General features: G+C 45.0%; 2 protein-coding genes across 2 annotated transcripts; both read right to left on the reverse strand.

The window, feature by feature from the left end:
• Positions 1 to 39,675: 39,675 nt before the first annotated feature.
• EXOG (exo/endonuclease G) lies at positions 39,676 to 60,985 on the reverse strand. Its single transcript, XM_026096815.2, has 6 exons — positions 60,804 to 60,985; positions 60,022 to 60,171; positions 57,294 to 57,433; positions 55,460 to 55,536; positions 52,621 to 52,735; positions 39,676 to 41,138 (listed from the first exon to the last, which is right to left on the reverse strand). The coding sequence occupies exons 1-6, from the start codon at positions 60,937 to 60,939 to the stop codon at positions 40,677 to 40,679; spliced, it is 1,080 nt and encodes a 359-aa protein (XP_025952600.2). The 5' UTR covers positions 60,940 to 60,985; the 3' UTR covers positions 39,676 to 40,676.
• A 1,153-nt stretch (positions 60,986 to 62,138) lies between these two features.
• Positions 62,139 to 168,170, reverse strand: ACVR2B (activin A receptor type 2B). Its single transcript, XM_064505713.1, has 12 exons — positions 167,980 to 168,170; positions 167,736 to 167,831; positions 91,258 to 91,465; positions 86,969 to 87,078; positions 85,417 to 85,568; positions 84,072 to 84,215; positions 82,854 to 82,997; positions 81,822 to 81,970; positions 77,626 to 77,740; positions 75,804 to 75,942; positions 72,499 to 72,629; positions 62,139 to 71,083 (listed from the first exon to the last, which is right to left on the reverse strand). Exons 2-12 carry the CDS (start codon positions 167,785 to 167,787, stop codon positions 70,889 to 70,891), a joined length of 1,539 nt encoding a protein of 512 aa, XP_064361783.1. The 5' UTR covers positions 167,788 to 167,831; positions 167,980 to 168,170; the 3' UTR covers positions 62,139 to 70,888.
• Positions 168,171 to 288,358: the final 120,188 nt, after the last annotated feature.

Below are 288,358 nucleotides of genomic sequence, written 5' to 3' on the forward strand. Positions count from 1 at the left end.
CGTGTCTAGAGCCTAATAAAAATCACATATTTAATTAGTGGCTTCATTTAGCATTGTGTGAACAGTGATTCACTGTACCGAGCAAGGGGAGGTGGATAGCAAACAGACCTTGTGCAAGGTATATGAGGAAAAAAGATAGTATGAAAAAATATTTTATGCAAATATTAAAGATCGTGAGCTGCAAAACAAAGACCTATGTGAAAACACGGAGCTGATTTTAAAATGCAAGTGTGGGGAACTCTTCTGTAGAATAAGTAGAAACTTTGTACATCCCTGCACCAAAGGGAAAGAAGTCTGATTTTATGTCCAGAGTAGGAAATTCATCTGTAATTCCTTCTCTATCACTGGAACACAGAGCAAATGCTTTTCCTTTTCTATTTCTGCTTGCCTATATTATTTTGTTGCACCTACTGTCACAATGACTAAGTACTTCACACACATACTGTTTTTCACCTCATCACACCTATTTTGCAGATGTGGGATGAAAGTGCACAGCCTTAGATCCACAAAGGCATGGTGATTGCCTAACTACTGCTTTGGGCTCCGAAGTGAAAAACGCTCCTTCTGCAGAAGCAGGGCTCAGGAGGCACCTGAAGTTCAGATCTGCTAATGTCTTTTTACATCAATGTTTCGAGGTAGTTAAAGGTCTGCCGACAGCATTCCCCAGCAGGCCGCAGTCTTCAGAGAGCCAAGTTTACCAGTGCCTCACTCATTCCTCAGGCTTATAATTGCATAAAATAGATGCTCTCTGGTGGAGTTCAGTCTACAAACGTACTCAGAGCACACTTGGAAAATCAGGCTTCCCCTCCTTCCCCAAACTGATGGTTTCCCTCTCTTCTGTGGTTCCATAGTTGGGGAAGTTATTTCATCTATGAAAGACTATAATACAGCTCTCTCTCCCCCCTTGGGCATTTGAACCCATTTCTGGGGGCCCTAAAGCATAGGGGATTCTGGAATGGTGACATGTGCTTCATTCCCCAATGTTGATGCTATTCTTCTGTCTTGAAAAAATTAAATCTTAATTGGGCTGGGCTGGGAAGATGTGTGATTCTATAGTGTCATGGTTAGGTCACTCCCAAGGGAGGGAGGATAGCTGGGTTCCAGTCCACCAAATACCTTACTGCTTAAAATTAAAGACAATGCTTTGCTCTGTGTTAGCTCCCCGAGAGCCTCCAGAGAGACATAGATCTTCCATCTTAACCCTTTTGGCCAAACTTACTGTCAGTTTGGCGTTCCAGCGTGGAAGAACAGAAACATTGAAAGCCAAGCGCAGTGCTGACTTGCACACTGCTAACCAGTCCGGTTCAAGTTTCACATTCGGTTTTGCTAAACTAGGTTGACCTGGCCTAAACTGCTGAGAGGAGCACAGAGGTAAGGTTAGTTGGGCAACCTGCCACTGGCTACCACTGCTCAAAGCAGCAGTGCTTCTGGCTCACGTGCGGTCGTAATATCAGCAGCTTGTGCTTCAGCAATCCAGTCTGAACGTTGCTGAGATCTCACGATGGGGATCGAGCATCTCCTGCCTTGCGAGAAGCGATCGCTCCCAAAGCCCCTGCTTCTTAGATGTGCCCTGGTGCCAGGCCTCCCTACCATCAGCCAACATTCCAGAGCGTCCCCTGCTCCCTCCTAATGACGTTAGCGGGAGGTAATGACGTTGACCAGATTGGGAGGAAATAGTAAATTCAATTGTGCTTACTAGCAGGGTTGGCATGCTGTCAGCAAGGACGTGCACACATGTCCATGCACATGCCCACAGAGTGACCTATCCTCGCACACGCGCCGGAGTTTGCCTCTGGAAACCCACTTTCTGCTAATCAGCAGAGATCAGAAACAAGCCTCTCTCCTATGGGAGATAATGTCGTTCTGGACTAAGAATAAAACTATCAGCTGGAAACTGGGTGAATAAGACTGATTTTTAAGGAGGATGAGGTCTTTGTTAGATTACATCATGCAGCCACGTTGTAGCACAATTTGTATACTAGGAGTGGATAGAGCAGTTGCAGCTTTGCTACAAGAGCAAATCTGAGGTAAGCAATCTGAGGAAAGGGCTTAGAAATTGTTCTATACACAAAAAGCTGCTTTATGAACTTCTTCATCCTATGTTAAAAGCGGCATTATTATCTTCAGGAAACCGATCTCCCAGAAATCCCCGGCTGTATCTGGAACTTGAGGTCAGAACTGTGCTTTTTAAAGGGAAATCCCATTCAGCACACATCTAATTATGTGCCTGTCTTCCAGATCCTACATAGCAGTCACTGATAAAGGGATAGGCAGGGAAGAGTTGCAGTCCAGTTTATGATTTTATATTATTAAGCCATTGGGGACTGCCAGACAATCTGAGAGCTTAGCGAACTGAACTCTCTAAGACCGGTTAAGCACTCAGGAGGCCCTATGCAAACCCACAAAATAGGAGCATTAAGCATCAGACAAGGTTGTCAGGATACTCAATAATAGAGTGACAATGAGAATGGAACAGAAAAGAGAATAGTGAAAGGCAGGAAGAAAGAATTAGGAGGTTTCCACATAGCTCTCTTCTCAAAATATCACAATTTTTCTCAATTTTTTTTTTTCTGAGTGAGAGTTTGCTTTCCATTACATAGGTACAAATCCTTACTTTAACACTGATTTCACTGGAATTGCTCCAGATTTACTGCAGTGTAGCTGCACAGCATCAGCTCTTTATAATAATATGCCTCATTAGTGGCTACTTACAGTGTAACTGAATTATAGGATGTCTAGTTCTGGGCAGTTGCTGCAAAATGGAGCACTGACGTGACACCTAATAAAGTACTTGTAAATGCCTTCTGGGAGCTATAATAACATATTATTTATGAAGTGCCATTGTGTTTAAAGACAGAAGACCAGATGTTAAATTCTGTCTTATTTACACAATGTCACTGAGGATTAAATCCATTGTCTTTACTAAGCAGGTCCCAATAAATACACTGTACATGTTGGTGTGGAGTGTCCCTGGAGACACGGAGGTCAGGCACGGCAGGGAAAACAGACCCCATCTATGGCAATAGACTGGTTCAAAATGGATACGTCCTGTTTTGAGCACCAATCCAGATGTTACAAGCTATTGTGCCAAAATAAGTAGGGAATGATACTTTTCCCAGATCTGACTTGCCTCTGTAGCTTAAAAGCTGTATGCTTTTTTTTTGCAATTAATTATGCAACCTTTCTGTCAGGTGAAGAGTGATGTTAACTCTTCTGTAAACCATTCTCAGCAGACAGTGAGAGATGAGTTCAACCAGAGAATGGTCCCTCTTAAACAATATTTGCTCACCATGACTTTCTGGAGTGAATGGATTCCTACCATGAGTTTTCTTAAGAGGCAAATCTTCCTCACATGCAGACTCTGAGTGTGTATTAAACAAAATTCTGATTGGAAAAAATGAAAAGCAGCATAAACTTGCACTAATGCAGGAATAACGTGCCACAACCCCATTTGCTGCATTTTCTGCCTGGTGCCCAGGGGCAGCACGTTCCCAGAGTCCTGGAGCACATAGGCAGAAGTGTCTCCAGCCCCACAGAATGTTTTGCCTGGTCCCACCCTGAGGCTCTGAGACTGCAGCACCAAATCAGCTGTGACATTAGTAGAGTTAAATGTTCACCGGGGCCTGTGCCCTGCTTTACAGTACTGGCAAAAAGCACTCTCTGGCCTATGTCCCATGAAGGAGAGCCGTGAGGATGTTACATTGGGGTCCTGTCAATGGAGCAGAAGCCTCTCTTGAAAAAACATAACGTAGATTTGGAAGCTTGGACATTATGCTCCTTGCACCAAAGGAGAACACTAGTTTTTCTCTGAAAGCAGTCCATTGCCTAACCAATTCTTTTGCCATGATGGTGCCCAAAGTGTTGCTGAAGGACTTCTGGATAGACAGCTCATGCACGTTCCCAGGCTTTCAGCCATAAGGGGGCCCATTACTCCCTTGGGCTTCTCTCCAGCTCTGAATATCAGACAAGATGAAGTCATTCTAGCTGCAGATCTTTCCCTTTTTACACCCACAGACATGGGCAAAGAACATCCTATCCTCTAAAAGAACGTATTTCTAGAAGCACTTAGGCGCTTTGAGCACTCGTGCCCAACTCCCAGGTCAACAGCCATGTCCAGTTACAAATGCAGCAGGATGCTGTAAGCCCCAGCCCCACTGACACCACTCAAGGATATTGCATTAGAGAGCTTAAGTCTGTAATCCCCCCGTACTACCCTGTCTGAAGCTTTGCTGAAGTTTTGAAGAACACCTGAAAAGGAAAGCATGGCTGCCCAAAAGTATCAACCTATCTGAAGGAAGTACTTCCCTAGGTAGGCAAACTGCCTGCTTTGGGTATGTCCAAAGAGCCAGGGATCAGTGGTTAGCTCCAGGTGTCCTACCATTCTTTGCCAGACTCCCGCCTGGACAGTCCTCTACAGGCACTAAGGGACAAAAATGGGATGTGGGGCAGCATGGGCAGGCCAGTGTACCACCATCAGCTTCTGCCCTTTTTTCTCCCCCTTCTCTTGGGGAGAGACCCTTACCACATGTAGAGAGGGAGCGATCAACCCCTCTGCACTGATGGTCCCCAAAGCTTTCCACAGCCCTCCAAGGTCTCCAGCCTCCCCTCCCAGCCTCTCTTCTTCCCATACCGATCCACCTCAAGTCTCCCATTCGTGTGGCACTTCCCCAAATGCTGGTTTTGCCCCATGAACCTACCAATGACTGCTTCACCTACCTGCAACAAAACCTCTGTAAGCCTTTCCCAGCCCTCATCCTTCTCTGAATCCCCACTGAGGTCTCCAGGAAGTTAAAAAGCCCACTGTTTTGCTAAAAGAAATCTCTGTCTAGAAGATACTAGTTCATAGGGAGCCAGTTTTAATCATGAAGGAGATATTTAAAACATAAGACTTGCTTCCACAGCCATAGAAGAGGAGAGATTAGAAATCCTAAGGTGGATAAACTTAGGGAGACACACTCTCCAAGGCTGCCTAAAAAAATGATCTTCTTCACAGGGAGTCACTAGGCTTGTGTCTATCTTCAAAGCCATCCCTATGGGTCATCCAAAGAGGTACAAAGGGAGCAGGATTTCACCGTGAATGCCCTCCAAAACTGTGACTGTGGTTATGAAAGCCAGGGCTGGGACAGATCGGAGGGTAATGAGGTTCCTCTCTGAACAAAAAGGCCACAGCTTCTCACAACCATTGTACTTCAGTGGGCTTGCATAGAGAGGACCTTCTAGATAACTGAGAAGGAACAGGATGACATAGGAGCTCTGAGGAGGTTTGGACAGGACTAAAATCAACTAAAATGCCCTGACAGAAACACACTAGGTAAATAATTTCCTTTGGATACTTATAAAAATCTTCAATGGAACAAATCCTATTTGAGTTAAATCTTACAGTGTGCCCCATCTTCTGGATGCTGTTGAAATGAAAGGAAGACCTACAAGGGATTTATTAGGTTCAGGAGCTGGTTACAACTTCTGTGTGACATGTAGGTGGGATGGTCAGTCTTTGTTCCGGATAAATGTAGGTGGTAAATAAATTTTTTTCAATGAAAACAGCTGGAATTACAGGACCATCACCAAAAGAACGTGCGAGGCTAGTGAGAATTAGGCTGTGTGAAAAGAGCTTAGTTTGGGCGCTGGATGCCAGTGAGCTGATTTGGGTAGAGCACCATGCACAGGCATAGCCAGGCTGGCACAAAATGGGAAAGCAGAAGTGAGCAGCCAAGTGAGAGGGCATTTGCAGCATGGCCAGCAGATAAAAATAAGACACGGAAAGATAACTGAGTGAGATGAGGGCTGGAGAAGAGAGCCTGGAGTATAGGAGATGCGCTTTCGTTTGGTTCCTACAGCACTGAGGGAATCAGCACACTTATAGGCACACTGACTGCATCAAAGAAATACCTGATTATAGCCAACTCCGTTCCCTAAAGGAAACAACAGGGACTTCCTCGGTATTTGATAGCTTCCTGGCTCAAAATGGGGAACATTAATTCCCACTTCATGCCTGTTCAAAGGACACGAGAGTAGTTCCACGTCTTTAAAGGCTATGAAATGCTTTCTCAAAGGTAACTACATGTTTCTCAAGCACACAGTCTGACAACTAGTTAGGCATGACTTTGTCAGATATCTCTCTAAATACCATCCACTGCAGCAGTTTCCTTCTAGACGCTGCTTTGGGCAGAGCCTGACTAAAACTACCAGTGACTTTTGAATAGCTGCTTGAGTGTAGAGCTGGCACATAGTTTATTTATTTCCTGCCATAAACTGATATGAGGAACTAATAAAACTATGTGGGATAAATTCATGCTTGGTACAGCTCCAGTGGCACAAAGAAGCCAAGGCAGGGATGAATTTAATCCCAGGGTGGTGAGTACCATCTGGCAGAAGAACTTGTCTTTGCCATCTTTACCGTGACATGAGATACGGCTCCCATCATGGAGCGGAAGTTGCCACTTGCAGTGGATGATGCAGGTGACATAAAAGCTGCTAAGGAAGATGTTACGTACTCCTAGTTCAGATGAATACGTACTATGATGGCCTCTATGGGCACACACCAGCTGTTTCTGTAGGAACAGGGCTTCAGATCTGCAATATTTTTCCCCTGAGGCTATTAGGAAGAAAGTGTGAAATTTATCAGTTTTCTAAAGTAGTCTAATTCATAAACACAAGTTGAATTTGGCTTGGAAAAACTCTCCATTCCCTTTCTTAATGCATTTAGCTTAGATCCTGCTTGGCCACTGCAGGCACCTGGACGAGGCCATCCTTTCCCAGGCTTGGCTGTGGCCCCACTGCAGGAGATGCTCCGTGTCTGTACCGCTGCAGCGGCATGTCCTCAGGCGGAGGAGTCTTCGGCTCGCCAGGGAACAGCACGGAGCGGGGAAGCTGCAGGAAGCAGGGTGGCTGATGATCTGGTGGGGGTCGGGGGTTATTGATTTCAGGCTTGCAGATTCCTGCTGAAGGAACAGCTCAGAGGCTGTAAGTGCCCTGCTTCAGGCTATTAGCCGGTGTCATTTCCCAGAACTGAGACTCACTTGCACGCTGCCGTTTCCTCTTGCTAATCCACAAGGAATATTGTAGCGGTCTGGGTTTGCTTAGAGATGGCGTGGGCGGAGAGGCAGGGGAGAGATCAAATGAGACCTGTTGGCCAGAGAAACGGCCTCCTGGATACGTACAGGGAGAAGGCGTGCACAGGCACATCTTCCCTCTTCTACCTAGCGGAGAGGGGTGCAAAAATCAACTGCCCACAAGTCACAGATATTAAGGGATCCATATGAAGTGGGACAAGCAGGGGTTAGAGGACACGTTGTCCCTCTCACCAAATCCTTGAAGGTTACCAAGTGATGAACCACAGCTCTGGGTCCTCTCCCTGATGGGGAATCCCACTCCAGAGCTGCTTCAGGACCATGTGCAGGCAGGGAAATCCGGGTGAGAGTGGGTGCTGGTGTGCCCCAGGGTCAACAAAAGAACTGGAACTGTCTCCTGTGAAACCCTAAATACCCAAAAGCTTTATGATCCGGCCTCTAAACTTGCTTGGGACAAGGCAATTCTCCCAGTAGGAAAAGCCTCCCTTGGAGTCTCACTGCCATGGTTTTACCTCCAGGGAGAAGCAGTCCTGAGTGGTGATTTGAGATGCTGGCACAGGGCATGACCATGCTGTGCAGGAGAGGGGTCAATGCAATGCCAGTGTCTGCTTCTCCAGGCACGTCCAAGTCTAAACTCATCCATGCATAGACCTGTCTGCCAGGTCCTTTCTCATCTCACGGAAACCCGACGGGCCACTGCCGTCCCTGGCAAAAAGGACAGAGGGGAAAAAATCAGCCATGAACATGACGCACTCACTTTCGTAATTACAATGTGTGTGTAAACACTGCCCTCTGCCTCTTGGAGAAAACTTTGTTATTGGGCTTGTTTTTTTTTTTTCTTTTTTTATAAACAAGGATGATAAAATGGCATTCACAAAGCCTGACCTCTCACTGCATGCAGCGGCACACACCGTGAGTGCAAAACCCCAGGGCACAGGGTGCCACGCTGGTGCTGCCAGTTCAAACATTCAGAGCCATGGGGTGAGCGGGCGATAAAAGTCATCAGCCCCACAATAAGCTGAGTGGCTCTTTTTATGTGACTTCTGAAAGGGAGGAGATGGAGCTTTTTTTGCTTTCTAGGTTCACATTTTCAAGCGTTTCTTCCCAGCTGCAGAGGCTGGGAACATTTTTGTTATTTTTAATGATGCTGAATTTCTCAAGGCAAGGGGAAGATGAAATGGTTTCAGGCTTTATATCAAATCTGAGAAACTTGGTCAAGTTTCTTCACTATGGTGGACTCCCAAAGAGTCCCCTGAGGGCTTGCAGCGTAAATACACCGTGCAAACTCAAAGGTGAGTGAGGAAATGGAGGAGCAGAGCAGGAAAATGACCTTTCCCAAAGTGACAGCCAGACAGGTGTGCAACCAGCAGTAAAATCCATGCCTCTGTGCATGGCAAGTGTAGCAGGACGTAGTGTCAAAGCCTGCTTGCCCTGCAGGGAGCACATCCCCATCCCAGTTCCAGAAAGGCACACCTGGGCCATATTGCATTGCACGTGCCCTGGGACAACTGGCTGTAACTGTTATAACACCTTGCAGGGTGGCTGTCACCCAGACCCCAGCGATTTCCTTTGCCCCTACTGGGAAGGGCTCCCAAAGGGCAGCGAGGACACCAGCTCCCAGGGACTTCCAGCAGGAGTGAGGTGCCCAGCTCCCGTTCACACCTTGGAAAATCTCCTTTGCCTTTTATCTGCATGGGGCCATGAGTGGTCCGCTCTCACTGCAGCGCCAGGCTCGGAAAAACAAGCAGGACGGGGCATCACCGTCCAAATCGCAGGAGAAGAGAAGGTGTGAAGGTTTAGTGCAATCTGCAAATGGTCCGATTCCAGTGACCTGAGACTGCCGGCTCTCCCAGGCACGGCCTGCCCTTGTCTAGGTTTCAGAAACTGCTTGTTTTCGCATTGAGGTGGCAGCTCTGTTCCTCTTTCATGCTATTTTGGTACCGCAACATCTGGTTTTGGGTAGGCAGGGATATCATGGGAAACAATGTATTCTAAAGAAATATATGCATGGTTGATTTGGGGGGGGGGGCTTTTTTGTTTTTCAGTGTTTTTTTGTTTTTTTTTTCTCACTGGTCAATAAAGCTGCAGCTTGACTTTAGGGTGAAGATTTGGATCAATTCTCATTTTCTACAAAATGATTCACTCTTATACACCAAGGAATAGAATTGAAAATGTAATCTATCTTGTTGAGAGGTAGAGTCTGGGTCATGAAAATTAACCCGCAAGTGTCATTTAGTGTGCCTTTTCACACGCCAGTATAAAGCAGAGAATCTCTTTGGATTTCTAAACAGTAATTTAGAAAAAAATACTTTCAGTTCTGTCCAGGCATCTAAAGGGATCTTGCCACAAAGTCACTTTTTTCTACAATGTAGAATAATTCAGAACAACCCTTTCCTGTAATGATTCACTTGCAAATACTATTGCCAGACCAAACATGGTATCTGGATGAGTGTGTCCCACAACATTATATTTTAATTTTTGGCTATATAAATCGAAACAGAAAGGGTCTTTTCTATATTAAACAACAATTTCACTTCTGAAACCATGAGATAAGAAGGAAAAATAAGGAATAAAAAGTAATGAGCTCGTTTATGTAAGGTCAGGAAAATGTCACACTTTCAAATGTTCTGAGCTGATGAAAAGGACAGTCATGTGTAGCATAGGCCCAAGGTGGAAAGCTTTGTGGAGGTACTACTCTCATATTGCTGTCATTACATTATAATTGGGGATATTGGAGGCAGTCCTTTAATCCAGCCCTCCACTTTTGTAGTTGTCACCGTTTATCACCTTAGAAGTAAAGCTGGCTAAAATGTTTGTGATGGAGGCCCAAACCAGATAAACGCCAATAGTGAGCCACCAAGAGGTCTGAAAGATCTGCTCCAATTTGTCAGTCTTTTCTGTAAAACTCGCAGGAGATGAAGGCAGGGAAACTTTCAGGGGAGAATAGAGTGTGCGTGGAGCGGGTGACAGAGAGGAAATACCAAAACAGCCAGAGCAAGGAAGGAGGACATTGAAAACGGTCTGAGACCTAGGAAGAATTCATCTTTGTATGAAGGATTATTGAAAATACCAGGAATTGCCATTGGAGCAGTTTCGCAAATAGCTACTTGAATATTGACTGTAAGTTGGGCTAACCAGGTACTTTCTGTAAAAGTTTTTCAGCAACTGAGTGTTGGGGCTTTGACTCGTTTTCTTTTTCTAACCATAAAGAATATCTGCTTTCCACTGCTCTATCCTTTCAGTTTGTACTGATATTTAAAACATGGTAACAAACATCACTTAGAAATTTTCTGGTGGTGGACAACAGGAGCTGATACCTTGTGAATCCGCTTCTGTGGTAGAATCGCATCTTTCTCGACATACCAGCTCCAGGATCTGCTTTTATTCTGCATGATGACCCAGGAATGGGGAAAACGATGGTGCACCGTGGAGGTGGGGTGGGGTGGGGGTAGCAAAACGTTTTCAGTCAGAAACTCAAGACTTCAATACATTGCCAGAAGAAAAAAACATTGAAATACTTCATTAATGCAAGAAAATTTCACAGTGGCGCTGCAAATAAACCAGCTTAGCTTACTAAGACTGGAGTCTTCTGATTTCATTCATCTGATGCATGAAACAGAGTTTTAAAGGAAACTCAGCTGGCTTTTATCCTCAGCGTTGAACTGGATAGAAGTGGTCAGTTCTGAATTGCTACTCTTTTATTCATCATCAGAGTTCCTACAGTGCTTGAGAGAGCCTAAGTTGTGGATCAGGATATCTCTGTTCTGGGGACTGTAAAAACAGAGAATAAAAAGCCCTCCTAAGAGCTTCCAACCTAAGTAAAAGACAAGATCCAATAATAGGTGCAAATGGACTACTGGGATACGATGAAATGGTGTCCAGCAACATGACCAGTAGTGATATTCATGCATCGGCAACTTAACCACTGTTGAGGGCTCTTTCGAAGCAAAGGAAAGTTCAAAGGAGGGCAATGAGGGTGATTTGCAGACAGTCTCTGGGTGTACACACGGAAACACAAATCTGCTTGTTTGAAGATGGTGCAAACGAGTAGCAGAGGCTGGCATGGAGCAGGTTAGAGCTGGGATTAGAGATGACATGGGACAGGCCACAGAGGCATTGAAAATAAAATCAAACCACTTTGCCTGGTGCAAAAGTTAAGGCAGATCAGGGGAAAGATTAAAAAGATGTAGATGTACCAGCAAAAGCAAAGGGATGGGAAAATGCTGTGAATAGATACGGGCCCCGTAAGACTGTCATTGCCACAGCTAGGGACAAGGATTTTCAAAATTCGTGTAATGAAAACTTGGAACAAACTTTTGGCATTTAGCTAGGTGAGAGCCCAAGAAAGACTCTATCTCATAGACACTAGAAAGAATTAATCAGGAAGAATGGGAAATAACCTTGGCGTGGGGAGAGATTGGGGGGTAGAAGATGACTCTCGCTGATATGAAAGCAACTCACATTGTCTGCAGAGACTGGGCCAGGGATGGAAATGGCAGATCAGTTTTGATACCCAAAATGCCGGTGAGGTATCTGAGCCCCATGAAATGGAGGAACGAGTCTGCATGCCTCCCTGCCCATGCTTCTCCCTCAGCCAGTGCAGTGCAAAAGCTGTCAGAGCCATAAGTATGCCCGGAGCAGAGGTGCGCATGGATTGGAGATGTCCACACAAAGCCACCCACTGACAGTCACAGATGTGACACCCATGGGCGATGAAGAAAGATGCCATTCAGCACAAGCCCATCATTCACGCCGTGTCCCTGATGGCCATTTCCCAAAGCTGCGTTGGTGTCAGCTTTTCCGCTCTCACAACAGGCAGTAAAGTGCTTCTATAGCACTTCAAAAGGGTCTGTTAAAGTAGTATTACAGCAGTCACCGAACAGGCAACTATAATCTATCTTTAGGGATAAGATAAAACATCAAAGTGATTGATTCCTGGCTTTCCACCCCAGAGCTGAATATTGGGGCCAAGAGCAGTCTGCGCATCCTCCCGTCCCTCAGGAGCATGACTGAGTTTGGGAAGGACTGTTACATTCCCAAAGACTTTCTTTAGTCAACTTTATCTCCTTTCTGTTGGCAACCAAGCTTACAGGGAGGCCATTTGGGCTTTTTGAATTATTTCCTCACCTTTAAATAACAATAAGAAACACCCACATAAAAATGTCTTGGTGCCCTGAAAAGCAGATTTACAATGGGAAATGGTAACCTCCCAGCAGCAAAAAATGATAATTATAGGCAAATAATCCGTTTTATCAGTCCACCAATAACCACAGCATGAAATGGCCCCATTAAACCCCCAAGACCAAATTGTTCACCTTCCTCCAACTACCTGTCAAATACATAGCTCGTGGAAATGCTTGTTATTTTGTTGGATGCAAAAACCTGCCTTCTAGCCAGTGGAAAAATGAGCGAAAGTTGGACATACAACAGCTCTTCCCTCATTTATTTTAAATTTGCTAGCAGATACTCGCTGATGGTCTACTTGGGAAGCAGCTGCCAAGCTGTTTTGCCCTCCCTCTCTGCTCCCGTCGTTGCCTAAAACATATGATATCATCCCTCAGCAGGACTGGGAGGAACACATATGTCACACGGTCAACTCGAAGAAATAAGAACATCTCTTATCTGAGTGCAGCGACCCTGAGAAGGTGCTGGGTGATGGGAGATAGAGACAAGCTTACTTGAGGGACCTCTGAAAGCTCCTTCTTGCTGTTTGCGAGGTATCCACATACGGGCTGCAACAGAATGATGCAAAGACTAGTTTAATATATAAATTTCAAAGCTTACAGTGTTGATTTTAATGGCAGAAGGAAATGAAAATACTGTATTTCCTACTCCCCTACAAAATATATCCTGGGCTGCCTCAAGGGCAGGTACGAAGAAGCCAACTTTCTCCTGCTGCATCTGACTGATGGTTATTCTCAGCAGGGAGGATCTGCCTTGCTGTTTCCATGTGGCACTTTGAGGAACTCCGGCTGTTTGTGATGCTTGAGTGAAGGTCCCTAGCCAGTATTTCTCTCATTGCCTTTCATTTTGGAAGCCCCTCATTTCTGGCGCCCATCTATAGATATGTAGGAAGCCACACAAATAGGAGTCTACTTTGGAAAATGTCGGCCTCTGCGCAACACAGAGCACAATGGGGAAGGGAGCTGGCCTGGAAAGTCAGAACTGCATAAAAGTCAGCTATTTTTCAGTGGCAGAAGATATGGTGCTGGGACAATATCAAGCTCCTTAATGCAGGGCCTTGAAGAACAAGTGTGTGCCACCCACCATCCTAAAATCAGCTCCCTAGTAGCTATTGCTGCATAACAGCTACCAAATAAAAGTGAGAAATAAAGTCCTGAGGCTGATGGACTGGCAGGGGAAAAAAGGAAGAAAGAAATGCTACAATCAATTAAGCAACAGAATTATTTTTCAAGGAGGCAGTCAATAAGGCAGAAACCCCAGCGATACAAATAGCCTGGAGGAACACACTGATGGGTTTAGTGCAGCCAGCTCTTTTCCATTAGCGGAGAGGGATTGCTTCGCCGGACACGTGGGGTCACTTTCTGCTTCAGGTCTTCACAGTCGACAGCTAAACTAACAGGTGCAACTCGATGTTTAAATTTGAATAAAAATAAAGGAAAGCTGTCAGTTAAGCAAAGAAAAAAACGATGTGTGTAACGTGAACGTGTGTCTGCCTCTTCAGATGAAAGTGAGGATCCCGGGGGGAGTGCACGGGCTCAGGGTTGGAGCAGGGAGTGGGGGGACTTTCGCCCTGTCCCCAGTGTCAGGGTGCTGGATATCCTGTGTAACATGAGTGGGGAATCTGAATACAATTACAAGGGGTCAAGTGTCCGCATCAGAAAGCTATGAAAATCATGGGAAGTGATTATTAATAGCCATAGCAGAGAGTCTGAGGGCTTAGCAGGTGGTCCTTTCATAAGAGGGCTGTACCTGTTTTGCAGAGGAATACCAGATCTCACCCCTTGGTGCTGTCAATCAGATGCTTTCTCTCCAGCGACAGACTCAGCAGCAGAAAAAAGAAAATAGGAGCGGACAGGAGCGGTAGGTTGGATGGGCATCCTACCTCTGCCCCAACCTTCTCGTTCATCATGGGCAAAGCCCACCTAATGCTGCCTCATCTCCCATCTCTGATAAACAAATAGTATTCAACTTCTGTTGCCTGGCAGCAGAGCACGGGCCTGGGACATGCGTGTGAGTCATGAGCAGAGGATGGTTGCCGAAGACCCCAGGGCTATCGGGGCCCTGCTGGATGTGCCGCCTCTTCTGCCGAGCTGGCTCAAGGCTTCTCAGCTGTGCAGGCAAATTTAAACTTTCTTATCCAAAAAATATGGGACTGGAGCCAGCTGTGGACAGGGCAAGGGGAAGGCGAAAGGGGTAGAGATGATGTGCCCTGAAGAATCGGGCTCGTTTTTTCCGCTGTCCCCAACAGGCAACAGCAGCAGCTCTGATTTCTGCCTGAGGTCTCCTGCACAACAGTAGCTACCAGCGCTTCGTTCACCAGGATCACCAAGTTTTAGAGATTTTACCTAGACAATGTAGGCAGGAGCATGGTCATTTTCTCTCTCCCAGTGCGCAGCTGCCCTGTGCAATGGCCTTGTTTCTGCAAATCCTGTTCTTGGCTTGCTTGCCTAGCTTTGGCTCCCATATCCGATCCAGAAACAGGATTCCTAAAATACTCCACCCTACAACAACTAAGTCCCATGAAAGCCACCAGAATGTCCTATAGAATTCAACACAGTCCTTCTCAGTAAAACTCAATTATTTTTCAAATGGCTTAGCTTTTTTGGTAAAGAAAATATGAGGCCAGCCTCCATTATAGGAGCAATCCCCAGGTGGATGCCAGATGCCAGGTTAATTCTCTGGTTGGAGAAAGCCGCTGTCTCTGGGATGAAGAGGGAGATGGTATGGTGTGCATTTTGGGGTGATTTGGATAAAATCCCTCATGCTTTATTTGAAATAACTCCTACTTCTTTGTTGAAGAAGGAAAACTCATGACACCTGCATTGCCAGTGCACCTTATTTCTTTCATAACCTGTAGCCAATAACTGTTAATTTCATGCACAGTAAATAATTATAGATGACTGTTTCCCAGAGATTATTGCACGTAACTTTGTTTAGACATAACATGGTCAGAAAATTCCCTATTTGCTAAGCCACAGGTATGATCAGCTCTCACTCTGAGATTCTGGAAAAAAGGCATATTAATTTGAAAATGTAGGTTGCTAGCAAACCTGAAAGGTCATCTTTACACATAAGGCACTTAATGAATTCCTGGATTGATCTTTATCTTAGTTCTTCTGGAATTGGATTGTAATGATCATGTTTGCACAGTCTCATGCTTTTGGAAATAAAATGTTTGTATTCATTAAACAAACTAGGAATTGTTTTCCTTTAGAAAGAGTGGCTTTCTTTATGAAACTAGCTAACTGCAACCAAAGTATGGGCATATATGCTACACTAATCATCCAACTCCTTGATTGTTTCAGTAATTCAAATAGTCTGACATACAAGAAAGGAAAGTAAATTTAGCTTCAAATTGAAGGCTACATATGGCTGGCATATTTGACCTCTGAGAGGATATTTATGAGCAGATTACTCTCGGAGAACTTCCGCAGGTATAACTAGGGCTGGACTTTTTAAAGGGCATCTATACAGCCACCAAAATAGATGGTCAGTGTTTATGACAGTCTATCCTGGAGATCCTCCGGTAATCTGCATCCACTGTGGGCTCAGACACTTGAAAAAAAAGATCTGACTCAGGGTTTCCTTATGCAAAGGGCGTGATGTTTTTACAAATGGCTAAATCTAGAGCAGAATTACCACAAATGTCTACTTCAGACAGCTAAATTGACAATGCGGGTATTGAAAACTGCTGTTCAGCTGTTGCTTAACTCAAGCTTACAAAGTCTGAGTGAATGGGAACACGCGCTGCAAGACTTGTAGTTCTGGGGAAAGAGCAGGATTTAAGACCTGCTGCTTGTTTTTACGCTCCCTCCTAGCTAGGCTAGGGAACTGTCTACTTGTTGGCTTTGCTGGAGCCACACTAAGGCACCAAACCCACTCTGGGTGTTGCATGCAGCTCCCAGTGGGGAGCTCAGGGTTGCAGCATCCAGGAGATGTCAAGGAACCAAAGAGCCAGGCTGAATACTGTAGCGTCTAACCCACATGAGTTAGATTTCCAGTAACTTCAGCATACTTAGTCTTGTACTATCTGTGAAACTTCTGATGCCTTTTCTTCTCTCTATCGGTTGCATAATATAGGTTCCTGCCTCATCGGAATAAATGGGATTATAATTGAATGTCTCTTCTAAAAAATGATACCAAGAATTTGAAGTGGGCAGTGTTGCATGTATGTGCACTCAATTCCCCAAATTTCATAGCCTTCCCTCAGAGAAAAAAAAAAGAAAAAAACAAAGACATTCGTGTAGGCAGGTCCAACTCTAGTGGGATAATAATTACTATATAACACCCTCCTTTTGAAATCCATATTCAAGTCTTTTTCCTTGGGCAATGGGTAGACACACACTGGAGGGGGAATGATGATTGCAAATGTTGTATTTGGTTTTGTTGCAAAGCATCCTGCGTACATCACCTCACCAAAAAAGGCAGCAATGGCTGCGGAAATCGCTGGGCACATTCCCATGACCTTCCTTCACTGTGCAGAAAGGCAAATCAGATGATTGCAGTGGTCTCTTCTTGACCCTGTCCTTGCTAAAGCAAAAGTCACCTTGTTCCTCACCCTGTGACTGGTGCCTGAAGGCAAATGCCTACTGTCACACTCTGTCTTAGAAAGTCCATGTGTCACAGTTTGGATGCGGGCTTTTCCTACACTGATCTGATGGCAGGAGACAGCTTCTGTGGTGCTTCATGGGATAGTCTTTTTTAATGGCTGGTCTATTCTTCGGACTAAAAAAGGAAAGAATGTCCCTCAGGATGAGTCTGAAGGGACGGGACAGGTTGCGGGCCCTCGGCTGCTTATGTGCAAGCTTCACCCATGCACATGCATAGCTACACCTCAGTCATGGCTTTGGGCAGCTTCCTGCTCCAGGAACAGCCCTCTCCTAATGGGAAAGGACTTGTTCTGGTGACCTGAACAGCCAGGCAGTGATGGTGTGCTCCCGGGGGAATGCAGAAGACCCGTCAGAAATATTCCTGCTCCGTCTTACCTCCATTGACGACTTGGAGGTTTTCAGCTCAACTGGCTTTTGCAGAATCTTCTCAAAAGCAGCCCACAGCCAGCAATCTCCACCGCCTTGTCCGTCTGCTCTGACTCATGCTCGTGTCTCAATTCCCTCCCTCCCTAAGTCCTTGTCCCCTGTTTGGGGCAATGTCCTGACTTTGAGTCCACTGACACTCATCAAGAACCGAGCTCGGAAAACCATGCCACACGCTGCCGTTCCTGCGGTGCTCTGCAGCCCTGCCTGTGCCCCCAAGACCTGCTTCAGGTGCCATTCCCCGCAACCAGCGCCAAGTTTGCTTCGCTGTGCATGCTGCTAGCCCTTCACTAGGCTTCCTAGCCCCCCCATCTTGCAGTCCCTCTGCTGTGCACCCTTATCCTTGCTAATCTGCTCTATTTCCCATGGGCCGTTTTCTGCATCTCCCACATCATCCCTTTTACTGTTCCCAGTTTTGCCAGATGTTGAAGCTCCAGCTCAAACAGGGACACTTACTATCCTGTTAGAGTTAAAGCCCGCTGCAGACTTCACTTTTCTTTTTCCTTTTTTTTCCCCCACAATAAGGATGTCTTTTTTGGGCTTAGCTTATACTGCTTGCAGCCAGCATTGCTCCCAGCTATATCTGAGCCACTTCTCAGTAGCAACAGAGAGCTGAGTATGACGAGTAGAGTGACTAGAAGAGGCCGAGGCTGCTGTGCAGCAGTATCCGCTTCTGGGACCACTCGGTGTGTCTCTTGCCCCTTCCTGCGTGAACAGAGCTACATACGGATGACTGGGATCAAAAAAGACCTTCACCCAGTATAGGCTGCACAACAGGAATCTAACCACGTGGTTGTAGAGCTGGAAATTTGAAGAAATCCTCTAAAAAACAAAATACAGATGTCCTTTTGAGATTTACTTCAAATCGAATGAGGATAAATATGGGCTATCTTCCAGGCTGTCATCAGCAGCCTTTCCCAGCTTTGCTTTCCAAGCCTTAGGGCCCAGGTGCTTCAGGCTTTCAAGTCACCTTTCAAAGGTATTGCAACTAGGTACACACAACTTCTGGGACATCGGCCCCAGTTACAACCTATATAAAGTTTTAGTAGCCAGTTTCGGTTGAAACCTTCTCCTTTGGTTGAAACCTCTCCTTCCTGCTCTCCTAAGAGCAGGAACTCCAAAAACCACATAGTCTATAGCCCTTATCACTCTAGGATGGGCTGTTACTTCCCCTTCCACGGTATAACGTGTCGATGTCAGCAGCATCAGGGCATGTTCCCCCCCTTTATACCCTCGAGCTTATTTGACTCACCAGCTGATGGAAGGAAAAGCTGGTATTTGACTTTGGGGTGAGGTTTTTGGGGGGATTTTGCACTAGCTGCTTATCCACTGAGCAAGACAAAGCTGCCACTCTCCATCCCCGCCTGGTCCATTTGTCCCATTTTTTGCCCACAATAACCTTGCCAGCCTCCGCCGGCGCATTCGCCGCGGCAGCCCGTGCCCTCGGCTCTCCAGGGGAAAGCGCTATTAGGAGGCACACGCTTTCCTTTAGCTTTAACAAGGCTCGCTCGCACCTGCAAAGCCTCCATTCACACTTGATTGTAGCGAAGGTTGGGGTTTTCTGTCAGGCTTTTTTCGTCCTTCTCGCAGGCCTGAAAGAAAGCCGCCGAACCACAGGTGATGCAATTCGATTAGAAGCTCCCGAGGCTTAAATGAAACAGAATTATTTATCAAATCTCTGGGCCATTAGCGGCGTCTCGAACAACAGCGGAGCCATAACCTCCCCCTCACTCCTCCCACGTGCGTTTCCCTTTTCTTACAAAGGCGCAGCAAGATCCAATAAAATAAAATAAAATAATTAAAAAAAAGAAGAAGAAAACTTAAAAGGAGGAGAGCGGCAACGGCAATAGCAAACAAACAAGCAAACAAAGGGCCGCGCGCGGCTCCTCCGCGCTGCCGCGTGTTGCTACGCGACTCGGGCTCTGTTGAGTCCCCGGGGGGCCGGCTGGCTCGCCCCACGCGCGGTCCCCGGAGGCTGCAAGGACAGCGGCATTATCCGCTTCCCTCGACCTTTCCCGCGTCCGCAGTGGCCCCGGAGCCGGCATGAGCCAGCTAAGCCTTCATCTGTGTAAATAAATCGGGCGTCCCAGGGCAGGGAGGGGAGGTGCTGCTGCTGCCAGAGAAATTTGGGATGATACATACTGTACATAGCACTTCGGCATGCTCCGGGCTGCCGGGGCAAGGGCTACGCGGGAGGGGACGATATCGGTGCAAATCGGGTCGGGATCCCTTCCCGCTCCCCGGCTGGAGGAGACGCAGGAGGGGAATCAGCCACCAGCTCCTCCGCGCGTCTCGGAGCCGAGGGATGCTGTCGCCGAGGCTGGGAGTCGGGGCTGAGCTCTGGGACTGACCCGTAGAGTACAAGGTCTCACTGCGAGACTTTGCACCTCTTCTTGCACATTTTGTTTTTTCCTAATGCATTTTCAGTTCTTTGTTCTCTAGTTTGCAGGAGTTTAAGCTTCCTGTAAGCTGGGCTTTGCTTTATTGCTGCATTTTGAGCCAGACTCACCTCAACCTTGGAGGCTGGGCTCTATCTGAGGGCTAGAGCATCCGTAGCGAAAGCTCAGCTCCACGTTCACTCATCCCTGGTGCTGGGAATAGCAGGTAAATCTCCAGTGTTGTGCAACGGATGGTAAATCCGCAACAGCTGGCAACACACAAATGAGTCACAGGTTGCTGAAAGGAAACTGCTAAATTGGTTGAGCCTGAAAAATTTTACTTCTGCGTTTTTGATATTTCATCCTATGCATTCTGTATTTTTTTCCCCTCTGGGACAAAATCAGTCTGACAAATATAAACATGCAGTTTACACTGAGAAACTTTGTTTCCTCTGCTTTTTTTCTGCTTAAGCAGATTAAACATTTTAACTTTTAGATATCTTTGGCATTTCCCTGCAGGAATGTTAGTGGTGCTATTTGCAGAGTAAGATGATGTTGAATACAAGTTAAGAGAGCAGAACTCGTCCCTTGGTATTTTATATTTCCCCTCCTTTTGGCTGATTATCAAAGGTTTCAGTTCTATCTTAGTGCTCACTTCCAGTTTTGCCCAAAATTATTTGGCTTGGAAATTTCTTGGCTTGAAAATGTGTCGAGTTCAGTCTCCCTCCTGGGAATCCCGCAACTTCTGTTCCAGGCTGAAAATACAGCAGGCACAGCCTGCCTCAGGGTAAATAATTCAGCTTCCCCAAGAAAAACAGGAAGAACAGAGCAGTCAGCGTGAGACAGTGGTTTACAACTGTGTTAAAACCGTCAAAAAGATTGCACCACTTTCTGGGCAAAAGTTTAGAACCGCTTGTGTTTAATCTCTACCGGTTTATCGGTTCCTAAATGAAATAGTAACACAGTTACATAAAGTCCGCATCAGCCAGAACAGGTAGAAAATGAGGATGTAAAAAATCTGCAGGTCTTTTATGAAACCCTCTGTTTTTATTTATATGTATGAAGATACATTTTACATATACGAAGAAGATACAGTCATAGTTCTATCATCTTGAAGGAAGCTAGAGTTGTGTTTCATTAAATGTTTAATTATGAATGTCATCCATTGAAGTTCTTAAATCTTTTTTTTACTAATTGGAAGCCTATAATGATGCCCATAAATGGTCTTTAAAGTGAACCAATATTGAAATACATAAATGCAATACACATGAATAAGAAAAGCATAGCAGTTGCCTAATTAGGTATACAATTAATGTAATAAGTCTTATTTAAAAGTATTTTCCACCTGCTTCCTGAGCTGTCAGAAAATTTTTAAAAATCAGATCCAGCCAAAATATAGCAGGCCAGGATTTTTCTGTTGCCAAAGGGCAAACAAAACTTCAAAGGTTTAGAGGTCATTTCTGAAAATAGAATTCAAGCTTTTGGAGTGGACTCTGAGTTTCACAATGCAAGTTATCCTATTTCTGCATTAAATCATAATCGGAAAATAAAGGGCATTTCAAATGTCACTTGATGTAGCAGTCTGGCATGTCTTTATTTTGTTAGGAATCCTATCTTTAGCTATATTTCTCTCCAAAATGTGTACAGAACTCAGCATCCATCTGACATTCTGCTGAAAGAGCTTGCAGAGACAAACCAAATTCTGGCATTTCCTAACTTGTGTGAGGTGGCCTGCATAACCTTAAGACTGTCCTTTGTTTGTATGTAACAGATACAGTTCCTATTTCTCCTTTTCCTTACGTTTGCTCTAGTCATTCACATCCATGCAAAACATCACAACTCCACTCTGTGCTCATACAAATGACACGAGGGTCAGTCCTTGCCAGCAATGATGCCTTCAAGTTTGATTGCCCCCCACTTTGAGTGTTAAAATTGTGAATATAATCTTGAACTTTACAAACATAAACCAATATTTAATTATTCTTGTTATATCATTACCCTGAGAAACTGTCTAGTATTTGATAGGATCTGCTCCTCCAGGGCACGAGGTAATTGCTTCTTTCCTCGTACACTTCAGCGATCGTTCTGGAGCAGTTAACGATTTATTATGAAAGCTGGAAGCGTTCAGCAGCTCTGCAAATCAGACTTCAGGGCTGTGTCCAGCATCTCCGATGCTGAGGACAACATTCAAAAGACCAGAACTAAAGCCACTCATCAGGAGTGCTGCCATTCAACCAAATGGTGGTGATGCAGGCTCTGTGCAGAGGCTCCCCTCCTGCGAGATAGTTTAATGACTCAGACTCTGGGAAGAAAAGATAATTTCTGTGCAGTGACATCTCTCCCACCCTGCTTTTACCTGCTGTAAAAAAAATCTCCTCCAGGCCAAAGGAAGTGGAGCTGCGTTAGCACAAAACATTTGATCTGGCTGGAATTCTCGCCAGACTTTCAAGTTGTCAAATTAACATTTGCATCAATTTAATTTTCACATGACTCATCATTAAATGATTCAGTCTCTATCTGAGCAGCCTTCAAATAGAACTGACCTTTCTTTCAAAGCTTGACCTCAGGTAGGGATTTAGCGGAGGAACATGAGAGTGATTCAAATGCAGATGCCAGGGTCAAGCAGCTTCGGATTTTCAGCATATAGCTTACAAAGGAAAGGAACTGTCACTACACAGCAATCACAAGAGACATTCATGATCCATGGTTTCCTGCCTTCTTGGATCAATTTACAGAAATGACAGCATACGCAGAAATACAGCAAGAAAGCAATTGCAAAACAGCAGAAAAAGCATATGCATAGGATCCAGACGCTGAGATGGAAATGTATACTTGATGTAAGGCCTAAGAGTTTGCATGAGACTCCCCCGAGCCCAGTATAAACTCATTGCCCAGTATAAACTCATTGCACTAGATGTTTTTTAACTTTCGTGGGTCCCAGGAGCAAGCAGGGAGTCGCTAATGTTAAATACTAGTAGACGAGGCTATGGAGAAGTTTGTAGGGGACAAACTTGTTCTTTTCCGCAAGCATAAAGGCCCATCCTTTTTCAGACAGTCTCTTAGCTTTCACGGCTACATGCTTTGCCTCCAGACATCTCTTTAGTGCGTGTAAATAGTGATTTGTATGAGCAAACAGGTAGGCGAGTTCGAAGACTGGTCCCTGCTATGTTTGCCTGCAAAAGCGCTGTGTGTCCACAGCTCCTGGGGAAGCACGGGAGGCTGCAGGCGCTCGGGAGCTCGCAGGAACGCGGAAGCCAGGAGTGTTGCTAAGAGCAATATTTGTGCTTTGATAGAGCAGGAAGGGAAAGCTCTGAGGGTGAGCTGAACTCTGAAATAGGAACCTCTCTCCCCTGGGGTAAGATGTGCCAAGTCAGCCCTTTGGATGCATCAGCTGCTCTCCCAAAACTAGGCAGGGAGCAAATGTCTAAAGCAGGCAGGTGACCTGAACTCCCTCCAGAGCCAACACCTGCCCCAAAGTGTCTAAATTTTGCCAGTGTTGGGCTCGGTTGGGCAGTTACCTTCTGAGTGCAGGTGCCAGCCAGCCACCTACTTACCCCATCAGCATCAGATACTTGCCCATTAATGGATGCTGAAAGGCAACTCTTTAAGGGAAATCTGGCAAAAGACTTGTGGACAGGTCTACTACACTCAAAGGTAGCTCACGGTGATCCTGCTCCCTCCACGTCCTTGCCATGTGCCACAGAGCCAGGAAGGTGCAGAATGGTTGCTCCTGAGCACCTACTTCTTTACACCATCACCATAGGGTCAGAGAAAAATTAAGGTGGGATGAGACCTCAGGAGGTCATCTACTCTACTCATCCTGTGTTCTCCTCATCTGCTTCTTTGGAAGGAGTTGGAAAGCTCGCAGGGATTAAAAAGGACCTGCCATTTTTAGGAAGCTCCCCTAAAAATTGTTTGCCTTGGGCCCAGCTCATTCAGCAAAGTGAGCTCTCCTTTGCTCTGAAGATGGGGTGTGAGATCACATTCCCAACATGACACCTTCATCCCCTTCCCTTCAAGTGCCCCCGCCTTGCTGCCGGCAATGGGGGGCATGAGCCTGAAGTGGACCCCAAACATGCAGGCTTCTCCTGAAGGCTTATTTCTCAGTAACTCTACATTTTCAGAGATTATTGGCTCGCTCTTATCATGAAAGCTGCCACTGGCAATATTTGTCCTGCCTTTGTGAGAAAAACATCCCCGGCCTGAAGTTACGTAAGTGTCACTTGGGTTCAAGGCATTTTTTCCCCCACTCACTCACGAGTGTCATTTAGAGTTTCTTATCCACAGGCTGGGAGTCCAGGAGCAGCTTGTGTCTCTTTGGCTCCAGTATCTCATCACTAGGCACTTTTCACTTTGGAAATCTCCCTTCCCTTTTCAAGCTACTCCTCAAGTTAGGACAAAGACTGTGAACTGATGTCTGAGCGGGGTTCGGCACAGTAAGTAGCTTGTTATGTTTCTCTCCACAAAGCTGGAGGTCAGTGGGTACTTATAGGATGGAAAGATGCAGGATGCTGACACTTTCATCTCACATTTCATTGTGAGGAATTTGAATCTTTAATTTTCCAGTGCACAAAGCAGGAGGGTCGCAGAGAAAAGTCCCAATTGCTGAAACCACATCGCAAGCCATAAGAGTCCCCTTGCTTGTGAAATGACAGAACTGTATTCAGAGGCTTGTAAATAAGCGTGAAAAATGTTGGGAAACAGATGAGAAAATTGGAAGAAAGAAAAAGCGTACTAGATTTCTTTCAAGCAAAAGACTGGAGCCAGCAATCAGCAGCACACACAGATCCAAGCTGGAAAAGCCCAATGGGTTCTTTGCTCTTCTCCAGTTTTTGGACACGTTCCTCTAAATGCGTTGCCGCAGTCTGCTAGAGGCTATGGCCGAAAAGAGTGAAGAGAGTAGAGGTACTCCGCATCCTCCGGACACGTCCTCTGCACTGAGATCTGGGTGTCCCCCAATTTTTCCAATGCACCAGATCAGAAGTATTTTAACTTATAACAAAACACTTCCAGAAGGAAGAACAGTATTTGGATAAGTGTCTCTTATACCTCTGAAATCTGTCTTGCTGATTTACGAACTGTTCCCATCACTCAGCCGTGAATTTCAGAGGCAGTTTGACGTACCTCCATTTTTTCCCATGTCACATGCACCTGATTCACCACTTTCCAACCACAAAATTTTCGTGAACATATATGGCATCACAGAGACACAGTTGCTGCCATACAAAGAATGGCTCTTGCTCTCTCTCACACACACACTTGTGGCATAGGCTTGGTAGGGACTCCAAAAGAGTCTCACTGTGATGTTCATTATTCAGCCAGCACACTTTAGCCTTACAATATGGCATAACACATCACCTGGGCCTAGTCAAAAGAAATTTTGCTCTTTTTTTTTTTCCTCTCGGTAATTTATTATTTTTCTCCAAAATCAGCTCTCATCCTTGGATCCGTTACCACAGCTTTGCAACCCACCATCACTTTCCTTTGATGAGAACTGCCACATGCCACTGGTCAGCACTGATAGTATGGTAAAAAGGGGACTCCGTGGACTTTTCCACATCTCATTCATCCATATGTTGTTGGGGACAGTTCCAGATCAGCTGTGTCGCCATGTATGAAAGCATCTGAAAAAAATATTTCGTTACATAGATATGTTTTGGTAGGCCAAAGCAAAATATCCTCTTCAGTATAAACTCAAAAAAAGGGGATAAACATAGACCAACAGAAACTTGCACCCTCAGAACACCTACAGGTTAGATGGCAGCTGAGTACAGCTTTGAGAGCTTTGGTTGTGTTGAAATTTGAGACTTTAAGGGTTTTGCTTTAAGGTTTTTGGTTAAAGGTTGAAGAGACAAATTTTGGATTCATTTTATTACTCTAGAGGATTTTCATGGATCATTAATAGGTTCAGTTTATTAAGTAGACGATAATAGCATTGCTACAGGAAAAAGAGGGAAAAAATCAGTGCACTGATTTGATCGAGTGGCTCAGCCTGTACAGTGGACCAGGACTCCTGGGTTTTATTGACTCCACGTGTGACCTTGAGACAGTTGTGTACTCCTGTTCATTTGCCTTCAAAATTGTAACAACTACATCATCTGTTACAGGTGGACAAACTTGCCACCCCGCCTAGGAAGTCCACAAAGAACATCTGATGAACAGGTACCTCCCTGCACACCACGAATACAGTTTGTAGTGCTGTCTGCAAGGAAAACTGTTGTCAGAGACAGCAGGGCATGAAATGTAATTCATGCCATCCCAAAATGACTGTCTAAAGGGACGTTGCCCCAGGAGCACACACGTCTCGCCATCGATTGTAAAGGGAGTGTTGGCTTACTCCCTCTCGGGGCCCCATTAGGCATGCAGCGACGCCTGTTAAACCTGATGACTGCCTGGTTCAGACCCTGCTGTTTCTTTATTTCCATTTGTTTTAGGAAATTAGTATCATTGCCATTGATTGTTTTATTAATATGGGGCATGATCAATGGCCTGACAAGGCGTCGCGCTCTATCACCTACCTAATTGCATCCCCAAAAGAAATGGTACTCAGTCCTATAATGCTCTATTTAAAAGTAATATAGTTGTTCTGAAAAGCTGTTAATGGTGCTGCACCACATTTTGAAACAACACAGCTGTTAAAAACTCATCCCGGAGAAAGACACTAATGTTAGGTAGTGAGAGGAAAAGTGAGGTAAATCCTCAGTGTTTGCTGTTCTAATTATTTAATGCGCTAAAAATGGACAAACTCTTGTCAATCACGTCTTTGGTTTAAAGATGGAGCGAGTAACGCTAGGAAGACATGGGAGGAAGGGGGCACGTTGCCTCCTGGTGTGGATAGACACACTCGTCCTGGGGTCACTGGTTTTTCAACAATTTTTACAGCAGCAGCGAATCTGGCTCTATAACGATGATTCTTCCAAGAAGCTAAATGCATGTTTCCTATCAGACCCTGCCTCTCCCTTGCACTCATTGGTGCAGTTTCTTAAATAAAAGTGCATTTTGAAAGTTTTCGATCCAGGAGGCTGCAGGTGAGATTCAGATGACCTGCTTGGGTGCTTAACATGAGTGCAGTGACAGCAGCAGTACTGGGTGCCTGGCTATGCCAGGATGATCCCAGCTGCCTAAACTGGGGGCCTTCGTGTGCCTTCAGTGGGAGGGCAGGCATCTCTGAAGAGTGAAACCAGGAAGCTAAGGTGGAGCTAATAGGAGTCACGACCCGATAGGCGATGCTGGATAGAGATGAGTGGCTGAATTCCTGCCTCTCCTGGAGCTTAGGTTTCACACTGGACACCTGCAGCGACTTGGTGCTCTCTTTTGGCACTTAAATAGAGTGCCCTCTTCCCAAAAAGGCACCAGCAAGCCATCACCCAGGCTGTGCAGAATGGGGATACTTTGGTACTAGGTGCCCAAGGGGTTGACAGATGGGAGACTGAGTCTCTAAGCCCTCCTCAGCTTCACAGGCTCCAGTCTACAGCTCCTCTATTGCAGCCTACCCACAGACTGCAGGTATGCTGGGAGTTGGACCTTCCCTTCTGCATGTCCACTCCAGAGCTGGTGCTGGGATGCCAAGGATGCAAGTTACCTAGGCCAAAAAGAAAATGAGAGTACCACTGTGTAGCCTGTCAGGCCACACACAGGAGGACAGACCTGCGCTCTTGTCTCTTTTCTCAGGACTATTCCTGAGGTTTTTGGGCAATGCCTAACGTAAAAGGGATGAACCAGGCTTCAAGCAGGGATCAGCACCCAGGAGTGACATGAAGAAACCTAACAGAGAAGATTCAGCAGCACCATGAGGTCACCTGGTCTGGAGCATCACCCATAGCAAAGACAACTTTCCCTGGAGCCTAACTTCAATTTTATTTGCTGGCAAAGTAAGCCAGTTTCTCCCTGCTCTTCCCCCACAGACATTCCTCACCCTGCTAGATTAGAAATTCATAGCGCACACAATAGACTCTGATTGCTATTTTCTACATTCTGCTCATCATTTTCTTTAGTCACACCTCTGTGATGTTTAATAAGTCCTTATTGAATTTGACAGCAGTCATATGCCAGAAGCACAGACATAGTATTAGTCATATTTCCTCTACTCTGGAGTAATCCAATAATGGCTAGGTAATTAAAGCCTGCCCCTTACTAACATGTTTGGCTTCATGCTTTTCTTTTGTATATTCAGAAAATGGATGTTCTTCCCTGCAGATCAGCCCTGTCAGAATTTGGACAGAATTCCACAAACCCTCATGATGCCCAAATGCAGTGAAGGCAGTGCCAGAATGCCGAGGAATGAGGGAGGAACAAATGAAACGAGAGCAAAAGAGGAAGAAGTACATGAAAAGCAGTAAGGCAGAGGGAAAAATGGGAACCAAACCCCCAGAGGCAGAGGAAGAGGCATGCTGCTGCAGCAAATCGCTTGCACTATCTGCAAGCCACAGGCATTGCAGCCTGTTGCCTGGTGCCTTGTGTTAGAGCTGTGCAAAGTCACCCCAAAAGTGAGAATGCCAACACTTATCCCCAGAGCACAAGAAAATAGTGCATTTGGGCACACAGAGAAGCTTGTGGTCAGGTAGCAGGAAACAACAGGTGCTTTAGAAAAGCTGCTAATCTGTACACAACAGTTTGTTCTTTCAAGTTTTGACCTGGGAGCTTTCATCCTGTGCTCCATAGTGAAATGTTGCTTTGTAGTGCCCCATGCTGTCCTCTATGCCAGACCACACAGGCTATAAGGCAAGGCAACTACGATCACTAGTAGATCCATGACATCTGCATCCTTTTCTGGCCAGCCCTCCTCACAAATTTCCTTTCTCATTAAGTTCTTTCTCATCTCCATTTTTTCTGTTTCTTTCTCTTTTGAAAACTAAGGACAGGATTTCCATATGTCAGTGCTTAAAAGTAGATCACACTTTAAAATAAATATTAGGTCAATAACAGAACCACTGCAGTCCCCATTATGGCAAAGACTGATGACAAACTAGTGCAGTCCACATAAGGTGGGTTTTAATCACTTTGTTTCTGAGGTAGGAGAGCAAGGACCTGATCTCCCAGAATCTCCCCCAAAACTTAGATAAAGTGAGGTATTTACCTGGTTGCACCATGAGGTTTCTGGGATGCATCCTCGGCAGGCTTCAAATTTCAGCTGAGAATCACAGAGCCAAGGATGCCGCATGGTCCTCAGGCCACGTGGGGCAGCACCATGGATGTTCCTCGGGGAAACGCACCCATTCCCTGCTGTCACCATGGCCTACAACCCAATGGTGAAAAATGTTTCCTCTGCATGTGATTCCTTGCCTTCATGACTAAAGGAAGCAACCGAGGCTACGGAAAGGCCATGGGCAAGCAGCAATAACTGCTGATTTATTCACAAAAAAACATGCTGTTTAGGCAGCCCCAAGACCTATGGCACATTAGAAGATGATAACGTTTTGGCCATGAACAAGGAAGGCTTGTTTGCCTTTCGTCCTTCAGCCTCCCGTAGTCTGAGCTGAAGAGGAGTGAAATTGCTCAGGTTTTGGTAAGGCTCAGAGCTCCGGGGATGCGAGCACCAAGGCAACATCCCAAGCTGGGGCTCAGCGTGTCGATCCTGCCCTTTTCCCACACTCCCATTTTGTAGTTCCTGCTAAACCCAGGTCTACCAGGGTCCAAAACCAGGATGGTCCCAGGCCGCTGATGGCAGTTCAGGAGTTACTTAGCAACAGTGGATGGATATGGAGACAAAAACCATGAAGGAGGTATGGTGGGCCAAGGAGCCAGCATGGTTTACCAGGACTGCAGCTGTATTTTACCCTGTAAAAAGTGCTTAAGTGTTCCAGCCCTCATGGAGCTCAGAGGGGCAGCCTGGAGCACAGTGCTTGTGAAAAACAACAGTGACTCTCTCAGCTCCCTTTTACAGAATACTGAACTTTCAGCCCAAATAATGCCTTGGAGGTCCATAGTGCCCTTCACATACCTAAAGTTAGGCATGTGCTTCTGTATCCTGATGCCTCAGGGCTTGTGCAGGCCAAATATAGCTGAAGAAAGCTAATATTAGTGTTTTCATTTTGAACAGTTTGAAAGTCTTGGCCGTCAAGCCCAATATATTAGTGCTTATATTGTTAAATGTCTACCCTAAATTATACAGATGGTGCACTATGACTGACTCAATGTTTTCATTTCCTACCTTCTCAACGCTACAGAGGCAAATTTCCTCTTTATGAAGAGCCCCTCTGAAGTAATTGAGATTACTTGTGTGAATAAGGGTTTGTAGCATCATGCCTGAAAACTGTAAGTCCTTTGGGTAGGAACCTTGTCTTCTTACACATGCACAAAATGCAATATGCATACACATACTCCTGTAAAATTATACACCACAGTCAAGGCCTATGTTCTATCATGTTGACTCATGTGGAGTTATACTTTGTTCCCGGGATAGCTCCATTAAGAAGAGTGGGTCGACTCGATAGCTAATATTGTATTAGCAAGAACTGAAAATTTCATTCTATGCTTGCACATATATTGTCAAATGAGAATCAGAGGTACTTCATATTCATTCTTTGGGCTGGGCTGTTTTTTCATGGCCTTCAAGTCACTTTTAGATATGTCTGTACTGGCAAATAGAACTGCATGAGGCTTTTTACTTCAAATAATGCAGAGTGGCTTGTATTCACGTCTCTTCCCCCAAAATGGGCTGGTTATACCCAGATTTCTTAGGGAGAGCAGTTCCTGGACCACGTTATCAACCTAAACAGGCCCAGGCATTGCAGAGTAGAGTGCTAGCTGGCATAGGCCAAGTCTGTGATGGAAATCGTACCAAAGATTGAGCAGTCTGGAGGCTCATAACCCATGCCTGTCTTGGCGTTTCTTGCAGCAGGTCCTCCAGGACCCCACTGCCTGGACTGAAACCCCTACAGCAAAGGGTGCCAAGGGCACGAGCAGGGCAAGGAGCTGGGGCATTGCCACAGAGTATTTCAGCTGGCAGCGTGTGCCCTTTGGGATTTCTCGTCCTTATCTCCACCGAAGTGTGGTGGACGTTCACTGACAGACTTTTGGAGGAGGTCTCAAATTGGTGCTGACCTTGGCTGCTCTTCCCAAACAGGGGAAGCCCAGCACTGGGGTGCACCGACGGCTTAGTGGGGTGATTCATTAGGAAGGATGCTGAACCCATGCCCAGCCACGTGGTGTCAAAGCCCTGGGGAGCTCCAGCCCCAGGCTGCCAGAGGCGCGGGCACCTCTGCCTCCCGCACATCTCAAGCCTACGAACTCCATGGACCAGGCTGAACCAAGGGTGACCAATCCAGCCCAGCCGAAGCTGCTCGAAGAGCACAAAACTTGAAGTGAAAACTTTCCTCTAAGCCTCTTCTCAAAGTCTTTCCTCTGCTAGAGACCCGCTGTTGCTGGGTCCCCGCAGGCCTGGCGCTAGCAGGCACCGCAAGGGCAAGCGCAGGTCTTCTGGGGTCCTAGCTTAAAAGCAAGATCATGCTTCCTTTTATAAGCCCACTCCTTCTTTCAAGTTCCCAGGGATCTCTGAAAGGTCGTGCAAGCCGCAATAACAGTCTTTAGCAATAGTAAAATGTTTCTTTTGAAGTGTTTGTGTGATGTGTTGGACATTGCTTACTAAAGCATCCACCTGGAGGGAATGAAAACACCCCCTCAGACACCTGCACGCATACATCCCGCAGATGAAAGCACCTTCTAATTGCTGCAGGAAATGTGACATTTCAAACCGGCCCAACCAAAGCACTAATAATCCCCGCGAAGGAACAATCCTGCAGGGGCGGAGAGAGGGAGGGAGCAACCTAGCTGGCTCTTTCCTGGTTTAGCGCCAATACGCTGCGAAACCTATTTCCTTAATTTAATAACCAGCCATGCCCTTCCCTCCCCCACAATACCTGTTTTTCGTGGAGCAAATATGAAGAGGAGAGAAGTCGAGTCAAGGTGAAAGTGGGAAGCTGATGTTCATCGCGACAAAGATTCTCCACCTGTTTGTGCAACGTGCAAATTTTCTCCTCCCAGGGTTGTCAAAGCATCGTTTGTTGAAATGGGTCATTTCTATCAATATGCTTTTAGATACTTTGTACATTATTTCAAAAATGAGGAAATCAGTCTTATATTTATCTGAGTACAAAGACAGACGTTAAATATGCTGTACATAAAACTATTTGCTAGCCTACTGCCTGTTGCTGTCTGCTCCTCCAGGCTGTCCACCCCCCTTCCAGGAAAAAAAACCAAAAGAGATGGTAAATGCATATTTTCAGCTCAATGTATGACCATTACAACCACCTACAAGCAATGCCATCACACTTTTCCAAAGATGCTCAAAACGACTGACACCTGACCCCAGTGGTCAATAAGCAGATCTAATTTAAAAAAAAAGTCCCATCTCCGTCTTCCCCTCCACCAACCGCTCTTTCTCAAGCACATTTGCTGCAGCATTAACTTGGATTTTTTTTTTTTATTCCTTATTGTGCCTATTTGCACAAACACAACCCCCGCCACGGGGTTGGACCGAGCCATGTCCATGCCCCGGCCACCAGCACTCACTCTGCTCCTCTCGAGAAGAGCCAGCCTGGGCTCCCCAGTTACCCCCGTCCTTTCTCCAATGTTTTTCAGCCTTTCCTGCAGGTTGTTCCCTGCCAGCATCACCTTTTAAAAATGTCGCCTTAATCCCGCCTTTGTTAAAGGTGCCAATAATGAGCTTGCAGCGCTGCATGGGGCCAGGGAGAGCATTAAGCGGGACCTGCGCTCTCCAGCAGGCAGGCCAGCCGAGGCACGCTGGAGGGTTTCAGACGCGACTGGGGAAAAAGAAGTGCAAGAGGCCTCCTTTCTAGGCTGCTTTATTGCAGCTGGACAGGCAGGCCCTCTTTTCAGCTACCATTTTGGAGATGGGCTTCCTTAACGCACATTAATATGCCTCAGAGCCCCTCTTCAGGGTTGGTCCTCTCCACCTTTAAAACGCTGCTGGCTCTGGGGCTGACACCAGCTCTTTGCCTACCCCTAAGCCTTGCAAAGCTCATGGCTTGGTGAAAAAAAAGAGGAATTTGGGTCTCAAGTGGGCGGCATCGCCCTGGGAGGCACCATGGGTGCCAGGCTTGGGACAGGTGGGAGATGCCCTCCCGTGCGGGGCAGTGGGTCCTTGATGGCTTTTTGCTGCTGCGGGGGGCTACACACCCCACACAGTGGCACTTCGTGGTCCCCTTCCCCACCCCTTCCTCCCTCGCCTAGCTGGTGTTTTCCTTCGTTAGCTCCGCTTCAGCGTCCGGCTGCACTCGAGGTAAAAATTTGTTGTCTGAAAAAAACAGAAAGAAAGAAAGAAAAAAGTAATTTACTGTGAAGCACTGGCTGAAAATCATTTTCTGAACCGCTGCACAATTTTAATCAGACGACCACACTGTATCCAATCAAGGGAGGATTATTTGCGAGGGGAGCGGAGCGGGGGGCGTTGCAGTGTGGCCTTCCCCAGAGGACTGTAAATCCAAGGAAGATGAGATGTCTTGGGCTTCGCAGCCTGCCCAAACCTAATTTGCACTAGAATTACATGGCCATTACTAATGTATACAGTGACTCAAATTGATTACTTTGCTATTAGTAGGAGCAATGCGCTCACTTGCTGATGGCGGCTTCCTCCGAGGGGGAGGACAAAGGGGCTCCGACAAAGCAGAAGTGCTGCTTTGAAAACCTGCGCGGGATGAAGAGGGCTGCAAAAAAAATAGGGGTGAAGAGGGCCACACTCGGGGCAGAGCTGGAGATGGAAGAGAGCGGGGGAGACCACGGGAACTGCCGGGCTCCGTATTTAACGTGCTTAGCACATCCCGCGTTCAGAAACCCGCACCTGGCTGCATCCTGGGGTCACGGCAGTCTTAGCACTTGTAGCAGGTGCAGCAGCAAAATCTGGTTCTAATTAAGGGCTGCTATGACTGTAGGAAACCCCACTCTGGGGATAGTCAGTCTCTCCCGCTGGAAACATCCTACTTTTTAAGCGTTTTATATACGTTCCTTCAGCAAGAAGGACATGTGGGACCTTTGATACCTAACCCCTGGCAAGGTCTCAGGACAGAGAACCCCAGCTAAGAAGGCGCCGCTCTGCTATCGATGGGGTGGTATCAAATTATTCTGATAGCAGGAACATCTCTCTCTTCCCTGAAATTTCCTACTTGCTACAGCACTGATCTTGTGTAATGAAAACATAACCCTGAAGCCAAAAGTCTCCTTTCCCAGCCACACGCAGACTCTAACGCTATGCGAACATACATTTTGCATTCCTGCCGGCGGGAATCTCCCCACACATTAAAACACTTGAAGACTGGAGCTGTGACAAGGGAGGATGGGGAGATCTGGCTGAAAACTCCAGCTACTCCTGCACAGCTTTTCCCTGTGCAGCTTTTACAGTTGCACCCACTCTACAGATTACACAACACAGAAGTGGAGCACAACGTGCCAATGCAAGGCTCTGTTAGAAGCCAATCAGCCCCTAATAGGGGCAAATCTGCATACTGTGGGCTCTACGCATCCATACCTGTAATGTAAAGCCTTTGCAGGCATCAGATGATCCATTTTAGATGGCTACCAGAGGATGAAATGGTTTTACACTGGATCCCTTGACTAAATTTACCTCACCTAGAAAGGACGCTCAGTGCGACTAATGCAGTTGTCTTCAAGATACATTGACACCAAGAGAGACAAATCCCACCACTTTTCCCTGGAGCTCCAGCTGCTGCCCTTCACAGCTTGAGGTGAGCTAGTTAGGTGCAGCATCATGGCCAAAACATAACTAAGCAGGTTAGTGGCATGTGTTTGCTCCCCTTCCCTCCTCCCCACACGCAGGAGGGGACCAACGTCTCCTTGCAGAAGATGAAATTCAGCCTGTCGAGGTGTAGGCAAAGGTAAAGATGAACAACAACTAAAACCTCAGTAACCAAGGCTGGAGGAGACTGAAAAACAAAGTCATACGTGAAGAAAGGGAGTGGGCTGCGTGCACCACCAGTGCAGTGCAGTGCCTCGTGGGTCCTCCCCAGCCCCTTTCGGGACCAGCATACATATGTGCAAACACACATGCACGGTTATATCCCTACCCACGCACCTCACACAGCTCTATCACAGGGCTGATACTCTGCAGATGGTCCTTGCGCTGCTGTTGAGCCAGCTCAGGTTTTAGCCCGAGGGAACCGCTGATGGCTGAAGGACACAATTCAGCACCCTGTGCGCTGGCACTGCCGTAGTTTAGGTCAGTTTTTTCGTCTTGATTTCACTGCCTTTAGTTTTAGCTTATCTAGCATTTTGCAACACTTAAGCAAACAAATTTGAGCTTAAGTCCACCCTAACAGCCAAGCTATCTCATTCAGCAAGGGTTTCATTTTCCCTAGGGAAGATTACAGCTCCAGTTCATGACCACGCTGGACTAACACCCACTCAGGACCGGGCCAAGGAATTGCCCCTCACAGAGCTCCTCATCTATGCAGACGCTCGTTTTTTTCCACATTTGTCAGCCGAACAGGCAGGAGATGCCTACAAGGCTGGAGCAGTGGGGTCTGGCCTGATCTGACCTGCCCAGCTAGAATGGAGGCCGGGAGGTGGGCTTCTCCGAGGCCATGCAGATGCATCCGCATGAGGAGTGAGACAGGCTTCAGGACTGTGTCCCCAGCTTGGCTGGCACTGTTGTCTTCTCCCTGGACTCCAGCTGTGATCCGTCCTGGGCTCGCTGCACGTCGTCACGCTTGATACACTGCGCTGCCACATCGGCTGCTGAGAGTTGCGAGCAGAAGTTCGCAAAGGTCTTTATTTCTCATCTTGGAAAATGCTTATTCTTCACGCAAACTGAATGTATCTCTGTGATCAGCCAATAGCCTCCACTCTGTTTCTTAAACAGTGTTGGAAGTACTTTGTTCCAGGCCCTTTTTTCCGCTTCTCTCCCCACCTGCTGAACGCGTTGTCGGGGCAGCCGGGACGCCAGCCATTGTACCTCTCCAACCAACATCAAAAGTGTTTCATTCAGCTCTTTGAAGTGAGTACTTTGGGGATATTATGCCGCCGCAGCTGTTAATTTTGCACACAGCAGGTGGGAAACCACCTTGTTTGAGGGGTATAATGGAAACGGCCGATTGCTCTGTAATATTTTACAACACGGGAGGGTGGGGTTTGTTTGCAGCCAGCACTGAGTATCCACCTCAGAGCATCCACGCAGACACTTAAGATATTTTAAGCAAATACTCAAAGCTGTTGTTCAGTCTTTCCTTCCAAGCTACGGTAAAAGCAGATAAGGCATTAATTGCACAGGCAGATGGCTATTAGGAAGTGTGTGAGAACTGGCTATACCACTGTTGTGTAGGTGGGAGCTGATTAGATGGACCTGAATCAAAAAAAAAAAAAGAAAAAAAAAGGAACATTTCCTACAACCCCGCCGCTTGCTGATCTGCTTTGCTGCGTGGTGAGAAAAAAAGCTTTTCCTGTATGACTGCAGAAGACAATTCAAAAATAACAGCAAAATTGCTCCTCACTTCCCCACTGAGTCAGGTTACTAGCTAGAGCACTTTGGGGGTTATATATAATTCCTCCACAGCTTCACTGCCCAGCAACAAACACACGGGAACAGGAGAATAGACACAGTAGGATTTTGTTGGTTTTTTCCATACAGGTTTGCATGGGTTAAACACATAAAGGGACCCAGGCATTAGAGTACCAGAGGTACCCACTTCACTATAAGCTGCCACCAAGTTTTAAAACCCCTGTTTGACTGCCATCTTACCTCTAAGCGCTATATTTTGGATGATGAATGCCTCAAGATGCAAAAGCTTTTGCCGCTAGACATGTGCAGAACTAGGTCCCAAGGCCACCGACCTATTTGCAGCCCTTGTTCATACCAAAGTCCCAGAGCAATTCTCAAATTAAGCATCTCTATGGTTTTTCTTGCATGCATGGCCCTACCTCAGACAAAGTTTTGGAGCACCCTTCCTGATCTAGACCTCCCACCAAGGACAGTCAAAGCAAAGCTTCCAGAAACCCCTTCTACCCACTGGCACAGGGGATGAGGGTGCTTGGCAGGGAGGAGACCTGTCTCCAGATCACCGTGGCTGACACAGAGCAAGGCTGTGAGATGGGTTACTCTGCTTCCCAGGAAGCATCCCCAAGGGAGTGAATAGCTCTAGCTGGTCACAGGGGTTAGGCAAACTGGAACAGTTTTCATTAGAAAGATCACTGGCTTCAAGTCCGTGATCCAGAGTGGGATGTGAGAGCTGGCCTCTTTGGATGTGTCACTGAACTGGGTGGTGCACAGCCGTAAGGGCCTCTATGTGTTTACTTCAAGGAAGAGTTGGCTTATGCAGCCAATTCCAAAAAGCGGTGGACCCAACCCTTTGCAGAGCCCAGCGCCCATCTCTCTTCAGCAATCACTGCTGCCTTCTGCAAATCCTGGGGTTTGGAACCTACTTGTTTCCATGTGTTTTACAGGGCACCTTGTAGTCGGGGGAAGACTCCAGCAAGTGAAAGGACACTCAAACTTGGGTGTTACAACACCACCAAAGTCCTTCGATGAAAGTAGCCCTCGACTTTCTGGGTGCCTAACTTCTTCCCACCCAGTTGTTGCCTGCCTTATCCAGTACATGTTACTTCTTCAGGACAGGGACTGTTTCTCCATGGCTTAGTACAGTACTTAGCACAACAGGCTAATGAAAACCTTTGCTGCTACTATAGTGCAAACTCAAAGTTGCAAAACAGTGCTCCAAAATCAACAAACTACACAAAAGTAAAAAGCAGAATTTAAAATATCCCTCCGTATGTTACACTTACAGGTGCAAAGCAATAGCATTGTAAAACATCTGTACAGGGTTAAATCCTCACCTAGAATGAGATTCATGAAGAAGATGGACTCAAAATTGTCTGAAGCAGATACACAACTTGGCTAGTCAAAGGCAGTTTCAAACATTATTATCAAAAACCTTATCTAGGATAAATCAGTAGCATCATACTGCACTGCTGTCAATATAATGCTCAAAACAACAATTTACTGAAAATGATTATCTTCATATCATGACCAGAAAGGCAGCTAATCTGGGGAAGAGACATTCCCCATCATTTTTGGACACTGTGAGGCTGACACAGTAGAAACAGGCTGCCCCCAAAAGGCCAAATCTCAAAAGTGCACCCACCTGAGATGGGTTTCAGTCTGAACCGGCAGTCAGCACTGAACCGGGGTGGAAGGCTGCTGCTGAGAGCCCTTGAGAACAGTAACAGCTCTTGCCCTTTATTCATGTCTGCATTACTTCACTGACAGCATCCTATTTACCACCAATTTCACCCTGAATCAGGACTTGCAGCAACAATCAGAAGTAGACAGTCAGTGGAATAGCAGAAAATTGATGTATCAGGTTGTGGCCAGTCAAGTTCTCATCTTCCCTTACAATTCACTTATCTAGCTTTAAAAACAAACATATTAAAAGAGGAGTCTTCTCCACTTCTGGGACTCAGGACATTTAGCTGCACCTAAAGTTTGTATTGTAACAACTGATGCACATACTCAAGTCATTAAGTGTGCAATGGATGGACACGTACCCCAGCATACTTCTCATGAAAGATCTTAAGGCAGTTATTTATGGAGGTGGCTCAAATTAGTGTTTAGACCCTCCTACCCCCCCCCCCCCATGCCTTTGCTTGTACTATATCTCTCAGTAAAATACATCTGTTTTTTCTATATGCTAGACTCCACAGTTATCCTAATTGAGGAAACGAGATGAGCAGGTGAATATATTCTTCGGCGTACACAAGAGCTGGAAGCACTGTCACTGTTCACTGGGGCCCTCCGGTTACCACCTGCTGCCACCCTCCAAGGGGAGCTAAGGAATGCCGACCATGCTTAAACGGAGCTGAAAATTATAGAGGGAGCCGAGTCCATGTGGTAAGCCACCAGGCATGAAAATAATGGTAATTGGCCCTTGCAGGAATTCAAGGGGGCACGTAAGGCCTGAGAAGGTACTGAATTAGGGAGCAGCTGGTCTCTACAGCAGGCCTCCACAAAAAAGTCATACTCCGTACTTCTGTGCTGCCATAATCATGAGCTGTCAGCAGAAAGGGAGGATACTCGAAGTAGCTGGAGTTCTTCGCATACAACTGGTGCTGTCTGAACGTACGTCTCCACTACAGATGGACATGTAGCTGTAGCACAGAGATCTGTTCCACCTGTACCTGCAGATATGTGAGCTTTGCAGGAGAGATCTGCAGCTCCTGCTGCTCTGTTTCCTCACAACTGCTAGGATCAATGGTGCAGAGGAGAAGGAAGGTGCAATATGTAAGTAAAGAACATAAAAAGAACTCAAAAAAATGGATAAAAGAGAAAGATGATGCAAAAAGCAATGGCCACATACCTTTCCCACGGAGGGTGACACCACCATAGAGCCAAAGGGCAGCCATAAGGGCTGCTTGGACTCAAGTAAAACACATGCACGACCATCAGGAGGTACATAAAGTAGGCGGCAGTTTGTTATTCCAGACAACACACACCAACGTCTCTTACATGCTGAAAAGCGAGAGGTCGCTTGTTGCATTCTGATTTATTGTTTTGCTACACGCAGCAAGATTAACAACCCAAATCTTGGGCTAAAATTGAAATGAGCAAACGTTTTGTCAGGATTTCACCCAATTTGTCTGCAATTTATGTGGGTAGTAAGCTTTTATGATGTCCTTAGCTACTCACATTTCTCTGTTTTTTAAATGTCTGGATTTTGTAAATGTGTTCTTGGCAAACACAAGCGTGTCATGGGAACCATAACTGCTTTATAAATAAAGTGTTCCACTTTTGGATAGTACAACGGAATTGCAGTGAAACTATGGATTTTAGAAAACTGAGCATACAGTCTGTGAATCAAAACATCCAAATAATGTTCCTGATTCAGCCTGACATCAAAAGTAAGACCCTTCTCAGAAAACACTCTTACATTACAGATCTTGAAGGTTATTTTTACTGCATAACTCTAGATTTATATAAACTCCTACCATTATAAAAATTTTCTGAATTTTGACAGTTTTTACTCTTTCCAGATGTAAAATGTCACAGGATGCAAGTCATACTAATTTATTTGTTTAGGTATGAAATTTAAGATACATAAACAAAACAAGTACAAAACTAAAGAAAAACGTTCATAAATGTGTTTGTAATCAATCTTTTACATGTACAAGTTTCATTGCTCAAAGACCGTGGCACTGGGCATGAGGAGCGAGTGACCACAAACAAAAATAAAGCAAAAAGTGAAAACAAAAAGCAGGTGTTCTTCTCTCAGACCAAACATGCGTTTCATTGCATATTACTCAAATGTGGTGGTGAAAGTGAAATATTAAGCTTATATTAATTTTTGAAGATCTAATCTACACTGGTAGCAACTTGTGTAAACTCCAATTCTTTTTTTTTTTTTAATTTGCAGAATATACATTAACGGAAAAAGGCTGCTGTGATTCATAACAGTCATCAGCTACCGACATGCTTAAGTATCCAAAGTGCACAAGGTCTGTAAAGACAAGAGACAACCTGAAATGTTTGCTGAACACAACTAACTAAGACTGTAAGGGATTATTTAATACAGGTTTCTATATAAAAAAGTGTTAAACAAAATATGTCTAAATTAATTTCATAAAAAAAATCCTAGAACTACTATTGCTCCTATGGCATCATACTGAAAGACAATTGCAGGCTGTTACATTTAGACGTGTTCCAGTTATACTCCCAAGGTGTCTACTGTCTATTTTTACAATATTCCTAGAAGGGATTCCATACAAACCCCAAGTCTGACGTCTGGTTTGGAAAATAATACAAAGCCTTTCCTGGAGGTCCTGTAATGTATTCATGCCAGAAAGGGGTCATTTTCATTTCCCACATCTAAATACTGCAGCAAACCATGTGTGCATCATATTACAGGAGAATGAACATTATTCCAACCTCATCAACTTCCAAATGTTTCTTTATTTTCCACAATTCAAAATATGTAATTCAGAAAGCCCTATTTTTTGTCTGCCTACAGCCTCCCTCTGAAAGTTCAAAACCCAACATGTTTCTGAACAAGCACTCATCCAGCTCTCCCCTCTCTAGCTTCTACTTGTTTTTCCTGCATCAGTTCTTCCTCCTTCTTCTTGTGAAGCTTTAGAAGATATTTGTCAGGTTCTATTCCCGCTTCCCTTAATTCTGACATGACTTTCTCCAACCGGTGCAACGTACGAGCACTTTGCACTTTTCGAGCAGTGATGTACAATGTAAATTCCTTGAAACCCATCAGTTTACAGGTGTCCACATCACAGATATTTTTAACATCTTTGGTTTTGTCCACCTGGGGGAAGAAAACCAAACCTGACATTTTTTCCAGGTCTTCAATATTTACTTGAAACTCAGTCAGCTGGTGACTGAAGCCTACGGGATCATTGGGGACCACAAAAGCCCCTAGGACCAAGGGCTCTGTTGTTGTTCTGCTCCGTCTGGCAAGGATCACCTTGTAGAGGTGGGATGGCACAGCCACATCATCCTTTCCAATTACCTAGGGAAAGAAAGGTTCTGTTACAGATACAGATCTCATCAGTTGGGGGGGGGAGGGGCACTAGACTAATCCTATTATCTCTAAAATGGAGTCACAGCGTGTAACTACACATCAAAATCACGTGCAATGCATCAGACCACAAGCTGAGACAGAAACACATTTCCTTGCAGCTCCTTCCATAGCTGCTGGGGACTGAGCTAGTCGTCTGATATCCAGATCTCTCTCAAATAGGAAGAGCAGGGCAGAGAGCAGAGGAGTAAACTGCAGGGTTATTTGGGCACTGTCAATAGGAGACTTTCCCAGAAGGCTCTGGGCCTTTCTCCCATAACACAACTAACTTTCTATTTGACTGTTAAAAGCAATGATGCAAACAAAAGGTCAAAAGATAAGTCAGCAGTTGCCTAAATATCTGTGAAGATCTGGGACAAATTACTAACAAAGTAGTAAGAGTGAATTCCACTTAAACTTCTCAAGCAGAGGAAAACCAGTGTAACTTCAGCTGCAGTTGAAACTGAACTGGAACCAAATCTGAAAAACATATTTGGAAACAGGGATTCAGCCAAGACCCCAGTTCCCTACTAATCCTCTGGTGCAAATCTGTAAACATAGCTGACACAAAGGGATGGTAGAGGTCCTCGTTGTGCTGCATCACACTGTTAACACTTTGAAAGCTGTTTTCAGTAACAGTGGCTCTACATTTTACTTAAAATCCCTGATTTGACAATTCCAAATCAAATACTTTCAACAGCCATTTTAAAAATCAATTCTAACTTACCTTCTGTCAATTACTTTTTGTGCCTTTATTATCCATGTACATACTATATTTAAAAGCTATACTACCTAAGTAAGCATTTTTATGAGGGGACCCACATACAAAAGAACTACATTTAGTGGTTCTTAGTATCTTGAAAGAGAGAAGTTGATCCAAAGAAAAGGCATAATTTGATGCATTTACTTATTCCACATACTCATTATAATTCAGCTTAAGAGCTTGTATATGTTGGGTTTCCTGGAATGTCACTCAGAGCAGGATCCCAGTCTTGAAGCACTAGGAGGGGATGACCAGCACCCTGAATTCATTTAAAGCTTGTAATAAGCTCACACACACATGTATATAGTAGACACCTCATCCTGTGTCAAGAATTAATCTGAGGGAATATTCCATTTTATGATGAATACTGTAATCTTTCCCCTGTCAGTATTTAAATAAATGATGCTCAGCATGCATTTTATTAAGCTTTTTTTTGCTGCAATAGTATTGAGCTTATCTGCTGTGTTGACAAAGTACAAAAGGCTCAAACACAGAAAACTTGAGTTTTGCTTAACCCTTCTGTATAACTACCTTTTCTAAAATCGTACTTTTATTCTAATGGCAACAGAAGGAAAAGATGCAGATGCTCTGTAAGAGCTACACAGGGATCTTGTTTTATACATATAATCCAGTATTTGAGTATTATATCCAGTGTGTGTAACACTTGCAAAAGCAATTACTGCTTGTTTTGATTTTTGACAGCTTTTGTTAGATACCTGCTTTCTTTGAAACTGTATTTTAACTGTATCTATTTCACTGCCACGACTGATCAAATTAATTATAAGTATTTTACAAACTAATCTGGTGTATCAATTCAGACATGCTTTGTCCAGTCATATATTCTGTATAACTCACTCACAGAGGAAATGTTTCCTATGTATGGTTTATTTTGGAGAGCATTCAGCACTTCTGCAAAAGATAATGCATTTTTAAAACAAAACTTTGCCTGTGGCTACAGAACCAAGGTTCACTTTGTCTGTTCCCAATAGTTAACTCACTTCAGTTATGAATTCTTACAGTGCTTGCAGTTCTTTAGGCCTGACTGCTTAGACCTAAACCAAAAAAGTGCCTTTAGGAGAAAAGGAAACCTCTGATTAAGAGCAAATGTTTCACCTCTTTGACTTGTTTACTCTGTTACCAAAAACAGTATTTTCCTCCCCTTCCCTAAGCCAGGCTATTTAACAGCACCACTGTATCACCTTGCTGTGGTTTACACCTCTCAACAAAAGTGATCTTGCTTGTGCCACCAACCTTCTCCCAAATAAAGCCCTGCCTAGACATATAACAATCATTGAAACAGGCAAGCAGTTTCCTAAATAAACGCCTTATGTTAAAGCTACTTTCCCTTTCAGCAAGGACAGATGTCTTGATAGGGAAATTAGAGCTCCTGAGTGTCAAAGCACTTTGCATTCAGTGTAGGTGAAACCAGAGTTGCAGCTCCTGGGGATCAGGAGCATAAATAATCAAAACTGACTGATGTACAGGTAATTTTAAAATATACTGAAAACTACACATTAATCCACTGCTATATCTAGTGGCTTAAAACTGAATTATAAAATGAAGGATGTTGGAGTTTAACCTTGCTGAGATGGCTCGCACTCAAACCAGGAAGGTCATGCCACGTTTTGGGGGTGAGACGGAGGGAGCCAAGAAGCACGAAAAGCCCTGGGGCAGGAAGCAAGGGGGTTCATATTTCCGTATTTGCCCAAGCACAGGCAGCGGGTGATATCGCTGGAGGCCGGAGGCTGTAGTTCCTTTCCTCCCCTTGGAGAATGGCACTTACAGAGCACGGGTTGCAACCCCAGCTACTGAGCGCCGTGCACTGCCAAGGCAGGGCAGAGCAGAAGAAAGAGCCTGCGCGCAGCTGCAGGGCACCTTGAAGCTCAAGAGATGTTGGTAGTGAGCCTAAAGCCTGCTCATGAGGTTTCCCAGGGCTCACAAGCTCCTTATCTGCAGCATTCCTGTGCAATATGTCCCACGCTTCCTTTTCCAGGCCTCTTCACATACTTTTTCACTTTAAATACATACATACATCCTCAGACCTCCCCACCTCTGCTCTCACCGCTCCTCAACACCTCCCACACACACACACACACCAGCATCCTGTCTTCCATATGAAAGACGAGAGGAAGGCTAAGCATGCAGATGGAGCTGCTACAAGTAGCTCCAATTAGGGGCTATATGGCATATGTAAAACAAACAGGTGAATGCGCGTTGAGTGAGCTAGCAGAGGGAACAGGGGATTGAGTCTGAGGACTGAGTGGGTGGATAGAAAGGCTGGGGAATGAATAGAGCTGTACGTAGAATAGTTAGGTACGAAATGGAAACGCTGAAAGCCTGGAGTGGGTGTTAAGGGAAAACAGACCCTATGCTTAAGTAATATTATGCAAATATATATATATTCTATGCAAAATAATGCATTTATGCATAGCATATGCCCCCATGAAGGAAAGAACGAAAGACAGAAAGAGACAACTGTTTCAAAAAGAAGGAAGGGTTGTTTTCTTTTTTGAGAAATGTAATTCTAAATACAACTCAACACTATACAGGTAACAGCCATACATGTAATTTATGCCCCACTTCAGTTCCACGTAAGCTCTCTTTTGAGGATTTAAACAAAATTTAAATAGTGCACGAGCTTTATACTAGTCCTCTGAATAGCACTAAACTTCTTCTGCAATTACTTTGAGTTCTAATACTGTTCAAGTGATTAAAACAAGTTTTAGCCTGCCAAAATGGTCAGAGCCCACAATAGTGTTCTTCCTTTCCACAAAAGGAGGCATAAAAGCTCTGCCCCCAGCTCATTCTGCTGGAGGAGAATACCATGAGTGGAGATTTAAGGAGAAAAAAGGCGGGTGTCCTAACAGAATAAACAAGAGTGACAAAGCATATATACTCTTCTTCGACAGTTTAGAACCGATGCGAACCACGCACAGGATGCATCACCAATAATTTATGCAACCAGGGGGATCCAATGATTATTGCTAAAAAGAAATGTAGTCCTTGAACAAGCCATAGCACTTCCATCATTATACACTCTACTATACCATGATTGCTTTTCTATGGGAGCAGATACAGAAGCTGCTGATGAATGCTCCCACGTCGCTGCGCTACACAGCCAGCTCAACAGCCAGGATAAGTAGTAAAGCATGAAGTGAAGTTAGCAACAGAAGCACTAGGCAGGAAAAAAAAAAAAAAAACCCAACAATTCATTTCCTATTGCCACCTAGAGGATTTTCCCACCTAACTAACTACAGCAATTTGGATCTGCACCATCACATTTATCTCAATGCATGCCAAACAGAGGCAGATAGCATATGCCCCTGTTAGAACAGAACCGAAAGCAGGTCAAGATTTTCTGTGGACAGATGTTGACTTTGATTTGAACTAGCCTATCCACAGGCAGAAGATGATCCTTCAGCAATCACTGCCTGCAACAGCTATTTGTCCCGGCTGGAGAGCAACAGTTTTTAATAGTATCTACGACTCAAATCTTGGAGCCAGTACAAGTCAGAAAATACAGCACTGGTTTACTGAAAATCATTGCTATCCCAGATGCTTTCACACCATGTTGGGGACAGGACATTAGGTAAGTTTTTGCCTTGCCCTTTGAAAGTTTCCATTTTTCTATTCCTATAAGAATTTATTTAAAATTCTTTCACAAGCCTTGGAAACCTCTCACACAGCCTTGAAAGCAAAAATATACACTCAACCTAAAAGCCTTCTTTTCATAGCAGTAAAAATATTCCTTTCCCATCACTATTTGTAATACCAATGTGAAATTTCAAATAATATTTCTCTTCTGCTGTCCATGTTAGTTCAGCATAAAAATATGCATTGCCCTAACACTTTGGAGTTTCCTATTCCATTTACTTTTGCTTTGCTCTTGTTTTGTTCAGTGAGCTGGCACTGGTTGAAGCCATATGACCGAACTTATGTAATCTAAAACTGCAACATTATGATAATATCATTTTCAGCATAGTGTTCTTGTTTTTTGGTTTTTTTAAGTATTGACATTGATACGCCATACTTGTATTCCACAAGCGTGTATAAATTTGTTACCTCTCAATGTCCAATTAAACATGGACAGCAGTCATGACTATAGGCCACTAAAATGTGTGCAATTCTTGACATTTGGAGATGTTTACATAGTGCTAAAACAATAAATGTGTTGGTAAGCAGTTCTACAAACTTAAGAGCTCACAGGCACAAATAAAGATACGGGCAGAAGCAACAAGATTTGTTAAAACAGAGAGAACTCAGTGAGCTTTGATAAATTTGGTCTCACAGCTAAGTCACTGAATTGGGATTTTTCTAACATTCTGCTCCCTGCATGATTTCGGCCAAATCATGCAACTGTTCCTACTTGAAATTTTTCAAATTGGAGAAAAGATGAATTTGATAATACTTGTGAAGAGCTTAGATATTAAAATAAATAATGAAGATAGTTGCTAATGGCACCTCGGGTAATTTTAAGCATAGCACATTAACTAATGTCACCTTCATGGAAGCAGTCAGATAAAAAGAAAGAGGGGGCAAAGCCATCCTTAAAAATGACAATTTGCAGGTTAAGAGAAAGAAAACTCCATTCTTCATAAACAGGACAAAGGCAATATATTAAGTGTAACAGCAGAACACCTGAGAGATTATTAGAAGCAAACCAGAACTGTTAAATTTATTAAAAATTGTAAAACATAACTTTATCATGTTTTAATATCATTCTGAATTTTATACTTTTATAAGCAAGCTAGTTTCTTCTGAAAGAGTAGGAATAAGTTGTAAAAGAAAGGCGTTCTGAATTTAACAGTAGTATTTTGCCACCTAGTGACTAGAATATGAAAATCCACCATGAAGAGAATTGGCAGAAGGAACTAGTCCTTCATCAGCGAGCGGCAGCTCAGGATTGGCAATTATCTGAGATTCTTGCAGAATCTGGTAAACAGAAATCATATTCAATCATGCCTTAACTGCCAGCACACACTGAAGAGTCCTTGCATCAAAGAGTATTATCAAATGCGTTGAAATGATAGCTCCAAAAATTCCCTCTGAACTCTAGTAACCCTTTCTTCCCTCTCTCGCTAATAACCAGAGGTTAAGATAAGGGTACACTGGAAATCAGAATTGCCTATAAACAAGTGTACGTCCAGTTCTGCACATTTGGTAGGCAGCAACACTTCCATCTACATCTGGCAATAACAAAATTAAGAGTTCTGTCATGTTTCTTGAGGTACAGAGTTCAGGCATGTCATGCCTGTCACCCAGAATAACCACGGTAGCCCGCTTGGCAGGCACTTATTTTGTTTTAGCTGTTTTAACTTGAGGTGTGATCTGGCCCAAAAGATGTTTTGCTTTAGATAAAAGCATTCCTGCTAATATGACCCCCACGTTTGACAGCACAGGGCTTTATTATAATGGGATACTAAATTCTGAATAGAAATGGACTTTCTGGCAGCATAAAAAGTTCCCTTTACTATCAGTGTTTTTTCTTGTACTTGATTGCTGTGACAGCATTAACTGCCTTTATTCCAAGCCCTTCTGATTTGTGATAGGCAGTACTAAATCTGTTCACACGTTTTTCCCTAAAATTTGAGAGAATTCTATCAGATGGCACTGAGAAGAACTGAGGGGTGTGCAGGCAGTCCTTCAAATACAGCAAACACGACAAATACAAACCAAATTAACAAACTGTTATAAAACTGCACAGCCAAACACTCCAAATGCAAATGTATGTATTTCAGTAAGATTTAAGTTGTTGTGGCTGGTCTGATTGCTTTTGCCAAGTCATTTGGCAATCCTAAAAAAGGAGAAAAAACAAACAAACAAAGAGATGGTGAAAAAGGTGTCTCTAAAAACAATGTTATGGCATTGAGATGAAAACCTGTTTTTTTGTGTTTTTTTTTTTAATATAAAGAGAATGTATATATGCATTACGATGTCCTGTTTATGTGATCACAGACTATTTCTTCCACAGAATCCATTTAGGTTACTTACCACTGAATCCAATACAGCCACTATCACCACTCTTCCTATAATAAAAAAAAAACCTTCAGGATGGGTGCAGTGCTAAATAAAAGCAACCTCATAAATCTATCCTGCACCTTTGGTGTCCCTTCTCCTCCAATCTTAACCTAGCGTCTATTATTTTCATTTGTACATCATGTCTAAATTTAGGGCTGACAAAAGCTCTAGTCGGTTATACCAGCTGATCTAAGACCTAGCCCTTTGAAAATAAGTTTTATGGGACACGTAAAATGGACCTGCATCCATTACTGTCTGTGCAGCCTTGAGCCCATTTGGGGAGGTCAACAAACAGTAACAGCCCTCAAGTTTATTTCCTTCTTTGCCATGGATTTTTTCCCCCCCTATAGTATCTTAGCTAAGGGAGAATCTCCACTAAGTCTGAAAGTTGACTGGGGAAACCGTAAAGCACCATCATATATTTGAGAGGTGCAATTTGCTTTCCAGGGACTTATTTACCACAGACACAGGATGACAGATAAGTATCTCTTCTGGGATAGCTATTATGCATCTCTGGCCCAACCTGGGAAAGCACAGTCATTCCATTTTGAAAATTAAACAACAGCCAGTACGACCTCAGTATACCACTAAAAAGTAAAGGAAAGTGTCTTATTCAAACAATAAACAAACCAGTATCTAAACTGTATTTTCTTTTGACAGCCACAGCTGATCTTTCCTAAATTAAGATTTAGTACAGTGACAGCAGGAATAGGAGGGTGAAGAGTTGAGCATGATGCAGTAAAATCACTGCAAAATTTTCTATTTTAAACTGAAAATCTGCTGACAGAGGAAAATCACTGTAGTGACAGTCACTGGAGAACAGTAATGTATAAAACGAGACAATGTCATTTTGATTTGATCTGGACAAAGATGAAAAACCTGCATCTGTCTCTCCGATGACACAGAACAGATTTTTCCTGTTGGCATTCTATTTTACATATATTCTCAAAATATATTTTTCAGATACCAAGCACAGTCATCAATCCAGCCTTGCAACAAAAGCCTCCACTGGAGACAGATGAAATGACAGACCATATCTGAGGATACAGCAAGTTCAGCCAATAGATAGAACAGCACTGGCATCTAAGGAGTTCAAGGTTAATTCCCTTTCTGGAATTAAACAACAAATGGTACCAGAGTCCAAGCAGGAACTGGGAACAATGCCATGACCGATGCTCTGTTTTTCCTCTATAGTGATCTAAAAATAACCTTTTTGGATGTCTAATGAGAAAAACACCAGCCTGTAAAGTCACAGATACATATTTTACCACTCATTTAGCCAAAAACAAGGAAACAAAGATTGAAAAGAGGATCTGAAACAACTCTATGCAGACACACCCATAGTAGTATTTCTGTGTTTTCTTCTTCACAGTTCTCTCTTGGAGGAGAATAAAAACATTAAAAAAGAGCTTAGCCGTAACAGTTATGTTGCCAGATTACAGGTTGTGAGTTTCAGCACTTTGGTGTATGCTATAGCACTTCTCCTTAAACAGCAGATAAAAAGAAAAAGGACACGTTCCCATATCAGCCTCATAAGCCCAAACAACGAGGACTAAAAGCCTTTCATTTCTAAGTCATTTGTCTGAATCTAACAGTGTTCACTCCTGGAAGACAGCTAAGAGTTATCTTCCATTCTTGTCTAGCTGCAAACTCAGAAATCTTGGTTTAGGGGCAGAATCCGAGTCCGCTGAAGTCAAAGGCAATGACTGCAATTGCATCTGAGGTACCTGTTTGCAAAAGAATTTCTACCCAGTGCTTTGACAGAGTATGCCCCCTCTTCTAGGGGTATGTGCTGGTGTAAGAAAAAACAACCGAACAAAAAACCCTCCACTTTGAAATCTCTCCCCCCAAACTACAACTTCAACTGCAAGCAAGAGAACTTATGCTATAAACAGATTTTGAAATAACAAAGCACTTCTCAGTCTACATTTATTCACACGTAGGAGTGTATGTACACTTAGGAGCGTTGTATAAGTTAAGGAGAAAAAAAAAATTTTTTTCAACTCTATTTTTCCCACCAGTAGCCAGCATTATCTGTTCCTAAATTCACGACCACGAGCTTAAATACAAATCAATCTATGTAATGAATCTCGCTCTAAGAAAGCTGACTAAGAAGGGTTTCTGAATGCTGCCAAACGATGAAATGAAAACAGGAATATCATCATTCCATTGTTCTCAGTTCCACACTGAACTTCACTTCGTAGTTTATATCAAGACCAAACCTGATAGCACATTTATGAAAGACCAGGGTTGTCATCAAACCCAAAGACGAAGACGACGTCTTGGCAACAGACAAGAACAGAACGATAGGATAATCAAAGCAGCACGTACATTTTGTGCCACTATTATTCCATCACTGTATGCTGCTATCAAGTTACTTGGAATAAGAGCAGTAAGATGCAGTTCCTGCTCTTATTTTTACCCATAGAATACTAAAATTTACATTTCAGAACCAAAGCATAGAGCCACAATCTTTTCTTTTTTTAAAGTAATATTTCTTTTGTAAGTAAACACTTTTTCTAGAGACAAAAACTAGAAAAGGGCGACCAAGACTAAAGTGAAGCAGTTGGTAGACTGCACAATTCAATTGCTTGCTGGGAAACCATTTTCAGCTATAAAATGCTCAAGTCAGCTCTCACGATTTTTAATTCTTTACAATGTAAGATTAATACATTTTTAAAGGATAAAAAATAAGCATAATGCCCTGACAATTACAAGGAAACAAATTCCAGCAGGCCTGGAGAACTCTTAGGGCACCGTTCTGGGTGACCGTAAGCCAAACGCCCAGATCGATGCTGCTGAAAGGGAGCGTTCCCCTCCCACTCCCAGCTATGCGCTTTTGCTACCTATCTCATACTGTCACTGGTAAGCGCTGGGCTCCTCTGCATGCTGCTTTATCTTCCTAAGGCAGTAGAAAACAAGCCCAGTAAACAAACAAAAAGTCCAGGATGGATGGTTTTCTATTGCATTAATTAAGCAGCTTGTGGAAGGATTTGACCGTCACCAGCACTGGTATACAAGGGAAAGGACTGGGAAGTACAACGCGCAGCAGTGAAGCTGGACCTCTCCCTTTGGGTGGCCAGGCACCGTAGCCAGTCTAAAGGTAGCTTTGCCACTAACTTACTGCATGACACTCACCATATCACCTAACCACTGCCTATTTCTGCCCCTGAAAATGAGAACAGTTGTCACTCTCTGCACAAGGATGTGTTGATAACTGAAGTTTGGAATGGCCACTGAACATTAAAAAGATAAATTATTATTACTGTACTTTCATGTGCATAGCATACGACTGTCCAGAAAAAAAACCAAAAAACAACCCCCCCCCCCCCAATCTGTAATTCCACCAGAGTAGTGAAGGTTATAGACATGTGTGGGTGATATAAGGGACAGTTTTTAAAGAAGCAAAAAGATAAAAGCAAGCAGGGAGAATTACACTCCATCACTACTGAGTCCCCAGATTGATCTAACAGAAATCAATTGTACATTTATAATGGATAAGTCGTGCCTAAATCTTACTGCTAATCAAGTTAGGGTTGCAAGCTTAACATCCCTCCCTTTATTGTCTCCCATATCCCTCTGAAAGGTGGACTTGTTTATAGTGGACTCATTCACTGCTCCTCAGAGAACTAGCTAGATACCTGAATCACACCTGAGCTGAAGCTACACGTTATCTAAGTACTTATTTTCCAAAGAAAAATATGTTTTTTCTAGCTAGCATGCTAGCTAGAAAGTGCAAAATATAGTATTTACTATTTGCATCATGCTAACTAGTATCTAGCAACTGAAAAGAGCAATTTCTCATTACACTAAAGGCAGAAGGTAATACTCCACCCCCCCACCCCCCCCCCAGAAAACCTTACTCATTCAGATCCTACAGAAATCTAAACACATGCTTGCAAAGAGTAATTTGGGACAAGCAAGAATAAGTCAATCTCTCAATTTCATAGCCTTTCCCATTTGTCTGTCTGTCATTGATGACTTCTAGAGACTGTGCATGATCGATCCCAAAACTTCAGAGTATTTTAAGCGTGTAACAAAAATAGGAGGCCAAAAGAAGGAGGGAAGGAGCAGTACCACAGACAAGTAGTTATGCTGAATTCACCTAAACCCTACCAAGCTTGAATGGAGTCTTTCGGCTGGCTTTCGTGTTCTTCGATGAGGCCTCAGAACTGAGATTTTAAGTAATGCATATGGGATTTAAGCAAACTGCTTTTAAAATTAATGGAGCACTGGATGGATTCAAATCCCCTACGTAGCTGTGAGAATTCCACACTATCTTCGTATCACAGTCACTCTAAAACATATCAATAAATGATTGAATGAATGCACACACATCAGCAAAACCCACTAGCTCTCTATTTAAATGCTGTCATGTATTATAGAAGTCAGAGTACAGTTTTACTAGATTGTGAGAAGACATTTAATAGCCCTCTTTGTAAATAAAATAAATTATTCTAAAATGTACTTTTTAATGCGTAGGCAAGATACAGTATCTCTAATGAACTAGACCTGCTCTGATACTTTGCATTTAACAGGAATTTTAACTTTGTTTTTTCAAGCTACAATGAAATGAGGTATTTCCTTACATTTTAAATAAAGAAATAACAGCACTTAACACTGCACTGTTAACGCAGTAACACAGGTACATACCTGGTAGCTAACTCTCTTCTTTCCATCACCACCTGTTTCAGGCAAGGTCAGAGGTCCAGAAACAACCCAAACATCCTCAAATCTCTCAGTCAATTCCCGACAGTACATTTCCATTCTGAAAAAAGATATGTCAGATTGGGTAAAGCCAGCTAGGAAAGCTTAACAACCTCAGAAACATAATATGAAGGACAAGATGAACTACTGACAGTTCTGGGGCATTTTTCCAAACTCTCATGACTGACACATGTCCAAGAAGGTAAAATGCAGGCACAAGTCATACTTCCCACTCGCTCCAGGATCACTTATTTGCAGATCGTGCATGGCTGACACATGCCTTTTGAAAACAGTTTTCTGCAGTTTTACCACATTTCCTGAAAGTCCAAATTCTGTACTCACTTCCACTTGACACTAGAAAGATACTGCTGATGGTCACTTGGGATCAGTAAAAAGATACTCATTTTAAACAGCAGGCTGTGTTCGCCTTCCTTTCTAAGGTTCCACAACACCACTTCCTCCCCACCCTCCCTGAGGAATCAAAGTCCTGCAACACAGACAATTCTGCAACCATACATTTTCTAAAACTCAGCTCTTTCAGTAGCTCAAAGAACTTAGGAGAGTTTCTACATGCATCAGTGCCATTCCCAATAAGGCTACTTACTGCGCTTTCATATATAACTGATTACGCATAAAGTAATAAAACCAGAAATACTAATTTTTTTTTGTTTTTTTAAACCAATTAATTCAATTTACAGTGTAAAATATTTATACAAACAAACAGGTTTCTGGATCACACTTATTTCACAGAAAATGGAAGATTATAGCCTCTCTGATCTAACATCCCAAACGTTATAGAAATCTGATGAAGGGAGTACCTACTGGAATTTTACTAATGATGGAATTGTATTTCTCTCCAAGCGGCTAAGTTACACAAGACAGATGAACCCAGCTAATTCTGGCTGCTTCTGAAAGGGAGAGGTTTCACCACCTTCTCCCTCCTCCCTGTTCCTCATACATCTCAGCTTGGCTTCCTTCAGCACTCGTCACCTGTCTATAACCCTGGACAAAAAACAGTTATTTTCTTTTGTGTGCTGAGTTAGTGAGTTAAATCAGCTCACTCAAGTCAGAATCAGCAAGAATGAGATGTTCCTCTTTTGATGATAGTGAACTGTCATATAGACTCAAGCAATCTTGTACATTTTTACCCTAATATAGTATCTAATACAATATCTAGTAGCTTGCTCTGTCTGAAAGATGCCGTTGCACTCACTCCTTCCCTACTGCTCCCCTTGCCTGCCCCAGCTGAACACTCTGACTTCATCTTCCATCTTGGCTCTGGCACGCATCTCATCTGTTGATCCAATTTTCTAATCTGGCAGAAATATAACCAAGCAAAACAAAAAGTGAATAATTTAACTGTCTTAAACAGAATCAACACACCATGCAGTCAGAGAAGTGCCAGTGCTGGCACAAAGAAAGCAGGAGAAATGCACGGCTGGAGGGCAAACCCCACTTTCAAAAGCAACAGGTTGTTAGACTATCTAAGCTGCAGTGTCTACCTGCACCTCAGAAGACAACACAAGAAGCAAGCAATTAAAAAAATAGAGAAAGAAACAAAGTGCTGAAGCCAGGAAGGAATACAAGATAACAGAAAAGCACAGTATGCTTAAAACTGAGTGACATTAAAGAATGACTGGCAATACAAATGGTACAAACATATTTATTATGTATTTAAACTGTGGGGACAGGGCACCCGAGGCTAGGAGGAAGTGTTACTAACAACCTAATTTGTGGGGTTGATAGTGCCTGATGAAATTTTCAAATTGTCCCCATGATTTTTGGATTAGGCAGAGATCTGTTCAAAGGAAATAAAGAGGATTTCCAACCCTAAATTGGTACATATGCCTAGCTTTGGTATAAGGAAATGTTATGCTCAAATGCTTGAGGTGTTAAAACAGTGCAAGAATCTCTGAAAATGTTATAGCATTTTATTTACCTACAAAACAGTAAAACCTTACTGAATACCTCACAATTTTATATGCATTCTTGTAAAACTGGAAAGCAGTGTGTAGTTGAATAAGGCATTTTTGACAGACTTTCACTACAATACTGTACCTAATTTTGTTAACCTTCCCTTGAGTGAACCTGATAAAATTCATCATTTTCCCTCCTGCTTCCGAGTCTTAACATTCTTTAAGTCCTATGCAAGAAGCACGGGATGAATGCTAGGTTTATTAATAGGTTCTCTGCTCAAAGGAGGGAAGGAGTAAAAAGCCTATATGAAGAGAGTTAAAATACATCTTCCAGGCACATCACCTCAAAGCTGAACCTGCCAGCATTCACAAGTGAAAAAGAACTCATTTGACTGCTACTTGGAAGCAAGGCACTCCAAGAAACACCTAAGACCTAAAGTAGTGATGACTCAGCGTGCAGCACTTAACTCGCCAATTCAAAAATTAACCTCCAAACACATAGATGTGAATACTCTTGTTCTGGAAATGCTCTTTTTGGGAAGAGACATTAAAACAAAATCTAACCTTCTTCCTAGTTTCTACTGAACTTTTGCTATGGACAGAGACATTAATCCTGGTAATACTTTATTTAATCTGTATAAACATCCTCTACAGCTTTACTGGATAAAGAACTGAAGTGGTCAATATATTGCTCTTGCACTGTGAGGAATGAGTTGCCTTTCGTTCCAGACAATGTTGCTACAATCTCTACAGGAAGCCTACGGACTGCTTTAGAATACTTTGAAGTGAAGGTCCTTTATAAATACAGATTTTTGATTTATGCCACCTGCCTGATATTTTTCACTTAGTTCACACAAACAATTGCTCACCTGTTCCAAAATCCAGCATTATTTTCATAATTCTGAGGCACAATGTTAGAAAGATAAAATGTTTCAGCCATGGCTCTCTGCATAAAAAAAGAAAACAGTATCATTTCATTGAAACATTTTCTACAAAGATGAGCTAAAAACACATTTTGGAAGTCTTTGGATCAGAATCTTGCTATCTCCATAGCAAAATATTATCAACATAAAACGTCAGGTAATACCTAGGCCAGAATATCTACAGAATTATTTTGCAGTAAGAAGCACAAAACCAAGGTGCAAACCTAGCAGACTGGATGTACTTTTGTTTGACAGAAACATAGCACAAGAATGTCCAATTCTAGAGACACAGGATTTACTACGTTACTGCAGTGTCAGTTTTGTAATACATTTGGAAGCAACTAGCTTCCTTTTTTAGAAGAGGAAAACCATTTTCACTCATGCTTTTAATGTACTGGACTAGCTAAGTGACTAGTTTTTTCTTACAAGAAATGGCTTTATTAAAAATATTCATCAGTATTTTACAATTTTATAGATACGTAAGCTGCAGGTGATGAAATGATTTATGACATCTTAATCTTCAAATATCTACATACGCGCTTAATTTTATCTTTAAAAAGTGACATAAGCTTCCCTAAATTGAAGCTCATGTATCCCCAGATGTGAAGGACCAAGGGCTAAATAACTACACATATTTAGAAAAATACTGGAGAAAAAATTCACAAAATCTTAACCCAGAATCTTGATAGGTTCTGTACCTGCCAATGTTTCTCAGATACTTCTTCTTTACGAAACTGAAGGGCTGACAGAAGTACTTACGATAATGTGCAACCACTACTTGCAGTCATTAAACTGTGAAATACTTCAAGGTTTTATAATCCTGTATTTGAAAGGTTATATTACCACACCATATTTCACCCTACATCCAGAATCTCTCTGTGCAGGTAGCTCACATGCCAAAACTCCCCAAACATCACAATAACCACAAAGACCCTTTCCAATAGAAATAAAGTGACTGGTTCTTTCATCTATCGCATGCCACTGTGCTGTCACTCTGTCCCACAGCATGCTATACAGGGCAGAAATACAAATTCAAGCTGCTTCTTAATTGACAAATTGCCTGCATTAGGCACATTTCACAAGAGAGCCCAATAAATCCAAGGCTGCTTTGTTAGTCAGCCAAGGCATTAGGGTATGCTTTTCTTACAGCTCAAATAAATGGCAGGTGAAGACGTTTTATAGACTGAAAGAACTATGGCAAAAAAAAGGTTCTAATTTACCTCATACACATTGCCAGAAAGGAAAAAGCCTTTTAAATCATCCAGTCAATCCCCTTGCCAATACAGAGCAGTTCTTAACAGTATTTTTGCTCTGCCCAATCTAGCCTTAAACATTTCAGCACCTGCTGGCCAGAAGGAAGTCATCTTCCCCATCTCACTTCACCTGGGCTTCCCAAGACACTTTAGAGGTTTGGTTGCTGAAGGTTATCACCTTCACTTTACACATAGAGAATGTGACACATTAGAGGTTGAAGAGACTTGCTCAACACTGTGCAGTGCAAGATATATTCACACTATCTCTGCTAGACAAGCTAACCTAGGCCTGATTTAATGAAGAGAGGTCTATCACCAGAGGATGATTTAGACACCTGAAGTAGACAGCGAGAGCATCCTACAGTGCACCATCAGGAACACACCTCGTAACTCGAGTCCAGGTCTGTGCTTTGACAATGAGACCATGTTCCATCTCAAAACAAACAGTAAAAGGAACATTATACATCACTTTCATAGGTCTTTTTACCCTTTCCCGCTGATAAATATAAATTAAGAAAAATTCCTACTGTTGAAAATTTGTTATCTCCTGCTGGTGCCATGTGTCCTCGTGACCAGCCACTCCCAACGTAGTCTTCATTGACAGCACTAAACATTAGAGGGATGTTAGGATCTGGTCTGAATTTACAGTGCCTTCGGTCTGCATTACCTGAGGAATAACACACGAAATTGTTAGGTTATCAATAAACACTAACAGTGCTGATTCAGCTGTGCCCACACAACAGGTCCACACAGGCAGCGGAGAGAGGCATGGTGTGCAGCTGGAAAGGGTGAAATCACTGGCTTGATGACCACTGATGTCCAAGATTTTGTTCCAAATATCAGCACAGTTCACGGTGCTGAAGGCATATTGATTATTTTTTCTTTTTAAAATTCAGGGTGTCATCTTAGGCATAATTTCACACATGCAATATATAGGACCATTACATATTCATTCATTTAACCAATTAACCAATTATACATTCTCCTTTCATTTCTTTATTTCATTAATCAGGGCCTATAGAAGCTAGAAAGAATTCCCTCAAACTTTGCATGTAATATAAAATATTTCCTGTTGCAAGGGGCCATTTTCAATAATTAACTCTGTTAGCTGTTAGAATTATTCCTTCTTCTATAGGTGACTGTGCATATACACAAAAGTTTCATGCACTCAGCCTTTTTTGTTAAACCAGCATTAGTACTTAGCACATACGCACCCTACACTTCCTTATGCTCCATACTGAGAACAAAGTGTGATAGATGCTCTTCGCTTGTCATTTCTCTGCAGAATCCAGAATATCTAAGGACCACAAGGAAGAAGGGAAGAGGTGGGAAAAGAACATGCATATGGATAATGCATCTCGTGGAAACCAGCATCCCTAAGTAATTTCCTCTTCTTCATTGACCATCTCGCCATATGTCCATGGAGGTGACATCAAAACTGAGAGGTGGTCAGAGCATCTTTATGCAGTGCAGGTAGAAGGAAGGAACTCCTGGTTTATTACTTTTTTTTTTTTTTTTGGTAAAGCATATGACATGATACTTCGGCTCTCAGGACTGATGCTTAGGAAGCAACACTGATAAGCTTATCAATGTGCAAAAATAGATTAAAAAAAGGAATCCTACGGAATCTCAGTATTTAAGACAGTGTAATTTATCTATTGAACTTGAAAAATGGAAACTATATCCTCATTTATTCTCTGCTCACTGCTTTGGTAAAAATGGGTAATTTTTGTTGTAATCAGCTTTACATCTCATTTGCATTTAAAACTGGTTTCTCTCTGCCATGTTTCTGAAATATTTACATTTTTATTTATCATTAAAATACTTAAGTTTTTTTAATATACCACATGGTTCCAAAGAGCCAATACATACAGGGCTTCTATGGCAAATACCCCAAACAGCATCATTCTGCCTCAAGTTTCAATTAGAGTAGCTATCAGACATAAATCGGGGCCGAATGTCTCAAGATGTTTAATTTCAACTTGCAGGTTAGCTGTATTTGATCATTTGGAAAACATTTTAACAATCTAGCTGTTAAAGCCCACTTGAAAGCAAGCTTGGAAATACTGCTTTCTTCTCAGACAGAAGTGAAATCAATTCAACTACTTAGGGGTTGGTTGTAAATATTTTCAGGATCACGCTTTTAATGTTGAAAGGTAATACGAAGACAGTGATTAAGATATATCTGAAGGGCTACTACCTTCATAAAACATTTTATAATTATACAGTTAGCTCCATTACAAATAATTTGCCTTATAAAAACTGAAATAACACTATGAACTTAATTTACAGTGACTGTATACCACTCACATTTCATTCAGCACTGATAGCAAAAACTACTGAGCCTCTGTCTTGCATAAAGAACAAAGAATATTTGATAACGCATATAAGACAATACAAGAGAATTGCATCAAAGTAACAGTGGCAGTAGGTAGGTATGCTTTATCTAGCTTTGAACAGTTGTAACTGTTGATCCCTTTTATTCCACTTTTATCTCAGAAATGCATATTCGTTTTTTTCCTGTTCTGAGGAAGCCTCTCCAAGATCTACAGATGAAAGAGACTGGCTATTGAAGGCTTTGACCCTGCAAGCATCCACACACCTAAGACAGTACCTCAACTAATATAAGTTGGCCCATAAAACTAACAACAGTTTACACTAGCTAAGGAAGCAAAAATAATTTTATCCACTTGAGCAATGACACTGAACTTCACAGATCTAAATCAGGTAAGAGGAGTTCTAGTTTTTTTAATCTCCTCTCCATCCATATTTTAAATAAGTTACGGTTTCCTTCTGCAATGTGATTTACAATGTTTACATTTACACAGCTATACTGATCTGGTGCTTTCAGACCATTTTATGAATTCAGACAGAAATTTCTCAGGTCAGGTAGCTCAAGTTCTTCTTCATCCCTCCCCTTCAGACTCAACCCTTGGGCCAAGTGTGTCTTGCAGGTCGCAGGATGCTGTATGTGCATATACCTGACTAGTTCCAAAAATATAAATACTGAAGAAGCCTTAATACCCGCAATGGCAGGTCTCTCTTAAATCACCATCAATGATACCTTTAATACTGTCACGACACCGACACCTGCCTAGAGGCTTGCTGCCCCCAGCGGGATTGTGAATAGGTGGAAAAACCCATACCTAGAGAAAACCACAGGATTTTTCTCCCAGTCTGCTCCTGGGTCCACAGTCCCTGATCTGCAAAGCCCATTCTAGTGCCATAAACGTAAGTAAATAAATGCCTACGTACCTAGCATCTTCTGCTTTGAAATATGCTCGATCACCCACCGAGGCACCCGCTTGGCCTGGTCATAGGAGAGCGCGTGGTTTGTGTAGCACCTGGTCTCCGTCCCGGCTTCGGGGAACCCGTACTGCTCCAGCAGAGACTCTTCTACCGGCTCTAAGGAGAGAAATAAACAGAAAGCCACCCAGGGGTGAAACGGGGTGGGCAGAAACGAGACACAGAGGTTGCTGCCATACTTAAGACACAAGATTTAAGAGAGTCCAAGCTTTCTTTTACCAAAAACAGCCGCACTTTACGTTGTGCCCACCCCTGAGGATGGGCTCTGGGCTTACTCGATCACCCCGACGGCTGCACGCGTCTGCCCAGCGCTCCTAAGGGAGAGCAAAAACTAGCAGGTATTTAGGGACAAACTAGCAAATAAGGAGCAAAGGACCCAGGCAGCAAAGCCGGCATCAAAGGGCCCTTCAGGGGGTACCGAAATCACGCTCCGCCCCACGAATCGCGACACACGCAGGTCGCGTAACGGCCAATGGCCGCCCGCAGCGGCGCGGGACGCCGGTGGCGGCGGCAGGAAGCGCCTTTCCTCACGGCGCCGCCGGCAACAGCGGTTTTACATCGGTTTTAATTCGATTTACAGCCCGGAAGGGCCGAGCAGCCCCCGCGCAGCGCCGCCGCGGCCGCCCAGCGAGCCCCCTCCGGCCTCCCCGCAGCCGCGGAAGCGGCCGCTCCGGAGAGCGGGGCTGGGCCGGACCAGACCGACCGCCCGCCCGCTCCCTGTCAGCTCTTACCCTGCGGCTGCGGCACGGGCTCCGGCCGGCTCTGGCTGCGGAGGAGCCGCCACGCGGCCCAGCACGAAGCGACGGCGCCCGCCGCGGCACCGCACACGAAGCCGCCCAGAAAGCGGCGGCGGGGAAAGGCCGCCATGATGGGAGGGAGGGGTTCGCGCCGCAGCGCCCCCTGCCGGCCCCGCCGCCATGACGGGCCGCGCCTCAGTGCTGCCGGCGGGGGGTGGGAGGGAGATGGCAGGTGAATAACGAGCAAAACGATGGGTTTTTTGTGTGTGTGTGTGGGGGGGGGGGGGGGATTTTTTTTTCTTTTTTCTTCCTGGCGTCTGTGAAAAATCGAGATCCAAAGCGCGGTGACCGCCCAGAGCGGGGCAGTTAAACTAGTCACAGCCGCTAAAGCTGGGGACAGCGGCCCCCAAACCCGGAGGGGGGGGGGGTTAGTTTTACCCAGCATTTTATTCACATCTTAACCAGGAAATCCACCAGCCTGATGGTTTTGGGTTTTCTCCTCCGCAGGTGCCCAAGCAACATGCGTGTCCATTTTGACCCCACCTGGGTCTGCTGTCTGGGTTTCCTATCTAGGACCAAGTAACTCCAGCAAAAGTTTTTTTTTTTCCAGGAAAAAAGTGGCCTGTTCACCACAGGTAGCACCGAACGGGGAGGACGCCACAGCTGCGCCATCACCTCCCTGCAGGCCGCCTGCTCGGAGCCATCCGGCCGCACTTCAGTCTGCAGCCGAGCACCCCATCCCGCCTCGCGTTTCGGCACCGCGCCACGCTTCGCCTTGCTCAAAGCACGGATATTTGCGCTTTTCTGCCTTTTTCCAAGCCCCATCTCGCCCCTGCAAATGTTAAGGTGGTAGCAGACAAGCTTTTGGAAATCCATCTGAAACCATTTAAGCAATCACCCTTCCTTGCTGTCCGGTCTGCCTCTGCTGCCTCAGCTGGGGGACGAGAAAAAGTGCAGATACTGCAGTGCAAACTCCAGGGATTCAGCTTAAACCTCCAATTTAAGCTCCGTCGCTGGATTTTGCACTGATGGAGCTTAAGGTGCCCCTAACGCGCTGTCCCAGCCGTTCCTCTGCAGGAACAAGCTCCATCCCCAAAGCGCAACAGGAGGCAACTCCCTTGGAGGGATGAGGTCTTTGAGCTGGCCACTGCCTTTCTTCAGAGGCATTTGCAGCTCATGGGTAGCAGAGGCCTCAGGGCTCTGCAGGGATTTTGTTGGATAGCAGAGGTGCCATTAAAACACCAAAACACCCTTCTGTAAAAAGCAAATGCTCGAGGTAGATCCCGAAGACAGTAAAATAACAATTTTTAACGTCGCACCAACAAGAGAAACGATTATTTGTAATTTATTGTTTATTTTCATATACAAAAAGATAAACTTGAAATAGTTCTTTCTAGTTTTTTTTCCTCCTATCTGTCGGGGTGTCGCTGCTTCACACAGGGCAAATACTACATTCATACTGGTTTATTCGGACACCCAGTGCAAAGCTGAAGCAGCAAAACTCCAACTTGGCAGATCTAATTTCAAACTTGAGACTCATTTCTAAAATACCACAGTAAAAAGGAACAAAGATCCACTGCAAATTCATGAACTATGATACAATGTTCTTTCCAAAATGTCTTCATTTCATAACTGCAATACAATGGATGTCTGCATTAGGCCATTTTATATATGTATGTGTGTGTGTGTGTATATATATATACATACACGTGTGTGTATATATATATTATATATATATTTAAAAAAAAATCAGCACACTTCAATCCAAAAGGGGTTACAGCAACGAGCTTAACTCTCTGTATACTTTTTCTTTAACAGGATACTTTAGTATAACTTTTGTTAACTCAGTAGTACAAGCTATCTCTGTTCTACATTTTTATAGCTACAAGAGTGAAATATAACCTACAACATTTACATTTCACATATCTTGGTATACAAACAGTACTTATTGAATTTGAGCCAAGGACCAAAAGACTCTTTAAAAATTATTTCACCATCTGATAGAGCTTCCTGTAATTTACACTTACTTCTGCAATCTTCTAAATCATTTACTTAATCTCATAGTTTGAGTTTAAATCCATTCAAACTGGAAATCCTGGAGAAACAGGTTACTGCAAACTCTTATGTATACTCTATATATACAAGTTAAGTAACACAGCGTAATAAGACTTAGCTATTTATCCTAAAACTGATATACACATATTTCACTACGCTAGACAAGTCTTAGGATTTTTATTTTATTTCTTTAAATAAAGCACAAATTTAGAAGTAGCTGGTAAAACTTACAATATGATGGTTTAAAATGACAAATGGCTAGGGTGAGATTTCTTTCTGCTGGTGCCAAAACATTTTCTTGTGAGTTTCATACTATGCTGTGTTGTTTAACTGTATGCGTCTAATGTTACATGCAGAAAGCTCTTTCCACAAGAATTGACATCAAACTGTACTTAGGTCAACTTTACAGTATAAAATTTGTCAAACTTAAGGACGTATGTGAAAATATTAACAGGTGAAAGATCAGGCTTTCAACTCTATCATGAGGATCATGCAGAATTCATAAGCAGATAGTTTGAGCAGATTGACAATGGCATTGTGCGGACTTATGGCATAGAATTGAGGTCAAGAATGTTACTTAGTTTGCAGTAACCACCTCCCTTAATTCTGTTCCACCCACAGATCTACTTTTGCATCATAGTTATTCCATTGGAAGGCCAGCAGCATTGCAAAATGCCTCCTTCTGGGAGATTTTAATACTTCTCTAAAGTGATTTACCAAAGATAATCATCAACCATCAATAGCCATAGAAACATTGGACACTTGTGGAAAAAAATGGGGAAGAAAAATATTATCTTTTCTTCCTTTAAATTAATTACTATTTGGATTGGTGAGTTACAACTTTGTCCAAGTAAAATGCATACTGTACCGTTGCATCAGCTATATGGATAAATAAAAACAACAACAAAAACTCCAGGAATTTGGAAAGGAGAAGGCAGTTGGAAAACGGGCCAGATATGTTACAGGCCTTGTCAACATGTTTTCTGCTATCCAGAAAGTTGTTCAGGTGTTTACACTGTGTTCAGGGCTATGAAACGCTCCAACTTCCTCCTCCTCTTCCTCAGTCATGTTTGGGTTTTTGCTTTTGTTTTTTGTTTTCTTTTTTTTTTTAACAGGGGTGGCAATCCAGAGATGCCAGTGACTACTGAATTAGGATTTTAATTGACAAGGATGGTTACTGGTTAAACTTTAGTTCCTTAAGATAGTAGAAAAGTTCAATAAAGTATGGCCAATGCTTTCCTTGTCGCAAAAACAAAAGCTAATGAAATCTTCCCAGAATATGCTAAGGTTCTGCAATAATAACCCTACTGGAATGTTATACACTGAGTTTTTGTTTTTTTAAACAACTGGAAAGAGTAAGAGGCCTCTGCTTCAAAATGGGCCCAAAAATGCAGAAACAGTGTTTTAATCACATCATCTGTCTCATTCAAATACTGAAATAAAAAGGCTAACAAAGGAAGCACTTTTCAAAAAACACTCTCTTGATATATATATGTCTATATATATATATCCAGCACAATGCCATTATAGAGCTTCAGAGAAGCCCTTTTGGTTTCAATGTTGGAAAACAAAAAAGTTTGCTTTTTTCCTTCAGTCCTTGGGGATCACTTTCCATTTATATATATATATAATATATATACACACACATATATATATACATATATATATATAAACACCCATATATAGCAAGGTTCCTGTTTGTGTGTGTTACAATATTGTAGTATCAAGGAGAATCCAGATAGCAACACTGTTTAACATGAGGTTGAGGTAATTGGTTCTTGAAATACCTGGATCACAGACTGCATCCAGAAATAACAGCTGGGCAATGAAAAGTGTTTTTTTCAGACAGAAAAAACTAGTGAAAGGAAAAAAAGAAAAGTTTACAGCAGTTGCTTTTACATGGAAAAATAAAGGCACAACAGAATAGCGTTACATTTCAGAACAGCTGGATGGACGTAAGTACAATCTCTTTCTGTGGAAGCGTCCCGGCAAAAAGGATTACTGCTTATTCAACAGGTTATTACTTCAGTAAGGGAACAGAGTTTCACCCTAAAACCAGAGTTTTAGAAAAAGAAGTCCCATGTAAGTAAGTGAAGGTACTGAGCAGGTGTGTTTAGGAAGTGCTCCAGGAGCACCTGCGCACTCGGGGTCCCTCCGAAGTAGCCGGCAGGTCTCCCCAGCGCCCGCGGGGCCAGGACCTCGCCGAGGACGCAGAAGCAGGATTCGGCAATCGCAGGAGACTGCTCTGCATCGTTCAAGCACTAATTTCAAAAGGCACACTGTCAAACTGCTTCAATCTCTCAAAATTTATTGTTTGGTTTTAAGCTATTTTCAGTAGCTTTTACCCCACTGGCACCGTGCTATCGAGGTAAAGAGAACCAAAAAAACAGAATGCATTTTAGGTCCAATGGGCAAAGCTAGCCTAAGTGAAGAGAACTCATTTTAAGCTTTTTTTTTCTTTAATATTTGCAGAATACTTTGGATTAGTTAGACAAATTAAGAATGCTCTTTTTTGAAGTAAGACTTTGAACATGACAGTGCTCCTTTTCTTTAGTGCCTCTGACCCAGACGGTCAAATCCAACGTTGGAAACACAGAGCACGTGTCCGCGCGTTCTGGTGAAGTCTGATTATCTGCGTCACTTCAGAAACAAGGAACTTCTAGGAATTGGTTTTTATCAGGATTCCTCTGGCAACAGCTCCTTACAGATCATATTGTCAATGCCGCAGGCGCAGCTGCTGCTAACGGATACGGCAGCGAGCTAGATCAGCCCAGTTATTTGGTCTCAGTAAACTCTCCACACACTGACTTCACAGCTCACTGCAGCATCGCAGCGTATGTCAAAAGACACACTGCTCACACATGGATTTCTGCGTGGATACATGAAAAAAACCTCCTCCTGGTTAAGCTGAAGATGGTCACAGAAAAGCAATAAGCATCTTTAGCAGAAAGGATGTGACATGCAAGATAACCTATTAAACATCTACTCAGTGCCATCCTCAGAGCATGCCCAAGTACATCCAAACTTGCTTCTCAAACTGGTTTCAGGCTAAACTTGTTCTATCCTCTATACTTCGATTTAGTGCACACTTAACTTAAACATTATATATATATATATTTATCTTTTTGCTGTGCGTACACAGACCTTTCTCCCTTTTCCCTGCAGAAACATATTAGACATTACAAAAATAATTTGTGGTATAAAAGAATTCTCACACAATGTAGAATTTCTGTTTGTATATGTAACTAAAATATATATATTTTTTCCAAAAGTAAAAAAGTCAAATGTCCTTATTTTCCTCTATTATATAGTCTATTTTTATTTACAATGTTACCAAACAATATTCTGTATGTAAAAGTGATATAGTTAGCGGGACGCTTCCTGCTTAGCAACTTCTTAAGCGGAGTGTGGCTTGAAGAGGACCGCAACAACAGCACTGTCGCAACCGCCTCTGCAATAAAAGACTTTCTTCCATACTAAGCAAAACCCAGACCGTTCTCCTGCCAAGCAGGGAAAGTTCTGACAGTCTGCCTAGAAACTAGCACAAGAGGAATTCAATGGGTGTTCTTCGGTTTCTATGCTGAGATCTTAAGGGGGATCAATATTCCTAATGGCAAAGGCCTGACCCTACCAACTTGGAAATACCCACCAGCAGCTTTACACTGAATGGACCCAAAACTGCTTCCACTGGAAAGAACAGCTCCAGTGGAGACAAGATTGAGCCAGGACACCCAAGTAACTGCAGTCGAGCTACTGGTGGGCACTCATGTACCTTCTCTTTGAAGCAAACATATACGCAATGATCTTGGCATTTCCATAGGTGTAACTTTTATCTAGCATATTTTATTCTGTAACAGAATTTCAGCTAAAGAATATGAGGCACAAAAAGAACGTGCGTTTCTTTTGACTTAAATAGAGAAAACTTTATGATCAGGACTAGATAAAATCCTTAATCAAAACGAATAAGCCAGGTGCCACTTAACAATGACTGGTTTATAGCCTTTTCTTATAAAAGGCACCTATATTTCAACGGGAGCCATATACAGTTTCTAGCTTTGCTGTACTAACATAACTGCATTAAGCAAGTCACAGCTCTATGGCCTCAAAAAAGCAATTTTAGCTCCTGCGGTATTTCCAGTCTCCAAACATGAGCTCAAAATTCCTACCCCTAGGAAACCCGCTCAGCCAGTGCATAAAGGGAGATACACCAGAGAGCGGGGCATCCTGGCTCCTGAAGTCACAGAGCCACCCTGATATTCAAGACTAATATATACCTAGGAATTGCCATCTAAGAGAGGAAGGTCAACAATAAAATTCTGCCACGACGTTTTTGAAAAGCTACTTCCTCCGAGCCTGAATGTGAAATTTAGTGCTTAGGAAGTAAAATACGTTGCGCCCATCACATTCAAGGGAGTGTTAAGAGGAAAAGAGTCAAAATCGCTCCTTCCAGCTACACCTGTGGACATGCCTTATTGCCGACTTCGAGAAAGCCTCTACGATGCTGAACAAAACCAAAACGATGTTGTCAATGAGAATTCAAATGCTACATTTGCGGTGAGGGAACAACTCGCTTGACAGCACAAGTGTCTAAAGACCAATAACTTCATCAGAGCTTGTCTGCGTTAATAAAATAAATACCAGTTAAAAAAAAGAGAGCTTTAGTTAAACTGGTACAAATTTTTAAATAGACATGAGTTCAGGATTTCCTTCGCTGCTGCGATAGCAAGATACCTTTAAAATTTGCAACTGAGTACACATGCATTTTGGAAATTCTTTTTAAAATCCATTTCTAAATCATGCTGACAAGATGATCTATAAGGAACCATTACACCAGGGAAGATGGTAATACTTTACAATCAACTTTTAGTCAAAATTTGTAGGTTCTTACAGTTCCTGGCAGTAAGATAAGCTACATGTGAGAATTTTTGTCTATGCTTTCTCAAGAGAGAAGATTTAAGAGACTGCCCAATAGGCTATTAAAATCATATGGCACTTTCAATAAATACTTAAAGCTTCTTAAAGAAATCAGGATAAAAAAGCAACTGCTGTAATAAGCCTGTTTTAGCCATTATATATAATGCTGAAGGAAAAAAATCCAGAACAGCAAACAGGTAACAACAGTTCAAAGACAGTACAGCTTTTTTCTTTCTGCAGCAATACGAACTGGCTCCCATTTCTGGGAAAGGGGAGCAAACACACCTAGAAACAAGTATTCACTCAATCTTAATTCTGCTCTAGACTCCACCCCAACCCTTACATCACTTCACTTCCAAAACATAGTCACATTTTTATATAAATCTCAGTGCAGAAACGTATTAGAAGATCAAGGAAAAACAGTGATCCTGCTAACATTTACGGCTATGCTTAACATTAGGCAAGCGACTAGTGTCATGACATCCGAAGAGCTACCTGCACGCTTAATGTTAAGCATAGGTATGTTGCAGCATCAGAACCGAAGATGTCAACCCCGAGCAGGGACATCAGCCGGGTCAGAATGGTATCGTTTTGTCTGGTTTTTGACAAGGTTTTCTGAACAGAATCACATTAAGAAACAGAAACTTCCAAACCTACACACAAAAATACAATTACATGTGTGTACATACTAATATGCAATATACATTCAGTAACTTGAAAGAATAGTTTAAGACTTTATTCAGATAGACAAATTAAGGCAATTATCTTAATGTCTCTTCAAGATAAAGGACCATGTCCTCATTTGCGAACTCTAGGTTTTAAAGCTACACTTTGCAAGAAATATATTTCAATTTTTAAATATTTTCTCCAATTAGTAATTTTGCTTGCTTAATAAATTACATCTGTGCAAGGGCACACACTGACAATTTGACAGCGACAAGGAGTCCAATTTGATTATATAATACAGACTTTTAACATTTTTGTTATAGGATGCTTAGTTCAGGACTGCATTTTAGCTTAACATAAAAAATTTAGAAGTCCTGGCAATCCAAAGGGCATAACTTCATTAGTCTACCAAGACACAGAATTCATGTTATAGTCAAAGTCCAAAAAAAAAAAACCAAAAAGAAATAAAAAGATGTACTGTCCTTTCACTAAAACAGACCAAAAACTAAAAATAAAAAACACAGAATGGAAACAGCCTTCACAAATAAGAGTGAATAATGCCCAGGTACCTTATACAGGCAGTTATTCTACAACTGTATACAGTTATTTACAATGGTGCTTTATAAAACAAAAAAAAATGGTAGCACTTCCTAAAAGATTTTGGAACTTTTTTTCTTTTTTTTCTTTTTTTAAAACTCCCTTGTCATAAAAGCCAACTTACATTAAAATATACTTACTACAAGACAACACAACTAACAAAATATATAATAAAACTCATACAAGTAGAAAATTCTGAGGTATTTCTGGTTTGAGGTGGTCTGTGGTCATGAAGTTTTTAATTTTTTTTTTCAGTTTAAACCTCGGAAGCCACGTAACGTGTGTGTGTGTGTGTGCGTGTGTGTGTGTGTGTATTTTTTGTTTTGTTTTTTTTTTTAAACATTGCATGTTTTGCAAATTAAAAAAATATTTAAATGTTGAATCAGCAGCATTAGGAACATTCACTGACTAGAGCAAGTTTATGGCATAATAGAGTAACGGTATTTTCGAATATGCACCACTCTAAGACGAAAGAGTTTAGTCACAGAGTAAGGAGAAAGCAGCGTTAAAGAAACCAGTTTAAAGGATGCTGTAGGAAACATGGCTGCTGCTCGGTTCCCTCCCCAGCTGTGCTGCAGCTGCCGGGACACGGGCTCGCGGATGCTACAGGAGGCACCTGCCACTGGTTCAGGTGACTTCCACCCTCCTCCTTCAAATCAAAGCAAAAAAGAAAAAAAAAGCAACCAACCCAAGATTTAATAGAGCTGGTTTTCACACTTATTTTTTTTCCCCGTCTGCACTGGTAGCTTGGGCTGACAGCTAATCAACCCCACGGCCAAATTTCCCGAACTGATTCCCATTTCAAGCAAGATGCAAAAAGTTTGCAATCCTGCCGTGTTTTGCCCAAGCGCTTCTGAGAACACGCTTTCCAAACTCCTTCAATCGCGCTGCTTAAAAGCATCCTCCCCATTACTACCTAGAGTCGAGAAATAAAAGTAACGACAGTTCTGCTTTGTCCTTTCACCACCCGAGCCTGAGCTACGGACCCCGTGCCTTGCTCATGACCTCGGGCTCTTCAACTCGGCTTTCTCCATACGCTGCAGCCATTAATACTCTGCCCAGAAATGTCCTTCCCCTCATCTAATGGTTACCTGAGAAGTAGCTCCATAGCAAATGATGTTTCTCCAAATGCTGCCAAGTCCAACGTCACTCTCCCCACCCCTACGCTAAGCTCCCCCCTTCAATCCTACCATCAAAGAATTAACATTCTCCGCCCGGTTACTTTTTTTCCATGTTACAATGACACCCGTTAGATCCGTAAAAGACACATCTGCTGTTTTTTTTTGAAGCTCACTTCTTTAAAAAAAAAAAAAAAAAAAAAAGGAAAAAACCAACCCCCCAAACAAACCAAAATGGGGGGAAAAATCCTTTTGAGGAAGGTGTAATCTTATGTAACAGTCTTAAGTTTCCTCCAAAGTTTGCAGCATTGCGTTTTCTAAGATGGTAGGTGGTTTTCCTTTATGTCACGGATGCTCTGCTTAGAAGACAGACCAATAAAGAGAAACCGAGAAAACTGAATTAAAAAAAAAAAAAAAACTGAAGTGAGTTTGTTGAGGTTCTGAGGTACCTGCACCTTTTCTGCATTCATTAGTCGGCACCTGAATGCTTGCTGAAATGTCCATTTTTTAATACAGTAGAGCAATGTGCTGGTAAAATTGATCCAATCCAAAAAAAATAATAATAATAATAATAACAATAATAATAAAAAGTCAAGATAAAATAGCAGCTGCATTCATGTGTTTGTTGGATTTTTGTTTTTGTGTTTTTTGTGTTTTTTAACTTTTTTCTTTTTCTTTTTTTTTTTTTTTAAATCCACTGAGTCTGGAAAGACAAAAGTGAACCAGGACTTAGATACTAGACTCTTTGGGCGGCAAGTCCACGTTGGTGACGGACGTCACGATGGAGACGAGGCAGTCCGAGGTAGTGCCGTTTACGGATTTGCGGATTTGCGAAATGCGCTCCTCGACACAGCCCGCCGAGAGCCGAGCCTCCGCGTCGTGGTCCCAGCACTCTTCGATAGTCACGCAGAGCTGCGCCAAGCCCTGCGGAGAACAAGGTGGAGAAAACACCGTCAGCGCGGTCTGCTCGGGGGCGATTTTCCTCCCGGCGCACGGGGAAGGGAGCACAGCTTAAGCCCACGCACGAAAAGCCAAGCCTGTTTTCTCCGAGGATGGAGGCGCAATGCGGCTTCTGCTGCTTCTGCACCAGACATTGCCAGGCCCAGGTGTGCAAAATATCATGAGCTTGGCTTTAAAAATGACTTTAAACGCATGTGTTTTCAGGACATGGTAAGATTTTTTTTAAGCTTCTGGTTTCTGAGGCTTTACGGCTTGGTCACAGCCAGCTTCTTCTACAGACAAAAAGCACTTTTTTTTTTTAATCAAAGTGTAGCACACAATTCAGCTGTTAAATCTTTAAAAGACAAGACATCAAGTGTTATGATTCTCACGATAAAACCATAAAAGCTGGCAGTATTCTATCAGCTGCTATAAAACTGTTATTTTGTTTACAATGCAGCACCTCACTTCTGCAGTTATCTACCAAACAACCGGTAAAATACTGCTGGAAGAGCGCAGCTCTTATTTGAACCCCACTTACACAGAAGCTGGGACAGTCACCTTCTCCCACAATCAACCGCTGTCCCCAACTTCCAGGCGATGAGTTAGTATACCTGAGTCCAGGCAAAACCGTGGCAGTTGGGTCAGGATAGAGGCATTTAGCTTCTTACTAAAGCCCTGAGAGATTTCACCACCTGCTTAATTTCCCAGGCTAAAAGATCAACGCTTTTACTAAAAATGCTAGTCTGATATGATCTACCTTTGGGCAACCCACACTGCATGTTACTTCATTGTCCATTTCCCTTCGCATCTGATTAATTTTTCTCTCCCAAATTGCTCAAGCCTTGCATACTATTTGGCTCGTGAGGAACACGTCACCAATGGTATGGATCATTTGCCCTTTCTGAACAAAAGGTACTGTATTTTCCATTCCTTCATCATACTAACTGAGTCCTACTAAGCAAATGCATAATACATTACAACATGTTCCACGTCCATTGCCACGGACTGATTTTAAACAGCTGCTTTACCCTCTAAAGAAGGGAAAACCTAAGGGAAAAAATGGGAACGTGTCGTTCAACCCTTCACTTTGTGGCTCTGATGGACAAGCGCTCTGCCAGGATGGCAACGGCAGCGTAGGACCAGCCACCGGGGCTGAGCACCCCACTACCACAATTACGATTGCTCCAAACTTGACAAAATTAATCCCGCTGGATTGCGGAAGTGAAGTTCACCCGCAGTTTAGTTTCTGCCTCAAGGCAATACAATCCTGCCAAACTGCTGGAAGATAATTTCCCTGTTATTTTTCTCCTTTTGAAGTTAACATCTGATGCATAACTGCGTTTCTAGTCCCAGCCACGGAGGCAAAAATTTTCAGCTATTAACCAAAAGAGGCATACAGGGTGTTTCAGCCAGTGATCCTTGAACACGGGGCGCATCTTCTTATGAACCACCACTTCCTGCAGGTCCTCCAGGGATGGGTGCTGACCTATTTCTTCTTCAAAAGGCAGCATATATTCATCCACTGGACCTAAGATGCATGGGGAGAACCGTGTTAGTAGGGAAAAGGCCTCCACCGAGCAGACATGCCTTCACTGTGCATAAGCCGCGGCTCCATAGCAACCAAAACCCACCGCGGCAAAGCCTAATGCAGAGCACAGTTCACATGTCCTTTTATACAAATGTGATTTACATTCTTCCTTCACAACGGACGTTGCCGGCCCTGCCGGGTGTCTAGCCGTGCGTTTTCCACCGCAGCGAGTTATGAAGCTGAACTCTCACCCAGGACTCCCCCTTCCACCTCTCTCCTAGAGCCAGCTTGCAGGGCATCCGGTGATTTATTTTAACAGAAAGAGCAAATCAGCTCTATCTCCCCCCATTTTAGCATATCAATTCAACACACAACATCCTAGAGAAAGGCTTCGGTCTGAGCATAATTTCGTTTTAGTCCCTGACTATCAAGGTCAAGCACATGTAACAGTTGTAATTTCTTCTTTTGTGCTCTGCCGTGTTCATAGATTGAAGTCAGCATCGGCACAGCCGAGCCACGTGATCCTGGTTACTGCACTTACTGCCCCAAGTAGCTACCCGCAGTTGTGTACGGACTGCTCCCAGCTCGTAAGCGCAAAACGATTCCTGAACGCTTTGGTTAAACCAGTTACGGATGCGAATTGCTCTGGGCCACAAGAATGAGAAAACTGTTGGAGCATCAATGCAGCCTCCAGACTGCAGCAATAACTTCTGCTTACTGAAATGTCATTTGGCCTTCTGTAATGCTTAGGTGCACTCAAACAGCAACCCATCCAAACTGATGGGCTTTCTCAGGACCCTCTCCGGCATTATGTATGGTTTCTCAGTAGCAAGGAGCAACCTCTTTCAAGACTGGAGATTTTTCAAGTGGACCCTTCCAAACTAAAATAAAGGAGCTGACCACTTTATCTAGTAATGAACCGTGACACCAGGAACATGATATTTAGGTACTCTGAAAAATTACTAAAACAGCGTATCATTTTTCATGTTGACAAAATGCCAGTCACTGAAACAAATGGAAACATTTATTCCAACGGATGGCCCAAGAACGCTCACGACCTTCCTTCCCACCTCCTCAGACAGGAACCCTGAGAGCTGAGGCTGTAAGCAGCTGCAGTGATTAACCTCCTCACCCTCACAGGCAGCCAGGTCAAGGGAGGCAATTCGAAGGTCTACAGACATGGTGGGGAATTTTGAGGGCACCACCATTGCAGAGCTTCTGCAATGACTCCTACATCTATGATGGAAACCCAGGAAATCAGCTCTGGAAAGCTGACTTCTGGCTCTTTGAAATTTAGACGCCCAATTTCCCATCGCAGATCTAGTCAGTGGAGCCTGGAGAGCAATTGGGCTCACCCTGAAAGGTGACGTGCTCAGATTCCTACTGCCTGGGGACTTAGGCACTTGGCACACAGATAGACAACTTGATGTAGATGCACAAAACTTAGGTATCTTTATCTGAATCCCATCAGAAGTATCTTCATTTTACAAGCAGTGTCTTAATCCTCTTTCCTTTTCCAAAACAAGTCCTAAAAACATGTTTTGGCCTCACAAATTCCACATGGATTGAGTGAAGCAAGATTATTTCTGGAATATATCTCTCTCTGAAGACCCAGTAAAGGGATCTCTAAGCCAAATCTGCTGTTAGCTACAGCTGTGCTCACCCACCATCCTGCAACTGGAATTTAGTCCAAGCTCCATTTCTGGAGTTATGGTCACTGCCTGCCAGCTCACACATCAGGACAAAGACTATTTGTCACTGAAGCCAGAAGACATGAGTGTGACCACAAACATGGAGCAGAACTGTTAAATAAGGTGATGTGATTCATCACTTCTGAAGTAAAAGTGCACATAAGGTTCAGGGTAATTCCCCCTCATCCCAAAGGAAGTCCTCCGTCTGATTTAAAGGTGCTGTATAAGATACTTTGAGAGACCAGCTGCTTCCTGAGAAGTAGGAAGATGACCAAAACAAGAGAGGCAAAAATCCAAATGTTTTTGGGGGCCCTTAACAGAGAAGAGATTATTCCCACCTCTAACACCTGCTGAACGATCCAGAATATCACTGTTTCAACCCACTGCACCACTATCTCCCTGCTCCTCTGGCATTTTATCTAGTGAGACAGTAACTTTCAAGGAAAAGACTTTCTCTTACCACACACCTATGTGGACATCCCAGTTATAATCAAGCTCTTCAATGCTATTGCAATACTAATGAAATACATTTGAAGTCCAGGAAAGGTAATGTTAATTTATGAACTTGATAGTCAGTCCATAACACCCATGTCCACACAAGAACAGAGAAGTTGGAGCAGGCAGTCTTGGAGCTAATAAAACAAAGTGGTTGCTTCCCTGACCAGGGGCAAGGTCCTGCAAATGGCATGGATGTCACCAGGGAGCAGATGGGATATTTGGAGATAGCATTTCTTCAACAGGAAAAAAGGTGCCCCATTTTGAAGCATTATTTTAGGAGAAAACACCCTTAGAAAGAAGACACCAAGAAGGTTTCTCCTTCTGGTTCACCCAGGAGAAAGTGAGATTCTCCAAAGGTGCAGATGAAACTATGAGCTCAGCCCACTGCTGAGGAAAAGCTTCATTGGTGAATGACAGATTAAGACATATTGACTTATGATAGCAGGCACATGGGCTTGCTGAGCCAGGAAGATCCTTCCAGCCCTATTTTTTTTTTTTTTTTTTTTACTGAGGTGCTTCACTTCTGGTCTCTCCGTTTGGGCTCCAGTACTGTCCTACACAAGCAAGCTGCAAAAGCCAACCTCGGACCAAGTGCAGCTCTTCTCTGGAGCTCAAAGCCTGCCTAGGTCATGAGCAAAAATGCAGAGTACCACAGAGAGCAGCACAGTGGGTGTTCGGGACTGAAGGAAACCCACTGTTGATGGAGGAATCGCCGCCTCTTTCTCCAAGTTCTCAGCCAATTTGCAATGTAACTGCAACACCGTTAAAAGCACTTTGAGACTTGAACACTACAAAGATTTTTATCCACAGAGAATGATAGTTTATGTAAAAAAACAAGCACACAAAAGACAAGTTAGCTGCTTAATGAAAACACTCCATTGATTATTATTTTTTTCTTTTTTCACAAGGCCAGGCTCATTCTCTGGACCAGTAAATCACGCTGAAACAGAGCCTTCCACAGGGAAGAGGAGATCTTTATTCTTACCATCAACTGCTCTACATCTGGAGACTAATTCCCACAACACCAGTCCCATTGCATACATGTCTATTCTCAGGAAGGCGTCTCGTTGGAAGTTGATTGCTCCCTCTAACACTTCAGGAGCCATATACCTCCTTGTTCCCACCTATGGAGAAAGAAACGACTCAAGTTAAACTCCATTTGGGACCGTCAGCCTTCGCTGGTTAGAGATGAGTGACAGCTGTTTCCATTAGCCTTAAGGCTACTTCTGCTAAATTTGCACCTACCTCAGAAAACAGGGAAAAGAGGTCTGTTTTTTCTGACACCGTTTCTCATTAAGATCACTTGAGTCTCAATAACCCACCTGAAGGAAAAAACCTAGGTGGATGGCTGTGTGCGTGATATTCATTCAGTGTATACTACAGGTCTAATTTAAATGCAGTGATGCAAGGTGAGTACGGATGAAATTCTGCCTTCTACGCCTTCCACGGCATCTTGCTACAGCAGCACACGCTGCATGTGAAAATGCTATCTTTGGAGACACGCAAAACACCCTGAGGTCAAGTTAGGGTCAGTTAGCATAGCTGTTGAAAGTTCAATTCCCTTCTGCTAACAAAAAAAAAAAGAGAGTAAATTGATGTACCCTGGAACGGTAGGAAAAGGTGTTGGTTTGACAGCCCTGCATAAAACCGTTCTCCTGCATGCACAAAACTAGTAACTCATGGACACTGCAAAGTCCTGCCCACCTAGCCTGGCTTGTCATGATCTGGTTTGCAAAAGATCTCTCTCACCTCAAGGGAATAGTTCGGTCCCCCTTATCAGGGGGATCCCCTCTTCGGCCCCCGCTGCATATCTTGCTATTTTTAGTACAGGTAGAGCCGCACCGAACTCCTGAGATACTTGTGGTTACATGTGTGGTAGCATTATAGTCCATACTGTAGTATAGATTAGAGAGCAGAGCGAGGACAAAACACCTTTTTAATGTGGGAATTGAAATGCCTTTTAACATTTCCCATTAGGGAATTCTCATCTGATCTTGCTCGTACCCGAGGAAGTGAGGCCGGGGGGAAGCCTGGGCATGAAAAGGTGTGAAAAGTGCTGGAAAAGCCCAAAGCAAGGTGACAAAAATGAGGAAAAGCTGTAGGTGGCTAATCTGCAAAGGCATCGACTCATTCTGGGACAAAGATAAAAAGGGAGAGGGCGTTGGAGCTGTGCAGGCAGAAAAATAGGAGGTGCCCAAAAGGCAAGGGCTGGCCTTGCTTTACCCCCATCGCACAATACCAGAACGAGAGGTCGCTCATTGGAAGTTAAAAGCAGAAAATTAAGAACCAATAAAAACGCAGTAAATGTTTTACGCAGCGCACAGCCGGCATGCAAGATTTACTGTCGCTAAAGGTCACCCAAGCAGCTACAGTCACTGAATTCTTAAAAATAACTGAATAATTTTAAGAGTATTATTATTTAATAGTAAGACAATACAGAGGAATCAAAGCCCGTGTTTCCAGGAATAAGCTGCTTGCCTCCCGGGGTCAGGAGGGGCTCCACCTCCACACTGTGCAGCACTGCACGGCACATAGGAGTGGTAGGCGAAAGCGTTCTGCTCTTCTGGAAGATAAAAGTGATACTGGAGCTTATGCTCGAGCATCCGTTCTTATGGAAAATGCGGTATTTGGAAGAGAGTTGAATGCACAGAAGCGGTGCAGGGAAAAGGTGTGTGGGGGGACAAGGGTGCTGGTACATTCCTGCAATCTCCCAACCCCTAGATTGCATCTATGGAAACAACCCACGCAACGCACAGAGCTGCAGCAAGCCCAGTTTTTTAAACAGTATTTTTAAAGGTAATGATTACCTGTCCGTGAGTGTCCCCTGGAGGTTTTCCAGGTTCGAACCGTACAGCGAGTCCAAAATCAGCTAGAACTGCCGTCAAATCATTCTTCAGCAAGACATTTTTACTCTTGAAGTCCCTGCGGACAGCCAAGAAGCAAGTTTGGGAGGGTTCATCACGGCACGCGTCTACTCGCATTGCGGTGCACCACGTTGAGGCAGGCCTCAATGCACTGCCGGGAGGCACAGCAGTCCCACCGCCTCTCATATGTGGCCCAAAGAGCACAGAAAGGGCACAGGAACGGTGCAAAATAGGGGCAAAAAAGGGAGAGGAAAGCACAGCTTGGGAAAGGCAAGGCGTCAGCACAAGCACAGGGCAAATAATCATCCGGACAAAAGCAGGGAGTGATATAAAGGGGGCGTCACGTCTGCAGACACCCACACGTCAAGATGGATGGCCGAGGAGCTTCCCATCTGCGCCCTGCGGAGCCGTCCGTATTTCACACCGCGAGGTTCCTCCGCGTCCCCTCCCATCCCCTCCGCTTGCAGCACATCCCCCCTGAGACGCAGCGGAGGAAACGCACGCGTGAGACAAAGCTAAACCGGACAGCGAGATTATTCATCCCGTTTCTAGGCAATGAGCTTAAAATGCAGAGAAAAAATGATGCCACGCCTTCATCAAGAATCAGCAATTTCTACGTGGCCCAATTGCAGGTTTGAATTAGAGCGGGCGCCGCAAGGCATCGCTGCCGTCGCGTTCTCCACGAGGTTCTTGCTGTAAGCACCAACCGCAGACCCGAACCTCCCAACACTTCTGGTATTTCTTACTCCCAAAACCAAACGCAATTGAGAATCTGTAACCTAGTGAGGACGTTCACTCTCGCCTACAAAATCAGACCTGCCTGGAAATGAGCAGGTGCCAGCAGGACTCTGTTCACCCTGCCTACACGCTTCGACAGCCTTTCACCACGGTCAACTATTACATTTAGGTTTTAATTGCTGGACCAGTCTCCCTCGGAGAGTTTGGAGGGTGGGAAAGGGAGAAGTGGAGGGGCTGGACCCACATCTGGATGAGGGTCAGGATCAGACTGCCCGTGGACAAAAGCCTTTTCAGTATGGGTGGTGGGACCATGCTTGAAGATGACTTTCACGTCAGGGTCCTGCACCACAGAGGCATCGTTTCAGGGCAGCTTAGGTAAGTCTGCCCGAGCTGCCGCAGCCAGGAAGAGGGCACGGAGGATGAACAACCTGAGATGCCTAACCAGTCAAGCCTTGCTCCCTGGGCTTCCCACATTTTTATCTGAAAAGGAATGTTTGGCAATATAATTAAATTACAGACCTTAGACAGCAGATGGCAATTGTCCTGTATGCGCAGCATTATAATTTCCCTATCATCAATTCACTCAGTGACCCTGCTGATTGCAGGACATTGCAGGCCTGCACAAAATAATTAATGAGGGCAGATACAATTGTTCCGCACTGGAGTGACCTGTCAAAAATCTTTGGGAGGAGAGAAACTGCTGGACCGTACAGCGGGGCTGCTCACTGTGCCCTCAGATGCCAGAAAACCAATTCAAGGCACCACATACAAAATCATCCTGGGCCATCCAGCCCTTGATTCTTGGCTTCAAAAAAAAGGAAAAAAAGGGAAGAATTTTTTTCCAGAGCACAGCAGCATGCCAAGCTAAAAACATAGGATGAAAATTTCCAGCTTGGGGATTAAGAAGGGGGAAGTGGGTTATTCCCTCGTAGAGCTGTGAAGCTCGAGAACCGAATGCAGTTAGGGAACTGCAGCAGAAAACAGTCTCCAAAACCTCGATGGGACACAGGGTTTCTAAGGACACAGTACAGTTTTGCAGTATCTGCAACACATTTGTACATCTCCGTTACACATAAAAACAAATTCACATAATACTTGTCGTCTTAGAGACTGGCCAGCTCCACGCTCCAGCAGTTTCTCCACAGGCTTAAAAAAAGCAGCAATCATGTAATGACATAGATAAACTACTTTGCTCGGTCAACATTAGGGGATTACACTCTGGTACAGATTGTACATGAGATTTTTGAAAAACAGGGGCTCAGCTAGGAGAAGGACCACACTGCAATCATGAGACAGTCCGTCTGAACGGCGTGAGTTCGAAGTGAAGTGAGACCTAAAACAGGATTTTTTTATGGGCTCTTTGCTGCTCCTGTTCACCTGCAATGCACCTCAGACATGCAACAGTTAGGTGCTGTATTTTGACCATATATATGTATATATATGCATCATATGTAAATACACTGTGTATATATATATATATATACACACACATATACAGGGTTTTCCATTTGCGCATGTCTTTTTTCCCCCCATCTCCATAGACTTCCCCGTTTCTCCACGGTCTCCTTCATTCCACAAACCACCCAGAACTGGCAAGCATCAACCACAACGCAATCATCCGGGCCTGGGAAAACGGCCTGATCCAATCTCTAGCAACAAAAATTCCCACCGACAACACTGCACATTAGAAGGGATCCTAAAATGGGTCTCTGACGAAGGACAGTCATTCCCTTTTCATGCAGAAGCACTGCAAAAGCCTGGAAAGAAGAAAATACCCCTTCAGACTAGAGAAGCAGAGCGGGAGTGTGCTATGAAAACTGGTGCGGGAACCCAACTCAGACGCTGGAGCTTTTATGTGCAGCTTCCACGTGGGGGCACTTGAGCACCAACAAGCGATGCCACAGCCTCCATCCTCCTTTCTGTGCCGGGGCCGCTGCTGTTTCGGAGTTAGCCGCAACTCCGTCGGGCAGTGACTCGGGGAGCCCTACCTGGCGAGTCAAGCACCTTCCCGTGCGTCGTGTTCAGCCCTTCAAAAACATCCCCTGGCTTTAAAAAGCACGGGTGACTTTTTAAAAAAACGAGGAGGAGAGTGGAGTAATCTGCGGGAAACCCGCTGCTTGCTGAAATTCCCTCTCCTGTCGGTATTTTCTGGCTTCACACACCAGTGATGCGTTCTCCATCTTTTAGCATTTGCTAAACGGATGGGGAAGCTAACGAGCGTGATCTGTTGCTTTAAACCCTTTCCCGAGCCTTTCTCTGTCCCCCGCCCTTAGGAATTTCCCTTATAAACCTCTGCCTTTATTTCCCGGGGACAAATGTCAGGGACCCGGGGTCAGCCCCAGGAGCAGCATGGAGGCAGCTGCGGGGTCTTTCAACAGCCCACGCTTCGCCGAAATCTTCAGGTCTAGGGGTTTGTCTGGGGGACAGGGGCACTCCGGCAAAAGCCGAGATTATCTTGCCGTAGGGCGAGGCAGCCCCGCTGGATGAGACGCAAACCGCTGCAGCTGGACGTGGGTTTTTCAGTCCTTCCTAGATGGAGCGCGGCAGGCGCGGGGGGGAGCCGGGCTGCGGATTACCACGTGCAGCCGCGCAACCCGTGTAAATCCGCCCGGAAAACTCCCCTCCTCCCGCTGCGCCGCTAGCAAACAGCTCGGTAGCACGGCTCCAGCTCAGGGCAAGCAACGCGGGACTGCCGAGACCGAGCAGGGGCCTAAGGTCTCGTTGCAGCGAGGATGCTGTAACCCACATCCTGCTGTGTCCCTGCTGTCCCCACGGCGCTGCCGCCCAGCGCGGTTCAAGCGGGTGCCAAGAGGTCTTGGAGGCGCTGCCCACTTCTTCCGATGTCTTTCTCAAGCACCCTGGCAAGATTTGAGCGTTATAAAACTACCACGAGAAATACGCAGCAGCCATTTTCTCTTTCTCCATTTCTTTCCTAATGACCCAAAGCTCCGCAGGAAGATGTGCAGTGGAGTCATCGGTCTAAAATCCTCCTGGAAGAGTCCAATCTCAGTAGGGCCACAGAAACACAAGGGTTATAATGTGATTTATCGAGCACTGCCCTTTCAGATTGAACTAACCAGAGGTTCGGCAGCGGTCTGAATCCCATTCCCACCACATGTCAGGAGAGGAGTTAATGGTGGAGGGAAGCACCTACCCTTCAGACATTTGCCGTAAACCATTACCGACCTTATTTACTATTTCACAGACAAAATGCTGATTACCTGCCCTTCACCATTCCAGAAACAGGTGAAAAAATTCATGTCTTAGCATAGGCTTTGCTGGGATAAAAGGCACTGACTTCCTGCAAGCACAATTTCCTCCTCGGTTCAGCAACATCATTGCAAAGAAGTCACAAACTTTTGGCCAAAGCACTTGAAAAGCATTAATGAAAGAGGCCGTACCTGTGTGCTATAGCAGGTTTGTGTCCTTCACCCTTGCACCAAGGGACATCTTCGTGTAGGTAGGACAATCCACGGGCCATCGTTTCTGCAACATGGCAGAGCTCATTCCAGCTGATAATATTCCCCTTCAGGTAATCCGTCAGAGAGCCCTGAGAAATAGGACATCGTATGTTCTTAATCACAGACCCTGCCAAAGTGACAGATGTGCCAACTCATCAGTTTAGAAAATGATTGTAATGAGTGCTTGAGAAATGTGAACCTTGATTTGACAGGGAGGGAAAAAAGGAATCGCTAGCAAAAGTAAAAAAGAAGAAAAAAAAAATCCCAGAAGCGTTCTTGAGTCCTCAGCCCTTTCCCGGTGCAGAGAGCATCTGGACTTCCAAAACAAGTCTCAAGTCTACTGATCTGCCAGGGAATAGGAGGGAGGCAAGGAAGGGACAAAAGTCATCACAAACCAGAGCAATTTATCTACCTAAAAAGGGGGAGAGTCTTCCACGCAAGAAGATCATACATCTTATCAGCTGGCTGTGGAAATGATTGACTCAGTAGACCTTGGATTAAATACAGGGATAGCACTGCTGGCTCAACCCTGGATTTGTGCGTGTTTGTTTTATTTCAAGTGTTAGTCATGTTTGATAACTAAGGCAATCCATGAAATGGAGATACGCCCTGAGCTTCAAAAGTAAACACAGAGCCAATCTATGAGGGCTGAGTAAGGACTATGGTGGTCCGCGACCCCCAGCTTCCCCAGCTGCCCTACACGCATTGCAGGACAACAACTGCCTGCGTATGTGAACGGCGGCCTCTTCTGCTGCCTCCCTCTCCAAGTCCCACCTTTCTTACTGGAAAGCTTTAAAAGCTCAGGGAAGGGCCTTTGACGAAGGGGAGCAGGAGCACTTCTCCACTTCCACTGAGAGATGGCTCACCAGGAGAGCTGAGACAGAGACGCTGGGGTAGCTTTGTGGACAATATTAGACACCAAACGTTGCTGCTTCATGGCCAGACCAAAACGGATGGGCACTGACACATTACCTTGTCGTGGAAAGCTGTGATCAGCCACAGTTCTGTCTCTAGGTTCGTCCCTCTTTTCTCTGCTGCAATAAACTGCAAAAGGTTTTCATGCTTCATGCCAGGGGTATTGAAAATCTCTCTCTCGCTCTGCCAAGATTGCTTATCCTAAAGCAGGGAGAAAGGCACCATCAAAGACCACACTTCCTTTTAAAGCAAACAGCTCCTTCAGCTCCGTCAGAGCTGCTCACATTCCTCTTAATATCATTCTCAGGGGTTAGGACATGATACATCCCTTTAAACTCAGATTGTTTTCCTAAAGGGTAGAAGCTGGAGAAAGACTGGAAGCTGCTGTTCTCAGTCTCCCCTGTCCAAAATTACCCTCAGATATTTCTAAAACATGTGGGGGTGGGATCTAAACCCAACGTCATTGAGAAATAAGATTTCTCAAGATTTCCTAAGGCATGCAAGGATAAAACCCATGCATACAGCATCCAGATCTGCACTGTAGCTGTAATAGTTAAAACTGTATAATCTAATCTAGATTCTATTGAATATTTACTAGTAGGTCACAGCTGGCTTGGACAGAAGATGTGCAAATCTCCTCTAGCAATGCCAAGAAAACAAATATGAGGAGAAAAATTAATGAATAGGGAGATAGCGGAGACATTTCAATCTTTCTTCATTCACTGGATTTGTGATTGCTTTCCTGCTTCCATTTGCAATTCCTAGAGAGACAGAAACGTTCAAAGGTTTCCCAGAGTGGAAGATACAAGCTCACAGAAATGCTCCGATGCAATTAGCTTTCACAGCGCCGGGACTCTGCCTTTGTAAGCTGTAAACTGTTTGCTAGGTTTAGGTCCAGATTTACAATTTACCCAAGCAAGCCACACAAAGCCAGGGATTTGGTCCTTTGTGTGCACTTGGGGCATTGCAGTCGCACGCTGGACTTTTAACAATGCTGACATTTGGAGAGAAGTTAAAATACCCTGCAGATTTCAAAATGTGACTGCTGGTTTCAAAATTTGCCCTGCTTGCAACAACTACTACAGAAAGCATTTGTTAATGAGACAACATAGAGAAAAATATAGGGGAGGGAGGGTCCTTGAACTTTTTCCCCTCAGCAGAAGAGTCCACATATATCTTTGTTACAGTGTTAATACACCTCCATAGACTCTGAGAGCATCTCAACATCGGTGAGGAAACCCTGCTAGTGAGAACCTAATACCAAGCCCTTCTCACCTGAATTGGAAAGATTTTCACTGCTACGTAGTCATTCATCAGCTGAGCTTTCCAGACGCAGCCGAAACGGCCCCTCGCTTTGATCTCCAAGAGCTGCAAAGGCTTAAGGCCAACCAGTGGAGAAGGGGGTGGTGGCCCAGGATCCTGCAAAACGAGAGGAAGAGACACTATTGCAAGCTGAAGTCGGACTCTGTGTGTGTGTGGCGGGGGAGGTAAAGAAGTGGTATTTTGTTTGATACAAGTGATTTCAATTTAGTCTTCACAGCAGAACTTATACATTAGGAGCGACATGAAATTCCCTATTTTGCTTTCTGGAATACAGAACATATATACAGAATACAGAACATATATAACAATCTACGCCTTCAAGTGTCACTTTGTGTGTCATGGTGTAGTTTGGCGCACACAAGTCATCCTCTGCCAAAACCTGAATTCTCTTGTGTTTTCAGAGCAAGAGCTATTTTGGGCTGTAAAACACAGATCTACCTCAAGGCTACCTCCTGCCAAGAGTGGGAACTTTTCAATCTTTATGACCCAACAGCAAAATACACCTAAAACTTCCAACTGCTTTGCACTTCTTTAGGAGTGCTTCACATAATCCTAGCAATGAGCAGCAAACAGGTCTGTCAGCATAATAAAGATAGTATCTGTCCAAACTCTCTGTTTCTATGAAAGAACAATGTAGCCCAGCATTAAATTTGGTGTTGGAGCTCTGTCCCTATCTAACTTCATATTTGGAAAGTTCAGAGTATGGTTTGTACAGGGCCGTGCTGGGTGCAAGGAGAGGTGGCCACTCGCCCCTCCAGAAGAAAACCAATGGCTCCGAGCAGCAGAACAAGCAAAGACCAGTTTCCGATGGCTTTGGGCTGTGGGCTCCTGCGTGCATTCTCCGATGTCTCATAAAACCTGAATTGCAAAACAGAAAACATCTCCCCTCATCCCATAAAACTGGTAGAGATTTTGTAATCTCTAAGATTCTACTCCCCTGCAAAGTTAGTTAAAATCAGACATTGGGCTTGAGAGTGTTGGTGGCAGGGTGGACACCAAACAGGACCATATGAACTATCTCTCAGGAACCCGGGAAAATCTTGTAATTTGGGCTAAAACGAACAGCCTCATGGGAGAGGCTAACATGAGCACAGAGGCTGACTGTAGCACAGGGCTCAAAAAGATAGAGAGGAAAAGCTATGGAGGGGAGTATTTCATCATCCCCTGGAAATGGCAAAACAAGATGGGGTTTGAGCACATACTGAGCAGCCCTTGTATCTTCCATAAAGACCAAATATAGGGAAGTCCCTGCTCTTTTTTCCCACCACCCTTGGGAAGGCAGAGCTTTCTCCCTCACCTCATTGATGTCCACGTGCCCGTAGGGAGGCTTGCGGTGACGGTACATCCAGAAGGCCAAGAGAATGGCCATCGACAGGACAGCGATGGGAAGCAGAGAGTAAACCAGGATGTTGAGCAGGGAGGGCGTTGGTGGTGGTGGCTCGTATATGACTGCAAGAAAAGAGCAGGTTAAACGTGGGAAATGATCTTTTAGGCGTGCAACAGCGCTGTCAGCTACACGTCTGGATACAACCAACCACTGGCCTTTCTTCTTCTCCAAAGCAGATAACGCTTAGTGGCACATCTCATACTTTCCTGACATCCAATGGCATTCAATAAGGACCCATTACTTTTCTCCATATTGCTATTACTAATGTAATGAGAACAGTCCAAAACACACTTTGCAGGCTGATCCTCCACGTGACCTTCATTAACGTTGGCCATGAGCAACGGAGGGAATTTCCTGCCGGGGGTATGTAGGGGCAGAAACCTTCCTCCCCTTAACCCTTCCAAAGGCATTAAGCGAGGCCGAAATCCCTTCCCGCGCTGCTTTTCTGTGCGCAGCGATTGACAAGATGACAGTTTTTAGTAAAATGCTGCAGGAGTCACAATCAAATACCCTATTCCCACAGTAGTTCTTGTTCCAAATTACATCAGTGCAGTTGAGACACAAACAATGGGAATACTAAACGGAGCCATGTTGCTATGTTGGAGACATGGAAGGAAAAAATAGCACTACTTGCCAAATGCAACAAAAAAACTGTGAGAGAAAGAATATTTGCTACCAGGTTGCTACGGGTACATTAATAACAGGAGATAATAAAAACATGTAAACAATTAAAAACCTAACAAGGAGGTCCAGGAAAATCTGATAATGGTCTGTTGGAACATCTCAGTAAATGCATACAGTTTGATAGCAGAAGAACCCATCCGAAGGAAAGGATACACCTGCTCTAATAATTTTTATTGAACGATACTTTGGCAAGCCTACAGCAAAAAGCAGCATCATTTTTCTATTAGCCCTTAAAGAAGGACATGCTATTACTTTCTTCCCTTGAAGTATATCCACAGACTCTGAAAGCTGAGACGCGCACCCATTTGCTTTTAATCCCTAGACCAGTAAAACACTGTGTGTTAGCTAACAAATTGCAGCAAGCCAGGTTGCCCAAAGGATTCGGAAGCCTATGACCTATGAAAAAATAGGAGGATATATAATGAAGAAAAGGAAGTACCCTTAAGAGACTGATTCTTGATCCCCATTGTATAAATTGTACTGCCTTTTCCCCCTTGCACAAGGTTTCTTTTCGGAAGAGCCCACTGCAAACCCTCACCATAAAGAAAATCTAACCCTTGCTAATAATATATGAGGTGCTGGTGCAACACACTTTATCTACGCAGTGAAATAACATTAAAAACTGTTCTTAAATTAGCCCAGCAAAATGACTTGTGGCCTTTGCAACCTGAACGATGCTTTGCATCCTCTCAGGTCTATTTTTTTTGCTCAACCCCCACCAACCCCAGGTCACCACAGACCAGGCGAAGACGAACGGACCCCCCTGCGACTCTCTCACCTTCCGGACCAGTAACTTCAGGTAAATGGGTGAATTTCTCATTGCAATAGTTGCCCTCACAGCAGCAGAAAAACACTTGCGGGTTTTCTTCCGTGGCTACACATTCCTGCCTGCACGGGGAAGAGACAAACAGAGGAACAAAGGGAAAAGGGATACAAAAGTCAGCAAACTCTTTCCTATTGTCTCTGCAGTGAATAGCAAGCTCCTGCAAATTGGCTTTCCTATTTACTTGCCCTGCTGCCTGCATACCACACATCTGCAGTCTCCACTTACAGAAAACAACTTTTTCCTCTCTTTTCTTAAGAGACTAATCAAGAAGGTGGCTCTGCTACAGCAGTCGAGGCTTTGGTATGGGTTTGTGAATAGACAAAAGAGGAAATTAAACCCAGAAAGCGCAAGCAAATCGTCCAGGGCTTGGCAGGCAACAGCCATGAGCTCCCCTCCGCAGCTAAAAGCGCACTGTTTTGTTTTCACGCTATTTTGCTTTCCACGCAGGACCTCCACTCTGCTCGACCTGGCGCAGAGGGTCCTCAGGGAAAAGCCGGTGGGTCGCGCACGGGAAGCGGCCGAGGAGCCAGTCCTCATTTCCCCTGCAAATCAGACACCGGGGAAGGAAAGGTAAAAATGAAGAAGGAAGGAAAAAATAAAGAAGGTTGGTCTTGCGAACGCTGAGCTGGAAAACCCCAGGCATCCCTTTTACAGCCGCGGCACTCTTAAGCGCTACCAAATAAGTTGCTTAAAATTAGCGGCACCGCTAACGCTGCCGTTCTGCTCATTTTGCGGGGGCCCAATGCGAGCCCCCCAGTCCGCCGCCGGCACTCCTACGCCCCCGCGGACAGCCAGAACCCTTGAAAAGCCCGTAAGGGAAACAAATCCTTCCATATGTATCGAAGGCGTTAGGTGGTGAGTACTAAATAACAGCAGACACCGCTGGCTGACTGAAGCAGGGAAACCACAAAGAGACACCTTGGTCCCGTCTTTCTTGCACCTCGCATGTGCGTTGTCGGGGGAGAGGAATATTTGGGCGTGCAATTAAAGATGGTGCCGTAAAGCACAGACGAAGAGGGCTGAACCAAGACTGTTCTCACAGGCTTGAGCATCCCTGCCTCAATGCACCAGCAGGGCACAGGACACCAGCAGCACCTCTGACTACTGAAGGCAGGAGGGTGACTGCAGTTTTTATTTATTTATTTATTTATTTTTAAGTTTAATTCTCAGCTCTCCTCCTTTAGAAAGCTTACACTGGCACAAAGGCACTAAGCCTTTAAGAAATTCAAGTCATAACTCCATTTTTTCTTATTTGCCTGTCATCCAGCCGCCTGAGTACCGAGGTTTCCTTCTGCATTTTGCAAGGCTTTAGGAGACTTCCACGTATCCGACCAACTCCAGTCATTTTCCGCATGTCCTCCCTTTCCTACGGACCACTGCAAAAGAGATGGCCAGTGATTTTCGCAGTGCTCTAGTAGCCTATTTCTTAAGTATCTGTTTCCCTTCCCTGCCATTTTTTTGCTCTGTGACCCTCTGCTTTTAGTTATTACGGTTGCAGAGCTTTTCTCTGTGCAGAACTGTATCAAACTATTTCCTGAAGACCAGCTCAATTATATGCATAACTTCCTTCCTTCAACCACTCAGAGGAAGTAGCAAAACAATCATATGTGTTTGACATTATTACTCATTTATGAATCCATGCCAAGCCTCCCATTCTGTGGTATCACTGACATACTGCTATGGGAAGGCTAGAAAAGACTCTCTTAAATCATAAGGCATGGTAGTTTTCAGTACTTTATTCCTTTCGGGGAAGAAAAGCAGCTTTAACTGAAATGTCTCATGCAAGGTCTCCGCTGGGAAGCACTTGGTTTGTTTTTTGGGGTTTTGGTCTTTTTATTTTAACTTCAAAGAAAAAAGCAGTTATTTAAGTTATCCAAATGAATAAAGATGTTTCAACAAGTTAAGCAATGTTTCCAGATGCTTTTTCTTGAAATCGGATAACAAGCCGCTTGGATTTAACAGCATCAGTATCCGAGTCTTTGGTAAAAACACATCCTTCGCTAAATCTGTTGGTTAAGAAATCAGCTTAATGAGTGAAAACAGCCTGCTCCACATCTGCAATTCATTATCCCTGTCTCTGAGTTGGTGTGCGCTCAGGGCAGCTCTCCAGGTACATATGACATGTTATACTTAGCAAATATTAAAAATGATACGGTGGGACAGAACGACACATTTTTCTACGGCAACGCGAACGCGACCCCTCCAGCGGGGCTGCGTAAATAAACCCAGAGCAGGCAGTCGGTTTTTAAACAGTGACTTTTTCCTATAGCCTTAAATGTACACGTGCCACGTTCTTGTTCCCTGAAGATAAAGAACAGAGTAGGGAACCATAAGCCTAAATATCCCAACCGTTGCACTGCTGCATTCACCACCGTCCAGCGATGAAGACGTAGCACTTGGCATGTCGTGCTAAGCGCTGCCTGCGCTGCAAGCTGCCAGGAGCTGCAGGAACGGGACGTGTCCTTCACGCCGGGGACACCTTGGCAGAGAGCTACAGGGGCATCTCCCAAGGCTGCGCCCCGGGGCGCCGATGCAGCACCCTTCATCGCAACGCCACCTTTTAAGGCCATTTTTGCCATCCGCCTCGCGAGCAGACCATAATGCCTGCGTGACAGATCGAAGAGGACACTCGAGACTCAGTTTAAACAGCCTTTATTTAATTAAAGCTAGCCTTTATTTCAAACGTTGCTTCCCGCACTTGCACTGTTTGTCAATCCTCAGAAGATCTGCTAGTTTTGCCCTGCGACTGCTCCTTGGAGGAATGAGGCTGTAGGATAATGGATGCTCAACCCCAGTGCCGCAAAAAGGCTTGCGAGGGGTCCTGAAAACTTTTTCGCTATTGTAACAGAGCAACGCGGTATGACAAAGATTAAGAACCACTACATCACTGCACAGAGGCACTCAGTTATAACACAAGTGTCGCTGTACACGAGAGCAGGCACTAAAAGGAGAAATGTGTTTACAGTAAACACTTCTGCTTGGAAGTAGGAAACGAGAGTGACCTTCTGTTCTCGCAAGGATCAGCATTAAGATGACTAATGGGCCAAGAAGGACGGCTTTACCAAGAAAGAAGAAAAATTTAACTATATTTAGAACTTAACTACGCAACTGGCAAGGGAATAGGTGTGGTGGGAAAGTAACCCCAGGACTAATAATAGAAGGAAGATGTGGAAGCGCTCACAATCTAAGACAACGAGGACAAAACCTAGGACGGCGTACGACGACTAGGAGATAAAACTTGCCTTGGGATCCCAGACATATCTGGTGCCAGCTTAAGCCCCGTGGTTTCAGTCGGTTTGGAGACGCATTAACTCGGGGTGGCTTTCTCAGTTCTGGAGCAATCTTTCTGAAGTAGCAGAAACCTGATGTCCTAAAACTGTTGGAATCTCAAAAGATTAAAGAGCTGCGAAGACGTGCAGCTGGGACCAGTGCTGTGCTTGTACAAAGGTGAGATCACCCTGCTTTGGTACAATACCAAGACAAACCCTTGAATTTTATGTTCTCCCTATTCACAGTTTGTTTTGTTTTTAGCAGAAACACTGACCTAGTCCAGAACTACTGAACATTGCCTTTTAGGAGGGATATTTTCTTTAGCTGTAGCTTTCTTCCCCTCTGCAGAATCACATCAAGGGGAAAGAGAAAAGACTAGTTTATTTTCTCAGATATTTGATGAGGCTGGGGCCTTCATATTGCAAAACCTGTCTCCTTTTCAGCCAGCTATAGGCAGCAACACCCAAACATGCTTTTGCTTTCGCTGCCCCACTCCTTCTCCCTGCTCCGATCTCCTAACTCAGCCAAAGAGCAGTGAAACTTTTGCAACATCACAAATGCCAGAATATCTCAACCTCTAAACACCCCCAGATATCTGTATTTTTCTAAAGAGCTCCAAATGATTCCAAGTTTTCCTTTGTAACGCCAAATGCTCTTGGAAGAACATATTGCTCTTCATTTGATGGTACAGGACACGTTTTTCAAAGCATGCCAGAATTATCAAAGCTTTGCAAAGGGGGGAAAAAAACCCTCACAACAAAAAACTAAAAGTGCCTTTTGCGGCTTCTATTTAGAAAGTAAAGGCAGATAAGTGACAATTCTGAGAGCTACATTAGCAACAGAAGTAATTACGGGGATGAATGGGCCAATTGACTTGGACTTGCTTTCTTTTTCTCTATGCAAAATCAGGGGCCTTTGCACTTAGAGGAACAATTTACGCTTGCATTCAGAGAAACCAGTTAGGCTATTACCTGTCATAACAGTTGAAGTCATCTAACCAGCAGCCTTTCTTCACCAGCTCAATGGAGCCCGAATTGTTCCTCCAAGAGGCGTAGCAGTGGAGCCGCTTGTCCTTCTCCCCTTCGCAGCGCTCCACGCCGCTCTGGTTCGTCTTTTCCAGCTCCCAGTTGGCATTGTAGTAGATGCATTCCCTTGTCTCTGCCTCCCCATGTCCTGGTCCTGAAGCAAAATGCAAATCCAAAACACGTTCGAGCAAAATCAGAAACAGATCCCAGGAGATGCATTTCCACATGGCTTGGTTTTTTGCACATGTTAATGTCATCTGTCTTTCTAAGAACTAACCACCTGATAGATATGAACTTCTTCAGCGCTGTCTGGAGGGTTATCCTCCTTGTGCAGGTGTGAAACGGGGAGCAGAAAGGTCGCATTTGCCTGAGTTCACACTTGGAGCTTGTGGTGAAGCCAGGAACCACACTGAGGTCTCCCAGGTCTCCTCCAGCCAGTGCTTCAACCGCAGCACACTAATAGGAGGATGTCAAGGCAACCTAGTATCTTTTTAAACACAGAAACCATGCTTAGGAAAAGTCTACCTCCCTAAAGTGCAGTTTGCTTCACCACCACCATCTGAGGAAATACTATATAAAATAAATGGTTTCTTAGGCGAGTAGGGCATAACTGAGAATAGGTAACAGTCATCCTGCAGTGGAGGGCCACACCAAAGCTAATTTCTCATTCAGATCCCATTTCAGGCCTGTTTTGGTAAGTCGCCCTATGGTAAATCCCATGTTTTCACTTGTGGTCCACATGGCTCACACTGCCTCTCCACACAAGCGAGGCTTTCACCGAAAGCAAGTCTGTTCCCCTTTGCCCCCGGCCGGACAAGCGTTCTCTTCCAAACAACTCTGGCCACCACAAATGGACGCTTGGCACCACAAAGGAACCTCGACCTGAGCTGGCTTTAGCCCAGCTAAGAGTCTTGCATCCAAGAACTGAGGAGATCTCACTGCCTGCAAGGTGGAACAATTTCCACGTAGCCATCACACCCCACAGAACTGAAATACCATTATAGATATATAGAACAAAAAAGGAGTCAAGTAAGGGAACTCATGTCTGCAGGTGAGCTGTTACATCTTAAGCCTTCCAAATCCCCTTTTCATTTGGAAATATTCTGTTTCGTGCATTTGAAGATGAGTTTAAAAAGGGCAATGGGAAGAGGAAGGGAACCAAACACACAACAGAGACGCGGATACCCCAGAAATAGTACCACAAAGCTAGCGACCATAAATTCTGGGATGCCCTGCAGCCACCTTGCTTCGGGATCACCTGACCTAAGGCAAGGTCAGACCTGGCCGTTATTTTGATGGATTGCTATCAAGGAAAACGTAGGTATCCTAATAAAATGTGTTGACAATTGTGTAGAAAACATGAATTGGTCCTGCAGGATGGTGAAATGAAAGCACTGTGCTCCCAGAATAGCTAGACCTTTGAAAAATGCAGAGCTAAGTATCTGGCTGCTGGAAATTTTGCAGTGCTTTCACGACTCTGCCTTCTCTGAAGTAAGTGCAACCTTTAATGTTGAAATTAAGGCAGGGCCACAACTAGACGATGTAAATGCAACCAGGTCTGTGATTCCTGGCCAGCATGGCAAAACAGACACTTCTAAAAGGTCTCTAAAAGGTGATTCAGCGTGGTCTTTGCACGGCACTGAGCACAACGTAGCTCACAGAGGAGAAAAGACCAAGCCCAGAAATAGGCATGAACTCCAGGCCCCGAATACGGCCCATGATTACCATGCCTCAGCACCTATCTACCAAAGATGCAAGCATACGCGCAATATCCAACCGGAGAAGCAAGTATTATTCCCAATTGACAGATGAAGAGCCAGAGCACAAAGATTAAACGCCTAAACCCAAGTCCAAAGGATGTCAGGGAGGGAAGCTGAACTCCATTTGCCCAAATCCCAGCTTGAGCACCAGCCTGACCTCCCTTCCCACAGCCTGCAACTCCTTGAAGTGGCTAAGTCTCCAAACCGGTTTCTGGCGGTAGGATTTGCCTCCAATTGTGCAGCACACGTAAGCACACAGAGCACTTCAGAGACTGCATTTGAGCTAGCAACTGCATTTAAGGCACTGAATTTAGCCTAGGCTATAGCAGGAAATCCACCTTCTGCTAACAACAGGTGGTGAGTGATGAGCGCCGGCGACCTGGTGCAGAGCAAGAGTTTAACTGCAAGAGCATCAGGAGACACCGCCGCTTCTGGCACCGCGCTGCCCAGCCTGCTCCTGGTACCCGACACCTGCGATCGGCGATGGGTAATTTCCATGGTACGGAGCAAACCCATCAGACCAGAAAGAGCTCTTTGCATTTTTAAGAAGCGTTCAATTCTTCGATAACTCTTCCTCTGGCAGACTATTTCATCTGCATCGTGGGAGAGATTTGAAGGGGGAGGGGGAAGAGAAAATCATAAAGCTGACTTCTGAAACGGGGAATTATATTCCAAGCACACATGAACAAGGGCTCAATTTCAATAGCACCTGCAGGTTTTATCGGCACTTGCAAAGCTCCATCGGAGTTTTCCTCTGACAAGTTGCTTACCATAATAAAAACAACCTACCAATATCCCTCAACACAGAACAGTGTCAATATTGACTCTCCTTGTTAAAGCCTTGATATTTGCTCTGTTGATACTTGCACCATACTTTGTTAGAGCGGATTAAGCATTTTTGCTAAATACCAGCTAAATCAGCAGGCAACAGAAGGTGCGTTGCCTCGTGTGCAGGGAGTGTGATATCATTTTATTTTATAAAGTAATGAGTAAATACCTTAGTTTCCTTGCAGTATTTAACGTGGGTACTGGCTGATAGCTAACACTCGGTATCACTTTCTGGTCTTTTCCTTGAAATACATTCTGTAATATTTCCATCACCTTAAACCCAGAGAGAGCTTCATCCCGCTTCTGCACTAGATGGAAATCTCCTCTCCCTTCCCCAACCCGAATCTCCTAGAAAGCAAGCTGGTTTAATGAACCATTTGCCTGGGAAGCAGCCCCAAAATCTAATCCTGGCTCAGATAACTCTGGCTGTAACCTCGGGCAATATTGTGTAGCCTCGGCTTCCTCCACCTGCACAGCGGGCCAATGCCCATAGATTGCAATGCAGTGCACGGAGCTGCTCCGAGGTTTAATGTTTCCACTGTGCTTTGAAAAGGGAGTGTTAAAAAAGATGCTAAGCACGAGTTGCATGGGCTCTGGGACCAGCAAACAGCGTGTACTCGAGTCTGCTAAATCCTGTACCGAGCCCAGGCTCCTTTCCCCCAAGACAGTTGTCTTTTCTGGAACAAGTTTCAGATTAAGAATAAGATCTGCTTGCAAACACACAAACCTAACTCTGCAAACAGCAAACGTGCCAAGAGAAAGGCCCTTCACAGTTTTTCGGCTCTCAAAGTTTAGACGAGTCCAGTAAAAACTATATAGAAAGTTGTAGATGGATGAATACAAGTTTTTCCTAAAACAGCTTGTAAGGATGCTTGCCTTAAGGAGACACTTAAAAACCCTGCCTGCTTGCTACCTGCTTTTAGATCTTCTTAAAAAGCCATTTGGTAAGCATCCTAATCCTGCTACGGGCCTCCGCCTGCAAAAAACCCTTTGGTTCGTGCCCAGGATGGTCTCAGCAGGAAGGGGCACAGCTCCAGGAACGGGTGTTAATTTACCTGCTGCTTCAGCTCATCAAGAAACACTGGCGCCTTGCTCTGTAAGGGATCACGCAGAGACCAACCTTTGCAGCTCGCTACCTCATCTGCATTCGCTGCGTTAAAAACCCCTGACCTGAATGGAGAGAGTCCCTCTGAGAGAGAAAGGTGGGGCTGTGGTGAGGACCAGGAGGAAATCTGCCCTCTGCTCCTCCATCTCCCTAAGGCATTTACTTCCCCCCACCCCGTCTCCTCTCCCCCACTGGAGTGGTGGGTACGTAAGTGCCGGTTCCCCCAAGGGTCCAAGCGATGTAAAGTCTGTAAAGGGCTTCAAAATGCCGTAGATCAACCTTGTCCCAGTTCTGATTTCAAGCTGCAAGCAAAATCATAGAGTACTGCCCCAAAACAGGTGCCGAACGCCCTTTGCTCCTTCCTCATGCACACCTGAAGCACATCTGTAGGTTCAGTTCTCCTGCTAAGGAGCGAGACCCTCAGACCATGCTTTCATGCCCAGTTTAAGCCAGTACAAGCTGGCGTTGATGCTGAAAACGGCAGTTTCTCTCCTGTCTCCCAGCTCTTTCCTCTCCCCGTGCCCGAGCATCTGTACCACAAGGGTTAGTGTGAACTTGGATGGTGTCCCTCAACGCACGGCAAAACAACACGCAGCCACACAAACCAGCACAGCTCCCAGGTCTCGTTTGTTGGGTGATGTTGCCTGCTAAGGACACCCTGGTCACACGGGATGGCTAGTAAAAGGGCCACAGCCCCAGTGCAAAACCCTGAAGTACCCACTTGGCTTTTGGCAGGGAGTCGAAAGGACTTGGGGTGTAACAAGAGCTAAAACATTTGTTAAACAAGTGCTTGAAGATCTCTGTTGGAACGTGGCCTAATTCCTCGAACCCCTGGTCCTCCTCCCACCTAACACTACTCCATAAGCCACAAAGCAAAAGTTTGAAAATGCCATTTCCTACCCAGCGGGAACTCCGAGTAGACATGGGCAAGCGGTACAAAGCACGGGAGGGGGATGCACTGTCCCCCTCCATACCTACGCACGGGGGCATTTTGCAGGGGGGAGATGTCTAAACCGTGCCTGGGCAATGGCCTGCAGAAGTTCCTGCAGGCAGAAACACCTCGCTGCACGCACAGTGCTTTGCAGAGCTGAGCAAGCAAACGTGGGGCGCGCCAAGCTGCCACGGGGCAGGAGGTCGGCAGCCCCCAACTCCAGAGCTGCATCGCGGTACCAAAGTCAACTCTGCCCGTGGAAAAGAGCCTCGTGGCAGCTCCCAGGCAAAGGCCGTTTTTGGCAACTGTGGACAAACTGCAAACATTTTAACATCACGATCCAAAAATAATCGTTTAAGGAACAAAGTCTGAACCCCTGTCTGAAAGTTTAGGGAGGAGTTAGGTCTGCACTAGGTGCTTTGTTTTCAGCATCCTACTGCATCAGCCCAGCGCTTCACGGATCACCGTGCGGCTTCTTCAAGCAGGTTGCTCACACGAAAGCCGCACACACAGGCACCCTTCTATGAAACACCACCAGGCCCCAAAAACTTCCAAGCGCCCCGAAATTATGAAGGCAGGGGGAGACAGACTACCCACCACCAGGCATTTCTGGGGTGGAAACCAACGTTTTGAACTCAACACCAGAAAACCATCATCAGGTCAATTTTCTGCTTTAAACGACTGCAGGATCATAAGGTTTTGGCCAAGCGAGACCCTCGGCACCCATCCGAGCCACGTAAGGACGGGAAAAGAAGCCAAAACCCCACGCTGTGCTGGAAGACCTCTCCTGTTCGTGGAGCCGCAAGGCACAGGGGGAGCTCATTAAAAAGGGTCCTCCTGGACTGCAAGACTTCAGCCCGCTGAAGCACGGGCCCTCGCTGTTGATCCGAGACTAAAACTCTGCTCTCCTAATTTGGAGCTGCCGACAGATCACAGAGGCTGTGTCATTACCCACAGGCTGCTAAATTATAGGCAAGATCCAACATAGCAACTCTGGATCTAGGTGTTACCAGTTGCTGGACTCTTCCCTCGTAATTAGATACAGAGGGAATATCTTCCCCAAGGCTGAAGCCTTAAATCTCAGCTCTTTATTGCTGCCGTTCCCCTTTCTTAAAAAACTAAAACGAAAACATATACAGAAAGATGGGATGTGTCAAAATAGTCTGCCTAAACACGGAGTGATTTACCAGACAGTCTGTTTGCCTGACTGTCAAAACCACCGGGCTTTATACATGAAACTGTGTATGCAACTGAAGTTATTTGCAAACACTGAGCTACGTCCCTATATAGCTATTTGTACATATAATTTTATAATACAAAATGACAGAGATTGTACATTGAATTGGGGTAATTGCCCTCTAATTTGGAGGGTAATTGCATGTACCAATTAAGCAACTGCGTATGCATTCTCGCATGTGGGACGATGAAAGTCAGGCCCTTTGTTGGAGCTTTTGTTTTCTTTTAGCTATTTATTTATTTTAAAGAAACATCCGCATCGGATCAGGGAGCCGCCGGGAGAGGGGAAAGCCTGAGGGGGCTCAGCAGAATGGCGGCGTTTTGGCTAGGGGGAAGCTGTCTGGTGGGGGGACTGCGACCAAAGCAGTGCCGGGAGGCACTGGTGGAGGGCGAGAGCGGGGTAGAAAGAGGGCTGCTGCCCTTTTAGCTCCCCCAGCCCTCTGTCTCCCAGGCAGCAGCCCAAAAGCTATGTGTGAGATTGCAAAATTGATGAAATTCATGTAGTTGTTGCTAGGATTATAAAATCGAAGCCGAGTGAGACTTGTAAGTGGGCAAGTTTGGAAAATGTTGCTCTAGAGAGACCACCCAGCTAGAGCTCGGCAGAGCCTACAATGAGCCCACAATTATAAGTGTTTCTCCACTGCTTATTCCCCAAGTGGAGTGATTTCATTCCTGGTGTACTTAAATAATAGGTCTAAATATGCTTTTAGGCAAAGCATCAACCTAGTGATGACATCTGTGGTTAAGTACATAACTGCATACATGAGGATTTAAAGATTCGGTGCTTATTTCCACCACTCCTTCACAAAGTTTTGGCATGGCCTACTGGGGGACATACTGGGGACAAACCACCTCTACTCTACAAAGCAGGTTTTGCAAACCAGGACTTCAGGCCACCCCATCACCTTTGGGGACTCTTGGGAAGACAGACGATGTCCATACCAATGGACATTGCCCAGACATGGACCTAACAAAAAAACCCAGCTTTGAGTGGCTGGCTGGCTGGAGATCCTCAAGGGGGTGGAGGAGATCCTCAAGGGGGTGGAGGAGATCCTCAAGGGGGTGGAGGAGATCCTCAAGGGGGTGGAGGAGATCCTCAAGGGGGTGGAGGAGATCCTCAAGGGGAGGGAAGGGCATTGCCCCAGCTAATTAAAAAACCTGGCAAGACTAGTTCAAAATGTTTGGGCTCTTCAGGTCAGTAAGATCAGGTAAAACCTGCCCATCACAGCACCGAGAATGCCAACAGTGTAATGCCAAGGGAGGAGATTACCTTGAATTTTGTTTTCTGTCAATACATTTGGCATATCCCCTGATAAAAGAGCTTCAAGTTTTCTAGTCAATCAATGGCTGTTAATCTATTATCTCAGCATATATCGCCATGGTAACCTATAATGATGCCATTGACAACCAGTCTCAAAAGGACAGGAGGCTTTAAGTCATTTTCTTTTAAAATTAAAAAAGGAACTTAATATTAAGAAATACATCCTCCCTGCTCACCAGGGATGACAACTCAGGGCTTCTATATTCACACCATGACTCAGACTTCACAGCTTCCACGGACATCTGTGTAGCAATCCCCCCCCCCCCCCCCCAATATATATATCTTTTTAAACTTGGGCTTAAGACAGTTAAAGATAACAAGCAAATTATTCGAAAGAATTATATCTTTACTACAATTCCCCCCGCCCCACCCCCGCCTCCAGACTGCTAGTGAAATCAGTTTTGACAAACACACAGAGCTGGCTTTAAGAGTCATTACTACCAACTCAGGGAAAGGACACCATAAAGTTTTAATTCTTCTGAATAATTTCCATGATATTTTAAGTTGAATAGGGTTGGTAGAACAAGGAACCTGAGATGGATGTGGAGAGTCGCAGCTTCTTAAAAGTCCATAAAACCCAGCTGATGCCTGTTTCTGGAAGACAGAGCTGAGCAAGTTGACAATAGTATTTGATTTACCGAAATAGCAAGTGTGTACGTGTACACACACACACACACACACACACACACACACACACACACACACACACACACACATTAATCTTTTGGCCCAAAGGGTAGGATCACTCAGGAAAAGGTTTAGTAAATCATTGCTTTGTCTAGGCAGACTGATCCAAGGAGGTTTAGCCAGGTCATGGGCTGGACTAGCGTGCAGCAGGACCGAAACGTTGCCAGTAGTTAATCAATCTTTGGAAGCAGGGCATTTTTTGCTTGAACTCAGCCAGCCATTTCTATATTTTATTTAAAGAAGAGATTATTTTAGTTAGCCATTAGAAAAATCCTATTTTGTATCGTCTCAGTTAAGGACAAAGCCAAAATGTAATTAGATTTCTCCCGTCGCAGCGCTAACTGTATCTGTCTCCCCCCAAAAAAGGTTTTAGTTCTTTAATAAAACCATCAGGGAGATCAATCAAAAGCATTTAATGCCGTGGAGCTTCTGCAGTTCATGTTTAAATGCACTTTGGGTCACAAACGAGGCAATTTGGACAGCAGAGCTCAAACTGGATTAGTAATAACACACAAAAAAGGCCCCATTTTTTATTTTATTCTTATAGATGCAGATACACACACACTCCTCCACTACACCCAAGGGGATAAAAACAAAATCAAGGCAGCCTCAACGAATACGAAGCTACACATCAAAAAAAGGCACCGCCACCGAGTTCCTGCCTTCGTACAACGTGGGGTGGAGGAGTACGCGTGAAGCAGCGTGGTGGACTCCAGCCTGCACGTCTAGACTTCACAAGATCTGGAGCTGCTATTTATCACCGTATTGCCATCCTAGAGGATACAGGCTCATGCAGGACCTTCGCCACAAGCGTAACAAGCAAATGCCAACCATTCCCCCATTAACGTTGCTCATTAGGAGACACCTCGTCAGTGCTGTGCACCACTAAACCAAGGAGATGCCTTGCTTGATAAATCATTTCCGTAGAGGGTTCCCCCGACAGACCACCATTTTTCAAACAAGCATATTTTATGGCCAAAACAGCTTTTGCACATCACAGTGAGCAGGGGGAAAAGTTATTTAGTATTTCTCTCAAATTTTAAACGTATATTTATAATGGCATTAAGTAGAACATTTATATGGCTTTTAATAGCTACTACTGCTCTGCGGCGTGAAAAAGGACCCTCCTGCGCTAAGCACTATGCAAATAAGCTACCAAGAAGATTACCTCAACCTCCAAAACTTTGCAACATAAGTGAAAGAAAATATTAGAGTTTAATGACAAGATTTAAGATATTTCCAACTATACTTCTAAAAATCAAAGAGAGGGCAGATTTTCATCAGATGCCATAAATCACTAACTAAAATATGCAGAAAATTCAGAAATGACATTTAAAACAATCATTTTTTCTCTCCCATTCTCCTTGCTAGCCAGCATGAGGTCTCGAAAGACCATGGGAAGAGGAAGCAAAATCTTGTATTTTCATACTACTTAAAAAAAAATCCTGTACACAAACTGAAGTTTTGAAGAGGTTTCAATGCAAGCTTGTGAAAGAAATTTTCTTATAGGCAAATGGGTGAGGATACAGGAGCACAGAGATTTAAGCAATAGCAATAACTTGCCAGTACCTTTCCCTTTCCTTCTGCATGTACCTACCATGGTCCATCCCCTCCCTCGTCACCCATGCTGTTGCCACCAGCAGCGATGCCCTTTCAGAGCTCCTTATTCCTAAGGTCTTCTCCAGGAAGAGACCGGCATTGTCACTCTACACCCATGTGTCTAACGCACCTACAACGATGGAGAACGAGAGTACCTGGCAAGCCACAGAAAGCTTTGGTACCCAAACAGCAGCTCTACAATTCATAATCTATACGTGGTCCTCTGAGATTTATCAGCAGGGACATTTCACATATGCTTTAAAATGTGCTGAGTCTACTAAGATTGGGCCCCAAGTGCTTTTCTATTGATTCTGCTTGACATTTCCAAATACCACAATTCCAAATTTAATTCACTGGTAATTGGAAAAACTGTAATGCATGTAAATGGACAAGATGATGTTGGAAGTCCAAAAGGTCAGGCATCAGGAAAGCATGCCCCCAAGAACTAAATGATGTTTGTTTGTCTTCTTGTCACCCTCTTCCACCAGAATAATCAAAGCTCAGAGCTGGGCAGTTTTCGTGGCAGGACAGAAGAAGAAAGGAAATAAAACAGCACAATCTCTCTAAACTGCCAGGACAGTGTGCAAGACACTGTTTTAAACTCCACCATAGGTGAAAATCCAAATATATCAGAGAAATGACTCTCTTTATCGGCAGATTACATGAGCAAGTGGGAAACTCATGGAAAAAAATTGTTTTGTAACTCTTCGATGACTAGAAGAGTCTTTCTATTCAAAAATCCAAAAGTTTCTAAGAGCTCCTTTCTACTATTTGCAACTATACAGGTATTCAGCTTTTTCTTGACAGCAGTTGAAGGGCAGGGAAGGGTATAGAGGGGAAAAAAAAACAAACAAACAAAATCCAAATCTTCCCCTTTCTAGTATACACATTGAAACCTTGATTTCAATTAGACAATGAACATTTGTTGTCCGACCTCAACTGGGACCTCCACTTTATTCACATTAGAGAACCAAACTTTTGCTTCAGAGGGGAAAAAAGGGCTTAATGCAGGAGGAAATGCTGAAGGATAACATGGGGGATGCTTGCCCAGCTTCAGTTTATGTTGAGCACAAGGCTTTTGCTACTAAACCCTTGCTGTTGTAAACTGATATGCTGTGCATTTCACCATAGCCCTGCAGTGGGGATGTCTGCTGGTAGAAAGGTTATGCACAAAGGTGAAGCAGAGCTCATGGTTGCCAGTCTCTGTAGTGCAGCCCAGGGAAAACACAGACAACCATGAGATGCAAAGAGCCTCAGCTACCATTTCAACTGGTTGTGCTCAGTCCTATGCCTTGTTCTCACCTTTTCAGGTTCCTGCAACCCACACTGCTCCTTGTGCTGCTTCTCCCCATAAGGTTTGTGGTCACTTGAAAACCTATCTAGTTTGGAAAGTCTTTAAGCCATACTTGGCCATCGGGGGCCTTTTCACAGAAGCGTTGCTCATTAGCATTTAAATTAGTAACAGGACACTCCAGTGACTTCCCATGCTCATCTGCAGAGTTATAGGCGGCAAGCAGAGCAAATACCTCAATGCTTCCTTTTCTTCTAAAAGCCTGGTTTTCAGGTTACTAGTCTCCCAGTAGTCACATGTGGTCCCTCAGGGTTTGCCAGGATCAAGTACAACCCAAGTCTTTGCTGTTAGTCAAGAAATCAGCCTGGGTTTGGCTCGACTGGATCCCCGGCACCCGCTGCACAACTTTCCCTCCTTTTTTTAAACCCATCCATGCTACCAAGTCCCACCTTTCTCCTCTGCAGTGCTTATGTGGGCACTCAGATACTATCGAAGACACTCCCCGGGCTCACAACCGGAGATCTCCTAGGCCCAGTGACCCTAGAGGTGGCTTCTCACAGAGACAGCAAGTCAGGCCAGTAATTCTGGCTTTAACCACAAAGCTTCTCTGCTGCCCTGAGCTGCAGCAAAGCTCATGGCTCCCTACAGGCAGCCCTGAGTCATGGGTTCAACGTCAGTCTGTTTTGAAGGGTAATTAAGCCATTTTGGGCAAAGACTACTCTCATTTTATATGAAATGCACTATGACAAAATTCCCATATTTCTGTACATTCTAGATGGTAAAACAGGCCAGTTTGAGCCACTAGTCAACCCTGAATTTCTCAGCACACGAGTGACCAACAATTCTCTGACACCGTGGTGAATTCAACTCAAAGGGTAAGAATATTTAAGAAGTACGCTGCAAAAACAAAACACCCGTGCAATTTGTAACCAGTTTTGTACTGATGAAGGACAAGCGTGCGTTTTACCATATCCCAATCAGTGCTTCCTCAGTCCAGCCCACCGCAGCAGGAAGCAAGCTACGTCCTAGGACCTCAAATCATTCAAGCCTTGCTATTAGAAAACAAAAAACAAATACACTGACTTTAAAAGCATCTTTCCCAGCGTACACTGGTATTTCAGGAGTTAACAAGCTTCAGGCAAAGAACGAGAAAGAGGCTGAAGCCAGTGTGTGAAAGAGAAGGCAGGCAGGAAGAAAAGCACCTCTCTAGCCTTTGCAATCACACACTAGCCTTAAGCCCTCCGAAAGGAAGCAGAGACATTCCTAAAATTCTTCAGAGGACGAGAAGCAAATTGTCAGGCGAATCAGAAGGCAATTTCTCCAGCCTTTCTCTTCCTAATGGCAAATCCCACGTGAGCAATTCCAAAAGCCTCTTTTACAATGGAGTTTTCTCTCAGGTGGCTACGGCACATCCAGAACTCGTCTGGTGTTTACAGAAATGTACCTTTCTCCTTTGGGGCTATTGAAAAAAAGCTGCAGTCAAATGACCTGAGGAAGGAATGTAGCACAATCCGATACCATCATGCAATTTCCAGTGATTGTTTCTATTACAATAATGAAAGGCACGGAAAAAACGGCTGCATAACTACAGTGATTCTCTAAAGACAAATTATAGAAAGATGCTGAAGAGATATTATGTGAAGAGAAAAAAAATTAAGTCCCCTTTATTAGCTATCATCTTGATTGCATGCACTGACCAGAATATGGATTCCACTTTGAAATAAAAATGTTTCCGAGCAGAGACGTCCCAGAGAGTTGAACCTCTGCCTATTCCAGAGATGGAAAGCAATGAAAAGATTTTGTGCTCTTGGACAGGCCTACGCCTTCCCTGGTGTTTTTCAATGTTCTCAAACCACAAAAGAAGAATAAAACAACCTGGACCATGGTGCACACGCAATATGGAGGGAGAACCATTTACCATCACCCACCTCCGAACTTTCTGGATGACACGAGCTCAACAGCTTCACCTCAGGAAACTGGGTGCATCCCATTCCAGTTCAGCTTTCTATTTAGATGACAGTTCCCATGGCGACTAGGCTCCAATATTTCATAAAACAACAAAAAGTAATATTCTAAGATTCAGTACTGGATTCCTAGGTGACTTGCTAACAACAGAAAGGCACAGGGATGTCTACAGCCTCCGCCTCTGACGCTATTCCCATGCATTCAGAGGCAGGCGCGTGAGAGCAAGGAGCTGGAGATGCCCTTGTCTGGGCACTTTTGGGGACCCCACTAGGATTTAGAGGGATTTATCACCAGAAATGAAAGAAGAATCCAAGTGATGAAGAAAGCTGTGCCTCTGAAACAAAAACAGAAGCATAACTGGCACACTTGATTACACAAGTGTCGTGGTGACAGGAGAAGGTTTGATCCCTGGGATTCATGTCCCATGTCACACTCAACACTACAAGCCACTCGCGGTGGCCCAGAGTACGAAGCACTGCTTTGCACCAGAGGGAAAATGGGCCACAGTTCTGGATCATTTTATTCTTAATCCCTACCTCTGCTAATCTGAACACTCCTCTAGCAAGACAAAATTGTCTTTTGTTTATCTCCACGTGCACATGTTTTAAGATGACAGAGATGCCTGCAGGAACATATACACAGAGTCTGTCTGGCAACTAGACGCAGATCAGCAAACTTCAGTCCTGAACACATCTTCTCACTGCTTCCCCACGCTCAGATACACCCCGACGCACATACATGCAAACTACTCCCACCTCTCTAATAAAAAGGTGCAGTATGAGACATTATAAGACTGAATAAGCCTTGTTAATCAGCAGGAACAGAAATGGAAGACATACCACCAATGACTTCTACTTTTCTTTAGATAGCAACAATAATAATAATAAAATCCAAAGCAACGTGAAAAGTTTCACTCTGACAGCAGCCAGTTGAGCAACGCAACCAGTAAGTTAATCACCAGGTTTGAACACATGGGTCTAAGCGCTCTTCAGCCCATTTTCATGAACTTTGGTAACGTGTTGCAGCTATCTGGGAAAAGCAAACAAAGCTTTAGATAACTTTTCAGAGAGTGCAGAACTGTCCACCTGCTCCCAGTGCTTTCACCCAGGCAGGCAGGTTAACCCACCTGCTACGTGCAAGGGGACTCAACACTTCGCGCAGCGCACCAGCAGCAAGGACAGAAAACTCTCTCCACCTTTACAGCACCTTCCTTTTTAAGGTCCGAGCAAAGACGGGACTGCAGCAGAGTTTCTGCCCACTACCATGTGGATATTTCCCATTGGTACCACAGCTTGAAAAGTTTGAACAGTGATAAGTACTCTAGTACAAGATTTGCTTTTTGTAATAAGCTCAGCAAAACATAACCATTTATTCTAGGGCCTCCTGTGAGCACTAAGGCACGCACTCTCCTTAATACTGAATTAAAACTGGAGAACAGTATTTTTGATAGATCTACTCCACACTATAGAACACCAGTAATGCCACAAGTAACAACGTCTCCCTGCAAACGTGCCAGCAGATTTGTACCCAATCAACCACTTAATTCAGACTCTGCCTTAACCCAAGCTGTGTGAGATTCTGCCTTGGAGATGTATAACTACTACATCCACTATTCACCGAAGCCTTTCTTCTCCCTGCCCCTCATCCCAAAATGTCCCCATTCTTCTGGATAAGAATCAACATCCACAAAGAAAGCTCTTTCACACTCCCCCAACACATCTCATTTATGCACTATGGAATAAATGTTTTTAAGTCAATGTTGTTGGAGAGCAAAGACCTAGCCTACCTCAGAGATGATGCCTGCTTTGTAAAGGTGAAATAAATGATGTACCAACAACTGAAGTTGGTGGGATTCATGTTTGAAACAAACACAAGGTGACTCCTCATGCAAGAGGCAGTCAGTGCAGGGAACCCTTCCCATACGACACTGTGAATGCTCAGTACGTACATGAATTCAAGGGGAAATCAGACAGACTCATGGAAAAGCAAGGTTACTCAATACACAGAAAGCAAGCCAGGGCCTCTTGAGGTCACTGAGCTGAAAACAGCTACAGCCTCATGAAGCTCTAAGAGGAAGCATCACATGCGCTTGCCTGTTCTGACGTTCCTCCCCAGGTACCTTTTGGCCACGGATGGGGACAGGCCACCAGGCTAGACGGACTTTTGTTCTGGCCCAGTACGGCCATTCTACAGTTCCTATACTATGTTTCCTTGAATTTAAAAATTTCCTTTTAAGATATTTCAAATTTTACAAAACCCAAGGAGATACTGATAAAGCAGATGCAAAACCTACTGCCTGTAACTCCGGTCTCGATTGCCATTTGACCTATCCTGACATATAGTGTTTCTTTCAGAGTTTATATTTGAGGAACCCAACCCCTTTGAACAACTGCCTTGAGTCCTGAAGTGCCACTTGGAGCCAACAGCTGTTGGGAGAAGGACTCGATGCCTGCAGAGACTCCCTTGCAGCCCTGTGCTCCCCACCACAGCACGTTGAGCCCATCCATGGTCTCCCTCAGATCAACGCCTGAGACAGCTCCCCAGTGGGCACAGTTTTTGCATGAGTTTTCATCTGCTCACTGGCATTTTCCATCTTCACTTTTTAAGTTTTATTAAGCAAGGATGCCCCTGCCATACTAAGAGGAAAGCATGCAGTAGTAATTATTCATTAACAACACATCATAAGTGACCTTTACACCGAAGCAGAGTAAGCCATCCATGCTTACCCAGCTATACTGTGACAGAAGATGCAAGCCAAGAGCTTCAAAAGGGAGTAAAGATTTTCATGTAGGGTAGCCAGTCTAAGCCATCTTAAAAAGGTACTTGATTCTCAAGGGGAAAGGAAAATAAAAAAAGGTTTAAGGTGTCTCAAATTAAGCATCCACAAACCACTACAGGGTTTTGAAAATCCAAGGCACAGAGAAGAAATCATCACAGTACTCAATCCAAGCTGGTGTCTTACAATCACCTTTGATCTTGGCAAATCAAGGAATTAACATGTTGTCTTTCTCACCATAAAAGGTATGTTTCTACCATGGGATAACTAACGGAGATTAGCTACCCCACTGTGAAATCTAAAAGATACTGACGTTTCTACTGGAAAGTAGCTATAGGAATTGCAGCAAAAGCGAGGGCAGACTTACAACCCTTGCAGCAAAAACTTGCTTACAACAGGCTTTTCTAGTGGGTAACGACCACGCGTTAGTTATGCTGATGTAAACCACGTGGCTCTAGTGTAGTGAAAATTTATCTCCTGTTCCTCTGCCACCGTATTTTTTTTTTTTTTTGGAAGGAAATAATTATGCCGTTTCATTCTCAGAAGAGGACTGTTCCCTCCCAGTTACAGCACCCTACATGCACGTGATCAAAACAGAGCCAAGAGGAAGACACGCTCACACACGCGCACAAAAAGTCCAGGTACTAGATCATCCTGGAAGTAAAAATAATACGTGTACATCAGTTTACATTGTACAATTACAATTTCAAAAGCAAAGAGTGCAGGGAAGTTTCTTTTTTGAAGACAGCCAGTAACATTTTGCAAGGATTGCTGACTCAAGCCCTTGATCTGGCTGTTTAGCTGATGCCTGGAAAACAGCCCAAGCTATGTTTATTCTTTAGACAAAGTCCAGCTAAAAATGCATCCAGGCTTAAACAATTTGTGTAACAATGACCTCAAAACCACCAATACAATATTGCATTACGTGCAAATTTCCCAAGAGCGGAAGCATCGGCAGGGTTGGGCTTTACCAGCTGATCCCCAGCTATCCCCTGCTGCTGTAAAGCATCGCGGGCTCCCGACACGGCTTACTCGTCCTTATGCTACTCTTGGAAGTGATACTACACTTTTTCATTGCCATTTGCATTTCATAACTGAGTCAGGAGGAATATTTGACTCAGTGTCAGTGGATCCCAAACTTTCCATGCTACCTGATCAGCAAAAGCTCAATGTAAAGCACTATGAAAGGGCTGCAGGGCACCGCTGGGGAGTACACATCTCACACGCAGGCTTGTCGCTTTATAGCCATCACCTCGCTATATGCGGCCCCTTCTCCTCCCTTGTGCAACAGCCAATGCATTAGACCGGCTTTGCTCAAATGGTGAATGCTGTCTTCGGTGTGATGGCAGGACTTCATGTATTAGTACGAGCTAGCTCCTCTTATTTCGGATTTGTGAGCTGTTCCAAGCAGCAAAATCCTTTATGTGGTTTTTTTTCCCTCCTCTCTACAGACCAAGACCTAGTCAGATGTATTTTTATTATTTTTAACACCACAGAACCAAGGCTGCAAGCAGAGCCCTGACATAAGATACTATCTTTAACCCCGCTCGCACCCACATCACTTATTGGAGCCAGCCTCGCTCACGCACTCGCCGTCTCCCGCCCCGGCGCTGGCCCTAATCCCTCACCGCTCCAATACCACCACGCTGGGGCCGTGCGAGACAGGGATGATAAACTAGGCAGAGCATCCCGGCTCCTCCGCTTAACCCTCTCTCTTCCTCGGACAGCCCCCGACGGCCGCTCCGGTTTGGCCCTGGCGTTAAGGGAGGGCTGGGACAGCAGCAGCAATCGCATCCCTCCGAGACACCCGGCACGGAGCCGGGTCAGCTCCGAGCTTCTGGCAAGCGGAGACCTGCAGCCGCGAGGAGCCCTCTATCCATCTTAAAAACAACCTAAAATAGGGCCCTGCCTGGCGACGGCATCCTCGAGCAGGCGGCACGACCCTTTGCCAAGACGCTTAAGCCTTCAGCAGCTCCCTTTTCACAGCGGTCGCATGGGTGTTCGCTCCTACCCAGCCGCCCGCGCGCTGCAGCCCATCCCTCGCCTCCAGCACGGAGCCGCTGCATGTTCGTGCAGCAAGTTTCTTTCGCAGGAGCCCTGCAACACGGATTATAACACCGTTATCTCGCTCCCGCTATAAAATAAAAATATACTTTTTTTTTAAGCAAGGATATCAAAGAGCACAGGATGCAGCACAGTGAGTCATGCAGCCGGCAAACTATAAAATTGGCTGCATGCATGCCCGCATAGGGCATTCGGCGGCTCTTCCTATAATTAGTCCTTCAAAACGCTAGAGGGGAAAGTAGCAAATTCAAAGAGGTCCCACTTCCCAATTCTTCACATATTTCCAAATCAAATGGTTGTCTGTCAGAGAGCAACATGCCATTGCCCTAGGATATCAAAATGCAAACGGAAAAAGTCTCTCCAGAAACAGGATTTGCTTTCATTACATTTATATCACCTAATTCATTTTAAGATTATATATAATTAGTCTCTCTCGCCATTCTTTCTCCCGTCCCCCCTCCCAATTCAATATTCTCTCCCAAGCAATTTCCAAACACCACACATGCCAATGCGTCTTTTAAGATGGCAGTCTCTTGTCTTTCAAACAAAATAGGGAATTTTAGGGCTTTTTTTTTTTTTTTTTTTAACATTTTCTTTCTTCTTTTGAATTGCCAAATCTTTAGGATGCACGCTAGTGCCAATCTGCTTCCACAACATTCTTTTCTATTTTTTTTTTTTTAAACAAATACTTTGAGGAACTTTTTATCTTTGCTTTTCATTTGCCTTCTGACCGCCTGAAATTTCAGGCTGTGCTCCCAAGCGTTTTAAAGCGCTTTTCCACTGCCGTCAGACCCACAGGCTACTTAGGTGTCTCCACTTTCATTTTAAACCCCCTTGATCCCAGTGGCTGAAGCTTTACCGAAATGTAGCCCCCAAACTCTTTGCAAAGCTCCCGGTGTGTGTCGGCCTTTCGCCTGCACGCCGTGGTTTTAGGCAGCGATCAGATACCTACGGTCCAAGCTGCTGAGCTGAGAGCTCACGGGAGCTAACAGAAAGTCAGGTATTAATGCTCTGCATGGCGCGGATCAGGTTCGTTCTGCCGTCGTCTCCTTGGGCTACCCGGGTTTAGACGGGATCACATCGACTCCCTCCCTTTCAAGCTTCCAGATCAGAGAAAACGAATAGCAGCAGAGAGCTGCCTGAGTGGCCCAGCCGCAGCAGAACATAGGTTTAACCAAGCCGGTAACCCTGCCGTAAGGCTTAACGCGAGCCGGCACCGCAGCACCTGGACCACTTTCCCATCGACTCACTGCTACAGCATCTTCTCCTCAAATTAGAGCAGAGTGAGCTCCACATCCTGAAAAAGACTTTCGGCAACGTATAAGGAGGCTCCTGAGACAGGCGAGTTATTTCTGACCAGCGACAAGTACAAAGGAATTGTGCCATTACTGTTCGTTTTAATGGGGAAGGGAGGGGACCTTTCCTCACCGGGGAGAGGTGGAGAGTCCGCATCTGCTCGCTGCTCTGCTCCAAGTTTCTGCTAATATTTCCGTGAATTTTTAAGGGAGAGTTGCACTAATTACTAATCTTTTTTAGACAATATGGGAGCGAGGATGGGATGAAAGGCAAGGATTTATGTTAGATGCAAAACAGCATGGTATCAAATACAAGGAAGAGCCATGGTGTAACTTGGTGCTGGGGACATGAAGACGTTATCCTCAAGGTCGGACCACAGAAGTCCCATGTTTATGCTAATCACTAGGGCTGAACTGATACTCATCTTGGGTTTTTTTCATCCAATTCACATTTTTTTCCCACCAACTTCCATTTCAGAACTGATTTAGCATTGTAAGTCCAAGCCAGGTCTACTCAAATGGTGGGCTGCAGTTGGAATCTGGATCGGAGACATGATGTACTTCCTGCAGGAAAATATATCCCTGGGAGCAGGAGCAGCACACCACTGCCTGCCCATCCATGCTACCCAGTGGATTTTGCTAAGATTAAATGCACTATTCACCTATGGTAAGCAGACATCACGGGAGTGACCATCCTCAGCATCCCAGGAGTCCACAGAACTTTGTTGTTTTGCTGTCACCACCCAGAGCTTCAACTGCAGCAGGTCCCCATATTCGTCTTTCCTCCAATTTTCCCTTTATAGTATTGTATTTTTATTTCCATCTTTCACAGCTCTGCTAATTCCCCACCACCAGCTCTTCCTCGAGTTCTCTGAGCCCTTGGAGAAACTGCAGTCATCCACTTTGTGGGGGAGCAAAGCCAGGAGAACTTTTTGAAGTAATGGAGGGGCTCACTTTTTTTTTTTTTTTTTTTTTTTTTAAAGCAACAAAACAAGGAAACAACCTTTTAGAGCTTCTTCCAATTTGCAGAAGCAATTTCTGCAAAAGCACAAAGCAAACTTTCAGCTAATTCCCGCAGCCCCCAGGGCCATGGGCCGCCCCTGTGATCGTGGGAGCAGGTGCTTGGCTTGATGCTGTTTAGCACCTGGGCACAGCTCCTCTCAACAGAGCTCAAGAAAAACACCGTAGCTCTTAACTCAGATAACCCATGTGCCTTAAGTAGCCTGAGGTGAACCCACGTGCTCGTTTTGTCACCAGATAAACCAGGTAAGGTCAACCGCAAAGGAAGGAGCCGGCTGGGCTGGACTAAAATAGGGAGCAGCACGAGCAGGCAGGATTGTCTGGATGTATAAATAGCCGGGGCAGAAAAGCATCACCATCCCTGAATGCAGTGCAAGACTGAGCATGAGAAGAAAGGGGGGGGAAAAGGGGGGGGAAAAAGGCAAATAAATGCAGGAAGTAAAAAAGAGCATTATTTATCCCAGAAAGGGAACCGTGGCATCTCTCTGCTAGGAGTTAAAGCAGCCCCTTGTCGGATCCCTAGTGGCTGCGGTCCCTCCTCCTTGCTTAGCAACAGCGGCGCTCGGTGTCCCACCGGTGCCACCCCCGGCTTTTGTCCGCTCGCACAATGCCGCAGCCCCCTCGACCTGGCCTCGACTGCCGAGGAACCGCTCTCCCTACCCCAAAATTCAGACGACTCTGTCCCGGAGGAGCGTTTCTGGCTCAGCATGTCTGGGGCAGTGCTGGGAGAGAGGAGGGATGTTGGAGAGGGTGGGGATGCCTCGGTCAGACAGCACTTGCCAGCACACGTTAAAAGGGAAAAATGCAGTGGCGGCTTATACCCACCATATTTTTTAAACAAACAAACAGGGAAAAAGAAATAATGAGTTCCTAGAACTGCCCTTAAAATTTAGCCGTTGCCTCTCATCACCTCACCTGGTGCAAATTGCTCTTGCAGAGATCCCTCGCATCGGGCTAGCTTAGAGCAAGCCTCGCTTGAACGCGCGGGAAAATGGTGGTTTGCAGGCAATTTTGAGCACGTGGATCAATCTGGCCGTCTACAGGACAATCAGAATCGGCAGCATGGCTCTGTTTCCTGAAGTCAAGCGTTTTTGCTACTTTGACATTAGATCTGCTCGTACGCTGCATTGCAATCTTCTAGCAAGGAAGAGCAGCATCTTTCCAGCTCGAAGACAAGAGGTTTGCAAGCTGCTCGCCCTCGACTGGGACGTAAACGTGGGCTCAGCCCTCCCTCCTGGCTGACACTCAGGTACAACAGACATATCAGCTGCAAAGGCTTTTCCACATCATGAGTTCCCTCTCAAAATCATACCACACCACTGCCGGTTGCAATTGGTTTGTGGTTTATCTACACCCGGAGCCAGGCCACACTGGCACGTTTACTTCCGAATATCCGAAACGGAGCACGCTGCCCCTGGAAAAATCCCATTTTGTTCCAATTTAGCCTCGCTCGTATTGGAAGCGGACAGATTACACCGAAATTAAAACAGATTAAAAATTACTCTCAATCCCAGATTAGGGATATCTGCGCACACGCAGCCATTTAGGAGTAGCTATTCCACTTTAAATTTGCACAATTTCATTTAAATGGCACAACCAGCCAAATTTTGAGCAGCCGTAGCGCTCACAAGGAGAGAAGCTAATGAATTTCTGCAAATGCTCCTTTTTTGGGGAAACTAGTAACACTTTAAACCAGGTAGGTAAACAAGGGCTACGTTAAGCCAGAGCATTACAACAGCAGTCCAAAGAGCTCAGCCAAGCGCCGCATCCAAAGAGCTCCCGGCCGCGGCACGGGAGGCAGCTTTCCACCCCTGAAGAAAACTCTCACATGGCTCCAGGCACAGGTGAGGATTTAAGTCCCGAAGGACAAAGTTGCCCGCATCCCCCAGAGAGCAGCAAACTCTCTTAAGATCTTGCCTCTGCGGCGGTGCCAGGGTGAGGGACGCTGTTTGCTTCCTCCCATGGGCGCAGATCGCTGAGTGTCTTCCTCCCATCGCCTTGGCCGTGCGATGGGCAGGGGGGCGAGAGCACAGAAAGAGGTGCAATTGCACGGCTGAGCTTTCCTCTTGCGACTCACACCACCTTTGGGTCACCAGGTTTGAGCGTGCAAGGACTGCGTGCTTATGTCTACCCATCGAGCCCAGTGCTTTGGTGCCAAGGCTTCTTGGTTGCATCCATCTTCCCTCAAATCCTCGCTCCGTTCCCTTCTGCAGGGCACCTGCTCAAGATGCAGGAGAGTTCCCGGTGCAAACCACAAAGCCTCTCCTTCGAGTTTATCCTTACAGGAAAGCCCACTCAGACCTACGGGACAACCTCCTTGCCCTTCTGTCCTGCAACTTAAGACTGAGCCAAAGCTGCATTATATCATGGCCTTCAACTTCTAGCAATTGTCACTGCACTCTTTTTCCAAAGGAAAGATGCACAAAGAACTGCGAGAGAGAAATTAAAATTATTCAGGAATCCTGACTATCTGATGCACACAAAATCCTCATTTCAAAGAGCAGCAGACAGCAAGATCAAGGCACATCTCTGTGTCCCCAGAGGACTGAGGCATTCCAGGAGGGATTTTCCAAGTGCCTCAGCATAGATTTCCCTTTGCTTCTAAAAGCAGGAATGAGTCAGTAACAAGTGCTTTGGGGAAATCCCACCTTGCAAACCGTCCGCATTAGGGATGGCAAGAACAGCATACAGCACAGCAGTACCAGAAATGAAGTGCCTCTTTCTTATGCATTTCAATGCACAGTAAAGCCCTGTGAATCTGAAATACATTTTCTGGGGCATAAATAGGAATCCAAACTCTGTGCATCCTTAGCAGATTAGAGATTGACATATTTCCTCAAAAGAATTTTTTTTTTTTTCATATGCAGCAGCCAGATGCGTCTCCCAGGTATTTTGTCCTAATGCAATACTCTTTCATCTTCTGTCCATTCTCTGAAGATGCAAGATGCCCATCTCCAGATTCTTGTTTCCATTTTCCATTTATGCATAAATGACAACTTCTGCACAGTTCTTCTTGGAAGCACAAAAACCTATTGTGCTGGAATAGTAAGAGAGCTTAAGCAGATGGTTTTCAACTCAAACACCAGTGTGGATATTAGATTTCATTGCAATCAGGTCTCTTGATCCATTCCTTCAGCAGAGCTTTGCCTCAGTAGCAACAGTGTCTGACGCATCACGGGAATACCCACAGGATTTGGAATTGATATACCAAGTATCATCTTGCTCTTCAGCCAACCGTGCTGTTTCCAGCTCTACTGAATGCTAAGCAATCTTAGAAGCTTAAGTAGACAGTCATCTTGGAGCAGATTTCAAGTCTGAAGAGTACCCAGCAGAGAAGAGGCAGGCAGGAATCGGAGGACAAAGTTCTTCCGCCCACGCTATGCAGAAGGTTAAATCAGTGTATCGTAGGCCTCTTCAACAACCTTCAAATCTAAAGAAAACCCAAAAAATCTAAATCCCATAGCACTAAACTACTGGTTGACTAGCTTTGTCATCTGACCCATGGCTTCCCAGAATGGTTAATCTGGGCTGGGTATGAAATACAGTTTTCCAAGCATACAAACACATCATAAATCCTGCTCAAGATATCATCTATCTGTGTTTGACCAGGAGATGGAGTAAGTTTGACTAGTTGCAGTTTAGCCCTCTCTTTAAAAAGTACTTATCAGAAAGAAAGCAGAAAATATTCATCCTGCCTTCGAAAATGAAACATTTTTGAGAGGAACACATACAGTTCAGGTAGAAACTTGCTCCACTCAATCATGAAGCGTTTCTCCCAGCTGGCCTTGTAAAATGTCATGGTTAATCCAGTCTCATCGCTCCTCTTTGAGAGTGGACATTTTCTGATAATGAATCAGGTACAAACTAGTAATTTCATCCAGGCAAGGCTGAATTATGAGGGGTGCTATGTCAAAGGCAGCTCCTGCAGCGCAGATGAATTTCTTCATGGTGCATCACCCATAGTCAGAAGGAGATTTAAAAACAGCTTCGGAAGCAGCCTTCTCTGCCCAGACCTCCAAAAGCTGCTGAAATAGCTGCTCTAAATGTGTGGGATGCATAAAAAGCAGTAGCTGAACACCCCTAGACTGCATTTTTCTTATGACCACTCTTCTTCTGTCTTCTTTGCAAGGGAATGCTTACTCCCCAGAGAGGGATGGAAAATTTGAAGCGAGAAAGAGCAAATAATTCCACCCAAATCGCAGGGGGAAAGGACGTGCATGGTAGATTTTCCATCTGGGCATTTCGCAGGGTAAAGACTGTTCCCCGCCTGTTATAAAGCAAGCAAAGACCCCAACTTCTTTTCACATGTTGCTCACACAGCCGGAGGGATTTGGAGCGGTGGCCTCATGTGGCCTCAGGACCGGACCCGAACCCCCCCTCTACCTTCTCCCTTTGGCAAATCGGATCCGACGCATGCACATGAACAAGGTAAAAGGAGAGAGAGGCGAGGAGATGCATGAGTAATCTTTTTTCCAACCAAAACAAAACACCTCCATCATTAGCAGCAGGTAGAGATGAGGAGGTAACTCTACAATCTCCAGCCAAACAATCGCTCTGTTTCAAGAGGATGAGGGCTTCAGAAGGTGAAAGAGATACAGTCCTAGTGAAAGAGATCCTGTCCTTGAAATGGCGGTTGCAACAATGTGTGTCCATGAGACAAAACCTGTATGTTAAAAGATACCATCAGAGCAGTAACATACATATTAACATGCAGCAACCTAATGGTGTTTCCTTACTGGGACAGATGCAAACCAAGAATGTCATGTCTGTAACTCTCACATAAGAGAGATTTTCATGTCAGTTTAATTGGTCAGAAGCAAGTGCAAGACTTCTCCCCAAAGCAAGAATCTGCCAGCTTTCTAGCTGCCTATAATGGATGCAAAGCCAAACTGGGCTTTACCTCTTCCCTAATGAATACCTTTTTTGTTAACATTAAAACACTGGTGACCACAAGTGACCATTCTCCATTTCATTCATAATCGCGGCATACTTAGATCGAGAGTCACCGGCAAAACAAAAGCTATTATTAGTCTAGTGTTCGAAGCACTGGTAAGGCTTTCTGTACATTATGAAATACAGATAAATCACTAGCATACACTTATTTTCAACAGGATCTCCCCCACCTTCCACGTTTATCGTATTTTTGGCTGAAGCAAAGTCCCAGCGGCACGTACCATTACAAACCATGTTTCATACTCGCCAGGCGATGCCTGGATGCTGCATTATTTTACTCTCCGCCTCTCACACGCTAACACAGACAGGCTGCTGCTACATTTGCTAACAACAGCTGCGACAGGACGGCATGCAGATACCCCTCTGCACCAGATCACAAGGGCAGGGTATATATCCAGCAATGTATATCACAGAAGCTAAAAATTCCCACTGATTTTTCCTTCAATAACTATTTTCCATCTTTTTCTTTTTTTAAATAAACAAGATGGTGTCAGCGCAAAGCACCAACTCTTACCCCAAGAGCCTAGTTCGATGCTTACAAACAGCCTCAATATATTAATCAATTTAGGCCAAACTCCAGCAGCCGTGGGAGGCATTAATGCAAAGGCAGCTCATATCCATAACAGGGGAAGAATAAGCCTGGAGAGCGGCACCACATCTGCTCCCGCCGTCCGCAGTGGATTCTTCGCACAATGGCGAGAAAAGCCAGCCTCCAGAAGCACTGACCCTCGCCTCATTCAGCCCGTGCCCCTGCTCAATTCAGGCAAGTTTGCCTTTCCTTTTCAAGTGAAAAGGCCAGAAGAATAGTTGGGAAACCAAAAGATCGCTTAGAAGGAGAAGAAAAAAAAAAAAAAAATCATTTTAGCTGCAGGAGGCTTCCAACCATCAAAAAACATAAACTTTGTTTAAAAGATTTAGAGCAATCTAGTGCGCTAGGGATTTTTTTTTTTTTTGAGGGAGTGAAGTAAATACAGGTTTTAATCAAGCCTTAAACAGAGTCGCCAGCATAAAGAGATTTACAACACTAATGTGCCGAAGCATAAACCGATACAGTGACAAACCCCCTTTTCTCCTTAAATGTGCTAATAAGGCTGATCCCTTCTCCAAAGCTTTGTGCTTCGGAGGGTTCTGCAATGCGTTCACGTCTTTGGCTGGCCGCACACCCTGCCTCCGCGAGAGCCGACACGCCAAGCACGTCCAGCCGCCTCGGCTGCCCCTCGGCACCAAGTCTCAGCTGGGATTTGGGGCGGCGGCAATGCAAAAAAGAAGGACAAGGGAAGGGGGACGGGGTTACTTGGACAACCAAAATCAGGCGACGTTTAAAACGAGCTGCCGCAGACGTGCCCGGGACTGGAAGCAGCGAGCCCAAAGCATCCTCGCCCACGAGCAGGACTTCCCGGCTCCTTGGCGAGACCCACGGGCACCAATAGCCATCTGCAATATTCACATATCAGATAAGAAACTCATATTGCCTACCGAGAATTTTCCTCCTATTGAGGCAGCAATAAACCATAGGATTAAGAAGAATAACGGCAACACTAAGCTGAAAATACCTGCAGGAGGAGAAGGCCTTACAGTACAAGGTTAAGCCAAAACAAAGAAATGCCACCGCACGGAGACATGCAAGGGAACAGTTTTACTCTTAAAAAGCAATAAGATGATCAAAGGCACACACATTTAGAGGAAGGCAGTCAATTCGCAAGGTCAACATCTGTTTTAACATTAACGCAGCCAACGGGGCACCTTGCTCAATAAGACAGATTTGGTGTCACGTATTGATCTACCCAAACCAAAAAGTTAAGCCGAGGTTCCTCTCCTCACTCCACGCGTTTGGGTAGAAAGCAAACCATCGCAGTAACGACCGGCTGTAAATATGCTCCATCCTGCAGCTGCATAAGGGGAACCAATCTTGATAACCTCTGATTTTTCTGCTTTTGCAGGCAATTGCAAAGAAAGCCAATAGCCTTCTCCAACCTACTTTGGAAATAGCTATCCAAAAAGCTAGCCTGCATGCATACGCTGATTCAAGAGAAGGTAAATGGGGACTTTGGCTCCTCTAACACGCCAATACTGCCACACCAATGCTTTGAAAAATAGATGTTTAGCTCTGGCCTTCAACAGGGCACCGGTCTACAGCAACACCGTGGAGTCAGCTGGGAATGGGGCGATGCAAAGTGTATCAGATGAAAACTCACAACCAAAGTTTAGAAACAAAACCCCCACAACTTTCCTCACTAAAGCCCCCTTAGAAAAATGCATCCCCAACCACTTCTTTATGTAACCCACTCACAGCTGCTCTCTCATATCAGGGCTATCGTCAAAGGAGGAATTCTTCCCGCAATATTTTTAGCCGAACAAGTGCTACATTTATTTCTCAAATAAGAGAAACCTCCTCAAGGCTATGTCGATGAATGTATGTAAGCGGAAATTTAACTCTTTCCCACCAAAGACTCCACGAGACAAACACAAAAATAAACGTCGCTGCTGACATCTCATGGGAAGACAGGGATCTCCATCAGCATTCATGGTTTCCACTCCTGCCTAACCTTCTTCCTCCAGCCCTTAAACAAGAGGCACCTCCAGTGCTTGAAGATCTTTCCATCTTTTAAAATTAAGTTACAAGAGGCTGGAGGAGAGAGATCGGAGACACACATCTGCACAGATGAATGCCCCAACTTCCAAGCTCGTCAGGGCCACTTGGCTTGGCTTGGCACAGGCCCGGCGCAGCTCCCACGCTCCTCGGTGCAGCCCTGCCACCCGGCACGCCGTGCCCCGCTGACCACGCTCGCTGATGGCTTGTAGTTGGAGAAGTATTTACGGCAGAGGTCCTTCTCCATAAAACAAGCACAAACGACTAAGCAGCATAAACACAGGCTGCACACACAAAGCAGAGCGGAGTATAAATAACCTGCTTACCCTTAAAACCTTTTTCCAACTCACCTGTGCCAAGTGTCTTGCAGAATCCCAGGCTTAATTTAGAAACCAACCACGTTTCCAATGGGAACTAGCCCATGGTGTTGCTAAAGCACACAAGCCGGCAGGCCAAAAAGGATTCGAGTCTTTGCCCTCGCCTGCAATCTGCCGTTCCCACGGCCGCGTGCGTGCCAACCGCCTCTAAAGTCCATTTAGGGTTCAGCTGTAAGCAAGGCTCTTAAGGACAAGCGTTCGGATAATCTGGGCTCATCTCAGCCAGAGCCACCGCAACGGGTTCAGACTACGTGAGAGACGCCGACTCCGGCACGGCGCCCTCTCGCCGAGATCGAGCCTCGGCGTTTTCTCACGCCCTGCAACCGCACCGGAGACGACAAGCTGGCGTGGGCCCGGCCGAAGGGCAGCTCACCGCCACGCTCTCCTCCTCACCGCCGCTGGCAAAGGGTGGAAGGCCAAAACTCGATTTATGCAGGCTGAACTTCTGCTTACTTAAGCAGTAAGAGATGAAGGGGGCAAGATTAGCGCGCCATAATCGCACCCTTGGTTAATTAGAAAGCCACGCCAGCTGCTTCCAATTCCTGCACAGCACATGCCCCTTCCCAAGAAATCAACCCGCGCGGGAAGGTTTGAACCGATTTGCTGCTCAACTGTTTGATTTGCAACTTAAGAAAATAACCAAAACTACAAACAGGCCCGCTTCCACCCTCAAAAGTACTCAACACTTAAGCTGAGTGGAAATACCGCTTAAATATGGAGAGAATAAATATATATATATACACAAAACCATACAAAGCCATACAAAAAACATTCAAGCAAAAAAATTCATCTGTGCTCAATTAAAGAACACAGAAGCAACTCATGACAACATCACAAGGCCTTACTACATTTTAAAGGGAAAAAAAACAAGCTGAGAGAAATTGAGATAGTCAAATTGCTGGAAGGAGAGATTTTTATTCAAACTAAAGAAATGCGGTCTCTGTCGAAGATGGTTTTGCCTCGATAGAATTGGTAAGTGTAGCTACCAACAATCATTACAATAAATAAAACGTGCAGGAAAGCAAATATCTGCATAATCATAAAGCGATGAAAGTCACGGTCTCTGTTCCCGGGTGCACTTAGTGTTAGGGACACAGCAGGCACGAAGCTGTTCAAACAGCAAAGTACTCTGGGACTTGCAGTCCAAATAGCCTCCTTTTCTTTACATCCCTCCTTGCAAACGACTGCTGCTCTGCAGGCCGCAGGAGAAATACTCCCAGAGAGGTTGATTCAACGGTTTTTTTGCAACCGCGAATTCACCCAGGAGGCCACATGGCACTTGCAAGCTCGGGAACCTGACCCAAGTTGCTGCTGTACCACTGGATCAGGTAAGAGCAGGCAAGCATCCTCCTGCGGTTCCTTAGCAACTTCAGCATTTGCTGGAGGCTTAAAATAAATAAATAAATAATAAATTTAAAAATTTTATATAAAATAAAAAAACCACAATTATCATGCAAGGCTTGAACCCTCTTGTCAAACCTGCTTAGGTCCCCCAAGATACTGAGATGCCTAAAGACATTTAGCCATCAAGGCCTAAAGCATCTTTCCCCTATTCCCAGCTGTCGTGCCTCTTATTCCCACGCAACACCAACACTTCACCAGTTAAACCAGCTCCTGCCTTTTTCCTTCCCCCGCTCCCCCATCGTAAAAACGATGCTTGGAGTATAGGCATGAAAGACCAAACTCAACGGCAGGCATCAGTTGGCTGCCATCCATTCACACCTACCCCACAGCAGGGGAATTCGTTCATAAAGCAGCTATTTAATCATCCTGCTTGTTGTGGCTAAAGAGTAACAGAGCGCTTCCCCACCTCAGCCACAGAAATGCTCGCTGCGCAGAAAGGTTTTTAGCTGCTGAAAGCAAATGAGCATTGAAGGCCCCAGGACAAGGGAGCTGGGTGCAAGCTATGGCCGGGAAAGGCAGCCATGGCACAGGGTCACCAGGGCTTTCCCAACATCACCGCTATGCCATGGCCTGACGCTTTGCAGATGTGGCTACTCCATTAAAAGCTCAAGTTTGGACACAGAAATACTGGTGAAAAAGAAAGGAAAAAAAAATCTTCTAGTCCAAAATTGCTCCATCTACCCAAAGAGTCAAGTTAAGTGGAAGAATATACTTGGGCACAACTGGGTCCTTTAGGAAAGAACACTGAGCTGCTTATTTACCTGCTTCACAGCTGCATTTAGACAGAACATGGCTAAAAAAGTCAGGGTGTTGTTCTAATTCTTGTTTAATCAGATTCTCCGGGAAGAGGTATGGTAGAAAGCGAGAGTTCAGAGAGACTTAAATCTTCCCCTAGCCAAGAGAGTACATGAGCATGTGCTTAACCAAAGCTAGAGGATGCTCATGCTCCTGGGCTTTAAGGAAGGCACAGACTTAAAGAAAACAAAAAAGGCAAGAAACAGCAAGAAATCCTCCAAGGGAGAGGCAGCAGACAGCTTTCTCATTAGGAAAAAACATGCCAGATTGCAGTGAAATCTAAATCCATGCCACAGGTACATGGCTTCATCCCCGCTGAAGCCAATACCAATTTTTGGCACCACAGATTAAAAGGAAACCCCTCAACCAACCAAAAACGCAGCCTCCCAGATTTATCACTTCCACGTTAGTCCGGCTGCTTTTGCACCCATGTAGCGCAAAGGAATCCAGCCAAACTATTCAGATGTAGTTGGCTTTGACAGAAAGTCCACCATCATACTGGGGCAATCTCTATTGCAGGCGCACACGCACTTTGCCAACTGAAAAGACTTTTGACATGCTCAGCAATACGCACTCAAAACTCAGCCGCTACAGGTAAAAAACACACGTGCTCCGAGACAGAAAGCGTGGCCCTACCGGAGGGGAGGCTGTCAACAAGATATTTTGAAGTGGAACTTCTCAATTTCTCCTCAAATGCACAAAACCCATTACAGCTAGAGATGAAGTCACAACACTATTAAAAAAAAGAACAAAAAAATACATATATAGCAAAGGCAGTGCCAGCAGTGTGCTGGACAAAGGTACTCAGGACCTCACCAATTCCGAGCATGCATGATCAGGCAGAGGTTTGCAGAGCCGGCCGCGGGACAGCCACGCTGCAAAGCGATCCTTCCTGCCCAAGGGCAGCTCGGGCTACGCCACCGAGATATACATGGGCCTTCTCCAGTTACTTCATTTGCACGTGTGCAAAATGCACACGTGGAAATAATAAACAAGCCAGAAACGTAGCTAATGAAGCCTGGTTTCACGTGGATCTCCATCTTGTGGCTGATGGACTCCTAAAATGAATTTCATGAAGGCTGCAGCGTGCCTGTGCCTTCCCTTATGACTGCCTGGGAGCCACGTGGGAAAGTGGCCTGCAAATGTCCTAACTGCAGGAAAAGATCTGGAGTTTGTGCTCCAAAACCCAGCAAGTCCAGACAGGAGAAAACACCTGACTAAGAAGGGGATAGAAGCACAACCCAGAAGCCTTTTTTTCGGGATATCAGTAAAAGCATATAAATGCTTTGAAAATTTTGGCTAAACCAGCAAAAATTTCAGAAGGACGAGCAGGCAAAGAGAACAGAATGGACAGATCTGTAACGTAATCACTCAAAGTCTTGCTTCTTTATAAAACTACCTGAGATAAGAAGGCCTTGTGGAAGGAAACTAAAATCTCTGCAGAAAGTATTTGAACTACTTTGTTTCAAAATGGTTAAAAACATGAGCATTTCTTTTCATCTGCATCTGTACAAGCAAATGTGAAAGTTTATTCAATTTGCTCTTAAGCATTAGGAAAAGCAGAGTACAAGCAGAAAGAGGTACCCATGCTTCTCTTGGTCTAAGTAGGTCCCCCAAAAAAGAGGCTGCCTAACATGCCGTTGACGTTGTTAAAGACCATGATTCAGAAGAGCTTTCGGACATGTGCTTTAAACTGCATCTTTCGGGCAAACCGCAAATATGATATTTAGATAGAATATATAAGAGGGGTCTGAACTAGAATCACAAGATGTTCTCTGCTTAACTGGGGCCAAAACTGGGATGCAGCAAGATTTTAATCAAAATTCAATAGCGGGAAAAATGAAGGAAGGTTGCTTTCCTTTGGAAAGGCTGCAGAACCTTTGGATCTACTCTGCACCACCACCTTAGAAGACCATACTGGGAATAAAAAACTCAGTTGTCTTACAGTCAAAGACTTTAACAAGAATACCGAGATTTGGAAACTCACTCCAACTGTAACAGTGTGACAGGCAAAATTTATTAAAATTGAATTAAAAACACTTATGTGCCATAAGTAGTACTGGCAGTGAGTGTGTTTGTTTTATATTCACATATAAATAATATTTTGTGTGCATGAGTATATATGTGATGTTTTAAAAATTCAATAGTATACCTCTAACTGGCCACAAATCTCTCTCTTCTTCAACAAAGATGAAGTATTACACAGGTTAACTGGCCACAAATCTCTGCAAATTTTATTTCTCTTCAACAACAACAACAAAAAAGTATTGGTTAGGAGATAAGGGCTGTGGTTCCAGCCTTACTTTGTCATATACGAAATCTCTTCACATTGTGGAACACTTTGTATCATCACCATCAGGTTATATAATAATATAATTAATAAGGTGACATATCCTACATAAATAACTTACGAGATGCCTGCTGCTTGGAAAAGAGACCGTGGCCAAAAGGTATCCTAATTCGCTCTAATAATGGATTAGAAAGGAAATACAAATACCTGGACAATACATGTCACTCCTTTCTCCCCGAAACATTGTGGCCTGAAGCTCCCACCACAAGGTCATCCAAACTTCCATCCACCCCAGCACCTTCACTCTCCTCGCCTGTCCTCCAATAGCAACCTCACAATAAAGCCAATTTTTTTTTCTACTGCTCAGTCTCATTCTCTTTTGACTCCATTGCTCTCCTCACTAAACACCTCTGCGTCTCCTTCCCATCCCACACAGTCCTTACACTTCTCTTTCCTCCTACTCTTAATTCTTCCTCCTGAGATCTTCATTTCTTCCAAGAGAAAATGAGACACAAAAAAAACAAACAGTAAGTCAGAAAAAACATCCTAAACTTTCCCTAGTGCCTGCCAACTCATCGTCTCCTATTTATCTTTCCGCAACCCTCCTCTTTCTTCCCTGCCTTAGGAGCCCAGATTTGATTGTCCTCAAATTCCTCCAGCATAATCCTGTCGCTGGGTGTCCTTCACACCCACCTGCACCCATCCCCCTTCTCTCTCTCCTCCTCCTCTTCAAAATATGAACTTGCTTTAAATTTTAAAAGCCCATTCATGCCTGCAACTGCAGATCTCATTTTCAACCACTATCTAATGCATCCCTCCTCCTGCCCCACCTCCACCCTTCTGCCCCACTCCAACCTCTGACTTGGCTGGCCACGCTCTTCATGTCCTGCCCACCTTTTGCTCTCGTAGCTGCCTCCAAATGTCTAAGGGCCACCCACGCAACCTCCACCACTTCATTTCATAGCCAGTGGAGGGGTCTAACACAGTGCCAAAGGTGGACCTGCTCCACCATGTATCACCCACGGCTGAAGAAACCTCTGTGAGCTCCACCAGAACTTCACTCCTACTGTCCCACTTAAAAGGGCACAACGGTATTTCAGGTGATGTATTAAAATAGTAGCTCTTACACATAACAGCTCCAGATTATTTGCTACTTTATAACAACGGAGCATGGGATGCTCTGGCATCTCTCCTCCTCTCTGCACGTAACTAACCTCCGCGACTCCTCAGGCTGTCAGCAGACTGATTACATGAAATAAAACACTGTATTTGACTATTAATTAATATTGACTTCACTGCTTGGCCCCTTCACATGTAGAAATTTATAGGATCGCTGTCCAGGTTTATTAGGGCACTATTAATAATCCAAGTAGTATTTCGAGTCAGTCACCTTAAGCTCCTAAAAAGCTCTCTTCAGTGTGGTACATCCACAACGGCTCAGGCTCCTTTTGGCTGGAAAAGCATTTGGCTAATTTTCAATTCGTCAGATGAGTCCCTGACAGTTGGTAACACATACCAAAGCAGATCTTTGGGAATCACCAGCGAGCATTTTCTCAGCCATGGCTGGCCACACAGAACAGAGAGGCAAAAGGGCATAACAAAAAGCAAGATAATGGCCAGATGGAGCACAGCACTCACCGATTCTATTTCGGTAGAGCCGCTACAGATGAACAGGAGACAAAAGCCAAATAGCTCCAAAATATCTGCAATGCAAGATAGCTGCAGACTGAAATTCACTTATTTCTCACCTTTTCCCCCAAACACTGGGACTTTCTATCGTATGATACACAAAATTGTGATTTACTTCTTGCAGCAAGCAAATAATTAGCCTTTTCAAATAATTTTCAGGGAAGCATTCAAATACAGAACATATTCATTCCATAAAAAAGTGGGGGAAAACTAGACACTTTTATTAAAAACCTGGGGTTCCCAAAAAAGCCACTATTTCCCAGCTATTACTTGAAAATAAAAAAAGGAAAAAAAAAAAAAAACCTACTTAGCTCTTTACATATGTCACATGTTAAATTGCAAGGACTATATTTTGGGTAGTTTATTCAGTGACAGGCAGGAGATTTACAAGATCTCCAGAAATCTTTACCTTGCTTTTTAAGCCATAACGTTATTTATAAAACCCAATATGCCTAGAAAGCCCAAATCTGCAAATATCAATCTCTGAACGTTAAAAGGGGTAAATTTAGTAAGTGTACTTTCCTCAAAAGAAATAACAACTAAAGTATGCACTGAAAGAAAAAATACCCTCCAGCATTTTATCTTCTAAATCTATTTGTGACTTATAGATGCTTAAAAGCAATGGTCCAAAGCCTGTAAACTCAGTGACTGAGATGTTAAAAGCACTTTAAATCCTTTAGGCTGCTTTGAAAAATCTCAGCGCCTTTGCCACGTGCGAGATATTTCGCGCTACCAAACCAGGAATTAATGCAAGCACTTAAACTTCCTTTTGTCGGGAAGGGCTTCAATCCTGCCGCACAGAGGCTCGTAAACAAAATTGCTGACACCTCCCGCTTACTGAAAGTGAACCATGATACAGCATTAATTGAACAAGCACTTTCAGTCTGTCGAGTAAAACAACACCCACAGGGTTTGTTCCTGGAAGACGTCCTGGCTGCAGTCGTGCACAGCATGCAAAAAGCAATGCCCTTAAAAACTGGGGATACTTCAGGATACCTGGACAACTGGGGCAGCGCTCAGGTCATCGCTGGAGCATTAAAGGATAGGCACAGATGCCAAGACCCTCTTAATGGTGCTATTGGTTATTGATAGCTACGTGGCTCATGGGAGCCTCATGACACCTGAAGCTTTCTTGAAGACCAACTGACCATAACCCCACTAGGAGATGGCCATCTCCACCAATCTAGTGCTGTTCCTCCTCCAGTCGACCTTGATCCAAAAAGATAGGTTTCTTCCTCCCCCTCCATACCTGCACACACGCACTTCTGTTATTTGTACTGTGTGGAAAATACAAGCTGCAATGACACAGTTGGGTTTTTACCACGCAGACAAGCAGTCAGGTCCTTGACAGGTCATGCTGACACAAAAACTGAACATTTTCCTTTCAACACAGCCACCGCTCTCACTTCTGCAGTTTGCTGAGATGACACAGAATATCTATAGCAAAAAAGAACCTGAAAAAAAAATAACTTTATCAGGAGAAATATAAAATTCAGTCAAGTTCGGGGCCACCATGTCAGCATGATTGCTTCTGCGGGGTTTCCACCCTCTCCAGGTCAGTAGATAGGCATCCCTTCACCAAGCTTCCCCATTGCAAGTGAATGATGTGGGGCAAACAAAACATGTGAACTAAGAAATGAAATGTAGCTTGAACATCCCAACTTCTTAAAATCATTACATGAGCAATCAATTCTTCCACTTCCCCTCCATGAAAAAAGTAAAAGAAAAGGTAACAGATGCTGAGTTTTGGACCTCCATGTCTCACTCCCTTTACTCTCTCTGCAGAAGGAACAGCTGCAGCACACTTGCTTTGGAGTGAAGGGTTATGCACAGAAAACAATATCCCCTTCCACGGGGATTTTCTTTTTTTTCCCCTCTTTTTTCTTTGGCCATCCAACATCCTGCCTACAAGGGGCCGATATGACTTTGTGGTGCACATGGAGGATCCCAGCACCCATTTTCCCCCGCTCCTGCCTAGCGCCAGCCCTGTGCTGTGTTTGCAAGCTAATGGTCACGCCGCTGCAGCTGCGCGCCGCTGCTAATGCCTTCCTTACGGCGAGTCCTCCCAGCTCCAAAGGCCCCGCTCGGCCTTTGCCCCTCACTGCCTTCTGGCTTAGAGCAAGCAGCTGCTCCAGATGTAGCTGGTTCAAGAAAGGTTAGACACAAAGCAAAACAAAAAAAAAGCCCTTTCAATGGAGTTTTGAAGAGAAAGAGAGACTCCTTGTGCTGCTCTGCACAGGCCACGACTCCTCCATAGCTTGCACGCAGACAGCACTAAATGATTACAGTGGGTCTCGCCTTGAAAAGTGCTTTCCCCCTGCTCCCCCCCCATCAAGAATTAAAAAAAATAGGCTAATATGAGGTTCTGTTCCTTCTGCAATGTCCTAGTTTGTAGCAGGTGGAGCTCTGGTTTTAAAAAATGAAGGCTGACCAACAGCTTCGCGCTGGGTGCATTTTTTTGGCATGGCAACGGGTTAGTGAGGTGCAGAGAAGCAGAAGGAGCCAGTGGCTGAGCCAAGCCACAGAACATCTTTACCTTTCCTTTTAGCCATACTCACTCGTCTCCACTTCTTTAGGCCACAGTTTTTGCAGTAGGAACTTCTACTTGGAGCTGGAATACTGAATTATTTTTGGTAAAACCTGTTAGTATTAACACTTAGATTCAACAGGCATCTGCATTATTCACTCTTGCAACTCAAGGTACAAGACCCTCTCAACTACCTCTCAGAGTAAAGTACAATTACTAGTTTTTTCTTAATTACACCATTGGTTAATGCAACCTCTGACAGAGGAAAGGTTGAACATTTAATTTGGCAAGGTTTAGTGTCAATCTGCATTAGGCCGCAGTGATTTAACCTCTCTTTCCCTGGCAGCGTGCCTGCACCATTCTCCTAATAGCACACGTCCCTGGCCTACATATTTCATCCTCAGCCCTGAACAACCAGCAGTTCTCAGCTCACTCATTAGGGCCACCAGACAACCCCACAACATCAAAATGTATTCTTCCAAGCAACCACCAGTATACTACTACAAATGTCAAAATCAAGGCTCTCATTAATTAGAGGGTTATTTCCCCAAACGCATGGCATTGCATCTCTCAAAACCACAACTCTATACAACTCCTGCTCCAAAACAAAGCTTCAGATTGAGAAGGACAACATGATACAGTAACATTTGTGACCTCCTCTCTCTCCAGCGATTACAGGCATCCAGACCATTTATGATTGTTTGCTCCCCCCCAAAAAAAAGCCTATAAAAGAGAACTTCTTCTAACATCCTTTCCGTGATTCCAATGTATGTATAAATACAAGGCGTACATAATGGTGGTAATGAAGAAGATAGAGATCTGAAGAAGCATTTTGTTCTGCGCATACAGAACTCAGTCATCATGACCTAGTAGTCCCTCAGACCAACCGAAACTCATCCAACCTATTAATCTAGGAAAAGTAGTACCTCTTACATGTGGTTTTATCACTACAGCAATTTTTTATGTACGTGACCAGGAGATGATTTCAAGATGTACTTACTGGATGTATAACATGAATATCTAACAACCTTGATATATCTATTTTCAGCCCTCTTGTGCAGTTAGAAAGCGTTCCCTGTGCTTGTAGACCAGCACTGGGACACCTTGACTTACCAGAAACTGCCCAGGAAAGCCTGTGAGAGCAGGGATCAACCCAGGATTTCTCCAACAGCAACAGATCCTGAAGACCTTTTAGCGTTTCCTCCTCATGCCACCATTAACACATTCTTCTCCAATATCTTTCATTTATTAGAGGACAACACTTCCCTATCAAGAACCTACACTGCATCACGAATCAGCAAATGTAATTAAGAGGAATATTTTACAGGGAACAATTTAACAGAGCTCCAAGTGCTTCACTTTGCTTAGTCTCCTTACTATATCTGTCCTATGCTAAATGATATAACTTGTCTAATAGTTGCGACTGTAAAGGGAGAGGGCTATTTGCCAAAAAAAACAAACAGAATTTTATCACAGAGATAACCACAGTTCCCTGGATAACAAGACCTCCCCATTCACAGGAAACTCCCCCATCAGTCTCCTGATGTGACTCGCCAGTGTTGGAGGACCTCAGCCAGGAGGTCGGCTGCTGCCGGCTGCCTTTTTCCATCCCAGCTCAGCACCGTGTAACCCTTCTACAGGTCATCCCACCGGGAGCGGGGGGGAAAGGGCCACAGGCTGAGTTGGGGGACTTATCTGCTTCAAATAAACTATGTCAGAACTGGAGGGAGAAAATAATTTCTGTTAAATGAACCAGGGCACACAAAATAGTTTTGTCGGCTTTCTGCTTTTATGTTGTCTCTGGGTGATTACAGCAGGACACATACCTCCACCAGTATTAAGCCTGCAAGGACAAAGTTAACCTGTCAACAATTTCTGAGCAGTTTTAAATCACCAGAGTGAGATTGCATCAAATCAGAGCTTCCCACTATAAGGCCACAGAGCCTTTGATCTGATACCAGAATTTAGTGCAGCTTGCTTTACCGGATTGCAGAGTCACGGCTTTATAGATGGGCAAGTATTTTAGCAAACCTCCTGGAGGAATCATCCAAGAGCTCATTTCTTAAAATGACAGCACTACAGGAAGGAAAATAATCAGAGATGTGACTTCCCTTGCGTCAAGTCTCAGGGCAGCACGGGACACCACGCGCCCGTGGGCAGCAATTACACCACCAGTCGGACAGCGGTAGATTCACTACTCACAGCTGTGTTCACAGGGCACAGGTGGAATGATAGCTATTTTCCTCTAAGGCCTGCAATGCTGTTGTACCTCTGGAGGTAACACAACTAGGAGCCCAGCAGGGATACAGAAGTGGTGGAAGATCTCTGCGCCGAGGAGTTTTCAGTCCCAACATCTGCCCAGATGAAAAAGTGCCACTGAAGAAAGCAGTTAGGTTGGAGGAGATGCCGACTCCTTCAGCAAGGATGGAGACATCAGTGCTGTCTCTCTGAGGGTTCAAGAGACCTTATTTTCTTGGCATGGCACGGAACCAGAGACAGCCACATAGTTACCACAGCTGGGCAGTCACTAATTGTGACCTCCCACGCTCATACCCTAATTATGCTCTTGCTTAACTGGCAGGAGAAGCACCACTAAAAGCCTCCCATTAGCCACACATGCAATGCGGCCAATGCTGGGCTGTCAACAGAGGGAATAAAGGGAAGCTCAGGAGAAACCTTAAAAATAAATAGGGTGGTAAAGGTAGTGTTCCCATGTCTACTTCCGTACGAACTTCACAAACTATCATCTGCAAACTTCTTGCTCAGCCTGGCATTTCATCTTTGACCTCTGTTAACAAATAACATCAAACCAGAACAAATTGTCTACTGGAAAAAGGGAAAAGCCATCCCTGGCCTTCTTGGTTTCATCCAGAGCATTCCCGTAATCGCAGAGAGCAAGGTGCCCCATCCAACCTCTGCCTGGGTCGCCATGCCAACCTTCACCGCTCAAATTCCACTAATGAAATTCCCACTCCCCCATCCCTCCTCCTCCTCCTTTCTGAACGAGATGCCTAAAGAATTTGGGGGGGAGGGAAGGGGAAGAAAGCCATCAGTCTCAGGAACAATCCTTTGTTTTGCAGCATCTTACATTTCATTACGTAAGATCAATGCGGCCTCAATATCCCAATAACACAAAACAAAGTTTGTATTTCATATATATCCCCCACGAGTAGAAATGCACGTACACTATCACTACTATGCCACAAAGCTTAACTGCAATAGACTTTGTCTCCCGCTAGTAAAACAGAAATTACAAAATCCAAACCTAAAACTCTGTAAAATAAGCATCAGCAATTCAAACAGAGACAGTTTTTTTTTTTTTTTGGTTCTTTTACCCAAGCCTCATAAATCAGATGGTTAAAAATAAGACTGTGACACAAAAGACCAAACATAAAAATAAGCCAATTAATTTGCCTCTAAATAGTTCAAATAAATAGAGTGCAATTTCTGCATTTTGAGACTATCCAATTACAGGAAAAAATTATCCACTAGTATAATGCAGTTACAGCACGCAAATAGGTATGAAACCAAAAAGAGGGAGCATTATTTTAAAATTAAGGCTGCATTATCTATATTGCATGATCATCAGCATAATTAGCCTAAAGCTTCCCCAAAAAAGTTCCCAAAACACTTAAGGCAACGTCAGATTATATGGCTTCTTTGAAGCAGACTACGCAGAATCTGAGGATATTCTGGGAAGCGAAGGTTACAGTAACTGCTAAGTCACAGTACAAGATAGCTCGAAATACCATAAACATTTAATATACTGTTCTGCCATATAAGCACTCATTAGCTCATTACCATCTCTATTAAAAACTAATGCTGCCCTCATCAGCATATCAGCTGATCCCTAATGTTCCCACCTGCCTATCTTCTGTAGGGCTAACTCATCCCTTCTCGTGTTTGACGAAATCTTCGTGGGCTGGCTAAATAGTTAGTTGTCCTGCTCAAGGAATACAAGTTTAGTAAAGTTCCTCACCAAGTTTGCGAGCAAATTATAACGGGAGGAGGGAAGAATGAATAAATTCCCCAAATACTTTTACTTTTCGCCCCTCTTTTTGGTAGCTTGTAACTCGTTGAAGCGCTCTTCAGCTCTTTTTAGACTAAAATCTTTCAAATTCAGTCCGCACTCAAAAAGCACATTTGTGTTTATTATTTTCCTTTAAAAAACAAAAAGACCAAAAGCCAAAGACAGCAAACTCCCCCCTCTTCCTCTTTCCTTCACGCAGATCTGACACACTCTCCATTTTAAGCCACAACTCTTCCAAGAAAGCTCTTCAGAAGAGCAGAAATAACTGGACAGAATAAAAATAAATAAATACATTTTTTAAAATCTTTTTTTTCACCAGTCCAGTTCAATCTTTAATGAAAAAGTGTCCCTAAGTGTTCTCGTAAAAAGTCATTTGATTCAATACAACAATACCATTTAACCCAGGCTTCCATGTATGACACAAAGACTATATATATGTGTGTGTGTGTGTGTGTGTATATTATATATGCACATACGCACACACAGATATATATTTATATATAGGAACTATATATGTAAGCCTTTCAAGCAAACTCCCTGCTTAAAATTATGATATCTACACATAGGGAAAAAGAAAAGTCGACCAAACAACAAAACCGGGGTCCACTGCTGCATCCATTTTGCACCCCTCCTTCCCTCCCCGGGGAGGCGGCAGGCCCAAAATTACCCCGCGGGGGGCAAAACTCCACGGGGGCAAAACCCTGCAGGCCGCCGCCCTCCCTGGGAGCCGGGCGGTGGAGGAGGCGCGAAGCAGGACCAGGCGGGCACAGAACCTGCTCCGGAGAGGAGCCGCCAGCGGAGACGCGCCCCGCTTCCCACTTGCCGCCATGTTCAGGAGGCCCCGTGCTCCGGCCCCGAGCGAGCAACAGCCCTCAGGTCGCCCAGGGATCCTCTGTCCGTTTGGCCAACCTCAGAGGCCCACCAGGATGGAGGGAGGGCATCGAAACACACCGCCGCTCCGGAGCGGGGTAGGGGGAAGAGGGAGAAGCCCCCCGTTGCCGGCGCGGGGCCTGCGGGGCCTGCGTGCGGCAGCAGTGGCCATGGCGATGGCGGCGCAAGGCCTGGCCGCTGGCCAGCTGGAAGCCGGCGGGGGCTTTTCCTTCCCCGCCGCTCTGCCTCATTCAGGCGCTGCTCCGCTCGTAGCGAGGCTATTTATAGCCGCTGGCGAGCGACCAGGCGCAACGCGACCGCAGAACCGCGGCTCCAGGCGGTGGGGGGGAAATAATAATAAAAAAACTAATATAAATAAAACAAACTAGAGCCCTTCCGCTCTCGCCGCGCGGCGCAGCCCGCGGCACAGGCGACCGCGGCTCCGGCGGAGAGGGGAAGGGGATGAAGCCACTTCACTCTGTTTGGGGTTAAAAATAGCCAAGCCAAAAAAGCCGCCGCGGGGAAGCGTGACCTTTACTACTACTACGGGAAGAAAGCGCGCTGCGCCCCGCGCGCGAGGGCTGGGCCGTCCGAAATGAAACATGCTGCCACGTGGGGGGAGCAGGGGACAAAACACGTGGGAAGAAAATCTTTAGGTACAGCCAGAAAAAAAAAGAGAGAACCCCCCCCCCACTTTTTCCCAATAGCAGTCAATTTTTTTTCCGCCTCCTAGACGCAAAACTCTCATTCCCTTGAAAACCACTTCCCAGGGAGCAAGCCGGGAACATGCTTCCGTGGAGGAGGGGAAGCAGCAGCCCATTACATAGACACATATATATGGATATACATACACACACCCCTCGTTCCACAGCCCACTAACGCAATTAGACAGTTGTCATAAATCGAACAGTTTAAAAGAAAAAATGTGTCACATCTCGCTCGAAATGCGAAGCCAGAGAGCGACCCTGTCTGCAAACACGAGCAAGCTCCGAGTCACTCTCTCCCAACCCCCCACTTTTTATTTTATATTTCCTAAATGAAGGCACTTTGATTTTTGCCGAGACAGGTGTTTCAGATACAGCTTGAAAACTAATTAAATCATATCTGCAGCTTGAAAACTAATTAATCCTTTATTCCCTATTATAATAGATAATTACAATGCATGATAGGAAACGACTTGTCAGGTTTTCTGTTTAAAACGCTCACATTTTAGGGAAAATAAAATGAGGCGGGGGAGGAATGGTTACAGGGCCTGCCAGCCCTCCAGTAGCCCACCAGTTCGTACTGGTGAAGGGGCTTGTGGGATGTAGTGGAAGCAAAGCTACAGTTTCTGTAAGTATCTCCAGGAACCGGAGATGACAGGAGGTCAGATTTCGTGGTTCACTCCTCTTCAGTAGATTGCAAAGTCAAGGGGCTGTTTCTAGAGCCCTGCCTCCATGCAAACGAGCTGATTAGCAAAACATTTGCAATTAAAACAACGAAGCAGCCGGGATTCAACATCCCTCTCAAGGTCCATGTCGTGCCCACCGCTTAGATATATCAGTTCCCACCGCCTTGCTTACTGTCTCCTTCCCCCACATCTTCCAAACAGCACAGCTATGGCAGAGATTTGAACTTGGTGGAGGTGAGGGGTTTTTTGTTTTGTTTTGAGATAGTTTAAATCCTAATATGCAGCTACAGAGGAGATGGGCAAAACCGACGACGCCCTGAGCTCCGCTGCTCCTCACTTCTTGCTCCATTTTACTGCTCCTGTTTCAATCCTGTGCAAGGATCATGCAAAGCCGGTGATTCGGTGCAGCTGGGGAGGTCAGCAAACACCCACAGCCAGCAATACAAAAAGACACCCAAGAGCCCACTCCCCCCATCCATTGCTCTTAAATGCTGCAAGATCTTTACTGCCACTGCAACATGAAAAGCGTACCAGTGGAGAAAGTTTCTGTAACTCCTTTGCAACAAAATAAGGGTCTAGAAAAGGCAGTGAATAAAGGCAAGCCCATTGCCAACGCAATTAAAAGGTGTTGCACGGGGTAAGCCCGCAATAAGAACACATAGTGGTCCACAAACGACAAAACCCACTGGATATCAGAAGAAAAATCTCACCAAGAGTAGGATGGAGTGAGATGGCTCCATTGGCACTTGATGGAAAACAGGCTCCCAAGGAAACACCCTGGTGGCCCTTCTCCCCGAGAGCTCAACACTAACCACAGCCTTTCCGCGTTCAAATAGTTCCCCCTTTTCCTCCAGCTGACTGCTGCTCCGTGAACTTTGTCAAGCAATACTGTGCTTGACACTACAGGAAAGAGATCCCGCTCCTTTTGCTCCACTTTTGTTTTCCTTTTCAAAATGGATTTCTCCAAAGCATCCAGTTGTGCAAAGCACCTCTCCAAAGCCATCCGCTCCCGGTCACGGGGGCTCTCCAGGCGCGAGCATCCCTCCTCCAAACGGGGAGCCGGCACCGTCCGCTCAAGTTTCCCACAGCCCCTCGCTGGCCTTTCAGGCTCCGCATGGGGAGGAATCGCGTTCCCCGTGTGCCACCGCCCCAGCTGCTTTTCCCTCCCCTCCCCGTGTAAAGGCAGCAAAAGCATCAGGAAAACGCCCGCCGCCGTCTAAAAAAAACCAAACAAACAGGCGAGGTTGTTTTCATTTAACGAAGACCGCTCGCCATTCAGGGGTCTTTCCAGAAATCTGGGTGATTGCTGGCGTCACCCTTCCCGCCACTGTCAATTAGCGCCATGGACAAAAAGCTTCGGCGCGTTCAGGTGCCAAACGCGCTCCGCGCATCGTCCTTCAGCGATGGGAGCGGCGGCGGAGAGATTGATTCAGGCCTCGTATACCGTATTAATGAGGCTAATTATAATCTCTCTTACCAGCAGGGGGACTAAAGGGTGAGAAAACAGCTCCAAAAGGGCCAGCTCCCCTCTCCTCCACCCACCAAAGCCGTCGGGAAGCTTTAATCCAGCCGAGCTTTTCCCCCCATGGGGGCAACCCAGGGTCCCGTGCATCAAACGCAGTTTCCGACCGTGGCTCATCCCAGCGGCCCCCCTCCATCTCCTCCCTCCCTTTCCAAGCGGCGCTCGCCTGGCAAACCCCATCTTCCTGAAACCAAAACAGTCAATACATCACCCAATTTCGCAACTGTTTATCTGCCATGAGCAGAAGTGATCTGACAAGGGATTTGGGGATGGCAGGGGGGAGGAAAAGAGGGGATATGGGTCTTAAATCAACACAATTAATTGCTCCAGTATTTGTTCATATATTAGATTAGTACTTTTGGGGGCAATTAAGCGTCTTTGACAAGCGAATGCCCAGTGGCGAGGCTTACCCTGCTCCTCCTGCAGTCTGCCAGTGCTGGAGGGAAGGCATGGAAGAGAAGGGGAAGGGATGGAAGAGATGGGGGAAAGACCACTGTTCTGTAGTAGTTTTCAGTAAAAGAAAAACACACTTCAGAAGTTTGCACTTAAGGTTAAAATACTCATTTGGAAAAAAATCCTCTGTATTTATCACTTTCCTTCAGAAACAGGCATTGAAGTTACACAACTAATGCTGTGTATGTATGAAGAATACCAAGGAGAAATTAAACTCTCCATCCTATTTTGCCTCTATTGATTTTTTTCTAGTTTTCCCTCCAACCTGAACTGATGCTTTTCTAATGATATTTAACAAAACTCACGATGGGTAGACCACATGTCTTCAAGCACAACATCTGGAGATACCTAAACTGACCTTATGTATATTCTAGACCCTAACCAAATCTAATCTCTTCACCTATTACTGACCCAGTTTTCATTGCACTGTCAACACGTTGCACTTTTCCACCTGTGCAGCTAATACATCTTCCAAAGCCATCAAAGCATAGCTTTGGGAATGAATCCCCCCCATGCAGCTAAGCCTATCTTGCAGCTTTAACTTGATCAGGAAAGCGCAGCTCTCCCTCTAAACCATTTGGTACTAGCACTAGTTTGCTACTGCGCCACCCCAATCCTCAACCCATTTTTCACCCCAACACTCATTTCCTACTCTTTCTGTAATTAAGGTTGCAATGGAACAGCCTGGCAGCATTTAATACTGTTTTTATTAATGCTGTAATGGCTCGAGTTATGAGATATTGAGCCATTTTTGTGTTTTTGCAAATCAAGCTAGAAGTTCCCCGTGCTGCTGGTGGGTTTCTGTTTCTCTGTGCTCCTATTCAAAATACCTTCTCGATTCCTGTACAACATATACGGTTGTAAGGAAGGCATATCCTGAAATGCTTTCTATCAAACTCAACTGTTCTATGCTATCTGGAACAAAGATTTTTCCAAAAAAATTGTTTTTTCTATTATAGCTTGAATTTTTTGGTGCCTGATTTGAGACATTTTGCCCAACCTAGACAGGTCCCAGTTTTCTAAGAAAGTGTCAGCTCTCCATCTTCTGAATAGAAACCCCATTAAATAAAATATCGCTACCTCTAAGTCCCCAAAGTCACAGACAACATTTGCAAGACACTTGCCCAACATCTTGCTGTTATCCTGAGAGATACTCAGCAGCATCTCTCCTGGTCAGCAGTAGCGACATTTTCTTTAAGAAAACTTTAAAGTGGTTTCAGGCAAGTTACAAGACATATGAAAAATGACATGCCATCTGCTTCCCAATGCAATGTTTTGCATTGTGTAACTAAACCAATTGAAGAACTGAAGCCTATTTGACACCTAATTAGGCTGTATGGTAACCTGATTACTTGTAGATGTTTTGGAGGGGAAGAAACGCTCGAAGAGTCTTATATTCTTGTCTTTCTTATAAAGAAAACAATCAAAAATAATTAGTCACAGAAATGTTTTTCCCTCCTAAGTATCTTCTTTTTTCCATTTAGGAACTAAGGCATATGTTTCTCCCATGCCACCCGCTATATCTAGTAAAATGCAAATTAGCCCTTTTTAGTACCTTTTTCGGGTACCACAATCCCAGAGCTTTAAGAGAGGTCTGGAAAGGGGGCAGGAACATTCAGCTGAGTTGCAGAACCAAAGGCTCCATCATCGATGCCCAACATCACGTGGCAGTTTGCCAGGTCATTCATTCATTTGCCTAAGTTATAGTTTTTCTAAGACGACATGTGGTGACCTCTAAAGCAATTATACTAAAGGGGTAGCACGAGGATATAAAAGCAGTAGGCACAATCCAGACAGAAACAACCCATACCAAAGCATTTAAAATTCGAAATCTAGACACCAGCTTGTGTACTGCACGAGCTTCCTCACGTGTTACAGCAATGCAAAGATGAGGACCTAAGACAGCTTGCAACATGCCACATCCCAAAATATCAAAGCAGGTCAAACTCAGCATCAGAAGTACCTGGTGGCACTCCTTCACCGTGAACAGAGATGTTTAGATTCATAGATCTATTGGGAATGGGCAGCAAAAAAATGGTTGTAGAGCAATTTTGATATTGACTGCCTATGCAGTCGTTGCATCAAGGAGGAAAAAAAATAATAATTTTTCAGGCATGCATGGATGAAGGAAAGTACATATTTAGAGATGCAGCATCTCCTGAAGTGTCTTAAACACATCTTGTAGAAATCAAAGAAAACACTTTCCTGTGTCTCGCTGCGTGCACCCACACACCAAATGCACATATATGATGAGAGACCCGCGACAAAAGCAGATTCTCGCGGCAGCCACCACCAACAGCTCGCAGAAGCACAATGCGTCGCTCCTCACTCTGCTCCCCTGGGATGGAGAAGGGGAACAAACTGGGCATTTTTCACCCGTGACACTATCAGATACATTCTTACTCCAACAGATCCATTAGGGAAGTTGCTAACAAGGGCCAGGGCCTTTCCCGAGGTCAGACCCCTCTAGAGCTCCTATCTGGTTCCTCTCTGGAGACCACCTCATTTCCAGCAAGCCCGGCTGAGAAACCCAATCACAGAAAGGGGCAAACGTATGGAAATTTTGGGTGGGCGGCAGAGATGAATGAGCGAGATGCACAGTCAGAAAAGGGTAACGGTTCCAGAAAGGGTCGGAGCGGGTCACTCCCGGAGGACACTCCCAGAATCGGAAGGGTTACGGCTCACAACCTTTATCAGCTCTCCAGATGAAATACGACTGCTGCGGGGCCCGCCTTGTTTTCATACTGTTCTGTACTAAGTAACCGTTGGCTCTTATCGCTACGGCCCGGGTCCTCCTCGCCTTCCTGTTACCTTCACCGGTGTCACACTGATTTTTAAGCCTTGCCCTGGACCGGAGGTTTTAAAAGGTGCGATGAGTTGGACAGCCCGATCTAACCGTGAAAGGGGAAAAAGAAAAGCAAACCGATCCAGTTAAACACGCTGCTACCCTCGGGAGAGAAAAGGAAGGAGCCAGGGGAATTTGCTAGCTTTCCTGCCGCGGTGGAGGGGAGCCGCTTTCAACCCACCACACTGACTTCCCGCTGCCGGAGATGCAATAAAGGCAGGCGTCAGAGTCAACACCGGCTCCCGCCGCTCTGCTCATGGGAAATTCAAGGAGCTTGATCCATTGACGTGGTAACTGTGCAAAGTTGAGGCCATTTGAAATTTAAATAGCATTTCCCCCACCCCAGCACATGCCGGCAGTGTCACGGATGCTTTCAGCAGAGGACGTCTCCTCTGGCCAAATGCCTCCAGACACAACCGCACTCCTCAAAAGTGGCCAATGCCACCGATGGGGTCTCCATTTGGAGACTAATTCATATTTTTCAGTGGGGGAACAGCAGGTGTTCAGCCGTGCTTGCCTTTAGAAAAAATTAAGACCTTGCTTTTCTTCCCCCCACCCCTTTCCTCCTTTTACTCGGCTCTTCTCATTGGTTTTAACCACTTCCAAGCTACGCGCGCGCTTGGGATGCCTCCGGGGTGGCAAAGGACAAGTTAGCACTAACCAGCAATGGGACAGCACGCACTAGCTACCAATGCTTAAATATGACTTTTATTACTACAGAAGCTACACAGCAAATGCCCCTACCAGAGAGCACCGCGTTGTGCCATGCACCAAGTATAAGGCTTCATCCCTCCAGAGCTGCCCAAGTCCCAGCGTGACATGACTTGGAGTTAAAAGAGGGGGGAAGAATTTCACAGCTGCATCCACTTAACTTATGGAGATGGTCTAGGAGAGGCCTTATCAGGAACACATACTGCACAAGTAATTTCCTCAAACTTCAGCAAAATGAGATGGGTCACTGTCCAATATCTCAAGGTCACTGCGGTCTATATAAAATATATGTAAAAGCTGCCGGCCAGCACGGGGAGCACAAGCCAACCCCAGAGAAGGGGCCAACGGTTGGTTTATCAGGGAATCTGACATCTTTCTCCGTGAGAAGGGCTATATTATTCATACTGAAGCAGTATCCAAGGTATGAAGCAGGAGCAAGCACTCGTTGTGCCAGGTATCATGTAAGCATGTAAGAAGTAAAGGCTCCTGCCCTTCCTCCCTTTCTCCACTTCCACCACTTAATTCACTGTTTAATTCAAGCAGCAGCAACGGAAAGGGAGAGCAATAGAGACGGGAACAGAAATGAAAAACAAGACACACAGATAACGTGGTTTTTACATAAGAACCATCTAAAATTCATGGGGTTTGGAAAGTTAATACCCCCAGCCACCTACACAACAATATAGCCAGTATTTCCTCATTTTATCTATTTGAGCAAATCAAAAGGTCCTTTCTCCATGCAGCTGCAAATACCAATTCTCCATAGGAGCTAGGGAGTCTTAAAGAATAATATGGAAGGAGGAGAAATGGCTTTGCCAACCAGTTGAAGGAACACATGGAAGAAGAGCTGAGGACGTCCACAGGAGAGCCAGACAAACGGACAACGGAGGCCACCAGAGCAGGAGCAACACAGTAAAGTACCAGGGCACATAAGCAACAAGAGACGGAGTTGTGAAGACTCTTTAAAGATGAGAAGAAGGATTATTAAATAGAGACATATATATTTCATTTGACTGCTTTTAAAATATTTTGAAGTTATTGTTTCAATTCTCTCCACTAGTAAAGAGGGATGGGGAGGAGTGATAAACTAACATGGTTTTATTTCAACTCTTTGAAGTCAAAAACAAACATCACAAAACTTGTGGGAGCATTATTCCGATTTAAGTCTTAGATTCCTAATTTGAGACCCATTTATTTAAGCCGTATATAAGACAGACATCTGAAGTTACAAAAATCACTAGACACCTCTAGTGAATTTGCCAGATTTTACTGCCAATAAGTGATTGCTATCTCTATTATAGGCTCTAGTTAGGACTATTATGCTTGATTCTTTATAAAATATAACCCACACCATTAAAAGTCTACCTGGCCAGCTTACAACAGCTAGATGACACAAAGAGAAATAGCTAATAATGAACAAAAATAGAGATGGAAATTCTTTCTTTTTCCTCTTTTTAAGAAAATTTTATCAAAAAGACCATTACTCAGTAGTTACATCCACAACAACAACAACATATAACAACATATAAAACATATAGGCTGCACATGCCACATCCAAATAATTTTTTTTTTTTCCCCCTCTCCCCACTGGTACAAAGATCATCCAGGCCCTATCGGGGGCGGTTTGGTCTGGACAGGCAATCAGGGCACAGAGAACCAGCCCCAGAAGTTCGGCAGAGATGAATCACGCAGACTGGGCAATTCGTATGATGAGATCTGATCACCCCACTAACACACAAGCGACAATCAAACGTTCAGCGATGAAAACCAAGATATTTTTTCCTTTCCTCTCAGCCATTCTTCTATAAAGCAAAGACAGGATAGGCTGATGAAAAATAACCAGTTTTAAACAAACCATCCTGCGCAAAACTTTTTAGCTCTTGCTTTCCCCTAAAGGATCGACTCTCAACCCTTCTATAACTTCATTTGAAAATATCCATTCTTATCAGAGCGGGAAAAGGCACATCTCCAAAATGGCACTGCATTTCAAGTGGGAAACAAAGCAGAAAATGAAATAAAAATTTTTATTGAGGAAATATGAAGGGTTTGCTTGCTGTTGAGCATCCTTCAGGGTGGAATGGATGTGCACCACTTCCACTAACACCCCGTTCTGACAGTAAGATTGCTTCTCGTGTGACCAGCACACGTGAAAAGGATGAGGGAAGATGCTCAGATTGTCAGGAAGAAACCTGGGGAAAAAAAAAAGGAATATCGGAAATAGAGTTTTTACATTATCCAACAGGGAAAAAATGTTTGTGCATCCCAGTCGTTTCTTACTCCTTGTTAAATATCCTTTATTAACTTAAAGCTTTAAAACATACAATGAATTAAATTCAATGTCAAAGCGTACTGCCTGACATTTATTTTCCAAAAATTAGTTACTAGCAGGGTCCAAAATACACCGTCCCACCTCCTAACAGGTCTAACAAGAATTACAGTCGTAGAATCTGCTTTTCAGTTGCTCGGGAGCAGCGATAACAAAAATGCATTTGTCGGCCACGCTGCAGCGCGAGTTAACAACATTCCCGACCTCAGATTACGTTTCAGTCTGCCTTTGGCAGAAGTCCTACATTTCATTCTTAAAGTTGTAGAACAGATGCATTTGATTTGTGATTGAATGGCAGACTATAATCAACCTCGGGACACTCATTCACTCATGGAATAAAGCCACAAACTCCACTATCAATATATATATTTGTTCTCCTCCACATTTGTTAGTATAATTAAAAGGAAAGAAATTCAATGCAACAGTTGGGGGAGAGAGGGAAGTAAAACCTGCTCTCTACAATATTCTTTAAAATTAAATGTATAGACAGCAAAGGCTTATAGTATACACTCCTCTCCAACCAGCAACACACAGAAACTGGAGCCAAAGAACGGCCTTTGGGAAATTTTTCCAAACTGGTTATTAGGAGGGGAAAAGACGGAGGGCAGCTTGTTCAGCTCACGGTCACCAGTGCAGAATTCAAGTCACTGCTTTTGCGGCTGCTCCTCTCGCAGCAAAACACCCATCACCTGGGAATTACCTCCAATACGGCAAATAACATCAGAAGTTGAGAGCTTAAAAGCGTTAGTGCCGCACTTTTGAGGAGCTGGTCCCATTTGCAAGAGGGTCAAACCTTCTGACCAGAGGTTTTTCAAGCTCATCGTCAGCTAGAAGGGTGACTTGATTCAGCTCCAGGCACCTATTCATTCTTTTTTTAATAATACATGCTTCTGTTAAAAAGGGCAGCACACTATTTTTAGACTATCCCATAGCATATAAGAAGCCATCAGCTACTTTTTAAATCTTGGAAGGGGAGCTGGGAGTCTGTAAAAACGGGGCACGGGTACGAGCTGCTTCCAATTTTTTTGGAAAAATTGGCACCCTGGATGAGGAGGCATCAAAAACGTGGCCGCCTTGCTTTGGCTATCTCGAACCCAACCTGAAACGCGCTGCCAGAAAAGGGGGGGGGGGAGGGGGGGGGGAAGAAAAAGGAAAAAAAAAAAACATACAAAACAAAACCCACTGAAGTGCTATTGCTTGGAAACCACTTTAATGAAAGCCACCGCAGAATATGGCAAGATACCTAACCTGCACTGACAGGGAAAACAGTGAAATGAAATCCACACAGCCACTTTTACGTGCCCTCTGCTATAAAAAGAGCTGGATAATAACCATTTCGCAGCTGAACACGTTAGAAGGATCCAACACCTCTCTGGATCTAAAAGCTGCTGTTACACAAGGAGAAACCCTTCTGGGAGCACCAGCTCCGAGGCAGGAAGAGCCGTCTTTGCCGCTTCTATAAAGGACAACGAGCTTACTGGAATTAAGGGATGCCTCGACGGTGCTTCTAATTGGCTTTAGTACAAATAGGCTTGGGGGGAAAAAAAAGCTGCTCTTTCCAATCTTTCCAATAAAGTAACATGTTGCAGAGATCTGTTTCTAAAGGATGCTGCCTCTATACTCATTTTTTGGGTGCCTGCGTGCTTCCTCCCCAGGAAGGAGCACCTCCTTGCTCACCAGCCTCCATCAACGCAACGTCCAAAACCGGAGCCAGCACGGACTAGTTCCTCTCTGGTTTCTCTGGAATTCATTCCTCCGCAAAAAGGAGCTTCTCCTTTTGGCCCCAAAACTGAACCTCTCTCCAGGGACTTGATAAGCAATGCTGAGTTACTTTGATAAAAGCGTGACTGTGGCTGCAAACTCGGGGCTGCCGGATGCAAGTCTCTGCCAGCAGTGTCACATCCAAAAAACGTAAATATATTAATAAAATATAGATAGATAGATAGATGTGGAAAAGGTCAGTGTTTCAGCCTTTACTCATTACACTCTTACTAGAGCCCAGCACAGTTTGCTTGCTGGATATAATGGCATCCCCCAAAACATGTCAGTGATACGTAAGGTTTATAGCAGGTCTTTAAACCAAAAAAAATAAAAATGCCAAGTCCGATGCAGCTACATATGTCAAGGGGCATTTTGCACAAATAAAAGTGAGTGCATTTTAAGGCAATTCCATTAAATAGCTATGTCTATCTGTCACTTTGGGCTTCCTTATCTCTTTACCTGGTAGCTTACTGTACCGTTACCAAGACTGGCAGCTGTTGGTTGCACACAAACAGCAAGAAGCTAAGAACAACGATATAATCTTTAGAAACCTCAATAATGAATGGCTGAACTGAAGGAATAAAAGAAAAAAAAAAAGCCTAAAACTGGAATGATTGATCTGTAGCCCAAAATAAAAAAAAATAAAAAAAATAAAAAATAAAAAACACCACCCTGCTGCACAGTGTGACCAGGTCATAAAGCCAAGCCACCGCTGGATTTATATCCTAATTTCATGTTTACTCTTTCCTTTCTTAAAGGAAACAAAGGGAGCTCAATGAGCCCGACCTTTATGAAGCAAAAGGAGCAGATTATAACTCCCGCTGTTCCAGCGAAACCACGAAGTGACCCCGACACGCAATAACGCTTCCGACCAGCAAAGCCCGATTGCTACGCGCCGCATCCGCTTGAGCGTTTCCAGCTCCCGCTGCAGCGTGGTGGCCCTCGCAGGAGGCCATGAGCACACGCCGCTTCCAGGGGAGACAAGGTCACTTCTCGCTCTCCTCACAGCGCCCTGGGACACGTCTTCTGCTGAGCTGCTGCACACCGTGGTCAGCTCCGAACCGGGAGCCTCAGCGTTAATCACCCTCGCCCTGATGCTACCAAATGCATCAACGGCAGCGACCCGGCAGCCAGCAGCGAGGGCTGAGCTCCGAGTTTCACTGCATCCTCACATTGCTCGTCCAACACCAGCTGCTGCAGTGCGGGGGCTGCAATATCCCCCATTAATCATTCCTAATTTCAGAGGCAGCACCTTAGTCCGTCACGAAAAGCTGCCCTGCAAGCTAGAAGACTAAACGTCTTCATGGCAATGGCAACCTGTCGAGGAGCAGGAAGAGATCTGCCATCTCCTACTTCTCTTGGAGCACTAAAACTTCAAAGCCTCATATCTCGGCTTCTCAGCCCCTAAAAGAGCAGCTCAGGGGGCCTATGTACAAAATCTTCTTCAGCTGAGCAAAAGCCTTGCTTGCTACCACCCTCTCAATAACCAGTTAGCAGCATCCTAACTGTCCAACTAAACGTAATGAATTCAATCCGGTTTTACCTCGTGCACTTTCACTAACAAATTCGATACGAATTAAGGCACAGGGCAACTCGCATCTTGAATAAAATGAGGGAGTTCAGGGTATTGGAGCTGGAAACATCTGTACCTCCATGTCCACAAATGGAGCACCAACCCAGATCAGGACCAGCAAAAAGTAAGTATACCCCAGGGTTGCTTGATGGCCTCTATACCACACTCCAGTTTAAGCTTCCCCATCCACAAGATGAGCATCTACACCATCACTCCCCAGGTTTAACAACTCTGTCTCTCACTTGGAAAGGGGTCAGAAGAGGGGTCTGAGCCACTTAAACAAGTGGAAGAGTCAGAAAACATTGCTACACATAAAGGGTTTTGGCTCACCAGCACTTGGACATCTCCTGCAGGCACCACATTTAATCTGCAAAAAACTCTTTTTGCGTGCCCTGGAAACCCCTTCCTGCCCGAGGCAGCACGCACGAGCACCTGCAGACCCCTCTGCTCGGTGTGCAGGGCACGGGAAGCGCAAACAGAGTGGAAACCACCATTTACTGCCCTGGGTGTGGTTTCTCCATCTCTGGCTGGGCGAAAAAGCACTGGAGAGGCAACACAACAGCTGCAGCAGAGGAGATGGGACTTTTTTTTTTGGTCCAGTTCCCTATTGCACCGAAAGTAATCTCCGCTCTCATCAAGAATGCTTGCAATGACTGCAGAACGCAAACCTGATTTTCGCTCTTGGGTCGCACTCCCTCGACTCGGGTTAACAACCACGTTAAGCGTTCGTTTCCTGGCGCGGGTTTTTCCAGCTTTTTTTTTTTTTTTTTTAATTGAGCCTCACTGTACTACACACAAGCCTTCCACGTAATGAAGTAAACAGCACCACAATGCATTCCTTAACACTAGCCGAACCACTAAATAGCTGCTTGTAGTTTGACGCCGAAGCAGCTGGGTGTTGGATTACAAACGAGAAACAAATGCCAAGGCATGGCCGTAATACACGCGATACACTGATGACCTGCTGCGTGCTCGCCCGCCGCTTCGGGAAGCGGGTCAACAACAAGAGGTTTTACGCCCGAGCCGTAGAAGAGAGCATAATTTAGGCTTACAATTCAGGTTAAAAAAAAAATCCAAGGCAAAAAGTGTTGCCTGTACATAAATCACAGGGGCTGGAGGGGGCAGGGGTAAAGCTCAGCCTTGCGGGAACGGCACGGGGCAGAATTTGAGGCTTGCAAAAGGTTTCCAGAAGGGTGATAGCCCGAGTCCAACACGAGCTGCGAGGGTGAGGATTTTGGCGGTGGATCACCACAACTGGAGACCCTGCAGCTCCCCGACCCTCCCTTTGCAAGGCAGCCTGCCTAGAGAAGAGCAGTGATTTTCAAAGCATACAACTGAAGTCCCAGCCAAATAGCATGCGTAGCATTGTATCAGCATGACACAAGCTGAAGTACACCTATTAAAACTGTGTCGTTCGCCGAGCGCTTTTGGGTTTCAGATGAGGTATGAGGGGTCTTTGACCTTGTGTGCAGTGGGGAGAAACAGCACTTGCCATTGAAGCTACAACTCTAGTTAAGACAAAGCAAGTAAGTAGAATTCTCCACCCAAAATGGCATTTTTACCATGAGATAACAACCGCACCTAGCTACACCGCTCAAATCCTAGCGAGGGTAAAGCAGGAAAGTTGGCATCCGCAGTCAGGGGAGGTCCTGGGAGAGGAACAAAGCAGAGCAGCATCTGCCCTGCCCAACCGCATCATCATAAAACACTACTTCTGCTTCATCTCCAGTAAAGCTTATAGCAGAAGAGCTAGGATGCGTTCGCGGATGCCACGGCAGCAAAGCGCCTGCTCAGTCCCCAAGCCGCGGCTCGCAAGCGCCCTGTCACCGCCAAAATCGGAGCGTGGCCTAGTTTGAAGCTGCTGTTCAGGGCTGCGCGCCGTCAGACCGCACACAACGCTTCAAAAATTTATTTGGGCGCTGCGGAGTTAGCCGCAGGAGTTTTTAACTAACAGCCGCTACAACACAACGGGAAATAAAATTGCCAGCACTCCCCAAGTATTGCGCTTTTGCTAAAAAGCATCAAAATCAAAGCAAGGCTTCAGCCTTGCAGCAGTGCCAGATGATGCACGGACGCAGGAGGAGATGAGGCAGCCTGGACTCCAGGAACAAGAACCAGCCTTTCTGGGGCACGTACCTCATAACACGGTCTAAAAACCAATGATATTAACCACTGCACCAAACTCTGAAGAACTGCATACTTTGGGTTTCGGAAGGTGGGAAAGCTTAAAATACTTGATGCAACTTGAATTCTCCTTTGCTTACACTTTTTTGGTTTTTAAGTGCTTTGTTCCATACAAAGCAGAAATTCCTCAGTGCACCAAATCAAGTCACTTGAAGATAGCCAAAATATCTCTGCTATCGTGGAAAAGGAGGGGATGTAATCAGAAGCATCTCACAGGTTCTAGCAACCTTTAGGTCAGTTGGTTGCACAAGCTTGCAGACCCTTGATTGCAAGTTTTTAAAGAGTTTAGGGTTCCCTCCCCCTCTTTGGGAGGATGGTCCTTGTTACATTCAGATATCCCTGACAGCAAGGCATTAAAGCTGGATTGATTTAGCAACTAATGGCATCTTATCGCAACCAGCAATGGAAAGCCAGTGGCTGGACTTTGCCACCAGCTGCTCCCGAGCAGGCAGAACGGAGTAGCTGCTGGAGGCTGCAAGCGGCTGGGTCAGAGACGGGACACGTGGCAGTGCACAAAAAAACAAATGCAATCAAATGCAGATGGGAATTTTATTTTTGTTTTCTTGCCGCAAGCCTGCTGGATTAAGAGGCGATCTGGACTGGAAAGCAGAGACATTTAAGAAGAGAGTCAAAAAAGACACACGCTTTACAAGTAACAAGTGGCAGCAGGCGGAAGAGTCTGGTTCTCTGCATTTTCCTTTGCGTTAATACTCCTCTCCACTAAACCAGGGAGAGCCTGCTGGGAGAATTTTTGACTGTGCATCCAAAAGAAAAACAAGTCCAGAGGCAGGATGGCTGTGCCAGTCTTGGTCCTGACCCAGGCTGTTTTGTCTCCTCCAGCCGGTCAGGCAGAGAAGGCTCCAAACTGTTAACCATATGCCCAAATTAAAGGGTGCACAGGAATTACTTCTGGGAGCACTGAAAGTTTCAGAGAAACTGGATCTGGCCTAAGAGCGTTATATTGAGGTGGACTCAGAGAGCACGTCAGAGAAAATGGAGACACCCGTGAATGCCCCCAAGTGTCCTTGATGTGTCCCTCCTCATTCCTGCTGGATTCTGTTACGATTTATCCCAGTTACTGCAAATTCTTCTTTTACTTGTGCTATCGCTGGGCCATTCATTGAGCACAGCAGAAAAGGAAACAGCTCACTGGTTTGCTCCAGCAAAATAGCATTTCTTTTTTGGGGCCCAGTGCGTACGAAATGCTGGGCAGTTTCACCAGCAGCTCCTTCAGAACCTGCACAATATTTGCAGGAGTGCTTCCATCCCAATCCACTCAATTTAGCTAGAATAACTCATTCATTTTGTAACAGCAGCTGGAGAGTTTTGCAGCATTACTACTTTCAAAGAAGAGAAAGTTGGGATTAATTCAAAGAATGCAAAAAAAAAAAAAAAAAAAAAATTGTGGTTCAGCTGCAAATTCAAATTTGAAGACGCTTTAAAAATGTGATCCTACCAGGACAGCAGCAGCTTTTCCATGCAGATATTTTAACACAGGGCAATTCCTTCGAGGAAGGAAAATCCCATCTAGCACTCCAAAATGCACAGTAGCACCATGGCTGGGAAGGACGCTACCTGCCACAGCAGGGTCCCCTTCAGCCCCTCGCAGCAAGTAGAGCTGCGCCCACCAGCAAGCACGGCCCAAGCACCTTCCCTGCGCCGGGTCAGGCTGGACCTGGCAGAGTGGCTCCCGTTTGACAGCCTGGCTGGTGGCCTGCAGACCACATGGAGCCAACATCCGGATTACAGTACGTTTTAAAGAGCACCCAGCAGGCTATCTTGGAAACGAGCGCTGGGCCAAGCAAAATCAGGAATGTTGGAAGAGATGCAACTGTAGAAGGTGACGTGGACAGAGCGCTTAAAGGAGAAGAGCCCAGCTTACAGCTTGCCAAGCCAACGGAGGAGCTGCCCAGCCTCTCTCCTTCCTATGTCCTCCTCAGACACGTGGCCCTTAGCTTTTTCTCCGGGCTCTCCCACGCTTTGGTTGCACACAGCAAAGAGCATGGTGGGAAACACAGCCTCACCGTGGTGGCCAGCTGAGTGGGACATGGAAAGAGCAGACAAAACTGCCTGGCCAGCAGCAGGGAGAGCCGGCAGCACAAGAAGGTGCTGCTGGTATCACAGCAAAGGATTCTGAAACACTCCTGTTACCAGGGAACGCTCTCCAGGTATTCCCAGCTCCCAACTTTGGGGGGCTAGGGGACGGGGAATAAATGGAAAAGATGCTGCCTTTTCCACTGGAGACATCATGCCTGTCAAAAGTGGAAAAAAATGCAAATTTTTAAATAAATTTTATGACCAACGACAAACTTTCAATTGCATTAACAAACATCTCCTGCAGCCACGACACCTTTTCTGCTGAATCAAGTCCTGCCCTTATTCTAACTTTTAGGAGTATATACCAGCTCCTGAGCCAAAGCAGGACAACTCTTATTTGTTGCATGCTGACAGCACGCCCAAAATCAGACAGTCATGGAAAGCCGGATCACTGACTCAAGAACCCCGTAGCCTTGGCATGAAGTCAAGAGCAGCCAGAAAGCATCAAGATGCCCCAAAGCTAAGGCTGGTTCCTAAATATCAGAAAAGCAAGCAAAGTAGAAGTCCCAATTTACTTTTGATGGTTATAAATTCTAGACCCTACTTAAAACAAAAATACTACACTGGAGAGAGGTGGGAGTGGGTTCTGCAACCATTATTGACACAGCACACACACAGGCTGCCCACAACACCGGCTCAAGCAACTTCACTCTGGGGAAACGATCTGTCCCAGAACGCTTCCTAATGTAGGACGTTGCATCTGCTAAAACAGAGATACGCTGCAGTAATAACTACTTCATTTTAAAGCACTTTGCAAACTTCTCACAAGTGCCCAAGGAGGGCTAAAGACAGAGCACAAATATCAGCCTCACCTCAAAGTGGGGAACACGCAGTAGTTATCAGCTATAAAAAAGCAAGCGGGGGATAAGTAGGCTCCAATTTTGCAAAACTAATGCACATCTAACTAAGTATGCAAGAAATGACTTCACCAAGCTTCTCAACTTGTCTAACGTGAGGCTTGCAAATTCATAAGACATTCAAGCAGACGTGTGGACAGTGGGGAAAAAAAGCCTTCACCACAGAATAAAACCTTCCTCATTTTACAAAGCTGTAATCCACCCTCAAGATTACTATGTTGCAAGAGTCTGTAGAAACGCAGGACTAGCCAAGCAATTTCCATATGAAATCTTCTCGTTCCAGATAAGCAAAACGTCAACTAGCATCAGGTGAGCCTCAAATGGGATTTCTCTTTCTCCGCGCTGACTGCTAGCCACTTACCCAGCTTACCTTGAAGGACACGTGGTACAGATCAACTGAGGTGAATCCTACACGCACGAAGGTTACGGTATTTCTTTCACAGACGGAAGGTTTGCACACACACAGAGTGACCCTTCTGTTTTGTGGAAAGAGGTTCTGACTTGGTGACAGCCACCATGACCCGTTTGGGAGGCGAAGTTACCCAGGGGGCTGCCAGGCAAGGAAGGCACCAGCCTTAGACTCTTAAATACCTTCCAAGCTATTTTCCCCCCACCCCTATTTTTCTGACACTAAGTTGTGCCCAGGGACCTGCAGGGTTATAAGTGCCTCACAGCCAGTCCAGGCTTTCAGCTACAAGTCAGACAACAAGCATGAATTTCTCCATGGAAAGTTCAGAGAGGGCATCACTGCTGAAGAAAAAAAAAAAAGAAAAAAGAAAAGGAGAGGGGGACATTTCCTTATTAGGTACCTAATGCATGCTCTGAACTGTTGAAAATAAATAAATAAAAAACAACAAAAAAATCCTTGTTTCAAATCCTGTTGAAAGTTTCAGGTGGAGAAGCTCTTGCAGCATCCCTGTGCACTAAGGGAGAGACTGAGGAAGAGCAAGGCTGCTGCAGATTCACATCCCAGCTAATTCTGCAATACTTTTCGTGCCAATGAGTCCCCAGATACACGGCATGCGCTGCTGTTGCTTGCCTGTAAGCCTTGCTGCTTTGCAACGCGCCCAAGTGCTACTTGTCCAGCCCTGAAGAACGAAAGCCATGTCTCTTGACTTCATCAGGAGGAACTTAACAGAGGGATGGGCAATTAAATACATAGGAGACAGAGCTATCAAAAATATTAAGTTGTGTGATACTAAAGTCTAGAAGCAGAAGAGGTGCAGAAATAAAAAGTGAAGGAAGTGGTAAAAAGAAACAGCAACAAGCCATCTTGTCTTTTTACCTGCAAAGCTTCCTACCACCCTGTTCCTTCCTTTCCAAATCATATCAGCACTAGACATTCCTGAAGGTACCCTTCCTTCCCTCCCCTGGGAATTGGGACCCTCCAAATCTCTAAAAATCAGATAATTTTTAAAAAGGCACATTTTATTTTTAAGAACCATTATATACCACTAAAACTGTAGAATTATTTTAAACATCAATCTTCTGCCATTAGGTCAGCTTTGACAACAGAAAGGAACGGCTCCATTCCCCTTTCAGGTTCATACCTAGTAGAGAAATACTGAAAAGCCTGGAAAACAAGTATTTCCAGGCTTTTCCCCACCCCCCTTTCCCCAAGCATCATTACAAAATACAGTCAAAAATGACATTATTTTCACGATGCTCACCACAATATTTTGAACCAATGAGGTCTTAATGAATATTTTTAAGATGAAACCTGCAAGAAGTACCTAGGACACTCAGATTTTTTTTTCCTTCTTCTTAAACATGAAGGAGAGAAATAGAAGAGGCAAAATAAATACTTTCCTAATTTTCCAATGCTAGAATAGAAAAGGGGAAAAGAGATGCTTTCTCATTTTTGAAGGGGGGACCTTCTCAGAAGAGCTCTCTCAGGAGTTCCTATCAACTCATTCTTGCAGCTTCTTTGAAGCTAGATCAACAATAATTTAATTTACAGTCCACATAAAAGGCATTTCAAAAGATGTGCAGGTAGGCAGAATGGGTTCAGCAGGACATCGCCGGTTTAATTCAGTCTAGTTACCCGTTGTCCACTTGCAATTTAACTCACGACAGCTCATCTGCCACAAAACAACAAAACAGCTAAGCGGAACGGTGAGGAACACACTATGGGAAGCAAGGGGCTCAACACACGTCCACGCGAGCCCTGCAACGTCTTTCAGTTGCAGCCGAAAGCCATCGGACTGCAGCAGAATCCATCAGACCTTGCAAAAAAAGAAAAAAACAAAGTGCCAAGCAGCCGGGAGGCAGCGAGCCCAGGGAGGAGCTCAGGGAAAACGGGCTCGCACCAGCCTCCAGCACCCGTCGAACATAAGGAGCCAGAGAAGAAAAATGCATAAAGAATTGCAAGCATCCACCTCCGACCAGCCGCTCGGGTGGGGGGGAGGGAAGAGATAAATAAATAAAAAGCCCTTATCGGGCATGGTTTTAAGGACTCCTGACTAACAGCAAATCAGTTGTCAGCAAGTCCAAAGAGCAGGCTGAGGAGAGGACCTTCTTGACGGGGAGAGGACAGGGAGAGGTTTCTCCATCCCAAGTTCGGCTCTGACAGCCACCTCCTCTACTGAGCTGCCAAGACTGACTTCAGGCTACTCTTCCCTGCAAATCGGAGATAAAAATCTGTAAAGCTGTGTAATCTGTGAAGCATCCTGGCTCTCCTGGCCTAGCTGCTGCTGACAAGCTCGGCAGCGGTGCCCATAAAACCACCCCGGCACGTTCCCGCCGCACGCTCCGGGCTCAGCTGCACTTGTTCTGACAAGCGAGAAAACGTTTCCTCAAGTCAGAGCAGCCAATTTCTTCCCAAGGTGGAGAGAGCACACCCCAGAAAAAAGCCAGAAGAGCAGGCAAGGTGCGTCAGAAGGGATAAGAGAGAAAGGTTCGCCCAAAAAAACAAAAAACAACCACCAAAAAACCAAACACAACAACTCCCACTTGCTACTGGCTACAGTTGCCATCAGAAGAAGCCTCCTGTAAACACATCTTAGAAGTGCAAGATGCCACCAGGGATGAAGAGGAAGCCCACAAACACAAGATAGGTGACGTGTGTCACCAGGCAGAGGTGACAGTCCCATTTCTTGCAGGAGGTGGCTGATCCTGCAACTTCCAGACCCAAAGACCGATGAACCCCACAAGGCAACCGAACAGCATGAAGCTGCCCGAAGTGCTGGCATTATTCCAGCAGAGAATAGGGATGAAGTTTGAGAGCTATCGTACAAATAGTTTACCCTTCTGGGGAGGATTTCCCTGCCTGTGAAGAGCTCAGAGAAATCAACCACGTTCTGCCCTTCATGGAAAGCCCCAAGGGACCAGAGCTGGCCACATTAACTTGACCAAGTCTTCAGCCTTCGAGCAGAAGCTTCACCTGCAGCACTAAAAAACCTACTAAGAGAGACCGATGGCTTTAGCAACTGCGCTACACCACAAAAAGACAAAAAAACACCTTGGTTTGAAGGAAGTCTGCAATAAGAAGCTTCATGCACCATCCAGTCCAGCTGACACAAGCTAACCTGTACCTCCAAATACAGCGGCAGTTAGTTCCTGCCTTTTTCTTCCCTCCCAAAATTTCTCACTACCCAGCAAGGAGCTGGATTTTTGTCTTCTACAAATCCATCTCTCAGAGACGTTTGAAGAAAATGCAAAATCTTCACTTCCATCTAAAGAAAAATGCTTTCCAGCCCTTGAGGAACAGGACTGGTGGAAAAAAAAAAAAAAAAGAAAAAAAAAACACAACTAAGAAGTATGAAAACACAACCAACATGTGTTCTCACACCTTAAACCCCAAAAGACAAATAAAAAAGCCTACAGTTATATTTTTTGTTGATTGCTTTCAGTTCTCAGCATCTAAAGCCAATTCCATGGGTTTTACTGGGAGGGAGGGGAGAAAGCAGGACAATGAACTCATCGTTTTTAATGCTTAATTTCACAGCCGTCTTCTACTCGGAACTGAATATCTATCCGTGGCGGTGGGAAGGGAGGGGGTAGCTTTTCACATCGTACTCTCAGCCCCACGGTCTATGTCCAAAATCTGCTCTCCAGAACTACTGTACACTTCAGCAGAAGATCCAAGCAGATTTATAGGCGGTCAACTCTGGATTACAAGTCCCAAAGGAAATTCTCCTCCCAAAACCCACAAGTCAGAGGTTGATTTATATCCTAACATATAGCAGATTATAATCCTTAGAGACAACTTCTTGTCTTCAACCCCTCTGCCACCACTGAAAGTGCAGTTTTAGTTTGTTTTAGCAGTCATATGGTTTATAAATACTGAAAGCAGCACTCAATTTAGGCTGAAGACAGTTAAAATCACTTAGACCAACAGGACGCCAAGTGGTAAAGAACCGTAATGAGATGATGACACATTCATAACCTAAAGCTTTCACTAAAATCTTGCAGCCCGAGAAAGCTCACCCTTTCAGCACAGAAACGTTCGGTCCCCGCAGTTGCTCAAAGGGCAAATTTTGGCACGCATCAGAGAAATGTGGGGAGAGGTCCTGAAGAGCACGTGCATCCGTTAGACAGAAACTCAGAAACCATCACCAGCCAGGAGGTTGCAGTCAAGGTGGTGCCCGAACTATCTCAAACATGGCCAGATATTCAGCCACCTCCCATTCATTCATGCAGCAAGGAGCTGGGATGAGTTTAGGAGCCCTTGGTAAGCCAATTCGGCAAAAACCAGGATTCCCAGAAGGAAGTCGCTGAATGCCAGAAGCCCTGGACAGAGCTTTCTTCATCCGCAGGCATGACACATCTCTTCGCAAGTGCTCTTTTTTTTTTGAGGGGGGTAATTTTTTGAAGACAGAACATGTTACTCTCAGCCAAGTATGCTCAGAGATGCACAAACTGCCGGGAGACCAGGCATTTTCGCAGGATCTGAGCTGCAGCTGAAGTCCCCCATAACGGTAAATCGCCAAAACAACAGAAATCTACCTCCCCACATTCCCCTCGGACCGATGGGATCTTTGGAGGCACCTTCAGAGATGGCCGATCGCAGACCTCCCCTCGCCGGGATGCCACCGGACGTTGCTCCCCACAGAGCGCAGCTCTCCGCTTCAGTCCACATCTCTGGTGCCAAAACCAGCAGGTCGGCACCCCACAGGTACGCCGCAAGGACCATCACCTTCAAGACGTATTAGAGCAAAGTGGGAACATATATTGCAGAAAACAGCCGCCCATGGAGATGATCTGATGCTGCTACTCCTGCAAGCGTTTCCAGCACCGTTAATGTCTCAAGGACACGGGCACTTGCAGCAGCACATCATGTACCCAAATACAGCGGGGCTGAAGGTACCGAGATTTAGAGGCTCCAAAACGCTGCGGAGGAAGCCCTGCCAAAGCACCGCGCTAACTTTTATAGCCGCGCATAATCAGATCAAACTGTCCAATAAGGGGAAAAGATCCATTTATCTATTCCACTAGAAAAATATCCGCTGGGTAAAAAAGAGAACGATCCAATGAAGAAACGTTAACAGCCAGCTATGTTTTACAATCCAGAAGTCAGCGCCGCAAATGCACGTCCCCAGGGGCGCCAACATCCGAATGAAAACAAGACCCACGCCATGAAAGAGGGGCAAAAATGCAAAAACCTGTTTTCGCCACAATTCTGCCCTGTGACCATATGTCATTGTCCCCCCCTGCAAAAAAACGTGCTTTGGTTTGGGTTTAAAGAAAAAGTAATGCCAAACATTTTTAACAGATTTTGGTTTCATAAAGGTTTTTTTTTTTTTTTTTTTTTTTTTTTTTTTTTAAAAAAGGGACAAACCAAAAGGAGAAGCTGCTTTTTCCAGAATTTCACCCTCCTCGTTCTGCTCAGTTCAAGAGGAAGCAAAGAGGAGAGGGACCGGCCCAGCACTTAAAAAACCCGCACAAGGTGCTCGTTTGCGATGGAGGACGCCCAAAACGCAGGAAACTGCAACTTTTCTCCTCCGCCTCGAAGAGGTCGGGTGACGAGCCCTCCCGCAGATTCACACCCAGAAACGCCTTTAAGAAAGCAAAGCGCAGGAAGATGGATTAGACTTTTCCACTGCTTTAATAAAGAGCCTAATGATGTCCAAATTATAGCAAAGCTCAATTGTGTAACCAAGGCGCCTCGATTTCATCCTTGATAAGGACACGGATTTCTGTCTCGCAGGAGAAGCCTGCAGGTCCCTAACAAAGCTGACCTTTTATATTATACCCTTCAAGGCCACAATTAGCTGGAGAAATACTGTACTAACTTGGCAACATGAGTTTTTGTACACTGGGCTAATTTTTTCTTTCTTTTTTTTTTTTTTTTTTTTTTTTTAAGCAAAATCTTGCCAAGACCATTACTGTCTCCTAACAAGGAAAAAAAAAATACAAATACAAAACCCACTGCTCTCCAGACCCAAATTACTTTCCACAATTCAATGCAGTTTTAATTAAGATGATTAAATTACAGGAAAAATGATTAAGATGATATCCCGCAGCAAACCACCAAAGGTATAACACCTTAATCCAGGAGAAGCTGGCAGCCATATATCCACGATAAAGTATTCATGGAAAAGCTTGAATTTTACAATTTTACACGTGAACCAATTTTACATCGTTCAAACAATACCTTGGGAGGTATTTGTCACAAGTTTTAAAAAACAGACACACCAGTGACATCCATCAACACAGCAGAGTTTTCCCTTAGACGATGAGACGACGGAGAACGCAAGCTACAGAGGAAAAATTGAAAAGGCTACAATTACTTTGACAATGTTGCTACAGCTAGGAAGAAATTGGGGGTTGAAATAAATGGTTTCCTTCTCCTTCCCAGGGCTCCCAAAAATCAATTTTATATATAATTCTTTATCGGGAAAAAAAAAAAAAAAAAAAAAAAAAAGGAGGGGAAAAAGCAAAGGTCAGATCAGAAACCCGTGTGAAACCGGGTCACCGCCACCATCACGTCCATCTTCAAGAAATGGTGCATTTTAAACCACGGAAAAGTTGCAAACTGGCTACTCCTAGATGCCACCGCGCAGCTCAGCCGGCAGAGGAGGGTCACTATTATTTTTTACCCCGGCCGCCTCCTCCCGCTATTTCCGACGCTCGGCACAACCAGCCCAGCGACAGCTGCCCCCCCCCCCCGCCGGAGCCCTCCTTAGCTCTCGCTATTTCCACGGCGGTAAATAGACCCGGGGCAGATGCGGTGGCAGCCGGCCTGGCACCCAGCGGGGCTATTTCGGTGGGAGCCGGGCCGCGAGGCTCGAGGCGGCGCCTGGCAGGCGCCGTGCGGGAAACCCTCCGCGGGAACGGCGGCGAAACAGGAGAAACGGGCCACGCGGATCCGGCCCCTCTCCAACTCCAGCGTCGCCTCCGTTAGGGATTTCTGCGAGGAGTTTGAACAACGTCGGACTAGAGAGGCGCCTGATCCGACCGCTCCCGAAATGCCGCTGCACCGTGCTCCTTCCGAGCTATTTGCTTATTCACTCGCCGATAGCATATAGCGGCCTCCAGCCCCTCTTAGCCATGGATAGCAATGGGAAAAAAAAAAGGGGGGGAAAAAGAAAAAATAGTCCCTAAACATGATGTGGGAAGAAAAGAAATCCGCACGTCACATCAAATTGTCCTACTAGGAAGCCACCGACACAGCCTTCGGTGTCCAACTGCTCCAGAGTTCAGGAAGCAGAAAGTCCGAAGCGTTAAGGACAAGCGTGTTAGCGAAAACAGTGCATTAGTGAAACTTCGATTTTTCTGTTTTTAAATCTCTCCGAGCGCCCAGCTCCCTGTTTGCTTCCCGCAGTAATTAGCCATCTCTGCAAAGCGGCAAGGCCAGGTGAGAGGTTAACTTTTTATTTGGCTTTAATCGAGCCAGAGGATCCTAAATGGAGAAAGATAAAATTCCAGCGTAATCCCCTGCCGAGGCTGCTATGAAATAACTCTTTTGTTTAATTATTACGAGCTGGATGGGCAAACACTATATCCCGACGGACAGAGCGCAGCTGTTGCTCTAACAGAAAGACATTCATCTCCCGGCCGCGGCACCCTGAAACCCTCCCGACAATGCCTGTAAAGCGACTCCCGGCTCGCTCCAAGGTTTCGGGCGGCTTTCGGAGGCAGAACTATTTTTAGCCAACTTTATCGCCTCGTGCTTAAAAGTTTTTTCTGCGACGGCCGTTTCGAAAGCATCCGCGCACGCAAGCCCAGGCGATTCATCGAGGGGGCTGCGGACGCGCAGCGCGGCACGCTTGCGCCTTGCCTGTCTAACCGGGTAGTAGCAATCTCTAGGGATGACAGTTGCCTTTGAAGGGGTTTTTTTGGTTATTATTTGCATAATAAATAGCCAATCTGCACAGGACGGCGTGGGAAAGGAAATGCTATTACCTATAAAAAAAAAGGCGTCCACTGTTTGCTTTAAGCAGCACTAAGTCCATCCCATCAGATGGCAGCAGGACATATCTATGGGAAATTATCTATAGCTATAAAAATTATCTATAAAAGACTTCCGCGGCTATCTCGGGTGCAATATAAACATGAAAATCCACCGCCGGGGCCGAACTCCCTGCCAATGCAAAGGGGCTTGGCTCCCTCGCTCCCGCCGGCATAGCCACGCCGCGGTCGGTGGCATTTTGGGACGAGCCTCTATCACCTCGCAGATCCAGGATGAGCGACCTTTATGCCGCGGGCTTCCACCCACGAGGGGAATTGCCCAGCAACAGCGAGCACGTATGGTTTTGCAGAAATGCTCTACTCGGCTATTCTCGTCTTTACTGCCTGCGTAAAGCAGCCTGGAGTTGCAGCACTAAGGGCCACCGCGCTGCTTCCAAGACACTAAAAGGTGATTAAAATCTACACTGGAATTTCTTGTTATATCTAAGCACAGCGAGCCCGTCCTTTCTGCAGGCCTGTTTCACACTTTCACACGCAAAGGATGTGCCAGGAGCCCCAGGAAGGGGCTGGGGGCTATCAGAAGAGCGAGGCAGTAAAACAACAGCCATCAGATAAAAACATTTATCTCAATGGAGTTTATTTTAGAAAAGAGCATTTGTCTCTGGAATATTTTGAAGGAATCCAAGGGAGCTCGAATTAAGAGATTTGGTGGCAAAGTATGCAAAATGAGTGTCCACATATGATAAGTGCATGTACACACGCGGTATTTCGGTTGTAGGTGCCCTGGGGTCGTCGCACCTACACACAACAGCCCGCAAAACAACCCCAAATAGCAAACACACAAGCTTCCTCTCCAATTTTTTCCAATTGCACTAATGAGGTTTAGCTCTCACGCCCCTGACACCCCCACGTAACGGGGGAAGACCCCATCGTGGCATGGCCAAACCGGTGCCCACTGCCGCCACCTCCAGCTTTGCTCATTAGGATCTAATTACCAACCACTGCCAAGCAGATGCGCAAGCTATCCGGCATGACTGCAATAGGTCTTTGGAAAAACATTGTCCCAGGCGTAAGAACGTGCTTTAACAGAGAGTTTTTCTATATATTATATAAAAAAAAATAGGAAGCGGCTGATAAGCCGCACACGCCTGCGAAGGCGAGGGAAGCAGAGTTCAAACTTCAGCGCACCAGAGCGCTGCCCAATAGCCGCGGCACTGTAACCGGATCCTCCCCGATGGCAACCCAAGGACAAGCCCATTTCTCAGCCGGCGCACACACAGGCGAATTAGCATGCTTAACCCATTAATTACTGCCACCAGCTGAAGTGGGAACAGAAGAGCCTGCTCTGTTTCAGCTGTCAGAGCAGAGAAGAAAAATTAATTAATTAAAAAAAACAAACAAAAAAAAAAAACCACCAGACTTTTGAGATGCCAGCGGGCCGTGTGTGCACAGGTTGGGCTGCCGTTTCGGCCACCCCAAGACTCAACTTGCCAGGACAAGGCTACGCTGGAGGTCACTGCACACACCCATGCAGCAGAGTAGCCACGTTTCAAGTCAACCACGGTTTCACACCACCGACTGCAGAGCGAACACACTCGATAGCCCAGGGGTCTCAACCGATGCAAGCACGAGGCAACAGGTTCTTCCGAGACCAGAACCATGAAGACCAAAATAAAATAGACCAAAACCATCACATTTGCAAAGCTTAAGTGTCCTGTTTTCTAAAGCAGCATCAACAAGCAATGGAGACAACCACTGTTTGCAGACAACTCTTCCGCCTGTCCGCAGGAGCAAGCAGGAGATTACAAAACCCAAGCACAAGCTAAAAGGGCTTGACAAGCCTGCAGTGCACTCACTGCTTGAAACAATTTTTCCCCCCTCTAAATTCACAGAAAGGAGGGAGAGTTGCATCGAACGTTTCTTCGCTTCAGAGCCGTGTTTGCATTCCTGCCTCCCTAGGAATTTGAAATAGGCTGCAGAGAGTAAATCACATACAAGCAAAATATCCCTAAAAGCCAAATTAAAAAAAAGTTTCACACATTGCACAATGCTTTTGAAATACATAACGCTAGAGGAAAGAAAGGTTAGCAGTCTGGATTGACCATCTGATAAATCAGGGACAAATGGAGCTAACTTTATGCCTTGCACCCATTCAGACCCTTATAATCTCACACCTCGGAGCAATAAATCAGGAGTAAGTATTACATTAGCACTACAGTCGCCATGTATAAGGGTTCAACTTTTGCCACCAGTTAGAAAACAGTTTACATAAGGGGAAAAAAGCTTTAAAGGGGAAAGAAAGAAGAAAAAAAAAACAGGAAAGACAGTCCCAGCACCTAAGGTGCTGCAGCACAGGGTCAACGACTTGGACTTTTTAAAATGATGGCCTTTGCCGTTGCAGTTAGAGGACAATTCAGGGGTTCAGGGTTTGTCCAACAAGTGCCGGAGACATCCATCTTTCTCAGCTTTGGTGTCTTTGCCCCAAAAAGAAGGGCGATACCTTCCATTTCAAACTTTACCAGAGGAGGATTCACCTAAAACCTCCGCTACGGTGAGCTCCCTTTTCTTCTGCCTTCACCACACATGAGTACGAGTCAGACGTGAAGAGCAGAGTTCAAAATACACCTCTCAATTTGCGCAAATATCCACCTGGATTAAAAATGTATGTAGCTCAAACTGCAAAGCAGTACAGCTAATTAAAAAAAGGCACATACATCTTTTCTGAATGTGTTTTATCCTTCCGAAATAAGCAGGAAGACCATATACATGTCACTACTGGATACAGGGGAACATGACTGGGTGAGTAGAAAACAAGCAAAATGATACCTCCAGTATGAGGTTAACGTAACCCTCCACTTTTCCAGCAAATTTAATTCAAAACAGACAGAGGGAAAAAAAAAAAAAAAAAAAAGACAATTTGGTGGTCAGAGCAGTAGCCAAGGAACAGAGAGACCTCTCCTGCCACCAGCGCCTGAGATTTCAGTAGAGTCGCTCCCTCCACCTAAAAGGTGCACAAACATGGGCAGCGCCAGGTCCTTGCCTTCCTGGCTATTAAAAATGCCAAATACAGGATTATCTGGTAAACTTGTGTTAGGCCCCATAAATTACGCGCTATAATAAACATACATGGATGCAAGTTGCGCTTCCAACAGCTCCCGCGTGACTAAGGAAACAAACATTTTCGCAGGCTCATTTCAGTTCCTTAATATACCCCCAGCTCCCCAGCCCCATCGACAAGCGAAAATAGCATCTAGCGCCCAGGCTGCTTTTTGCTCGGTCCCGCAAGGACGAGCCCGGCACTGCCCTCCTGAACGGGCCCAAACGTCGCCAAGGACCACGGAGGCGGCCGTGCCAAGAAACCCCCACCAGACCAGAAACTGAACTGGTGGTGGGCCCAGGAATTGCAGAATTGCCAATGAGAAAGGGTAAATGGCAGCTTCGCGCAGCCGAGCACCAACGGGCTCGCTCTTCCACTTTTACTTCTTTTCTATTTAAATTTAGAAGGCTGAAACGCACAGGCTGGTCCCTGCTTGTGGTCTGCCCAACCCAAGAAGAAAGGATGTTCTCCAGGAGCAAAACCATGCCAACCACCTACAAAGTCACCCAAAAAAGAATCTCATAACAAGAAGGCCAGAGCACATTACCAGGCTAAAATCTAGTTTTATTTGATACAGAAAAACACTTATTTTCCCATATATGCTAACAAGAGGTACAAAACCATCCGGTGGGACCTTGGCTAAGCCGCTCCATGCTGCGGCAGAGCACACCATCAAATTTTCCCGCGCTTGGCCCCTCTGCTCAACGCCTTTGGGACGGGCACCTTCTCTCTCTCCATGAGCAGCGCACAGCGGAAGAGGGGCCCGATCCTGCCAAGGCACCGAGGCACCAGGAACTTTATTTTTCCTGGAGCACCGTGATGGACCGATACCACATGCAAGGGCAGAATCAGAGCGACAGGACGAGAGTACCAGCAAAACAAGAGGCACTCGTGCGTTGGAGGGAAAGACATCATTATTTTTACAGTTCATACTGACAATTGCCGCTCTGAACTTCGAATCAGAGCTGTACTGCAGCAAAGCAGGAGGATGACGGAGAGAGAAGAGACATGAAATCAGTGCAAAACGACCAACCATTATATTCAAATCTAAGCATAAAATGTGCTGGGTCTGCAGAAGGCAGGCAGGCAAAGCGGTGCCTCTTTGATTTCCTTCTCTGCCCCTTCGCCTTCAATGGCTCCAAGAAAACTTGCAAGGAAGATTTAGGGGGGAAGTGGTGTTTGTGTTTTTTAATACATCTTAAAGGGACAAACAACTAGAGAGAGTCAAAACTATTTCAGAAGGAAAGATCAGATATTAGTTGCTCCTCAATGGTTAATGGAGGAGGAAGGCAGGGGAGGGAAGAGCTCATACTGGTGAATGTGGCCACAAACACCTCTCTCAAACACATCCAATTTCACCGATGTGAAAATCTCCACATGAAGGAATGGGCGAAAAAGAGCTTAAGTGGGAACAGGGTGCCGAATGCCAAGTGCTACACTGAATAATTCAGAGCCCGGCGCAGCTATTGGCCGGCCAGGAAAAAAAAAAGAGAAGAAATCACACCCCCCCTGCTAGCTTCAAAACCCAAAGGCCGAGGAGGGATGAAAGGGAAAGGCAACACCTCTTTAAAGCAGCGATTACGCTCTGCGGTTCCCAGCTTCCCACGCTGTTTGGTTACCCCGCGCCTGCCCGAGCCCAGGACGACGACGCGGGAACTCCCCGCGCCGGCACCGGTTCCTGCCGCTGGCCAAGGAGCCCCGCGACACCGGCCTCCTCCCACGCCGCCGAAAGCCCCCAACGTCTCCAGCCACGAGTCAGCAATCGCTCACACAAATTTTCGGCCATCACTATTAGGCTCAGCTTGAAGCAACTGTCCGGGCGGGCACGTTTGGTGGAAAGGTGTCATGTTTTACCAGGCTTGGAAGATGTGGGTCTGCTAAAACCTCAGCCAACGCCGAATCTAGCAGAGCTCCACGTGGTTAACTGCTAGTAGCAGCAGCAAATTTAAGAAATGGTCCTAAACTGGGGCCCCGAAATGGGACAACCAAAACACCCCTCACTACAAGGCTCAGAAGTGCAGCAAGTTTTTGCTTATTATTTTAAAGATGGCCTAACTTTCTAGGGACGTGCATCACGCAGGAAGACAGCATGAATGTGCCCTGCCTGGACGCCCAGCCTCGAACCACCTCTTCTTCCATCATCATCCTCACCTTCAATAAACTAAGATAACGTCCGTTGGGTCCTTTCCCACCTGCAACGCTTCTGTCCCGTGGGGGAAGCGACCGCAGAGGCCGGCACGCTGCAAATCGCGGCAGCTAAATTCTTGGGCTGGCTCTACTGGTAATCCCATTAACAACGCTCCAGAAGCTGCTGCTCACGGAGCCCGGCGCGCCCCCGGCCTCGCAAAAGCCCCAAACCAGCGAAACCAGTAAAGCCCTCAGTGCCGATCTGAAAGAGCTGGGGGGGGACGGTGGGAGGGAGAGAAAAAAAAATAAGGAAAAATAAAAAGAAAGAAAAGTGGGGCTGGCCTGCTTCTTTCTTCTGCACCGTCTATTCAGCGGCAGCAGGGGAGGTCTACAACTGTTGCGTCACGTAAAGCACAAAAAACCTGACAAGCGTGTTTTCGCTGATGGAGACCAGACTGGACAGGAGCTCGGTGACAGCTCTAACGTGGCGAGTAGGAGACCTCCGCTTTAACTGGCTGTTTCTTACTATCTCATCAACTGACTAGAAGGAGAGGAGGGAAAAAAAAAGAAAAAAGAGGGAAAAAAAGTGTTACAGCCTGGATGGTTTGCTTAAAGACACAAGAAACAGCTAAAGTACTAACGCACGGAAATTTATGCTAACAACCCAGGTTCACGTTGGACCTTCTCTGGTCCAGGGACAGTGATTTTTAGCCCTGCCTAGCAAACAAACCCACGCACTGAAGGAAGGCGCTGGGGATGCCCCGAAATGGTGAGGGGGGGTTAAGCAGCACGCGGTGCCGGACCTGGGGAGGTGTTTCCAAAGAATGCCACTCAAAACAGCGTGGAGCATACCTGCCTCTACCGGAGCGCTCTCCTCGCCGCGGAGCCGTGGCAGCGGTTATCTCAGCGGTGTAATTATCTGGATTTGACGACAGATTAAAAATATATATATACATCTCCCGAACACCTGTTCGAGAGTTTGGTGTTTTTAAAGGCCATTGCCATTAACCTTGGGCCGCGCACTTCATTGTGTTTAATTAGCAAGCTAATGAAGCCAGTTTTATTCCCCTTCTCGAGCACAAGAGGATAAATACAAGACGGTGAAAGAGGAGCCCAGATCCATTTGCAGCACAGTTCATTGCTGCGTGGCATTACTTAAACTTGCACCAAAATAAAAGTAATGCAATAGCCCAGGGAAACGCGTTAGCAACCCAGCGTGCAAGGCGAATCCTGCTACACCTTCTGTATTTGCTAAAACTCGCCGATTAAAACATGATTTCTGAACATTTGGGCTTGCAGAAAATTTGCAAACAAAGGGCTAAAAATGAACATAATGTTTTCCTCAACGGAGCCTCTGTATTCCAAAAATTAAGCGTAGCAGATTTAGAAAGAAAATGGAAAAAAAAAAAAAAGGAAACAATCGCAGCCTGGGCTCGCTTTGTTACAGCCAGCCAAGGTAGCGGTGAGGAGCGTCAACAATGGAGGTCAAGCTATTTTCGAAAAGCCCACCACTTTCCGAAGGCGGACGCCACGGCCCCGCACAAAAGAGAGGCTGCTGGGGGCAGAGCCCAGCGCCGCGGACCCCCAGCGACCCCCCGCAGCTTTGGGGCTGGGGGGCTCTCCACTGACCGGCTTTCGGGGGAAGAAGATGGACAATGAGGATCGTATTGACAAATACAAGTATCACGAGAAATGGGGAAAAGGCTTTAAAGGAGAGGGGGGAGACTGAGAGAATTGCTGCTGCACTGATTTAATGATCCGTGGGGGCCTTTCCAAATAAACAGAATTGTATTCATTTTCTGGGGTTCTTTATTATGGTTTTGGGGTGGGGGGAGCCAGTGTAGGTATGTCCTATCAGATTATCCTTTTCATAACATGATACATATAAGAAGCTTTCAGGGTTAATTTTTAAAAAAAAAAAGAAAAGAAAGAAAGCAACTGCTTTTTCCTCCAACTTGCATTTCTGCCACTATACGCACAACCATAGGATCAGGTTAAAGGAAAAAAAAAAAAAAAAAAAAAACAACAACAACCACCAAAACCCAAAACAAAAACCCGGAAGCCATCTCTTTTATTGAATCACCCGAGATAAAAGGATTCCAAGATATATGGAAAGAAAATACAGCGCCCATAAATCTCCTTTATGCCCATAATAGAATTTTCCAGCCAAGAGAGCTGTTGTGATTACAGCCGCCCGGAATACCACCAACACCGACGGCGCGCACACCCCCCCCCCCCCCGGCTCCTTCCCAAATACCTGCTCTCCGCGCTGCTATGTAAATACGAGCCCTCCCAGCGCATGGGAACAAAGCTGGGCGCGCAAGTGTCCCAGCGATTAGACTAATAAATAATTTAAAAAAGGCTTTGCTCGTGATTTTTTTTTTCTTTTTTTTTTGGTGGGGTTTATTGGGGGGGGGGGGCATCAATTTGAGCGTGGCTTTAAAAAAACAGCACTGAGGCTGGCGATGGCTGGGTGCATTGTGGCTGCGAGCGGCCCCCGGCAGCGCATATTTAATGGGCGCTCGGAACAAAGGAAGCGCGGCGGCACCCGGCTGCCCCAGCCGCCGCTCGCCGCCGCCCCCCGCGCCCCCGCCGCGGCCCGGAGCCCCCGCTGCCCCTCGCGGAGCCGCCGAAATTAAAAACAATTTTTTTTTTTTTAAGGAAAAAAAAAAAACGCGAGTGCAGCATCTCTCCCACACCCTGGGAAGGCTGCTCGGAGCCGCCCCCCCCCCCCCAGCGCCGGCTCCGTAGCGGGACAAGTTGGTGCCCTGCGCCCATCCCCGCGCAACTGGTGCATAAAGAGGGGGCCGGGAGCAGCGCTGCCAGGCATCGCCCCCCCCCCCCAAACACACACCGATTTGGCGTGGGAAGGACAAAAGGCGGGTTTAATAAAAATAATAATAATAGTAATAATAATAAAGAGGAGGGAAAGTGGCGGAGAGAAGGGGCTTCGCAGCCCGCCCGCGGTTTTGGCCCCCGCGGGCGCGCTCGGGGCAGGGGGTGCCCGGGGGTCCGCGCCCCCCCCCCCCCCGGGGCAGCCCAGCCCGGCCGTGCCCCGCCTCCCCCCCGCGCCCGGGTCCCTATGGGAAACGCGCACCCCGCGGGCTGAAGTTTGGGGCGGCGCGAGTGAAACCCGCATTTTCAAGAAAAAATAAAAAGAAAGAAGAAAAAAAAGAAAGAGAGAAAGAAAAGGCTCCTAACAAAAGTCCCCCCCTTGTTATTGTTTTTTTTTTTTTAAAAAAAAAAAAACCCAAACTTTCTCCAAGCTCCCCGTACCACGAACCGGCCCCAAATGACCCCTCTCGCAACCGGGATCGGGGCGCTCCGGGAGGGGGGCGCGGCACCGGAGACCCCCCCACCTCCCCCGCGGGTGACACCGCGGCAGCGCCCCCAGAGCTCCCCCCCCCCCCCCGCGCACCGCCCCCCCCCCCCGCGCAGCCCCCGTTTCTGCAAAGTTTCCTCGACACCGCGCCGTGTTTACACGAATCCGCAGCGCCCGAGCGAGGGGAACAAAAAGCAGCCCGGGGAGGCTCGTCCTGCCGAGCAGGAGAACTAGCTGGGGGGGGCGGAATTTACCCCCCTCCCCCGGCAGGGTTATCGCCCGGGCTGTTTGCTTGCTCGCCGCTTCGCTCCCTCCCGGGGGTCGCCCCCGGGGACCCGCAGGGCCCGTTCAGTTTTAGGCAGCGCGAGGGGCTCCCGGAGGTAAACACGCAGAAAGGCACTTACCTGCGCAGAAAGTTCCCCAAAGAAAGGCGAAAGTCAACCACGGAGCAATCATATTCCTTTACTTTTTTTTTTTCTCCTTCCTCCTTGTGTGCCTCTCTATCCCCAAGGGAAAAAAAAAATATATATATATATATATAATGCTCGAGGGAGAGTGGAAGAAGGGGGGGAGAAACGAGGCTCTCCTCTCTTAAAAAAAAAGCGGGGGGTGGGAAGGAAAAAAAAGAGGGATAAAAAAAAATCCTACAAAATCGGATTTAATTCCTTCGCAGTTGCAAAAACGTATCCAGTGGCGCGGAGCAGCCCGCAGCGCCCGGCCGCCCCGGCTCCGGCTCGCCGCTTTCCAAGAGTTTCTTCGCCCGGGCTTTTGTGCTGGGAGCGCGGCGTGCACCGCGCCGCACCGCCGCCTCCCCCTTCCTCCTCCTCCTCCTCCTCCTCCTCCTCCTCCTCCTGCCGCTGCTCCCCGCCCCGGCCCAGCCCCGCCGGCTCCCCCCGCGGCCAGCGCGCACACGCCTGCGCGCCCCCTCCCCGCGCAAGGCGCGCGCCCTCCTCCCCCCCCCCCCCCCCGCGCCGCGCCGCGCAAGAGCCGCTGCTGCGCGCCGGGCCGAAGCCCGCGGAGGAGGCGCGCAGCGGGCGGCGGCATCGCGGGCTGCGCGGGGCGAGGGGGCGGCGCGGCCGCGGCGGCGGTTGCCATGTGCGGGGGGGGTAAAAAATAAAAAATAAGAAAAAAGCGGAAAAAAAATAAGCGGAGGGGGCAGCGCAGGGCGCTTTATTTTTTTTTTTAATTAAAAAAAAAAAAAAACCTGAACCGAGTCCAAAATGGCTTCTAAAAAAAGGGAGAAGCCACAGCGGAGCCAAGCGGGGGAAACCCGGATGTTTGATACAAAGAGGCTGGCGCGGGGGGCGGAGCGGCGCGGGGGATCCGCGCCTCGGCGGCCGCGTTGAGCCGCGCTGCCCGCCGCGCCCGGCCGCGCAGCCCCCGCGCCGCCCCCGGCGCTCCCGGAGCCCCCCGGGCACGGGGAACCGCGGCAACCCACGTAGTTCTTGCAAAAAAACCCCATATATATACACACATATATATATGAGGATACTTTATATACACATGAGGATATGATGTGTATTTATAACGGGAGGATATTTTGTAAATATATGTATATAGGAGGATATACACATGCATGTGTGTATATATATAGGAGGATGTACACATGCATGTGTGTGTGTATATATATTTATAGGCGCTGCTTGGAGGGTGGCGCACGCGGTGCCGTTACGGCTCTTCGCTCCCCGCGGTTTCCCTTGGCTGCGGCTGGAGGACGGGGCGGTGGGAGCCCGGAGGGGCCCGGGGGGAGGCAGGGCACGGGGGGATGCGGGAGCGGGGTCGTTCCCGCGCCTCGGAGCCCCAAAGCTGCCCTGACTCGCCGCGGGAGGAGGCTGCTCCGCAGGCGCTCGCGAGGCTCTCGCGGACGGTGGTGAATTGCAGGTCAGCTTGTTAATTTGTCCGATGGGGAGTAAGGCTGGAAATATTTATAAACCCATTTGCTTTCCCTCTGGAGGGAGATAAGAGTAAATATGAATCATTCTTCTAAAAGTTGCAGAAGCGTTTTGTTCCAAGAAGAAGTATGCATGCTTTTAAAAAGCAAGAAGCTCGCAGGAAACTTCGGGAGGCTTTTTGAGGAGCTCGTAACCTCTTCCGAGCAGGAGAAAAAACAGTTTTTTCTACCTATGCATGGCACTTGTGTAACCAGCTCCTAATTGTGAATGGCGTTCCTAGGTGGAGTTGCAGTAAACCAATTAATAGTATCATTCATAGTATGAGACCTCGCTGGTAATGTTTACTCTCAGCGAGGAGGAGTACACGTAGCGGTTGTGTCTTTAAACAGGAGGCAGCTACGGGCAGCGTGCACGCTGACGGGCAACGGGAAAAAATACCTGTTGCAAAGACCAACGTGGAAAATCATCGCCTGGCCGGGAGGTGATGGAGGTGAGGGGCGAAAAGCGGCGCGAGAAAAACGTCTCCGGAGGAGTCGCTCCGGTGTGTGGCAAGGGAAGAACGAGGTGGGTGATGCTACCTCGCTAGTAAAATACGTACGGGAAGGAAAAACACTTTTTGGAGCAAACGGCGGAAAAGGCCGTGCGAGGAGCAGGCCAGACCGACGGGCAGGGAGGAGCGCGGGCGTTGGGCGAAGACAAATCAGCAGCCGATATTACCCGTAAGGCTGCTTATTTCACGCAAGGAATAAGTCCTTAAGCGGCCACGACGCCGATGAGCCGGGAGAAATGCACTGAGCGGTAAAACGCAGCCCCGCGCTTCGCAGGCGTCCCCGGGACCAGCCAAAATGAGCTGTTTCGTTCGGAAACTGCTGCCAAAGACCCTGATTTCACCGTACTGAATTTGTATTTTCCAGGCGAAGATCTCGACGCTTTTGCGGAAACGGGCCCGGGGCGCTTCGGCCATCGTCCCGGAGCCGCCGAGGCCTCTCGTGCTTCGTGACACGAGTGACGGGACGAGGAGCAAACCAACAGCGAACCGCCGGGGATCTTTGTTTTATTTATTTATTTTGCCCAGGGAGAAACGGTGCCCTGAATTTTCATTTATGGCGTAAACACCCCGTTAGGGCCTTGGCTCGCTTACATTGTTTCGCAGGGGGGTGTTTACTTGCAAAGCTAAAATGTTTTCTGCGCTGGCAACATAAAAACCAGGGCAGGGAGTATCGTCCCCGGACATAACGCTACAGCCGGAGCCAGGTGACGCTTAAAAGCTTTGTCAGCCTCTGCCCGTTCCCAAAACAGGGATGGGCGAAGGTAGCGGGCGCGAGGAGCAGGCAGGGCCGCAGGCGGCATTTCCCAGAGGTTCCTGCTGTTTCGGGTTGTCGCTAGAGCTGCGCAGTTCATACCAGTTTTAAATAATTATTCCTAACCATTGGGAAAAAAAGCCCGACGGCGCTGAAATCGTGTCTAGCTGTTACAGTTTTATGCTTTGCAGCATCGTGCGATACGCGGTCTTTCTCGTGCGACCACTGTCAGAAGTCAAATTCCTGTATTTTGACACCCCGCGCGTGATAAAGATACCGCGATCGCTTAAGCCCACACAAAACTGCAGCGCTCGCGTGTTGTTTATCTCCAAATCCGGTTGTAGCTCTCGTGAAATGTGATTTCTTCAGCGAACGGCAATTTATGCTGTCGGAGGTGTTAGAAACATGGAAATCCGGGGGGACGGAGGCTCCGCTCCTGCATTCGCTCACTTGGATTTGCTTCTCAGCCCTGCGCTGTTTTGTTGCAGGTTGCAGAGCTCGAATGCAGCTGAAGTGACTCCTTTAAAGCAAAACTTGCAATGTGTGATGAGGCCTTGGGACAGCAAGCTGCTTTCCCGGCTGCAGTTTACATCTCACCTGCTAAAGGAGCTGTCGCCTATAGAAAATCACCCATTGCTAAGAAACTCCGGGCGTCCCGGCCTCTACCCACCAATTTCGAAATGCATAGGTAAGAAAAAACTATTTCTATTAATAACCTTAAATAAATGGTCACTTTAACTGCGTTGCATATCTAATGCACCCTAAGAAAAGGTTTCTTAATGCAACGGCAATCTACATTCTCCGCTGTGAGCAGAGTTGGGAAGTTTTTAAAAGCCCAGAATGGATAGTACACAGTTCTCAACACATGAAGAAAAGATGGTTTCGCTAAAGAACTTTATCCCCGTGTTCAAGAAACGTAGACCTTGTAGGAGCTGTGTGTCCATACCTTATCTGCAGAGTTTTCCGGCGGGATTTAGCCCCAGTCTCAGCCTCTGGATGCTTTTGCGTAACTTTGAAGGGAGCAGGGCTGAGAACCTCCCTCGGCTCCCTGAGGACTCGGTTCTGTCACCTCTCCATAACGCAGCCACAGTTAACTTTGCTGGAACGTCTATATTAGAAGCAGCTTTAAATTAGAGCCTGAACTTCCAGACGTTTGTGCATATGGTCTTCGCTCCTGTCTGTAGGAGCCCTTGGGTTTTGGTTTTTTGTTTTTTTTTTTTTGCACTAAAAGAGCCCACCCGCGTTGGCAAATTTGCCCTTTGCGGTCTGGCTTCAGTGAGACCGATAAAAATAGCGAGTGGTACGGCAGACAGAATGGGTCCTAAACTATACAAAGGTATTTCTGATGGCTTTTCTTAGCTCCCGACTAAAGAGCAAAGCATCAGATGTTGACAGCCTGCGGGGGAACATACCGGGCAAAGGGACCTGTTCATGGCGTGCCCGTAAAGCAGAAGTTTTGCAGTCCAGCAGCGTTTGAATTCTCCCCTGATTTGGGCTGTATTTTGGTTGAAGCCTGAAGACGGACGCCTGGCAGCCCAGCGCCGGAGCCGCGTGATGCAGCTTTGTTCGAGCTGAACCTTTAGTGCAGCTTTACTCATCCATGAACGTCGTTAGGACTTCGCGGGCATGGCTCGTTATTTTTACCGCCGTAACAAGCCAAGTTGTATAATTATTCCCCTTTAAAGCCGGGAGAGCTTTTCTTGCGTATTGGGTGGGGAGAAGGGCTATCGGCCCTGGACGGCGACTGCGCCGTTAGCACGTTACTTCCCAAATAAAAGTCGAATCCAAGGCGTAATCCGCATCCCCGCGCCCCGGCCGCCAGCCGGGAACCGAAGCACGCCCGCGCTGGACTTGGAGACTCGTGTGCTCAGACAAGGAGGATTACGGACATCATATGACTAATTCTGCAGTGACGATGTAAGCTTAATTGGTGAAGGGTTGCACTTTCTACCTTTTTTTAAACCCAGGCCGTAGCCTCAAAGGTCTGCCTAATACTTGAGCTTCCTTGCAGGTATTTTCTTCGCTGAGATTCGCAGCGCTTAAGGTGCAAAAGCTCTGGTTTTGGAAAAGCTGCTGCACGGCCAGCACGCAGAGCAGGCAGGTAAGTGGGCTACAGCACCTAACTTCAGGCACTTCTTTTAACATCTTGTTTGGAGCTCTCTGCCTCAGTTTCCCTTTAAAATACAAACATGGCTGTTTCACTATTGCTTAGCTCCTAAAAAAAATAAATATATCACTTCTAAGATCGGGTATTGCAGAGAGTTGTGGTCAGTGCATCTTAAGCTCAGCGTAAGAAAGACGTGTTTAACAGCTGATGCTAGTTCACCGTTCAAAGAGATCACCCAGGGCTGTGGCAGTAAAGCCACATTTCCACGTGAAATGCTTCAGTCTGCCTGGATGCCTGTCTGCAAAATACGCTCCCAAATTGGTGGTTGCAGTGCAGGAATCACGTCTTGGTGACAGTCGTGGTGGCTGTGATGGCCTCCGGTAATGGGAATCTATTAATCTCATGCTCTGTGCCCATAAAGCACTCCACGCTCCCTTCGTAAAAGGCTGGAGATAAACAAACACGGGTCCCATCGTCAGATCATTTCGCTCATGTGGAGGTTATCTGCAAAGTCTCTACATGAGACGGGCAAGCAGCAAGGGCACGTTAGAAAATCTTTCCATCCGCAGCGTAATGACACTATCCATCCAAGTTACCATCCTCTGAAAAATGAGGATAGGAGATATTTACCCACGTTGTCTTCAGCTGTTGATATTTTTACCTGCAGATGCAGCGCAGGGGTTTTAAAGTGCCTGTGGTGGCTGATGTTAGCATAGAGCCAAGGCCTGTCGTTCCTCCAGCTCCCTCCCCGGGTGTTTGGTCAGCGAAAGCATGGCTTTCAATTACCCGTTTTCATTTAAAAAAGCCAGACTCGGAGTTTTTCAACTGGTTGCAATTAAGCTTTGACAGCGGGAAGGTTCGTACAGAAACTGTCTCTGAAATCGCTGCGCTCAGGACAGGCGAGCGGGAAAGTTGCAGAGCGAAGCGTCCGCGTTGCTCCTGCCGCCCGGCCGCGCCGACGGCTTTCCTGTCGCTGGTCCTGCCTGGGGCCTCGCGCCTCCCGACGCGCTCCGGGCACGTACGGGAGCACCGGTAAAACGTGTCCTGCTGCGTTTGGTGTATTTTTAGCGTTTGCTCCAGATTATTGGCCCTCGTCCCAGATTTCAGTGGTTAGGGTAGAGGAATGCCCGGTGGGGCTGAGATGCCCTGGCTCCTGCACTGCCCTCACTAAGGCTTCAATCAGGAAAAATACCCTCTCGGAGAAGGCAAATGATTAAGATTTTGTGGCAAATGATCTGTTACCATTAACAGGAGGTGACAAACACTCAAGACCACAATATAAATAGAGCAAGGCAGATGCACTAAGCTTTCAAGTGCAACATTATTGTGTTACATGGTATTAAGTAATGAACTGGACTTCTCCAGCATGCTAGTTTTCCTTTTGTCTTTATTGGGACCGGGGGTTTTATACCGTAAAGTGTAAAATATCATCTTCTCACTGCGGGTGGATGCTGGCTTAAACCGCCTCAAAGAAACTCTTCTCTTTAAGCTGGCCATGTGCCAGCATGGTTTCAGTGTTGGAAGGGATCTCCAGGTGCCATCTAGTCTGTCCTCCTCCCTTTGGCGGGATTAGGTGGACCTACGTCATTCCTGAGAAATGCTCATCTGCCCTGTCCTGACGGGCCCTGCACGGTTCTGGGTTGGTTGCCTGGCGAGCTCTTCCCAGCTCCGGAGGACTAAGCGTAAAACTATTGCATTAAGCTTCCAATCACTGGTACATCCATCAGTTTTCCAGAGTGACTGGAGTGACATGTTGCCAATACAGGTGCAGGTGAAGGCCTGCTGCCCTCCATCACGCCTGCGAGAAGATCCCTGCTCCTTCCCGGCTCTCTCTTCATCCCTTTACACTCCATGGCTAGACCTTCTTGGCCCGATGTCCACTCAGCCTCTCTTGCTCCCAATGGCTGCTGATCTCATTCTTTATTTTTGCCACCAAATGCAGCTTGTTTGTGTGGAGAAAGGGGAATTAGCAGCAGGAAAAAGTAATCCTGCAAGCAAGCAGTCTTTGTGTCTGCACTGTAGGATAGTGCACAGACCCTTAGTTATGCCCCTACCATAGTTTAAATGATTGCAAGCAGCTACTAATATCAGATTTGACAAAGAATACAAAAACAGAGGGAGAAGAAAGATTTAAATGTTAGAAAATGTAGCTTGGAAGACAAGGACGATGGAAGACAAGGACGATGGATGTATGGCAAAGGTACCAGTCCAGGGTGTTCAGTTGGCCTCCGTTCCAGCTCGAGCTTCTGCGTGATCCCTGAAAGGCTTTATTTATCCCTTAAGTCATGATCAGAACGGGAACAACAGGCTTTATCCACAAAAGTAATTAAAATGTTGCACTCCCTGGCAGGAGAGTTAAAATCAATTCCTGAAATACACCATGAGGAGCAAGTAGCCGAGGTGCTGTTCTGCGGAGCTCTGTCTTACGTGCGCAGCAGGAACCCAACGTTGCAAAAACCTGCGGTCCTACTGGGGTGCCTGTTGGTACCCTGCAAGAGTCATGGAAAAACCTCCACATTCACCTTGGCAGCGGCGGGGCTTGGCTGAAGAACAATTTCCACGCCTCGGGAAAGACGTGGCTCAACTGGGAAAAGTCCAGAGAGGTGCAAAAAGAATGGGGGTGTACAAAACTTGCCTTGGAGGAAAGGCTGGAGAGAAGCGTGCAGGCTGAAGAGGGGACTGAGGGGAGAGCAGGCAAGTTGCCAAATACATGCAAGGCTGATGCAAAGAGGAGTGGCACAATTTGTTCTTGTATTTTCTGCAACTAGGCTGAACAGAGAGTTAAACTTTGGCAAGAAAAATGCAGGTTAAAACATGGGGAGAAACTTTCTGATGCCATGAATAGTTGAGCATGGGAGTATAGTCCCACGGGTGACTGAGGGATTGTCTTTGCAGGAGGAACTTAGACAAACATATCACGGGAATAATTTTGATATCGGTGGTTGTACCTGGGGCCTCTTGTCCTTCAGAGGGCTTTCTCAGGCCTTTTTTTTTTCTTAATTCTCATAGTTGGGCACTTCAGTGTTTGGGAAGACCTGCAGGAATAGCAATCCCCCGTTTGCAGTGACGGAAATCTCATGCCATGCAAGAACAAGCCCATGCGTATTTAGCTGAAGTGCAGCTCTCAGGATTGTGGGGATACAGAAACAAGCTAAATGAGTAACAGCGTGCCATAACCGGTAGAAGTTAGTTATTCTAGAGCATTAAAAATCCAGCCTTTCTTTGATGAGCAAAGACTGCACATGAGCAGAGCTTTTCCGTGTGAAATATTACAAAGAAATATGGGTTATGTTTAGTGTTGCAGAGGCACAAAGAAAATCTCATTAGAAGCCACTGACTGATCTGTTATAAAGGGAAGAGAAGCAATTTGTGAGCTCCCTGAAAAATAGAGTGCATCTATGTTCCACCCTAGTCCTCACAGCCTGCTGCTGGTCTAGGACACAGCGACTTCTTGTGAGAAGGATCTGTGCCTCCTTGCTTAGTTAGCTCTTATACATCATTTTTTATTTGCTGGGAGACTTGAAAGATAAGCAGCAAACACTCTTGTTCCTATTTTAAACACGTGGAAACTGCAGTACAGAGAAATAAAATGACTTTTTCAGGGTCACAGAGCAATTTTGTGGCAGAGCCAGGACGAGAGCCCGGCTCCCTTGCTCCCGAATCTGCGTGCTGACCTTCATCAGCCCTTGATTTTTATCACCTTCCAGGGAAGTCTGCTGGCCTCTTCCAGTTGACTTCCATGGGAGTAATGGCAGGTATCAGATGAAGTCACTGGGAATATCAATGCAAAAGAAGCCGATATTAGATGCGAGGAAAGAATTGATGGAAGGGAAAAAATAGATTTGAAAAGAAAGCAGTAAGTTCTAGTGCAGCTTCCATAATACTGTTCCCGCTTTAATTTGTGCCTGGTGAAAATTAAAAAAAAATAGATTGCTAATATTAATAGATGAAATGAGTCTTGAATTTTATAATAGTGGAGGAAATGAAAGCACCAAAGTAATATTGTGTTGTTAACTGAGATTTTAATAATGATTCTGTCCTCAGTTAGTGCATTTGTTCCACAGAAAGTAAATCATTAATGAAGGTGGGGGGGACACTTTTATGGCGATGGATTTTTAGAAGAAAAGTTTTATTTGTCCTTAATTCCCTAGAAACCTTGCAATAGAGTCAAAAGTAAAAGACCAACACCTCAAAACTGGTCCGCAAAGACATGGTTCACCAGAGCAGTTAACACCGCCTGCGGTAGGATGGAGTGATGGCTCTTCCTCTCTGAGCAAGCGGATGAGGATGGAAGAGAGAGGTCAGGCACCTCATTTCTAGTGAAGGAAGGAAGGTCTGAAATGCCCCTGATTTGCCGCGTTCTCCTGGCTATTTCTGAATTTTGCGAGACACGCTTTCCACCAGGTTGTCCGCAGGGGGTGGATGGACCCAAACCACCCCAGAGGCAGAAAGAGCCCACCAAGCGCAGCATCTTTGACGGTGCTTCCCGAACTACCCACCGTTCTCAGCCACTTCCTCGGAGTCCCCTCACCCGAAAAAAGGGCTCCCTGGAGCAACAGGCCATTTTGCGCCAAGCCCCCTGGTTTGAAATGTCAAGTAGAGAGAAGGTCACAGCCCCACCTGGTACATTAAGCTCTTGATGCCTGTACTCCTCTGATGGTCCCGTGGCTGCAGGATCCAGGAGATGCTTTTAGATGCTTTCTTAGAGTGTGCTGCTGAGCTCCTCTCAGTGCTGTAGCTGAGTTGCCATTTGCTCACAGCGGTGGAGAAGAAAAACCATCTCCGTAGCTGGGATGCAGTGCCTTAGAAAAAGCAAGCACGGAGCATGCATGCCTGCGTGCACACAGAAGAGGTGGGGGAAAAGCTACGATTCCCTGGATTCCTTAATGTGCGCAGCACCCCAACACCGAATATAAAAAATTGCAAATTAAACGACAATTTTGTATTTAAATTATCAAATCCTTAAAGGGAAGCAAACACTAAACAGTATTGTATGAGAGCCTGGAGTGTCACCGCAAAAATTAAGGCTAGGTAATTAAAAGTACAATGCAATTTATTTTTATATCATTCTTCGTTGAGATCAACAAATCTTATTACTTATCCAAAAATGTAAAGCAGGCTGCAAACTAATTTAAAAGATGAAGACAAAGTGGCTATTGAAAAACCTATGTTTCTTGGTCCCTTAGATCTGGCAGCAATCATGATTTAATATTTTAACTACTCTAATAGGTTATAGTGCTGAAGAAGAGTGCATTAATTACTATGGGAAACCTAAAAAAAATCTAATTAAGAAGAATAAAATCATTCTTATTGACTGGGAAAAATAAAACTATGTAAAGGGAAATGAAGGATGAAAAACTTGAAGACACACAAATATTAATAAATGTGGTCTATGCAGGATGGAAAACACGGTTCTGCAGTTGCTGGGGGTGTGGATTTGAATCTGCTAGAGATCACGGTTTTGCATGGTTAAAGCTCTTCTCCAGCATCTCACCCACAGAAAGCATCTTCTAATTAGCCGCGGTGCACAGAACTGCTTTTGGTCTGAATTCAGCTCAACATGTCCATGCAGAGCCCCACTGGCTGTTTCTGAAACAGCAGGCCAAGAGCACGAGATTGCACTGCATTTTTGGATGCCAGCAGGGATAGTAAAATCATAACCTTGATTGTTGCCACCCTAAAGAATCACAGAGAGCAAATTTAAGAAATCGGTCCCGGGTCCCAAGCCATGGGATACACCCAAGGGAGTAAGCTGCTAAGAGGAGCAGTGACACAGCTTGGGATGAAGCACCCTGGGCAAACACACCCGTTAAACTAGCCACAGCCCTTTAAAATAATATAAATGCAACCTCCCTGTGTAAAATACCCTATGTTGTTTGGTGAGCCCCGAGGAAGGTTGTGTCTTGACGCTTCCCGTGTAGCACCAGAAGACGGTGGTGGACAGCTGGCGGCCGGCGCTCCCGTTGTGCTCGTTCAGGGGATCCCAAGGGATTCAGGGCTGCTCTCGAAGCAGGTGCAACTCGAGCCAGAAGGAAAGAGCCGCCAAAAATGTTTGGAGCTGTTTGCCCATTTTTTCCAGATGTGAAACTAGATGGGACCATGTGTGGTTTTGTCATTGCCAGACTGGATGCTGGGACTGTGATTTTGAGCTTTCATCCCGATTTGGAGTAGGGATGTTTTTCTTTTCTCATCTTGAACATTCCTGGGATGGGAAAACTATTTCCTGCCCAGCTTTACTGTCCTCATTCCTAAAGATACCACTGATGTGGAAATGTCTGTGGATGTTAGAAAGAAGGGAAAGGATGCCACAGGGTCAACAGCTACACTATGTGTTTAAACAAATGCGTGCAGTTCAATTACTTCAGCTAATATTAGTATTATTAATGCCTTTTCAAGCCAGAAGATATCCTTTGATCACTTATATTTACTTCACATGTAAAATAGGCCACAGCAATTTGGCCAGTTATCTTGTACCGAATCCAGTAACTTGTACATCATTAATATCTCCAGATATGAAAAATTAGTACTATTAATTTTCTACAGCCCTTCCAGGATTACAAATCTGCCTGAAAGGCAAGAGGGATTGTCTCAGGCATAAGGACTTCAAGATTCAGTGAGCATGTACCATGCCAGAGAGGAGGAAGCTAAGTGAAATTTTTACAACTAATGATACTAGTGAGGATATATATGCTTGCACAGAAAGCCAGCAAAAGGGCACTGCACCACTGCAGCTCTATTTTGATGATGTTGTTGACACTCACAATTGCACAGCGCTTTGCTGAAAGGTAAGAGCATTCCCTTGGTCAGGGCTTATTTGAAGGGGATTTGGTTGGCTGAGCGTTATTTTGCAGCACAGAAACATCTGAGCAGTAATGTCTTTTGATTAGCAAAGAATTTTTATGTTAAACCTTGAAAAACAGACAAGGATTATCTCATGAAGGAGATCATGTAGACTGTGTATGAGATATCTGCACAAGGGTTGCAGAAGCAACATTTAGTTATAAAATGTAGAAATAAGCAAAGATTGGATGCACTCTTTGAGGGCAAGATAGAAGCTTTATTTTTATGTGGTGGCATTCAAACGGCTCAGCTGGATTGGGACCATGCCATCCTGTAAGCGCTTTACTAATATGAGGATCTGTAGACATGAGAACATTGTGTAGTCTGCTCTGAGCTCCTGCACAACAGACACCCAGAGCTAATGGGTAAGCAATGCACAGCTCACATGTTGCATGTTGTGTCCTGTGTCCATGCCCGTTCATGTGATACACGCATGCTTGTGCCTGCAGCTACAAGCTGCACACCTTCCCCAGGAGGGCTTGGGGCAATGGCCTGTGGGTAGGGCATGGTGTGTTTTAGCTGGCTGAGTGTGGGATTGTCACCTTCCTGCTGCTCTGGGATTCCTCCAACCAGCTGCAGCTCTTTGTGAAGCACCCCAGGGTACAGAGCAAGCTGCATGGGCAAGCTCTTGAGATGCACACAGAGCTTCAGGGTAGGGGAAGGTCATGAGGGTGATGGTGGGATTAGTCTCACCTCATTTCAGTTATCTACAGAATAGACATCTGCATGTGAGCTGCCATACTGGGCTTTCCAGGCAGCAAGAAGAAATAGGTGTTTTTATTGTGCAATTCATCTGCTCTGTTTTAACCATCTACTTTAGGATGAGATGAATCACCGTAGACTCCATTGACTGTATTGACTGACTCTCCATTGACTAGTGAGGGAGCCACAGGTGACGAGCTCAAATGTAGATTTCTACACTTAGTCAGGTGAATCTACCCAGTGTTTCATGCCCATAGTTAAGACTTGACTGCTCTGAGTAGCTCAGGCCTTGGCATTTCAGTCAATAATTTCTGCATCAAGCTCAGTATTTGTGGAGTAGCAACACCCATCATGGGGAGTTTGCAATATACCTGGACAAAAGCCAATAGATGGGAAACAGCACTGATCCTGCGATCGAGTGACTTGCCTGAGGTTGTAGGAAATAAAACCTGCCTATCTGGTATCTCCTGCCTCCTGCTCCTTTACCATGTCCCTGAAACCCTGCGTCCCTTTTATAGCATTTTTCCATGTCTCCACGGAGAAACTAGTCTGCATACATGCTAGATTTTGCAATAACTTCATTGCTGTTGTCGCTGCTCTCCCTCCAGACTGAAGAGGTCCTCTTGAGGCCATGCAACTTGCCCTTGCCCACCTCTGTAGGGAACCACCCTCAGGAACCCCCCATACCTCATACCAACCGTGGCTACTGCTCCACCCTCATCCTCCGTGCATCAGCCACTTCGGAGGAAACCTTGGGTCATCAGGAGAGATACTAACTGGGTCATCAAGAAAGCGTATGCTTAAAAGAGAGAAAGAAATGTTAATTAATCACTAGAAGTGCATGCCATTAAAAGCAGAGAACAGCCTACATGTGTAAGAGTGGCAGCCTGTACCATTTTGTGTTTGTCCACACACTTAGCCCGTTGCTTCAGAAAGTCTGTCTCCCTTCTGCTATGGTCATTTTTGACTGTTTGTAAGCCACGTGCCTTGACGAGCACAGAATTATTACTATGAAAATGTGCATTCTTGTTAATAGGTGTAGTTTAAGATGATTGTTGCAGAGCATAAGGCCTTATTGATTGAAAGGGACATATGGCAGGGATGTATAATGATTCACTTTGGCTGCTGGTTTGAAATCCTATTCATGGGAGGAAAAAAAACCACTCTGCTTTGCAGTCGGGCTTCATTCTTTCTGTGATGTGTTTTTCAAAACGGGCTTTTTTACCAGGGATCCATAGGAGAGGTTTCCAGCTCTCATGGGCGTGCACACAAAGCTCTGCTCAGTCCTGCAAGGGCAGGTCACGGTGACAAAAGCTGAAATTATTTCCAGCCTCCCTTTGAGTGAAAGGTTGGTCATGTTGCAGCTCTCTCCTCCAGGACTCTTTCAGTGGATTTAGTGTTTATGCAAGGTGGCAAACTGACAGCCTTGGGGCCTGAAATGTGGTATCTGCAAGGCCAGGTCCAGGCTGAGCAATGCCGAGACCAGTTTCCTGGCAGTGCACCTCCGTGGCTGGCTGAGGACAGCACATGGAGACCGAGCCACAGCTCTTCACCTCCGGGAACAGCCTTGTGGAAATGGACCTGGCATTTTTACTGATCACATTTTTGAGAGACAACGCTTACAACGCTCCAGCAAGCTGTACTAAAGGTATGCGCTTTTCTGGAGCCAGTTTGTCTTCACCAGAGGGGAAAAAATGCATGTTCTTACATGGCATTAGCTAATACAAAGTAATTAACCTGAGGTAAAATCCTAGTGAAGGCAAAGCAGCCAGATTATTAATACATGTGAACTGACAGAGATAAGCCCTGAGGACCACATCGCTCTTCTGTGTATGTTAGCGGGTCCAAGTGAAGCTCAGGTTGTCTCACCTCGTTTGCCATCTGTAGACTGGCAAGGTAAGAACCAACTTTGCAGCCAGGTAAAGGCAGCACCTGGTGAAGCCCGAAAGCCCCTCACCACCTCGTCAGTGAGGTTTCTGGCAGGCGTGTCAGCCCTCAAGACAGCTATCCCAAATGACTCCTCTCCTCCCCGTAATGCTTTTGAAGGAAAGGACCACAGCTCTAAGCGACATGGGCTTTTATAGCTACCTGGAGTGGCAGGAGGGCTACAGACCTGGGCGTGAGGACACACGCACAGAGTTGTGGGGATTAGCCATGGTTGGGTGCTGGGGTAATACCCACCAATGCTCGATGGCAAACCCCACTGCAATTACTACTGCTAATACTGCTCTGCCATGTGTCCTGCTCTGCCCAGCTGGTGGGTGCTTCCACCCTTGCTTCTCTCACTGACTCAGGTCCTTCACCAGCATCTGCTAGGAGGCCAAGACCTGCACAACAGGTCCTCATTGCCCCAGGGGAGAGAAGAAGGAACTGAGGGCATCTTCTCGTCTCCCGGCAGGCAGCTCTCCTCCCTTTTCCTCAGATAAGCAGCAGAGTGAAGCTGCTCTGGTGTGAGTGCGGGGAAAGGTTTTGCTGAGAGGTTGGCTAAAGAGGGGAGGAAGTGGTGATCCCAGCAAGCCCTCTCTCAAAGCAATTTTGCAGCCTCCATCACACAGAAAAAAAACCAAGGGAGTAGTCCTAACCCACCATGAGATTGGATCATTCAGGGAGCTAACTGATGGAGGGAGAAAGCAAGATCTCTGCTCTTTTCTGTAGCCTTTCAAACCTCCCTTACCCTTAGCTTGCTGATTTAATAGTAACATGGTGTTTGGTGACATCTGGATACTTTTCTTGGCGACAGTACAGCAATGATTCACATGGTGTTCTCCTCGCTACTGGAGATACAGCCCCTGTATTTTATCCCCCACAGATAAAGAAAGCAGTCTTCCTTCATCTCTTTTGGGAAGTGATGCTTTCTAGGAATTCCTTGCAAAAAATTAAATAACCCATTTGATTGTCATCCAGAGTCCGGTGGCTCGCTGCATGGCCTCACCCAGCTCTCTTTTCCAGAGAGACACTTCTTCAAGATGGTCTGCAGCATGGTGGTCTCGAGGTTTTGCCTCTGGTAGACAAAACAGGTATCCCTTGAATAAAATAACTCTGAGCAAGCAAATCAACTGAATGCCTTTCATTATACCTGTCACTGGTTTATTTACTCCATGGCCTCTTTCTTCCATAAAAATCTTGAGTGATTTCAGCATGCTAAAACATCTGCACTCATTTTCAGAAAATAACAACTGCCAATGTATGAACTCACTATTTTCTCAGAAAGCCTATTGTTCAGTGCCTGACCCTTATTGTTTCTGATCGCTTGTGGATGGTTTACAACAAAATCCACTTTATTTACAGTGGAAAGCGAAATATGGCAGAGCAAGACAATTGACTATAAGCCTTCAGTCAGTAACGGCTCATTTTTGTGCATGCTAAAATGTTGTCATTTCTTGCATTCATTGAAATCAGTGGCAAAATTCCCGTTTGAAAGTGTGTTTGGTCCTTTGCCGACACCTGAGCTCCTGCTAATGTAAGGTGGTGTGCCGTACTGGACACCTTCTAAAACAGGATCCAGAACACACTATTTTTCTGTAGACTCCCTGAGCAATCCTGCAGCGAGCGCACGCGATTTAAGCCCTCGTATCTCTAGAATACTTAAGCACCGCTTAACCAGTTTGCTGATTAGGAACCTTCGTAAAAGACTGAGCTGCTGACAGGTGAATCATTTCTGTCCCACAGTGTCTCAGGCTTTACACTTGGTTTGTGGCCAACGTCAACTCCCACTGAAGGCCTTTCTTATGTAGCTTGCCCGTGAATGCTTTACATGGGGTCATCACATCTCGGAGATAAACACTGAAAAGCTGAAGCATGCTATTAAGCTTCTTAAAACATTAGAAAGACAATCATTTCAACAGAATAGATGTTAATCACACTTGTATAAAAGCTTTTCATCTTCAAAGCATTTAACCAACATTAATTACATGTAATTGGCTTTTCTACACACATCATGCAAAATGCACCTTTCATTTCACTTGTCGCTGCTATCTTACCCAGGATTACTGAAAGAAAGCTGCTCCTGTTCACTTTGGCACAGCTTCCTGTAGCCATCTGAGGCCTGATTTTGCAAATCACAAAGGGCAAGATTTAAAACAGCACTTGCATGGAGTAGAGACACCTCAGTTTCACTGAGTGATCCGTGGAAAAAGTAATGCCATCCCACCTGGGTGCCTTCAGTGTCACAAGCATCTCAATTTCCTTAGAAAAATCTTCCTAAAAGGCTCTTTAAAGTTTTGCCATTCCCAGTGCCTAGGGATGCCCCTGCCTTCCCCGAGGCGATCTAGGTCCCATCTCCTGCTGGACACCGTGGCACCCACAAGCACCGGCATGCACCCAAAGTGCCCTGGGTGCCCAGTTGCTTGGTACCATGGAAAGCGAAGGGGCCACATTTTCCATAGTAACACTGTCTTCAAGCTCTTACTGGAAAAGTTAGAGGCTTGGCTCCATTTCCTTCCTCAGTCTGAGGACATCTGAAACCCATATCTGCCACCACCCCATCATGCTTTTCCAGCATTGTCTTTTCAGTGAAATAACTGTTGCTTCCAGCAACCAGCAATTTAAAAATGCTCGTTTCTTAAAAAAAAAGATAAAATAAAATTCTGATTCCATTTTATGGTGTGTGTAAGACAAAAAATGTTTCTTACCAAGTGAACTATCAGGGTTCAGCTGGGAAATATGAGTTCCACGTGTCCGTGGAAGAGCTGGCTAGTACTCAGGTTCCCTAGTGCTTAGGGCTGAAAGGAAAGCATTTTTGGAAGCACTAGTCACAAGAAATAAATTCCATCAAAAAGGATAAATCATGAATTTTTCTTTTTCCAAGAAAAAAAAAAAACAAAACAGATATGCAAGGACTAGGTCACTGGAACCATTCCCTAGAGGTGAACATTGGATTGAGGGTAAGGTTCAAAACAGGTAAGGAACAAAACCCAACCACTAACTGTGCTCAGCAGCACCACCCGAATCCGAATCATAGGACCTCTGTCAGAGCTCAGTAAAGGTCTTATACGTGTCTTCAGTCTGTTTGGCTATCATTCACAAGGCAATATTTCGGGAGGTGTTATACTTGTTTTCATATGTATATAGTGCCATTTTCAAGATGGTTGTCTCTATCCCTATTCATATACATAACTAATAGAGTATAAAAAAATGTGATTTTAGTTCATTGGCTCGTGAATGGATTAACGCTTCATCTGGTATTCCTGCACTGTATTAAAACAAATAAAGGCAGTTTTCCAAAAGCCCAGGATTTTCTTAACTTTTATTCTTAACCCTAGATGACTACAAAGGCCAGAGTCTGAACCTCACACTGAACTGCAAACCTCTCGAACTGTCTTGCCCAGCCAAACATGTTTGTTGAAAGACTCTCCATCTTTCGCTGGTGTGCATTAGAGGCAAGGGGATGCATGTGGTACAGTCAGGACGAGCACAAAAAAAAAATAGTTCTGCTGTGCAAAACAGAATTTAAGGAGCCCAAGGACCTAACCGAAATTGTAGGGAGGCAGATTCTCAGAAAAGCATTTAAGTGTGAGGTTCCAGTGCAAGTCAGAATTGTGCTTATAAAACAACAAGATCCTTTAAAAATCCCCCACACAGTCACCCAGCCTCAGTAGCTACAGTGGTTGTTTATTTTGCAGACATCTTCACAAATTCATTCTCAAGTTTATAATTCAGCTAGTGGTAATGTCGTTCTGTCAGACTACTCCTACCCTTGAAGTTAAGTAAATGGTTAAGTGCTTTATTGGTTCAGAGCGAGAAGACTCTCCACCTTGCAGGACTGGGCCCTGTAATCCATTCATATTTCCTTTTCTGCTTCTGCAAGTAACCCGAAACAAGCTGGGAACACTAAGTGCAAAGTTATGGGAGATGACTGTGGCAATTTTTGAATGACAAGAGCATTTAAAGGAAATGTCAAGAGTCTGTGGGCTACAAGCTTTTATGTTTCAAGGAGAAACAAGAAGAAAGGAGGGACAATAAATCAAATGCAACAGCTTAGCGTACTCCATTTCTGAGAGTTAACCTCTTGAAAGCCATGTCCCCAACATGGAGAGGGCCACACTCCTTTGATTGGGTCCCTTATTTTTGGTCAAGCAATGGAAGCGGCAGGTCAGGCTCTGCCATGCGTGCCCAGGGGCCATGTATACTATGCTTTGCTTGACATGTGCTATGCATTTATGGGTTAACATCAAACATGAGCTGATTTATAATCTTTCATCAAAAAAGGATTATAACCTAATAAATCCTAATAACATATTCTGTCCGGAGGTTATGTGATGTAGTAGTATAATATACTGGTAGACTGCTCTCCTGAGTCTCGAACACAGGGTAAAGTTTTTGTACTTCTTGGTAAACTGTTCCTTGGAAATGTGTAAATGGTCCTGGCTCTGGATGGAGCCTTTCCTGCTATCACAGGTTTTGAAGTACCTACACAGAAAAATGCAGGGGAGCTTGCAGCATCCCTGTGCATTTTATGACTCCTCTCTTCTCTCACTTTAAAGGATGAGTATTGCTGATTAAGGGATGAGTATTTGTAGTTATCCAGCTTAATCTAAGCATTACATGTGTCTAACACATCTGTGATGAAGGTCAGAGATCTGACCCCTAAGGAGCCCTCAACGATGAACTGCTGGAGGCTAAAGGTCAGCTTGTAAAGGGCCATCATTTTCTAACATTAAAAAATGATGACTGCACAAAGCAGGAATTAACCCACTCTGTTGTATTTCCTGGGTTTTGGATGTCCCGCTCAGATGGACAGGTATTATCGAGGGGAATCTGTAAGTAAGCCAGACCCTCCATTTATCAAAGGGGATTTTTGAGCCTTCTGTTCCCAAAGAATGAGCATCTCCGCAATCCATACTCTGCCTCCCAGCAAACGGCTGTCCTGGAAGAACATTTCTGCTTCCCAGGAGACCTAATTAACATTACAAGACTAATGGAGACTAAGCGTAAAGAATTTTTAAAAAGTTCTTTGACTGCGGTGCCATTTTAAAAGCGTCCCCTCCCCTGCTCTTTGTTTGCACACAATAGCTGAAACACCACAGTGGGGATGTAGTAGAGGTCAAGAGGCCCAGGGTATTTTCAAGCTAGTTTTAGCCATCTTGCTGTTGTCTCATGCTTCCCTGCCCTGTTTGCACCCATCTGCTCTTTTAGCCTCATCCTATAAGTACATATAGCCAGGGGTGGTCTCTTCTTTGTGTGTATGCATGTACCTGGCATGATGGAGCTCTACTGGTGGTAAATGAGCAAGACCTCAACAAAACCTAAGTCCATCTTCCACTGCTGCTGGGGAAGAGTGTCGACGGGGGCCTGACGCAAGCTGCAGTTATCTCAAAGGGTTTGGAGTTATTCCGTTATGCACTGCTTTACTAATTAAGGAAAGTTTTCCAAACCAATCAGCCAGACAGGTCATGGCAGAATTGACCAAGTCCATCTCAGTAAGAACTGCTCAGGTGTGGAGAGTGTGGAGGGAGCAACTGTTACAGATGATCCCCTTGCAGCTATTCAGTTTGAACAAATTCTTCAAGAAAACTATGACCTTGAGGACAGGTACCTGGAAAAGGCAACTCTGGATCTTGACCTTTTTCTCTAGGCTATTGTTAAAACTCCTAGTTTCTCCAGGACTCCAATAAAACAAGCCTGGCTGACAGACTTCAGCTGCAGTCTCTTATGATGTTCATTATGGGTGCTTTGCAATAGGTCTTGGAAGTTCACACCCTTTTACGTTAATCCATTGCTTTTCAAAAGATCCTAAAGTATGTCTCCTTCCACTGGTGCTGGTGGAAGGAGGGCAGACAAAGGGTGTCCTCTGTGTTTCAGAGCCTGCAAAGAGGTTTTCTTTCTCCCTCCCCACCTCAGAGGAAACCGTTGGCTTTAATTTTTATTGTACTGGCACAATTGTATTAATATAAGAAAACAATCCGCCCAGCAATTCTGAATCCCTCTTTTGGGAAACAATAGCTGTGCTTTCACAGACTCCTTAAAATTTAGGATGAAAGGGGTGTCTTTCTCCCCATGTAGGCCCAGATACCCTCACCATTTCTTCGCTTCCACAGCTCCAAAACATCTTCTGCTCTCCATTTCTCAACTTGTCACAAGATGAAGGCTCTAGTCTAAAAGCAGTGAATGTAGCCAGCACAATGTTCTTAACAGCCCAGTGAGCCAACCAGGCTGTTCGCAGAAGAAGACATTAAATCAGAACGCGTTTCCTGGGAAAGAGGAATGACTGTGCAAACAAACACAAGCTCAGCCAACTTCTCAAAAGAGAAAGTTTTCGAAACCAGAGTTATTTTCATCCAAATCCTTGCCAAAACCAGATTTCCAAGAACAGGTCTTCTTGAACCTGACAGAACCCACCCCAAATTCTTCCAGTTAAAATATTGCTGTAATTAAAAAGAAAAAAAAATGCCAGTTGTGAGCAAAGTCCAGGAAAAAAGCAAAGAAATGAGCAGAGAAATGTGGCTGATTCAGACCTAGTGCTACAAACACAGAGTAGCCTTGTTCACCATCATCTTTCCACTTCACCAACAGCTCTCCGTGACTAGACACTGGCATGAATAAACTGGGGTTTGGAGCACAGGTAACACAACACATAGATCCAGCTTTTAATTCTTTTTAGCTTCTCACACAACTAGACCTTGGTGCAAAGGAATGGACATTACTAAAATGTATGCATTAAATAGGCAGTTTCCTGGTCTTTCCCCCATCCCTTTGCCATATCTGCACCATCAGGATGTGACCTTAGTAGCTAGCTTGATAAGTCTGTCTATTACAACTTCGCCAAACCTGGAGGCTTTCAAGCCTAAAATGCTGAGATGCCACAATTCGGATTAAAGACACCAAAGGCTGTCTGGAGGGAGCTGCAATGTATGTTTTCTTTCTTCTATCCTCTTTTCTGAGGATGAGATAGGATGAGATAGGAAGAGAGTCAGGTAACTCACACCTATGCCTTGTACCACCCCAGCTTCCAGTGCCGGGCTCCCAGAGGCATCGCACAACCACCGTCTCAGGGAAATGCGGATGGAGATGCAGGTCTAGGGTGCAAGGCAACTGCTGCCATCCTGCTCAGTGAGTTCCTACAAACTAGGAATGCCTCACTCCAGCTGGTTCTGCACCTACTGATGTCTCCATTTGGCGAAGCACCTTCAAGATTTAATGCTGCAGTTTTACTTCCTGATCAAAGTCTGCATCTCTGCTTCAGATCTTAAAGAGTATAGCTGGTCTTACAAAAGCAAAACCCCCATCAAGAACTTTTCTAATTGCACATAAGCCCTGATTTTTCTAGCTCCAATTTTATAAAGGCCTGCTTAGCTCTTATTGCTTTAAGCCATCTGAGAGTACACAATTGTCCCCAGTTTTTTAAAGCCCTGATTTTTCAGTGGTATTTAGAGTGTCCTGAGACTTTTGGAAAATTGAGATTTAGAATTGCTAATAAAGAAGCGGTAATAATTAGAAAATCTTTGCTCAGTGCAGATTTTATAACTCCACAGATACCGAGGTATTAACATTCTGTTTGTCCACCTGTTAGACGAAACAGATCTGAAGAGTCATAACTCTAAAACAGTGGGTGACAATTTAATGAAAAATTGAGCTCTGCATTTAATTTCCTTTTAAGTTCAGTTGAGCATTCTGCAAGATCAAAGGGGCTTTGTGGTTTGCAAATGATCTATGATATCAGAGAAACAGATTATAACCCAGGCAGAGTTTGGTATTTAAGTAAGCATCCACTTTTAATACCAATGTTTAAAGTAGGCTAATGGAACTAAAGCACAAGTATAATTTCCTATGATACAAGTCTATAATCCAGTTTAATATATTAGTCAAACATTAAAAGCATATTGTGAATTTAATTCTTTGATTTGTCCCTGTTTAGAAAGTATCCTGAGATACTATAAAACATTTCTACAAAAAAAGAAACCCTACCTTAGTTTGTAAGATTTTAGGACAGGGACTGCACCTATGTGCTTGCAGAATGCCTGGAAAAATGAAGCTGTTGGGTCCGGTGAGGTCAGAACGATCAAGCACCAGAAACACTACATGTTAGTGAAGACTTTATTTTTGTTAGCCTGAAGACTTTATTTTTGTTAGGAGTTTTTGTCTTGGATATATCCTGCAGCTGACGTCTCCCTCTTTCACCTCCATGCAACCCTATTGTGGCCAGTGGACTTGTAAAAAATAAAAAAGAAAGAGAGGGTCATTCCAGGTTAAAAGATGCCTCTGGATTTTTTTTTACACCAGTCCCTGCAATGGCAGATTCCATATTTTCCCTTTCAGAAATAATCATGCTCCAACTTAAAATCAACCAGGATTTTCCCCTCCATAGTTCAGAAAGAAAGCCTGTTACAGAGACTCACTTCTATCACTCGCACACTTCTTTCTATTTACTAATTTAAATTTGTAGGCAATTCATTCCTTTTTATTCTTATGCCATCATTGTTCTTCCAGTTAATAGGTCCATTCCCCCCTTGATGTTTACCTCCCTGGTAGGTTTATAAGCAGTCATTACATATATTTGTCTTTACTAGCCTGAAGGAGTCAAATTTGTAATCTCTTGTAAAACAGTTTGTTCATTTCCCTGATCAGTGGTCCTTCCTGCTTCAATCTGAATTCATCAGTTTTGAACACCAGTGACGAGAATTGTACATGCTGTTCCAGAACAGGTCTCATCAGCAGCCTGTACAGTGGCATTAATACATCTGTACCTTCACTAGAAACATGTCTCTTGATACATCTCAAGATTGCGTTAGCCTGACGTGATGTGACATGACACTGGTAGCTCAGACATCTTATCATTAACCAGTACATCCAGGTCTTTCTCCTCTGTTCTTTCTAAAAAATCCACAGAATTTCTGATTATGACAGACATTAGTACAAAGTGCAAAGTTCCTGCATTCAGGATTTTGCAGTTTCCTCCCATTTCCACTGTCCCAGTCTCTGAGGTCATGTAGGCTTTCCCATACGATATCTGGAGCCTCTTTGGTGTTGACAGCGCTTCTCCACTTTATGTCACCTGTACGGTTTCTTTCACTCTTTATCTCTGGCGTGAAGCTCTATCTGTATCTTCTCTCCTATGGGAGAGGTCACTTCTCAGCACAACCTATGACCATTTCTTCTCTATCTAGTTCCTTATCTTTCTTACACTTCCACTTCTCGTTCTTATTTTCTTCAACTAAATCATCATTTATTAAGTGGTATTGCATCAAAAACAAGATGAAAGGACAGTTCCGGTTGGTGGGTAACTCTGGAGGTCATCTGGCCAGACCCCGTGACTGAAGCAGGGCTGAACTTGGGATTAAATCTGTTTTGCTAATGCCCATAAGGATTAATCTACAGGACGTCCTTGGTCTAAAATATCAGTCATCTTTACCATGAAAACAAACAAACAAAAACAATCTTGTGTTTTCCTGATTAGAGTTAGATTAGAGATGTTGATTGCCTTATCACTGATTTGGAGAGGTGAGCTTCTTTGCTGGATTTGTGATTAAAGCAGATCATCAAAACTGGCTCAAACAAGACTTTCATGGCTAGTTTTGGCTGCCACATTGCTGATGCTGTGTGCGGTAATGCTACCTCAGATGTGGCCCTGCAAGGAACATGGCTGGTAAAGGAACTCAGAGGAATATGCTGAAAGTTAATAGGAACTGATTGCTTCATAACACTCCTTTGAAAGTCTGAATTTATGGCTATAATACTTTCACATCTCCATTTCTTTTCCTCATACCCCAGCGTGAAGGAGAAGGCATCCAATCAGACACAGAAAGACAGGAGTCAGTTGACAAAAAAAATCAGTATGTGATATAAATGGATGTAGGGACATCTGCATGGGGCTGGTAGGTATGACATGAAATCTACTCATGCTCTTCTGAAGCAGCAGGTGGGAGATGCTAGACTATCTCAGGTGGCATTAGACACCTCCTTTAGACAACTGAATCATGACCAGCACAGCCAGGAATCATTCATCTCCTCTGCTAGTGGGAAGAGTTTGCTTTGGAGGAACTTTACTGGGCAAACCAAAAGAAATCTGTGGTGAAAGTAAGTTTTGGAGGGAAGCATAGCCTAAAGATTTGGGGGTCTGCAGAGATCCTGGAATGCAGAGAGGTGGGGAGAGGGAGTTCAGGATCCTGGGAGGAGGGCAAGAAGGAAAAAGAGCAAGAGAGACCCTGGGCTGCACCCAAAAGACTCTTAATATCATTGATCCAACTCAGCCCTCACCCAGAACCTCCAAAATCCCCCTGATGTCTCCTGAGCTCCTCTCCCTGCAGAGCCCTCACTGCCCTGTCTCAGCATCCAAGCCCGGCTGATAACCCTGCAAGACCCGACAGCTCCTTCCCCCCACCCCAGTCTTTACAACCACAGTGACCTTGCAATCCACCGACAAGTCCCCCACATCTCCCTACAGCCCCACCAGGAACTCCCTCACCCTCCCAGCTACTCATCACTTCCCACAGTCCCCTCTGCATCCTGGCAGCCCTGCTGTGCTCACCAAAGGGGACTCTGTCCCTGCTGCAAAACTACATTTGAGGTGTCAATGCTCATCTCCTGCAAAGAAACCCAGAGCTGACCCTGGGTGAATCGGATGGACCTATTTTTAACTGGGTATCTGATTCTGAAGCCAGTCAGACTCAAGTCAGCTTTGCCCAGACTGGAGGGACAGAAGAACCATAAGTAAAATAGTGACTTAGAATAAGTCAGAATGACAAAGTATCAAAACTAAGTCACCTGTTGTAGTATAATAGGTGCTTCAATTTTCACGTTGTTAATCCAGTTGACCCACTGGATAAACAACTCTGCCTTGTAGTTAATCTTCAAATAAACATGCTCTTAAAATCCAGTGGGTATTCATCTAATATAGGATAACCGTCTTAGTGAAGGTAAATGAAATGCATTTGGGTAAACTTAATTTAGCTGCTTGCTGGAATGGTTTGCTGAACTAGCTGGGGGAGAGGAACTGCTGAACTCCTGTTGGGAGCAAGGATAGCTTTCCTGGCAACAAAAAGCTGGGGACCGCTTCTGCCTAGGGGAGCTCAACATAAAAAGCTGGGGACCGCTTCTGCCTAGGGGAGCTCAACATGCATTAAGTGAACAAAAATACAGGTAATTAGCATTTATAGGGCACTTTTTAGTGGTAGATAATCACATTTTTAAGAGTGGTCCGTTTCATACCTCCATTTTACATGTAGGGAAACTGTGGTGTGGAGAAGGTCACCTAAGCTTCACCAATGGTGAAGCTATAAGCACAGTCTAGGGCTCCTGATCTTTGTTCAGAGCTGTGGTGCCTAACCACATTGCTTTCTCCAAACCATGGGATCTTTACTAGGAATGTCATAAGAGCTCACCTTTGCAGGCGGACAGCCCCTCTCCTGCGCACCGTGTCTCAGGAATCTGCAGCTGGCCACACTGAACCCACCTGCCTCCGTCCTGCCCCAGAGCCTGTCTGTCACAGGCTACTTGAGGCTGAGGGCAAGGATACTCTTTGGAGACCATGTTCTCCACAGAGGCCTTGTCTCAACTCCTGATAGTTAGGAGACGGTGTAATCGCCGGCTCTGGAGGCTGTTTATTTCAATTGATCTGCTCATGTTAACTATGGCAATACTGCGTTGAGGAGTGGTCAGTCCCTCTGAATCCTGTCAGATCCTCAGATCCCTGGCCTTTACAACATCCAGTGGAACTGAGCTTCACAAACCCATGATGTTTTCCATGGTGACATTCTTTTTTATTAACCTTGAATTTCCTGCCTTCTACTCTTTTACTGTACGCCTTGGGTCAGGAGACACGGAAACAGAAATGCCAAGCCAGCCTCCTTCCTACTGTTTATAACAGTGCATAGAGGTAAGGTGGGAAGTTCTGGCAACTAGAGCACATCCCTTCCCCTTTGAGCCCAAGTCTCTTCCTAGGCCCTAAGAGGATTTCTGGCTCCCTCCTGGTGCCACCCTGCTCTGCCATAGCCTGCCATGACTTCTTCCCGAGAGGTCTCCTTCCCTGCTTCGGGTCCGGCAGCACCACTGCCAGCAGGCTCAGGCATGCTTGCTCCTCTCTGGTCCCTTTTCACCCCTCTTTCCATTGCAACAGCCCTGACAGCACAAGCTTTTATCACAGCCCTTCTTATTTAGCTCTCTTCCACAGTAAACACCACTTATCTTTTCAATCTCTCTCCATATAAGATTTTTTTTTTCCCTAGGTCTCAAATTATTCTTGTCATCCTTATCCGAACATCCTTTAATTCCCTTGGCAGTGACATATAGCATTCTAGATGAGAGAGAAGCCTTGGTTTTATACCATGCTGAAATTTACTCCATCCCATTTCTTACGCATTTGAACCTTTTGTTTGCCTGTTTGGCAGAAACTGTACCCTGAGCAGAAATCCTAAATGAGGAGGGTATAACAATGATTCAGAGATATTTGCTGTCGGTCAGTGCTATTGCGAAGCTGCTTCTTTGTTTCTCAAGCTTTCTACAAGTGCAGTCCCCTCTTGAGCTCAGCTTTCCTTGTGCAAGACTCCAAACAGGGAACTGCTAACTACCTTTCACTGGGGACAGCAGCTCAGGTCCTCCGGGGTGGGAGAGTAAGGGTCACCTGTAATTAGTGGCTGCAGGGGTAAACACTCACTAGTCCCCATGACAGACTTGTCCTGAGCCAATGTAAGTCAACATAACTGAGTTTGTTTTATCTTAATTAATATTTTTAGTTAATAAAAGATTTTTGTAACCCTTTGCAAGTCCTTTTGAATTACCCCGAAACACCCTGCCAACTATCGCTACAACAGACTTACTTATGATAGTGCTGCATCCATAACTAATAAATGTACTCAGCTGCCTTTCCACCCTTTTTATATGGATTACTTTACATTCATCAGCAACAGTTTAACTGAAGGATACAAGGCAAGGACTGTTACCTTAATCTGAGTTTATACATTGCCTAACAAAATAAGACCTTGATCCACCACCAAGCCCACAAAATGATGCTTCTGCTAATACTAACTTGTTATGTACCTTCACACTGTCCACTCACCTAATTCAGTTATGTCCTTCAGAAATCTTTTGCCACCTATTCTGGACTCAGGAGTGATGTTAGCTATAAATTTTGCCATCTTGCTTCTCCGTCCCTTTTGAGTATCACTCTTCCTTCTCTTTTAGCTTGTGTCTTCTTGCCTGTTGGTCTCAGGTTTCAAGTTCTTTATGACATTAATGTTCCCTGCATGAACATATGGTGTAATACATTATGCACTCTTCCACAAATAAATGAAAATGAATGGTATCTTATCACATGAGCTATTCCATAGAGGTTAACGGGACTTCTGGTGGGAAAAGGTACAAAATGAATAATAAAAGCAGAATCTGGCCCAAAGTATTTGTCTTAATTAAAAGTACCACCACACATGTTAATAATTTACAACAGAGAGATTATTAACCTACAGTGTTTAATAACAGTAATGTAGAAGGTGATATTTTGTTTCTAGCACCTGCATGAATGCTCAGCGAATGAATTTAGAAATAACCATAGCTGTGTGGATTGGTCTGTAATTAAGATTTGATTAATCTCAAAAGCTAAGTTTAACTTAGATTAGACCTATATTGATTTGTATTTCTTCACAATTACATTCTTAGTACAGCAAAATTACAGGTTCATCCTGATGCTGTTCATACCGTTAGCAACGGATTTAAGGGGTCTGTCCAATCTTTGACTACGGTGTCACTAAGCATCTTATAGGAAAAGTTTTCACATCAAGGAAAGGCACCCAAGTGACCATTTATTTCACCTGGGTTATGCAAGCTATAATGAGAAATGACTGAAGTAATATAAATGGCAAATACCAGTTAGGTTTCTTTCAGAATAAGCCTCTCCCTTTTGGGCTTCATGATGTGAAATGCAAACCAACGATGTCCATTGGAGATGATGGGAGATCTTTCCCCTTAATCACAGACACATGGCTGTGGGTCTTGCCCTGAGCTTATCTGCTCACAGGGAAGGCAGAAAAACCGTCGGGACACAGGGATTTCATTGCCAGTGAGACAGAGTTGCAAGAACTACGTGGAATAAGGGCACAGCTATAAGAATGTGAAGTTCAACCTGGGACTCCACAAGGCCAGAATAGACCAAAAATCTCCCCATAACCTCTGGTGAAAACCTCAATGATGGAGGGTACAATTTGCCTGGCAGCCCACATCCTCACAGTCACTCCAAGACCAAGAAATCTTGAACATGCTGAAAGCAAATCCGAATTTACTGGTTTTAACAAAATTGCAGATGATTGCAAATGAATCTGCCTCAGTGTTGTCAACACCAAACCATTAAAAATAAATGTACCAGGATGCAAACACTGACTATATTAAAAAGAAATATGGAATGATACAGTGTTACTTCTAGAATTTACAATAATCATCCCATGATAAGATTAGGGAATCACAAAAAGGAACTTTCTTCTAACCCTGGCCAAGGACTTGGAGAACAGCTGAGTCTGCAGCTACATCTAATCTATAACTTGGTGGCAGAGTTTTGGCCTAGGTCTCTTCTCCCACCCCCAACCTTGCTGCCTCAGACTTAAAGGAGCCCTTCAAACACTGTTACTGTGACCTATCCTCTTCCTAAATTTAAAGACCTTCTCCCTGGACACAAGTTCTACTGTTTCTTGACCTATATAATTCCATATTAACCATTATGTCCACCCAGTCCAGTCCACAGCAGGATCAGCAATTAAATGCAGAAATGTGCTGGGTTGAAAGCTACCTGAACACTCAGAAATTCCTCGCTCAGCTGCTTGTCCTATATCAAACAGGCCGCTCTTCTTATACAGCTTCTGAAAGAAACCATCTGTTAAACAAGTCCCCAGATCCAAATCAATACTACGGATGCTCTGGAATTAAAATTCCAATAAACCAATGCAGCCAGGCTTAAACTGCATGATTAGGAGGTTTCATGATGACTCCATAATTTCCGGAGAAATTTTGCTTTGCAGAGGTATTTGGCTGAATACTTTTTTCCCAGTACATGCTGGCTACCTGTTAGCGGTGTGTTACACTAAAGTAGCACTGCTAAACAGCCAATTAACCTCCACAGGCCAGTCAGCATCATGCCCACGAGAGGATACCTGGAAGGCGAATAACATTTGTTACACAAATGCTGTAATGACAAGCTGTCGTAGCCATTACAAACGGAGTGGCCAAGTGTTAGACTCACCCGTCTGTTCTCTTCTCTTTTTTCTCCTAGTTTCCTTCCTTTTTTTAGGGAGGTTTTCAGCACAGGGTAGGAAAGGTAAGCATCACTGTTCAGCAGCAGCAACGCAGTTCTGCTGGGTGTGAATGGCCCAAAAGCCAAACGGTGGCTCCCGTGGGATCCAGACCCCCAGAATGTCAAAGGGGAGTTTCAAAGGCACCTACCCGAGACTCTCCAGGCTTTGAAGAAGCAGCAACAGTCCTCTGTCACCGCTATTTCATATAGACATGTAATCTTGTCAATCTTACATTGCCCTTCCTCCTCATCCTGATATTTAGAGGATCTCTGGGCAATTTGGGACCTAACAACCCACGTACATAGGGATGTCCTGTGATCCCACCTGCTGGGGAGCAGCGCAGAAGTACCTGCCTCACCACAAATACAAAATATGGGCTAGGAAAGCCACGTGTTCCTCAGCTGAATGTGCACAGCTTTCCAGCTAAAATCTGCTCTACAAGTGGAAATGGAGGCTTTCCTGCTCTCCTTAGGGTTGCATGGCCACCAGCTCTGACAATAGAGAAATTTCTGTATAAAAAAGGACATAGAAGCTGCTTTATGCAAGTTCCTGAGGTCTGGACTCTTAACTTTTTGTCGCTGTTCATAAGGAAGGGCGCATCTGCTTAAATGAAGAACATGAAGATTGTAGTGGTTTCTTCAGTCTTTGTGGTGATCCACTCAGTGACTCTGCCTTGGAGAGAACGGGAGAGACAGTTCCGGGGAAATCATGTAGACAATATGTAGTGCCGGGCTATGGAAGGAAAAGCCTGATTACTGTAGGCAAGTTAATGCACTGTGTGTGGTATAGCTTTATACCTATTGCAGCATGCTATGCAGTATGCTACTGCAGGTACCAACTGGAAGGTTGCACATGGGGTAGGACTGAGCTCAAGGCCTACATGGGAAGGAGCAAGTCACTCTGAGGCAGGAGAACTGTCCTTTTCCTATCCATGGGCTTCATGCAGGTTCCTCCAGCTCAGCAGTGGGATTAAGGGATGCAAAGTGAAATGCTTCACACCATCAGTGGGGGGACTTTCCTTCCTATAGCTCACCATCCCTCCACCCAGCTGTACATGCTCATGCTGATGAAGGGTCAGAATCCCAAACTCACCTCTTCTGCCCTGTTTGTTCTTAAAAGTGTGAGGTCATTGCTACCACAGAGTGTTCAGTGTTGGCCAAAAAATTATAGCAGGCAGCCTGGACCAGTGCCTTCTCAGCCAAGTCTGGGGTCTCTCCCATTTCCACCACTGCCATGCAGACCCCTTCATGCTCATGTCTCTCATTTTGCACCCCGACACGTTAACCAGGGCAGGTAGTGTCTCCAATAACAGGGCAATATTTTTTCTTCACTTTTTAAAAATTCTTCTTCACTTTTTTGTAACGCAGCTGACATGGTTATGAGGGTATTGGCACACACAGCCTTCCAAGCTTTTCCTAACCTCAAAGGTCCGTTCAGTTTGAGGAGGATGATTTAAAAATTCTCAGCTCACGTTATGTAGAGTCCTGGGAAGATCAAAGCATTCAAGCAGTAAAGAGTTTCAGTTTGGGTTCCCTCTATTCCTGTGGAGCCTGAAACGTGGTGCTATTATAAAGTTTTCTATTTATAGCCCTTCTGCTTCAGGGGTCTGACTGAAACATGTTACCGTGAAAACATACACTGATACTGCATCCAGGGTTGCTTTCCTTCACTGACATGCAAGCAACCTGCAAAGCCCAGGATTTCTGGTGCTAGTGAGACATGGAAAACTGGGGACTGACAGGGATATTTAGCATTCAGAGAAGAGCAGTCAGACTGGGTTGTTACAAGTCTTCAGGCATCTCCAAACTTCTCTTGAAATAAGTCAATAGGCAGAGCTTCCCCAAAGAGGGTCATCATGCTGTTGTATTAAACTCAAAATCTAGTCCAAGTGTTTTTAAGCATGTAGATGTCTATGGTTCCTTTGGCCACTAACTCTGAAGGTGGCCTTTGAAGCTCACTTCCAGAACATGGGTATCAATGTCTGAACTCTGTCCTCTCCATGCGGGCTCTGAAGACCAGTTCCTCAGACTGTAAAAGCAAGAGGGACCTTCTTCCTTGCCAAGAACTCTTGCATACCATCATCAGAGCTCCAGGACACCCTGAGAATGTGAAAACAGTTAAAGAGGCTAATGACAAGTTTTAACAGCACTCCTAAGCCATGTGTACATTTTACACTGACACACCATGAAAGGGTTATAGACCTATAGGGACATGCATCTACAGTCAGGACCATCTCCTGAAGATGTGAGTAACGTCCTTCCAGAGAGACCCAAGCACTTCCACGTCTCCCCTTGGTCCTTTGTTCTGTCTTCTGGTAAGCCCCATTCACTGAAAAGAGTGGGCTTTGCTTATAGTTGTCCCCTCTATCAGATAATCAGTTGAGATATTTCAAGTCCCATCTTTGGTAGTTTGCTGCTGATATCCACCACACCAGAAGTCCAGACCGGGAAAAATATGCTCCCAGAGACGTAGCTAGATCTGCACTCCTTGATGCCTTCCTCTGAATAGATCACCCTGACTGAACAGAGTCATTTGCTTTCTGCTCAGTTCAGGGTGTTCCCCTCTATTTTCCTTAGTATTTCAGATCAAGTATTACCCCGCACTTTCCATGGTAGTTCAGATAAAGAGAGAGGCTTTTTTGCAGAAGTGAAGGCACAGCATGCTTTGACAATTAAAATAGCATTCACAAAGGGAGTTTCCCAGCCGCACGTTCCTCTGCCGCAATCACTAATTATCCAAGCTGACCAAAATAGGCTTACGTGGAAAAAAGGGCAACGTGGAAGTTCCATTTCTGCTCCTGTTCCTGTGCCCTTTAAGTCATCAAATCTTTCTCACAGTGTAATGAATTTAAGAGAACAAATGACTAGAAAGACATTTCTAGGAAAAGAGGACCAAAAAGAATCCCAAGTGACAAGCTTCTCATTTTCTTAATTCATTTCCTTATGGAGAATGTGGAGCTCCAGAACACGTACCCTTTGGTGATGAGTATGAAGGCAATAAACACTACCACGTAACCTTGGCTGTTACTGTATGCTGCAGTTACCCAGAAACGCAGTCACCTAACATAAAAGGAAACTATCCACTTTAATTAGCAGAGCAATCAAAAGGCTCTTACGCAGGAAAGCATTTATCACCAAATAGAAAATGAATGATACTTTAAAATTAGAATATGCAGAATTTGTAGCCAAAGGCACTCAGGGAAAAAAAAGAGCTTTGCACCAAACCAGACAGGAAATTTTTTTGGCTTCAGTTTAATGAACTTTAACAATAGATATCAAATTCTTTCTGGCAGCACATTTTAGTTGGGGGTCTCATTTTCAGAAATACTAAGCGGTCCTCACCAACATCAAGAGGAAGAGCTTGGCATTTAGGAAACCCTCATCAGCCTCTATTCAGGCCCCAAAGCCAAATCCTCGGAAACCCAGTTTGTAAAAAATCTTGGCCTATGCCTCAAAAGACATTAAAAATAAGAGGCGTAATACTTTATTTTAATCCTTCATGTTGATGAAGAGTTCATTGTATTCCACCTACAGCCAGAAATGCTGGTCAGAGGAGAAAGAAGACAATGGTGTATCTCATTATCAGCAGGACTGGCAAAGCTTGAATTGGAAGAAAAGAACAACCTTCTCTGAGTCTTCATTGTATTTAATGAAGCAATCGAAATGCCTACAAGTAAGGGAAAGGCTAGAGATAAAAATAACCTTTTGTCACCTTGGAAGTTAACAGGGATTTAAGTATGGGAGATTGGAGATGCTTTGAAGAAGGTAGGAGATACTGTCATTAAATGGTCAGTCTTCCTAGAGATAATTAAAATGCGAGCTGTAGCATTTTACACGTTCTTGCGAGGAAGCCGAGAGCTGAAAGGACAAAGGTGTAGTTCAGCCGAAATGCTTCCTTCCAGAGAAGTTCTATAATTACTGCAAAAAGGCAAGTGTAAGTCAGTCTGCTACAAACTCCGAAGTACAGATGGGATTATTTGATTGTAACGTTTCAAAATGTACAAGCTTCTGTTCATACGAACACAAATTGTGCAAGTCTTCTCAGGTCTGGGAAGTTGCAAGTAGCATCCAAAAGCAAAGTCAGTTTAAATGTTAAGTAAGGCCCATAATGACAGATTTACTCACAGTAGCTATTCAGCCATTTGATGTTTGTATGAAGAGCATAAAGAGAATGAGACAGGGTGTGGGCCCTGATAAACACGAGGGAGACAAATCAGGAAGTCACCCCATATTCAGCCTGTCTGTTTCTGCTTTCTTCAAAGGCCCTCCTCTGGTTTAAGAAGAGCTGTGATTTTATAGATCCTCTGGTCATACCGTGATCTTCAGACTGTAACTTCTAGGACCTGGCTTAAAATACATAAAGATTCCTTTGCCCTGGGGAATGTAAAATGAGTCCCAAGTGTCAATCACTGTTAGCAACAACGGCATTGCTCCAGCTGCCTATTCCTCAGATATAGCAGTTCCAGTGGGGGTCAAGGGATATTGGCTCCCTTGGTTATTGCTGAAGTACCTTGATTCTGCTTTTGACGATTACTATAAGCAGACGTTCATGTGACTTAGCTACAGCGGATTTGCTGGATGGGGAAGAAGTACAGCAGAACAGCATAAACGAGATAACCACAATCCAACAGCAAGAAGGTCCATGTCTGAACCCAGCTTCACTTCCCTGCTAGATCCCATCTCCACACAACTAAGCAACCCAAGTTCCTTCTGCTTTCAGTTGGCACTTGCCTTTTGTGTTTGGTATCCAGGCTGTTCTGCGCTTTAAAGACACAATAACTAGTGAGATAATTCTTAAACCTCTATGCACTAAAGAATTAAAATTGTCTGCAGAGATTTTAAAAGCACCTAATAAACCTGCCTATTATCCTGGTGTTTACCTAACCCCCCCACAAATGCTGAAGTACCCTTGGCATCATAGTAGTAGGGTCAGCAGATACTCACAGAATAATCTAAGCATCTGTTGTTACATCCTAGTGTAATAATGACCTCTTTGTGGCTTAGCAGAAGATTTGAACAACATGGGACCTTCATTTATTTCTTTTCAGAAATGTAGCTCACCTATTAGCTGGTAGCACATGTAAGCCAATACCCTCTAGTAGAGTGGGGAGGGCAGTGTCTGGCTAGCGAGTCCTATTGATCAGGTGCAGTGCCACCTGCCAGGAATGACCTCAGAACTGCACAGGACTCGGAGACTAAGCAAAACTGGTTGATTTACAGACAGTTGTATGAGTAAAACTATTAGAAAAAACAGGATTTTTTTTTCTTTTACAGCAGTCACAGGCACATTTGGAAGCAAGTGTACTCTCAGTCCTGCAAGCCATGGAAAATCCATCACCATTTTTCCATTGACGGTTTCAGTGAAAGTAGAGATGGAAGATGCCTATTGGGTTGTTATATCCTACTGCTGATTTTCTGTTGTTTCTAGATCTGGATTTAAATATCCCAAGCACTAGAGGTGCCATATCATAAGAAATTAAGACATTATCTTGATCTATAGGCTGCTGTTCCTTTGGCCCAGTCTTAGTCCTCATTAGACATTCTTATAAACACAGAGGTATGGCTATATCGTGTAATGTGAAGATGCCTCATCTACTTCTGAACAGTCTGGCTTGACTGTACTTTGCAATGACTACAGTGGATTGCCACGCTGATACTCTAGCTTGAATCAAGCTTACAGTCTCCACAGTGGTGTGTGGTCTGCCCAAGATAATCAGGCCTCCATCTCAGTTGCAGTCAAATTTGGCAGAGATAATCTTTATCCTTTTGATTTTCCACTCTTTGCCTTCATAAAGACTCCAAGGTCATCAACACAAAGATACTACAAAGGACATATCTTAGTACTTTTTCATTTGTATCTTGATATAAAACTCCAGAAGAAACAGAAGCAGTTGTAGCATGAATGATTCCTACCTCATTGCAAAGTGTTGTATGCATCTCCATGGTGAGTTTGCACTGATTTGATAATAACCTGAAGTAAAAAGAATAATGTCTCCAAGAACAGTATTTAAAAAGTATATAGGCAAAACACAGTCATGCAACTCACAGGTTGTCTCTTTACAGTATTAAACAAAATACTGACCTTTAAATGATGTTTTATACATATGGAAAGGAAAACAGAAAGACAATTTTTGCAGAAGACTGGAGGTAGCTGATACTACAGGCAAAGATTGAATTGCCCATATACACAGCCAGCACACATCCCACAATTTCAGGGAACTGTGTTCCTAAGAAGTAGGCACCTCTTGACACCATGTGAACCCTGAGCACTTAGCCTTTGAGCTAGATCTGTGCAGAGGACTGAATTAAGAGCAGTTGCAATTAACCTATACTTTCCTTGGAGCCTACTGTTTCTTGTTGGGTCTGGTGAAGAAACACAACTCTGAGACGCTTGTCCTTGTTTTCCCCCAGAGATGTCAGTAGGCATAATGACAAATTGTCACTACTCCCTCCCTTCCCTCCTTGCCTGCATAAAGTTCTGATCTGGAGAGTGGTTCAAGATACAAGCAACAGCATGTTGACTCTAAATCTGTCTGAGCTCATCACCCTCAGCTGCCCTTGCACTCACTGTCCACCTAGTCAGTACAGCCAGGGGAGACCAGGGTGCCAGTCACCGTACCCTAATGTGGGTCAGATGGGCCACACTTTAACCGGGCCTACTTCTCTCCTTCCACTATACAGAGAGCTACAGTGACTGGGTTAGGTGGCCATCAGCAAAGTAGACAAATTCAGAGGTAGTTTGGGTGGGATTCATCTTATCCTTCCTTCTTCCTTATCCTAGCTTCTTCCTTGGAAGAAGATTTGGAAAAGGTTGGAGTGTGAAGGTTAAAGGGTTGAGTTTCAGGCATCAAAAAGAAGTGTCATTACTAAAACCAGATCCACATTTTAAAATTCTGTTACCATGTCTGCACTCCAGCCATGGGTCAAGATTTTGGGCCCCTCTCATATTCCCTTATAAAAGCTCCAGAGCTGAAACAAATGAACGATACAGAAAGGAAAAAAAGAAAAGAGAACAAAGAGAGTTTCAGTCTGCAGGTAGTTGCTGTTGGTCAAGTGGTGTAGGACATGTTGCTTAGTGGCTTCAGCAACCCTAACGCCAGATGGACCATTTTGCTCACTCATCTCACCTCCTGCTTAATGTAGGCTGTAGACCCTCACTGCAGGAATCATGCACAAGACTCATAATTTTCAGCTGATTTAGAGTGTATCTTCTAGGAACATATCCAGACTTGATTTAAAGCTGTCAGATCATGAGGAATCTAGGTAAGTTGTTCCAGGAACTAAAAATGCCTATGGTTAAGACTGTGTGCTCATTTTTAGGCTGAATTTTGAGAGTCAGCTTTCAGCTGTTGAATCTTGCCATGGCTGCAACTTCTTCTATGGGGGAAAATCCTCATATCCTACCCCAAATGCAGAGTGTAAATGTATAGCATGTGGTGCTAATGCTCCATGTAGTAACTCTACTGATGAAAGAAGACCGACCCCACTTTGAAAGTGAAATGGCCCACCTTCCTCTTACTGAGCCAAGAGAGTTAATGCACCCTTTGCCTTACCATGTAACAGCTTCCCCAGGTTGAGGAGCCTTTAATCTGAGAGATGAAAGAGTTTTCTAGCAGCATATCAGGAAATTTAACCTGCACACTGTGATTGAGCCTCTCTTAAATTTCTGTTTGTTAAGTTAAACAGGATAAACATTTCTTCCTCTCCTTCCTCCCCTTATGGCTACTGCAGAAGTTTTGGGATGTTACAAATCCCAGAAAACCCTGATCCTGTTCTATCTAAAAAGCATCTATTTCTTACTTCCTTAAGTCAGAAATTGCTAAAGATGTACATTTTAAGATAAATGGCAGGCAGGGATTTTTTTTTTCTACAGTACCTAAAATAAGCAGACATGAATGGAATGTCTATTAGGAACCCATATAATATGAATGCATAAAAAATCTTGTTGTTAAAGACGTTTACAAGATCCTGTAGGATCGCAGGCTATTTACTCTGACATCTCTGTAAAAGTTGCTGAAGCTGCCAACATTAAAAAAAAACCCAACAAAAACAATGTCTTTAGGGACCTCCTCAATGATGGTTCTTTATTTATGACTCCATTTAAAAAATTTAACTCAGTGCATTTGTTTACTTACGATGGGACTTGCTTCTCCCCGCCCGCCTGCCTTTGCGGGGGAACAAAGGCATGCCGAGAGCCAGCCCCATAGCACGGCCCCGTGGGAGGCTTTAGTGCGCTCTCGCCAGCATTTTTCCCATTATGCCCAGGGCAGTCACAGCTTGGTATTCAGGAAGCCAAGAGGAAATGAATTCCTTGGGCTGATCTGGGGGCTTTCTAGCACACGGGCCCTGTGACAAGTGAGAGAGTGGACTCAAGCTGACCCGTATGGGTAAGGCGAGCTTTCAGCGTTGGAGGGGCACTGATACAAATTTCTGCAAGGGAAAAAAGCACAGTGCAAGCCTGCACCCCAACAGGGAGCAAACGCGGACCCTGGCACTGTCCCCTGCTCCCCCCGCAGCTGCACCTCCTTTCCAAGCACACCCCACCACAGATGTGGGTGGCTCCCAGAGCCACGACGAGGGGGCTGCTCCTTCTCCTTGCCCCCACGTGGCAAAGCCTCAGGATGTTTGGGGGGACTTAGAGCTGAAATTCAGGCTGGAAGCCACAAGCGAGCCTGTAGGGGACAGGGAACACAAGAGATGTGCTCGGTCAGCTGCGAGCGGATCACTGAAACCTGCATCCGCTCAGATTTCTGCATCGAGTAATCAACAGGGGCAGGGAGAAAAGAGCTGAAAGACCGACCACCTTCTTCATTTTGTGTTTAAAATGTCTGGAGGTGCTCAGAGAAACTCCAGAGCCTGATGTTAGGTCTTCCTATACCTTCAGCTTGTAGTAGTACATGGGTGCACATCTTTTGAATTAAAGATGGAATGAAAAGGTTTCGAACGCGCTGGAATTTTGCCTGGATGCAGGACTGGATTGTGTTAGAGAGACTCCGCAGCACTTTAAAAGAGATTGTGCAAGGGCAGCCATGCCCCTCTGAAAAATAAATGTCGCTCCAGCCTGAGTTTTGTTTCCCCATTGTCTCTCTTCGGCAGCCCAGTAATCCCACTGCTGCGCTGTTTGCCTTTGTCCTATTCAGAAGGAAACCCCTCGCACAATGAGACCCCTTTGGCACGGGCAAAACGTCAGGAGTGGTGAGCTGTGAAGAGCTGTGTCCGCTGTGAGCCTGTTCAGCAAGCAGCAGCACAGGTTTTTGTCCCCGGAATTGGATAGAAACAGGCGGAAAAAAAAAAAAAAAAAAGAGGCAGGGATAGCTCGGAGGGCTGCAGGACTACGTGCAGACCTCCCGGAGCCTCTATCACAGTACGAATGTCCCGTCTCCCACCACTGCTTCCAAACGCGGCGGTGCACAGCCCAAGTGCAGCAAATCCCGCAGATGGGCTCCGGGTGCAGGCTTGGTGACGCATGCCTCTCCCCGGCTGGAGAAGCCCCGGGCTCCCAGGCCCGAAGGATGCTGAGCCCTGCCGCAGCCTCCCAGACCGGGGATGCAATCGCCGGAGAGGGCATCGGGGCACGACATCCCTGGCAGTCTTGTTCAGAGATGTATTTTTGCTATGCATGGGCTGCCTGAGAAGCTTGAACGTCTTCTCGGAGCGAGAATGATTTACCCTGTTGGAATAAGTATGCAAAGTAGTTTTTACAAAACAGTAGGCCCCGAGCCAATGGGCCATTTCTTTGCACATATTTGTGAATGGTAGAAATTGGCATTCATCTCTCCAGGCAGGTTTCTGAAATGTATACTGTCCTTTAAATGAATCCTTAATATTTAATATCATGGTAGGATGAAGTCTGATTTTATGGTTAAAAATGTCAATTTTCACAGCTGATTGAACTTGTTTAAATGGCAAGCAGTTTACTTGTATTGAAAACCATATAAACAGATCAACTTATTTACAGACATTAAAAGAAGAGGGTACTTTATTCTCCAAAGCTTTTCAGTTTTTGAAACTGGAAATGATCTCAGATGACTAAGTTCATTTTGCAGTTTTTCCCCCAATGGCAGATTGATTGTAGTTTATAAAACAAGCCCATGTATCTGGCAGCGAAAGGAATTGCTTAAGATGCTAAGCTACCCTTTCAAAAGTTCTCCATAATTAATTATCCGCTATTTGCAAGTCCATTCTGTTTTTGCTTTTGTTTGTATTATTTTACTGGTAACTATAATGTACATATAATGAGAAAAGCAGCATCTTATAAACGTACAAATAAATCTTAAGACTTTAAGCAGGATTAAGCAAGCAAGCAAAAAAAAAAAAAAAAAACCTCAAATCCAGATGCGTGGAATCACAGAAATCAGCTTTGTTAATGCTTTCTTAACTCCAAAGCCAATTAAAGCATTCATAGACATGAGGGAACTGGGATTCATTGTGACACAGATTTCCTCTGCCTCATCTTAAAAATACCTGCAACACTAAAGCCTATAAAAAAGAATGTTTTATTTTGATTCAAGGGAAATGGGGGGCTAGAGAGTAGCCTAGACCTGGATAACAAGTCTCCTGCCTCATTAGCAGGTCAAAGGACTAGATCCAGCCAGCATTTCTGGTCGGACGAGGAGCTCAGTTTGAAATCTATCCATTAGAGGGCAATGCACTATCCACAGTGGCATGCCAGAGCCAGAGAGCAGCAGCAGGAGCTTGAGGAAGGGGCAAAAAGAAGGCCAGAAGTGTTAGCCAAGGAGCAGAAACAAGAATTGGGTCTGTGATTTGGCTGGTGCCTGGAAGATGTGTCAGAAGATGCTTGACATGAGGCAAAAGCAAAAGCAGAAAAAGGAGGGTAATGTGGAGCACCAGACCTCTGACATCATGTGTTTGATGGGATCTACGGATTAGTCCTCAGAAGAAGATAGGCCAAGAGGGTAGTTCTTTACAGGGCATTTGTTGAATGATCTTATGTGCAGTGTCCTTAGGCCAGTGGTAACTGTAAGTTTGATCAATAACTGCCATGAGTCTTTAATACCAGAAATGTCTTAAACATTTGAGGAAGGAGCTTGCAAGGGGAATCAGCATCCCCCTCTGAAGGCTGTGAACATAGTGAACAAATTACTGGTCTCTATCAAAATGTGTCCAAGGATATGAAGTTTTTAAAGGGCCCAGTTTTTACCCCAAAGGCAACTATTGAATTTATCTTTGGAGGTAACCCATAAGTCTTCACCTGAGGACATTAATTCTCTTGTCTGTCCCTGCCTTGCTGATAGATCTGCCTCTTCTGAGTTTTTACCAGAGCTGACTGGTGGTGTGGAGAGCATTGCTAAAGCCCCAACACCCAGCAGCTCCCTGAGAGACCCCAGCGATGGAGTGAACTCATCCAGCAAGTCTGGTGCCGATCTGTCCTACCCATAAAACAGGGCCACCGCCTGGCCTCGAACCCTGGCCAGAAACCTTCCACACTTTAACCGCTAGCGTCCTCCCCGGCAGGGTTTTGGCCCGGGCCAGTGAGTGCTCTCCCAGAGCCTGGGCACAGCCTGGGGAGCAGCGGGAGCCAGGGGCTGCTCTCGGCAGGTAGCTGGGATGTGGCCACCCTGTTTTGAGGAGGAAGAGGGTTTCTCCACGCAGATGCCAGCGTTGCCATGCCAGTTGGCCTGAAGATCAGAGAATGGAGCGCAGCCTGCTTCGTTTACTAGCATCGGCACAGCCTCAGTAAACACCGGCTGGGAGCAAAGGAGCTGAGCTGTGATTCTTGCTTACCGACCACCTTTTATTGCAGGGAGCTTTGAATGATGGTACAGAAATTGTGCAGTGAAGAGGGAATGAAGAAGGCACTTGGATATCACTATGACTGCTGCTTTTGAGAGAAGAGTAATTTGTCTAATATACAATCTGTCATCCTCCATTCGTGCTGAAAAAGTGAGGAGCTGCTGGAAGCTAACCACACATATGGTGACACGGCTCCATCATTAACTTGTTTAGGAGACAAATCTCCCTGCATCGCTCTGGCGTGCTACACTGTAAACACTTCTCTCTCGGGCTTGCGTTAAGACCAGCCAAGATGGACCCTTCCTTCCACCTGCTTTGCTCTACAGGCTGTGTTGTCATCACACAGCCTCCATTAATAAATAAATGTTTTTCATAGCTCAAAGCAACTCATCCAGGAAAAGTTAACTGGTTATATTGTGGGCCTCTATGTCATATTTTTGACTAAGCAGTACCCCCCCCAAATATATACATATATACACACACACACACACACACACACATATACATGTATGTGTACAACAATTTCAATTCCCACTGCAGCTCCTCCCTGGACCAAAATACACCTTTGCAAGGGTCGTCTTGTGCAATATGAAAGCGTATGCAGCAGTTGCCTTCTGGGTGGGTGTGGATGGCTCCTCCATCCGTGCAGTTTTTCTCTAAGAGATGTCTTGAAACGGAGCTCTGCTCCTCTTACTAGGATTTCCACAGGCTACGAGTTGCAGGACTAAGGCTGCCAAGAACTATTTATTACAATGAAAATAATAATTAAATAACTACTAATTCAATTACCATGTCTAAGAATGCTAATAATAGTCTGCCGGCTGTTGTTTCAGGGCCCTCCCTACAAAATCCCTCCCAAAGATGTCTGAGGAACTCTGCATGAAGATTAGCGGCAAGAGAGATCTGGGTCTACCCAACTGCTTTGAAATGCTCGGCCCCAACGGGTAGACGCTCCCATGCACCGGTTTTGGAGTGGCGAAGCTCTGACATCGGCGGCGTTATCCCAGATTTACACCAGTGCAGCTGGGAGCAGGTTCAGGCTGCGAACATTTAGCAGAGCATATAAAATAGGGACACACACCCAGCTGACTTCTCTGTGGCCTTGGCACCTTCACCTCAATTTTTATTTCCAGCCCTTCTCACTCCCCCCCAGCACTCAGGTGTATGGCCGGCCTCTGCTAAATATTCCATTTGTATTGCGGGTAGCTAAACCAATTTGTGGTATCCCAGCACGCGCCGCGCACGGGGCCCTCTGTGCGGCCTGGGGAGCGCGGGCTCGGCTCCACAGCGCGGCTGAGGTGGCAGGCGAGGCCGTGACTCAGGGGCACGCAAAAGCGTCCACGCAGCCGTCCCGGCGGGTCCGTCTGCCAAAACCATGAGCGCGCCTTCCGAAGAAGCACGGGATGCAGCTCCCGATGGAGGGGAAAACCCTTTCATGAAGGATAGGTGGCTGCTCTCTGTGACCCCCAAATTTTTTGTTTCTGACGTGGACCACGGGGAAGGTGTGAGGGCACAAGATCGCTGGAAAGTAGGTAATTTTCAGGCCTTTCTTTGAAACACAGGCCCAGGGAGGAGGCATGATGTGCTACACCAGCGCTGTCTCTCCATGCCTGGAGCCTCCCCCAGCTTCTCTTTCCCAAAGCCCAGGAAAACAGACAGGCTTTGCTGTTTGCCTAGGAAAATGGGCTCCCAGATCATTAGCCCCATGCATAAACATACTGCAAGGTCCAAGAAGCTGGCTCGGCTACCTGCATCGTGGATGAATTTTTATTGCACTGATGCCAAGGCAGGTTTCTCGTTATGCTAATCCCTCGCGCTTCGGGATGTCACGGAGCACAGGAAGCACAAAATCATGCTTTACGAGTATGATCTGCCTGCAGATTCAGTACCACTTCCCTCTCAATCTTACCTGCCATAGGCAACTAGAGATCATAAATACAGCCCTAATGCCACAATTAGCATATGCTCTTGAAAGAAAACTGCGCTTGTAGCAAGAGTCCCCAAGGGAGAGTATTAACACAGAGACGTTACAGAGCAGAGACTGAAGACAAGGGCTGAGCTTTCAAGTCCGTGCTCCCTCACCTGGCAGTGGTCTCTGCAGAAATTATTCCTGCTTTTATTGGGAACAGGCCATGCAAAAGGCCTGCACATGCTACCTCTGCTTTGACTTTAGACCATCCTTTTGGTGGGGCAGCAACCAATGCCAGACTTTTAGCTCTCCACTTCACTAAATCTGGCTGAATCATTGGAAAAAAAACCCTAACATTTAGCTCCATTTTTTGTTTTTTGTTCTTCTCCTTCAGTTTTGTAAGCCGCAGCTGGCAAAGGGAACCAGCTCCCTTGCCAGCTCCGATTCGAGATAGATTGACAGGGCTCCTGAACGAAGGAAGAAGGACAGATGAAGGAGACTGTTTAGAAAGCAAAGGTAACACACAGGGCCTCCTCTTCTGATTTGTGTCTTTGCCTTATCAAAGCAGGCCCCCACCTTGCAGAGACCTGCGCGCCTTTTTCCCAAGAGTAGAGCTAAGCACGTGCTTACGGGTTTGCAGCAGGGCTACCGTGCGCTGCAAACCCTCCGGAGCAGGCTTGAAAGAGCATGGGTTTGTCCTCCACCTCCTGTAACAAGCCTTTGATCTTACTGAGACTTCTAATGGGATCCGATTGCAACGGTAATCATAAATAAGTGAAAAACATAAAATGGGTAACCAAAGCCATGTAAATGTGTTGCCACGTCCAGGTTTCAAATTCTTCCCCTGCTCAGTGTGGTTCCCTGAGATAAATGGAAACAGCAAACCTGCTGAGGAGGAACACTGACGTTTTACGGCAACTGATTTGTGATGCAATGGGAGGTGGTGGGGACAAATTTTCACTTTATATTCTGCTCAAATGAGACAAAGATTACAGTTAAGAGTCAAGTACTATCAAATTATTTATTGAATTCTGTTGGGGTGGAGAGGGTATTTGCTCTTTTTTCCAGAAAAATATTGATTTTAAGGATGGCTTTGATATCAATTAGGCTCAACATGAGAGACAGGCAGTCACTTTGTATAGGGAATTTAATTAAAAGCTCTGTACTTAGTCAGAAGAGTGTTCTAAGGATAAAATTGTTTTCCCCCTTTGGGTCAATTTTCTGTTATGTTTCTATAATGCAATTAAAGAAGGACCCATGCCAAGCAATACTTATGTCTGGCATAAAGCTGTCCATACATAATGACTGGCTCTTTGGGCTTCCAATAGATTAACAAGTGTTTGTTAGCTGCGTTTGGATTTCATTTTCTTTCGTTTTAATAAATAAAGACAGCAAAGGTCATGAAAAAGAGGTGCAGACCCCAGCTTCTCCTCCCAGCAGGACGTGGCCAAACCCAGGGCTGCTCAGGAGCACACATCCACAGAGCTGCGCAGCTCTCCCACAGCTCTCCAAAGGCTGGTTAGGCACGAGCAAGGGGCAGAAGCAAAGAAATGAAGGGTGATAGTCCAAAAAGCTCTTTGCTCTTGCAAAATTGGGAGTAGCAATTGACCTGGAGCGATCAGGTTCATAGGTGACTATTAATGAGACATCTGTGCCAGAGCTTGTAACAAAGATTAGGCTTTAACGTAACAGCACATAAGCCGGTAGCATTACAGAGCTTTGAGGGGTGCAGGGTTAATGTCTGTCAGCTGCCCTGGAGCTGAATTGCTGATGCTGGTTAAACGAAATGCTTGCACGGTGCTGGATTTCAGCCCAAGACTCCCCACAAATTCAGTGGGTTCTGGAGCATCAGCTGTGTGGTTTTCCCAGCAGGCTCCAGAGATCTTCCCTGAGAAGGCGCTCAGGAGGGATCACAGCAACGTGCCGGCGAGAGGCTTAAGGCAGGCTCAGCCGGAGCCATCCTGGGAGCATCTTGAGGTCTGGAGGTGCTGCAGTCCTGTGACAATAGCAATTGCGAGGGTACTGTGAATACAAACAAATGTATTTTTTCCCCTCTACATGCTAAACACATGGAAGTTTGGGGCTGTGGATATGATTCTGAGTAAAGTTTGGAATACGGCTAGTTTCCTTTCTGAAAATCATATTCTGTTCTCAAATGAGATATCCTTCACAGCTATTTTAGCTCCTAATTAAAGGGGCAACATCTGGCATTAAGCTTGACCAGGTGGAAAAGGATTTGCAGAGTCTTTGAAGCCCTTCTGATTTTCTGGGGAAATCATGGTCCACTATATTCTGCTTGTCATGGGATCGGAGAATACCTTGCCACTCCCAGCTATTTCTGTTGTACGTGTCAGGTAGGATACCCAGAAATGCTCAGCTCTGGTCTGAGTCAACTCCCCCTGAAGCTGGTGGCAGACCTTTAGTCTGAGCAGAGTTAGAACAACATTGCGGAATAACTGAGAATCCCAGCCGTAACTTTGGAGGAAAAGTGCAAAGCCAAACACGCACAGGAAAGAAGCCAAAAGAAATTGGCATTGTGGAGGATGATTCCTGCCTTATACATTGCAGTGGTGGGTACTAGGGAAAATAAATACATAAGACAGATATGTAAACAGATAGGAGAGTTATACAGACAGATATATGCGCACACAGGGCCGATGCCAAACCTGCTGAAGGCAATGAAAAGGCAGAGATGGATGTATTAGATGACTCGGGATCAGGTTTAGATAGTGCAGTGGGATAAGAGAGAAGACCCTGTACAAACCCAGTCTTCAGCATTCAAGTAGCTGCTCAGACTGCTTGAACAGACCACCGAGCTGCCCAGAACAACAGACTGGAGTCTTTCTTCTCTGTTCTCACTCATGCCTTAATGCATGAAGTCCTCACATGTTGTTCTATTAAGGCAGAAAGCCTACACAAGGCTCCTGCATCACTTCAACCCTCCCCACATGGTGCGCGGCATCCTCTGCAGATCCTCTGTGCTGGAGAGAGTTTCACTCAGATGGAGTTTATTATGCATGATAAAGACGGCATATATTTTCTCTGATGTAATTATCATTTTACACCAAGAGGCTGCAAATCATTCCAAAGCACTCAGGCCTACATTCTCAGCAGTCCTGAGGATTTCAGCGGGAGATAGGTAGCTAAATACCTTGGAGGTTCAGGGCATCAGTCTGTTCGTGTCTCTTGTCTTCCCCTCATTCTCAGCCAGTGATTTTCAGCCTTTGCTGTACCAGACCCATTCCCCCCGTTACAGCAGCAATAAGTTTCGGGACCCTTTGCACCCATCAGAGAACGTATGGGAGCTGTGACCCCACACTGAGGCTCCATCTTCCAAGTGATTTCTCACTTGAATGCCATATGGATATGCCAGCACATACAGTCTTTTTTTTCTTTTCCCCTCCAATTTCCATCTGCTAAGAGGGAGCTAGAGTGTAGGGCTTTGCGAGTAGTAGATGGAAATGTTAAAAGCCTAAACAAAAAAGAAAAAAAACCCACACCAAACCAACATTATTCAGAGGACATGAAAATAATGTTGTTTAGTGGCTCTGATTTTTATGCTGTCCACAAGAAAAATGGCTCTGCTCCTTTCCTTGTAGCTCTGTTCTGCAAACCCTTCGCCCTATCAGCAGCCATTGTCCTAGGGATGCTCCCAGGCACACACACAAATGCCTTGATTTTAGTGGGGCTCTTCAAAACCTCCCCTCGTGTTTTTGAGGGCTAAATGCAGCTTCACTGGCTTCCACTGGTCGTTCAGGAGCCACAAGCTGGCCTGTTGCCTTGGCTGCCCAGAACAACACAAACCTCTCAATTATTAACATTTTGAAATTGCTTTTGAGTCTTTTGAGTTATCCTGCAAAAAATGCGGATGGCCTGGCATTATAAACTTATGCTTTATCTTTATAATATGGTTCCTGCAGCAATGTTAGAGCATGATATGATGATATGCCACTCCTGGCTTTGGGGTCAAAACACTGCACCCAGAAGACCACAGCCACATGGGATAATGCATTGAACTGATGAGGGCTCACTATTTGTGCAAAACTATTCAGAGATTAACCTCATATCAGGAGCTGTTCTGGCAGATCCGGTGTCATTAGTCTTCCCACAACTGGGAGCATAAACTCTATCCTGGATGCTCCTGCCAGTTTATGGATGTGCAGATGCACGGCTGTTCAAATTCAGATCAAAACCATAGTGCTGGCTGCTCCGGCATTGCACGGATCTGACATTAGTTAGTCAGCATGGAACCGTGGTTGCAGATTTGTGACAGCAGAGACCCCCTTCACAAGCTGTTCTTTCAGCATGTTAAATTTCAAATGCTTTGTAATAGGAGAGGTGAGGGAACAGGGGCAGCATCTGAAGGCATTTACCACCACGTGCACTTAACTAGCCCTGGAAATGAAAGAAAGATGAGCAGATTTCTAATGACAGGCAATATGCTGATTACAAAAGTGTGAGATGATCCGGTGCAACCCAGACTGCACTAAAGTGTGAAAATGCCCATCAGTTACGGGAAAGAAGAGAATCATTTACCTAATCACTGTATGTGGTAAAGACAGCAAGAAAGAGGTTGCATGAGACAAAACAAACCAGCACAGATGCCCTCCCTTGTGGAATAAAGTTCAGCAATATAAATGCAGTGTTGTGTCCAGGCTTTCAATACATTTTAGCTGCTCCCTTCAATCAGAGCGTAGCTAAAATGGAAAGCACCCCACTCCCAATAGTCTCTCTAGGGAACTAGGATTTCCCCATGACCCAGCTCCAGGGAAAAGTCTTTGAACATTATGGGTCAGTACCAGTTGCCACAGAAAGCACCACCAACACCCTCAGCAGCCCATTTACGCTGTCCTGCCCTACCTCTTACACAGGTGTGACAGCAAGGTGACTTACCCACAGCCTCACGGCTAGTGCTGGGTTGCTGCGAGGATGTGCATATCGGTCACACTCTCTTTTCCACTTCTGCCGAGCACTTCAGACCCAATTCAACCCTTTGGCTGACTCTTCGCTGCTGAGTGCAGCTTTAGCCTAGTTGCACAGAAACACTCACTTACACCTGTGGTCCTAAGCCTGCTGATTTGGGAACCCACCTTTTTTGCTGTCTCCCTCCCTCCACGGGCTGGACAACTTATCCTCTTAGCATGGGACCTCCCACACCGAGGGATGGAGCCCCCAACACACTGATGCTCTCACACCCTCACCCATTTTCGCCAACACTTGCTGGCAATCTCAGATGCCATCAGCTCCTTGGGTGACGGAGGTACCCTCCTCGTGGCTACTGGGAGGCCACCACGAGAAGAGAAACCTCTGTAATGCTGCTTTATAAGGCACATTTCTGCTAAGCCCACATGTTAGCCCATACATCAAGTGTCCCCTCCTTCTGCCTTCTAGTACGAGATCCTGCAGAGCCAGCGATGGCCCTGTTGTCTTCAAGAGCTGCAGCTCCAGCTGGCTGCAAAGGTGCCCTCAGAGCCTCACCAACACCTCACCCCAACAGGAAGGACTGTGCTCATTAGCAAATGCTACGTAATTGTTTATTCTCAGAGCCTGCAAGGACTGCACTGGGAAAAGGGCAACAGCAGGGCTTCCCTCAGGCCCCATCCAAAGCCACTGAAGTCAATGGGAGCTCTCCCATTAAATTAGGCCCCTAAGGTGTAAGCCTCAGTGGACAATAGAAGGCCCAGCTAGCACAGCTCTTTCAAAGGACACTGCTACAGGCATGCTCTTAACATTTAATTACATAACGTTTTAATAAGTGCTTGAGAGCATTTGAATATGTCTCTTACTCCTTCTGATTCTGCCAGGTTTGCTTCTTTTTTTAAAAAATTAAACAAACAAAGTACAAACTAGGCTCTAAGTTATTCCTGGCTACTAAAGATCTCTTCAAATTTCCCCAGTGAGTACAGCCTCTCTGCATCAGACAGATACTCATCCATACTGGGAAGGAACTGGGAGGGAGAGAGTGGGGGAAAAGAAAAGAGAAAAAAAAGAGAGGGGAAGAAAAAGGCTTATGTTTCAAAGATCACTACAGGCCAAATATTCTCAGGCACCCCGGCTTTTACAGAGAAATCCTTAACAGTGTAAAAATGGAAACACTTCAAAGATAAAATAAATAATTTAATAATAGTCTGCTTCTCCAAAGGGTTTTGAACAAGTTTTAGATTTGCCAGTGAATGTTTCCCTTAGGCAGTAGGCCAGTGGAAAAAAGGCACAGTATGCCTCTTCTTTCATAAGATGTGCTTTGTGTTATTTTATTTCTTGATAAGATCCAAATACAATTCTTTCTTCTCTCACACTCCCTCCACAAAAGCTTTTTTTTTAAGATAAGCCAGATGATGCAGATGCAAATGATCTCCTACATGTAACACACAGCAAAAAAAAAACCTGAAATAGATCCCACACCATCCAGATTGCATCTTCACCTTTCTAGTTATTTCACTTACTATCACATGTTGAGAAGCACCCCAAATACTATAGTGAGGTATGTTTAAATGAAAACTATTTGAAGATCCCAATTGCCTTTCACATAAGTAAGACTCTAAAGTATTTATAGGCTTGTAAGGAAAATGCACAAAGACTGGATTGTGCCATTAGTAGTTGTTAACATTCTTGATGAGGCAAAGAGGCTCCTATTCTAGTAAAAAAGCCTTTATTTTGCAATCACATGAACACTAAGATGGATGGCCCTGCATTAGTATCTTCTTCAAATCAGCCTCTACATGCTACCTACTTTCATCTCTGTTTATACCCCATTCCTTGCAATTATCTACAAGGACAAAAGATGGAAGGCTGCCTTGTTACCCTTTGCTGGATGTTGGACTGAAGGATCTTTACTGCTGTTTACTGGTAAGATTTGCCTTCAGGAAATCTCTGCCTTCAGGCCCCTGAGACCTGTGGGAAAGTCTGGAGCAAGGCAGATCTACCCTTGGTAGAAGAGAGTCAGATCAGGGAAAGTTTAAACAGACTGGATGTGCACAAGTTCATGAGACCTGATGGGATGCACCCATGAGTGCTGAGGGAGCTGGCCAATGTCATTGCGAGGCGACTCTCAATCACCTTTGAAAGGTCATGGTGATCGGGGGAGGTTCCTGAGGACTGGAAGAAAGCAAATGTCACTCCTATCTTCAAGAGGGGCAAGAAGGAGGATCCGGGGAACTCCAGGCCAGCCAGCTTCATCTCGACCCCTGGAAAGGTGATGGAGTGAATAATCCTGAAAACCATTTCCAAATATATGAAGGACAGGACAGTAATTGAGCGTAGTCAGCATGGATTTACAGAGGGGAAATTATGTCGACCAGCGATGAGATGCCTGGCTTGGTGGAAAAGGGGAGAGCAGTGGATGTTGTTTATCTTGACTTTGGCATAGCTTTCAACACTGTCTCTTACAACACCTTCATTGACAAACTGTTGTAGCATAGGCTAGATAAACGGACAGTGAGGTGGGTTGAAAAGTGGCTGAACTACTGAGCTCAGAGGGTCGTGATCAGTAACTTGAAGTCCAGATGGAGGCAGGTCACCCGTGGTGTACCCCAGGGATTCATACTGGGGCCAATACTGTTCAACATCATCAAGAATTGCTTTGATGATGGGGCCGAATGTGCTCTCAGAAAGGTTGCAGATGACATAAAACTGGGAAGAGTGGCTGATAAACCAGATAGTTGTGCTGTCATTTAGAGGGACTTCAACAGGCTGGATGAATGGGCAGAGAGGAACCACATGAAGTTCAATAAAGGGAAATGCAAAATCCTGGGGAGGAATATTCCTGGGGAGAAATAACCCCATGCACCAGTACATGCTAGGGCACAACTGACCGGAAAGCAGCTTTGCAGAAAAGGCCCGGAGTGTCCTGGTGGACACCAAGTTGAACATGAGCTAGCCATGTGCCCTTGTGACAAAGAAGGCCGTGCATATCCTGGACTGCATTAGGAAGAGTGTCACCAGTAGTTTGAAGGAGGTGATCCTTCCCTTCTGCTCAGCCCTGGTGAGTCACATCTGGAGTGCTGGGTCCAGTGCTGGGCTCCCCAGCACAAGAAAGGCAAGGACTTCCTGGAGTGAGTCCAATGAAGGGCTGCAAAGATAATTAAGGGGTGGGAGCATCTGTCATATGAAAAGAGACTGAGAGAGCAGGAACTGTTTAACCTCAAGAAGAGAAAGCTTGAGGGGATCTTATCACGCTGTATAAAAATCTGATGGGAGAGAGTAAAGATGGAGCCACACTCTTCTCAGTGCTACCCAGTGACAGGACGAGGCAATGGGCACAAGTTGAAACACAGCAAAATCCATTTAATCATAACAAAAAAAACCTTTTTTACTGTGAGGGTGGTCAAATACTGGAACAGGTTGCCCAGAGACTTCCTGGGGTCTCCATCATTTGAGATATTCAAAACCCAACTGGACGCAGTCCTGAGCAATTTGCTTTAGCTGATGCTGCTTTGAGCAGGGTAGTTGGACTATACAGCCTATAGAGGTCCCTTCTGAGCTCAGTGTCACTGTTATTCTGAGCCAGGCAGAGGTATAATCTCTCCACTCATCCTGGGGCACAACACCACCATACTGCAGACCAGATGCATGGACCTCTCTCACTAGAAGTGGCTCTTTCAGATGGATCAGCTGCCTTTGTGGTTTTGAGTGTTACAGCCTGTGGTACAGACTTCAGCTATGGCAGCAATAAAACCAGTCTTTTTCCATGATTTCACCACCTCCATATTGTATTCTGTGTTTTTCCCATGTTATCCAAGCACAGATGCCTGTGATTGCTTTTCCTTCTTTATTATCATCTCTATGTTAACCTCCCACCCAGCACCTTTCCTTTAACAAGGCAAGACTTGGGAAGTAGAAATTATGGGCCAAAACATATTATACCCAAACTCAGGGATGATATTTATGTCTATATCTCGACAAAGGTGTGAGAGTGAGAAGAGATCAGAGCAAGAAAAGTGAGCAAGGTTGAACAATAGGTAAAACATCTCGCTTACACTATAATTCTCCCTTTACTCTCTTTAACAAAGAACCCTCTTAGGTTTCCAGGGACCATATAACTTACAGCTTTTGAACAAGATTTGTGTGAATGGGATGCTCACAAACACGTGTGGGGCCTGACCCCGTTCTCAGGGAGGCTAACGTAAGACAGGAGGACCTTCCCCACAGCTAGCGAGCCCTGCAGCATCAGAGCTGTCAGAGCGGGAGGCCCACAGGCTCTTTAGCAACAGCAGCTTTTGGTAAGAAGAAGTTAGATTATGGCAAGAGGAAGAGAGGGCTGGACTAAGAAATTAGGGTAACTGCTTGACCCTCTTGAACCAGCACAAATCAAGGATTATTCTATTGCCATCTGCTGAGTTATGTGGCTGTAAAACTGGTATGAGTGGAGAAACAGGCTCTACATCTTGCTGACGCTATGTCAGTAAAAAGCATTCTGAGTTATTTCACCTGTGTCACACTGATATTTTACCATCATAACTGCTTCTTTTGACTTTTTTTATTTCCAGTTCACTTTAAGCTGTTCTATACAGATACACAATATTACCTTTAATGTGCAAGATCATCCTCCGGTCAACGCATCTTTCACCAGGGAGATGACATATGACTAAAATGGGGAATTTTCACTTCTTTCTCTCCTGTTTTTTGAATCCTACTGAGTATGGGATATGCCTGCAGATTACATACTGGGCCCAATTCTGATCTCAGTTGCAGCCTTGGCATTGATCCGGATTTGCACGGATGTAGCAGAGCAGAATTGAGCTTGCCGTCTGTCTGTTTTTCATGCACACACATCACGGTTCAGGATTTTGTTCTGACTTCAAAGCAAATGCAGTATGTAGATTAATATGCTATACCTCAAAGGAAGTTGTCACCAGGCACACAAAGTGCTCCTTCTTTTATGATAACTCATAATTTATCAAAGAAAATCAAATCAATTTGTTGGTAAAAGAAACATGTTTTTCATGAATTTAGACAACACCAAAGGTTTTCATGACAAAGCAAGAGAAGACTGTATTAATCAGCCTTAGCATCTAACACTTACCCGGGAAGTGCACAAAGCTCATTTGGAACATTTATTCGCTCAGGAGCCCAGTTCCCAGATGCTAGCTTTGCCTACCCTACCAGGGTTTGTTCCTCTCCATGGTGGCAGATAACTTCTTTTAGGCCCTCTAACTGAATGGAGTCCCTAAAGAAAGACCCTGAAAGCTATGCAGAGGTTAGCTGGGAGTAGTGCATCATCTGGATATTCATTCTCTGTCCAGAACGGGAGGTGTGGGAACAGATACCAAGAGCTGAAGATTCACTCTCATTTCCATCTCCTCCTCTTGGACGAGGGGCTCTGCCCTCACACCAGCACTGGGTGATGGGGGTGAGGAGGGCTCGATGCCTCACATCACCTGAGGCTGCTCAGCTCGTGTAGCTGCACAGCCCTCCCCACCCAGCATTGTCACCTGGGGTCACTCGCACGCTCTGCCCATTTCCCTTCCATAATATGGGAGCAGGAGGCTGCTGCTCTTTGCCCTGTGAAGTCACCTGTAGTCATACAAACTGGATGTGCAATGCTGGTATGGCCTGAGGTAAGTAACTACTCGAAGTAGAGGTCATCAGGAAATTAAGCCAGAACGTTTACGTACACAGACTGGACTAGTCCCCGTCCTCATACTTCCAAAGTGGTCTCCCGTGCCACAGGCACAAAAATGAAGGCTAATTTCATAACATATCCCAACAACCAGAAGTTGCCTCTCAAAGCCGGTAGAGTTCTTCTCTCACTTCCCAGCATTTCAGAAGCAGGGTTTCCATTAGTGACCTCTCTATTCAGCCTAGAATCAAGAAACATTCCTCAAATATAAAACAAACAAAAAGCTGGAAGAAGAATAGGATGGGTGATGCCATCAAAGGAAAGGAATAGCAGAGCAACATCCTACAACTTGAATAGAAACGTGATAGCTAAAACAGTCATGTCTAGTACACATCCAGCACCAGGGCTGGATCCCAAGGGGCATTGTATGCAGACATACATACAATACAAAGATTGTTAAGTACAAGGATTACTTTACCATCTACTTCAACCACTTCAGAAGCAAGTTAAAGGTAAGACTTGAAAAATGCCTAGAAAAACTGTGGCATGAATTAGGGCAAGAAATGGTATACTTATAAACTAATAGAACTAAAAGGACAGAGACTGAAAGAAAGATATCTAGTCTCCAATGCAGGCTCAGGTAGAGCAAAACTATTCCTGACTGTTTTTTCATCTGTTCTTTAAATTCTTCAATAACGAAGATGCTACATCTTCCCCAGGACAGATCAGGATGGGCACTGCAAAGAGGCAGTGTGGATGAGACCAGCCTGTTTTGTGGTGGAAGAGTGCTTAGTTATACAAGCGAAAGCTGTTCTGGGCCACTTGTCCCCAGAGCCGTGGACCATTTCATTTACGAGTACAGATGTAGCTTCCTTGTATTGAAGCTTTTTTATATTTGCAACCAACCTTATGAACCGTTTTGGTTTCATTTATTTGTAGTTCTACTGCATCCTTTTTGAGGCGGAGGGGCTGGAGAACAAGAGCTGCCCACCACATAAAAGATGTGGATGGCTGTGAGCTTAATAGCATTGCTGCAACAGGTAATTTTTGAAAAGTTTTCTTTTTTTTTTTTGTTGAACTTGCTCATCTGTGACAACTGGTAAGTTACTGGCAACACCAGACAGTGTTACGGGAATCTTGATAAGCTAAAATTTAACTACTGGGCACATTTTTGGGATCTCTGGTAATTGAAGGAGTCTGATTACAGCAACTGAAGAGAAGAAAGGACAATTTTCCCTGCTGTCATAGTTTTATGTCTTTGCATTATTAGTTGTTCCTTTTGAAAGTAAGTCAAATGAAATGTGCCCTCTCATGATGCATTTTTAACATGCTGATATAATTCCTTAAGTACAATATTCATGGCACCAAAATGCTCTTCACCATTAATTACTGTGACAATGACATAGACTTTTTTGTTAAATGCCTTCGCAGCCTAGCTGGTCAAGGCTCCTTTTAATCATTCACATGCTTTGCTCTTCACAATAATCCCTGCTAAGCTTGAGACTGACTGCAGCCTGAACTCAGTGAATGGGCCAGGTTACATCATGGAAGAGCAGAAATACAAAACTCTTCAGCTCTGAAGCCTGCTCTAGAGACAGACATGATGCAAGAACCTTGTCAGGGTGAGCGCAAACCACATCCTCTCAAATTTGTTCTCGATAATGAGAAGTAACAAGACCAGCTGTAATCTATATGCGCTGGTTGGTCATGGTTTTCTTTATACAAACAGCCAACATATGCTTTCAGTCTAACATCACCTAGTTCAAAGAAAACAGTAAAAAAGAACAAATGTCAAAAAACCATGCACAATAGCCCAGTGAATGTATCTTGTCTGCAACAGGCAGTGGCCATGCCAAGGTTGCAATGATGGTCTCTTGCCACACAGGCAGCAAGCTTGGAAATCTGGAGGAATGGTACGTTGAAGACAAGACGCAGTGATTTCCGTCAGAGTCCAGCACCGTCTCTCTCCCATGATGAGAGGATAATCACTAGCATGCAGTTCTTAAACTTTAGATGGTAATTATAAGGCCAAGATCAGTTTTGTGCCAAGATCAGTTTTGTTTCTTTTTAAGTGGAAGCGCAAATCCTCTTCTTATTTTCCTTTTGCGAGATCCAGCCTGCTGATTACCTTTCACTTGTCTGGACTTGGGATTCCAGACATTCACTTTTTGGTTCCCCATTGCAAGTTTCTACTCTGTGCTTGCTTGTGGCAAGTCTCTTTAAAACCATATGCATCCACACGTAGTAATAATAGTGCTGGGGTTCTTCTGCCTCCTTCCTGGGCTTCAGTTCAATGCTCAAGTCTTGCTTAAAGCAACAAACAAGTTGCGGATTTGTTACAAAAGCTTGGGTGCTTTGTTCTCCTCCTTTCCTATACTGCTGTTGACTGCTCTGGTAAAAACACTCTTCTCTTGATTTCATCTTTCAGTATATTTAGTAGCATCCTCCAGATTACCCTGTGTGAAGGCAGAAGACCTAATCTGCATCCTATTAGTGCTCAGATATCTGAGAGGCGTCTGTTTCACTCTGCTGAATTAGCTGATGCTTGCAAAGGCCAGCAGCTTCCTGAGGTACAGCAGTGCGGACCACGTGGGTAAATTCATCGTTGGTGTATCTAAGAAGTAAACAACACCTTGCCCAAACAGTATATGAGAACACCCTTTTCTTGGGCTTTGACTTCCCCTCTGCAGAGTACTACGAACTCTGCAGCACAAATGCCAGGCAGTTCAGGATTAATTACCGAGCATTTCCAACAGTGCCAGGGCCATCAAAAACACGCGAGTACAGTTTTAATAAAAAATAAGGGCCCTGCCATGCTCTGAACTGAAACTCATTTCAGGCTTTAAACTAACTAGGTCTTGAAGTTGCACTGAACTGGTTCTTCTGCATGTAGTTAGAATCATGCCAAAACAGTTTCCAGACAGATGAAAAACTCATTACAAAATAAGTTTAAAATAGAAACCATAATATATATGTCCACCTATTGTTCTCAAGTCCCTACCCTTTCTTGCTTGTGTGCCCTTTAAGATTTTTATTCCTAAAATAAACATGATATGCATGTAAGTTACTAGATAGCTCCTATCAACTGCACAAAGACAATGTGATTTTGTATCACAGATACTCAAAAAATGCCAAACCAGAGTCACAATATCAAATTTATTATTTATAATGATGATGCTTACACACCTCTTACACCTCACATTCACTATATGCCTTTGCGCAATCTAGCTTCTCCTCGAGAAGACAGAGTAACAAAACAGATGTGTAAACACTGAGTGTAAAAGTCAAAACCATCGAACAGCTTTTCAGCAGTGGTCTCCTCACTCCAAGCTCAAATGAAACAAGGTCATTTGCAGTCCTCAGGCTTCTGAGATTATTTATGAAGCAACAGCCACTACACTTATTGTACCTCCTGCTCTCAATGGGACTCATCGTTCAGAGCTGTTGAGCAGTTGGGAACAATTACAGAGGATAAACTGAATGAAATATGTGATGCTGTGAATGTGTCAAGATTTCGACCAGTAGAATTTACATACATGAATAAATATTGAATACTGTTTAGTAATGAGGCTCTTGCATAGCTTCTGTACTGGGCATCATGCAATATAAAAATAATTACTACCTTTATTATCAGTTACCAGCTTTAACAGCAAGGAAGCAGCAGCTTCAAATCTGTGAGGCAAAGAGAGAATTAGGAGATGTATCTCCATTAGCTCGTGCAAATAGTAAAAGCTCCTTCTTAGCCTCTCTTTCTGTAGGGAGAGTAAGTGGATTGTAGCTTTCTCTTTGCCTATATTTAGATTATGATGATGGGAAACATGAGTACATTGTGGATTAAGATAAATTCCCCCAAGATGTTGTTGCAGAATTACTAGGACAAAAGAGATGAATTCCAAAAGTCAACTGATCAAAGCTGTTATTCACGGAAGAGCACAGATCTCCAGACGCTCAGTGATTTCACAATCCTGGCTAAGGCCTCCAGGTTCAGGGAGGTTCATTTTCACCATGCGTCAAACTCTGAACAACCTTTCTACTCAGCCAAGCATGTGCTTGGCTTCCCTGGAACTTGTCTAAGTGTCTGGCGGGTACAAACACAACATTTGAAGTGGAATTGCCCACATTTGTGCCAGGAAAGGCACCAAAACTCTGCTCCCCCCCCCCCAACCAATGAGCACGAGGTCTGTAAGATGGGCAACCTGGTGGGGTCTCTAAATCTCACAGCTTCTTGAAGGCTCGTCTTTTGCTTACAGTTCCACTTCAAAATGAAAGTGGCAATGGCTTGCTTTTCATTTAAGCCTCACTCCCGCACTCCAGCTTTCCTAACTCCTTCCACAACAAAGATGCTATTCACCAGGAGGGAAACATATGATGTTAATGTGTCCAGTGTTCCACCCCAGAGCACTTCTCAGCAGGGTCAGCTTAGGAGTAGCAGGAATAAGAACAGTATGCAAAAGAAAAGGCCAAAAATGAATCAGAGAGAAGATTTTGTAATAAAGGTTCCAGAGCTCAGGAAAGTCTCATTGTTCAGGGTAAGCGAGAGAACATTTCTGATATAAAAACAGCTGCCTAGTGGCGGCCAAGAACGGAATTAAGCAAGTGGGTTGAAAATGGCTGGAGACCAGTTTCTGAAAGAGGTGTGGTCACTTAAAAAGGCAGGGAACTGTGTTTGCTATTCACGAGGATATTTCTTAAGCATTTCAAGAGAACTTTATTTCATGCATAAATACTTGTCTACAAGTTATCCGAAGTGGGAGCTCTAGGTTCAGTCCGTGGCTCTGCCACAAGTCTCCGGCACAAATAAGAGCAAGTCGTTTCACCCAAATGTGCTTCAGGGAACAATGGGGATAACAACACTGCACTTCGAACACCCACTCTCTGCTCCTCTAACTTCTGCAGGTTCTTCAGTGTGAGGTTTATCTCCTACCATGTGTTTTTACCTTTCTTAGGAGCTCTCCTCTTTGCCCACCAACCCTTCCAATTCCTGAGGACAGAAAGGTAAGCTGGGTGGGGACATTGGCTCTTTCCTTCTTTTCTTTCCTTCTCTTTCGTATCACAGTGTCAGTTATAATGCTTTTGAAGGCCAAATTATGTTTTCTCAGTCATCTCTTGTCAACTCATTAATTCATCAGTTGCTATTGTTGGGCCCTAAGATTAAATGCAACTAATTGGAAGAGCTGGTGAAGCAACGCAGTCGAGTTCCCCTTCCCTTAGCTGCGTCAGTTGCTGCAGAACTAGCAGGAATGAGCCTGCACCCGCCACCTCGACAGAGACAGCAAATGCTATTTCTACCCAGACAGCAGCTCTTGTGGATGCAGCTATCACTGGGGAGCTTATGGGATTTGGAGTCACAGATTATAATTTATTATGAAAGTGGGCTCCCCGAAGCTGACCTGACATCTCCCACCCATGAACTGCCTGCTAGGTAAGCTGAAAAACACGTTACCATTTTGTTTATCAAATGTGCTACCTTCAGGTTTAAAAAATGGAAGGATTGGGAGGACAGCTTCATCAAACCTCTACGTAATAGTTTCCCCAGGACCCATTTGGCCTCTCCACATTAAAAGTACTTGTCCTTTTTCTTGTCGCTTTGAGGGTGTAGGGTGAAGGGAATTTCTCTTCCTCCTGTTCCCATAGATAGCTTTAACATATGGATATGTATATCTGATAGACAGATATGTGCATACACTTCTCTGCAGCAGAGTGGACTTGACCTGATTTTTGGCTCCATGATCACTGGATCAGTGAGATCTGATAAGGCTCTGGACAATTTTTAATCCCTCCCAGTTTGACAAAACTATGAGCAGCAGAGAAAGTACACAAGCTGCCTACTGACTCAGGAACCGGGAATATTATCAGTTCAGAAGTAGTTGTTCAGGTTTGAAAGGACTTTCTAGCAGCTTGTGAGTCTAGAGATTTCTTTTTAATGAATGTTTAGTTGGGTAGAATCTAAAAGCAGTTTACAGAGTAACTTCCTACTGGCCTAGTCATATCCTGCTTGTACGTAAGCTGGACATTCAGAAGTATTATTTAGATTTTGAGGAAGAGGCATGCTGTTAAAGAAGCACGATTTTCACAGAGGAAGAGTGCTCCATACTTTCTGAAAATCAGCTCTCCAATATGTTTCAGTTTGCACACCCAGAAATTATGACATCCAACCACACTGAAATTGTCTTTACAAATTTTGGCCAAGTCTTTGCTTAGTAATTACTTTAACGCAGCTTTTCTCTAATCTGCCATGTACAACTGCCGCCTGTGTTAGACTAAAGAGACAAAAGATTACATGGGCCACACACTGGATCTGTCCTTCCACATATTTTCTTTCATCCCAGTCTGCTCCAGAACAGCCTTGAAACATATTAGCATGACGGTGTCTCACCCTGCCTACAATCTATGCTGTCACTATTCTGGCAACAAGCAGAGTTGTCAATCTGGCACTTTATACCAGCTCTAAGCACACTTAAAAATGTATAAACACCAGCAGATAGAGAAACTTCCCTCAGTACTTGTTTAACAGATAGAATGGGAGATGCCCCTTTCTTTGAGTAAGCAGTATGCATTTTATGACCTTCTCATGACAGTTTTATGCCTATTATGATTGGTTTACCTTTTTTATTAAATAAAGGAAAGCAAATGTAAAGAGCTAGCATTCAAATAACATTTAAAACAGAGATAAAGTGACAAAGCTCTACAGAGCCGAAGTTATAACTGGCATTTTGTCCTTTGTCGGGGGTGGCAAAGGGATAGAAATGCAGGGGAAAAAAAGAAAGTCACTTTCAACCTTCCCTTTAAATTTCAGGGCCTCTGTCAGTGTCACAATTTGTCACTTTAAAGGTAGGCCTATGAAGCTGCAACACCAGCTCCTCTCTGAGTAGCATCACCATCCCCCTGTTTACAATCTCTGGTAGTACGAGTGGTGAGCACAACTTGGGGGTTTTGGCAGAAAGGATGTGGGAGCGGAGGATCCCCAGAATGAAAGGAGCTGTTTCTTAATCATGGCACAATGTTATTCTACAGTACATCCCTGAGCATCACTAGGGAATACAGGTGATTTTCCCTTCTTCTGAGTCAACTCGGAGCCTTGCAGAAAAGATTCACTGAATGTTCTGTAGAGGGGAAGAAATCAACCACAGTCAGAGACCTCATTTTTATCCTTGGCTACTTGGACAAGTCACTATTCCTGTCCTTAAAATGGAGATGAGGATCCCTGGCTGAGAAAGTGTAAAATGAGGATGACATTACAGATATTGGTAACTGTGGAAAAAAATGATATTGATTCATGCATTTTTCCCTCCTCCCCTACTTTCATAATTGAATAGTTATGAAATAAAGTGTTCTTCCCTCCCTTCCGTGCTTGGAACATGGTGATTTATCAACATAGACAGTCTGAGGCCCAGCAGATAAAATGCAAAGCGTGAACTGAAGTAAATAACTGAAGTTCACAGCATGAACTAAATCATGTTTTATTGCCTTTAATATTTCAATTGCTTCTTAGCATGAGAAGCCGAAACCAGGGCTCATTCAGCAGCCCGCTAAACCTCCCTTTCCTTTGCATTGCTTTAGCTTTTCTCCTCCCTCTCCTGGAGAACCATCCTTTCCCACCCCAGCCAGCCCCTTCCTGCCTGTGGAGATGTAGAAGAGCAATGATCTAAATTCATCCTCTCCAGGAACCAGCTCTGGGACACAACAGTTCGAGGATTCCTCACTGGGCACCTCATTAGGGCAGATAACTTGGAAACTTGATCACCCTGGGCTGCTGCTGTAACTGAGAGAGACAGGACTCTCTGAGGGATTCAGATCTCACAGAGGACAAATTTTTCCTCAGCAGGTGCACATTTGTCTCTGGGATTTACAGAGTGAGTCCGGGGCATTTTTGTCCATCCTACCAAAGTCTACACACTTGGCAAGGCCCCGAATCATCTTTTCTCCTGCCTGCCTCTGAATAGTCAGAATTTATTAACTATGACACCAGTATAAGAAGATCGGCTGTGACTTCCATTTCGAACCTGGTTGATCCTAGATTTTCTCTCTGTTTGTGTTTTAATATATCCTTGCCTCTTAAGCAGGCCATCTCTAACACCTTCAGCCCTCCTTAAATACATAAGCATCTACTGGATGGGCTGATTCAGACTGATACTTGCAGTTTCCTGCACGGTGAATGACACCAGACCATCTCACTTGGCTCTTCCATAGCCTCTGAAGAGAAATCGAACACACAAGACTTAAAACCAAACTAGATGAAAAGCTGGAGGCCCTAGTACGTTAGTAGGGACCCTGGCTTGCTGATCCATTACAGGAATTTGTGTGTGGAGCTATTTGTTGCAGACAGGACCTCTCTTCTCATTCTCATTTGCGAACCCTCGATTTTCATGTTCTATCACCACAATTATGACTATTGGTTCCACAGAGAAATAACCTTAGGAGATGTTTAATATACTTATCTTCATCCTTCAGCACCTGAAAGAATTATTGCACTAAACATTGCTATTCGGCTATATGACCTCAGAACAACACTCTAAGTACCTCCGCTCCAACATTTTCTGCTTTTTATGTTTAGACACCATTTAACTGTAGTTCCTCATAGAAACCAGGCTGGGTGGATTAATTACTTAAGGTTATCAATTTTAGCAGCAAATGCTGGACTAACAGGAAAAAAGGGAGGAGGGAATTTTAGCACAATGCATTTGGGAGAGTTGTCCGTCTCACAGACCAACAATTACAAACTTTAATTCAGCTGCTCTCTCAAAAGGCTTTAGAATTTCACACACAAGTATATTGGCGGTCTCCAGCAAACGAATATAAGGATGATTCTTTTCAAAGAGTTTCCTGGAAAATGCCATCTTTGGTTGATATTCTTCTTTTCCAGGAATGCTGAGAATTTACACAAAAGATGCAGTGGAGCTATACACACACAGAAGCAAACACATTATTCTCAAACCACTCTGCTGCTAGTTTCTCACCATTTTAGGCCTTTTACACAGCCATTCCAATCATCTTTTCATTATCAGACAAATCCTGAAGAATTTCCTCTGGCAACTTACCCACTGAAAGAAGAGAATGTTTTCCTTGAGCAAGGACAAATTGACATTAGGTAAAAGCTTCAGGATTTCGCTTAGGCTTTAAAATGCCATTGCATACTAAGCTAAAGCACACATGTCTTTCGAACCTTGTTCTCCTTTCACCTACAAGGCTCAGTGAAGTCCTGATGGTTTTGTATCTACCATCCCAAGACACAAAGCTTGATTCTGTAGAAGTGCCAAACATTTGCCAAACATTTGCAAAATCAGCTGAAGTCAGTAGACTGGAGGATCTTAGCAGTTATGAAATTCTGGGTGTGCCTTTTATTACTTTCTTTCTCTTCCCCAGTTACTAGCGAGGGGATCTTCAGACATGTCACATCTCGCAGGCAGGTATCTTAGCACTCCTTCTCCCTCCTAAACCACGCGCCCGTAAAAGAGGCGCAATTGCTTGGGCATCATGACAGCAGTTTGGATAGTTCAGCAACTAAAACCAGTCAAAGCTCTCCAGTAACCTCTGCATAAAACAGGTTTTCATGTAGGCTGGTCGTCTGTGTCCGCCTCCTCCTGACTGTAGCGATACCCACCCCTACAGAGGGTGAGCGCACTGTCAGTGGTAGATAAACTCCTTCCTGTGAAGGATTGCTTTCCCTGTATGTCAGTGGCCTTTTTTCCTTAAAACAAACACTAGTCTCCTCAATCCCAATGTATATTTTCTTCCCCAACTCGCCTTTCTCCAGGGAAGAAATTCTTACAGTGATGAACAGTTTTCCCAAGCACAGGAGTACCTGAATACCAAAGTACGCACTGAAAAAAGTTGCATTATGCATTGAGCAGTATGTTATTTTAACAGTGCTCAAGATCGCTTTGCTTCCAATCAGCCAGAGATCCAGCAATGCTTCAGCACTAGGCGCACCAGTAAATATTTGATCTTATCAATCTGCAGCCATCCAGCCAAACAGGGACTGACGATTCTACCAGGCTCCTTATTTTCTTATCCTGTGCTCTTTGGAGGGATTCTTAAATCAACATCTCTCTCTGTCTCTGTCTCTGTCTCTCTCTCTCTGCCTCAGATAATGCTTCTCAGCCCTAATTTCACATTGCTGTTAAACGTCACCATATGATAGAAAATGCCAGCCAGAGATGTTGCCACAAACTTGCTGCATTGCATGAGCGTAACTAATTTTTCACCAAAAATTTCCAAGGTTACAATGTAATTTATCACAGAACTTAAGCATTAAAATAGCAGGACAACAGCTCAGGTGAGCTCTCACTGATATGTACATGTCCCTGCTCACAGACCCTGTAAATTATGTATCAGCATTAAGAAGCACTTGTACTTCTAAGTGGTGGTAGGAGTGGCATTAATTTCCAGCAATACAAACTTCCCACAACACAAACTCAGCAATTCATTCCTCTTTTAGTGGTCAAAAAAAAGCTCATGGACAGTAAGTTTCATAATTAAAGAAACTCAGTAAGATTCAGGAGAGCCAGGCTGGTTTCTCTCCCTCAAATTTGTATGGTCTTAAGAAAGACCATTTCCTCTTGAAATACTTTTCGGACACCTTTCCAGTTTTCAGAAACTGCTAAGCACCTAGTTAAATTCCCACCTGGCATCTCTGGGGACATACAGTAAAAATGAAGAAGTTTAAAACATCTAGCCACTGGAAGCAACAAACTAGAAAGATAGCGGCTGCACCGTCTTACTTCTGAGCTGCAAAACAAAGCCACCTTTGGGGCAGCTCTGCCCAGAAAAGGATTACATGTGCCATGGAGTCAGTGCTCACGAGGCATTCTGGGTGCATTTTTACCCGTAAATAAAACAGGGCCACATCATGGGTTCAGTAGTGATCCCCAGTGCTACCAGTAAAACACAGTCCCTGGTGTGGTTTTGGCTTGTGCTTGCTGGCTCGCTCCCAGGCGTGGTTCAGGAGATGGCATGTGCCTGACTATTGATAAGAGGCAGTTGGGACACAGCTGCCCTGAAGCTTTTTGGGGTAAAAAGAGTTTTGCTGTGCAGATTAAAACTGTGCCAACCATCTTGGCTTCAGGGTCAAGGAGTGGTCCCAGTCAGCTAAATTTAGTCTTATAGTCTTAGCCTCAGTGCTGGCACATATAGGTATACACACCTAAAGTGCCTTTTGAGGCCCTCCTCGAGATCAGCTTCACAACCACAGTCCCCGTCCATGTGAAAGTGAGCCTGCAGGCATCGAGGTTGGGCACAGCTCACTGGAGCCTGTGAGACCCCAAATGCACATCCAACAGCTCCCCGTGCACCAAGGATGCGCAGTCCAGTCTTCCTCTTCAGAGGGCTCAGGACAGGGTAGGTGGGAGACTGGGAGATCAGAAAATACATCCGGGCCAAGATCAAGGTTTTAAGGTCTTTACCTTCCTGGGAAGATACTTCAGTGCTTATGTTTCTGCCATCGCTCTTTTCCCTCTCTACAAGTTAGCAAGGCCCTTCCCCCCCCCCCCCCGATAATTAAATAAGTATATAAATCTTGTGTCTGATATCGGGAGACAAAAAGTTAAAAAGCTAGGAGAAGTTACACGTAGAGACAGCTGGTACATTCTTTTGCTGTCAGTTCTCTCCGGCAATCAATATTATGAAATGTTATGATTATTATCAAATATCATTATGTTAATTCTGAATCTGTTACGAGTCCCATCTACTGCAGTCAGTACGCTTTGAATAAATGATCATCTGAGTTTTAAAAATAAAAAATATATAAGACAAAACTCCCTGCTAGCTATTAACTAGCAAGAAAGATTTAGGTAGGCAGACGGATCCGCTCCTAGCGGTGTTCAGTTTGATAAATTGTGGCTTTCCTCCAAATAGAGGCAGAGTTCAGTATTTCACACCATGACAGGTTCTCTCTGTACTTTGTGGATAAGGTTGCTTGGATCAGAACCAAACTTGCAGCTACTCACGGAGGTGGTAGAGGCTCTGAAGGAGCACATCTTTATTGTGTTCGGGTGCTGCTTGCTAGCGGCTCAGCTGAGACCTGAGCCCTGTTGTGCTAGGCACTGCATAAACACGGAGGAAGAGACAAGACGCTTTAAGAGTAGTAAGGAGAGAAGCCATCTGGAAAAGCCGGGAGAAAGGCTGTAGGTGGGCTCGAGATGCCCAGGCACATAACTTATATCTAGTGGACCACACTCTTTCACAAAAGAGCTGCTCAGACTTCGAGTAGACAAACATAGCAAACATTGCAAGGGTGCCAAGAATATGCCAAATTATTTGAGCTGCTACAGTTTTAGGATTCAGGTATATCTGACTATGAGAATTGGAAGAAGGCCATTTTAGGAAAACATCAACAGCAAAAGCTGCTCTCCCAAAAAATCACCTCGAGGGATTTTAAGCTTTGTGCAATGGCCTCTGCAGCCCTCCGTCTCACCTGGGTTTCATTTCACGCTTGAAGCTCAGCAGCTGTGTTGTCATGGGGGCTGTGGATCCCAACGGTGGGTGCTGTGTCCCAGAGCTGATTTATGGCTTGCAGCACAGAGGCCAGGTGCAGACTTGCCAGGAGGTTAAGGGGCTGTCGGCCGCCCATTTTCAAGGCTTGCTGTGGCAGGCTTGCTCCTGGCCATGCGAGGCACAGCCCCCTTTCAGATCTGCGCTGCATCCGCCACTCGTTAGCTAGATGAATCTCGTGGTTTCCCGGTATTTGCACGCCAAAGCAGGAAAAACACAGAGGTAGAGCTGAGATTTGCCAAGAGTTTGGGATTTGCGTGAATGCCAGATTCAGAGGTGCTCTGAAGGGCAGGCAGAGGGTGAAAGCGCAAAGGTTAAACAAACAAAAATAAAAGTGTTTGCACCAAATCCTGCAAACAAAAACCACCTGGCTCACTTCAGCTCTGAGGTACAAAAACGAGGTTCGCTTCCTAGTATTAAAAAACATACACTTTGCCATTACAGATGGAGAACTAAATAAAGTCATTCCTGCTCTACTTGTCTTCAGCGCTAACGAAATTAATGGCAGTGTTTTTTGGCCAACGATTCATTAACCTCTTTTCCCTGCTCTCTAAACCTTCACGAACGCAAACCGAAATCCTCCCGGAGAGAGATCTTGACTTCAGTCAGGTTTTCCTTCTCTCTGAGCTGGTGTGAGATTATACTGCTTCTCAAGGTGTTCCCTTCCTCATAATGAAGCTCCATCTGTTCTACAGATGGTAAAGATCACAAGAACCAGCACTAAATATCCCTCCCCCACCGCAGAATTTTTACCTTATGGTAATGTTGCTCTTTGTTTTCCCTGTCTCTCCCGGGAGCAAAGGCACATGCGTCGGAGCACAGGGACTACTCTATTGCCCCAGCTAGTCTACACGGTGGCATTTGCCTCTGCAGAAGGAGGGGGTCATAGGTTTCGGCGCAGGCCGAGGGAGAGGACAAGCTTTTTTGTTGACTTTTCACAAACTTCTGTGCTCTGGCCACCTTCGGAAACTCCAGCCGTATTTCTCCTCCCATCTCCTCCAGACTGCTCCTTGTGGCAGCCACAGCTCTGCCCCCGGTAGACAATTCCCTCCCTTTTTCTTCTACCTCTCACTGCCATATATTTTGTGTCAAGGGCAAACTGAGATCCGTTGCGCTGAGTAACTGGCATTTGAGACACAAAGAGCATTCCAGAAGTCAGGCCCTAAAGGATCGGAAAGAAATTTATACATCTTTGCTGCTTGTTCTCTGCACTACAGATTTCTGGGTGCCTTTTGCTCAGGAACTAAAGCTTTTCAGATAATGACAGAAAAATTTGAGCCTGTAGAGCACTCAGCAGGGCTGAGCTCCTGGGTACACTGCCAGCCTCTGAAATTTTGGCCTCCTCCGCTGTAACCTAGCTGAGCATCCAGAAACGAAAGCACAGAAAATGGAGTCACCTTTGATGATCTTGCCCTCCATACATAATCCAAATAACGAGATTCACTTACCTAGCTAAACAAGTTTTAGTTCTGAAATAGGATAACCACAACGGATCTTTAGACAATCCTCTAAGGCAGCTGGCAATGGACTAACTTCGTTTATGCGGTTTAACATTTGCCTAAGAGAAAATACTACTACTCTTCCCTTCTTGACAGGTAGATAATCCTAAGAGGTTTGACTACCATATTAACGTCCAAACCACAAATGATGGGTAATATGAAAAGCTGGATTTTCTGACACACATACCCTCTTTACATCTGCTTTCTACATCAGAGCCAGAATTAGTTCTAATGTTCTGTGTGTATTAAATATGTGGATTAATGGAGCTCAGCAAGAGTGCTGAATTAGCTCTTCCTGTCTCCAGTGGGTTTGGACTACATCTCTCCATACAGAGACAGATGTGTAGCTTGTTACATTTTGTATTTTGCACTTGGAAAAACTGTGGCTTGGTGCTAAATCAACAGTTGCCTGCTCAAAAGGAAGTGATTCCAAGCGTCTATTAGAGCTCACGAGTTAAGCAAATTCTGGCTGGAGGAGGCAGCAGGGATGGCGTCCTACAAGGAAACATTTTCATGCTGTTGGCTCAGACCTTAGTCCACCAACAGTGCTATTGCTCGGGGAGGACAGACCCCTTTTGCATGTGGAATAAAGCCAAACTCCAGATCCAGGAAGATTTGATGGCACTAGTGAATCCAAAGGATGGAGGTTTTTTGCTCCAGTATCCTGGCTCAGTTCCAGCTCAGGTAATTATGTTCCACTTATCTAAATTTCTTCCTCAGTTTTCCCTGGCATTTAGCGATCTTCTTCACTTCCTGTCCAAAACAGCAGTTTAACAGTCCAGCTGGCTGCTGAAGAGCCACTATCCTTTGAATGACAGGTAAATGTCTCCTCTGTGCATGTACATATGCAGTTTGGAAAGCACTTTGGGACCTTATGAGTTGGGGAAAGGAGAAAAACAATACAAAAGTGATATTTATTGCTTTTATTTTTATTGGCCTCACAACTGGGAGCACTACTGGCACAAGATCTTAGAAGCTGAGAACAGGTAAAGCAACATTTCCCTAAATTAATAACTCCATGAAAATAGAGCCAAAATCAGAACGAACTTTTCCATACCAAGTCCCTCTGGCAAATACCTTGCTGAAATAATAGTTTCAGCAAGACTGGAACACAGATGAACTCTGAGTCCAAGAAAGGACGTGTGTGCCCACAACTTCGGTGCAGAGTGACAAGCTTCTGGGTGCCTGACCCTGACGTGGAAGCCACAGGCCAGAGCTGGGCTCCAGCATAGTACAAATCGAGCCCAGAGGTACCTCTGAACAGGCCGAGTGGGTCACCACCAAAGGGTGTCTGAAATCCCACTGGGCTGCAGGAGTTGGTGCCTGAATCAGGGCCAAGGACAAGGCAGCAGCATCACCATCACCCAGACTGCAAGCCTAGAGTTGGCCATAGGCATATGAGACTGAGCTGAAAAAGAACAGCAGCTGGGGAAAGGGAGAAAAAAAAGGCTTCCAAGTGTTCCTCTGCAAAATTAAACCCATAGCTCCCTGTTCTTCAGGCTACCAGTGGGACTGGGGTGATGGGCACTCCTTTTCCTTCTCTTAATGACAGAGAAGTGTGCAGAAAGGAAAGTAAGAATCACAGTATCAGAAGAAGAGCAAGCAAGAGGCTTTGGCTTTCTAGCCCAATGGTTGCGGGGGGGTAGATCTGCATTGGCGTGACTCATTCCCTAAAAATACCTATGTCTCTCCATTGACTATTGAGGGAGCCCAGGGTGACCAGCTTGAAGTAGATGTCTGCTGTGTAGTTGTCTGAAATTAGATGAAGTGAATCCCATCCCTAAAGCCAGCCTGGGTAGGTGGTAGTGTAGGACGGTGCAATGCAAGAGTCTACATGTGAGCTGGAAGTCTGCACTCCCACCACCGTCAGTGGAGATCTAGTCAATGTGGTCGGTGGAGCCTAGGAAGCGATTTGTCTCACTGTAAAGCAGACTCCTACGTTTGGTCAGTGAATCACTCTCTATACGCCCACATTTCAGGGAGATGGATCCTATCCCTGAAGTTAGGAGAAATGAATCTCACCCCTAAGTCTTTTTCTTCTTTTTTGTATCTGCTGCTAACTTTCCAACATGCTGTAACACTAAATCACTTGCTAGAGTTAGCTATTACTTCACTTTTCCTCCATCCCCAGTCAAACCATCATAAACTAACACGTTTTGCTCTTCATCTTCTGAATTTTATTTCAAAAATAGAGTGAAACTCAAAGTCTCCCAACCCTTCCCAAGTTTCAGTCAAGCCCTTCAGTATATATGTACTTCAGCAGTGCATTAGAGCCTTCCTCCTCCTCCAGTTTCCTTATTAAGTTCTTGCTCCTCTCCGTTACTGCAGACAGCTCAACCTGGGTGTCTCTCTCAAGCTGCTGTGGAAATATTCCACGCACTTCCACCATTTTTTCCTTTCCTTTCTAGATACTTTAAATGTGCAACATTGCCAGTGGCAAGTCTTTGTCAATAGTGCTACCAGTGTGGTTCTCAAATAGCTGTGTGTCAGGTGCACAAATTATGGAGCTAATAAACACTGTGATTACATTTTGTGTGAGAGTTTTCAAGGCATATGATAATGAATATTAATAGAAACTATTTCTCTGGTAAATGATTATTTTCTCAATAATTGGTATAAATAAAACCACTTTGATATGAAACACAGATTTTTTGATGTCTGTATCACAAATGCAACAATTTATTTCCACAAGGAAAGGCACACCTGCCAGTATATACTAGTAGAAATGTAAATATTTGCCATTTTTGTAATAATTAAATCCAACCCTCCAAGGCCCATCTCACAACATCCAGAGACAGAATTCAGGCTCATTAATTAACAAAGAATGAATGAAGGGGCACAAAACCAGATGGAATGAAATTAAAATTCGGAAATCAGTCAGAGAAGGCAGGCTCCATCTCACCAAACTTCTGATGTCTATATGTAGATGGCTGCAGGTGAGATAGTCACTCTGCTAGTCAGTCCTTTATAGTCAATGGAGACAAGCAGGCACCTAAGGCACGATTCTTTAATCCATTTTAAGTGCCTGATTTAGGATGAAATGAATCACTGTCTCCCTGTACCAGACCTCCGCTAACTCTTCAGGCAGCTGAGGGGGACAGGCTCAGATTTAGATGTTTAGTCAGGTGAACACAATAGATAATAACCGACTTTAAAAACATACTTTTTATAAGAAATACACAGAAACAAGTGTAACCAATACTAAAAGAAGAGTCATAGATGCCAAACTTTGCTTATCTATCCATTTGCAGAACTATGTCTTCCCACAGCCTTTTATTACACAGTTAGGCCAGTGCAGCTGGAGCTGTACCCTCCTCTGAACTGCATTTCATTTTGCAGCTGAAACTCTCATAGGGATGGAATTATGGCTAATGGGCAACTGGACCCTTTCCTTTCATGAGAAAATTTTGGGAAGGAAAGGAAAGAGAAAGGAAGGGAAAAGAAATTTGCCTGGAAAAGCCAATGATTTTCTTCTAAAGTGGAAGTGCTCTACAGGAAACAGATGCTATCCCTAAAAAGGTGTGTTTACTCACACATGCAAAGAAGGAGTTTTGACAGATTATTTTTGGCCTCCTATGGTTTGGTTGCAGTCAAATCTGTCAATAAGCAGTGGACGGGGGACTTCAGGGAATATCTGCAGACATGCATTCTGAAGAGATCAAAGGGAATTTTACTGATGAATTTGCTGTCCTACTGACTTATTTTTTTAGAAATCCTAGACACCTGGAGAAGTGTTAAAAAGATGAAAGGGAAAAAAAAAAAAAGAACAACAACATGCTGCTCTTCAAAAAAGGACAAAAATTCATCTCGACAATTACGTCCTCCAAACCTGGCTTCAACACCTTTTAAAATAATGGAACAAATATTGAAAGAAAAGAAAAAGCTGTAACAGACCCATGAGGTGTCATATGTCTTATAGCTGTTTTCTATGGCTTTTTAAAAACAGTTAATGGCCCAGCTGAATCACTATGTGTTCTCCTCATCCTCTCAATGTTCCTTCAATCCCTTTCCTTCTTTCTCTGTAGCATCTTTGCTGCATCATCTTCCATTAGACCGTAATCTCTTCAAAGCAGGAATCCTCTCTGAACATTTGTATGAGTAATACCCAGCACAAGGGAGACCTCAGTCATGGCTGGAGCCCTGAGGTGTGATTGCAAGACAACTGAAAAGAAACAGGTGGAGGAATAGGGATTTACAAGGGAAAGTAAAAATCAGGCAGTCAGGATTGCTTTTTTTTCATTGAATTACAGTGTTAAAGGATGAAGGGAAAGTCACTGGTGTATTGTGTTTGGATTCTGACATTCTCACCTCCAACAGGTTTCTTTTTGTCACAGCAAAGAAGAAAAAGCAATCGCCTCAACTCCGTTGAACCCTTAAGTGCCTTGCACAGCACTCTTGGGAGGCAATTAGTCACCATCTCCCTTTTGCAGATGTGCAAGTGAGGCAAAGAAAAGCAAAGACTCAGATCCAGAAAGAGACACCCAAACCAGGAGATAGCTGTCCAAAACCCCCCTCATGCCAAGCACTCTCCTATGCATACTGCTGGATGTCTATCTGGCCCCCGTTAGTAGGTCTGAGTGCCCCTAATTCACTTTAGCAAGACTCAGGCCCTCAAAAGTAATGCAGTTATAACTATTTTTTCTCAATGACAGTAGCAGCATTAAGGCTCTTCTCTTGTCTTCTCTTGTCTGGTCTGACGAGGGTGCAGTCATGGAGGGACGGGAGCTACGTTCTCTCCTTACCTGGGGAGGTGGGATCCAAGTCCACATCCCCCAAGGCAAGTGTCTTGAAAATGGCCAATTTTTAGCAATAAAAGTTTTATGAGTCAAAAAAGATCATTGTTCTGTAGTCTGCTGGTTAGGGTACTCAGCTGGGGGTAAGGTGTTTCGGGATCTGACCCTGCTTTCACTCCTCTGCCTTTGATGTTAAATGGTATTTCATAAAACCTCTCAATTTTTTCAGCTGAATTGTACAGTGGTAAAAGGAAGTACCAAAGAGGAAAGTTCAGCCCTGTTTCTATGCCACTGATTGGAAAGATTCAAGGAATATTCTGTTTTGGGTTGGTAAGAGAGGATTTCAGCAATACGTTAACCTTGGTATTAGTGGACTAAGACACACAGCTGAACTACACACACAGCTCAGTTCTACTGCTGCTTAAGTGCTGATAAAAAAGAAATTATTTCTACTAAAGCATGAACCCAAAGCTTTGATTTTCAGGAAATTGGTAGGCAAAGCTGTGGGAGGAATCAAAAAAAAACCCCATCTTGTTTGCTAAATCAGTTGGTGGATGTGGTAATGTAAGGGCTGAACTCACCAAAAGCCATGCTGGAAATCATACAGTCGCTTTTCCCCAAGCTGCGCTCAAGACTGTGTGGTCTGTCCTGTGAAAAGTAGATGAGAAATCCAAAAATAAAACAGCTGACAGTAAGTTGCGATCAGCACACTATACATATGTAAATCGTTGCTGACCCTGAGAAGAGCTGCCTCCGCATTATGATAAGGTCTAAAACCTGATTGAAATTTTTCATAAAGGGCATTATTTTGGAGGCGATCCTTAAATGAGCAGAGCAGGAAAATCATCAGCCTCTTTCCTCTGTAGTCAGAAAAATAGGTTACCAATGAGAGGGACATTGGCCAAATTAATGTCTTTAGAATTTAGCCTCTAGATTTCTCTGTATCTCAGAGCTCCCTTTAATGACAGCCTAATTCTGGGACATAATTATATAATTATTATTGTACTGATAATGTGCAGGCATTTGCTACTGTTACCGCCACTGCTGCTCTAATCTAGCTGATAAAGGCCTTTCACAATGCAATATTAATACTACCAGAGTGTTCTGGATGCAGTATTGCACCACTGTCCTTTGCTGGGCCCCTTTAGCATCAGCAAGACAATGCAGCAGAATGACACCAGCCTTCTCCACAACACACGCGCTTAGGCCATTGGTATTTTTATTTATTAATAAACAAAAAGATAAATTTCAGATAACTGAAACAATGGAAAGACTCAGAGTTGTTACCATGTTGCTCGGTTACAAACGGGACTTTCTTTTTCTTTCTTTTTTTTTTTTTTTAAGAAGTGTGAGGGCTTTTTTTAGAAATTGAAAGCCAAAACCACTTCTATTTTGCTGTAAACGTGCCAGGCAGACAGCTGGAAGGGCTTCCTCTCTGCTCTACATGTGAACCGTGCTCATGCAGCTTGGAGGAGAAAGGGGAATGCTGGGTGTTCAGAGATGCTCTGTTTACGCTAGTGCCTCTGCACTTCAGCTGCTCAGCAATATTCAAATCAGACCCATCTTCCTAAGATGTCTTTTTCCTAACTCATATCGCCAGCTTCAAATCTTTGGCTCAGCCACTTCTTTGCTGCTTTCCCAGCAACCCTGCCCACCTGAGAGGCTGCAGATGTTCCAGCAGCAGCACGCTCCCTCAAAAGCAGGGTCAGGAGAAGCCTCAAGGTCCCCTTGTTTTCCTGACCATCTCCAGGCTTGGCAAGGTGCTTATTAGGTGGTGTACTGCCATCTCTGTGCTGCCCAGCCTGGCCCGCTCGTAGTCCTTTCTGGAGCCATGATAAATGCGGTGCAGAAGGAGGGCATGCTCAGGCACCACTGGGGAGAGGTGGCACCACGAGGCGGCCTGGCAATGGTGCTGGTGGCTCTAGGAGAACCTGGGAGGCCTGGGGGATGGAGGGGGAGGCAAGATGCCTGCAAACTATAAGGGGCAAGGAGAGGGAGCCCATCTGGGAGAAAGGAGTGGGGGGCGCATGCTTTGGCTCTGCTACTGACCATGCTGGACCATGTGTCCTTCAACACTTGCGAATGGTACCTATTTCTTTTCAAAAATCCTATATATGCTGTGGGATGAGCCAGTTTCCACAAGAAAGACTGGCTAGGTCACAAGGCCACTCTGCCATCTCTAACCAGAAATGCTTCTTGTTACACAGGCTTTGGAGTGATCTGGAAAGCCCTGAAGAGTCTACTGCTAACAACCTCCTGCTAGCCCACACTTTTGCCTGTCTCCTTGCCCAGCAGATAGACCTGCTGCCATCCCTCACCTTAGCCCTGTTCCCTTCAGGAAGGCTCTGTGTCCTTACCCCCTCCTAATAAATCCCATTTCACCTCCTCTCAGTTATGCCCCATACTGCCTCAGGTCCCTTCTCCCAGGGAGCGTCACATTCCATCCCCTGGGCTGGGGGCAGATGCAGAACGGTCATCCTTTCCCACCACCACCACCTTCCAATCCGAGGTGTTTTAGGAAGAGGGAAAGGAGAAGGGAAGAGTAGCAGCACCTTGCTCTGTCCCTCTGAGGGAAAGAATGGGGAAAAGCATAAATTTTAACTCTCTGGGCCATCCTAACTGCTACTAGTTTTTCCTTGTTGGCCCACCTTACATACTGACATTACAAACCCCAAGCAGGGGAGAAGATGGGGGATGACTGAGAGGGAGCTACTCTAGGCGCAGAGGAAGAAGGAGGTCCCCACTGTAAACTTCCACTCACAGTCCTGTTCTGGAAATGCTCTTCTGGAGGAGCGTGCTCTGCTGTTCCAGGCACGGATGAGTGTTTCCCTTTGTGTCCCTCTGAATGTTTGCATGCTGCGTTACATACGTCATCTTTCCTAAATTATCTTTGTAGCTTTTTTCCCACCCTGTCTCCAGGTACATCTTCTTCCTTCCCATTTCTTTCTCCCACCTACAAAGAAAGAACATTCCTGTTTTAGTCATCTCTGTGCTTCTGCTTGTGGGAGTGTGTGTAGGGCTCACAAATGGAAGGGAAAACTCCAGGACAAGAGCACTCTTACCTCATCTGCTCTGCTTTTGGGGCAGGACTGCCAGAGGAGAAGGACAGAGGGCTGGTTTCAGGCTGAACTGGGGGCAGGCAGGTCTGAGTTTATCGCCTGTTCATGACAAGGGCAGCAGGATCTGTTGGACACATGGAGCACCCCTCAGCTCTCTGGAGAGAGTGATTGTCCCCAGATCACCTCTCACATGGCTTAGCTCCAAGCACCCACAGTCTTGCTTGTCCTCAAGAAGGACAGGCCAAACACAGGTGGTTTATCAGTCCCACCCATCCTTGCAACTGGTGCTGTCAGGATTTTCCAGAAAGTCCCTTCTCCCTGCCTCTATATCTAGCAGTCATCACCTAGCAGTAACGAGGCAGATCAGGGATGCCGTGGGTGCTGTGCCACCAGAGCTGCACCCAGCCAGCTCACCCACACCAGATGCATGTGCTCGTGCACACAGTATGGACCTGCATTCTCCACCTCGGGTTTCGTGGAGCTTAACCCATACCTACAGACCGGGTCCTCACCAGCTGCTGTGACCACATAGTGCCCTGGACTGTCACCTGGGCCCCGCTCAATATTTTGGCCAGTGTTAAACTATTTTTCACCTTTTTGCCAACATATAAAAAAATGTACCAAAGGAATTGGGGACTGCATCGGTTACAATGGAGAACTTCCTCTGGTAAATCCAGTACAAGAAAACCAAGCCTTCATCTCGCCCTTAGCTGATGGTCCAATGAATCTGTTTCAGACACCATTAGGGTGAGACCTGTATCGGCCTTCAGACAGGAATTAGACACATGGTCTATGAATTTATAACAGGAATGAAAAGGAAAAAATCCCAAATAACCTATGCACCATAAAAAGACTTGAAGAAATTTCAAATGAAAGTATTGCAGGGTGGAGCGTAGTTTAACATTAGTTTTTACAACAGCTAGCATTGGGGTAGTAGACATTTAACACCCACAAGAATTTAAAGGAGTTATTTTAACTGGTAGAAGAAACCTGTGCTATTCCACTAGTATGATCAAAACAGATTGAAATTTATAGGATGAAGGAAGCAGGCTATTTGAATTGGATAAAAATCACTTTAAAGTTCAAAGGAGTTGTATATACAAGATATACAGTAACGGAATATACCAAGATCTGAGTTTTGATGCTTTGTGTCAAATACTGTGAGACAGGAATCTTGACAGAAATTTTTTTAAATCTAATACTTTGTCCACAAATGTGTCTGTAGCTGGTGCAGTAATATATTCATGTCCTATTAGTTTAAGAAGGTTTATAAAGAAAGCACTCAAATATTAAAGCTCCATTGTCTCTAGACAAATCTCCAAAATCCTCAACAAATTCAGTCCTTATTATACAGTATATGTAAGAACATTAGAGCTTCTTTTACCCTGGCTTCAGGTAACTACCCAGACTGAATCTGAGACCGATTTATTTATTGCCTCCTGTTAGACATATTAAGTACATTGCTATTCTCATTAACAAACAGTGGTTTCCCTGCACATTACTTCAACGGCCAGCTATTTTTATAATTACCTTGCAAATTTTAGCTTCAAGTAACACTCTTCTGTCTTAAGCTGTTTTAACAAATTCAGCACCTTGGGCTTGATCCAAGTGAAAATCCAGTGAAATCAGAGGAAAGACTCATGAACTTCAAGCGGTTTGGAGCAGATTTTATGTGTATGCCATAATTTTTACATAGAAATGTGGCTATTTGTAACATCATCCATAGGAAAAAAAAATCATGGTTAGGGAAACCAACATAGCCTACTATTAGTATAAGCCCATACTTTTCATTAAAATATCCTGCTTTACATTTCTTATAACTATGCAAACTTTTGCCTGTTTAAGAAAAGGCTTTCCCCATTGAGTGTCTGCTTCAGGTCACTTCTTTTTAATATAATCAAAAGCAGTCCAGACTCTTCCAAGAACAGGACTGGAGAAAAAGTCCATTTTGACAATATTAAATGCTGGCATTCTTTTTATCCAAGACCCCTTAGCATTCCTTTCCTTAGGAAGAGAGACTTCACATTTGGGAGGAGAGGTGACATTTGTAACAGCACCTTTTCCATTCTTTTGATTTACAAGAATAAACACTTGTGATTTTTTGATATCTTCTTGTTTCTGGATCTTATGTTCCAATGTCTGTCTATAGAAGCATAGATTTGGGGACACAAAGAAAATGCCATTTACTCAGTCAAGAATCCTTTTTTTGCCTTGTACTTCCTTTATTTAACTGCCACTTTGTATTTTTGTCTAGGTGGACCACAGCTCTGGCAAATACTTTGATTCCAGTCACCTGGAGCGGTGGCACAGACCACGTGGCAGGTGAGGCCGTCTTTCTAAAGAGCCTGTGAATGCTGAGAATCCCCTTCCCAGCTCTGAGTGGGGTAGGTTATATGTTTTGAGTGGCACCCACCTTGCTGCTCTTTTGCCAGGTGCTTTTTTACCTAAATTTGAGGCTCCGCTTGTCTGCCAGAAAGCAAAGTTTCTTGATAACTGAGTTGGACATTGCCAAAGAACTAGCAACATATTTTCATGCCTCTTTGGTTCTGATCTGGGAACTGGTGAGGTACTTGTTTCCATAGTTGCAGGGCAACCCAGCTAGAGCTGCCTTTCCGACATCAGATCTTCACATCAGTATGTTTAACGATGACTGCACATTGTCCTACGGCCATTAGGTGGCTTGACGGAGTGGAAATTGTGGAAACCACACTATTTACTACAGGCATGTTCAGACACCAAGTGAAACCTCCGTGTACATCTTATATGAGCAGCAGGCACAGGAAAAACAAGAAGTGACCAAAGGATGACTCTTTATGTTATTTCACAAAGAAGCCAAACAGTGTCTCAACAGAAGAAGAACCAGGAACCTTTACAGACACATACAATGCTGTAGGACTCTGATGGACAAGCAGATAATCATAGGTCTACATGGACCTTCATGCTACTCCAGCTAAAGTGAGCCCAATATCTGAACTAGCTTGTTTGGAAACCAGTTGTCTGTTCATTGCACCACAGTCTCAGGAATAGCATTCAAATGCAAGGGATTAGAAAGGTTCAGTTTGACTTTCGCACCTCCTATTTTTCTCCGTCTGCTAAATTACCATTGAGGCTTGAAGGGGAAGGAGATCTCTGATGCTCTGATGAACTTCACATCTTCATAAGTACCACATCTACTGATGAGCCTTTGTTGAGCTGACAGTCCATGTTGCACAAATGTATCATAGCTACTGTACCAATCCATTACTTTGCAAAGCACACAGAGAATGAGCAGCTCTATATAAAGCCAAACTATTCCCTGCTGTGTGATGCTGAATATGTCAAAAGAAAGAAAAAAGAAACGTAAGAGAATCCTACTATAAGTGCAAAAATGCTTATTGTTGTTGCTGTTTGCACAGCTTTGCACTCAATGCCAAACCATTCCTCTCTCATTAAGTCATGATGAATGATAGATATGGCCAGTGGCTAAGACTAGTTCTTAGATTAAATGTTGTGAGAAATGTCTTTCTACCACCAGGCAGGTGAGATCATTTCTTTTCCCATTATTCTGGTTTCTTCTCTCTCTTTCTGAGGAGCACAGCATGACTTGATAGCTTCTGCCTCTCAACTATTGACGTATGTTTGCTTTGAAAGGGGCCTCCTAAAGTGTGAAGAATGGGCCAAAGAGTTCCTGACTACTCACAGGAAGTGTGGCCAGAGCTTCTGTAGTGCTTAACCCTTTGTCAGCTGTTACAGAATTAGGGGGACTCCATTTGGTCTTGCAGGATTTTCTGGGGAAGCAAGAAGGCAGCTTTCCTATTCTCTAGTCTAATCAGCTACAGTCTCTCTTGATCTCTGGGTATTCCTTGAATTATTCACCTGTTCCACTCCAGAGATTGTCTTTACACATTTCCAGGTGTGAAGAATCATTTACAGCAGGACTGGAGAGTCTCCATGGAGAGGACTGCAATACTTCTTTATTCAAGGAAGCACCACAATTTAGCAGGGGGGCTGGTGGATTGATAGTCAGGAGGACAGAATTTTGTTTCTGGTACTATTCCTGATAGATTTTTGACTGTGAGCAAGCTGCTCCATTACTCTACTCTGAATGTACCTTTTGGGGCCCAGATCCTGCATAGATTTCCACTTATATCAAGTTTCTATGAGTAAAAGCAAACAAAGCTATACATTTTTTGAGGATCAAGGCCTTCAGATTGCAAGGAAATGTCTACACTGTTAATCAGAAGAGCGCTAGTGAGGAAGTTCAACTGCTGGGTACCTAATCACTCACAGTGCTTAATTGTTAGCTTGCTCCCAAACCTGCTTTGGAGAGCTCCAACTAGCTCTCAACAAAATTCAGGGATATCTCACCCCAGGGGCTCTTCCCAAAAGGCAAGACCACGTCAGAGCTGGTTTTCTCTCCCCTGCATAACTCTCTGGTATTATCTGAGCAGGCTTTGCATCTTGATCTGTGCCTATGTCCATTCCTGCCACAGCCCCACTGGGCAGTGCAAGGTCCCAGTGGGCGCAGACACAGCCATCACTGCGTATCAGATACCTGAAAATAATAATTACGCTTTAGGGCCACAGGGATATCATGGGTCCACAGGAGTCCCAGGCCAAATGCTTTGTGGTTGTGGATGTCTGCTTTAGGGGAGGTAAGCTCAGGCTGTGGAGAGACTAGAAGGTCCATTTCGCTTGGCCTCAGGGTCCAGGATCAGCCCCTTTTAGCAATGTGTACCCTACTGTACACTGGACTTGGTTCTGACAGGAACTGCTAGATGCTGCTGTACTACAAAGAGCAAATAGAGCTAGGTGATTAAACAAAATCGATTACAATGCAATCATCTCCTCTCAGCTGGTAAGAGGTGTGGTTCAGCCTCTCTTGATGGTTACGTCCCATCAGACCTTAACAGATACAAATCCTAGATTTTTTTCTCTATTTCTTTCTCAGTAGAAAAAAAAATAACAAATCCCATGTGCTGTGAGGCCCACTTCAAGCACTCATCCCCTGCACTTTACTGTCAAGCAGAGCTTTTATTCCTGTTGCAAGATGAGACAAGGAAAGAGAGAGTGATATGCAAAGCAGGATTTGGAAGCCTATGACGCCTGACCTTGTGGTGATCACAGGGGGTGATGGCTGGTGAGTAACAGATTGCAGTTGGAGGCTAAAGGACAAATTCTCAGGCCTTTCATTATTTGAAGAAAACAACTCAATTAAAAACACTGTACCTTGCAATCCCTTGGAGGGGGATGTGCATTGCGGAATTCTGATCTGGATCTCAAATTCTCAAAAAGTTCCAGGGTATTTATTCCTGTCTAGAATTTTGGCTTGGATCATTGGAGGGAAAAGTCAGCCATGAATTTTGGATTTAACTTCAGACTGTGCTATCATAAATCGAAAAGAACTGGACGTTCTCATCCAGGAATTCATTTTTTTCTTGAAAATGTAATTCACTCAGCCTGACTACGGGCACGTCTACATGGATGGATGAAGAATTTCTTCTTTCCACTGATCACACCACCCAGCTCTTTTCCAGGGGTCATGAGGCCATCTTGGCAAGGTGCTACATGCAGGTTAGTAGGACTACTATTGAATAGACAGAGGTGTCTCAGTAACTGTTGCAGAGTAAGCAATAACACTTGCTTCCTTTTAGATCTGACTCTAATATTCAGAAATTAGAGGATTGCCTTTTTAAGAATTTACCAAAAAAATTTTTCATTTGGATTATGTGTGTGTGCATGTGTGTCTTCAAAAAAAATCACTTGAACATATGTTTCAACTCTGATGCCATAAGATTCCTGCCCATTTGAATGGGACTATTGCTACATTTAAGTGCTTTGCTGGATCAGGTCCACTGCTGGGAAAGTGGAATGTATTTCCTATATTATTCTGATTACACAGCAAAAGAGATTATAATTAATATCTGCACTGCTTTCCAGCTTATTCAATCTTCAGTAAAAACAAAGCTCTAGTAAAAGTGCCTACATGCTTTTTTCAGAGTGCTTTACCTACTAGATGCTTGGTAAGTCTCTTGTTAACACCAGAAAGGTCATATATAAAATAGGTGGAATGTACATACAGAAGACACCACTACCCATGATTGAAGTTTAACACTTTGCATAGAAACTTTTCAATTTAAGGTGAGAGTAACAATCACTTAGGAAAAAGAGATCTTGAAAAGAATAACATAAAGCTTCTATCTATCTCCATCTCTAATGCCAGTGTGCATAGGATTATGCAAAAGATGGTGATGGAGTGTCCTGTAATAAACAGAGAAATTCTGTGACTTGAATTAGAGCCATTGCATTTTCCTAACCCAATACTTGTGAATACCATCAAAAGACCCCATATTAAGGCACAAACTCATAAGCCAGTTTTAGCCATTTAGAGAAGGATCTAGCTAGCTCAAATCCTGCCTCACATAAGACTTGCTTAAAATTCATCAGAAGTCCCAGACAGGCTGTCTATACACCATCTGCCTTGCCCTGTAGGCACCTAAGTCCACTTGGCCTGAAAGACCCCTGCAGATGCCCTTAATCTGGGAGATGGTGGCCCTCTATTATTTTGACATGAGTGTAGATGGATGCTACCTGAGATATTACATGTGATTATGACCACAACTAATACAGTAGTATTTGGTGGTGCAGGTGTTGCCAGTCTCTGGCCTGTTACTCTAGCGCTTACACCCTCGGCCACAGCAGGATACCATTGCTTCTGTCTGCTCAGTCCAAAGGAGACTGAATGCCCTATTTCTCCTTAGAGATCCTTGAGATAACCCAGAAGGACCACTCTTGAACTCTTCTCTTGCGTCTGGGCCATTTGTGCAGGTGGGAATGTGAGAATTTCCAGAAGAAGAAAGGGGATGAATGATTTATCCTAGGGACTAGGTAAAAACTGGGGAAAGGAGTGGTAGGTAGTCAAGGGAAAAGAGCTATGCTTCAGGTCCCTGTTCCAGACTTGTTCTTCATTTTTACCCTAGTGATGGGTTAATGAAAATTGCATGGGGTTGCCAGAAAGCTGGGCCTGGAGCCCAGTTTTGATTTCCCCCAGCTAAGAGCCTTTACGGTTAGGCTAAAGTTAGATTTCTCCACTCTTCCTCACTGGACTCTGCCAGTCCTGGCTGGTCTGTAGCCTTAGGAAAGTGAAGATCCCTCTCACAGAGATTCTCCCAAAGCTTGCAGGTTGGGCACAAATTGGGGTGGAGAGAAGGGGTGCCATCCCTCACTTGCTGAGCACGGCTTAAAACCCAGGGCCTTCTCCTTTGTGGCTGTACAAAATACAAGCATTGCTGCTGTCACCACCACACACTTTTTTAAGGCCAGGCAGATTAGATTCCTCCCAGCATTCTCTGGCAAAGAGGCAGAAGCAAACTGGATTGTCCTCTGGACCTAAGTAAGACCAATGGAGAGAGAGATGCACGAAAATTAAGTAGATTGGACTGTCATCTACAGGTTTTTGGAAGGACCAGGCTCTCTCTCTTATAGGATAGGGCACTTAGGTACATTAGGCAACCTGTACTATATCCCCTCCCTTCTTCTTCAGGACAAGGCACCTAAAATTCCTGTGAAATAGCATACAAATGAGGCAGCCAAGTTTGGCCAGTGACTTTGCACCCTATTAGTTAATGCACATAGAGAAGAACTCCGTTTGTTTTATGTTTGCTCGTCATGAAGAACAACAGCACAGAGAATGAACACAGAGTTAGAGAAGAAACGCTCACACCAGAGAAGCAGTCGTCCCACATCATGTTCATCTTTTTTATCTTTCAAAACTTGGAAGTAGAGTATCAGACTCCCAGCTTCACAGTGCCTCTGAGCACTGGGGGAAGTCAATTATTTCCCAAACAGAGCAACAGTGTCTGCAAGGTTGCCAGAAGGGGCCAGTGTTTTCAGAACTGAGCCTAAAACTGAGCAATTTTGGTGATAATTATGCCATCAAGCATTTTCCTAATAAGAAAACACCAGGTCCTAAAGGGGTTTTTTTAGCAGAGTAATGTATCAGTTAGATTTTACACCTTTAGGTTGAATGCTTTTTAAATTAGGAAATGGCCCTTCTCCTTTCCTTTCTTAAAAGCCAATTAGCTCAGAAGTTTAGCAGAATACCAAGGATAATGAAAGATTCTCCCAGTTCTTTGAGTCAAAATTGGATGTCTTTCTGTAAAAGAATTTTTAGCCAGATGTACTACTAGGAGTGGTATGGTAACAATGTGAATTTTTTTCTGAGTTGTTATGAAAGTTTTCTGGCCTTAAAAATCAATAAAATTTGGTCTGAACTTCTAAATCCACTGAAGGTTCAACAGTCTTATAAAAAATATCAGGCTACTTTTAGTTGATTATGTTTAGATTGAAGGGGACTGCCAATGGAAACAGCATTCTGAAAATGTTAGTCTTACCTTAAAACGAACTGCGCAGCATTCCTAAGCTGCAAGTTCATGATTTGTGCTTGGTGGGCCAGTAAAACATTATTTTTTGTTCTTAATTGTAATTTATGCAACTGTTTTCCAAATTTCCTGTGGAAAACTATTTAAAAATCATTTCCAGAGATTTCATTTAGGAAAGTATATTCAGAATTGTTTCAAAACAAATTTACTATTTATAAATTAATTTGGTTACTTTTATATTGTTTCATGACAACTCATTAGTAGCAGTGGTTTATACCAGTCACATAATGGGGTCACAACACAATTATCAAAGTGTATATTTTTGTTCTTAAAGCCCTGGAAAGCAGTTGTGATTTAATATTGATTGAGGCATCCTATTTAACACACCATCCACTTGGAGTTGCAATAAAATAATTTTGTATTTCAAACAAGGAGAGAAGATGAGAATTCAGCGTACTAATTAGAACAGAGGGTGGTTTCGGTTTCTTAGAAAAGATTCCTGACTATCACAATAAGTGATATAGAAGAGGTATGTTCTTCCCAATTAATTAAATTGCATGAATTGTGCTGCTGTCTCCGCCTGAGTTTATTGCATGAGTAGTTCTGTTTCCCTGCTGACTGTGAGCAAGTCAGTCTAAGCATGGGAGATAGCCTCAAGTGCCAACAGGTAGAAGACAAAAGACTCAGGACATCCCAGCCGGGTGCCATGCCCTGTGTTGTATGCACAGCTGGTATTTCTCATGGCTCTGCCCTTAGGTTTTACCTCTACTGTTCACTCATCCACTTTCTGATCCCTTCCTAGTGAAGTCCTGGAAAACTCCCCTGTGGGAAGACACTGGAGGTTTATGGACATTCAGGCAGTTCAGCTGATGTCCACGCTGCGACTACCAGGTCAAGTGAAATTCTCACTTCCTCAAATCATCCCTTTAATTCAAGGTTCATTCCTGTTTCACATGCTAACTAATATTTCATATCTTAAATAGGAACAGAATACACCCTTTAAACTGAAATCCACAGAGGTGACCCCTTTGGGGATGATTGGTGGGAGAGATGAGATACAGAAGTTGGGTTTGGCCAACTGCAAGATTATTATTTTGGAAATGCCTGGCTCTGTGAAAACCCTGGTCTAATAATATCCTCAAACTTCCAGTACTGGCCATTCTCAGAGACAAGATAGTAAGTTTGTGGGCCCTTGATCTGACCCAGTATGTTCCTATATTATGCTGCATGCTGCATAAATAGTAATATACATACAGAATACTAAAAATATGTTACTGCTGATAAAATACAGCATTTTTTTCAGGATTTTCCTTGTCTCCTCCCTTTCCCATAAAAAAGAATTGGCAGCACAATGAAAATCAAGATTCAGTGTTTATCTTCAGAATGCATATGGTTTAGGTAGCTCCAATGTGACCTTCTACTCAGGTCTGACCTATGAAGAACACAGCTAAATTATGTATAATGGTTTTGTGATGAAATGCAATGCCAATTATAGGAGTGAGATGAGGCCATAAACATACTGCACATAAAAATCAGAGAAGGAACCTAAATCCCAGTCCCAGAACCAAAAGATTAGTGCTTTAACCACTGACTGTAGTCAAAGCTTCCTTCTGGAAATGAAGGTTAAATTTCTTCTTGCATTCCTGCTGTGTGGTCAGAAGAGTAATTTAAATGCTTTCAATAATATGGAGGTTAGAGTTTTCATCCTTTTTCTTTAGGAGGTTTTCTACATTTAATACAATATTTTTCAATCAGAATTCAGGCAGTTTACTTGTAAGGCTAAAAATGGATAATGACTTTTCGGTCAATTGCTTTTGACTGTCAATATGAAGCCTCCATTACCATTCCACAATATCATTAAACAATCAATAACAATTAGTGTCTAGTCAAGCCTGGTGTTTTAATCGTTTAAATCAAAATGCCCATAATTGTTATTGTATGTAAATATTTGAAGATGTTTATAGTGGAGATGAATTTTACCCATCTAGTCAAGAGAACGAGAATTAGTGAGAGCAGAGACAGCCTTTGAGCCTCCTTTCCTTTCTTGCTGAAACTGGGACAAGGAGGAATAGGAACTTTCCACATCTTGGGTAAAATCCTTCCTTATCAAGGGCAATAGGAGTTTGGCTATGGGGATGCTGCGGCTCTCAGGGGTTTGCTTCATCCAATTCCATAGTGGCCCAGGAAACACGCAGACTGCCCAGTGCAGTCAGGCCACGGCTCAGTTTGCTCTCCATATTGCAGACCAGCACAGACTTTTTATGCTCAGGAGAGCCCCTTGCTCCAAGAAGTCGTAGTGGATGGTTTTGGACTAACATAATGGCAGAAAAGCACACAGGGACCGGGAAGAGGGGGCACCAGGACTGGGGTATTCAATATTTCTGCTTGCACTGGGGTGTTTTTGTATTCATTCTCTGGGACATGTAACAGGATTTTATATTTAGGGACATTTTGCCAATAGTGTTTTGTGCCTGTAGCAGTGATGCTCAAGGGAACAACAGAGCGACTCTTCTGCTGATGGCTTTGCTCAGAACTGGCTTGGCCAAGCACAGATTGCTACATCCAGTGCTGTTACAAAACTCACTGAGGTCAGGCATAGGATTAATTTGTCCTAGTAAACAGATCAAGAGTCTTACTGAGGAAGAGCATGTGAATTGCTTTTTAAGGGATCAGGTTAATTCCTCACAAGCACAGTCGTAGGAGTCAACTGCATATCCCCCAAACAGCTGCCTTCCTGTTTATAACTATGACCATACTAGTTCATTCGGCTTCATCCATTGCCCATTCTCCCCCGCTGAACAATTCTCATTGACTTCAGCACCAAATCAGATCCTTTCTGAATAAGCTTTACCATAGCTAGACACTGCTCAGGCTTCTGAGCCCCATTTCAGAAGCCATGGGGGAAACAACAGCAGGAGAAGGTGCTTGGAGTTGCCTTCGTTAATAGTCTCACACAGGTTAGAAGGGCATTAGAAGGGCATTAGCTGGACATAGAGAAGTTTGGAAGAGGGATGTAAAGGCTGTAATACTCACGTTTTGGGTTTAACAGGACATATCGACAGGCAGCTGTGCATCATTCAGTTAACAGAGTGATTTATATCCAAAGATTTTTGGAAATGTACAATGGTCTTTGCATGTTGTTGCAAACTAAAATGACAACTGCTAACACTGAAAGGGGAAAGAAATAAATAAGGTAACAGAGATCACAATAGAAAATAACCCAGTAAAAACACAGGGCATGTTAGCCCATTGCTCAAGCTCACCTGCAACCAGACCCATACCACGAGGCTGAGCCAAGCTGCTCCCCCCAGGCACCACATTCATTTTCCAGTTAGCACAAGGAACAGGGATTAAGAAAGTGCAGGGACATTAAAGAAATCCGCGTCATACTGTTCAGAATAAGGAAATATGAATCAATTTGCTTTGGATTCAGTTCCCGGGCATCTAAATATTTTAAACCTGCTACTTTGCACTCTAAGTCACCCCCCGCAGGTTATTGTCCTGGTTACTAATCTAGGCCTCAACCCAGGAAAGGCTTGTGAGCATGTTTAGCAATAAGCATAAGTAGTCCCAATTAAGTCAGTGTGTTTATTTACACGGCTAAGTCCTTGCAGGATTGGTGCCTTAGACCTTCAGGACTTTTTGTCTGTGTCAGAGCTGCACCTCAGACAAAAAAATTGGTTTTTTTACAGTTTCAGAAAAGCTCTAGATAAATGGTATGACAGAGCCCAGAAGGCAATTTGCACCTATATCTTTGACAGCTAGGCTTTTAGCAGGACGAGGCAACATACCCCATAGCGAAGCAGTGGCAGAAGAACATTTTGTGCTCGCTAGTTAAATTCAGTGCGGTCCCCATGGTTTAGATGTTCCTGATGGCACATGATCGTTTACCAGGGTGACTTACTACTGCCATTTGAGTAATTGTCCCGTTGTTATAACTGGCATTATTGGGAGTGATTTGGTCCTGGCTGACTGGGAAACCTGGTTTTGCTCTTCAGAGTATTCTGGGAGGTCTGAAAAACCTATTCCCTGCCTAGCATGAATGACCAATGGCTATTCTGAGGCATAAAATTCATGACCAGAAGGGACTTTCTACAGAATTGGGATTCCCAGCTCTGCTATTATACACAGTTTCTCCTGGCTTTGGTAGTTCATGAACAATCAAGTTTTAAATGTCGCTTTCTTCAGGCTATTTTCTTGTGTAAACCATCAAACTGCAGCCTGAAATAGGTTCAGCAGAACCTATGCAAAATATCAGCGCCAGCCTCCTACGTGCTCAAAGTGTTAAGAGCAGAGCCTGCACTCAGATTTTGGGCCCGATTAATTTCCAAAACACCATGCCAAAGGGAGACGTAGCACCAGGCGCCAATGCCCCAAACAGAGAGGTTTAGCAAAAAGAAAATCCATTTTATATTTTCACAACAACAATTTGTGTGTTCCAAATCACCTTTTGGAAACTTTGGCATAGCTACAAATAGGAACTTTCCCCCTCAAATCTCATGATCCTATTATGTTTAATAACTAAACTAACAGTAGTGTTTGTCAGATTCATGGAGCAAAGGAGAAAGAAGACCTAGTTAAACTGTTTTTCCCCTCTGCAAGCAAAGTGCTCTGCTACTTCATTTTTGTTGTCCCCTTCCCCACTGCTCTGTAGCATGTGCAGTATCTATTTACCAGTTCAGCGTCTGGGTGTATCAGAAGTGAGCCTGAAAGACTCTGCTGAATTCCTCCCAACATTAGTTCCCTAATTGACATTTCAGTTAAAATTTTTCATCTGTTTCCAGTCAGCATCCAGGTTTTGAAAAAGACAAGCCAGCAGTACTGGACAATCAGTTCTCAAAGCTAAAGACTCTCCAATAACATGCCAGCGGAGGAAGAATTTTAATAGAACCCACAGGAATTTAGAGATTACATTTTTTTGCCTATATCCTTTTTTCTTTTTTTTTTTTTTTTTTTGAAAGACAGGTTTTTCCTTCTAGTGAACTCAAGCAACAGGCAATTTCCATTCATCTCTTGAGGAGTTCAGATGTTCAGACTAATGGACTGGTTGCACATACAGTATTTTATTTTTCAGTGAGGCCACCATACAGCTCCAGGTAGTCCATGGGGTGGTCTGGAAGATCTCCAGAAGTGTTATCCGACCTGGTGCTGGGACTCCCCAGCCCTACAAAGGTAGTGTTATCCGACCTGGTGCTGGGACTCCCCAGCCCTACAAAGGTAGCGTGGGGGCACGGGCATGTGCAGCCACCACCAGTTTCCCTGGTCACTCTGGTGAACAGCCCTAATGCCCCTGCAAGCAAACTGCTCCCGTGCAGGGTGAGGTCAGGCCCCGGTAGAGGCTGCTTCCATTGAAAACGTTGGGGGGGCGGGGGGAGAATACATGAAGTTCCTCTAAATCAGAGAAAAGAAGTGATTTAATGAAATACCTTCAACAATTTTCTAATATAAAACAACTCTCAGAACTAGGAAAGTGGCTGTGGGAAGCAGACAAACATTTGCTCTTTATCCCATCTCAGTACTGCTAAATGGTGAGAAACTTGGCAGAGGGCCCACACTTTTACTTATCTTCTAAATCTAAAATCATGCCTTTTTTTTTTTAATTCTGTGCTAAGCGATGTACATAGAAGGGAAAACACTGCTTTAGATGTGAAATCAGCAGTGGAGTCTGTGGCATTTGGGTGTTTTATTCCATCAAAATGAGCTTTTCTTCCAAGGTGAAGTGTACAATGTAACATTACTTAATTGCCCACATTGCTTGGTGGATGCTGACATATATTGTAGAAATGTTAACTGTTTTACATTTCAATGCGCTCCCTCTCCCAGGCCTTCTACTCTGCCGCTTTGCTAGGATGATTCTGGCCAGCTGCCAGATAGGAAGCTTATTTTTCACTGGTGATCATAACTCTCACCGGTTGTAGCAAATAACGTAACTCGCGGCGTTCGGAGGTTTATACAGGAAGCCCTGCTGTGCTGCCTTAATTGGGATCACTCTTCTAGTGATGGAGTAAAAAGGTATTAAGTTAAGATAAATGAACTGCTTATTGGAAACTACAAATGTCTCTCTGCATCAAGTTCACAGATAGGGGAAGCGAATGCCGCTTCTCTCCTCTTTCCTCCTGGCTCCTCCTTCCATTGCTGCAGCTCCCCAGCTAAGCATTCCTTTTCTTTCGCCTAGCAATAGCTGCTTTTATAGCCGCAACCAAGATTACATGGATTTGTCTGCCCTAAAGACCGGATGGCATCCTACGGCCGACTCAATTTTCCCTTGTTCTCAATACGCTGCTGCCCCTGACAAAGTCAAACTGCGGGGACTTTTCTCATATGCAACCGGCCTCTGGCTCTTTTATAGCACTGCTCTCCGGAGGCCCTCCTGGCTGCGTTACAGGAAGCTCAAAACACACACCAAAGGGCCCATGAAAAGAAGGCAATAAACATTTACATTGTGTGGCTCTGATGGCGCTGCGAGATACTGCCGCAAGTCCAAAGTTAACGCAACCGGGACGAAATTTTGTCCCCGTATTGGGAGGACGCCGACTTCAGCGATGTGCGAGGCACCTCCTATAAATCCTTCATGTTGTCATCCCATTGTCTGCTAGTTCCAGGCAAATTGGATCCAGGGGTCTGGCTAATTTTCAAGGTCAACTTGAGAAAGACGCATTTGCACGATCCCACACAGGGCAAGACTCTTGCATGAACACACTGGTCCAGCAATCAGTGCCCACACGAGGTGCTGAGAGGCCAGAGAAAGGGCTAGCTGTGCTACACTGTGTGAAAAGGTGGGCTCTACCTGTGGTAGTGCAATGAGAAGTTGGTGTTTTAATTTATTTCTATTTTCCAAGTGGTCAGATTTGGGTCAAAAAAAAAAGTCTAGATGCTTCTAGGTGCCGGTTCTCCAAGGGTCTCTCAATTTTGCTTGTTTAAGCAACATCTACTTGCTCCTAGCAAGCTGATCCAAATCTGCACTTGACTGGATCCACACTGGCACAGAGAGGTAACATCTGAAATGTTGACTCATCGCCCATGCAGTTCTTTGTCCCCCTGGAGCTAGAAACAGAGCAAATGAAGAAATCCTGCTGATATTATTCTTGAAATACCAACACATTGCTTCTCCTTAGATTTGTACCATTACAAGACAAAGGGAAAAGTCCTGATTTGGCTGATTCAGGTCTAAGAAAAAGTTTAATCTAGTAAAAAATACCTTTAGACTCTTGTAAATTAGACATCTGGGCCAGAGCTTTACCATTATGATCAATGGTCAGTCACACTCCCAGATGCTACAGGGAGTCTGTGGGCACCTCTGGAAGGAGCTGAATCCTATTTTCTCTCCTCTGACTATAAAAGATGCCTAGACTAACTACTTCAAACTCAGACTCTGTTTTTTAGATGCATAAACTAGGCCAGATGAATCCCATCTGAAGTTATATGGGTGTTCTCCACTCTCCTACATGTAGGAACTTGCTCCCCTCCCTGTGAACATCAGCACCAGAGGCGGCAGCAGGAGGCTGCAGAAAACCAGACACTCTCTGCAGAGTTGGACCCAGGCAGAAGTGAGCCTCAGCACGGATATTCATCCCCTGGATGCAGAAACAGAGATCCCAGTGACTTTCACAAGACCAAGATTTAGGAAGCAACTAAAGACTCTCCCAACATTTCTGGAGGACAAACTCTGCGCGTATACAGCACAGTATACCTGTTACCCACTATTGCATGGAAATCTCCATACTTTCCAGGCTAGCTGTGATGCTCATGCAAAATGTTCATGCCTTTGTAGGAAATTAACTCATTCTGACATTTTCCTTCAGTTTTAAAAATAGTTAGGAGGGAGACAAGGCAAGGTGTGTTTTGAACAGCTGCTGATACTCCCTTTCACCACTGTAAGTGTAATATTCCAGCTCGCTCTCTCTTTCCAAGAGGCAGAACCAAAACCTACCTGGTCCAGCTTCCTCTATCTCCTTTCCTGGAGGCCCAGTAGAGGTCACTTCATTTAAAGCTCAGCACAACTATAAACTAGTGTTTAACTCATGCTATTGTCCTTTTGAGACTTGATGGCAATTCAGCATTAGCTTGTTTATAACCAACTTGTTACATATTGACTAGCCCGTCCAGCAACCTGACTGATTTGATGAGTGCTGCTCCTCCATTAAGGCTCCACCTAAAAATACCCACAGCTTGCAGTTGTTTCCCCTCTCACAGCTAATTTGGAAAGTCAGGGTCCTCCTTGCTCGTACCTGGAGTGCTTTGAGCAAGGGAGTGAATGGGTAGCAGGGTTTGTGGGGTCTATTCCCCACTCTGCCTGTGACTCACTTACCATGGGCCGTAATAACCCATAGCGGGCAAGGGGGAGCAACCCCCGCAAAAAGAGAGGGTTTGGTTGAAATGTCTAACCTGACCCCAGGGGCTTGGCAGAGCTCTTCAGCAGTGACTCACAGCCAAGGAGTCCAACAGGGCTCTCGGGACTGTGTGGATGCATGAGCCCTGTGCGGTGCCGCCCGTGGGCTCAGGTCATGGCAGCTCCTTCTGGTTCAGGCTGGAGACTCCTAAAAGAAAAGTTCCCTGTTCTTGGCTATGCTCAAGCAAGAATTTATGCTGATGGCTCTCAAATCTAATGAGAGCAAGATCCTAAGAAGGGGCAAGAAGACACACTTCTTGTACTCAGAGCTTGCTAGACCAAGCGGGCTGCCTGTCCTTTGCTTCTACTTCATTTAGGGAAATGTTATTTTGTGGGCATTTTTGGTAAATGAACAAAATAATTTCCATCTGGTACTTGGATCACATCATTACCTGCTCATCCTAACAGAAACAACCTTGCGAGGCCCAAATATCGACCCACCACTTGGTCACAAGGGCAGCGGTATTATTTCCTTCTTTAACTGGTTTTGCACTTTGATACAATGGCAGAGAATGAGATTGTGAGAGAAGATTTTTCTCCATTTATTCACTACAGAAATCAATACTCATATCCACAGTGGATTTGGGTGGGCTCTCCCCTCGCCAGCACTCGCAGCACAGACAGAACGTTCCTGTGTGTTGCTGCCCTGCGACTGAGGACAGCAGCGTTGTGATTCGGAAAGGCTGAACTCCATCCTCAGATCCACAGGAGAAAAACAGAGCATTTGAGGAGTCCCCCGTCCTGTCCAGCTTCTTGATATGACAGGATTGTGCTGTACAACGAAAGCGTGTGCAGCTAAAGTGTGCAGTTCTTCCTGAAGAGATGAACCTCGCCCTGCCCAAGACATGTTTTGCTGTTGCTCCTAGCACCACCCAGGTAGCAGGAGAAGGCAGCAGCTGAAAGGGATGGGGAAAAGCTGAAAGGAGTTGTGGGGTTGCTGCCATGAGCTGTGAGGAGCAGCAGAGCAGTGAGGAGGTGGGCAAGGGAAGGAGACCTGCTTGCTTCCGCTCTGACGGCGTGGTGACAAACCGTGCTGTGACATTCCCGTGCACTGTCTTGACAACCCATCAGCAAGGTGCAAACAAGGAAGTGTTGGATGATGTTGCATGATGGCATAACTGCTTAGGCAAAAGCTCAGGTAGGCTGTAGGAGAGCCAGCAGTTCACACATATCTAGTTAAACATGACAAGGATGTTAGATCCACCGGCACAAGGCTTGGAGAGCTCCATTTTGGCTAAAAAAACCAAACCACAACCTTTTCCTTTCCAAGGACAGCAATGTCACAGCAATACTTTTGGAACATGCATCAGCAACACCAGTACCACTTCTGTAAGTGGCTGCTGACCTCTCTATGTAACTATACGACCCTACCCTGTGCGAAACTCACAGCCCACTTCCCTTGGCCCCATGCATGGCACCACTGCTCTCATATGTATGACTCCACAGACTCTCACTACATCCTGTAATGCCCACACCCCCAGAAAAGCCCACCCATGAGTACCCCTAAACTGTTTCTGCCTGGGCTTATCCTGCCACAGGGTCAGATCCTAGCCACTCAACCAGGATCAGGCAGATGGGCTCAATCACCCCAGCTATTGAGTTTCTGGAAAACATCATATGGCAGATCCATGCCAGGATCTTAGAAAAATACTTTCATTGGCAAGGAACCATAATGTTGCTTCAGGGAGTGCACACTTTGAATCGATGGTGATGAAAAAGGGACACTAAGCTTTTCACCATTAAAGAGCATTTGTAGGTAATGGGGAAGACTGTGGAAAAGAGATTTGTTACACCAAATCCCAGGTGCCTTTGAGATGGGAATGGAGAACTGGTGGCTCTTCTACAAGCTGCAATTCCATTTCATGCAGGTCATTGCACATTGTTTTTTGGCATTATTACTGACTGATGTTCATTTCTGGTCCACTAAATGAGTCTGAAAGGCTGATTCAACCCTTGGAAAGGGTTTCTAACTCATGCTTCAGAACATGAATAAAGAGCACCTGCCCTGTCCAAAATAGTTCACCTCGTTTTGCCAGTAAATCCGTTCAGAGCAGACACTACTTCTAGTCTGCACCTTTGTGTGATTTTTCGCTGTTTGTAGAACATTGCCCCACACACGTCTGCCTAGCTGTTTCCCTTGTGCCTCCTAAGTGAGTTCTTTCAATTTGATCTGGCTGTTTATTGAACTTTGTCCAATGTTTATTATTTAAGGAATTCACAAGATAGATGTGAATAGTTTCTAACTGGCTGTGCTTTGGATTACCAGAATGACTGTTTAACAGGCATGTCCCATCCTCCATGGGACTACTAGCCAATTAGAAGGGCTGCAGTGGGTCCTGTTAACCTTCCTGTATATTAAAGTAAAGCAATTTCTCTTTTTAGCTCCTAAATTTCCACAGAAGCTCTTAGTCATGTCCAGAGCTTGGCAACCTGCTGGCTGTGAGCAGTCTCACAAAGTCAGCTCCTTTTCCTGTTCGTGATTTTGCCACTAATACAGACTGATCTTTCCCAAATCTGTGCCTATTCACAGTTAATTATCTCAACTGGTTTATACAAACCTATGCTGACATCAGGGTTGCTCACACGCTGATCATCACAGCTATGAATAAAAGGATCCTGGCTCGTCATCTGCTCCTCATGCTGCCAGGACCACATGTCTCAGCCTACCCTTCAGCTACATAAGTCTAGAACAAAGCATGGAGATTTTCACATGGCTTCACCAGTGCTTCTTGCACAACACGTGTGAATGTGCACTTATTCACGCTCTGATGTGCAGAAATAATTGCATGACTAAACATCCCAGAATGGCAGTCATGCTAGATAGTAACACCGGTTTCCAGCTTATGCTGCAGATACAGTCTGAACACTGGTACCACTATCCAAGCCATTTCAGTATAACTGGCTGTCATCTGATTGCTTGGAAAACTCCACGAAAGATCACCGAACAATGAATGTCAGTTTTGATGTGCTCCGTGCAACCAGCGTAAGATGAAGAAATCGCATAGACATGGAAATGTCCTGACAGAGATGACTCCTCATTCTTTTACACAGTTATGTTTTGACAGCCCTCCCTATTCTCCCTGGATTTTGCCTTAAAATTGTATAGTGGAGGCATTACATACATTGCTACCCAAACTAATCTTTCTCTTTTTTTTTTGGTGTTTCTCTTTACTTTGGCGCCCCAGGATTTGGACCACGTGTCGCAGGACCAAGATGTATGGGACCCTCGACCGCATGAGAGGACCTACTTGCATGTCCCATTATGTCACTGTTATGGTCAGAGATCCAGCATGCACATCTAAATTTCAGTCGCACACAGGCTCACATCTGGTCACGCAATGGAGGAAAGAGAAGGGAGTGAAGGGAACATGACCCTCAAGCAGCTCTATTTGGGGCCAAAACCAAGAGTCAGGTTCCACTGGAGCCTATTCTGTTTCTTGCTATTCCTTCCAAGTGAATCTATGCTCCATTTACCTACGTATTTCAGTATCTTTACTTCTTGTTCTCAGTAACATCCATGATATCACTAAGGAGTCATCCAACATTATTGTCACCAAAATGACAGTTTTCTGCATTGTGTGATAGGCAGGTGTCTTGTAACATGACAAGAGATGGAAGCAGACCTGCTATAGGACTAGACATGCCTCCTGGCCTACGCCTAGAGGTGTACAAACTACATGCCGAGGGATGGGTACATTTTGGTCACTCCTGATCACCTTATAGCAGTGTGTCTCCAAGGTTGCTGGGGTAAAGGGCAACAGAGGAGAGGCTGCCAGAGCAACCCAGATTGTCCACAGCTCTAAGAAGGTAAGAAGTGCAGGGAGGAGAAGGTTAAGGGAAAGCAGGCTATGAGCTGGCTGAACTCAGCCCACAGGCCATGGGGTGAGCATCCCTAAGCTCTGGGGGCAGCACAAGTCCTGGCGCATCAGTGTTTGGATCTAAGCGATGCAGGCTGGCAGGCCGCGGGATACCTCCAGCCCTGCCATTTTGCACATCCAGCTGCAATCGGTATGTCACAAGAATTTGTAAACAGTCAAAAAAACCCACAAAAACATGTTTTTTCTTCTTTCTGCAAGCCACCTGCTCCCTGTCAATGGGGAGCACAACTCTGTGTAGTGAGTCCAATAAACAAAACTGTCTTGCAACTGGATCCCAGCCCATGACAAAGAACAAATCTGATCCACCACAAGCAGCTGTGAAGAGCATTCAACACTTGCACTGTACTTCACAACCCGTCTGCAGTTTCCTATCAAAGCCAACAAGAACTTCAGCTCATCATCAAAAAAAAAGGGGGGCGGGGGGGGAGAAAAAGGTAAAATAATTCTGCAGCATAGCAAGCTTATATACTAAAGAGGGGGAAATGCTGTTTGCTATAATCTTATTATGTCCAATTACTACAGATGAGCAGTCCAACTCTGTTCCTATTAAATTGAAATCCAAAATTTCTGTGGCCTTTTATGAGGTTAGGGAAAAAAGGCATAGGCCAACTGCACCTCTATGATGCGTCTATATGATAAACAGGAGTCACTTTCAGGGGACAGAAAGCCTTCACTTAGTCTTTCACTCAGAAGAGTTTCAAGTCAGAGTGGGCCAGGAGCTAAGCTTATAGCATTCAGGGATTGATTGAGGGGGTTGTCATGTCAGCACACCTCCACCATCAGCAGGAACACCTCAGAGACTGGGATGTCAACTAGGAGGCCTATTTTTAAGCCTCCATTTTCAAATTCAATGCAACACCAACCTGAGACTCAGTTTCCCCTGACTTTGGCGAAACCCACCCCCTTCATCCAAGGTGGAATTTGGCCCAAGACTCCAAGAGCACCTCAGGCTCATAGGGTAAAAAAAATGTCCTTTCTTCTGAGCAACAGCTAGAACATCCTTCTTCCTTAGAAAGATATCAGCCTATGGGAAAGTAAATTCACTCAGATATAACATTTCCAAGTAGGTAATTCTTCTCTCTCACTCTCAAAATGGGGGAAAGCTCTTTGCCAGTATGTAATTTCTTTCCTAATCACATTGCAGTGTCACATACCAGTGAGCTAAGGGCTCCCGCAGCAGCGTTATTCTCCAGCATATGTGACTTTGTATAACATGTGCTTCACTCGGCAGTCATCAGCAATAGAGAGCAAGAACATACTTCTTCCTCTATGACATTATTAGGCATTAAGAGCACTATATAGCAGTGCATTTCAGCTTCTTTATTTTCTCCCAGTAAAAGCAGCTTGGCCACCTGGTGTGCTGCACACACAGTTAAATTCCAAATGTAATGTATTTTGTAGCGAAAGAGATTAGAAAGCTGCTGTAATGAATCTCATTACCAGTGTCTTTATATCCTCATCTAGTTGGAAGCAGAGATCATCCAGACCTAGGTACTGTACTTATTTAAAAGAATATCATCTACCTCTCAACTCTGCCATTACAAGACAAATTGCTTCCTTTGGCATGATGTTCCAGCTATGGTTTTCTCAGGCTTAAAACATGTTATCATCCAGATTTTCTCAAGAACTGAAGGCCAGGTTTCTAAGTGCTCAGCACCCACAACTGGGCTAGATTATTTTACAAGTGTTTGATGCCCGTTCAGACACCTAAAATAAGAGCCAGATTTTCAGACATGCTCAAAAGCCTCCAAGATCCTCTGAAAATCTGGACCTAGAGTTACTCCAGTAACTTGCCAAATTAATGGAAATTAAAGTAGACAGAATCTCATCAAGTTACTCAGTGCAATGATAAACATGCAATCTTACTGTTGGATCCATTTCCAAGCCCCAACCCCCTTCTTAAAAGGCAATTATTTGCTGGTTTATTCAAACACAGGCCAACACTTCCAACTGTGATTTCCATGTTAAAAAAATAAAATCCAGATTTTCATGTTTTCGTATAATCTCGGGAGACAAAAAAGGTAATCATTTAAGCTGTATTTGTTCAACATTTCCAAGACAGGTCACCTGGTGGCAGAGAGACATTGCCAGGGAATTCTGACCCAGAAAACCAACACTGGGAAAGTAGCTGAGGCCTGTGGGTTAGAGTGAGGAGACCTTTGCAGCTCTGATGGTTGAATGCACACGTCCATCCCGGGTCTACCCCCAAGTTAAGACAGACAGACCTCTGTCCCTGCCTTTTGCCTATACGACTGTTCCAGCATGTGCTTAATTACCGCACTTTATCATGCTGTAAGTGCCTCGCAGGTCTGCAGCCAAAATGGAAGTAGCCCCCTTGATTGCTGATCCCACCGTGCACCAGCTCCTGACCTCAGACTTCAGCATTAGAGGTGGGCCAGAACTGATTTTCCTCTCTCAGGAAAGCTTCCAAAAATCCAAAAATTTTCATAAGAGCATGAAAGCAAACCTGAGTGAGAGAGACTCACTCAGCAAGGAATAGTCAATGGAGGAGATGGCTTCAACCAGTCCTTGCCAGACTAGTGACTGCTCTGGGCAAAGCCTCAAACTCCACCAGAGCTCTTTCCCTTTTGTACAAGTAATTTAGCATTCATTAGGGAAGCAAATAGGATTTACTAGCTGTCACTGAATGTTCACATTTGTCCATTTAAAAACATCAGGATTTCAAATCAGCCAAGTTCTGATTTGTATCACTACTTACCTAATTATTAACTTAAGCTTATCTGATATGACTGTTCTTGCAGGCATTGTATCACATCTCGATGTGGATGAACTCCTGTATTTATTCCAAACTCTTCAGTGCTAGTACACAAATTACAAAAGAAAATCAGGAGTCATTTGCAGAGGAGCTAAAGACCGAATAGGGAAACCTTCATTACAAATATTGTTGGTAAGGAAGTTTCACCTGCTCTAATACATTTCAGTGTGAAAAGGCAGCAGCTCATGGATGATGAGACTGGTCCTATGATCCAAATTCTGAAAAAAGACCTGTTTTCAGTTCCCTGATCTGATGATACAGACTTTCTGCATGACCTCGGGCAAGTTATTTAATGTTAGTCCTTCAAATGAGGATAAAGTCACCTCTTTCCACCCACTCCATCTCGTGGGTATGCTCTGGTCTCTTCCTATTTGTTACAATGCCAAAAAACAAATCCAGGACCTCAGCCCTACAATATTCAAGAACGAACGTATTTTAAGGAGAGAAAAGGAGCCAAAAAAATGTGTATGCACTGTTAAGAAAATCTCATACATTTCAGGTGACAGATTCAGTTCCAAATAGCAACAATAGTTACATACATATTCCAAAAATCGCTTTCAGGTTTCCCCAACAGCCTGCTCTGCCAAAGCTGGCTCCAGGAGCACCAGCCTGAAAATCCTAAAGGCAAAGATGGGCTTTGCAGTGTGTTTAGAGACAAGCAGATAGGGAGGGGATATGCTGGAAGATGCAAGTGAAAATGCCATGTGAGTAAAAATGCCATCATTTACAGATAAACAGGGAGTGCACTTTATTTTTGAGTCAATGAGGTTTGGTAGGCACAACAAGTTACCTAGTCCCTGCTGCTATCCTTCATCTCCTGCTCCCGTCTATCAGCATTGTAAGTCAGCGTATCTGGATGTGAAGCACTCCGCATCTGAATGGGCTATTCATCTTGTGACATTGCGCAGGCAGAGCATGTGAAATGTCGAGAGATTAGACACTGCCAGAGTGAGAGATTCCTCAACGCAATTAAAGTGTGAAGAACACATAAATCACGGATTTAAATGATTCCACCCCAACAGCAGCCGCACGCAGCCTCCTCCTCCATGCATGGAGGCAGGATGGGCTCCACGGCATGGCAACCCACCCTCAATCCAACTGAAAATGCCGGGTTTTGGAAGGTGTTGTGAACATGCACGTTGAACTGTCCGGCGTGCAGCCGTCCCTAATGGGCTGTGACTGAGGAAGCAGCGAGCGGCCGCTCTGGCAGGTGAGGCAGACGCAGCAAAATAGCCCAGCGAAGCAGGGTGAGGAACGGAGGCGAGATGAAACAGCGATATTTGAATAAAACTGGTGTCAGCGAGGTGGCCATGCTGATATAATATCAGCAACAAGAGACAGAATGTAAGAAAAAGTACATGGTAAATTAAGCACCGAGGCTGTTAAAGGTCCAGTTATTTTCCAGCTAGTTGCCTTCTGATTGTTCATTAAAGTACAATATCCAGCCCTGAAAAACAGCCAGTGAAAGTTCCCTCATTTTTCCTCTTGGCAAGTGGTCACAGGATCTGGAGACAACCTGACTCCTCTTATCTTGACACACTGTAGTGATGCCTTGATCATTAATATTCATATAAGACCTAATGGAGCAGGGTTGGGTGTTTGTATTCGTCCTTCCTGGTAGTTTCTATGCTTGATGTTGCCAGCGCTCACGCTTTCCTTGGCAGAGGCACAAGGCTTCGTGCTTCGCTCAGGCCCTCCTTTCTGGAGCCAAGAGACAAACCAGGAACCCCATTATTCATCAGAAACAAACAAAATAAAACAATGCATCCCTCAGAGCCGAGGGCTAACGAGTGACCTCAGGGTCAAAACCACCAGAGGACAAGGGAAAAGAATTGATTTCTGTTTTGCAGAAATCTCATGATTTTTAAGCCCGTCTCCCGATTGTGGAGGGCTGAGCGTGATGTTTTTAGCAATTTCTGAGTCATCAATCCTGGCTCTCCTGGCAGGAGAAGAAAGGAGAAGCTCAAGCAGCGATGGCCTCAAACACTGCTGTTTTCGGAAGAGAGAAGGGGAAGGTCTGGGACGACTTAGAGAGATGCTCAGAAAAGCTGCCTTCCCATCTGGCTGCCACTTCTGCAGCCTACGGCCTGCTCAGGCACCCACCGTGGGGCAGGCGGAGGCCAGGCTGCCCTCAGCCCTCAGCCCACGGCAGGGGAGGACGACGCAGGGGGCTAATCAGTGAGGCTAAACCCACAAAGTCCCTTCCAACCCCACCATCAGTAAACCTGTGCTGGCAGTTAAACCAATTTTTTTTTTTTTTTTTAGCACACCAAAACTCATGAAACTCCAACCTCAGTCTGCAGGAGCTGTGAACAGAAATACTTTATGTGCAAAGGGAGCAACGGCTTCAGCCGTGGAAGCATCCACGTGCTGAGATGGGTGCCGGCAATGCAGGCGGCAGCCCACACATCCCGGGTACCTATTGGTGTCCCCCATCCCCAGCCAGCTCCAGTGGGGCCCCATCCCTGTGGGGATCTACCTCTTCCACGGGCATGAGATCTGCCCCTGCCATGGTGCTAGGGAAAGGCTGGGATTTATTCCCCTGGGGCGAGTTGTCGCAGCCCCGCTCTCTGCGCCGGGGATCGGGTGACTCGCGGGAGCCGAGAGCTGGTCCCAAACGCCCGAGACGAGGTGCGTGGGCGCAGCGAGACACAAGCACGCCACGTTCCAGCACGTTGGCGGGCGGCGTTTCTCTCCTCGCAGATATCGCTCCATCTCCGAGCAGAGGCAGAGTGAAAAAACAAGCAGCTAGAGAGGCAGGCTGGCTGGAGGCACGCTGCCTTCACCCTGGTCTAGCCTTGAAATGCGGGCCATTACCTTCCTCGCTCGTGCCTGGCAGCGAATCTCTGCCCTGTTGCTCCTGCTCCTAGGGAAGACTTTTGGGGCAGAGACCTTCTCCCTGGTTGGCGTTCATTCATCTGTTGCACAGCGTTGCGGGGCTGCAATAACTCGCAGGAAGCTCCCACACTGATTTTGTCAGAGCGCCGGGCAATAATGGAACGACACCTCGCCGTGTTTGCAAACAAACACTGACTCTCTTCCTGTTTAACACCATCTGCCACCCAACCCAGTTTCCCTGCCCCCGTCCCTCCCCAAAAATGACAGCCAGAGACAACTCCAAAAAGCAGCTGCTAAGACAAACTGTGCTCTTTCTCGCTCACTCTCCCAAAGCTACAAGCAAGCCCTCTCCGGTCCTGCACAAACCAGCCCAGCGCAGGTTTGCCCTTGGGCTCTGCCATTGCATGGGCTTCTCCCTGGTGCACCATGTCCTCTGCCGGGTGGCAGGAGCTGGTACACCCAGAGTGGAGGCAGTAGAAGGCTCCATCTGGTCCATCATCTCCGTCAGCAGATTGCCTCAACTTCCCCACACAGGTCCTTGCATCTTCCCCCAGCTGCGCTTGCAGGTTCAAAGCCAGGGCTGATCATGCCTGGGTTGCAGCATACCTCTGGCATCCACCTAATTTCAAATATTTCCCAAGTGTAACTGCACCTCCAGTGAGCAGATAAAACTCAAATTACCACAGTTTTTGGGCTAGTGTTTCTCATTTGCTCCCCCTGTAACAAAGAAAAGGGAATAAAAAGAAATCAACCTCATACTTACAAGGATCAAGTTTACCTGAGGAGGATTCGACTCCTCAGAGCTTTGACCAGTGCAGGAAAAAAAAAAAAAAACACACACACACAATTCCTTGGGTGAAGAGGCTGCTTGGTTCAAGAAAAGCAACTACTCTGCTCACAGCACTGCAGGTGGGAACCTGTTGCTTTATTTAACAGTAACACAGAGCTGCAGAAAACATTAAATGATGGTGTCACATACCGTTATGCCCTGGATAAGATATTAACACCCTTGTGCCTTCTTTATTCTATCCTTCCCTTGCCATTACCAGCCAAGATTGTTAATTAGAGCTCAGATGCATTACTTTAAAAATCAGAGGCTCTTTCACCTCACCTATTTAGTGCCTGTTCTCCATAGCACTCAAACCCTCTGGCAGAGCTATCCCACCCATCAAGCCCAGGAACTGAGAAGGTGACTCTACCTTGGGCCGACACAGAGCACATACCTGTCTCCTGCCCTCAGCTCCTTTAGGCAGGCACAGAGGGGCCCGGGCTCTGATATTTTAACATCATCCCACAGACATGCTGTCCAGATACAATCTTAAGACTCAGCCCCCACTTAAATAGAAAGACACCAATTGCTTTCAGGAAATACCCTGAAATAATGTGGACTGTCAACTACTGGCATTTTTATGGAAAGGGCAGTCTTTACATAGAGTTCATCCTTTGCATGCAAGTGAGTTGTTTGTATTTTAAAGGTTTGCTTTATTTCTTCTTCCAGGATAGAATAGATTAAGGCCAAATGAGCATTAACTTTCTGCTTGTCAACAGCTAGGCCAGGCTCACATCCATTGTAATTTGAGGCATAGTTCAAAAGAAATCATCTAGCTGTTTTTCCAGGCTCCCATTAATCATCTCTTTCATACCCCCTTTCTAACAGCTCTCTGGTCCGCCATTTGAAGCTGGATTGTATTAACATGCTTGAATGTTTTTAAGCCCATTCATGCTCAGAAAGTCTTCAAAATTTCCATGCTCTCTCATTTTCAGCCTCAGCTGAATCCCTAGGGGTAGTTTCTGCATAGCCAAGGCTCATCTAAGCTTTCTGTGGAGAGCAGTGGAGGTCACTGAGGTCACCATGGACATTCCCACTGTTTTGAAAGTATAGTCTCACGGTCTGAATTTTTAAATCACGATCGGCCAATTCTACGTGCTGAGCATCCCAGCAATCCTGGCAAGGGGCAGGGGGAGATGACCCCTCACACACAACCTTGTCGATGTGCTTTTTGGGTCTTCACCCACGTTTGGCTGTTATGCCTACATCCAAATCTAAGATTTCAGGCAAAAAATGCTCGGTGCGTTCCACATAATTCTCATGTCTCTCAGTGTGTGATTGTGTATATCGTACACATAGCATGTGCTGCTGCGTCCCAGCTATCCATTCCCTTTGCTGGGGAAAATGTCCTCTGTTTTGTGAGTGACTCAGTCTCTCCCAGGATCTCTGTAGTACCAGCCATTGCCAGAGGGAGGACATCTGTGTTAGCTTTCACCTTACAGACTATTTCTCCCACAGAAAACCCCTGCAGCTGGCCAGATGCGAGGGTCAGCACTCCTTTGTTTCCATGGAAAAATTCTTTAAGGGGGCTGCGATCTGCCTGAAGAATAAAATACTTCCCATATAGGTAGAGTTGGAGATGTTTTATTCCCAGAACGACAACTTGCCTTTCTTTCACCAATTTAGTCATTTCTGCCCTAGTCACTGACCTGAAGACAAAGCCATCTGTCCACTCTCCAGTAGCCTTCACATTGTATAACAAAACGTCATGGAACAAGGCAATGATGATCAAAGGTCAAAATGAAAAGCACTTCCCATGACAATATAGCTTTTAAAATTTCTCAAAATCCTTCTTTTGCCTTTTTCCACTGGTGCCAAGTCACTTCAGGACTTGATGTGATGGCTCCAAAGGAATTTAGACATTTGAGAGCCACTCCAATAATAACTTTCAACCAACTTAAGTATTTTCGTGAATTAGTTGCATCCCAAGTAGCTGCCCATTTAATGGCCACAAGCAAATAGCCACAGGGTAAATCCTTTCCCTGCCCACCAGGTAGCCCAGGTGCAACACTTCTGTTTTTACAGGAGAGCAGATATTTCGTTTTCCATGAAGTCCTGCCACCCCCATGACTGAAATATACCCTCCCCTGTGGAGCATTGCTCAAGGGCACCACCTATTCTCACTGTAACACACAGGATCCCTCCCAGCAATGTTTCATTGGCTCCTTGGGGACTGTCTTATCTGGAGACTTGATTCACTGTAGCTTTATAATTGCTGCAGAGGAAACTGGTCTTGTCTAGCTTGAAAACAGGGCCTAGAAGTGTGACCCAGCCAGACAACAGCAGTTGTGAATGATGCCCTCCTTCCCCACCCCTTCTTAATCCTCCCTCCAAGGCCGTGAGGAACTAGCCCCACTTGCAGCTATTTTGGCTTGCGCCCATCCTAGGCATAAATCCTGATTGTTCTCCCTTCTAAATGTCCTAACCCTTTACAAATGCCTGCATATATTTTCAGGACTCCTGGAGGAGTAGTATATCTATTGTGTCTAGTCTGACATTTTCCTTCTAATTCTTGCAAACAGTCTCTACTGGAAAGATTTTGCTTTTAGCCCAGGTGTCGAAGACCAATATATTTTTATCTCCTCATTTGTGTTTTAGAGGAACAAACCAAGAGCCTGTCACCACAAAAGGTTCTCCAAAGCAAGCCCACATATCAATGTGGCACACAGCAGTTGACTTGGTCCTTTATTGCCCTTCAGGATGTGTATTCATTGATGGACATTGTATGTGCTTCCGCTGGAGCTGACTGGCAGTTTAACTCTAAATTTATGTCATAAAGTCCTTCAACACCTTTTAGAAAGCATAAAGTACTTGTTTCTTCCTCCTCATCAAAAACAAAAGCCACCTGTTTTTTTTTCTTTTTCTCTGGATGTCTGGAATTTGAAATCCTGGATTTGAGATGCTGTTTATGATAGCTGTCATTGCTTTTTCTGGCTATATGTCACATCTTGAGGCACATATGATCCTGGACTATTTCATGTGAACATTTTGCTGCCAGATAAGCTCCTCCTTCACAACATAAAAAAATCCTCAGTGAGCTTTGCATCAGTTCTATTGTCTCTGCTTCCTAAATACTTGCCTTTTCAGCTTTTCACTGTTTCACTCTTTGCTGCTGCTGACAGTGCTGTTCTGGGCCAGGTGAAGTTCTCCTCCACCAGCAATCAGCAGTGGTTTATGGCACTTGTAACGATGAAATTCCATCTGTCTCACAGCAGATCCCTAGGAGGTTTCTAATCAAACAACTTTCAATTAGCCCCTCCAGCTCTGCTACATATTCCACTACATCATCTTGCTCCTCATCCTACTATGAAACTCAAAAGAGCCTAGAAAATTGCTTGGCTGTGGCACATAATACTCTGTTACATCTTTTGCAGCTCTTCTAAGCATTTATCTCCTGGTTTCTGAGGCTGTAACAAATTCCTTAAAGGTGAGTGGGTTTTATTGCTACAGAAATCAATTTTCCTTGGTGTCTGTTGGTTCTTATCTATAATCTTCTCTGAAAGAAAATTGTGGCCCAACTATTCACTGTATTGTGGGCAGTCCTCATTTTCTTCATTGAGAGTCCCCATTTTTCCCCAGAACTTTCCAATTCCAGCTGTGTAGAAGTGCTGCTCTGTTCAGAGCAGGCTCTTTACTCGCAGCCTGGGAACTTGCTGCTTTGTTTAACCTGTTGCTTTGTTTAATTTGCTTAACTGCTTTATGAACTACTCACAAGACAGAAAGTAATGTTTAGTGGGGGGATAGGAGCCCTTGCTCAACCTTTTATGTCTTCATTATTACAACCTTCCCTGTTGTCTCCAGAGAGTTATTGCAGTGATTTTTGTAAGGAGGCTCAGAAATGCATGGAGCCAGACTCGAGCCCTTTCCCTGCTTTAGTGCTGCTGGGGCAGAGGCACGTAGATTTTTGGGTACTACAGCCCCACTGTGCCTGAGTAATGGACAGATTACATGTGGTTTCTAAGATTTCAGTTTAGCGTCTTCTAGGATCATTTGGTCTGAATTAGTAAAAAAGACACTTGTTTGATTTGTGGTAATTGATGAGGACTGAAAAGCCATGATAAGATCTGCAGTTGAATGATATAATCTAGGTTCTTCCCCACGACACTGCTGGAGTTTTACAGGACTTTTTCAGACCTGTTAAGTGAACATCATAGAGCTAACATGATTGAGAGATATGCCCTTCCCACCCACCAAGAAAAACCCTATGAGAAATCAGATACCAGCACACTCGATATTAATAGAAATTTTTCCAAGCCTGCAGAAAAAGTTAGAATTAGTTTGGTAAAGAGATGGTTGTTGCTTGGATCAGATGCAGTCTGTTAGATAGGAAAAGTTTGGGGCCATCTTTTATTTTACACAAACCTGTTCACCCATCATTGGTTTCAGATGATGACCTTCCTTAACCTACATGCTGGATTTGGTTTGGAAGCAATGTCCCTTGAAAGGAGCTCACGAGCAGCTCTCCTGTCTTGCGTGAAGCAGCTACAAGTGCATGGATCAGGTTGGCAGCAGGAGGCAGGTAAACTGGATTGTGTGCCGCAAAAAGCACTTGATCTTCAGCAGCTACCTACCCAGCGCTGCCCATCATTATCAATAAAAGGAAATACCAGAGGAGGAACAATTTACCTCAGAAATAGGTGTCTTGTCTAGACAGCCTGCAGACTACCCTTAAAGGCTCGGAAGGTAAAGTATGGTTCTGGAGTCACTTCTTGGCGCAGTCTCTCTTTTCACTGCAACACAAGCACGGACACATTTAATGAAGCGCAGAACTGGGATCAGTTCCCCTTCCAAGCTCCCCTGCTGACTGCCTCTATGATCCTGATAAGTGACACGTTTTTCTCTCTGGCCCAGCCTTCCATAATATTTCCTCCCTCCAATGTCTTTCAGGTGTAACTTTAAGCTCTGCAGGCAATGGTCTACTTTTTGCCTTGTTTTTGATGTGCTGACAACATTGAAGAGCTCTGTCTCACTTCAGCTCTCTAGAAAAGACCATTGCACAAATATTAAGCAGCAATGGCAGCCGAAAGCCTGTTTCCATCTTGTTTCCTTGAATGTCAGCAAATACTATAATGGCATCAGGGATGAAACACCATGGCCCGACATAACAGAAGTGACATAACATGCTGAAGCCAAGGTATGACAAGGCACACACAGAGCCATTCCTGAACCTCTGTTTACTTGGCAGGAAAAGGTAGGAGTAGTCCCAGTGAAGTGCATCACACGTTGCACATCTTTCACAAAGTCTCCAAAAGAACTGAATCTTTGGCTTGGCTGGGTTCTGCCTGTATCACTAAACTCCTTTGAGAACTAGAAGAGCATCAAGAGTCAGGCTGGTTGACAGAAGGGGAGATGAAGTGTTTTGCTGCTTTGTCACTGTTTCAAATCCAGTCTTGTGCAGCTCATTAGTAGGTAAGAATCCTTGTCATTTGGCTGTTTCTGCACTGAATGAAAGTGAAGTAGCCTTAACTGCCCTCAGAGCTGCAACTCCAGCCCGTGCAGGCATGCCTGAGAGAGAACTGTAGAGCAGGTCCTACAAGCGCACCCAAGACCTTGGGCACCTGCGTACTGAGGTGGCCATGGCTAATCTGCTGTTAGTGCACTAAGCAGTTACACTAAAACAGGCTCAAAGCGAGCTCTGTTATGTCTCGTCCTTTGCTGAGCTCCTCTTTGACATCTCTGTGTACAACCTACTGGGGGACAAACCATCGCCCCAGTTCCACCTCTGCAGGGGTCCACAGCCTGCACTGTCCTCGGCCTTCCCCGCAGCTCTGCGCTGCTGCCCGGGGACACCCTCCCTGCTGCTGCTGAGGTTGTTTTTCTTCTGCAGATCGATAGGGAACTTCAGGTCTGTCTCATTCTGGCTGCACTAAACGAGTGGCAGTTCAGTTCTGCTATGACAGCTTCCTAAAATACTCCAAGATGGATAGACAGGGCCAAATCCATGGGTTAGAGTGGAGTGGGGCAGAAGAATAGCACTCATCCAAAACACACAGCTTTCCTCAAGCTCCCCTGTCTCCATCACACCATCTGGGCCTGAATCAGCCACTTCTTCCATCCCTGCCCCAAAATGCAGAGGTTTTTCTCTGCCTTTGCCGTGTGTGAGGTGGGGGAAGGTATTCAAGGCTGAGCTGGGGTTTTTCTTGTCTCCTCTTAAAAGCTCCAGGTAAGTCACTGTGCATGCAGCAGGCATCTACTGCTTGGGCTGGGAAACCCCTCCTCCAAACACAGACTTTCTGCCACAGAAAGCTCCTCCTTCAACTGAAGTGTGCCCCTGACCATTTTGGAGCAATCTGACCTTTTTCATGGAGATATATGCCTCCCTGTCAATGGCTCATAAATGGATGAACAGCTCAGCTCTTTTTAATAGAGTTAGGCACAGGGTAATAATAGACTTGTGCAGCTCTTTCTCTTTGCTTAATTCATCTTTCTACAAATCATTAACATTGTTGGAATAACTGCTATCATTAGCTTGGATTCCTTCTCGCGGCAGCTAATGGCAGCATTTCAGCGTACCGTGCATGGGAAACGCGGTTCCCCACGTGTGTTTTCACAACAGAGGCATGGCACAGTGCTTTTCATTCTCCTGTCAAAGGAGAAAAGGTGCTGAATGAAGCAGACAAAACTCCTTTCTTCCCCCACGACAGTGGCACAGCACAGGCGTGAGCTGCGGGGATCGGCACGGCAGATGCAGATACAGCAGGGACCTCAGCTGCAGCTCTCAGCCCAGCATCAATCCGGCATGGGCACTGGCCATGCGAGTGTCTCCCACCGCTCCCAGGAAGATGCCACTAGCTGGTGCAGATGAACCTGTGGTCTCCACGCACAAGGAAACGATGCCCTTCTGCTGTCGATCAGCACAGAAGCTGACTGGGCACCTTGTAACGTTTTCCTATAGGGATGACACTCACCAACAGATTCTGGTAAAATTTTTCCCTTTTCACTTATTTTCATGATTTCTGAGCCAAGAGCCAACTGCATATCAGACCTCAAGATATAGGATGGCCACAGCGGGGATCTCCTCCCTGTACAGCATCAAGCCACATACATCAGACCTGCAAGGTTTACGCACCTTTGGAAGGACGGTGCAGCTGCTAGGAGCTGAACTGACCATAGCTGCTGTGTTGGACAGCAAATACAGCACTGGTCTGGGTTAAAGTCACCGTACCCTGGCACTCAGTTAAGGCAGCAGCACTGCCACCTGTCCCCTGACCATGTGTCCCTCCACCACACTTTGGCCAGGACCCTGCACGCGTCTGGCACCGCAAAGGGAGCTCTGCTTGCTGCCGAGCACCTGGCTACAGGGAAGGAGACGGAGATCTCCGAGTGCATCTCTTGGCATGTAAAAACGTTTCAGTTCAGCAGCAAAATAACCCAAAGCCCAACCCTGTGGCTCCTCAGACCCACAACTGCAAGTCAATGACAGCCGATGGGGCTCAGCCCCCCACAGAGCTGGGCCCGATCCTGCAGCTGGAAGATGCACGTGTCTCATTAGCATTGTGGGATCCTCCTTTAATTAAATTTACTGTGTTTGGTTTATAAGCAGAGCAGTCTGGACTTGATGACAGCAGTACACGGGACGGGGTCCGCTGCTATTTATGTACATTGTGGTGCGACGCGCGCTCCTGTTTCATGTGTGCAGCCCTCGGTGATATCCCTGGGATTACACATGTGGAACTGAGAGCAGCAATTGGCCTGGATTCGAGAGCATTGTGTGACCCTTCCAGTAATCTGCAATGGTCATTTCCTAGCAGTGCGTTTGTTTCTGTGTCAAGGGAAATAATCTGAGTGCTGTAAAATTTACAATTATTGTGCAACAATCTTAACAAGGCGGGGTGAGGGCGGGGGGGCGGAAGGACATCGGGATGAACTGATACAGTGTGAAGGTGAAGGCAGGGCAAGTCTTCTCCACAGAAAACTGAAAACAAAATGTACTGCTCCCAGAATGGTGTTGCCATCTGCAATTACTGAAAGCTCATGTGTGACCCCAATCCTCACATATACTGAGACGGGAGACCTATAAAGCACACTGCATAACAGCATCAGCATCCTTGCAATGCAAAACACTGGAGTTTGCTGCTCTGATGCAACTTTTTCCAGTAAAGGGATTGACTCAGATTATGTGCATTATCAAACCTGCTCAAGGAACTTGAAGTCAAGGGTCCTGAGCCAGGTTTGTGCACATTTTGTCCTTTCCTAAAAGATCTCTATGGCAAGTCTTGTCTCTCCTGCACTTGGCTTGTCACAGTATCATGAATTTCCAGTCTAGTGACTCCAGTTTGGTGATGGTGCAGAAAGGAGACTGTGTTCAGGTCTGTGCTGGGATTGACCCAGACAGCAACACCCACCCAGCCCTCAGGAGCGGTTGGTGTGAGGCACAGGTTTCAAGCACGGGAAGTGGCTGTGTGATTGTACAGGCTTCCCCAGCTATGACGTGACTAGATCTTATTCAGATATTGGTCACAGGGAAGGACGCAAAGACCCAGGTGAGATTTCAACTCTGTGACCATACAGTTCTGCTCTGCTCATTGCTTCGTGTGCAGAAAGCTAAAAAGTCTTGCTGTGACTTAAGCCACGTGATTTAAGCACAGTGAAGAAAATGTTACAGAGGTGACAGCACAGCCCAAAAGGCTGTCTGTGCTCCTTTGGGTGGAAAGCAAAATTGAGCTCCTGTCTGAAGGTCCCTGTGATACAGGGGAATGCAATGGACCCACCGCAGTGAACGAATTACCTCATGGTGCCTGTGACAGGCAGCTGGGATGGGAAGCAAAGAGTGCTGTGTACTCCAGCTGCACATAGCAAGACCTGGCCAACCCTCAGGGCCAGGAGCCCTGACCAGGGCTTCTCATTACAGCTGCATCCAGGGAAAGCAGTGCAGAAGAGAGGACTTGGACCATTTCCTCCAGGAGCATTGACAAAGCCGACTCTGCAATTCTTGGTCCTATTTCCTTCCAAGAAAGACTTTTGCTGGTTGGGTATCTCAGAAAGGAAGAGCTCTGCACTGTCTGCCATCATTTAACTGCCATGTTAGACTTGTCCCATGTGGCCAAGGTCCAGGAAGGACCAAGCGAGGGATTCCCAAAGCAACTAAGAGGACTTTGGTTCTCTGGGCTTCATTTCTCTTGGCAGGAGGAGAGGATGCAGCTGGTCTCAAATCAGGTAGAATATATAAACTTCTGCTCACACTTCCCCCATGACCATGTGTTCACCATCCTGGGGAGGTTATTCCCTCTGTTCCGGCATTTCCCATATCTTGCGGACAGCTCCAACCAAAAGCATCTTTCTCCAAGAACGCAGGTGAACTGCTCCCTGATGCCCTGGTGGTTGGTGGCTGGTACCCAGTTCTTCATGTTCCCCCTCCAGTGTCAGGCAAAAGAGGAACCACATCTTGGCCACAATTAGGTTTTGTGTCTTGTTTAAAGTGCTCCCCAAGAGGACCCTTCACATTGCAGCCTGAGCCGCTTTTTTCCCGTCGTACAAGCGGCACTCAAGCTAATGCACAGCAAAAGCCCTAGCGAGATGTTCTTCAGGAGGAGGTAAGAGCCAATACGTAAAGTGGTTAATGAGCTTGTCACAGACAGCAGCGCATCAGGTTACTGCTACCAGAAGTGGCTAGAGCCAAGCAAACACTCCTCTCCTCCAGCTGCGAGCACCTGAAAGCCTGCCTCTGCCTCAGGGCCTGGAGACAGCAGGCTCAGGGAGAGCAGACAGGGCCAAAAGGGGAAGCACATCTCGTAACCAAGAGGCCAACCAGACCATCGAAGCAATTACCCCTAACGCTTAGTGGCAGCAGGATTAGAAACACCCCCACCTCCGACCCAGGATCTGTTCCACCTCCTCTGCAGGGTCAGGCAATTCGCCCTGGCGCTTGTGTGGAATCTCCCAGAGCATCAGGGAGGAAAAAACAACCCCAAAGAACAGGAAAGTAGGGCTGTAAAAGGAAGAATAAGCTTTGGGAACAGGGGGAGGTGGAGAAGCAGAAACAGCTCTCAGTTCCTTTAAGCACTCTAAGTTAAGGCAACAGTATTTCCGTACCAGTAACAGGTTGGCAAGGACTGTACAATTTCTAACAGATATCACATAGATCACAGGATAAATTCAAAAGGCTGAAGGAGAACGGTACTTGGCACTCCGTGTAATTCAGCCACAGCTCTGCACTGCAAGAAGCCATGACATCTTGACTGAAGCTGAGAGCTCAGAAACATGCAGAAAAGGGAACTGTCATTTAAAGTTAACGAAAGCACAGATTTTAGAAGTGACTGGCGTGGGAGTAAAGGACATTAACCTGCACTGTTCAGGGCACCAGACAGTATCCAGCTGAAGAAAATGAGGTGGGAACCAGGATAGGGGAAGGGCAATCCCCTGCCTGCACCGGGCTCATCAGCTGTCCTGAATTATCTGGTGCTGGACACTGTCTACCACCCTAGGCTGGTGGAGCCTCCAGCCTGGCCCAGAGAGGCCTCTTCTGCAGGTAGCCAGATCCGCAGTCATTATTCCATCTGGGCCAGAGGGTTATAAACCCCCAGTATAAACCAGAAGGATGGGGGTGGGTTCAGGGCAGCAGGAGGCAGAACTTAAGTATCACTTTTAAGAGGAAACCTAGAAACCAGCAGAAATGGTCCATAGAGTCATGTTTTTGTAATGCTGTAGTGTCACGAGGCTGCGACAAACCACCTGGCAGCATGAAGAAGTGTGTGCTGTTGAGATATATAGATACGGGACCAGTGGGCTCCAGTATTCTCAGGGCACTATGTTCGCTTAAAGAAAGCAAATTAAAAAGAACTGGAAATGCTAGCTACAAAGCAGTTGTATCATCAGCTCCAAGTACTGGGGACAAACACGAGGGAAAAGCCTTGCAGGGGCCCAGGCTACTCTGACTGATCCATGAAATCACAGAATTCACAGAAAGTTTTTCTCCCACTTCAGAGCTGAAGAGGTGTCTTGAATCCTGCACCCGTTCATCTGCTTTAGCCCATTGAACCTGAACATTGACCTGGTGGTTACAGCACAGCTGACCTGTGAGATCATCCGTTCTAGGAGCGTGCGCAGATATACTGCATACACTCACCTTTCCTCATTTGTTTCTCTTCATAAGCAAATATAGCCTGGGAAATAGTCACTACCGAAAAGGGGTGGGGGGATAGAGCTGAACCTTTTAATGTTGTGAGTGTGAGATGAGCCAAAATCAAGGATCCCTTCTCAGCACCATGCTAATTTCAACACATTATTCTCTTTAGGCCTTCAATCTTGTTACCCACAGAAACCATAATTCATGGCAGCATGTGAGAGATGGACTAGAGGCAAAGAACAGGGACAGGACAAATCACGCTAATTTAATTTACTTGGCTAATTACATTTCGTATCTCATTCATTTGAGATATACAGATGAGTAAAATTCATACGGACACAGACATTGAAAAGCCAAAAATAAAGTCACAAGCAGTTTCATCTCTGAGTTGTGCAGAAAATGAAAGTGAGAAAAGGGAGAGAGAATGTGTTAGCAGATGCTGTAAGGGGACAGGGGAAATAGTTTGTTCCTTCTCTGATGTCTCTGACCTCATCTTTTCCTTTTTCTACACTTTTTCCTAATTATTTTGGTCTTCTCAATTCTATTGCTACATTTTCTCTCTCTCATCTTCGTTTTTCTCCACAGTCTGTCCTTCTCCAATAGCAGATCTCCTGGGCCAGATTCTTGGGGCTTGTGGAAAAGTTTCTAGTACAGAACCAGAGGGAGGTACAAATGACTTTGTGTCCCTCCAACTACATCCTGAATTCATCAGAAGTAGCGTTGCCCTAATTTACATTTGTGTTCTTAAGGAACTGTTCCCATAAGCAGGATTTCCTACTTTTCTTCCTGAAGTGATTAGGAACGGCACTGAAAAAACAGGGATCTGCCAACTCTGTGCAACCCAGAGCTTCCAATCCTAATTTTATTGCTGTGTTGTATTTCAAGAGCAGCTGGGAACGGTTGAGAATCTGGGCCTCTATCTTCACACATCCAAATCTGTCTTTAAATCTCACTTCTTCAAACAATCTCTCCTTACTTTTTTCAGCATCGACAAGTTCCAGGTGCCTCCATCCACTTCCCTGATGTCTGCGTTTCATCATTAGTTTTGTTTTTACTTTACAAATAGCCTAATCCTAATCTGCAGTCATTCAGCTCAGTGCTAGCTACTCACATGATATTATAACTATCAATATTTTTCACAGTAGTTAATAATAAAGATGACCACAAAAAATGTTCCTCGAAGTATCTGCCAGTGGCCAGATCTAAAGCTTCACAAATGCTGATTGCCACATTGGTTCAGCTAAAACACAAGCCATGAAGTCCTTCAGTCTTGCATAATCACAAAATTGTCATCTGGAGGAATCCCCAGTGCGTGTGACTGTTCCAGAAAACATGGAAAGTACAAAATTCTCCAAGAGGAATAACGCTATACCAGCCTCATAGCACTTCTGCCCCTCGTCTGCTAGCAATGGTGCCTGCCCTGCCAGGTTTGACAAGACAGGAATAGTCTTCACGCCTCCCATTACCTACTCCTAGCTGTTCTTAGATCTCGGCTTCATGTTTTCTTCATCTTTCTAAGAATCAAAGGAAACCCCCAGGATCCATAAGTGATCTATCGGACAAGACCTTTAGACCATTCAGTTTAATCTGCATTTCACAGCCTGATTTTGAGTGTAAGAGAGTTTAGCTGCATGGACATAAGCCTTGAGATGCCATTTGGTCTTAGGACCAGAGCGCAGGCCCTGGCCTGTTTTATTTATGAACATAGGCATAAGCGTTAGGTCTCTAGTCAGAGTATGTCTTCTGCTTCTCTGTGTCTCATCCAGTCCTAACCAATATTCTTCTTTATGCATACGGTATTCCAGAATTGCTCTCACCAATGCCTTACATAGTAACTACCTCTACTTGAAGCTACATCAAGATACATAAAGCAAAAATAATAATTTTTTTTTACCAAATTACTGAAGCAATAAAAATCTCTGAATGAAAGAATGAACTCTCAGTAGTGTCCTGGATCCGTATCGATATTGATAGTGATAGCGAGTGACAAGAAGTGAGTGGCAAACTGTTAATCATCATCTTTGGCCTGGGCTAGTTGGTTGGCTCAACCGTCACACAAAGGCCGTCCGACGTCTATGTCCAAAGCCTGATCTGCATCAGCACAACTCCTCGCCTTTGGTGAAAAAATCCCGTAGCAGATAGGGCCACAGATACTGCCACAGCAGCAGCTGCTACTGGATCCCAGTGAGGAACCACAAGAGATGCACCCTGCAACACAAACCTCTGCCTCTTCTCTAACTATTTCACTAACTCCCATGTCGGACAAACCCACTGAAATGTGGGGTCGATGCCTTTAAGCACACGCTGTAATAAGCACCCTAGCATTTATCTTCAGGTAGGTCTGGGTCAGAAAGTTATTTGGCATTTCCCCAGGAGACTCTTGAACACACAGAATACATAGACGTATTGAATTAGCCTCTTTCCTGTCCAGGTCTAGCACCATTAAGCACACTGAGCAGACTTTCAATACCATCCAAAAGGAAACAGTTTCCTTAAAAAAGATTCTCACATGCTTTAAGCTGAATCAGACCCATGCTGGACTATATAAATATCATCGTTACGCCTCGTTCCTATAAAAACAATAAGTGTTGAGAGCTTTGTTGTTCGCCCGGGAGCTAAAACCCGTGCCAGGTAGCGCGAGGCTGTCAGCCAGGCAGGTGGTGGCCATGGCTGCAGAAACAGTCATTTCCAGATCTGGCCTCTGAGACTAGTGAAAAAGGTTTCTGTGAGTGAAGGAGGTTTCCTACACATTTTTTCATGTCAAAGACAGGCAAAGGCAAAGAGAGTCTGAATGCTGTACTGATCTGAAAGCCTGGATATAGCACAGATGCAAATTCTATGATCATTTGGTGAAAACTAGGCAAGTCATAAGAGTTGTTAGTTTTAATTTTTCCTAGAGCAGGTTTGACTCTACCTCCCCCCGACCCCCCAACAGTCCATTTATGGAGAGACTTGATTTTTCAGCAAAAATGGAAATATGCCATAACTTCTGCAGAAATTAGTGATTTTTGATCTGGAAATGCTGCAGTGTCTTCTGGAGCTGTCTTTGATTTATTCCATGTTTCTATCACTCTCATCACTGTATAGAGACTAGCTGGATTACATCCTCTGTGACAAATTTGAGCTACCTTTTCAGGAACCCCTTTTTGTGGCACACAAGGTCCATGCAGTAGGGACTTGGATTGTAAAGAGCAGTGGATGGAGTAAGCAATTTCCACAAGTCTCTCCAGCATTGTTTCCATATAAACATATTTTTATTTTTCTGACAATGTGTTTCGGTATATGGGTATTAGAAATTTCAGGAAACAACAAAACCAGAAAACCACTAAAATTTCTGTGTAAAGCAGACACTTTCTGTCAGAAGAGAATAAAGTAAAATGAGTATTCTCAGAAGCACTGTTCTTCACTGGAAAAACTTGAAACAGAGAATTTTGTTTAGTACAAGGTTTATCTTGTCCCTTTTGCAATCCATGCAGATGGCTTGGTGAAAACAGAAATGACCAATGATGGTGACATCAGAAGTAAGCTGAAAACTGAGCTACTCATGAACAGGGCAGACCCCCTCTTGCTTGCTTTTTCAGGCTATCTGCAGGCTCAAGCAGACATCTCTGAATTGATTATGCTCCTGTCAAAGTTTCAAGGTTTCTTTTATGGCCATCACAGCAAGAGCCATTTCTCATGCTAAGAAATGAAAGATTTGGGAGACCTCTAAAACAGTCTTTCTTCCTACCTCACCCCTTGCACCCATCTGGAAACACTGAACTACTGTATCCTCTAACAGCTGCAGCCTTATACACATAAAAAGGTACACGTAAAAGGGTAGTTAGAGCTGTTGCCTGCTCTTTGGGTAAAGCTGGCAGCAAGGCAGAGGAGTCCTTTGCTCCTATTACAGACATTTAGAGAGAAACAGGAGACTGCAAACAAGCAGGTCGTACTTGCCAGGATGCACTTAGGAACTCTAATCTTGTGCTCTGGCTGCATGGTAGAGCCAACCAAGCTACATTTACAGTATTTCCTTTCTATCATGCATACTTTAGCCATAGTAAAAAAGAAAAAAAGGGCATCAAAACCTAGCCAAGTTGTAAAATCTGACCATCTGCAGGACGGCTGGTCGAAAACCATTTTTACTTTGCCTTGAGAAGCATTTTTCCAAAGCTGTCAAACAGCTATCACCAAAGACCGTTAGATTATTTACTAGTCCAACATCTGTCAAGAAATAATTAGGCTGTTAAAGGTAGATTGTTAGTTACCGGCATTAGGCATCCATTAACATTAATTGAACTCCTCAGAATTATTTAGGAGCAAAGTCTGGCCCCATTGAAGTTAATGGGAGTTTTTCTATTAACTCTTGATTGACCTGACGGATTTGACTCATGGCAGATACAAAAATGATGGGCTTCTGTTGAAACCACACACCTGTGATCAGAGATGTCTGCCATATGGACATGGTCTCGGGGGGGCTACGCAGTGAGGAAGAGCACTTCAGATACTGCAGCCACTTTGGGGTTTTTGGTGAAATCTCACCCACCCCTGAAGAAGTGCTCACTTGGAGTAGTTCTTTTCTACTTGAACTGGAAATAAAGACAACGCCTGCCCACTGGGGCATGGAAGTGCTTACACATCAGCACACGGATCCACACCAGCCTGTGTTTAAAAGACTCAGTTTTAAAAATCCATCAGCCTGAATCCAGAGCAGTCCTTCAGGATCATGCAGCACAGCTTATAGAGGCTGGTCCTAGGTGTAAGGTAGAGCAGCCTGCGTCTGAAGGACAAGCCCATCTTGTCCTTCAAAGGGATTTCCTCCAGCTGGAGCTGACAAGCTTCTGCTCTGGTAATGAAAGCTCCTATGGTGATTTTGTGATAGCGGGGATTGACCCCTCTGCGATGGCAGGACAGATAGAAAGGAGGCCCCTACACAGCTGCAATTCTACCCCTCGTCTTCAGTCCTGAAGTGTCTGAAAGGCACCAGTGAAACACTGGGTGGGTAATTAGCATTTGTGGTATTTTATACCATTATGAAGCCAGGGAGATGTAGGGCAAGGATGTGCCAGTGTTTGGAGATGATCGTTTTTCTTGATGCTGACTTTTCATCAAAATAATTTGCTCTCTTCATTCCTCCGCCATACAAGGCAGCTTTATTGTGTCCTGCAGGGACAGGTTTGATCGGATCCTCTAGTCCAAAAGAGAAGATCTAACCTTGCTGCCACATGCAGCAAGTCTCTAATAGCCTATCGAAGTGGAAAGCATTAAGTTTTCCATTAATACAGACTTCTGGACTTCACTGCTAGGTTAAGAGTTAAACTTTTAGTTATTGGATCCCTTGTGTGATATAAACTATCATTATGAGATACATTTTCTTTCCATTATGCTGTAATAAAACCCTCCTCCTTATAATATAAATATATACATTTCCTCCGAGGCATCCTATTTGCTAAAGAACATCATGGAAATCTAATCTCCTTTTAATCAATAAAACACCAAATGATGTTTCTATTTAATGCAAACTTTGCTTCTTACCATGTAATGAACCTGTTTCTATTAAGAACACAGCCATTAATGGAATAAGTAATGCATTACTACTATTCCACTGTTACAGCCAGGTTTCTCTTAGTATTTCCATTATTAACCCTGCTATTTAAGGGTCTGCAATTTGCCGTGAGCTGAAGCTTTGCCTATAAAATCCTTTTATACTGCTTGGGGTTGGGGTCTTGGGTAAGGAAAAAGGTTGTAGGTGTCGTCATTTACAGGGGCTCTTTCTTGCTCAGCCACAGACTCATTGTATGACCCTGGTCAAGTCATTTAACCTTTTAGAGCTTCAGTAAATCCAAATGGAAAATTGTCTGAAAAAGAGGAAGGCCTTGGAGACAAGAGAGATCCCAGTTTAACTGCATTTAAGAGGATGGCTCTAGGGACTGATAATGGACTTGAGAGACTTTTGCTTTTGGGACATCAGCTGAATTTATTGTAGGTCAGTAGTGAAAAGAAAATGGAAACATGGCATTTTGCCAGGAATAAGAACTTTGGGGGGGGGGGGGGGGCTGTCCAAACCACTTGCGATGGATAGATATAAGAACAGATAAACAGCTGTAATTTGGGCCAGAAAATACTTATGACTCAATATATGCTTTTGCAAAGATACTCTTTTTTCCTATGTTTTTGTCAAACTATTGCTGAAGGAAGTTCAGGACCTCTTTCTTCATAAGATGCTCACTGAGAATATTTTATATCCATATTGGGTTGCTGTTTCTCTCAGTCATACTGTTTCTATTATCTGATAAATGACAGGGCTTTCAAAGATGAGAACAAGAAACATGCATTAGGAAACTCTGAGACATGTAATCACTGGTGCAGAAGTTGAAGGGAATTTGAGGATTAACAAACATTTTGATGAGCAGACAGCAAAACAAAACAAAGGGCCAGCCAATTTGCAGCTGAATTTCATGCTCACCTCCTCATGAATCCTGTTACCTCCAGTGCAAACGGATCAGGCTGGGAGATCAGATCCTCTACTATGGCATGAAGTACATGCTTGAAAAAAGGTGGCTGTCCCTCACATGGGTTGGTAACCTCAGGGAGCAGGTGAAAGCTGCAGGGGTAGGATTGAATTTTGGATTTCAAGCTGTTTCAGCAGCTTCAGCTCAAGCTGAAAAAGAAGATGGGGCTGAAGGAAAGCTGCTGGCTGGAACTAATGTCCAAGTTACCTGCCCTTCACTTTTAGTCCAACCTGAATGAAGAACTGCTTATTGCAATATAGGTGTGTACGAAACACCTTCAGTGTACAAGGAAATCCTGGGTACTGTGGGACTGGGAGGGCCATACTCAACTCCCCCTTCTTCTCTCCCT

This window comes from Dromaius novaehollandiae, chromosome 2 (assembly GCF_036370855.1).
Source record: "Dromaius novaehollandiae isolate bDroNov1 chromosome 2, bDroNov1.hap1, whole genome shotgun sequence".
NCBI classification, from domain to species: domain Eukaryota; kingdom Metazoa; phylum Chordata; class Aves; order Casuariiformes; family Dromaiidae; genus Dromaius; species Dromaius novaehollandiae.

Bases quoted from the DNA above. Each gene is read 5' to 3' on its own strand.
- ACVR2B (XM_064505713.1), bottom strand. From the start codon at position 167,787: ATGATTGCTCCGTGGTTGACTTTCGCCTTTCTTTGGGGAACTTTCTGC. The intron at 84,216-85,416 runs GTGAGGGAGAAA...CTCGTTTTGCAG, and splicing joins GGCACGTGGACATCAATGAG to GATCCTGGGCCACCACCCCC. The intron at 71,084-72,498 runs GTATGCCTCTTT...TGTTCTCCGCAG, and splicing joins ATCACTGGCTGAAACACCCT to GGCTTGGCGCAGCTCTGCGT.
- EXOG (XM_026096815.2), bottom strand. From the start codon at position 60,939: ATGGCGGCCTTTCCCCGCCGCCGCTTTCTGGGCGGCTTCGTGTGCGGT. The intron at 57,434-60,021 runs GTACGTAGGCAT...GTTATTCCTCAG, and splicing joins TTCAAAGCAGAAGATGCTAG to GTAATGCAGACCGAAGGCAC. The intron at 55,537-57,293 runs GTAGGAATTTTT...TTTTTTATGCAG, and splicing joins GAGATAACAAATTTTCAACA to AGAGCCATGGCTGAAACATT.